The sequence below is a fragment of the Rhinopithecus roxellana genome, chromosome 16 (genome assembly GCF_007565055.1).
Source record: "Rhinopithecus roxellana isolate Shanxi Qingling chromosome 16, ASM756505v1, whole genome shotgun sequence".
Classification (NCBI taxonomy): domain Eukaryota; kingdom Metazoa; phylum Chordata; class Mammalia; order Primates; family Cercopithecidae; genus Rhinopithecus; species Rhinopithecus roxellana.
In genome coordinates this window covers 88299730-88588087 of record NC_044564.1, presented here as the reverse complement: position 1 = coordinate 88588087, position 288358 = coordinate 88299730, and the positions used below count along the sequence as shown (strand labels likewise).

At 47.0% G+C, this 288358-nt stretch overlaps 4 protein-coding genes and 1 long non-coding RNA gene across 9 annotated transcripts; 2 read left to right on the top strand and 3 right to left on the bottom strand.

Moving 5' to 3' along the window:
- Positions 1–43122: 43122 nt before the first annotated feature.
- Positions 43123–147642, bottom strand: PHF2 (PHD finger protein 2). Of its 3 annotated transcripts, none has more exons than XM_030919448.1 (22): positions 147361–147600; positions 91263–91348; positions 84830–84944; positions 75568–75728; positions 72082–72223; positions 68084–68270; positions 66874–67036; positions 65466–65553; positions 64886–64992; positions 63241–63332; positions 61906–61995; positions 60919–61287; positions 58451–58570; positions 57845–57963; positions 55628–55806; positions 55432–55502; positions 54256–54419; positions 48850–49127; positions 47698–47793; positions 46955–47064; positions 45769–46153; positions 43123–45112 (listed from the first exon to the last, which is right to left on the bottom strand). In XM_030919448.1, exons 1-22 carry the CDS (start codon positions 147456–147458, stop codon positions 45024–45026), a joined length of 3309 nt encoding a protein of 1102 aa, XP_030775308.1. In that variant the 5' UTR covers positions 147459–147600; the 3' UTR covers positions 43123–45023. The 3 variants fall into 3 exon arrangements, with proteins under 3 accessions (XP_030775308.1, XP_030775309.1, XP_030775311.1); XM_030919449.1 differs by having other exon boundaries at positions 43126–45112; positions 54256–54416; positions 147361–147642; XM_030919451.1 differs by having other exon boundaries at positions 44794–45112; positions 66874–66931.
- On the bottom strand, positions 107290–123976 carry LOC115893930. The gene is made up of 2 exons (XR_004053962.1): positions 123866–123976; positions 107290–107517 (listed from the first exon to the last, which is right to left on the bottom strand). It is a non-coding gene; the product is annotated as an uncharacterized LOC115893930 (long non-coding RNA).
- LOC115893929 (putative uncharacterized protein FRMD6-AS1) lies at positions 147555–149217 on the top strand. Its single transcript, XM_030919452.1, has 2 exons — positions 147555–147923; positions 148406–149217. Exons 1-2 carry the CDS (start codon positions 147756–147758, stop codon positions 148535–148537), a joined length of 300 nt encoding a protein of 99 aa, XP_030775312.1. The 5' UTR covers positions 147555–147755; the 3' UTR covers positions 148538–149217.
- Positions 149218–160084: 10867 nt separating this feature from the next.
- Positions 160085–277447, bottom strand: FAM120A (family with sequence similarity 120A). Of its 2 annotated transcripts, none has more exons than XM_010375119.2 (18): positions 276744–277447; positions 257193–257439; positions 252257–252339; positions 230657–230785; positions 229377–229473; positions 210317–210417; positions 209815–210101; positions 198478–198565; positions 196165–196392; positions 193412–193586; positions 182661–182910; positions 175420–175534; positions 169529–169738; positions 168132–168315; positions 167424–167561; positions 164891–165032; positions 163840–163936; positions 160085–161970 (listed from the first exon to the last, which is right to left on the bottom strand). In XM_010375119.2, exons 1-18 carry the CDS (start codon positions 277215–277217, stop codon positions 161659–161661), a joined length of 3357 nt encoding a protein of 1118 aa, XP_010373421.1. In that variant the 5' UTR covers positions 277218–277447; the 3' UTR covers positions 160085–161658. The 2 variants fall into 2 exon arrangements, with proteins under 2 accessions (XP_010373421.1, XP_010373422.1); XM_010375120.2 differs by having other exon boundaries at positions 160092–161970; positions 210317–210414.
- Positions 277448–277558: 111 nt separating this feature from the next.
- FAM120AOS (family with sequence similarity 120A opposite strand) lies at positions 277559–286270 on the top strand. 2 transcript variants are annotated; one of them, XR_004053961.1, is made up of 5 exons: positions 277559–278042; positions 278534–278654; positions 281081–281171; positions 283893–284003; positions 284704–286270. XR_004053961.1 is itself a non-coding variant. In XM_030919447.1 (3 exons), the coding sequence occupies exons 1-3, from the start codon at positions 278026–278028 to the stop codon at positions 281165–281167; spliced, it is 225 nt and encodes a 74-aa protein (XP_030775307.1). In that variant the 5' UTR covers positions 277559–278025; the 3' UTR covers positions 281168–282285. The 2 variants fall into 2 exon arrangements, 1 of the variants encoding a protein (XP_030775307.1); XM_030919447.1 differs by lacking the exons at positions 283893–284003; positions 284704–286270 and having other exon boundaries at positions 281081–282285.
- The last annotated feature ends 2088 nt before the right edge of the window (positions 286271–288358 follow it).

Below are 288358 nucleotides of genomic sequence, written 5' to 3'. Positions count from 1 at the left end.
CAAAGCTGGAGCGGGCTGCAGCCTCCTGACCTCAGTCCAGCACCTTCCTCCTCGTGACCCTCACCACATCAGCCCCTGCCTCACTCCTGGCTGATGAAGATGAAAAGTGGAAGTGTGCTTTTCAAAAAGCCCCACCCCAGCACTGTTTTCTGGGAGACTTTCATGGGTTCCCTGGGCCTCCCATTCCTAGCACGTTCCTAACCCCAACCTCCTAACTGCTTATCCTCACCCGTGTGAAGTAATAAACTTTAGAGGCTGCTTAGGTATTTATTTTAGTTAGTAAAAATGTCTTGGGCTTTGCCAAGAGCCATTTGACTTTAATTGGAAACTTTTGAGGCATTAAAAATGCACTGAAGTTTAAGACGTGTCTGAAGGCTCTGGAATCATCGATCATGCAAGCGATGCTTTGGACCAGGTGGAGCAAAGGCAACCTTTTAGCAAATCCACCTCCCTTAATGGACTCATTTATAACTCTCTGCAACATTGGGCAGCGCCTCTTCCTTAGAACTCTACTAGTGCCAGCCAACAGGGTTAAAAGCAGCCAACATCTGGTGACTGTAAATGGGGAACCCAGAAATAACAAAACATGACATAAACAAAAGGCAGCACAGGGAGGGGCAATACGGACACCCCCCCATGCTGTGGTCAAGGCAGATATTTCCCCTAAAATGTGCAGGAGGCTAGAGGACAGTCACCATCTGCAGCCCATCGTAGAAATGTCAACCATCATCTTTGTTTATGGAGGATGTGCTGGATGCCGGGCCTGGTCAGGAAGCCTCCAGGCCAGGGCCGACCACTCTGGCCCCACCTCCAGGCATATTCCCACTAGCCTCTCAGACTCCACTGCATGCAAGGCCTTGCTCATGCTCTTCCCTGTGCCTGGAGCATTCTCCCTCCCTCCCCTCATCTGTGCTGTCTCACTATGGCTGCATAACACATTACCCTAAAACCTAGCAACTGAGAACAACAAACACTTATAACTGCACAGTTCCTGTGAATCTGGAAGGCACGAGCAACTTTACTGGGTGGCTCTGGCTTAGGTCTATTGTGAGGATGCAGTTCAGCTGTCAGTGAGGGCTGTGGCCTCATCTGAAGGCCTGACTGAGACCAGAGGATCTGCTTCTGATCCTTGTGACTTGGATCAGAGCTTGGACTCACTCCCATGGCTGTTGGCTGCAGGCCTCAGCTCCTCACCATGTGGACCTCTCTATAGGCTTCTGAGAGGGCTTACAACATGGAGACTAAACTCCCCTAGGGTGAGTGATCTGAGAAACAGAGTCAAGATGGAAGGCTCACAGTCTTGTATAACCTAATTTTGGAAATGATATGCCATTACCTCTGCCATATGCTGTTGTGTATTGGTTTGAAAACATCCATCAAGGCTGAGTGCAGTGGCTCATGCCTGTAATCCCAGAACTTTGGGAGGCCATGGTGGGTGGGCTGCTTGAGTCCAGGGGTTCAAGACCAGACTGGGCAACATGGAAAAATCCTGTCTCTACAAAAAAATTAGAAATCAGCTGGGTATGATGGTACATGCCTGTAGTCCTAGCTACTAGCGAGACTGAGGTGGGAGGATCACTGGAACCCAGGAGGTTGAGGCTGCAGTGAGCTGTAACCTCACCATTGCACTCTAGCCTGGGTGACAGAATGAGACCTTATCTCAAAAATAAAAAAAGAAAAAGAAAATACCCACCAAAATGCAGGTGTACCCAGAAACTCAGAATATGAATTTATTTGAAAATAGTATATTTGGAGAATGTAATTAGTTAAGATGAGGTCATATTGGATTAGGCTGGGTCCCAAATTCAATAAGTGGAATTCTTATAGAAAGGCTGCATGAGGACACAGCTAACCCAGAGGACACAGAGAGAGGACTGTGTGAGGATGGAGGCAGAGACTGGAGTGATGCCTCTAGGAGCAAAGCAATGCCAAGGATTGCCGACAGCTGGGAGAGAAGCATGGAAAGGATTCTCTGTCAGAGCACCTAGAAGGAAACAACCTGAACAACACCCTGACCCTGGCCTGGCCCCAGAACTGTAAGCAAACAACTTCTTGTGGTTTTAAGGCACCCAGTTTGTGGTACTTTGCCATGGCAGCTCTAGGAGACTCAAACACGTTGGTCACACACAACCCTGGTCCATGTAGAAGGGACCACAAGGCTGTGAGTAATAGGAGGTGGGAACCTGGCTGCCTATTGCAATGCCTAAGGGACTCCATTCAGACTTCAGGCCTCAGCGACTGCAGCTTCCTCCAGGAGGCATGCCCTGACCCCAGGCTTCCTGGTGCCCTAGGCAGGCTTCTGGGGCATCCGGGACTCCTTGGTAACACACCTCCACTTGGGGTTGTTTCTTAGACCAGAGTCAAGGGAGTTCTATCTGGTTGGCCACCTGCTCACTCCTATCCCTGGAGACAAACACATGCTGGCATACAAGAGGTGCTCCATAAATGCATGAGGAGTAGGTGGATGTGCTGTCCAGATACTACTCGTAACACCCCTCCATTGTCAACATTCCTTTCCCCACTTTACAGATGAAGAAACGGAGGCTGCAGAGCTGGTAGGACCACCCTCACTCCCTCAAAAGGTCACACAGCAAGTAGGCAGCAGAGCTGGAATTCAAACCCATGTCTTTCTAGCTCCAAGTCTTGGGCTTTTCCCACTGCACCAACACGACCTCACAGATAGCTGTCAGTGCAGAGTGGGGGCTTCAGAAGTGAGTGTGGTCCCTGAGGAAAGGCATCTGTCTCACAGGGCAGCTCTGGAGAGAGACTGGGGCAGCTGAGATGTGAATCCTTCTCCCTGAGAATCCCCCACTAATTACCACAGCTATCCCCTGCAGACCTGGGCCCTGCTGCACTGTCTGGGCCATCTGGGGCTCAGGACACCTTCTTTTGCTCCCCTGAGGACGGTGGAGACCCAGCCAGAACAAGAATAGATTTGATCATGGCTCAGGTGTGATGACAGGGAAATACACACAGAGGCTAAAAGGGGTCAGTGCTCACCCAGGCTGCAAGAGAAGGAGAGAATGGTTATATCCCTGTGGCCCATTCTTCCATGCATGCTTACTCATAATCATACGGGGTGATGCATGAGCAGTCTCTATTTCCCAGCCTCCTGTGCAGCTGGGAATAGCCAATGTCATCACAGCAGAAATTCCTCATGTAACTTCATGGAAGTGATGTAAATAGAAGATGGTGAGCCCTTCTTTGCCACTTGCACTTCTTCCTGATTGCTGGAATAGTAGCTGTGATGGCTGGTGCTCAAGCAGCCATTTTTGACCACAGGATGGAAGCAGCAGATTGAGGAAGGCTGAACAGAAAGACAGAAGGACCAGGGTCCTTCATTCCTACCTTTGCATCTTTTATATGAAAGAGAAATAAATTCTGATCTCGCTTAAGCTACTCTAACTTTGGATTTTCTGTTCATGATAGTCAAACCTAATACTAATGTGTGGAGAAGATTGGGTCTTCTCTGCCTTTAGTTGAGATTCTGCCATGAGAACTTTCAGATAGAGCACTTGAGGGCCACTGAAATGAAGCTGGGGATTTGTGGTTCTGACGCCTCGCATTCAGCCCGTTGGGGCTAGAAGCAGGGTGGGCTGTTGAATGTCGGCTGTGTCTGGAGGCTCCTGCACACACCAGTGGCCTCCCTCCACCTCTTCATTTCCAGGACCCAGTCTCTTTTTCTGTGCCTAGAGACAGGGAGTTTGCATGTATTGAGCACCAACTTTGTGACAGGCAAGGTAGTAGGTCTTACGTCAGTTGTCTCGCGTAGCTCTCACCATTATGCCCCAAGACAGTGGTGGAGTCTACAGAAGAAGCAGCCGAGGGTCAGAGATGTCACTTGCAGCCTGTGTTCTTGATGAGCGTGTGCTCCAGTGGCCGGAACCTTGCCTGGCACCAGCGGGGATGTGCAAAGGCCCTGGGGGAAAAGGCAGAGACGCTGGCTGCGGACTCCGACAGTATGTGATGATCACCCTACCTCTTCGTCCTGGAGCCGCATCCCCTGTGCGGGCGACTCTGCAGGGTCACGGACGGCAGTCTCCCGCCCCACCCAGCAGCCTCCCACATCCCAGGCTCTCTCTGACTGCACGGCTGAGGTCACGTGCGCAGAACCGACTGTAACTGTGGATTTGGCTGTTGGTCCTTTCAGCTCTCCCAGTTTTTCCTCGTGCAGTTTGAGGCTCTGTTGTTTAGTTAGGACCATTATATCTTCCCGGTGGATTGAGCTTTTTCTCATGATATAATGTCCCCCTTTGTCTCTAGTAATTTTCTTAGCTCTGAAGTCTACTTTATCTGATATTTATGTAAACATTTCTACTTTTAAAAAATTAGTCTTTGCATGGTGTTACCTTTTCTAATCTTTTACTTTATTTAACCTGCCTATGTCATTAAAGTGAGGTCCTTGTAAACTGCACACAGCCTGTGCTGTATTTCTACCCACTTTGCCAAATTCTGATCGGGCTGTATGTCAGGTGGCTCTGAGGCCATTATGACAGCCAGGGCAATGCCATATGTGCTGACTAAGGACTAGGCCCCAGTGTCAGCACCACCTAAACCACCTGGACCAGGAGAGAAGGAGACCTGTGAGCCTTCAAAGAAAAACAGAAGATGGCAGGATGGAGGGTAGGCAGCAGAAACAGCTACCACTGCTCTGTCCCTTCATCCACCAGACACATTGTGGTCTCAGACCAAGGGGCAGACAGTCTTGTCATCCTGTTCCACCTCCGAGCTTCTGCTCCGAGGTCAGGGGTGGGTTATAGAAGGCTCCTCAGAGGGGCTGTTTCCTAGCCTTCTGCCTTCCCACATGTCCAGGTTCCAGCATGCCTTGGAACCTGGCAGCTGCAACTGTGTCTGACAACACCCCAGCTCCGTGCTCACAGAGCCAAGTGCCAAGTAGAGTCAGAGGAGGCAGACCCACTTGAGGGCACCTGGGATTGTGCACCTGTGCCAAATTATCAGATAGGTGCAGCAGGACAGCCAGAATTCTGGGAAGGGGCAAGTCAGGGAGCTCTGGGCCCTTTAGAAAGACCCAGGGGGCAGGGGCGTCTTTGGCAGGAGGGAGGAGGGCTTCGTTCCAGTAATGGAGGAGCCAGAGCACTCAGCACCCGGTCAGCGGGATCTCCTCCTCACACAGCTGGGTACTACCTAGACCCCTTCACATCCCGGACCTGCACAGTCTTCCCGCTGCCAGGTACTTCCCAGGTGCAGATCCGGAGCTGAAGGAGGGAGCCCAGGGGCACACCACTGCTCAGGGCAGGCCAGGACTCAAGGGAGGGCTGTCTAGCCCCAGAGTTTAGGCACTACAGGGAAACTGGGTGTGTGTTCTCCCAAGAGGAACAAAAACATTCAGCCATTTTTACAGGGGGTGGCGGCAGGGGTTGAACCCCCTCATAGTTACAAGCCAGCTTGAAAGCGTGGCCAGGTCCTGTTCTCCCTTGCACACATCTTCTCACCTGCTGGGTGCAGGAGTATTTCCTCCCTCCTGGGGTTGTGGAAGGTGGCATGCCCAGGTGGCATGCCCTGGGGCTGTGGCAGGTGGCAGGCCTGGAAACCCTATGGTGAACTCACAGCCAGGAGTGAGGCCCGCATGGGCAGGAGGAAGCTATTTTTCCTCTGCTGGGTCTGAATGGACATTGCCTCCTCTAACTCTCTCCTTTCCCTCTCCCTGCTGGGTCCAGCTCCATCCCAAAAGGCACAGGAGGGCCCCCTGTGTCTCAGGAGCTCTCCTGGCTTCTGCAGAGGTTCCTGAGGGGCATCAGCAAGACAGGTGTGCTGTGGGGACTGGGGAAGATTTGGACTCAGAACTAGGTAATGACAATGCTGCTGGGGCTTCTGCCCTCAGCTCTGACTTCCAAAGATCCAGGGGGAAGGGAACGGGGAGAGAGGATGAGGCCAAGTCATCAGAAGGAACAAGGAAGCTCTGTACACCCTTATGAGGACTAATCTCCAAGACAGAGTAGAAAGTTAAAAAACCCCAAGGCACAACATCTGTGCACCTAGACAGTATTTGTTTAAAATGGAAGCATATATGGATAAAATGTTTGCGCATAGAGAAAATCTGGAAGGATGTGCAGGAAATAGGTGGGATGGGGTGGCTGGGACAGAACAGGGAGGGAAGGGATTTTCCCATGCACCCTTTTCTACCTTTTGAATTTTGAATCATGGAAAAGAGATACTTGTTTTTAAAAAGAAAATAAATCATATTTGAAATTTTAAAAGTTTCCATGTTTCGTTTTGTTTTTTTGTTCTAAGCCAGCTTTGATTAACATATCAATGGCTTAATTCTCCAACCTGTTTGGAATTTGACTCAGATGAAATTAGGTGGCTTAGCCACACTGCAAGTCTAACTCTGAGAAAGTCTTCCTGCATCACTTGCCTTTTGGCATCTTCAATTTTAGTGGGAAGGTAACCTCTGTGAAATTCTAGGCTTAGACTTTTGTATGGCATGGTAGTTATTGCATGGCTATGAATTCTCTGAGTTTTCTGATAGCACTGATTGGTTTCTTTTTCTGATAGCACTAATTGGTTTCTTAAAAGTGAGGTAGTTGGTTTTTATACAAAGAATGTCACTGTGCTATATCCCATCATTTCATGGCATTGGAGACCAACAGTGAAGCCTTCAGTACTTGCTTGTCTGAAAAACAGCAGAGCTCTGCAGACAGGCTGCCTGGCCTCCAACCCAGCTCCACCACCTACAGGCAAATCACTCGGACTCCCTGGCCGTCAGTTGTCACCTGTGTAATGAGAATACTCATGATATCAACCTCAGAGGGCCACCAGCAGTCAGAAAAAGAAAAAGGCCTATTCTACACAAGAAACAAAAGAAAAATAGGTAAACTGGATTTCATTAAAATTAAATACTTTTATGCACCAAATTACTCTATCAAGAAAGTGAAAAGACAATCCCCAGAATGGAAGAAAATATTTGCAAGATCAATATCTGATAAGAGTCTAGTGTCCATAATAAATCAAGAACTGTTGCTGGGCAGGGTGACACATGCCTATAATCCCAGCTACTCAGAAGACTGAGGTGGGAGAATGACTTGAGCAGAGGAGTTTGAGACCAGCCTGAGCAATGTAGCAAGATCTCGTCTTACAATTTTTTGTAAGTTTTAAAATTTAAAAAAGAACCCTTGCCATTGAACAGCAAAAAGACAACTCAATTATAGAATGGAGGAAAAGACTTGAATAGACATGTCTGAAGAAGATATTCAAATGGCCAACAAGCACATAAAGATGGCTGACACCATTAGTCATAAGGAAAATGCAAATCCAAACAATGAAGAAATACTGCTTCACACCCACTAGTATGGCTAAAATTAAGAAAAAGAAACAGAAAGTAATAAATGTCAGTGAGGAGGTGGAGAAACTGGAACTCTCATATATTGCTGCTAGAATGTAAAATGAATGGTACAGCTGATGTGAAAAAAAACAGTGTGGCAGTTCCTCAAAATTTAAAAGTAGAATTACCCTACGACCCAGCAATTTCACTTCTGGATATATTCCCAAAAGAATTAAAAATGGTGTTCAACAAAAACTTGTAGATGGATGTTCGTAGCAGAACATTCAGAAGGATGTGCTATGAATGCTTCCCAAGAAGTGGGAACATCCCAAATGTCCATCAACAGATGAATGGATTAAAAAGAATGTGGTTACGCAGGCAATGGAGTGTTATCCAACCATAAAAATGAACAAAGTATTGATATATACCACCACACTGATGAACCTCAAAAATATCACGCTACGTGAAAGACATAAGACACAAAAGCCACAGTAGAGCCTATTCTGGACATTTCACATAATGGAATCATACAATAGAGATGGGGGGCAACTAGGGACAGGGGAGGAGAGAACAGGGAGTGACTGCTTAAACGGGACAGGGTTTCCTTTTAAAGGTGCAAATGTTATAGAAATTAGTATTGGTAGGCCAGGCGTAGTGGCTCACGCCTGTAATCCCAGCACTTTGGGAGGCCAAGGCAGGCAGATCACCTGAGGTCAGGAGTTTGAGACCAGCCTGGTCAACACGGTGAAACCCTGTCTCTATTAAAAACACGAAAATTAGCTGGGTGTGGTAATGGGCGCCTGTAATCCCAGCTACTTAACAGGCTGAGGCAGGAGAACTGCTCAAACTCGGGAGGTGGAGGTTGCAGTGAGCCAAGATCATGGCACTGCACTCCAGCCTGGGCAACAGAGCAAGACTCTGCCTCAAAAAAAATGCATATTGATGACAGTTGTACAACATTGTAAATACACTAAATGTAACTAATGATAAATTTTATGTTATGTATATTTTGCCACAATAAAAGAATATAAAAATCTTTAAAGTCTATTCCCCCTAGCCAAAAAATGAAGACGGGTAGCCTAATAGCAGAAAACTGGCAATACCCACCCTACTCCAGCCAAAGATGAAGGGAAACCTGTAACCACCTCACCCTTGTGGTTTCAGCAGGTCTGATAAGGAAGTCAACCTTCCATTCTCTGCTTAGTATTACTCTGGATGGTATTGAGTGGGCTGTTCATCTTCCATCCTCTGCCCAGCAGAAGCAGGTGGCACCCCAATTCTCCTGCCAGTGGTCTTAGTGTGATCCAGTGATAACCTAAGCCTCCATCACCTCCAGCATCAATAACACTGAGCAAAGTGATATAAGTCAGGGCCCCTGGTGTCAGTGAGGCCCAGTGGGGAACTGAGTTTGCATCCCTCCCTGCAGCAACAAAACTGTGAGCCAGTCCTCCTCTTCCCCTCCCTGGTATCAGTGGAGCCCAGCAGGAGGGTGATCTTACATCTCCATTAAGAGACAGTGCAGTGATTTGAGTTGGTACCGCACTTCAGCCAAGAAGGTATCATCAGGGCCAAAGGGAAAGCTAAACATCCACACCCACTTACCCCTTGTGTTATATGGAGACAGGGGACTTCCAGATTAAAAGAAGAAAAAAAAAAGAAGATTAAATAGAATCAAGAGTTTCATAATATAATCCCCATTCATCAACAATGAGATGTGTTAGATGTGGAATGATCTGAAGAGATGAATACTGAAGCCAGTATTACCCTGATACCAAACAACCCTGATACCCTGATACCAAGACCAAACAACAAATACAGTACCAAAAAAGACAACTACAGACCAATATCTCTCATGAAATCAGAGGCAAAAATCCTCAACAAAATATAAACAAATCAAACCCAGCAATGTGAAACAAAAAATTATACACCGTAACCAAGTGGGATCTATTCCATGAATGCAAGGTTGGTTCAATATTTTAAAATCAATCAGTGTAATTCACCATATCAGCAGGTTAAAGGAGAAAAATCATTGTACAAAATGATTGTATCAATTGACACAGAAAAAGCATTTGACAGAATTCAACACCCATTCATGAAACAGACTTCAGCAAATTAGGAATAGAGGGGGAACTCTCACAACTTCATAAAGAGTATGTACAAAAAAATCTATATTTAACATCTTATTTAAAGGGTGAAAGACTGAATGCCTGCCCTCTGATTTTGGGAAAAGGGAAACAATGTCCATTCCCACTACTCTTATTCCACATATAGTGAAGTTCTAGTCATGGCAATAAGACCGGGGAAAAAGCACCTGGATTGTAAAGGAAGACACGAAACTATCCCTACATATAGGTGACATGGTTATTTGTATAGAAAATCTAAAGGAATCTACAAAAAGATTTCTAGAACTAATAAATGAGTTCAGCAAGGTTACAGGATACCAGAGCAACATACAAAAATCTATTGCATTTCTAGCATGGACATGTGAAAATTGAAATTAAAAACAATACCATTTACACTCACTCCAGAGAAAACAGAATACTTAGGTGAAATGTAGCATGTACAGAACTTGAAATGTTTATAGTCACAAAATGTTGATAAAAAAATTAAAGACCTAAATAAATGGAGAGCCATAGTGTGTTCACAAATTGGAAGACTCAGCATGGTAAAGATGTCAGTTCTCCCAAACTGATCTATAAGTTTGATGCAATCCTTACAAAAATCCCAACATGGTTTTTGGTAGACACAGACAAAGTTATTTTAAAGTGTATATGGAAAAGCACAGAGCCGTGAGTAGCTAAAGCACTGTAGACAAAGATGAGGAATAAAGTATGGGGAATCTTCACACTCAGCCTTAAGACTTACTCCACAGCTACAGTGACAAAGACCGTGTGGTGCTCGTGGAGGGATGGACACACAGATCCATGGAACAGAACAGAGGTCCCACAAAGAGGCCCACACGAGCATGCTCAATCAGTTTTTTTATAAAGGTGCAAAAACAATTCAATGGAGGATGAATAACTTTTTCAACAAATGGTGCTGGAGCAATTGCACATCCATAGACAAAACAAGGAACCTGAACCTAAACTTCATACCTTTTACAAACATTGGCTCTAATGGATTGCTGAACTAAATGTAAAACACAAAACTAAAAGAAACACTTTTTAAAATAGAGGGAAATGTTTGTGATCTAGACAAGGCCAAGGGTACTTACACTTGACACCAAAAAATGATTCGTAAGAGCCTAATTGATAAATTGGACCCCATCAAGTCAAAATTTTTACTCTATCAAACTCTATTAAGAGGATGAAAAGGCAAGTCAATAACCGTAAGAAAATGTTTATAAACCACATATAAAAAAAGAACAGAACCTCAAAGATGGAAAGAACTCTCAATACTCAACCAAAAACAAAAATCCCAACAAACCAATTAGAAAATGGAAAAAAAAAAAATACATGAACAGCCATGTCACCGAGGATAATCCGTTAGCAAACAAGAACATGAAAAGATGTTCAATGTCCTTAGCCATCAGGGAAATGCAAATTAAAACCACAATGGAGTGATATCTACACACTCATCAGAATGGCTAAAATAAAAAATAGTGGCAACGCCAAATGCTGCCAAGCATATGAAGAAACAGGGGCACTCATATTTTCCTGGTGAGAATTTAAAATGGTACAGCCACTCTGGAAAATACTTTGGCAATTTCTTGTAAACTTAAAAATAGAGTTACTAAAAGACCTGGCAGTTATACTCTTGTCCATTTATCCTAGAAATGGAGACTCACACAGAAACCTGGACGTGAATGCTCATATCAGCTTTTTTTAAAAAACATTTAATTTTTTTTTTTTTTTTAGACAGTGTCTCCCTCTGTCGCCAGGCTGGAGTGCAGTGGCATGATCTCAGCTCACTGCAATCTCTGCCTCTGGGGTACAAACGATTCCCCTGCCTCAGTCTCCCAAGTAGCTAGGACTACAGGTGCGCATCACCATGCCCAGCTAATTTTTTTTTTTTTTTTTTGTATTTTAGTAGAGATGGGGTTTCACGATGTTGGCCAAGATGGTCTCGATCTCCTGACCTCATGATCTGCCCGCCTGGGCCTCCCAAAGTGCTGGGATTACAGGCATATCAGCTTTATTTGTAATAGCTGAAAGCTGGAAACAGCTGATAGTCTTCAGTGGGTGGAGCTAGCCTATGGTATGTTCATACCTTGGGGCACCCGTCAGCAACCGAAAGGAAAGAAATTATGTACACAAAATTGTGGATGACTCTAAACAAGTATGCTGAGTCAGGGAAAAAAAGCCAACCAGGAAAGGTTATATGCTATATAAATCCATGTCTATGATAGTCTAGAAATGACAAAATTATTGAAATGGGGAACAAATTAGTTGTTGCCAGGGTCAGGGACAGGGTGAGAAGGAAGGAAGTGGATGTGACTATGAAAGTTTAACCTGAGGGATCCTTGGGATGATGAAACTGTTCTGTGTCTGGGCTGTGTCAATGTCAGTATCCTGGCTGTGACACTGTGCTGCAGTTGCTTTTCAAGATGTTACCATCGGAAGAAGCAGGGTAAAAAGGTACAAGGATCTCTCTGTATCATTTATTACAATTGCGTATGAATTTACACTTAACTCTAGAGGGAAAATGTAATTTAAAATAATCAACAATGTAACAAAATGATGCTTCCCACTCACCACAGCAGAGCCCACACTGTTGGAGCAGGGGACCACACCCAACTCTGGAAACCTTTCTCTTTGTCTTAACCACCTGGGGCTCCCCTCCAAAGAACCAATTCCTGACCCCCAGAACCAATGGAGTCCAACTAGAAAACTGTGACATTGTGGCTGGGCGCGGTGGCTCAAGCCTGTAATCCCAGCACTTTGGGAGGCCGAGACGGGCGGATCACGAGGTCAGGAGATCGAGACCATCCTGGCTAACACGGTGAAACCCCGTCTCTACTAAAAAATACAAAAAACTAGCTGGGTGAGGTGGCAGGCGCCTGTAGTCCCAGCTACTCGGGAGGCTGAGGCAGGAGAATGGCGTAAACCCGGGAGGCGGAGCTTGCAGTGAGCAGAGATCCGGCCACTGCACTCCAGCCCGGATGACAGAGCAAGACTCCATCTCAAAAAAAAAAAAAAAAAAAAAAAAGAAAGAAAATTGTGACATTGTATCAAAAAGCTTCCTGTTACCAAGTCAGCTCCAGGAAAGCAGCTGAACCTCCTTTGAAAACCCGTGCCTTTGAAAAAGCAGTACTCATAAACCTGGGACAAATGGACTTTGAGGGGATCTGGGCTGAAAAGGAGGCTTTGCCCGCCAAGGCTCCATTCCTCATGGGGAAGGCACTTGGACCTAAAGGTACTTGGACCATTCAGAAGTTCTTGGCTCCGCCTGGGTCTGCTCTTAGATATCCTCTAGTGGAAAAAGTGGCCAGGAACACTTCTCAAGGGGAAGAAGTTGCTGTGATGGAATGGAGAGGGACAGTCTGGGGCCCGCATTGCACCCCACCTGGGCAGCCCCTGCACTACCAGCTTCCCTGCAGTCACAAATCGAGGTTTGTCCCAGTCACCAGCCAGGATTATTCTGCAAAAAGCCCTGATCCCTCAGAATATTGCCTGCTGAGGTGCTGGCATTCTGGAATGTCACCTTGGGAAGAGAATAGCCAGGGAAGCTGGGAAGTTGCCACCAAGAAAAATGTCAGGGAGTTGGGGGAAAAGATCTCTCCCCAGAAACTGCAAGAAATTGACCTCTGGCCTTGCTCACCCTGGGGACAGACAGCTCATGCATCTCTATCATGCCCGTCAGGCCCCAGCGCTGGCTATGGCTTGTTTCCATTTGTGCATTTTTCATTCAATAAGCATGGGGTGAGTTTTGGTGCAGTGAAAACCCCTTAGTGTTGAGTCGCAAAGAACTGGCTTCCAGTCCTCTCTGGGTAACTGCCTCCTTGCGTAAGATGTGCTCCCTACAAGTCACATTCACCATCTGTGAAAAGGAGGTTATATGTCCCCTGTCTTCTTGCCTATTACTTGTTTTCATGTGATGACTAGAAGTCATCTGTGAGAGGCACTGGAGTGTTAGGGTTCTTCAGAGAAACAGAGCCAAGAGAATCTACCTCTCTCTCTCCACACCATATATATAGTGTGGTATTGTTGGCTGGTTTTTTTTTGTTTGTTTGTTTTGCTTTTGTTTTTGTTTTGCTTTGGAGGGTTTTTTGAGACAGGGCCTCAGTCTGTCACCCGGGCTGGAGTTCAGTAGCACGATTTTGGCTCACTGCAGCCTCAATCTCCTAGGCTCAGGCGATTTTCCCACCTCAGCCTCCCAAGTAGCTGGGATTACAGGCACATTCCAGCATGCCTAGCTAATTTTTTGTAGTTTTTGTAGAGATGGAGTCTCACTATGTTGCCCAGGCTGGTCTTGAATTCCTGGGCTCAAGCGATCTGCCTGCTTCGGCCTCCCAAAGTGCTGGGATTACACCTCAAAACCACTCCTGGCCGGTATTGTGGTTTTAATTTGCATTTCCCTGATGGCTAATTATACACACACACACACACACACACACACACCACACACCGATATATATCTCTCTCTGCAATCTTTATATCCTCTCTCTTTCTCATATATATACACATACATATATATACACATACATATACATATACATATATATATACATACATATACATATACATATATACACACATACATATACATATACATATATATACATACATATACATATACATATATACACACATACATATACATATACATATATATATATACACACACATACATATATATATACATATATATATATATATACACACACACACACTATATATATGAGAAGGCATTTGCAATGCGTTATGAAGCATTGGCTTGTGTGTTTATGGAGGGGTTGAAGTCCCGCAGTGTGGTGTCTGCAAGCTCAAGACCCAGGAAAGCAGTGCTGTAATTCCAGTTTGAGTCCAGACACCTGAGAAGCCGGGGAGCTAAGAGTGTAGGTCCCAGTTTACGGTCAGAACACTAAAGTCAGAGCAGGAACAGGCAGGCAGGAAGAAAAGGGGCAGATCCCGCTTCCTCTGCCTTTTTACTCTATTTGGACCCTAGAGGGATTGGCTGAGATCCACCACACTGGGGAGGGCCACGTGCTTTGCTCAGTCCACCAATTCAAGTACTAATTTCATCCAGAAAGGCCCTCACAGACACACCAGACATCGTGTGTAACCAGCTAGCTGGGCACCCCGTGACTCAGACAAGTTGACACATAAAATTAACCATCATAACTGGATACTGTGCGTTCATCAACACATCCTTCATCAACTGTGGTTGTTTGTTGTTGGGAACATTTGGTCTTGGCCTCCCCACATTCACTCCTGCTTCTTGCATCCACGTCTTTGACTGGCACTTGGGGAGTGTTCTTCCTCCCTCCTTCCCACTTGGTCTATGGAGCAGGGTTAAGGCCCTACCACCGATTGGAAACATGTGACCAGGCCTAGCCAATCAACATGGTGTGCTCCCCGCCCTTACCCCCACAGGGCTCAGAAGAGGCCCTGATTCACTGGGGAGGTTGGCATAGAGTCTTGCAGCTCTGTGCAGGGCTGGAATCAGGGAAGGGTGATGCCAGAACTGCTCATGGCTGCCTGTGACCACTAGGGCAGGCCTGTCTGATATTAGAGTCAAAAATAGTTAAGTGGAGCCCAGAAATTGAGGGGGACTCAGGATCCTGGTAAGATCACTGGGACACCTGTATCCAGTCACACCTGAGGCCATTTGACCTGGAACTGTAGAAATAGAAAAACCTACCCTAAAATTAACATAGAATGTTAAGGGAACCCAAATAAACAAAACAATCTTGAAAAAAATTAAGTTGGAGAATTCACTTTTTCTAATTTCAAAACTTACTACAAAGCTACAGTAATCAAAACAGTGTGGTGTGGTATAAAGACAGATGTATTGATCAATTAAATACAATAGAGAACCCAGAAATAAACTCTTGTATATATGGCCAAATGATTTTCCACAGAGGTGCCAAGAACATACAGTGGGAAATGGATGGTCTTTTCAACAAATGGTGTTGGGTTTCCAACTGGATGTCTTCATGTAAGAATGAAGTTGGACCCTTATTTTACACTGAATACAAAAGTTAACTCAAAATGGATCAAACACATAAACTCTTGCTCAAACCATAAAACTCTTAGAAGGAAATATAGGGAATATCTTTGTGATACTGGATTTGATAACGATTTTTTAAAGTATAACAGCAAAAGCACAAGCAACAAAATAAAAAATAGACTACATAAAAATTTAAAGGGCTGGGCACAGTGGCTCACGCCTGTAATTCCAACACTTTGGGAGGCCGAGGCGGGTGGATCACTTGAGGTCAGGAATTCGACACCAGCCTTACCAACATGGCAAAACCCCATCTCTACTAAAAATACAAAAAATTAGCTGGGCATGGTGGCAGGTGCCTGTAGTCTCAGCTACTTGGGAGCCTGGGGCATGAGAATTGCTTTAACCCAGGGACAAAGTTTGCAGTCAGCCAAGATTGTGCCTCTGCACTCCAGTCTGGGCCAACAGAGCAAGAGATTCTGTCTCAAAAAAAAAAAAAAAAAAGTAAACTTTTGTACATAAAAGGGCACTATCAAGAGAATAATAAAAAGACAACCCATGTAAATGGGAGAAAACATTTGGAAATCATGTATCTAATAAGGGATTAATATCCAAAATATATAAGGAGGCTGGGTGTGGTGGCTCACGCCTGTAATCCCAACACTTTGAAAGACTGAGGCAGGCGGATCACTTGAGGTCAGGAGTTACAGACCAGCCTGGTCAACGTGGCGGAACTCCCATCTCTACTTAAAAAAAACAAAAATTAGCCGGGTGTGGTGACATGCACCTGTAGTCCCAGTTACTCGGGAAGCTGAGGCAGAAGAATCACTTGAGCCCGGGAGGTGGAGATTGCAGTGAGCCAAGATCATGCCATTGCACTCCAGCCTGGGCGACAGAGAGAGATTCGGTCTCAAAACAAAACACCACTACCAACGACAAATATATATATATTTCTTATAAATATATAATATATTACATAAATATATATAATATGTTTATATTTCTTTATCATTTATATAAGAAATGTATACATTTCTTATAAAGAAATGTATATATATATATTTTTTTGAGACGGAGTCTCACTCTGTCCACCAGGCTGGAGTGCAGTGGCGCGATCTCGGCTCACTGCAAGCTTCGCCTCCTGGGTTCACGCCATTCTCCTGCCTCAGCCTCCCTAGTAGCTGGGACTACAGGCGCCCACCACCGCGCCTGACTAATTTTTTGTATTTTTAGTAGAGACGGGGTTTCACCGTGGTCTCGATCTCCTGACCTTGTGATCTGCCCGCCTCGGCCTCCCAAAGTGCTGGGATTACAGGCGTGAGCCACCACGCCCGGCAGAAATGTATATATTTCTTTATAAAAAATATACATTTCTTATAAATAAATATATATATATATAAAGAAATCCTGGGCTGGGTGCAGTGATTCACGCCTCTGGGAGGCATAGGTGGGCGGATCACTTGAGGCCAGGAGTTTAAAATCAGCCTGGTCAAAATAGCAAGACTTCATCTCTGTCAAAAAAAATTTTTAATTAGCCAGATGTGGTGGTGCACACCTGTAGTCCCAGCTACTGGGGAGGCTGAGACAGGAATATCCCTTGAGCCCAGGAGGTCAAGGCTGCAGTGACCCATGATGGCACCACTGCTCTCCAGCTCGGGTGACAGAGTGAGATCTCATCTCTTAAAAAACAAACAAACAAACAAACAAACAAACAAACAACTCCTACCACTTAATAAAAATCAAACAATCAAATTCAAAAATGGGCAAAGGATTGAAAAGATATTTTGTCCAAAGAATGTATAGATGGCCAATAAACTCATCAAAAGATGCACAATATCATTAATTACTAGGGAATTGCCAACTAAAAGCACAATAAAATAGCAATTCATACCCATTAGGATGGCTGTTATGAAAGGAATGGAAAATGGCAAGTGTTGGCCAGGATACGGGGAAATTGGATCCCTTGTGCATTGCTCATGGGAATGTAAAATGATGCAACCACTGTAGAAAGCAGTCTGGTAGTTCCTCAAAAAGGTAAACATAGAATTACCATATGTCCTAGCAATTCCACTTCTAGATATATTCCCAAAAGAACTGAAAACAGCTACTCAAGCAGATATTTATACACCAATATTCACAGCACCATTATTCACAATATCTAAAAGATGGAAGTAACCCAAGTGCCCACCAACAGATGAATGGATAAATAAAGTGTAGTATAGATATATAGAGGAATACTATTCAGTTGTAAAAAGGAATGAAATTCCGACCTTGAAGACACGATGTTAAGTGAAATAAGCCGGACATGAAAGGATACATATTGTATGATTCTACTGACATGAAGTGCCTAGAATAGACAAATTCAGAAATAAGAGAGTATCACAGGGTATACTGGGTATCAGGGGCTGGCAAAGGCAAGATCAGGGAGTGACTGCTTGGTGGGTATAGAGTTTCAGTTTGGGCTGGTGAACGTTCTGGAGATGGAGGGTGGCAATGGTTGTGGAGCATTGTGACCGTGCTTAATGCCACTAAACTACACTTTAAAATGACTAAAATGGTACATTTTATGTGATGCATACTGTGTCACATTTTAAAAATAATCAAAAAGGAAGAAATGAAGGAGGGAGAAAGGGAAGGAGGGAGGTAGCAAGCAGGAAGCTCAACGTCCTGGCTCGCCTGGCAGCCATGTTGACCTAACTGCACCAAGTGATTGGATTTTTGCCTTTCCCAACACAGGTTCCATGTAAATAGTCCTCTCAGGCTAGGTATATTCACTTTTGAAGCAAACAGATGTATTTTAATACTCAAGGAAGAAGGAGGGAGAACATTTCTCTGATTTTCCGTCTTAGTTCTACAAGTGAAGGGAAAATACTCTATTTCCAGATAAATCCTAGCATTTCACAAGGGGAAAATCTACTTTTTGAGTGGAATAGCTCTGCAAATAACCGGAGACGTAAGGGAGTAACGTCACTTACACTCAAAGGAAGGTGTGGGACTTGTATCTGAACAGGACCCGCAGCATTCAGCGGTGATTGTTTGTTTGTTTGTTTGTTTCCAGGAAAAAAGGAAGACTAAGGTCTTTCCCTGAAGACCTTAGGAAGCCTGATGACCTTTGAGGAGAGCAGGAGAATCAGGAGATCCTTGGGTTCTTCTGGGAAACCCTCGTGAAGGAGATCCTGTGAGTGAATGTGAGCCTTGGCTTCAGGCCCTTCACATTCTCCCCTTGCTGGCTGTGTGACCTTGATCAGGGCACCTCCCCTCTCTGAGCCGCACTGTCCTCTTACTCCAGGTGCCTACCACCTTTTATGAGCCCCTAGAATAAAGTCTTCCAGGTCTGGCAAACAGAAGTGAGCAGATGGTTGTGAGTATGGTCAGACTTCCATGTGGAGACAGCACCTGCCTCCTGACTCCAAATGGAATCCCACTGTGGAGTGTCATTTCTTCAGTTTAAGAGTTTGTTAGTCCATGAAAGTGTTTTAAACACCTACTGCCCACCACGCTCAATGCTAAGTGTTGGAGAGAGACATCCCTGGGTGGGCACAATCTTCAGGCCCTCTGGGGTGGCTGAGTTTCAGAGCCTGTCCTGGGCGCAGGGGTTCTTAGCTGTGGGGAGGCTCCGAGAGTGACTTCGTGTGGCCCTCCTCCAGGGGAAGCCAAGTCAGAGCAGCAAATGTGGTGTGGACATGAACCAGAGAGAGCATAAGTGAGTGAATGGGCTAGGTGGAGACTGAGGCAAAGTGAAGATCCCCTGACCCCAAATAAAGCTACCACTCAGCTCAGCCACTTGTTTCCATGAGGTAGCATGGGCCTCTTGTGGTCAGCTCTAAATTTTTCTAGAAAGTCCATTCCGTGAAACGTCTGCACCTCTCAGGGTTGTCTTGGTCTTGCTGCAGTCACAAACAATCCCCACATCTCAGTGGCTTAAAGCAACAGAGATGTTTTCCTATGTCCCACATAGTCTGCAGGGGTCTCTGAACATTCTAGTCATTCACTGCAATTTATGTCCCATGTGACTTATGGAGGGGTGGGATTTATAGGGAAGGGTCTGATTCCACACTGGCTCTAACAGCAGCCCTCGTGTCAAATGCATCCTCAGCAAAGAGAGAGAGTTCTGAAGGGTTCTGAAGGGCCTCCCCCTTGCAGTCAGACACTCCTCCCAGGACGGACGCATCACCTCTGCCCTCTGCCTCCCCTGTCAGTAGGACAAACAATGCCAAATATTTGCTAGAGTCCTTAGAGTCCTTACTTTCTTTTTTTTTTTCTTTTTCTTTTTTTTTTTTTTTTTTGAGATGGGCTCTGTTACCCAGGCTGCAGGGCAGTGGTGCAATCTTGGCTCACTGGAACCTCTGCCTCCTAGGTTAAAGCGATTCTTCTGCCTCAGCCTCCCAAGTAGCTGGGATGACAGGTGTGTGTCACCACACCTGGCTAATTTTTGTATTTTTAGTAGAGATGGGGTTTTCCCATTTTAGCCAGGCTGGTCTTGAACTCCTGACCTCAAGTGATCCACCAGCCTTGGCCTCCCAAAGTGCTGGGATTATATGCGTGAGCCACCGCGCCTAACACCTACTTTCAATTCTTGTGGGTATATACCCAGAATTGGAACTGGGGGTCGTGTGGTAATTTTATGCTTCATTTTTTTAAGGAAGAGATATAGTTTTAATAGCTTTTTAGTAATTTGTACTCATTATAGAAAAATGGAAAAAATATAGTCAAGAACAAAAGAAAACCAAAAGAGACTGTTTTTTCCAGCTTCCCAGAAGAAAACCACTATTAACATGTGTGGGGTTTCCTCCCGAGGTAGCCACTCCTTCCCTCCATCTCTCTGGGTCTAGCTTCCAGCCACCCAGTGCTCGGCTAGAGCCCGGGCAGTACCCGCTTGGGTGGACCTTGGAAGGATGCCCCCTGGCTGCGGGGTGCCACACCTGGGCCTTCCCCAGACGTCACTGGGGTCTCCAGTGCCCCTGCCTGCCCCAGGCGTTCCTCACAGGTGCCTGGGCCCAGCTTGCCTGCCTTGCAGCAAGCGGCTCCCGAGTCAACCAGAGAATATATTCGAGCTGTTGTGTGGAGTTGAGTTTCTTTGGGCAAACGCTGGAGACTGACAAAAATATTCATGTCAAAACATTTCTAGTGCAAAATTTATGAAAGCATTTGAATTTGGCCTGGGCATTTTCTCTTTTCCCTCTCCCCACCCCCTCCCAGTCCTGACTGGGAGTGGGAAGAAGAGATAGAGTCCAGATGTTGTGGGAACTGCTCTCCTCAGCTCCCTCCCCCGCCCCCTGGCCGGAGGAACCGAATCAATGACCGCTGTGTGCCACACGAGCACAAAAGGCCCCATCCAGCAGGGCCCTGGCCACTCCCGGCTGGGTGAGCTCTGAGGAAGTATCCCCCGCCTGGAGTTTGCCCCCTAACCCTAGGGTCTGGGGTAATTGTCTGCAGAGGCGGCCTGGGGCTGGGCGGGCCATAATGATTTAGGCAGGATCGATTTCACTTCAAGCCTTTTCTACTCCAAAGAGGCCTAATCGAAAGTAATCTGAAAATTAGGGAAAATAAAAACCATGCCCACCGTTACATAAATACCCATTTCCTTGCATCGGCTGCTCGAAATCACCTCATTCCAGAGCAGTGTGATGTTTCCCTGATGGGCAAGGCCAGGCCCTAGGGGGCCGTTTGATCTGCCGCCTGTTGACTGAGACCAAGGAGAGAATGGGGGTAGGGGGACAGAGGGTTGGCCTTGGCAGTGACGTCTAGGTCTTCATGGGGGCCAAGTCCTCCTTATAGATCCAAGCACGTGGCCTGGGAGTGAAGAGGGAGGGGACAGAACAGGGTTTGGGGTGGCCTTGGTGAGTCCTTCCTTTACTCATCCCTCCCATTTCCTCCCCTCCACCTACAAGGCCCTAAGGATGACTCCAGGTGACCTCTCCACTCACACCCCTCCCCAACCTCCCAAGTCTCTGCTGTCAGCTCTCAGACCCACCTGGCTCAGTTGCACCCAGGTCCTTAGTACGTACTGTATCCAGTGCCTGGAAGGCCCTTCCCCTGGGTCTGTGCATACCTCAGGCCTTCTCTGTACTGAGGTCTCAGATCACTAGTCCTTGTCCTGCTCCTCACGGCACCCCTAACCCCAACCCTCCTGGGACTGGCATGCCCCTGTCAGTTTCTTGCCTCTCAAGCCCCATTCATGAGCTCCAGGAAACAAGGACCTCATCCAGCTTGGCGGCCATGACCAACGCTCAAGAAACATTTGGGCCGGCGCGGTGGCTCACGCCTGTAGTCCCAGCACTTTGGGAGGCTGAGGCAGGTGGATCACGCAGTCAGGAGATCGAGACCATCCTGGCCAACATGTTGAAACCCCATCTCTACTAAAATATAAAAAATTAGCCAGGCATGGTGGCACACGCCTGTAGTCCCAGCTACTCGGGAGGCTGAGGCAGGGGAATCGCTTGAACCCAGGAGGTGGAGGTTGCAGTAAGCCGAGATCACGCCATTGCACTCCAGCCTGGCAACAGAGCAAGACTCCGTCTCAAAAGAAAAAAAAAAAAAGAAACATTTGATGACAGAATGAACGCTTTCATGCAACAATGGTGTGCAGTGGTTTACAAATGGGAAAGGGAGGGTAGGTGGGGTGGCTCACGCCTATCATGCAAGCACTTTGCGAGGTCAAGGCAGGAGGACTGCTTGAGGCCAGGAGTTTGAGACCAGCCTGGGCAACATAGCAAGACCCCTGTCTCTGTGAAAATAAAATAAAACAAAACAAAAGGGAAGCAGGCTCTGGAGCCTGGGAGGAAAACCCTGGAGGCCAAATCTTGCCCACACTACTGGCCTGACTCCTCTTGGGGTGCCCTGAGGGTGGTAACATCCACCTCACAGAGTGTCATGGGTGGGCAGGAGGGGCTGGGCAAGACCCAGCACCCAGCTCAGTGAACAGTCATTATCACTACTGCTATTTGTGCTGATGCTAAACTTGGCTGCAAATTCTCTGACATCTCTCCCATCAAGAAGTGGGTTCCATGTCCCTACTTTGGAATGTCCCTGGGCTTGTGACCTCATTAACTGACAGAGTGAGAGGAAATGGCTCTGTAATGTTTCCTGCTTTAAGGCCTAGCTTCCAATAGGTTCACAGCACCACTGCCCACAAAGCCCTGCAGCCTCTCATAGAAGCCACCATGCTGTGAGGAAGCCGTGTGAGTCATCCCACTCCCCAGCCAGATAAATGAGCAAAGAATGATTCCAGATGATTCCAGGAGTCTCCAGCTGTTTGCATCTTCCAAGGCAGGTTCCACTTGGAATGGAGGGTTGCCCTCTCAGGGCCAAGCCAAGTGCCGGGTACGCAGATGTGACAAGGAGCAAGATTCCTGTGTCCTCGAGATACAGGCTGTACCGACACAGACATCACAACTGCCCACCCGCCCCTCAGAACTCACCACTTCCAGCTCTGGGTCGACGTCCAACCTGGCAGGTGGGACTCCTGGCTGGAGGGCTTTGTCCAGTCACCAGAGAGCCCTCTGCCAATGCCAGGTATGGGGGAGGTGCCAGGATACAGGTGTTCCTTGGGAGCAGCCCTCAACCAGCGGCTGACAGGAGTGGTGGCGGAACTGAGGTTTCATTTCTGCCCTGGCCCCGCTTCCTCACCCACTGCTGCTGTTTTCTGGGCTTCCCTCCCAGACAAACTAGTATACTCAGAGGCTTGTCTCAGGGTCTGCTTCCAGTGGGTTCACCTTGCTGGGACCCCATGTCCTCATTTGTTTCAAGAGACAAGTGTTCCATTCTGCTGCCTTTAGGGCCCTCGGGACACTCCAATGACATAAATGATGGATCCAGTGGCCAAGCGGGAAGCCAGGGATCACTGCACCCGCATTTACTGAAAGGCCGAGACATCGGCTCATCTCCTCAGCGTGCCACCCAGTCAGCTTGCCTTTAGCTCTCAGCAGCATTGATAAGAACAGGATCAGGAAGTATCCCCACAGTGGGGTCAAGGATGCTCTCCAATGCCTGCCCTTTAGGCTGGCAGAAAATTCCAGAACACTGGAGTTCAGAGGGGGCAAAGCAGCAATTAGGGCAAGAGCTCATCAGGAACCAAGCTGATCAGCCACTGAGTTCAGGGGCCAGGGTCTGGGGAAGCTCAGACTGGTGTTGCTGGGGCAGGAACATGTTCTCCAGTAGCCTCCCACTCTGTGGCCTTTCCAGAGGTATAGAAGGTACCCACCACCAGGGATGACCTGAAAGACTGGGCCCAGCTGGGCAGAGGGCTGTTAGCTCAGAGGTCATCTGGTGCCCGTCATTCTGGCAATTACACCCGTCCATCCTGTATCCAGCCAGAGTTGAGTTTCACACATGTCACCATGCCTAACGCCCACTGCAGCCTTGCAAGTTCAAGAAGTTGAAGTTGAGCCCCACATCTTTTTACAGAGGAGGGTACTGAGGCGTGAGGAGACCTTGTGACTGCAGTGTTCACTCTTCCTCCCTCCCTCCACACCTGACCTGATGCTGAGCCAGGCTCCTCCTTAGCTGCACAGGAGGGAGGCTCAGACCTCCCGTGGAGGCTTCCCCCTCCCAGCCCGCTGCGCCGTTTTCCCTGCAGCTTGATAGGAGCACACGAGGCTGCAAGGTCTAGCCAAGAGGCTTCAGTGGCTCTGTGTGCAGAACGTCCCTCTGGGGAGAGCTCAGCCAGGGAGGAAGAGAGGCCTGGGAGGAGTGAGGGTCTGTGGCTGAGGTGTGGCAGGGGAGGCAGCCCTGGGCAGGAGAACAGTGGCTTCCGGGCTTGGGTTGAAGCTGAACCCAGGGCCTACAAGTGCTCCCACCCCTGGCTTCCATGGGCCTGTGTGCCTGCATGGAGGTGGCGTCATTCGGATGCCCCCCACAGCCGTGTGCAGCCCCTCACCCCAAGCTCATGGAAGCAAGGGAAGGTCCTCCCCGAGAGAGAGTTGAGTTGTCTTAGGAGTCTGAGCACCAAATAGGAACACTCATGTCAATTCCCAGGTAAAGGCCACCCGGGAGGGGGACAGGGTGGACCTGCACATGGTGGGCATGAGAGTCCTTGGAGCTGAGGCCTCCAGGTGTGGCAAGGAGGAGCAGGCCCCCCTGGGGTGGGCAGGAGGGGGTGGCCTGGAGACCACTCCGGAGCTCTTCTGTCCCTGGGGACTCCAGTTGGGACGCCAGAGCTGAAGGATGAGTAAGGACATCCCTTACTCAGCGAACATGGGAGACAAGACACCAAGGCTGAGGCCCGAGGAAGCTGCACGCTCCCTTTCCCCACCGAGAAAGCCCCTTCCACAAGCCCCAGCCTTTGTCTTGTGGGGTGGGCGCCCAACTGGCATGTTTTAGACCTTGAAGTCTTGGGGGTAGGTGCCGCGGGGCTCCAAGGCCAAGTCATGTTTCCCCGCAGCAGTCAGGGAGGGGACGCCCTGTGGAGGCTCCCTAAGCAAGACAGTGTTCTGTTGCAATTACCCGTAAGCCTGGTGTTTACACGGCAGCGAAGGCGTATCAAGTGAGTGTTCAAAAGGGCGGAGCCACGTTTGCAAAAATAAAAACCAAATGGCTGGGTAATTTCCACCAGAGAAGAGCTCACTCTCACAATTGCACGGTCTATTTAGCACGCTTTTATAAAACCTTTTAACCAATCAGCTCTGAGCCCCTGAGAGCAAGGCCCACCCCACCTGTCAGGCTTGGATTTCCAAACACAGGTAGGGCCTCCGCTCCGAGACTGGATGTGAGTTTCCTTCCCCAAATGCAGCAGAAGTCCCTGGCAGTTTTAGGACAAGCACTGAACAGGGGAGCCTAAGGGCCGGGCCTCAGGGGCTCTGTGCCAGCCCTGTGGGTGGAGGTCCCTGCCCTGGAGGGATTCCTAGGGTAGAAGGGAGCCAGGGTTTCTGGAAAGACAAAACAGCAGGTCGGGACTATGGCACCACAGGAACTCGAAGGACCCACAAAGGCCCGACTAAGCCTGGGACCCTGGAAAAGCTTCCTACAGAAGGAAATGCCTGGAACAGACTGGAAGAGAAAAGTAGTATTCAACAGACCAAGAGTGAAGGGAAGGGCCTTCTGGATGGACAACAGCCCCGGCAAAGAGGGGCACAGGTCAGCCTCTGCGGGGTTATGTTTTTTGTTTTTTTTCCCCTGAGAAGGAGTTTTGCTCGTTGCCCAGGCTGGAGTACAATGGCATGATCTCGGCTCACTGCAACCTCTGCCTTCAGGAGATTATCCTGCCTCGGCCTCCTGAGTAGCTGGGATTACAGGTATGCACCACCATGCCTGGCTAATTTTTGCATTTTTAATAGAGACAGGGTTTCATGGGGTTTCACCATGTTGGTCAGGCTGGTCTCGAATGCCTAACCTCAGGCAATCCACCTGCCCCGGCCTCCCAAAGTGCTGGGATTACAGGCGTGAGCCACCATGCCTGGCCAGGATTATGTTTACTGCCTGAAGGAAGCAAAGTAGAGGAAGAGTGCATTTACATGTAAGTCTCCGTCGGGGAACAGAAAGGCACCGGCCATGCCAAGCTCCCAAGCTGGGATGTTGGGGGTGATTAACCAGACTGAACTTTAGCCTTAGAAAGGGGCATTTTAAAATCAACTTTATTGAAGTATGATTTAAATACCATGGAATCCACCCATTTCCAGCGTTCAGTTCGATACGTTTTGATTCTCACCACAGTGAAGCCATAGCGCGCCCCCACCCAGGAAGAGTTCCTTCATGTCCCTTGGTACTTAATCCCCATCCCATCCCTTGCCCTGGCCCCAGGCAGCCAGTAATTGCCTTTGTTACCATTAGGCAAACTTCACTTGTTCAAGAGTTTTATATAAATGGAATCATACCACAGGTACTATTTTAGGTGGGCTTCTTTGGTTCAGCATAATGATTTTGAAGTTCATCCCTGTGGTTGTGCATATCAGCAGTTCAGTCCTTTCCGTGGCTGAGTAGTATTCCATTGTATGAATGTATCCGAGTTTGTTTATCCATTCACCTGTTACTTGATTTGGGGGCTGTTTCCAGTTAAAGGAACATAAAGCTGCTATGGCCAGGTCCTGTGTGGTCATAACCTTGGATGGTGCTTATGGTAAGTACGTGTTTAACCTGATACGCAACTACCAAAATGTTTCGCCCAGTGGGGAGCATTTTATACTGCTGCCTGCTGTGTGAGAGTTCCAGTGGCTCCACATTTTCTTCAACACATGGTCAATCACTTTCATTTTAGTCATTCTAGTGGAAATGTAGTGAGTGGTACCTCATCAGTTTTAATGTGCATTTCCACGGTGAATAATGCCAAGCACCTTGTCATGTGATTATTGGCTATTTGAATATCCTCATTTTGAAGGGTTTCAAATATTTTGCCCCATTTTTATTGTGTTTTTTGTCTTCTATTGAGCTTTAAGAGTTCTTCATGTATTTCCGACAATATATTCCATTTAGATGTTTTTCCTCCAAACTGTGGCACCTTTTTAAATTTTTAATTTTGAAATAATTGTAGACTCAAAACAATTTGCAAAAAATAAAATGTATGGGGACGTCCTATACACCCTTCAGCCAACCTTGCCCAATGAAAATACATTGCATAACAAGAGTACAATAGCAAAACAAGGAAATTGACATTGGTGGAATCCATGGAACCTATTCCGATTTCTCCCATTATGCATGCACTAATGTCTGTGTGTGTGTGTGTGTGAGTATAGCTCTGTGCAGTCTTATCATGTGTAGCTTTATGTAACCATCATCAGAATCAGGATCCTTAACTATGCCATCTCCAAAGACTCCCTCATCCCACTCCTATTATCCACAGCCCTAACCCTGGTCTACCTCTCATTGGTTCTCCATCTCTATAATTATGTTATTTAATGAATATTATATGAAAGGAATCACGCAGTCCTTTTGAAACTAGCTTTTTTGTTGCTCAGCATAGTTCCCTGGATTAATCCACATTTCTGGTGCATCAATACTCATTCCTTTTTATCACCAAGTTGCATCCATGGTGTGGATGTACCTCAATGCATTTCGATATTCACTTGTTGAAGGTCATCTGGGCTGTTTCAAGATTTCAGCTATTACAATGAAAGCTGATATGAAAGCAATTGTTCATCTGGATTAATGCCTAAGGATTTATCTCTGGGATACATTTATCTCATATAAATGCAATTTCTGGGTCCTCTAGTAAATCCATTTATAGGCTTAAAATGAACTGCCAAAGTACTTTCCAGAATGACTGCACCAGGAATGAGTGAGTGATCTGCTTTATCTGCATCCTCACCGCATTTGGTGTGGTCACTATTTTCTATTCTAGCTGTTCTGTTAGGTGTGTAATAATATCCCATTGTGGGTCTAATGTGCATTTTCCAAATGGCTAGTGATAAGCATTTTTTGCTTGCTCATTTGCCATCTGCATATCACCTTTGGAAAAAGTCTGCTCAAGCATTTTGCCAATTTTCTGATGAGATTGTTTCCACTGTTAGGTGTTGAGGGGTTTTCGATCCTAGGCCTTTGTTGGATCTGTGGCTTGCAGACATTTTCTCACGGGCTGTAGCTCCTCTTTTTATCTTCTTAATGGGTCTTTCACAGAGGAGCAAAAGTGTTTATTTTTTATTAATTTTTCTTTATTGGGTGGTTATTTTGGTATCAAGTCTAAGAACTTTTTTATTAGTCTAATCGTAAAGATTTTATTCTATATTTTCATCTAAAAGTCATTTAGTCTTAATTTTATACTTAAAACTATGAGCCATTTTGAGTAAATATTTTTATAAGGTGTGAGGCTTAGGTCAAGGCTCATTGTTTTGTCTGTGAATGTGTAATTGCTCCGACACCATTTGTTGGAAAAGCTGTTCTTTCTCCACCATATTGCTTTTGTACTGTTGTCAAAAACCAGTTGGCTGTACTTGTGTGGGTCTCTTTCTGGGATCTCTGTTCTGTTCCATTGATCTGTGTGTCCATCCCTCCAACAGCACCATGCTGTCTTCATCACTGTAACTATGGAGTAAACCTTCAAGTACAGTGATTCCTCTCACTTTATTCCTCTTTGACCAAACTGTTTTAGCTAATTATATTATGGATAGTTAGCTAGGACTGCAATAGCAAAGTACCACAAACTCAGTGGCTTAAACAACAGAAATGTACTGTCTCACATTTCTAGAGGATGAATGTCTGAGATCAGGGTGCCAGCAGGATTGGTTCCTTCAAAGGGCTGAGGGAGAATCTGTTCCAGGCCTCTCTCTTTGGCTTATAGATGGTGGTCTTCATCTTTCCTTGGCGTTCTTCCTATGTGTGTATCTGTCTCCAAGTCTCCCCTTATTATAAGGACACCAGACATATTAAATTATGGCCCACCCTAATAACCTTAATTTAATTTGAATACCTCTGTAAAGACCCTGTCTCCAAATAAGGTCATGTTCTGAGGTACTGGGGGTTAAGATGTCAACATATGAATTTAAGAGAACACAAACATTACTCTAAGTCTTGTGCTTTTCCATATATATTTTGCAATAAGTTTCTCTATGTCTACCAAATGCCTTCTGGATTTTGATATGAATTGCATTAAACCTATAGATCAGTTTGGAAAGAACTGACTACCATGTTGAGTATGCCAGTTCATGAACATGGTATGACTCTCCATTTGTTGAGGTCTTCTTTGATTTCTTTTTATCAACATTTTGTAATTGTCAGTGTTTCGGACCCTGTACATGCTTTGTTATGCTTATACCTAAGTATTTAATTTTCTTTGGAGTGAGTAAAAATGGTATTGTAGTTTTAAGTTTCAGTGTCCAGATGTTCATTGTTAGTATGTAGAAACACAATCGACTTTTGTATAGTGATCTTTTGTCCTTCAACCTTGCTGAACTCACTACTTCTAAGAGTTTTTGTTTTGTTTTGTTTTATAGACTCCTTTGGATTTTCTACATAAACAATCATGTCATCTGCAATGGGAACAGTTTCATTTCTTCCTCTACAATCTGTGTGCTTTTTTTCCTCCTTGCCTCATCACAGTAGCTAGAACACCCAGTACTGTGTGAAATAACAGTGGTGATGCAAACTTCTTTTCCTTGTTGCCCAACTCAGAGGGAAAACATTCAGTCCTTCACCAGTAAGTATGGTGTTAGCTATAGGGTTTTAGTAGATTTTTCTTTTTTTAGCAAATTGAGGGAGTTCCTCTCTGCTCCTAGTTTGCTTAAGTTTTGCTTTTCATTAATTGTTATTGGATTTTGTCAAAAGCTTTTTCTGCATCAGTTGATATAATTATATTTTTCTTCTTTAACCTGTTGATATGGTAGATTGTATTGACTGATTTTTAAATAATGGACCAGCCTTATATTCCTGGAATAAATCCTACTTGATCATAGTGTAATTTGTTTTATACTGCTGGATTTTATTTCCTTGTATTTTGTTGAGGACGTTTTAAATCTAAGTTCATGAGAAATACTGGTCTGTCATTTTCTTTTCTTGTAATGTCTCTCTCTGGTTTTGGTATCAGGATAATGGTGGCCTCATAGAATGAATTAGAAAGTGTTTCTTCCTCTTTCATTTTCTGAAATAAATTATGTAGGAATGGTGCTAATTATTTATTAAGTGCTTGCTAGAGTTTTCCAGTGAACCATCTTGGCCTGAAGATTTCCTTTTTTGAAGCTTTAAAATTATCGATTCAATTTATTTAATGGCAATAAGACTATTCAGTTTGTCTTATTCATCTTGATTGAATTTTGGTTACTTGTGATATTTGAGAAATTGGTCCATTTCTTCTAAGTTATCAAATTTATGAGCATAGAGCTGTTTACAGTATTCCCTTATTACATATTAAATGGTTGCAGAGTCTCTTAAGATATTCCCTCTTGGTATTGGTGATTTGGGTCTTCCTGGTGTTGGTGATTTGGGTCTTTTCTCTGTTTATCTTAGGATTTTTTTAGAAGATTATCAACTTTAATAATTTTTAAATTAATTTTAGACATTGTTTTTCTGTTTCCAGTTGCACCAATTTATGCTCTTATCTATATTATCTCCTTCCTTCAGATTGCTTTGGAGATATTTTGCCTTTCTTTTTCTGATTTCTTGAGGTATGAATGTTGTCTTAGTCTGTTCAGGCTTCTATAACAAAAATACCATAGACAGAGTAGCTGAAACAAGAAACATTCATTTCTCACAGCTCTGGAGGCTGGGAAGCCTAAGATCAAGGTGCTGGCAGGTTCAGTGTCTGATGAGGTCCCACTTCCTGATTCACAGACTGCCAGGTACTCATTGTATCCTCAAATGATGGAAAGCGGCAAGAGAACTCTCTGTTTCCTTTCATAAGGGCACTAGTCACATTCCCGAGGGTCCCACCCTCCTGAACTAATCACCTCACAATGATCACATCTCCTAATATCATCACATTGAGAGTTAGGAGTTCAACACATAAATTTTGAAGAGACACAAGCATTTAGTCCATTACAAATACAGATTACGGTTTTGAGAACTTTCCCTATTTTAATATAAGCATTTAATGCTATAAATTTCCCTCTCAGCATGGCTTTTGCTGTAAACCACAAATTTTGATATGTTTTTTTTTTTTTTTTTTTTGAGACGGAGTCTCTCCCTGTCGTCCAGGCTGGAATGCAGTGGTGCAATCTCGGCTCACTGCAACCTCCACCTTCCGGGTTCAAGCAATTCTCCTGCCCCAGTCTCCCGAGTAGCTGGAATTACAAGCATGCACCACTACACCCAGCTAACTTTTGTATTTTTAGTAGAGACGGGGTTTCACTATGTTGGTCAGGATGGTCTCGAAATCTTGACCTCATGATCCACCTGCCTTGGCCTCCCAAAGTGCTGGGATTATAGGTGTGAGCCATAGCGCCCAGCCGATATGCATTTTAATTTTTACTCAGTTATATTTATTATTGATTTTTCTTTGAGACCTCCTTTTTGCCCCATGGATTATTTAGAAATGTGTTGTTTACTTTCCAAGTGTTTGGAGATGTTCCTTTTGTGTTTGTCCTATTGATTTCTAAGTGATCATTGATTAAATCACTGACTATTGATTAAATTGGAATTGTCAGAGAACATTCCTTATATGATTTCCACATTTTAAAATTTGTTAAGGTTTGTTTTATGGCCCAAGTCTATCCTGGTAAATGTCATGGCTATTTGAAAAGAATGTGCATTCTTCCGTTGTTCAGTGGATTGTTCTTTCAGTTGCTAAGAGTTGAGTGTTTAAGTCTTAACCATAATTGTGGATTTCTCTCTTTCCCCTTTCAGCTTTATCAATTTTTGCTTCATGTACTTTGAAGCTCTGTTGTTTCATGCATGAATATTAGGATTGCTCTATCTTCCTGATCAAATGATGCTTCTATCATTATGTCCCTCTTTGTTCCCAGATATTATCTTTTTTCTAAATTCTACTTTATGTGATATAATTTTAGTCACTTATTCTTTTCTCTTAAATTAATGCTTATAACGCATATCTCTCTTTTCATTCTTTTGCTTTCACTTATCTATATAATTATGTTTGAAGTGAGTCTTTTGATGACAGCCTATAGTTGAAGCATGTTTTATTCACACTGCCAGTCTCTGCCTTTTAATTGATGTATTTAGACCATTTACATTTGTAGCAATTACTGACATGTTAGGGCTTAAGTCTGTTACTTTATTGTTATTTTCTATTTGTTCCTTTTGGCTTTTTATTCCTCTATTTCTTTCTTTCCTTTTCTTTTTTTCTCTTTTTTTTTTTTTTTTTTTTTTTTTTGCCTTTCCATGCATTAAACATTTTTGAGAGCTCCATTCTGATTTAGTTTTAGTGATTTTTAATTATATAGCTCTGTATAGTATGCTTAGTGATTGTTCTAGATACTACCATGTACATACATTATTCATTGCAATCTAGTGGCGCAGATTTTTTACCAATCTGAGTAATGTCTAAAAATCTTACTTCCACTTACACCTCGTTTATAGTCTCAACTTTCAAAATATAATGTTCCTAATTATTTCCTCTACATACACTGAACGCCACATCTGAGGGTAGTATTACTTTTGTTTCAACCACAAAATGTGATTAAAGAACTCTTTTGAAGAATTTACTTCTATTTTTAACTATATCATTTACTTCTATTTTGTCTTTTTATCTATTCTGTTGTTGTTCTTTCTTTTCTAAAGGTTCCAGTATTCTTGCTATTATTTTCTTCTTTGCCATTTTTTTAAGAGTGGATGTATTAGCAAAAAGTTATCTTAGTGTTTGATCATCTGAGAGTGTCTTTATTTCTTCTTCATTCATGAAAGATAGTTTCACTACATATAGGATTTGGGGTTGACAGTTCTTTCCTTTCACTTGAAAACTGTTGCACCACTTCCTTCTGAACTCCATGGTTACAGATGAGGAATCTGCTGTTTTTTGAATTGGTGCTCCTTTGTAGGAAATGTGCCATTTCTTGGACTTTTATAAAAAAGATATTGTCTTTGTAATTTTCATAAGTTTAAATGTAATGTGTCTTGGTTGATGTGGATTTCTTTAGGTTTATCCTATTTGAAATTCATTTAACTTCTTCTATCTGTAGATTTACAGCTTTCCTATGACTTACTTTTTAATTTTTTTATTAGAAACTTACAAAAAAATGTATTTGGAAGTCCAATTTGTCAATTTTTTTCATATTATGTTTTGTTCTTTTTGTGTTCAGTCTAAGAAGGCTTTGCCTATACAAGTTTATTAAGATTTCTCCTATGTTTTCTTCTAGAAAATGTATTGCTTTAACATTTAAGTTTAGGTCTTGAATCCCTTTGGCCTTAATTTTTGTGTATGGTATGAGTTAAGAGTCAAGGCTCATTTTTTTGCCCCTAGGCAGATGTCTAGTTTTCCAGCACCATTTGTTGAACAGACATTACTTTTCCATATTGAGATGCCTTCATAACTTTGTTAAAACTCAATTAACCATATGCATGTGAATTAACTTCTGAATATTCCATTCAGTTCCATTTTTCTTTATCTACTACACTGTTTTGTTTACCCAGCTAATAAGAAGTCTTTATAACTTTATATTGACTCTTGACATCAACCAGTGTAGTTTGTTCTTTTTGAAAATTATTTGTTTTGGATGTTCTAGGTCCTTTGTATTTCTATGTCAATTTATTTCCATTTCTATCAAAAATATTGCCAAGATTGAAATTGCAGTAAATGAATAGATTGGTTTGGGGGAAATAAAATCTTAAAAATAGTAACTCTTTCAATTCATAAATACACTTAATCTCTTCATTTAAAGCCTTCTTTAGTTTCTCTCAACAGTTTTTGTAGTTTTTAGGGTATAGGCTTTGCAAATATTTTTGTTAAATTCATCCTGAAATATTTCATCTTTATTATGCTACTGAAAAAGTATTGCTTTATAATTCCATTTTCCACTTGTTCATTGCTAGCATATAGAAATACAATTGGCTTTTTAGTATTGATCTTGTATTCTGTAACCTTGATAAACTGGCTTTTGCCAATCTTTCCAGTCTTACCACTTTTTCTCTTTGTCTCCTCCTTCGGCCATTATACACAAAACTGATCCATTCATGCTCCAGGTCTTTGCTCAAAAGAGTTCTAATAGCTCTTTAGTAGTTTCCTGAGGAATTTCTACAAATATAATAATGCCATCTGTGAGTGCCATCTACAATGTGTTTTTTAATTTATTTTTCTTGCCTTATTACATTGGCTAACTACAAAGCTGAACTAGAAGTGCTAAGAGTGGATATTCTTACTTCAATTCTGTTCTTGGGGGAAAGTGTTCAGTCTCCTCACCATAAAGTATGCATTGATGCCCTTTATCAGGCTGAGGACATTCCCTTCTAGTTCTACACTTCTGGAAACTTTTGTCTTGAATGGGTACTCAGTTTTATCGAGTGATTTTTAATCATATAGTTCCCTTCTTTATTCTCTAAGTCTGGTTACATTGACTGATTTGAGATAAACATCACTTCAACATGATGTATTATCCTTTGTATATATTGTTGGATTTAGTTTTCTAATATTTTGTGGAGAATCTGTGACTGCATACATAAGAAATATAAGTGTATAGTTTTCTTTGTAATTTATTTTTAATGTCTATAGTTTTGATATCAGGGTAATGCTGGCCTTATAAAATGAGAGGTTTTGCCTAATCCTCTATTTTCTGAAAGACTTTATATATCATATCTTTATAAAATATTGGAAGACATTTAATTATGAATTCAATTTTAATATGCAGATAGCTAATCAGATTTTCTATTTCTTTTTGCATCAGTTTTGGTTACTTGTGCTTTTCAAGGAATTTTTCCATCTAATTTGTCAAACTTATTTGTATAAACTTGGTCCTAATACTCACTTGTTATTCTTTTAATGCCTGCAGGATCTGTAGTAACGGCCACTCTTCTGTTTGTAATAATAGTAACTTGTGCCTTCTTCATTTTTTTTCTTAATTCTTCTAGCTAGAGGTTTATCAATATTATTGATCTTTTCAAAGAACCAATTTTTTGTTTCATTGATTTTCTCATTTGCTTTTCTATTTCTTTGATTTTTCACGTGATTAATTTAAAATTAAATAAAATTTAAAATTTTGTTCCACAGATCCACTCAATTTTGAAAAAAAGAGAAAAAAATTTAAATTCATAACTCAGCCACACTAGTCACATTTCAAGTGCTCGATTGCATGATATGAACATTTCTGTCACTGCGGAGTGCTCTATTGGATGGTCCTGCTCTGGGGAATGGGAGGTCTGTTCCTCGGTTTCATTTCTCTTAGCTAGGCATTTTCTCCAAGCTTCCCAGGATTTACAGGAAGACAGGTGGCTCTCAAATCTATGCTGTCCTCTTCATGACTCTGGCCTTGGCCCCAGCTCAGAACTTGTTAACTACCTCCCTTCCTCTTGGTCCCTCAACGCTTACTATCTGTTCCCACTTCTGCTTCTCAAGGAGCTTCTAACTCAGTAATCCACCCTGAACCATCTTGCTCAAATCTCAATGCTCTCATTACCTGGACTTCCACAGGGCTTCCTAGTGGGGGAGGATCTGTCTCTCCCACAAGCCTGAAGTATGATTGCTTTTGGATGGGTCATGAGAATACCCACTTGGTGTCACTTGGCCTCAGTTGCCTACTGTACTGCCAGGGGATGAGGGCCATAGACAATAGCTGACAGACCCAGAGCTGCGGTCCTACTTCTCTTTGGTTTGGTTTATGGCCTCAGAACCAGAGCTAAGATTGAGGCTAGAGGGGAAATCGTTTCTCCAGGCCTCACCCCTAAGGTTGGCCCAGGAAGGCAGCTTCCAATTCGCAGAGTCTAGCCAAGGTTTGGGCCGAGCACCCAGGAAGACACGGGCACCCTCAGAGGAGTATGGGATGGAGGGCTAGCGGCCACTTGTCTGGCATGGGCTGTGGTTGGGCAATCCAAAGCCTTGCCCTCTGCCATCTAGGCTTCCAGGAGCCCCTGGCCTGCCTGGTTAGGCCAGCCAAGCCCACTGTGTTAGAAGTCGCCAGACCCACCCCTCTGCTGCCTGACCATGCCCCTGCCTGCCTGCCTGTGCACTCTCAGGCCATGAATCACTGGGGTCTCGGAGGAGGAAACAGCGATAACCCCAGACTCCAGAAGGGCCACTCGGATACACTGTGCGTCCTAATCCGCATCTGCAGGGCCAAGCTCAGTGCAGCTCCTCCCCCACCCCCAGCTGCCCCAGGACCCTGCAAAGCCCATACACGTCGCACTTCTCCAGCAGCCTGACCAGCCACCAGACCTGCCCCTTGTCCTTCCCTGCGCTCACTCTGGCCCCTACTGTGCTCTCATGGGTACCCCTGCCTGGAGCTCCTTCCTCTGACACCCTCTTTCCCTGCCTGGAATCACAGTCTCTTCTTGTCAGACTCCATTCTGGCACTTCCTTTTCTAAAATTCCCTGTGTGCCCCTCCTCACCTTGGTCTCCAGTCCTTTTCTCCTCCAGGGTCCGTGGCCACGCTGTTCACATTGTTACCCACTCACCACTGAGGCCCTCAGCTGCCCAGGGGCTGGGGCTCCCCAGCGGGAGGATCACAGCTGGCTCACCACTCTGGCCCCAGCACCAGCCAACATGGGGTCAAATGGAGACCACCCTCAGGAGTGAAATGGGCCTGGGGAGGCCTGATGGCTGCCCAAAGGATGCCCTGCTGGGGCTGTGAGAGTTGCAGTACAACAGAATGGAGGACACAGAACGTCAGGATCCCGTAACAGTTAGTGGGGAGCCACAGATGGTGGCTGAGCTGGTAGGTGACCAGAGGAAATGGTGTCTCAAAGCTGAATTTGGGGCAATAAAGAAGGGAATCAGGAGACCTAGACAGGGCAGGGCTGGTATAGGGGGTCCTGGGAGATTGCATGCCCTCCCCCCATGCCCCGCCCCAGAGTAAAGCGGAGAGCTAAGCCCAGAGAGTGTCTGCATTGAGGTGGGGAAAGAGGGAGGGTTTGACCCGGAGAGCGCACCCCCTCCTCCCTGAGCAGGGAGAGTGGATGCAGACTGAGGTCATCAACAGCCTTCAGGTTTGCTTCATGGGTTTGCCGCTCATCAGTCCGAGGAGGACAAGAAGGATGTGGTAGATTGGGGACATGTTCCAGCATTGTACGTGGAAACCCTGGAGGAGCAGAGTCCAGACATTGATTAAACTTTTACATCGGGAAACTAATTTCTGTGTATTTATATGCCACAAATACCTGGATTCCAATGGGGAATATATCAGGGCGATCCCAGTGCTCTGCAGCGAAGAGCTGCGTGGTTTAAACAGTAAATAATAAGGAAACAGGACTGTCTTCTTCCCCAGATCGAAAGGTGAAATAAATGGCTTTTTTGAGCAATGATAATAATCCAGTAAACATTGTGTGGGTCGCCCTAGGAGCGGGGCGCTGAGCTAAGGTGGCTTACCTCTGGAATCCTGATGGCACCGGAAGGTAAGATGATTGTCCCCCTGGGGGCCCCGCCAGCCCAGGGAGCAGAGCAGAGCTGCCGATGGCCCCCTGGAGGCGAAGACATGTAGTTTTCCTAAACTCCAACAGGAAGGAGCCCGAGAAGGAAGGAAGGAAATACAAATGTACTCCTGGGCATGTCGCAGACCAAAGCTTCCTCTACCAAATATGTGGGTCACTGCACATTTATGTAAGATTTCCCTGTGACAAGCAGATAAAACTTCATATTGGTGTACACACGGGGTACTCCTGATGCTAGACAACACATGGACAAAATCCTTCCTCTTCTGGGTAAAAAGACACAGGTAACAACGTGGAGGTGGTCTCACACACCTATTAAATCAGCCACAGTGAGCAGAAATCACACAGCACTGCAGTGGGCTGCTTCCGGCCAGGGTGTGAGGACATGAGGGCTCTGTGGAGCTGCCAGCCCGTTTGGCAGCCCACTCATCCCGACCAGGCAGCCTGAGAGACTTGTCCCCAAGGGCACACCAGGCAGGTGGAATCATGGCACACCAGGCCCTTGATTCTTATTCTCACAAGCCCTTCAGGAGGCCAGGGGTATTGCTGTATTTTACAGGCAGGAAGTCAAGGACCCAGGTCACACAGTGGGCAAGGGCAGTGGCAGGACCTCCACCCCCCACATCAGCACCAGAAGTGGGGTGCACCCTCTTGCTGCTCCTGCCTGCGAAGCCGGTGCATCCATTGTTTGGTAAGTGCAGTTTGCAGGGACGAGGAGGATTCCGATTTTGGAATAGCACTGACTGGACGGTGGGGCCCAGGGCCCAGCCGGGCCGGCGGGAGGACGATTAATGACAAGGATCCTACTTGGAGGCCGGGCGAGGGCCCAGCCAGCGCCGGGTGTTTACAGCTCGCTCAAATGTTTGGGCCTGCAAATCCGTGTCAGATGTTAATGGAACAGCATCATTTTTCTACCGAGGTGGCATCGCTGGGGTTGTTTGGATGAGGCAGCAGTGGGACTCAGGCCTGGAACAGGCTTCAAGGGCAATGGGTGGCTCAACGGGGCGGCTGGGGCTTGCCAGGGGGCATCCGTCAGGCATCCACAGCCCACTGGGCCCCTGAGGGCACCCTGCCTGGCACCCCAGTCACCACAGCCAGCTCCTCTGGCCACAGGGCTCTGCAGAAAAAAACTTTAAGTTGCAGCCAAAAAATGTTTTTTTTACTCCAAAATATGAGAAAGAACCAAAAACTGGAAATGAGTAAGTGTTTAAGCATCGGTACAGGCCCGCCCAGCACACATGCCTTGAGGTCCAGGACACAGCCTCCCCTGCAGCTCCTGCTGCGCTTGGGTGCCAGGTCCACCCGCGGAAGCTCTCGGGCCAGGCCTGGTCGCCCAAGGCAGCTCTGCAGGCCATCACCGCTCTTGATAAGGCCTAGAGGGCAGAAGTCAAAGCCTGGGTGGGGACATCTTCTCCCCTGCCTCAGCTCCAGTGAGACCTCCCCTGCCCCTTCAGGGGGAGGCAGCCTTGTTGTCAGGAAGGCAGAGGGAACAAGAGGCCCAGAGAAGGAAAGTGACCTGCCCGAGGTCACACAGCGAGCAAGACCCTCTGAGCAGGCTTGCAGAAGGGTGGGGGAGAGCCCCACAGGGGGCTGTTGGGAAGTGGGGGGCACTCACAGAGGCGTGCGCCCTGGAGCAACTCTATGTGGGGTCAGCGCCATCACCCCCACTCTGGAGACAAGGAGGCTGAGGCTGTCCCCCAAGGCAAGGACCTGCCAAGGGCTTGAGGGGGTGAAGCCTCCCTCTAACCTTGGCCCTGCGGGCTCTCAGCGCCCTCTCCTCACCTCACTGCCTCCTGGCTCTTCCTCAGCAAGCTGGCTCCTGCCCGAGGGCCTTGGCACAGGCTGTCCCCTCTGCTCACACTCTTCTCTCAGGCTTTCAAGGCTCTGCTCAAAGGCTCCCCAGGCCAGACTGTCTAAGCCTGCCCAGCCCATGACCCAGCCCTGTTCCCTCCGTGGGCTGGGGATTAGGGAGCGTGCTAAGTGGTCAGCCAGCCGGGGGAAAGCTTGGAGTGCCCTGCATAGCACACAGTAGGTGCTCAGGAACTGTGACCACTGGCCACAGAGTCACTGGACAAGACCAGTGGTATTGAACCCTGATGTCTGAGACCTTCTGTCTGGGTGTTTATGTCACCGTCACCACTGGGAATTATTATTAAGGAGACTGCTTTCGTGAGGGCTGGAACACAGATTGGATTTTAAAATCAGCAACATCTCTCTCTTTTTTAACCCTGGACTGTGAGCCCTCTCAACTCTTCCTTCCGCACCACCCTCCAGCCTCTTGATACTGTGAACAAGGAGGACAGAGACCCTTGGCTGCCATATGTTCCCGACAAGACCTGCCTCCGTGTCACCAACCACAAATCGGGCTCCTTGCCCAGGGCTGTGCAGAGTCTGGGATGGGCACAGAGCTCAGGCTAGGCTGGGGCAGGCAGGGGAAAGAGAGCTGCCTATCTAGGGAAAAGGGGTGGGCCTCTTTGCAGCCCTTAGAGAGAGAGCCGCCGTGGAGACAGCGCTGGTGCCCCTTAGATGAGCTCCGAGCTCCGCCCTGCCCTTCCACTGGCTCAGGCCCTCGCTGCAGCCATCCACCTCAGGGCCTTTGCTCCTGCACCACCCCTTGGCCCACACCCACAGCCCCCCTTTCACAGACCTTGCAAGCTGCCTCCTGGTTGCTGGCTGCAGAACTTCTCTCTGCAGGTTTCGCTTATAAGACCAAAGGCCCTGGAGCTGACCTGCTTGGACTTAAATTCCTGCTCTAGCAGCTGAGAGCCTCTGTGCCTCAGTTTCTTCATCAGTAAAATAGAGACGCTCAGAAGATCTCCCTCAGGGGGAGACTGTGACGCGTGAACAAGGTAACACAGCACATGTGCATCAATGACTAAGCTGATTTGTACTGTCGCCTTCCCAGCACTCACAGCATGCTTGTAGTATTTTTTTTTTTTTTTTTTTTTTTTGGCCTGTAGTTACCATCACGCCTGCCATTAGCCCTTAAGTCCCAGCACCCGCCCCAGCCCCAGGCACTAAATAACCTCACGCAATTGTCCTCCTTGTTCCCGGCCCTGCCCTGCCCCCCGGTGGTTATTCTGGGTATGGCCCCAAAGGTTCGCAAATTGAACCCTGTTTTGCCAACTGCAGGTTCAGGGACTGGCTCTGGGTCCAGCCGGGGCCAAAGGACCTGGGCACATACACAGGCAGGGCCCTGCAGAATAGACTGAGCTGGCCTAGTTTCTGAGCTCCCCACCAGGCATGGAGATGATGGGCACATGGCAGGGGCAAGGGAGAGTCCCTTGCCTCTGGCCCACCAACAGCAGGCTGTAGTCCTGGAGAGCCCACTCCACCTGCTCCCAAACTGCCCGGCCCCCCAAGGGCCTGCCACATCCCTCCACTGTGAGGGTGGCCCCAGGGCCCTGCTCTGAGCCACTGCAGACTCTCCTTTCTGTTCAGCCCACAGGGCCCATGTCTGACAACCCCAGGATATGGCTGCCTGCCTCCGCCTCTGCTCATGTTGCTAGAAACATCACTTCCCATCGGTCAGCTCCAGGGACCCCTGCAGACCTGCCCTTCCCACCTGGAGGCATGTCTCCCCCACACGCTGTCCTGTGGTCCTGTGGTCCTCTGGTACAGGTGGCAGGTGTGGGTCCCGCTCCACGGTGAGTAGCGAGCGCCTCATCCGAGCCTTGGTGGACTTCTGGGCAGAACTGGCTGGTGACAATGCCTGCCCCAGGTTGTCAGTCACGGTGAAGGCTGGGGCAGGTTCTCCACACAGTGCCGGACACACAGTAGCCCCTCAGTAAACAACTGGAATCCAGCGAGCATTGGAGGGCAGGACCAGGAGCAGTTTGCTTGTGTGTGTTCACTACACTGCGTGCTGACCTTGCTCAGGCCAAGCCGGGCAGGCTGCAGGGACAGAGGACAGACAGGCCCGAATCTCAGAGGCGTGACCCACAAAGTCTGCTGCTGGTGGGCAGCTCCCTTCCAGACCTCACCCTCCCAACTTCACTGTCACAGAGCAGTCAGCACCGACACCAAAGTTAGGGGAAGAGCCACAGCTAGGGGCACGCTTGGGGTCACATGGGCCCCTGGCCTCCCGGTTTCAGCACACCCAGAGATGCATGCCCAGGTCTGTGTGCCACACACCTGGGCAGGATCCTTGCATGACACCTGGCTCACAGGTTGCCTGGCACTGAGTGGGGGCTGGGCTCCAGACACCGGGCCGGCCTGAGTGCAGCACAGGGAGGAGCCTGGGCTCCAGGAGATGCTGGGCAGCCGCAGAAGCCCCTTCCAGGGCCCAGGGTGCTCAGCTCATGTGAGTCCTAACAGCAGTGCTTGGTGGGGATGGACCCAACTAGCACCCAGACAGCTCCACCTAGATCCAGCTGCTGGGCCCAGGGGGCCGGCCAGCCTGAGGTGGTTGGAGCGTCAGAGCCTGGACCTGGAGGGTGCTGCACACTTTACCCCAGTGGCTGTGGGGCTGAAGGTGCGGGGACTCCTGGGGGAACCACAGGACAGTCACTGACTGGGCCTGGCAAGGACAGGCCAGCTTCCCAGGCAGCCTAGGGGTGTGCAGAGGACACCCAGCTCTTGTGGGGTTCCGTGGAGTGGCTCAGGCTGTGGGAGTGCCCACAGCCCAGGGGCATCCAAAATGCCTGGCAGCCTGGGCAGCCCCAGCATGGGTCTCAGGCACCACCTGGGGACAGCAATGGGACCCCACCCCATCCTGCAGTCCCCAGGTCCTGGATGGGTTCCTTCTGGGGGCTCGACCACCGTGCGTGGTGGGAGCATCCCCCCCCGAGCCCCCAGCAGGGACTGGAGGAAAGCAAGCTCACAGCGGGAAGGGACTTGCCCACGGGCAGCCTTGGGTTAGTTTCCGGTGTCACATGACAAACTGCACGGAGTGAATGACCACAGACCTGCAGGCTGACAAAACCCCCCGGAATCTCGCAGGGGTGGGTCGGACGCCCAGCACGGCAGGGCCCTCTGCTCAGGGTCTACTGGGGAACCCGCTTCCCACTTCCTCAGGGTGTCGGCAGCCAAGGCCGACCCTGCTCAGCGAGCTGCAAGCTGAGCGACTTTGGGTGACCCAGGCCAAACGCCTGTCCCCAGCTTCTTATCTCACTCCCAGCTCCCATGCCAGGGCAAGACCCCATGTGTAGGGGTTTGGGCCAGTCCAGCCGTCATCACACCCCCGGATTCTCAACGTCTGCACTGCCCAAATGGCCCGAGGTTATTCATGTTTCTTCAATAAATGCCAAATGGCCTGTTTATCCCTGGTCCTCAACACTGTCACCAGCGCCCCACGCATGCACCCCCCAACAGACTGACCCGGGCCTCACCCGTGTCCCAGCAGCCCTGCCTGCCACGCACCAGCGACCCCACCCTGCGCTCAGCACCCTCCCTGGGCTCGCACCATTTGAGTTCCTCTGTCAGGCAAGGGGCTGCTCCTGGTAGTTCGCGGTAATCACATCAGACTTAGGCTGGAACCCGGCAAGGGAATGAATGCTTCCAGGTGTGCATCCGTGCCGGGGTGCACACGTGTGTGCCTGCTGGACCCAGCCAAACCCCATACCCATGAGTCCAAAAGAAGGTTCTAGAGGCTTCCCGAGGACATCCTCAGGGCTGGGACTGGCAAAGCCAGAGTCTCAAAGGCTGCTGCCCCCCCTGCAGCCCCCGAGGGGCTCTTCTGCCCACTCCTGCCGGCCAGCTTGGGGTGCTGTGTGTGCCCCTCAGGCGGGGCAACCTGAGGCTTTCCATGAGCAACACAGGTGGCCGGAGCCCCCCACCGCCCTCGCCACCCTCGCTGCCAGGGTGAACAACTACAGTGAAGGCAGAAATGACACAGACATGGTTCTGTACAAAACCTGAAATATTTTTACTTTTTTAAAACTTTGATCTAAGTTGCCTTAGACCTCATGGACTCGATACAAGAGTAATATGAATTGGGAAATAAAACACTTTAATAGCCACGATAAACTTTGTTAGAAATGTACATGTTGCCAAAATAATAATAATAAAATTAAAAATAAAAGAGAGAGAGAGAGAACAGCTTGATGTCCAGGTTAGATTATATAAATGTTCAACAAGGGCAGGGTAAAGGAAACTTTAAAAACACCGGTTCTGAATAAGCCTGGGGCCCCGCGAGACTCCCCCTCTCCCAGCCTCGGGCCCTGGGGACTGCGTCCCTCCAAACAGGACAAGTGGGAGTGAATAAGGCCTCCACCAAGCTGCCTCTCCCCGTGGACAAAACATCCAGGTAATGGGTATATAAACAAAGCTCATAAGAAATGTACAAATATAAAAAGCTACAAACATTAATAAATTACAGCATCACAAAACACGGAAACACTTCACAAGGTGCTAGTAAAATAACTGTATCCCCCAATCCCCTCATCATACAAGAAGGAAAACAAAGAGCTGGTATTAAAGTTGAAGATTCATCTTCAAAATGTGTCTGAAATAGATCTTTTGTGTACTATTTGCTTCTGTAAAGACAGTGTAAGGCTGCACAGACATCACTTGTTTTTCAGGCAATACCTTAGTTCTTAAAAGAAAAAAAAATAATAATAATAAAAGGAAAGGAGAAGGAAAAAGCATCAGAACCCAACTGTCCATCTGACTCAGCAAAAAACTCGTATAAATGTTAATGAAGAACTCTATAGAAAGAAATTCCTAAAGATACTTTTACTCTTATAAAAAAGAAGTTATTTAAAAAGCTATTTACACGCTACATTCTATGAAAAATATGCTTCAGGAAATACATCTAAAATGAAAATACAGGATTGCCTGAGAAACAAATCCAGCCCCTCCGTGTCGATGGTGGACACACCATCCAGGTGCGACCCATGCAGGCGACACCACACGCTGACACGGGAGAACAGAGAAGTGCCGACCGTAAGTCCTCGGGCCGCCTGGCCGCTGCCCCTGTCCCGCCAGTCCCAGGGCAGGGGTGCCTTGGCTGAGAAGTGCTTCTCCAGAGTGTGGCCAGCAGGGCAAGATGGTCCCTGCCACATGGCTTAGCCTGGGTCTCCCAGACCCCAAGATATGACTGAGCCCTTGCCCTTTCCTGGGGACCCCACAATGGCTCCCCTGCCTGCTAACACACCAACCCAGCTGCCAGTCTTAGCTGCCCCCGAGAAATGCTCCTGGGCATTCAGGCTGGACACCCACCATCCTGCTGCCACCTGCCAACCAGGAAGCTCGGGGCAGACCCTTCCTCGCCCACCGAGCACTGTCTGGACTTGGCTGAGAATCACTCAGGAAGAGAAGGGGGGACAGAAACATCCCACTTGCTCCTCCTCTTTCTGTGTTCTTTGCCTTTTTTTTAAGCCCCAGGAGGCTGCCAGCCTGTGGCCAGCTCCGACTCTGGGGCTGGTGAGCACTGGCTCACTCTGCCTTCCTTGAAGGACTCATGCTCTCAGCAGAGCTGCAGAGGCCCCGCCATCACACCCACGCTCAGGGGAGCCTGGAGGCTGTCCTTAAAGTGGAATGAACGGTCCTCAAACCTGTAGGGCCGCTTTTCTGGGACAGGTCACTCTTAGCAACTTGAGAAAAGACGTCCATTTTCAAATCAAGGGGCCGCACTGGGCTTGCTCTGCCGGCTGAAGGGACAGACGCTCACTGGGGTGATGGCAGCCGGGAAGAGGCAAGGCCCTCCCTGGTGAGGCAGCTCGGCACCCTCCTGGGAGGCAGGTGTTTTCGCGGGGCTCCGGGGGTCCTGAGCGGAGCAGAAGGATCCTGGCTTTCCAAACCTTAAAGGAGCAGTTTCCCGTTCCGATGAATTTTCAGAATTTTCCCAAGCCTCTGCTTGGCGGTCGCCATGCCCTTTTTTGTACGTTTTCCTAGGGGAGTCGGGGAGGGGACACAAAAAAGGAAGGTGAGCTAGATGGCAAGGGGCATGGCACACCAGTGCGGGGGAGGGTCCCGCTAACACCAAGGGGCAGCCTGCAGTCCCACATCTGTAAAATGGGCCTATGAGGCCCCAGCTCCGAGCTCAGCACCCCTCAGGAGTCCGGGATCACCGGCAAAGCCTCCACCTCAGAGGCCGTGTCCTCAAGGGGCCCTGGCAGGTAGGATGGGCATGGACTTGGGGATGGCATTACGAGAAGGACGTGAGGATGCCTGGGCACCACCCCCAGTAACAAGGCCAGGAGCCACTGCCAGCACCCCGTGCTGCGTCACTCAGTCTCCACAGCTGGCCAGCCCCACGGCTGGGGTGCAGGGGTACAGGCAGATCAGGGGCTGAGCACCCCCACTGAGCAGAAGGATGAAAGCACACATGTCCTGTGCCGTAGGACACACTCACACGGAGATGCAACTAACTTGGTAGGACACGCTCACACGAAGACACAACTAACTTGGACCGCAGCACCCTGCCACCTGAGGCACAGGAGCCCCTCCCGATGTGCTGCCCTCTACCACAGGCTGAGTCTGCACGTCTGGGACTGCCCAAGGGGCAGGGCAGCGGGGCTGCAGGCTCCCTCCAGCAGGATGGTACCTTTGGCAGCGGTGTTGTTGTTTGGAGACGACGCGGAGGGCCGCCTCTGGGTGAGAAAGACCCCAGGGGCCATGGGCTGGGAGGCGCGGCCCGCCTGGGCCCCAGGGAAGGCGCCAGCGGCTGTGTACTCATGGTCGGCCAGGCTGCTGCTATGAGACTCAGGCGGGGGCTCTGGCGAGCTGCCCTCCTGCGAGGCCTGGCTGCTGGCTGTGCTGGTGGAGGCCGGGGTGGTGGAGGCCGGGGTGGTGGAGGCAGGGGTGGTAGAGGCCGGCGTGGTGGAAGTGGAGGTGGTGCCAGCAGAGGTGGAGGTGGAGGTGGAAGGGGAGGTGGTGTTAGGAGTCAGCTTCCTCTTGGCACTCTTTTTTTTCCTGCTTTTCTGCTCCTCCTTTAAACAAAACATGCAGGGCAGACTCAGACGCACGGCCCACTTGGGCCAACAGAGCAGGGAGCTCCCAGCATGGCCTTGCCAGGGGCCCTTAAGCACAGCAGGGCTGGGCAGTAGGAGCCTGAGGCCTGACTCTGGGCCACCGGAGGCACAGGACGTAAGGTGACAGGGTGCCAGCACCACAGTAGTTGCCTGGCCTCCCCGTCAGTGTGAGTTAACCTAGCAGTTGAGCCTGTAGGAAGGCACTCCTACCCCATCACCCCACGCAGCGGCCATATACATCTCCCAGTTTTGGAAGAATATTACTTTGATCCTAATAACTTCCTTGGGCACCCAGATGAGGTTGGGCCTGGTCCGGAGGGTAGGTGAGGCTCTAGGACCCTCCATTTCTGAGCTGGGACGAGCTGAAGGTGGGCGATGAATTTTTAGGAGCATGTAGAGACAGAACACCTCATTTCCCAACTGAGGACAATTCAAAAATACCCGTGTGATGGGGGAGGGAAAGGGGCGCTCCCTCCACGCTGCTGTTGCACCGGAGAGCAGCCCAGCCTCGGCACAGATGGGGCTGTCCAGTGTCAGGGCCCCAGCCATCAATTCCTAGCTCCCCCCGACCCCACACGGGGAATTTAGGGCCTGGAGGAATAGGGCACTCTCTAACCAAATGTCATCAAGCCTGTGACTGCCCCTGGCTCAGGGGGTCTGTGCATGGGGTGAAGAAACAGGTGCCTTGGGGAACCTGAGCCCAGGTGGGGGTAGCAGGGACCTGGCTGCCATGTGTCCCTCTCCCTCGCCCCTCCTCACCTGCTGGGACAGCTTAGCTGCAGCGGCCGCCAGCCCGGTCTCGATGGAAGCCACCCGTGTCCCCTCACGCACAGGCCTGTCCTGTCTTGGTACTGATGGGCCGACCCTTGCTGTGGAAGAAAAGGGCCAGCCCCCTCAAGTGGTGGGCCGCGGCCTGTCCACCCCTCCTGGTTTGGGGCTCCCCTGCCCCCACCACAGCCTTTCCCCCTGGCAGGCAGGCCTGAGCACCGGGCTTCCCGGCTGGGAAGCCACCTCACAATAGGGCGGGGTCCGCTGCCCCACCCCAGGAGGAAGATACCGCAGTGGGGTCTGCATGGGGCAGAGCGCAGGAGGCCCAGAAACATCAGAGAGGCTGGGCAGGCGGGTGAGGGTAACGTGGAAGGAGGACAAGGCCTCACCCCACTGGTGCCCCAGCAGGTGTCCCTCAGCCACCATCAAGGGGGTGCCCCCGGTACAAAGGTGACCCTCACAGAGCTTCCCACTGAGGAAGAAACCAGAGAGGAGCCGGCCAGAGGAGTGAGGGCTTTTGAGTGGGGGCTGTGTAGAGCACATCTGGGCCCCCAAGCCCCCAGAAGCAAAGCAGAAGTGACACCCACAGCACTCCTGCAAGTGGCCGACCATCCTCAGCGGGACAGGACAGGTGCAGAGCTGAGCTCACATTCTCAGGGGCTGGAGGGACCACAGACAAAGTCACAGCTTCCACACTGGGTGTCGGGTGGACCCCCGACCCGTCCCAGCACTACCTGTCGGGCTGTAGGGAGCATCATCTGAGCCTTTCCTTTTCTTCGACCGGGACTTGAAGATGGGGTTGTCTTCGTCTGACTCCAGTGAGGGGTAAACTAGAGGGAGGCAGAGGGAAGGCGGGGCCCGCTGAGTGCAGGTGGGGCCACAGAGGGGGGCGGGGGAGTACAGGTGGCTGCAGACCTTCCTCACCAGTGACCCCAGGGCCTATGCTAAGGCCTGCCACACTGTGTCCCTGTCGGCTGTGATGGAAACTGCCCATGGTGAGGACACCCTAGGCATGGGCACAGGTGCCCCAGAGATGATCCAGAGGGGCAGGGACTCGCCCAGACAAGAGGGCATCTGCATTTACCTGACCAGCCTCATCTGCCCAGCCTAGCCCCAGTGCCTGCAAGCCCTTGGCCTCTAAGGGCTGCCCTCCGTACATCTGTTCATGGAGCTTGAGATCCCTAGAGGCCCCACCTGGAGGAAGCTGCAGCAGAGACTGGGAGACCAGGGAAGGATGGGGCCCCACAATCAGACTAGAGCATCTCCGCTCCTGCAAGAGGAACACTTTGAGGCTCCAGGAAACGTTCTGTTTGGTGAAAAGTCTCTGATGCTATGAAAAGGGAAAACGTCTAACGTCCATGGAGGGTGCGGTCTGACAGCCCCACCCTGCCCGACAGGTCTTGGTGGAGGGGACCCTGTAGGGCACGACCTGTGGCTGGTGGGGAGCTGCCCCAACATGGTGATGCGGTGACCCTGTGACCCTCACAAGCCAAGTGCCACCCTGCACTCACTGCAGGTTGTGGTCCTTCAACTTGCAAGGCCTGTTGAGGAACGCCCAGGACCCAAGGCTCAGGAGGAGGCAAGATGGCGCCCGGCACCACACACCCCCCCCGGAGCCCAGAAAACAGGAGTTCACCGTGCTGTCATTCTGTTTGTCAGAGGAGAGTAGGCCCCACCATGAAGCCCACGTCTGTCCACCAGATGTGGGCCAGGGCCAGTCTCGTTCACAGGAGGGTCTCCCAGGACAGCAGTTAGAGGCCGAGGGTTTTGCTGAGCTGAGGCCCACTGTAACTTGGAGAGCTGCATGTTTATGCTACTGTCTCCGTTCTCAGCCAGGCCTTCTAGGGCTGAGCGTGGGCCCTGCCCCATGCAGGAGTGACACTCACCGTAGTCTGAGTCCTTGAAGCAGGCATCCAGGTGGTCCTGCTCTTCCTCGTAGTCGTCCAGGTCCACACTGTTCTTGGCAGCCCTCTTCAGCAGTCGTTTGCCTGCACTCTTGCCACTGCCACCCCCATTCTTCCGGGCACCATGGGCGGCCAGTGAGCTCCCCTTGGCCTGGCCGGCGCCCCACGTGGTCTGCAGGCAGGAGTCGGAGGCCTGCAGGTTGGCCATAGACAGCATTCCCTGAATGGCTTCCTGCGTGCTGGGGGAGGCCGGGGGCTGGCTACGGGCACAGAGAGACAGGCACTCAGCTCAGCGCTCTTGGCCTGCAGCCCAGGCACTTAGACAACAGTCTATGGCCTGCAAAAACTCCTGCACAAACTCCTGGCCCAGGTGGCAGGCAGAGGGCATGGAGTAGAGGGTGGCAGTGAGCTGATGACTTCTCCCTTGGAAGAGGCCAGCCACTGCCCCCATCCAGCTCTGTTCATCCACCCATACACCACAGAGAAGGCTGGAAGCCTGGGGAGAGAGATGGGCATGGAGAGGAGACTTGGGAAGACAGCAGATGGGAAGGAGGGTCCAGACCCTCACATGGTCACACACTGGTCTCTCCCACCTTAAAGCCAGCAAGCCGACTCAGTGACCTCCCTCCTGCACCCCAGCCACTCTGTGTACCCCCTCAGTCCATGCTGTGCCTCTCTCCCAACTGCAGAACTAGCCCTGAGGATTCCTTACCCCATTCTGTAGGGAACCCTCCCACATGTCACCCTGAGATGGGGCAGTGCTGCCCACTGCCTCCCATGGCACACGCTCTCCCCAGTGACCTGCAACTCCTCTCCACACCCATACGTGCACCCGCACCTGCATCTACACCTCTACCTACCCTCACACCTGCACCTGCATCTACACCTGTGCCTACACCTACACCGGTACATGCATCCACACCTATACCTACACCTATACCCATACCTGCATCTACATCTGTACCTACACCCACACCTGCACCTACACCTGTACCTACCCCCACTACACCTACATCCACACCTGTGGCTATATCCACCCCCGCATCTGCATCTACACCTGTACCTACCCCCATACCTGCACCCACACCTGCATCTCACCTGTACCTACCCCCACACCTGCACCCACATGTACATCTGCACCTACCCCCACACCTGCACCCCCACCTGCATCTACACCTGTACCTACCCCCATACCCACACCCGCATCTACACCTGTACCTACCCCTACCCTGCACCCCCACCTGCATCTACACCTGTACCTACTCCCATACCCACACCCGCATCTACACCTGTACCTACCCCCACACCTGCACTCCCACCTGCATCTACACCTGCACCTATCCCCCACACCCACACCTGCATCTACACCTGCACCTATCCCCCACACCCACACCTGCATCTACACCTGCACCTATCCCCCACACCCACACCTGCATCTACACCTGCACCTACCTCTACCCTGCACCCCCACCTGCACCTGCCCCCAGCCTGCACCCCCACCTGCATCTACACCTGCACCTACCCCCACCCCGCACCCCCACCTGCATCTACACCTGAACCTACCCCCACCTGCACTTATACCTGCACCTACCTCCACCCTGCACCCACCTGCACACAGACCTGCAGCTGCATCTACACCTGAACAGGCATAGCTGCACCTCAGCTCAGCCCAAGTTCACCCGCCTCTGGCAGGCTCCAGACTCCCAGACTTTCCCTTTGCCCTGCCCCCACATCCCGCTGCCCTCAGCTTCAGGTGGCCCCTCCCATAGTGCCCTGCCTGTCTCTCATTCACATCCTCATCCTCTGCCCCATGCCTGTGCACACACCTCCTCCTGTCTACACTGGCTCCCCTCCTTCCAGAAGCTTCTGAGACACCCGGTCTGTGATCAGCCTGTCTAGGTTCATAGAGTGGTGAGATGGGGTGACCACTGTCACCCCACAGAACCAGGGGCATGGTGCTGCTGGACAGCAAAGATCCCCAAGGCCAAGTCCTGGGCTCCTTGGGGACCTCCCTGCCAGGCCCTCTCATGTGATCCAGCCCTGGCCTCTTCATGGGGCCTTGCCCCACCCCAGCCCACAACTCCCTGCAGCCAGGACTCTCGCCAGTCTGTGCACCAGAACCACCTGGGCAGCTTTACACATGTCGAGGCCCAGGCCCCACCCAGAAACTCTGAGACAGGTGCCCGCCCTGGGCTCCAGATGCTGTGTGTAGCCAGGACAGGTGCCCCAGACTTCCCCACCACTCACGTAGTCCAGCCCAGCAGGTACACCCTGCAACATCCCTTTCTAGTCCTCACCCCTGCCCACTTCCCTGTGGCCCAAACCTGGCACCCAGCCCACCCCACCTTACAGGGGAGGCCCAGCCACACCTGTCACTGCATCTAGCCACTCCTGGGCCCATACTTGAGGCACACGGGGTGCCTACCATCCTCTCCCTCTGCTCCCTGGACCTGCCCCTCCAGGACTCCTGCATCAGCATCACTGTCTCTAGTGCTGCCCATGCCCTCTCCACCACTTCCCAGAAGCGCTGGAGGCACTTTCAGTAAAGCCATTCAAATGAGAGGGGCTGGCAAGCCTGTGGCTGTGAGCACACCCAGGGACTGTATGGGGGCTTGTATACCCGGAACCCCTTGTCAGAGATAGCACACATGTGAGACAGGAAAGAAGAAGCCAACGCAGTGGCAGGCGGGCCACCCAGCTCTGCATGCCCGTGCCCACCTCCGTTACCAGACACAGAGACTGAGGCGCCCGGGGCAGTGGCCCCCACAGGACAAGTCCCAGTTCAGAAGCAAGAGGGCTCCCAAGACTGAGGCTCTGCTGTAGCGGGACAGGGAGAGGAAGCTGCCACAGGGAGCCCAGACACAGAGGGAGTCCTAGGGCTGGTGAGGCAACGTGGACAAAAGCTGCCCATGCTGGACAGCGCTGACGCCCGAACTCACTGCTCTCTGAGGGACCGGCAGATTCAGGGGGATGCCCAGTGCTGGGGGAGGCGATCTCGCTGCAGCCTTCACCAACGCCACCTCCCAGGCCCTGTCTGAGACACACTGGGCTGTGCTGCATTTCGGGTTTCACAGGAACTGAACAGGACTGAGGTTTGAAAGGCACAACAATGCGGAAATCAAGTATGGTCAGCCTCGAGGGCTCCTCAGAAGGCACTGCCGGGAGCCGCCCCCACAGTGCCAGGACCACACTGCCCCTGCCACACAAGCTGCAGCGCTGAAGGCCTGCCTGAGAGAGCGCGGTCACTCCTGCCCTCACTGACATCTCCGCAGGAACAGGCTCTCCCAGCCCCAGCTCAGGAGCTAGCCAGAGCACGCAGCTTGCCCTGCAGCCTCTGGCAGGCCCTGCCCCGACACCTCAACTGGCCTGCAAGGCCAAGACAGACTGGAGGGTGGTGGCCTGCACCCAGCCACAGGGGAACGGGGGGTGGCCAGGGACACCCACTATGAGGGCGCATGCCATGCCATCTGGGCAACCCAAGAGGGTGAGGGCTGCATGCCCGGGCCCCGCAGGGTTGCTGGTGAATCAATGAGTAACGTCTAACTAGTCAGCATGGAAAATAATACTTTTAATCCACCAATTATCATACTCAAATCCTCTCCTTTTCCCCCAGCAGTAAACACTGAGCAAACCATCCACGATAAATTAACATATTTTCCTCCATTTTCTTCAGCAGTTTTTTCCAAGCAGCCGATACTTAAAACAGAGCAAATGGACCATCAAAAACTGACCTACGCTCCAAATGGGAGACTTTGGGAGAGGAACTGCCTGCAGCGGGCTGAGGGGGGCTGGTGGCCTCAGTGGCCCCTGGCAGGCACATGTGCACGTGCACACCACCCCTAGGCGCGGGCTAGTCGTGTGGGGCGGGGAAGCTCTGGGTCTTTTGTGGTCAGTGTGTCCACGAAGGGGCTGCCCCACTCCCGGGCTCAGATTCACAGCCAGGAGCCCAGGACACCGCGCCTCCTCACAGACTCAAGCACAAAACCCTCCCCACCTCGGTCCCCATCTCCATGCCCCCTGCAAGCCCCAGGTGCCCATGACAAAGCACCTGGTGGCGCCCGGGCTCTTGGCCCTGTCTGCCCTCATCTTGGGTGGCATCAGACACCCCCCACCCCCATAGCCCCCAGGCCTCTCCATGGACCTCGGGAGGGGCCTAGAGTGTTTAGGGGCCACCCCTAAGGCCAGTCACTGAGGTGTCGGCTACTGCATGCTTCTTCCCAGAAGACAGGCATCCCCCAGCAAGCTGTGTGGAGCACCACAGCCTCCGATAGGGAGGAGGAGCTCACAGCTAAGCTTCACCCCCAGCCACAAGCACATCTCTGCAGCAAGAGGCTTAACATGGACAGGAACCACCTAGTGCCAAGCAGGAAATCTGTCCCCTAAGGTGATATGGAAGCCTCCCGTCATGCTTCACTCCCATTAAAAAAAGCATCTTACAGCTGGCTTTCTGATCAATATTACATGAACATAATATTGCATGTAAAACAGTACATGAAATAAAATATGGCCAATTGATTTAGCAAAAGCTCTTTTCAATCAAGTCCTTAATCCACCTTGACCAAGCCCCCCATCTGTCTAAAAGCAGGCCTGCCCTGCGGCCTCCACCTGCCCAGTGAACAAGCTTGAGGCTGTGTGGAGCAGTTAGCAGGACGGCCCTGGGTTGCCCATCGATTCTGGAAACCACAGAGTCTCAGGCAGATCCTGGGAACCGAGCGGGACCCAAGCACGGGGTCCATCTTCCTCAGTCCAAGTCACTGCTGGACAAGGGACCAGCCACACACCCCCAGATATCACTGCCCAGCACTAGTCAACCCCCCAGCACCTCCAAGGTCAGGTTCTGCAATCAGGCAGATGGAGATTGTGGGCCTCCCTCTGCGGCTTCCCAGCAGTGTGGCCATGTCCAAGTATAAGCCCTCAGAGCCTCGGCTTCCCCATCTGTGCAATGGGAATCTGCAGCTGTCATGAGGACCGGGAGGGCTGTGCTCCCCCGTGGCAGCTGCAGCCCCCTGCATGGGCTCTGGGGCACCATGGAGGGGGTTACAGCTCTGCCCCCTGGGTTACCTGTCTGCAGTACATGTGGAAATACCCGTAAGATTTCCACGTGAAAAAAACTAGTCTCGGCACATAAAATTGAAAACCTGTGGTTCTGAGAGAATTTACCCAAAAAATAAAAAGAAAAATAAGCCCTTAATTGAAAGCAAAGCCCTAGTGGGACCAACCAGTCCAGCATCTGTACCCTGAGGTCTGCCCTTCTGCCCAGGCCCAGGGGTGGCTCAGCCCTGGCTCCAGCTGTGTGTCTAACTCACAGGCTCCCACCATCGTGGCTGAGGGCCAGCCCTGGGCCTGCCTGGTCCCCGCTCTTGGGTGCTGCCGAGTGGTGGGGCCCACCTGCTGGGGTTGTACTCCAGGGCGCCGACCTCCTCACTGGCCTGCAGCAGGTCCAAGATGCCGGCCGCCGAGCTCCCGCTCTCCTTCTTGACTCTGGCATTGCGGCCGGGCTTGGTGTCTGTATCGATGTGCAGCGAACCCTCATCCGAGGAGTCATCACTCTGCTGTGCGAGAGACAGGGCTTCGGTCAGGGGAGGGTCTGGCCACCGAAGTGGCCTGGGAGTTGGGAGGGGGATACATTTTCCCTTCAGGGACTAAACTAGGTTTTTTAACGTTTTTATTTATTTATTTTATTTATTATTTATTTTGAGATGGAGTCTCGCTCTGTCGTCCAGGCTGGAGTGCAGTGGTGCGATCTTGGCTCACTGCAAGCTCCCCCTCCCAGGTTCACACCATTCTCCTGCCTCAGCATCCCAAGTAGCTGGGACTACAGGCGCCCGCCACCACGCCCGGCTAATTTTTTGTATTTTTAGTAGAGACAGGGTTTCACTGTGTTAGCCAGGATGGTCTCGATCTCCTGACCTCGTGATCTGCCTGCCTTGGCCTCCCAAAGTGCTGGGATAACAGGCGTGAGCTACCGCACCCGGCCAGTTTTTTAATGTTTTTAAAGAGCCACTGCCCTTCTAATGAACACTGGCTGGGGTCAGACAGAGGCCCCTGGAGCTGACAGGGCTGGATGGCTGACACACAGACACACCGGTCAGACGCAGGTGCCAGAGCTCTCTCAGAACCACAAAGGACCAAACTGTCTTCACACTGTGCACTATACTCACAGAGGAACTCTGGTTCAAAGGAACCCTTAAATGAGACAGCCCCAGTGTGTACCACATGTAAAGAGATGCCGCTGTGGTTGGAAGAAGAGGCGGGGGCAGGGCCTGCAGCCCCAGAGGGACCTCAGGCTGGAGGAAAGCAGTTAATACACTAGATCCCGATAACCTCCCCCCACAGGGGGCCCAGTGGGGACACACCCCTCGCAAGCCCAGGCAGAGATGACCACTGTGTCTTAGAGTTGGACATGACCTCAGAACATGGAAGAGTGGGGTGAGGGTAAGGGGCCCGTTCGCCATCTCATGCAGAAACACCCTTAGAGACCACCCTGGAGTTACTCAAACCACGGCCTTGGGGACTGCCCAGAGATGGCCCCCGAGACTAAGGCGGGACCGGAAGGCAGCTCACCTTGTACGCTGCCGAGTCCAGCTTTGGCTTCGTGACAGGCGTGGGCAGCACAGCCTTTTTATCCAACAAGACTGAAAGCACAGCAGATGGGAGTCCAGCGGGCAGCCTTGCAGGGAGCCAGCCACCCTGGGAAGACCTCTCGGGGGAGGGACGGGCCTCTCCCACACCCCTCCCCCAACACCCCCTCCCAACTCACAGGACAAGTCCCTTTTCGGGGTGTTTTTCTTCCTCCTGATGGGAAACTCGTCGATCTTGAGCTCGCCGTCGTCCGACACGTACTCATACTCATCCCGCACGGGCTTGGGCTTGTCCTCCTTGAAGTTCTGCAAGGCCCCGAACACACCAGGGCTCGTCGGGGGCCTGAGAGCCTTGGAGCTAGGGCAGAAGCGAGCGGGTCAGCAGCATCCACACAGCCCCAAGGCCAGTGGACCGGTGGGACCTCCCAAGGGGTCCCCTGCCAGAGCCACGGCAGGATGGCCTCCAGGAGGCAGGTGATGTTGCCACCATTTGAATTTCCATTCAAAGAAGCCTCAGGCCCAGTTGAGATGGGAGGAGGGCGGAGGGCCCAAGCCTCTGCAGACAGGAGGCCAGGCTGGGCCCTCAGTCCCCACGGTGGGAAGCTACCTGCCCACAGGAAAGGACACCCCCCTACACATGGCCTCCTACACAACGCTGTGCCTCCCCCCGCACCACATTCAGGCAGAGAGAGCCCTTCCCCAGGCAGTTTAGATGCTCAAGACAGTGACCCCCAACTGTCCCACGGCCACTGGATAAGCTTAAGCCCTGCCTCCGGCCTGCCTAGGAATCCTGGCACATGCTGAACCGGTCTTTAACCAGAATAGGATCCAACTTTCCTGGTTTTTTCTCCATAGCTATGTTGGAAAAATAAACTCCGGGCCAGGGATACAGGATAGATGTAACAGTCTAAGAAATAGTGTGTAATTTGTCTCCCTGCCGGCGCGAAGGAGGACTACTTCAGAGCTTGGCCTGCGAGCAGCTCCGGCCTTTGCCTTCCCAGGGGTTTGAGGACAGGTTTCTCTCTCTATAGTAGCAGGGACAACAGGCTGAGGCAGAAAAGTCTGGAACTTCAAACAGACACAGCACCAATTCTGAGCCAATGGAAGTGCAGACACCTGGATAGAGCGCCTGGGCGAGGCTGCTTCCAATGCTCTAAGTGAAGGGGTGGCGCGCCCCGCTGCCTTACAGGCTGGGCCACAGAACACACAAGTGTCCACAGGCTAGAGTCACACTGCTCTTTCTCATCTCCATCCTCAACTCCGCAGCACCATCACAGAGTGAATGCCATCTAATAGCTTCCCAGGAACCTAGAAGCAGAGTTTCAGACAAAGCAAGCGACATGCCCAGGGCAAGGAAGCTGGGCAGCCACAGGACCCTGCAGACCTGCCCCTTGGCTGAATGGCCTCACCTGCTGCCCTGAGCTCCCCGGCCCTCACAAGACTCCACCTGGGCACTGCTCCCTTTCTCCACCACCCAGAAAGAGGCCTTCTCCTCCCATCTCTTCAATGAGGAAACTACAACCCGGCCAAATTAATCAGTGGCTGCTGCAGAAAAGTGGCCGCCCCTCCTGCTGGAACCTGTCTGACTCCAGCCAGGCGTGGGGCCTCAGCAGGTGACATGCCCCACACACTGGGAACACACACAGGCCCAAGTGTTGCCACTGGAACCATGAGGCTCTCGAGGTTGCCACTGGGTTCACAGCCCTCAGCACCCCTCACCTCACCCCGCGGCTCATTCAGCATGACCACACCACCCAAACATACCCCCTAATCTCTGCTCAGGGCCATCTCCAGGAGGCCCTCCTGACTCCCAGATGGGTCATGTTCTCAGCACTCAGGGTCCCATGTTGGGTTCACACCAGGCCCTCCCCACTGGCTCTGAGAGCCAGGACCCTGTTCCCCATGCACGTCCTCAGCACCAGCTCACAAGAGCCACACATCTAACATTCATGGAGTCCCACAGCCTCCCTCCCTGACTTGGGGGCCCATCCCTCACTGCAGGCTGGCTGCATCTTCCAGCCCATCCCCACCCAGGCACGTCTGCTTCCTCACACCCACCCTGCAGGTGGAGCGTGGTGGGAGGCAGGGACGTGGCTCTGCTGGTGTCTAGGTCTGAAGAAGACGTGCCAGGAACAGGGGCTGCAGTCAGTGAGGTCAGCAGCTCAGAGGAAGAGGGGTCCCCAGATGCGTGTCAGGCAAAGGCTATGTGTGTATGGGGTACGTGATGTGCAGCATGTGTGGTTGTGTGTGATGCAGTGTGTGGTGTGTGTGTGTGAGATGCAGACTGCATGCATGGTGTGTGTGTGGTATAAAGCAGTGTGTGTGATGTAGTATGTATGGCGTGTGTGATGTGGGGCACGTGTGAGGTCACCCCTCCCATCCAGGCACTCACATACCTGAGGAGTTTCTTGTTGGAGAAAGAAAAAGAGAACTTGTTGTCTTTGTTCCCAGCTAGAGGTGACTTCTCTAGCTTCTGTTCCTCTTCCATCTTCAGTAAGGAGTCGGGTTTGCTGTTCTGAAAAGCAAGACCAGGGCCGTCTCTGAGCCCCACACAGAAGTGGGGGGTCAGGACCCCGACTAGTGTCAGTGGGAAGAGGCAGCTGCTGGGAACACGCCTAAGGAAAGTCACCCATAGCTCTGGTGGCCACCCAGGCCGCTGTGGGGTGCTCAGGGGCCTGCACCCCATGGACTCAGTGCCTCGAGGCTGCCTGGCGCCCAGGGAGTGGGAATGAAAACCAGAGTGTGGACAGTGAAGGGAAACACTGTTAACATACAGGGTGACACATTCAACCTCTTGCATCCCAACGAACTCAGAGGAAGGCAGTCCACGGGTGGTCACACACACCTTAGACCCACATAACCACACCCCATGGTACTACCTACTCAGGACAAGCAGACACATGTCTGCATATTCCTTCACACACATAGGGCCTCACAGATTCATCTCTGCTCACATTCACCGAGCTGACACACGCACACACATGCACACATGCATGTCTCACCTTGTATTTCCACTTGGCCTCTGACTTGCTCTTGGTTTGCTCTCGAATTTCCAGCCTCTCCACATCATTCTGCATGTGAACAACGTCTTTGTTGGGCACACTCAGGACACTCTTTGTGGCCTAGAAAAAAGGGCTGCTGTGACCCAGAGGCAGACATAGAGGGCTGGTGGGGCTCCCTTGAGTCACAGATTCCCTGTCTCTTTCTGGCCCATGTGCTTGCAGTTCAAGTCTCCATCCTTCTACCCACCCATGCATCCATTCACCCCATCCATCTACCCATCCATGCACCCATTCATCCACCTATCCATCCATCCATTTATTCATTCATTCATTCATCCACCCACCCATTCACCATGCATTTGTTCATCCAGCTACTCATCCATCTGTTCATTCATCTGCCCACCCGTTCATCCGTTCATTCATCCCATTCATTCATCTACCCATCCATCCACTCACCCATTCGTTCATTCATTCATCCATCCATGCACCATGCATTTGTTCATCCATCCCTCCATCCATCCGTTCATCCCATTCATCTACCCACCCATTCATTCATCCACTCATACATTTATCCATCTACCCATCCACTCATCCATTTATTTATCCATCTACCCATCCACTCATCCATTCATCCATTTGTTCATTCATTCATTCATCCACCCATCCACTCAATCATCCACCCATTCATCCATCTACTCATCCATTCATTTATCCATCCATCGGTCCATTCACCCACCTATCCATCCATCCATTTGTTCATCTATCTATACATGTATTTGCTCACTCATTCATTCATCCATCCATCTATCCATCCATCTATCCATCCATTCATTCCTCTATCTACCCATCCATCTATCCATCCTTTCATTCAATTTATTCATCCACCCACCCATTTGTTCATCCATCCATTTATCCACCCATCCATCCACCCACTCATTCATCCATTCACCATTTGTTGATTCATTCATCATCCACCCATCCATCCATTCATTTATCCACCCATCCATTTGTTTGTTCATCCACCTTTCCATCCATTCATCTATCCATTCATTTATCCATCCATCCATTTTTTCATTCATCTATCCATCTATTTATTCATCCATCCATCTACCCATCCATTCCATCCATCTATTGTTCATCCATCCATCCATCTATTCATCAACCCATCCATCCACCCACCCCCCAACCATCTGTCCATTCTTTCATCTATCCACCCAAGGATCCATTCATCTATCCATCTACCCATCCATCTTATGCACTCATCCATCTACCCACTCATCCATCCATCTCTTCATTAATCCATCCATCCATCCATCCATTCACCCATTTGTTCATCTACCCATTCATTCATCATCCATTCATCTACCCACCCATTCATTTATTTGTTCTTCCATCCGTCCATCCATCTACCCATTCACCCATCATCCACTCATTTATTCATCCATCGATCTACCCATCCATCAATTCATTCATGTAGTCATCTATACATTCATCTATTCATCCATTCGTTAATCCATTCAACCATCCATCCATCCATCCAGTCATTCATCGAGTCATTCATTCATCCATCCATCTACTCATCCATTCGTACATCTATTTATTCATTCATTCATCCATTCATCCATCTAGCCATTTAGCCATCCACTCATTTGCTCATGCATTCATTCATGCTTGCCCTGTTAAAGAGAACACAAAAGTGTCCCACTACACCCCTGTGATACTGGCCCTGAAGTGTCCTGGCCCCCAGGAAGTGGATAACAACCTCCTCCTGGCAGAAGCTCACACTCAATGGTGCTTGATCTCAGGGGTTTATGGTCCCTGAAGCCCAGACCTAAGATCCTCTAGTCAGAGTAGGTCTTCAGGGCTGGGCCCATCTCTCTCACTGTCCACAGGGGCTCAGACTATCAGGGCAACCCTGGTCCTGTCCTCATCCCTAAACCCCCTCCCCTCCAATGGCACTCTCCCTGTTGTTTCTGCACAGACACCTCATCTACCTTCAGGTTTTAACCTCAATGCCTTGGCCCCAGGGAGGACCCAGGGTTTCTTTGTCCCATGGCAACTACTCATCTGGCTAGGAAACCTAAACTAGACATCCCTTCCTGGAAAACCACCATGCCTCCTCCACCGGAGGCCCTCTTGGGTGCCACCTCTGCCACAGCACACACACATTGTGTTGCCTTCCTCAATGAGGGCCCCTCTCCAGGCCCACTGCTCTGTGGCTTGCTGGCACAGCCTGTCTACTCTGGGGGGTCTGGACCTGGATGCGGCAGGACTGGGTCAGGACCAGGCAGGGAAGTGCATCTTCTGGGCAAACTGAGCCCACAGCAAGAGCCCAGACCCCTACATCTTCCCAGGTGCCCCCGGGGAACAAGGACAATGGGTCCTAGCTATCTCCATGGGCCTGGCCCCCAAGAGATGCTGCAGCACCTCTGGTGCTGAGGTGGGGAGTCAGGGTGAGGGGGGCCCACCTTGCCCTTCTTGGGCGGCTCCATCTTGGTCAGTGCCTCCTTGGTGTGGGCTTCGAGCAGGTCCAGGTTGGGGATGGTGGGCGAGGCTGACTCCCGGGACTTCTTCCCTTTCTTCTTGCCTCCATCTTTGAGCTTCAGTGTTTTGGGGGGCCTTGGGGGCTTAGGGGGCTTTGGGGGCTTGGGGATTTTGGACGGCTTGGGCATCTTCACAGTTTTGGGAGTCTTTTTTTTGGACACTTTCTCCAGGAGGGATTGAGGCGGGGTGGCCTCAATGGGAGATGGGGGCTCCTCCTTCTCCCGGTCCCCATCACACACCTCATCTGACGAAGCGACAATATTCACTTCCGGTCGGACGGCTTTGGAGGCATTCTGGGATACAGAAAGGACAGGGTCACATGCTGCTTCTGCCAAACTGTGGCCCAGGAGGGTCTACACACCAGGACGCTGGAGACCCTCACTGCCAGGCTGGTAGGGAGCTGTCAGTCCGGAAAGGCTCAGCTACCCCACACCATCATGTGACACACTCATACCCAACCCACACTGTTGTGTGACACACTCACACCCAACCCACGCTGTTGTGTGACACACCCGTCACATGCCATCAGTCACTTGCTCTCCCCAAGGCTCTTCTGTTCTACCCCAGCACAGCAGCTGAGGGCTCATCCAGGATCACACAAGCTGGGACTTGAGGGGCTAAGTCAGGGGCTCCTCCCACAGAGTACCCTCCCCATGGGAGATTCAGAGAGGCTGGTGCCATCTCTCAGTCCCTACACACTCACACCAGAACACAGACCCAGCCAGAGACCTGGGACCCCGAGCCCTCACAAAAGCAAGCTCGCCCAGGAAAGTGCAGGGAGGACTGTCTGGGGCACTGGCCTTCCTGGAGCTGGCAGCTGTCTGTCAGGTTGGCCCCTGGGCCCAGAGAAAGACAGGCCGGCCCTCCCCCATCCCCCGGGGATTCAGCCCAGCACCTGGACATGGCCCCACCTCACTGAGCCGGATCTCTTTGGCCAGGTCTTTGATGAGCTGTGAAGGTTTGAAGTGCTCCGGGAGCTCGTCCTCATGCTCTGCCAAAGCCTGCAGGACAACCGGGCCCAGGGTCAGCACCAGACACGTCCCGTGGCCCTGACATACCCCTGCATTCTTGCAGGCTCTTGCCTGACTGTCAAGCCACTCTGATCAGCATGAGGCGAGGGGCTTCCCAGCCAAACTCTGCCCTGGCAAGAGGTCTCTGCTGTGAGCCCCCATCAACAGGGGGACAAACCGAGTACCGAGAGAACGAGCTTGCCTGAGGCCACCACCAGCTGGCCATGGAGTGGACATGGGCCCCATCCCTTCTTCCTGGTCAGAGGCCACTCCACCTGGTCACCTGGCTGAGATGAGCTGGGAGGGGAGCCATGGACTGCCCTGGGTCTTGAGACCTGAGGGAGGTGGTGGCTGCAGGATGGCCCTGGGAGTACACTGGCTACCTCTCCTGCGTGGGCCATCCATGAGAGAGGCAGGCTGCACACAGTATTCCCTGCAGCCTGGCGTTCCTGAAAGCTGCCTGTAAATCTCCACTGTCCCTCTCTGGCCTGGGAGAGGGTCCTCCCCTCAGGAGCGGGCATAGCGCCTCTGCACAATGAGAGTCCCAGCAGGAAACACTGTCCCAGAGGGTGCCCAAGGCTGAGTCAGACCTTCCCCTCCCTTCTGTAGCTAAAACCAAGGGAAGATGCTAAGGAACACAGGAAGTGGCTTCTGTGGGGGCGCGCACAGCGGGAAGAGTCACAGGGAGGGGTGCCCAGGTCACAGAGCAAGGTGGCTGGGGCGCTGCACCCGCTATCAGGCAGCTTAGCTTCTGAGCTAATGCCAGGGCCAGCCAGGAGGAGCTGACAGGGTGTCCCCAGCACTCCCTGTCCTGCAGCCAGCCACTCCCCCAGTCCTTCCCTGCCCCCACGAGGTTCCAGGCCTTTCTGTGCTCAGTGTCATCCCACCATGAGCCATCTGTCCTCCACCCGCAGACCCACCTTCCTCCCAGGAGGCACTGGCACCTGCTCACCCTCCTCCCACCAACTTGTGACCAAGCTGTGAGCCCCTGAGGGAGGGGGCTCTGCATCTACATCTGTCCTCCCCCAGCCTTCAGGTGGCCCAATCAGTGGACAGCAGGGGTGTCTGGGGCAAAGGCACACCCTGGGCCAAGCCAGGCAGGGGAGCACCACCATCCTTCCCAGGCTGGATCTCACTGAAGCAGGACAAGTCCTGGACATTGTTGCTGGGTCTCCAGGGAGGTCCTCCCGCCTATCACTGCTCTCCTGCCCTAGGCATTTGTGACATGATTCCTACCTGCTTCTTTGTCCACGATCGGAAAGCACCATTGAGAATTTTAGCTCCTTGGACTAGATGAGGAGGCAGCTGCTTCCCAGATTTGTGAGAGCCTGGGAAGGAGACACTGGGTGAGGTGGGTGGATGCCCATTGCCCACAGGTGCCTTCGTGCCCAGCCACAGAGCCAGACCAGGGGACGCCAGGTCCAGCCTTCCAGAGGTCGCCCTCCACCCACGGCCACCAGCTCAACTGCCAACAGTTCCTCTTGGAACCTGGGGGTGCCCGTCCTCCTGGTGGCCTGCCCTGCTTGAGGAAAGACTGGCCCTCCCACCATCCTCCCACCGTCTCACCCTCCCGGCCCCTAACACAGGCTGCCTGGCTCTCCTCACTCTGCCCAGTACCCAGCCCTGCCTGAGCAAGGGGCTACACATGCCAGGACCCAGGCCACAGGCTGTCTCCGGCGCCCACACAAGGCATCCCCAAGCACCTCTTCCCATTTCATGACCCCCCTTAGCACAGTGGAGGGACCAACCACAGTTCAGCTGGGAGGTGTGCTCCTGCTGTGGGCCTCCCTCCCTCTTCCCACTGGAGAGGGCTCCAGGGCTCCAGGGCTCCGACTCACCAGGACCATGGCAGCTCCCTGGGTCCTCTCAGTCCTGGGAGCCAACTGTACTGTCGTCCACTCAGAGAGGGAGGCCCAGGTAGAGAGGACACGGCCACAGTGGCCTAGCTGGCCAGTAGTCAGGCTGGCCCTGTGGGGTGGCTTCCCAGATGCCGCCCTGATCCCTGCCTCCCTGGCACGAGTCCCCTGAGGGCAGGCCTAGACTCCCATCTTGGGCACTTCCTTCTGCCGGAGTCAAGCTCTGGGCTCCACATTTGGGGAGCAATGGGAAAATCTTACTGAAACCTGGCCAGCCACAACTAAGGACCATTTTACCTTCTCAAACTAGGGCCAGAGTGCAAAGGGTTCTGCATAAAAGAACTCTTGGCTGCTATCAAAACCAAAAAAGAAAAACTAAGAGCAACTTCTGGGGAAGGCCACACTGAGAAAGGAAATCACACATAAATGCAAACTCTCCTGTAGGCTCCCTCATGCTGCTGGGCAGTCTGGAGGCCTGAACAGGGTGGTGGCTGCCAGGAGCCACCTGCTCTCATCTCTGAGGGTATGGCCAGGCAGGACCTGGGACAGAAAGGGCCAGCCCAGGGATGCCACAGTGCATCCACAGAGGGCCAGGACTGAGCCACAAGCCTGCCTCACGGTCCAGCTGCCACGCCCCTGAGGGATCCTAAGGGGACCCAGAGCCCACTCATACCCACTCCTCAGCTGGTGACAGAGTGAGGGCTCCACCTTCCCAGTGTGGAGGGTGAAGCAGGTGTGATTGATACCTGCACCAAGGCCACGCACACTCGCCCCTCTCAACCCACAGCCCAGTGTTCATTCTAAAACAAGGGACAGTCCAATCGGAAGGAGAGGCCCAGTCCATTCAATCCAGTCCTGCATTATACAGATGGGGAAACTGAGCCCCAGGGGGCTGAGTCCCAAAGGGCCTTGCTCAGGCCACAGGAAGGCGGCACTCACACCCAGACAGTCAGCCCTGACCCAGGTCCGGCTGTCCCCACAGCCAAGAGCCCAGGCTTGGACGCCCGCCCTGGAGTGACCAGTACCTCTGAACGTCTCCAGCAGGTGCTTCCCCATGTACCAGCAGGCAGTTTCAAAGTTGGGAAACTGAGTCAGGCTGCCCAGTTTCAACCTCCTTTCCACTTCATATGCTCTGGAAGCCACCAAACAGCAGTTCTCAGTGCACTGACCATCAAGCAGGTGACACTGGGCATCAATCCAGGCCCCAGACACACCAGCTGAGGCCTCCCCAATGGGCCTTGCACAGCTGCAGAGGTCCAGGGGACAACTGCCCTGGTGGCTGCAGGCCTTGGGGCCCATGACAGCTCTGTCAGTGCCCAAGAAGAGAAGGCAGCAGCCTTTTAAGCAACCCCAACCCCAACCCCACCAAGGGCAACTACAACCGTCCAGCAGCCAGGTCCCTCGGGGAGCCGGCCTGCACTACCCCAGAGCCCACCTCCTCCTTCCCTCCACATCACGAAGAGGCCCACAGAGGCTGACGGTCATGTCCAGGCCTCCCACAGGCGGGCTGTGGCAGGACTCAGCCCAAGGCGTCCAGCACCAACCCAGCTAGAGGGAGGACACTGCCCTGCGGAGCCCGAGGGCAGACGGCGCGGCAGGCACTACCTCATCTGCATCTCCACACTCAGGCTGTGGAGGAAATGTCCCGCGAAGGCCAGGCAGTCCACAGGGGTAAGCGTGGCATAGATCCAGCCTGGGAGAGAGAGGGGAGTGGCTGGTGCCCCACCTTGCTACCATGAATGGGCTTCTCATGGCTCCACATCAGGGAGCGGTGGAGACCAACACAGGCCTTCCCCAGCCCAGCCCAGGATCCAGCACCTGCCTGCCTATACCTTGGTGCCCTGTCCACCTCTGCAGCTTCACCAGCAGCAGCCTGGGGCCTCCCTGGGAGAAGCTCTCTGGCCCTTGTCCAACCCTAGCCTCCATGGAAGGGGGTCAGGGGAGAGGCTGTCTCTGAGGTGGCACAGACTAGTCAGTCCAGCCCTGCACAGACAGAGAGACCAAGGCCCAGAGCTGAGGGGACTCACTCAGGCCACCTGAACGGGCAGTACTCAGACAGAGAAAGGAAGCTTCCAGCCTCTGTCCAGCTACCCAGCCTCCCAACCACGCTCAGGAGCAGAAGACAAGCCCAGGGCAGCTGCATCGCCCCCAGAGCTGGGACTGGTCCCCAGGTTATCCTCAGAGACAGAGCCTGGGCCAGACCCTGGGAAATCCACAGCTCTTTCCTAAACAGCTGTGACTGTGAAGAAGCCAACAGAGGGAGGAGGGACCCAGAGATTACAGAAGATTCTGAGGCTTATAAATCATTAAAATATGAGGGCTTCAGTTTGATACTTATTTAGAATGAAAAAAAAAAACCCTATAAAACGATTTAAAAATCTGAACACCAATTGGCTATTTGATGATACTACGGAATTGCTGTTAATTATTCATTTTTCGAGGTGTGAGAACAGTATTGCAGCTATGTTACTTTAGAAGGAAAGGAAGTCCTTCAGAAATAGTGGAATATTTAAGTGAAACAGCAGGATGTCTGGGATTTGTTCTACCATAATCTAGGGGCACACAGTGGCTCATGATGGGCTTTCTCCCCCAGCACAGACTCAAAATGTCCCCTACTATTGCCTTAATTAGCAGCTAGCGCCCTCCTCCCTCACTGGCTCTGACGCTGTGGCTGCTGTCCCTGCACAAGGCTCTCTGAGCTGGGTCTCCAGCCGTGGGCTCGGTCACAGTGAGCCCAGCCAGGCTGTGAAGGCGGCTGACTGGCTGTGCAGCTCCAAGGTGGCCTCGGTGGTGAGGAGTGCTCATGCTGACCAGACAAAACAAGCCCCGTGGCTGGCCCCTCTGTGGGGACTGGGCTGGGGTGGCGGTAAGCTCCGGACAAGGGAGCAGGCACACCAGGGACGCTGAGAGACCCCGTGGGACAGGGGTCTCTTAAGGCCCAAGGGACAGGGCAGTAAGCTTGATGAGGCCCGGCAATCCCTAGGACACGGTCCCCAAAGCTGCCCGCACTCACCTGATGGGATGAAGAGGGTCTGGCCCTGCTTGACGATGCACTTGTAGCATTTGTCGACCTGGTCGGCAAAGAACATCTCGCTGTGGTTAGAGGCAGACCGCCAGCGCTCATACAGGGAGATGTTGGCCGAGGCCGGCCTGATGAGATAGAAGGTCTTCTCCCCCTGCCAAGAGAGCCTGTTGGCAGAGCCGCCCACGCCGGGATGCGGGGGTAGGGGTGCAAGTGACAGGTCCTAAAGTGAAAAGTACCCTGCCCAGGTCCACGACTCCTGCCTGCAACACTGAGGGCACAGGTGCTTTGCAATTCAGAAGTGTGGGTGTTAGGAAGGTTCTGGGTATCTGGGCCCCCAGCACAGTTAAGAGCTAAAGCCCATAATCCCACATTACATTGTTTTGAGGCACTACAAATGCTGTGGGTGCCCAGGCTGCAAATAAAGCTGTAACTGGGTAACAAAAGCATTCCGGGTAGCTCCACTCTTGAGAGCCATTTGGATCCCAGGCTGGGTCAAATAATGCCACTGTGTCCCAGGCAGTCTTACGGCAGGCCCCAGGAGGGGTTCTGCACCGGGAGCAGCAAGACCCCTGTCCTACTGCAATGGGACCAAGGCAGGTTCCGAGAATGCCCCAGTGACTTGCTCAAGGCCTCCCAGAGGTGGGACAAGCACGCGCACCCGCCCAGCCCCAGGTCCAGCTCCAGTTGGTCTGCAGAAGGTCAGTTAGCAACTGGGGAAGCCCACAACTTAGGGTTTCCTTTGTTCCTGTTGCTATTTATGTCTCATTTTTCTTCTAGCTTCCCTCTCTCAGCCTTGATGATGAAGCACCTAGCCTTCCCTGCCCACTCAGATGCCCCCATCCTGCCCACTGGCTCCTGTGCGGGGCCCTGGCTATGGCTGGCCCCTCTTCCAGGATGTGTTTGCAACACCCCCCTTTCTCCTCTAAGTGCACGGTCACCCAGCGGCCTCACCCAATTGTTAATGAGCCTGAATCCCATTAGAACAAGGAGACACTCATGCGATTCTCTGGTCCCACATGCACCCCTGCCCCTCCACCCAGAGACATCTCCAGAGGCCTCCTGTCCCAGGGATGGACGGTCCAGGGCCCTCTGGGGAGTGGCATCCTGGCCACAGTCAGGACTTGTGGGGACTGCAGACAATCCTGCAGATGGGTCATGGTCATGGCAAGGCTGAGGTGCCCCGAGGGGCATGGCTCACCTTGAGCACGTGGTACCAGGCGGAGGCGCCCCCAGAGTCGATGTGGAAGTCGGTGTAGCTGTCCTTCACGCAGATCAGGCAGTACTTGGTCACTTTGGGCTTGGCCAGCAATGCATCATCTGGCCAGTAGTTTTCTACCCAGGACAGTTTCTTCACAATGTCAGGTGGCTCCACGAAGCTAGACATTCTGGGGGTGGGAGAGGAAGGTGGTGAGGGAACCTGGGACTCCCTTTTTGATGTCCCCTGGAGAGGGGAACAGGCTCTGTGAGGCATGTCCCACACACTCTCACCACCTGCAGGTCATGTGTCACAGCTCCCATCTCACAGAGGAGCAAAATCACAGAGAGCAGAACAAGCCCAGGCACTGGCTGTGGCCCTGGCAGGAGACTGGGTCTGATGTTGGCCTCCACCCTCAGAAGACGATGGGAAGGCCCCCAAACCATCCACCCCAAGAGGGAACCTCCTTTCCTGGGAACTGGAAAGCAAGTCTTTCCCGACTGGCCACATGCACGTGGCTATGGTGCATGGGCTGGAGCGTAGATATCATTTCTCACGCTCAGCCCAGGTGCCTCTGGCGTCACCTGGATAACAGCCACTGCTCTCCAGAGCTGACAACAGGGCGCCCACGAACCCTGGCCATGTCAGGTCACTGTCAAATCCAGCCAACTCATATCCAGAGAAGATAGGGAGATGCAGAGGCAGTCTTCGATTCAATGAAATGTCACTGTCCTGGATAAAATGCGTTACATTTCATCAAAAACGTCAAATTAGCCTGGGCACAGTGGCTCACGTCTGTAATCTGAGCATTTTGGGAGGCAGAGGTGGGCGGACCACGAAGTCAGATGTTCGAGACCAGCCTGGCCAACATGGCGAGACACGACACTGTCTCTACTAAAAATACAAAAACTAGCTGGGCATGTTGGTGTGCCTGTAATCCCAGCTACTTGGGAGGCTGAGGCAGGAGAATTGCTTAAACCCAGGAGGCAGAGGTTACAGTGAGCTGAGATCACCCCACTGCCCTCCAGCCTACACAACAGAGCGAGACTCTGTCTCCAAAAAAAAGAAAAAGAAGTCAAGCTCAACAGCACCCGTGTAGTGACATTTCAGCTGCCACTAAGAACCAGATCTGGGAGTTCTTGCCTCCAGGAAGACAGGGTCTGTCATGTCTCTGTCAGCCCATCTGCAAGTGCTGCTGTCTCTACCCAAAGGCCACACCAACCTAGACAAGCTGTCCCTGGACAAGACTGTCACAAATCACAAGCAGAGTCCCGCCACCCCAATCCTACCAGCTTCAGTCACAGACCTCACCTTTAAATCTCCAGCATGTTCCAAACTAGCACCCTTCTCCATCCCCCATGAGTCCTCATCGCCCCCATTCACAACCACTGCCAACCTCTGAAACCTCAGCAGTCTGGGCACACTGCCGCCCACAGGAGAGGGTTCCCTGCCACAAGGGCCCTCATGACCCATCTCCAGGCATGTCCTTCAAACACCACACACCACAGGGGCCAGGCTGTCCCTGCCTCCTACCACACCCTCAAACGTCCTTCTTCCCCTTGCTTGGCCTGTTTAGGTGCAGGCCACATCTTCCTCTGAGTTGGCAGGGGGTTGGTCCTCGAAGCCCCCATGGACACGCAAGGCCACCATGAGCAGAGTCCAGATGTGATGTGTGTCTGAATTACCAGCAGTGGGCACATCACCCTAGACCTGCCACACAGCAGGCATCTCTCTGGTCTGGGGGTACACTGGTCACTGTGGGCCCCCCTGAAGCAGCAGGCCCCAAGAGCTACCCCAGACAGCACATGGGGTCAGGCCTGACCTTACCTGCTTGACCAACATCCTTGGGGACAGACTTAATGATGAAGCAGAGCCCACTCCATGGCCCCCACCCAAGCCCATGTGAAGGCTCTGGTAGGTAAGTGCCCAACAAAAGTTGCAAACAACCCCCTAATGGTCCACGGACTAGGCCTGTGGAAACAGGAGGCAAAGGGATGGCCCTGAAAGGCCCAACAGAAAACCACATGCCAAAGTACCATCTCTCCCTAGCTCTATAACCCAGACATCTCTCTGTGAGAACCTCTCAACCCAGGCAGGGCAGTAAATTAAGTTGATGGAAACACGACTCACTTATGTTGTTTGGTACCAAAGCAATACATACCACCTTCTCTGATACCATAACCCACTCCAGTTCCCTTTTTGCCTTTGCTGTTAGGAAGCTCAAACCAAACTGAAAGCTCATTACTATTTGTTTTTTTTTTTTTTTTTAATTTTTAAAATAAACACAGGATCCTGCTTTGTTGCCCAGGCTGGTTGCAAACTCCTGGCCTCAAGTGACTCTCCTGCCTCAGCCTCCCAAAGTCCTGGGATTACAGGCATGAGCCACCATGCACAATCATATTACCTTTTTGTGACTCTTGGTATAGTTTTGTATTCTCTTTCTTGGTGTGGTTTTAGATAATACTTTTGTTTCTCCCTACCTGCCCCTTTGCACATGTTATGTGCTTTCAGGAAACAAGCATGACGGAAATGATGAAGACTGAAGCCATCCTTAGCCACCCATGCCTTACAGTGACTGAGTGTTCTGGATCGTTCCCAGGGGCCAGCAGGAGGGCAGAGACGATGTGTTGGAGAGGGGGTGAGGGGTGGATCCAGGGCAGGCACCAACCACACCCAAGCCGGCAGCCCGTGGGGAGAACAAGGTCAGAGCCACAAAGTGCAGGGCCAGCAGCTCTGCCACCAGGAAGCCAGGCTAGTGTAGGTCAGCCCTGACAGAGGATGCCCCAGCCAGTGACTGCAGGGCTGACGACAACTAGCGCCAGGAACTCAGGGGGACCAGGCCAACCAAGGCATATCTGTGTGGGGCCCGCCTTGCCTGGAAAGCAGGGAGGTGGGTCACAGAAGCCGCCCCTGCAGTATCTCGTGTGTGAGTGTAGGCGTCTACACGGGTGTGTGCAGGTGTTGGTAACTGTGCCAGGGATGCAGGTGTTAGGAGTGTGAGTGTGCCAGTGAGTCAGTATCTCAATGCATCAAGGAAGTGCCTGTCATAAGCGTGTCATGAGTCTATTGACTGTGTTTGAGTGTGTCAGTGTCTGTGTATCAGGAGTGTGCCCGTGAATGTCCATGAGTGTGTGTATCACATGTCCATGTCGTATGAGCGGTATTGCCGGTGTGTTGTGAATATGTCAGAAGTGTGTCAGCGAATGTGTCCATGTGTGAGTGTACACTGTGTTGGTGAGTGCTGAGTGTGTGTCACGTGTGTCCATGTGTCCGCTAGTGTGTCGTGTCTATGAATGTGTCATGAGTACGTCCATGAGTGTTGATGTGTTGTGTCACGAGTGTGTTGGCGAGTGTGTCCATTAGTGAGTGCACCACGCATCGGTGTCTGTGAGTAGGTATGAGGTATCATGACTGTGGGTGCGTGACATATCTATGGGTGAGCGTGTCATGAGTATGTCCATGAGTGAATGTGAGGGTCAGAGTGTCATGAATGTCTCATGCATTGGAGTGTTCAAGAGTCAGTGTGTCATGAGTGTGTCCACGAGTGGGCGTCATGAGTATTGGTGTGTCCATGAATAAGCGTTGAATGTTGTGTGTCCAGAAGTGGGTGTGTTATAGGTCTCAGTGTGTCATGAATGTGTGCCTTCTGGAAAAAAACTACACACCGTTACCAATGGTTCTCTCTGAGGAGTGGGATGGGCAGGGCCAAGACCAGAGGATGCTTTGCCTTTCTGCTCCTTTTTTTTGTTTGAATTGTTCTCAATGTGTCACCTTCATACTTTAAAAAGAGAAACAGTCAGTTGTGGGCCAGCCTTAAAGAAAAAAAAAAAAAGAGGAAAAAATGAAAAAATTTAGAGAGAGAGAGACAGGAAAAATCAGTGCGTGTCGTGTGCAGTATTCCAACTCTGAGACCTTCGCCCTGTGCTTCTCACCAAGGACGGCACAGCGCCCCTGCCCCTGCCCCTGCCCCAACCCCCACACCCCCAGGTGGCAGCACTCACCGGGTGTCGGAGAACTCGAGATTGGTGACGTTGAGGACCCGTTTGCGGTTGGTGCTGTAATAATAGTCCACAAACTCCTTCAGCTTCATCTTGCAGTCCTTCTGCTTGGTGACATCTGTCACATCCACACTCCGCTCCGGCCCTGGGGAGGTGGCGGGAGGAGCTTGAGCACCCTGGGAAGGTGGCACAGCCTCCCTGAGGCCAGGATGTGTGGAGTGGACACACAGCCTTGGCTGCCCTCACACACAGCAGGAGCTGCCAGGGGCTGGGTGCAGAGGCTCTAGGTGCCAACGTCCAGCTTCACCTGCCTGCTTTTCCCCTGGCTCAACAAAGTACCCTGACCACTCTTCCTCTGACCTGGTGATGCTGCAAGGCAGCCAGGTCACAGGCCTCAGCGAGGGTGGCCAGATTAACAAATAAAAAAACACAGGACGCCTGGCCTGCCTGAATTTCAGACGAACAGCAAATACATTTTAGTGTATGTTTCAAGTAATTCATGAGACATACCTACATTTTAAAAATTAAGCTATCAAAACCCCTGCACTTCTAGGGCACCTATTCATTACTCTGAGAATTGGCAAACTGATAAATAAAGGGAAAAGGCTTTTCTGTAGTTGACAAAGAAAAGTTCAGGATAACCAGATGAGCTGAGAGGAAAATTTCTTTACAAAAGACTCATGACTGATAGAAGGAGAAGGAAGGACAGAATTGCCAGTCGCCCTTTGCAATAGTTCTCTATGGCTCCTCTGACCACAAACTGCAAGGCCATGGGATTAGTGTGGACAGATGAGGTGGGTGCCGGGGCCACTGGCCTTGTCTGCATCACTGCAAGAGTGTGGTCAGGCACGATAGGCCTCCCCACGGATGGAAGCACACCCACTCAGAGGGAGTCCTGCCAAAAACCTGAAGGCAAGTCAAACAAGCCTCTAGCCACGAGTTTCTAGGAAACACCTGGGACAGAGGGACCTGCTTAGTGATACCACTGGGGACGCTGGCAACAGAATCCTGGATGTGGGACATTCTGCAGGACCAACATGGCCTTTTCTCCAACAAACCAACAGGATAAAACGAAATGGGGCTGTCAGAATAAAAGAGACTTCAGGGATATAAAAACCAAATGCAATGTGAGGGTCTCATTTGGATTCCACAGCCAAATGTAAAAAGGCACTTTTGAGGCAACTGGGAAGAATTAAACTGGGTCTTACATGCACCAAGGAATTACTGTTAATATTATCGAGTGCGATGATGGAATTGTGATTATATATTTTTTAAATTGTCTGCTAGAGCTATGTACTAGAATTTTTATGGGTAAAATGATGTATGTAAAAAGAATTTTTCTTTTTTCTTTTTTTGAGATGGAATCTCATTCTGTCTCCCAGGCTGGAGTGCAGTGGCACGATCTTGGCTCACTGCAACCTCCACCTCCCAGATTCAAGTGATTATTCTGTCTCAGCCTTCTGAGGAGCCGGGACTACCAGTGCCATCATCAAACCCACCTAATTTCTGTATTTTTAGTGGAGACGGGGTTTTGCCATGTTGGCCAGGCTGGTCTTGAACTCCTGGCCTCAAGAAATCCACCCACCTCAGCCTCCTAAAGTGCTGGGATTACAAGCGTGAGCTACCATGCATGATCAGAATTCCTTTTAAAATACTACAAGATAACAAAAAAGTAGGGAGACAGAAAATCAGCCGAAAGCTGGTGGTTTTTGTTTCCGGTGCTACGTGCATGAGGGTTTACTGTTTCTCTAATTTTGTGCGTGTTTAAAAAGTTCCATCATAAAAAACAAATTAAGAGGAAAATGAAAGACATAGAAGCAATACAAACTACGAACCATCTCCTCCCTGCTTTTTCAGGGACAGCTGTGAAGGGAACAGGGCCAGGGGACAAACCAGGCCCCACCCGCATGATTAGGTGAGTCCAGGGTCTTGGTGGCAGGGTAGGACCCACCTCTCAGAGCTGTGGAAGGGAGGAAATTAGCTCTTACATGGGAAGAGCTTAGAAAAGTGCCTGGCACTGGGCAGGCCCTCACTATGTGTTAGATGTTATCCTGCATGCACCATGCCAGGGTCTGGGAAAGTGAGAAAGAGCACTGGCCCGGTGAGCATGAACATTACAGTGGGGGTACACAAGGCTGCCTGACCAGCACTGTGCACCAAGACAGAAACAGCCCACCAGATGGCCATGGCCCCCTCTCAGGCAAACCTGTGGGAAAGCCGAGCACAGGCGAGACCAGGCGCTGGATCCCAGCTCAGGGCAGGATCAGCCACAGAGCTAGTGCCACGGCTCTAACTATGTCCAGCCTGCCCTCCTCCTCAGTAAGAACCCCACAGAATCAGCCCCTCTGCATGGATACCCAATACCCTCACCCCAGGTCCCGGGATGAGCACTTTCTAGCCCCTCTTCCTGAGATGTCTGACAGCTACCACGGTGCTCGTTCTTCCTCCTCACCACGAGTTTGGGAGCCCAGTCTCGGTAGCCCCAGGGTGGCCATGTGGCTCCAAAGAAAATCCATGGCCCTAGCCCCCTGTTGAAATGGAACTTGATGGCCTCCTGGTGGGTGCCCTTATGTGCCCACAGGCTTGTAAAGGTGACCTCATTTCACCTCCAGCACATACCCCATGAGGGGTGCACAGAGGAAGAGAGTGAGGCTCAGAGCGGTGGGGCCAGTCATCTCGGAGCCCCAGCACTGAGAGGCCAGTGTGCCTGCCTGCCCATCTTCTGTCCTGGGCGTTTGCCCATTCAGGGTTGTTCCTCCCCAGGCCGGCCATCCAGGCATCCCCCATGAGCACCTTGAGGCCCTGCAACCATGTGGGCCTCCATGCTTGGCCATGTGGCCGCTGACCTGTCAGGGACACTGCTAGGTGTGCTGGCCTCTCCCTGCCGCTGCCTCTTGAATGGCACCCCCACAGGTGCCTCCTCTACCCACAAGTGCCCACCTGAGCCCAGTAGCTCTGGAGGGGACATGAAATGGGTGCTGCTGATGGCAATGGCACTGGCTAGAACCCAGATGGAATCCAGATGAGGAGATTCTGGTGCCATGGGGGCAGGTCACGGTGCAGATGAGGAGGGCCAGGCCCCTAATCAGGCAGCCAGGATGGGGACATGGGCCCGCACCACCAGGGCCTCCCAGGCATGGCAGTGTCAAGTAGCACCCACAGTAATGCAATTCATAGCTGCCAGAATCAAAGGGTCTCCCAGACCAGCCCCCACTTTGCAGTCACAGTATCTGGGAGGGCAAGGAATCTGCCAGGTCATTTGTCATCTCAGTGGGATTCAGGGTCTGATCTAAGAGTACCGGGAACAGAGTACAGTGAGCCTTGAGGCTCCCCTGCTCACGGCACACATGGGACACAGCCAGGGTGCGGGGAAACAGCATGCACAGTGGTGGGTGCCCCAGCACTCCCGGCTCCAGTCCCAGAGCAGTGGTGGATGCCCCAGCACTCCCGACTCCAGTCCCAGAGCACTGTGAAGGGGATGGCACTTACCCACGTAGTTCTCGACGTCGCTGACATAGAACGTGGGGGCCGGGACAGCCAGACCCAGCCCATCTTTCTTAGGGACAAGGATGGGCTCGGTGAAGCCGTGCTCCTCCATATAGCCCAGTGTAAGCTGACTGCCTGGCACACGGGCCACCACGTCTTCAGCACTGCAGAGAAGCACAGGTCAGAGGCCACATCAGGTCAGAGGCCACATCGGGCCTGAGGCCTCCTATACCAGGATAGGTGTGGACAGGGTCTCGGCACTGGAGAGGCAAGCCTGGGTCTGGCCACCCACCTCCCATAGCCACAGGAGGAGGCCTGGCCATGATGTCACAGGTGGGACCATAGGGCAGCCAGGGCAGATGACTCCAGAACCCCACTGTTTGGGGGAGCAGGGACATGGGGTCTCACACATGTCAGACGGAAATGTCGAGAGGTGACAAGGGCCTGTCCTTCCCAACAAGACAGAGAGGCAAGAGGCGCCTGGGCCTAAGCAAGGTTGCTCCCCCACCACCAGCACCCAGGCTGACCCATAGGTGAGGATGGGGGCAGCTCCTCCACTGCACCTCCCATGCACCCCTTCCCAGCTAGGTGCTTCTCCCCGGCAGGGTCACCAAATCACAGCTCAGGAACAAGAGCCACTAAGACGGCTCTGATATTGGGAAGGCCTTGGACAAAGCCACATAGACAGCACGGGGTAAAAACTAGGTCTCCTGTCTCTCTCTCGCCCTGCCTAGCCTGTCCCCACATTCCTGCCCCAGAGGAAGCAGCAGAGGTGCAGGGCTGGGAGGAGGCCCCTGGCTGGCAAGGATGAACAGCATGTGCGGTGTCAGCCCCAAGGACCCAGACAAGAGCATCCAATCCTGGCCTGCTCCCTACTGGACATGGCCACCACCACAGGGCCAGAGGCAGATGAGAGGGGCCCACAGGCAAACAGGACAAATGACTTTGGCAGAGCACTGACACACCCTAGGAATCTTCCCAGGGACATGAGGCCCAGGGGGAGTATGGTCTGCCCAGGGTCATATAGCTGGACCCAGAGCTCTCAGCCCCACTCCATGCCCCAGGCTGCCTCCTGCTCCCTGAGAGGCCCCTGGGCAGCTGTGGTCCACAGGGCCTGCTAGAACAGCCTCTTTTTGGTGACCCTGGGGACATGCTTCTACGGGATGGGCACAGCTGTGAGCAGTACTGGGGAGGAGGACAGCAGGGAACAGGGGCAAGAGCACCCAGCAAGGCAGGGCCGAGGGGAGGAGTGCACCACCCAAGGTCTCTGGCGCAGACAGACGGCAGCAGGCATGGGAATGACAGGAGCCACAGCTGGAGGGCTCCCACTGCACACCATAAGCAATGGGAACTGCAGGAATTCTTTGCACACCAAGAGCACTGGGAGTCACCAGAATTCTTTTTTTGTTTTTTGGAGACGGAGTTTCATTCTTGCCACCCAGGCTGGAGTGCAATGGCGCGATCTTGGCTCACCGCAACCTCTGCCTCCTAGGTTTTAAGCAAGTCTCCTGCCTCAGCCTCCTGAGTAGCTGGAATTATAGGCATGTGGCACCATGCCTGGCTAATTTTGTATTTTTAGTAGAGATGGGGTTTCACCATGTTGGTCAGGTTGGTCTCGAACTCTTGACCTCAGGTGATCCACCCACCTCGGCCACCCAAAGTGCTGGGATTACAGGCGTTAGCCACCGCGCCCAGCCAAGCCTCTGGAATTCTAAGTAGGGCAGCGGTGTAGTCTGTGGGTTGTCCATGGCTGTGTGGACAGTGGCCTGCAGCAGGGCAGAGTGGGGGCACAGAGCATCAGGAGGCTCAGGGCACCATGCCTAGACTAAGGACAGGGAAAGGGCCAAGGAGGTTCAGGAGATCAGTAAGTCTGGTGATAGCTCAGAAAGTGGGAGGGAACAGGAAGAGGCAAATACAGACAGCCAGGAGACTGTTGTGAGCAGAGGGGCAGAGGCGAGGCCATTTATAGAGGGCCCACGGTAGAGGGGCAGGAGCAGGGGACAGGGACAGACCAAGAGCTGATCTGGGGACACATGTGGTCTAAGATACATGTCGGATTGTCCAGGGACGTGCCAGTTGGGTAGACAGGCCACAAGCTCAGAAGAGCTAAAGAGTTTGTGGAGCTGAGTCCCCAGAAATGCCTCAAGGAGAGCAGTTACCAGGAGAGGAAGCAGGCAGGTGGGAGGAAACCCATTCTCAACAAAGGACAGGACTTCAAGGATCGACAGGGCTGCAGTGCCTAATTTTGCCAAGAGGGCAATTAAGATCAGAACTGAAGAGTGTCCGTTGGCTTTGACCACATGGGAATAGCGTTAAAGATAAACCAGGGGGTACTGGACGGTGAGGAAGAAGAAAGAATGTGTACAGGTAACCGTGTGAGAAACTCGAGGTATACAAACTACGCAAACGAAGCTCTGAAAGCAACGGGGAAGGCCTCCCATCCACCTGGGCCACAGGCAGAAAATTACCCTTGATGAATCCCAAGGCCAAGATCCTGTCTAACAGTGAGAGTTCCAAACTCGCACTAAACCCATCGGTTGGGAATCCCAAACTGGATCTGGAACTAATCTGTGAAAACCATAAGACCTTAGCAAAAGGCAAACACAAACCATCTTGTAGGTGGACAGCAGCCAAGGACATACTAGTCCCAATGGAATGTGACCCCTCTGAAGCACCATGCCCCACAGAAGGAAGTGAACCACCAAGAGGGTCAGTCAATAGACACACCAGTCAAAAGAGATCACTAGAACTGAGGATAACAGAACAACCGAAAAGAGATTTGAAGATAAATATATTGGAACACATTCAGAAGGAAAACAAGAGGATGTGGCAAGGCACAGGGATGTATTAAAAAAGAAAAAAGACCCGGCAACACTGAAAAGGAAATTTATAGAAATTTTAGAAATAAAAAATATGATGATCAAAATTTTTTAAACTCAACGGATGCACTAAACAGTAGATGGCTGAAAAAATAGTAAACTTGAAGAAAAATTTTTAAATGAGATAGAGAATACAGAAGAAATGCTACTAAAGAGAAAACAGTATTTTTCAGAAGTGACATGTGACTCTCCAAATTAAAGGGGCTTACTGAGTTCTAAGCAGAATAAATAAAAACAAATGAACATCTAGAGGCAGTACCATACACTCATGTACCAAGTACATCAAACAATATAAAGAAACAGCAACTAGACTAAGAACAGACATCTCATTAGCAACAGATGTCAAAAGACAATAAAATACCTTTTAAAGAATTAAAGAAAAATAGCTTTCACTCTAGAACTTTAGATCCATTTTAGAATATTAGAATCATGTAAGAAAAAAGACAGTCATTGTCAGACAAGACAGTATATTTTTCATAAGCCTTTGCTGAAAGAACTAAAAGATGTAATTCTATAAGAAGGAAATCAAACCTAGAAGAAAGGTGTGGGATTCAAGAGACAATGGAAAACTAATCTACAGATTCCACACAATCCCTATCAAAATCCCAACTGACTTCTTTGCAGAAACTGACAAACTAAACTTGGAATGCTGAATAAAAATGCAAAGCACTCAGATGACCAAAACAGATTTTTAAAAGAACAATAATGTTGGAAGACCCTTCCCAACCTCAAAATTCAATACGAAGCTCCTACAGTCAAGACTGTGGTACTGTCCTAAGAAAAGATATACAGAGCAATGGAATACACTTGAGTGCCCAGAAATAAATCCTTACACCCACAATCAACTGCTTTTCAATGAGAATGCCAAGACAGTTCAATGGGGACAGGCCAGTCTTTTCAATAAATGTTGCTAGGAAAAATTGATATCCACATGCAAAAGAATAAAGTTCTTCCTACCTCACACAGTATACAAAAATTCAATCAAAATGAGTCAAAGACCTAAACACGAAAGCTTAAACACAGAAGAAAACAAAGGCATAAATCTTCAAGTTCTTGGATTAGGCAATGATTTATTAGCAGTGATACCAAAAGCACAAGCAATAAAAGGAAAAAAAGAGGTAAGTTAGACTTCGTTAAAATTAAAAACTTTTGTGCTTCAAATGACACTGTCAAGAAAGTACAAAGATAACACAGAATGGGAGAAAGTGACCGGTAAGTGACAAGTATCTAGAATATGTAAAGAATTCTTACAACTCAACAATAAAACAACAGATAACCCAATGAATATAAGGTGGCTAAAATAATGTGGAACTGGACTTCCGGTTTCAACTCCAACATGTGAAGAGCTCGGATGTTGTCACTCCCCTCTTCCACACAAGAAAAAGGCTGAACAAACAGAAAATCAACAATTTTTCTTATATTCATCAGAGAATCGAGCTCATAGGATAAACAAACAACCACCCAAAATCTGAGGAGACAGAAAATCATAGCTGAGATCGCCTTACCTGAAGCAGAAGCTGCTGGAGGCAATGACCTGTAGGAACACTTAAGTGATAACTTTTGACAAACTGCCAAAAGTTAAGTGTAGATCAGTTTAAGAGTTAAAAACTCCTTAATCCGGCAGGAGGATGGAAATAGGAACAATTTTTAAATACACCCAGAGTGTTGTTCTCCACAACAAAAGTCTGCTCCCCTGTATCAGACTCTACTGGACATGAGGAAGGCAACTGGTCACCTCCAGCCCCCACTAGCCTTCCTGTCTCAGATAAGGAAAGAAAAATTAAAAACGTTGAGAAATGTGCCTAATGATCACAGCCCAGACTCTACAAAACTGAGATTTAATCCTGAAATTATAGAACACTTCCCCTCCCCAAAACTTACCACCATACATCAGTATAATAATAGCTGACTATAACTGAGAGAGCTGCAGACACAGACTCTGTTTAATATGAAATTCTTAGGAAAACCCAAAGAAACCGGGAGAAAAACAAACAAAGAAACTAGAAGAAGCTGACATCTCTGGCACCTAGAGCTAGAGCAAATTTAACACAGCCCAGGTCCTACACAGATTAACATAAAACTTCACACTAAACCCTAATTACCTCAATTCCTATTACACAATACATCATGTCCAGCTTTCACAAGAAATTATAAAGCCTGCTAAATGGCAAGAAAAACCATAGTCTGAAGAGACAAAGTAAGCATCAGAACAAGACTCAGACATAGCACAGATTTCTGAATTATCAGACAGGAAATTTAAAATAACTAGGATTAATACGTTAGCTACACTAATGGGAAAAGTTGACAACATGTAAGAACAGATGGGTAATGTAAACAGAAAAATGGAAACTAAGACAGAGCCAAAAGGGAAAGGCTACTAATTAAAAAATAATAATAAAAGCAAAAATGAAGGATGCCTTTGATGGGTTCATCAGTAGACTAGACATCGCCAAGAAAAGAACCAGTAAGCCTGAAGTTACGTCAATAAAAACTTCCAGCTTGAACTCCAAACAGAACAAAGAAGCAGGTGGGTGGGGGTCAAGGGGAGGAGTAGAATATCCAAGAAATGTAGAAGAATTACAAACAGTGTAATGTGCATATTGAGAATATAAAAGGGAAGAGAAAATGCAGTAGAATAAATATTTATTTGAAGTAATAAGGGCTGAGAATTTTCTAAAATTAATGGCAGACATGAAACCAAAGATCCAAAAATATTAGACCACATAAAGGAGGATAAATGCCAAAAATTCTGCACCTAGGCATATCATATTCAAACTGCAAAAAAAAAAAAAGACAAAACAAATATCTTGAAAGAAGTCAGATGAGCAAGGTCAACTTCCAGCATGACAATGAACTGGTGAAAATTATTTAAAAAACAATTATTCAGAGCCTCTGGAAACGGTCCCAAGACCAAAGAGCAAATGAAGAAACATCTATTTAAGAAAATCTCCAAAAACTCAGTAAGAAAGGTCTGTGACATTTGGACCAAGACTGCTCCCTCCATTCACATTCAGAGCTCAGAGAGGACACTCCACTGTGCTGCAGCCAAGAACACAGGCTTCATCCCCACCAGCTCCCAGCTAGAGAGCTTTCTTCTTGGAAAAGCAGGACTTCCACTTATCATTCCGCCCCAGCTGACTGTTGCTGAGTTTAGGTCTGTGGCAAGTAGTGCCAAGGCGTGAGGGCTGCCTTCTTGCATCCAGCTGTGACTAGTGAAACTGAAGCTCTCCCTTGGGTGTGGCATGCTGATAGTACTGAGTGGGGCCCTGACCACCCTCACCTTGCCACTTCTATTCAAGGTGATATTGGAAGTTCTTGGCACAGCAATTAGGCAAGAAAAATAAATACAGGTCACCTAGATGGGAAAGGAAGAAGTCATACTATCTCAGTTTGCAAATGATATGATCATATGTATATAGAAAATACTAAGGAACCCTCTAAAAAAAACTATTAGAACTAATAAACTAGTTCAGCAAGGTTGCAAGATACAAGATCAACATATAAAAATCAATTGTATTTCCATACACTAGCAATGAACAATCTGAAAATTAAAAAAAAAATTCTATTTACAAGAGCACCAAAAAGAATAAAATACTTCAGAATATATTTAACAGAGGAAATGTAAAATGTATACTCTGAAAACTATAAATCATTCTTGAAAGAAACTTAAAAGATCTAAATAAATGGAAAAGTATCCATGTTCACAACTTAGAAGTTTTAACATTGTTAAGATCGAAATACTTGCAGAGTGATCTACAGATTGAAAGCAATTGCTTTCAAAATCCCAGCTGACTTCCTTGTAAAAATTGACAAGCTGACCTTAAAATTCATATAACATAAAAGGGACCTAGAATGATCAAAACAAACTTGAAAAAGAAAAACAAACTTGGCCGGGCGTGGTGGCTCATGCTTGTAATCCCAGCACCTTGGGAGGCCGAGGTGGGCAGGAGTTTGAGACCAGCCCGGCCAACATGGTGAAACCCCGTCTCTACTAAAACCACAAAAAATTAGCCGGGCATGATAGTGCAAGCCTGTAGTCCCAGCTACTCAGGTGGCTGAGGCAGATGAATCACTTGAACCTGGGAGGTGGAGGTTGCAGTGAGCCTAGATCATACCACTGTACTCCAGCCTGGGTGACAGAGTGAGATTCCATCTCAAAAAAAAAAAAAGAAAAAGAAAAAGAAAAACAAACTTGGAAGACTTGTACTTCCTGATTTCAAAACTTACTATAAATTATTATAGTAATTAAGACTGTGTGGTACTGGCATAAGCAGATATATAGATCAGTGGAATAGAATTTAATATCAGAAACAAACACATCTGTGGCCAATTGAGTTCGGGTGCCAAGACTGTTTACCAGCAAAAGAATAGTTTTTTCAACCAATGGTACTGCAACAAATGAAGAGCTGCATGCAAAAAAAAATGAAGTTCAATCCTTACCTCACACCATATACAAAAATATGCTCAAAATGTATCAAAGAACAAACTGTATGTGCTAAAACTACAAAACTCTTAGAAGAAAATATATCAATAAATCTTCATGACTTTGGATTTGGCAATGGATTCTCAGATATGAGAACAAAAGCACAACAACAAAAAATAGATTAATTGGACTTTATCAAAATTAAAAACTTTTCTACTTCAAATGACACCATCAAGAAAGTAAAAAGACAACCCACAGAATAGGAGACAGTATTTTGAAATCATATATCAGGTAATGGGCTTGTATCTAGAATGTACTATATATGAAACTTTTAAACTCAATAATTTTTTTAAAAAAGCAAAAAATACAAATAAAAATGGGCAAAGGACCTGAATAGTCATTTTTCCAAGGAAGATATACCAGGATCAACAAGTTCATGAAAAGATGCTCAACATCACTAATTACTAGAGAAATGAAAATCAAAAAATAAGATACCAGTTCACACCCACCCGCATGGCTAGAATCAAGTTAAGTCAGATAATAACAAGTTCTAGTGAGGATGTGAAGAAATGGAGACCCTCATATCCTGCTGGTAGGAAGGTAAAACGGGGAAGCTGCTTTGGAAAACAGTCTGACAGTTCTTCAAACAGTTAAACACAGAGTTACCATATGACCCAGCAATTACACTCCTAAAACAATAAAAGCGTATGTCCACATAAAAACTCTTATAAAAATGTTTATGGCACAATTATTCGTAGTAGCCAAAAAGTAGAAACAACGCAAATGACCATCACCTGATGAATGGATAGACAGAGTACCTATGTGGAATATCTATATGATGAAATATCATTCAGCCTCAGAAAAGGAGTGAGGTGCTAACACATGCCACAGCACAGATGACCCCTGAATGCACTCTGCTAAATGAAAGAGGCCAGTCTTGTTGTAGAGCTCCATTTATATGAAGCAAATCTACAGAAACAAGAAGGTGGATTAGTAGTTGCTAAGGACATGCTGGGAAGCGGGATGGGAAGACAGGGATGATGTATAAAGGTAATGGGATTTATTTTGGGGGTGATGAAAATGTCCCAAAATCAGTGATGCGCACATATCGGTGAATACGGTAAAATCCACTGAACTGCACATTTTAAATGGGTGAACTGTATTATATGTATTTTATCTCAATAAAGGTCAGAAAAGAAAAAATAAAGAAGCCAGGAGAAAAACACCTTGCCCAGAGAGGGGTCAGAACAAGAGTTCCATTGGATTTTGCATCAGAAATCACACACGCAAGAAGGGAGCTGGAATTTAAAATGTCAAAAGAAAAAAAACCTGCCAACTTAGGATTCTGTGTCCAGTGGAATTATCCCTCAAAAGTGAGGGAGAAATAAAGGCTGTGTGACAAACAGAAACTGTCTCCAGCTCATGAACGGCCACAGGACAGCTCGGAGGTGCTTCCCCTAAATAGCTCCTTTCTCATCAGGAGCTGCTCCCAGCTGCGTCCTCCCTGTGGCCAGAATTCTGTCCTCTGCCCTCTTGCAGAGCAACAGTGTGGGCACTGGGGGTCTCTGAGAAGGAGACATGAGGAGGACGCCTGCCTGGGTCATGAGAACACGCGTGTGGGCTGAGGAAGGACTGGGAGCCAAGGGTTCAGGAGAGTACCTGGCAGGTGCTGGGCATACTCAGGTTGGGAGAGAGGTCCCTTCCACCCAGCAGGAGAAGGGTCACCAATGCTTGTCCCCCACCCCCAGGGAAGTGCTGACCAAGGGGAGGAGAGTCTGGCCCATTTGCAGGGAGCTCTAGGTTGCTGGTGCAAGCTATGCTGCCTCCAGGAGACAGGCTTCCTGCTTCCTGCTTTCCAGCAAGCATAGCAGAGGGAGCTCCCAGTGATGGATAGCAGGGCCAGGGACGGAGAGAATGCACATCCCCTGGCTGTAGGTGGAGCACAGAGGGAGGGCCAGCCCACCTGGGAAAGGTCCGGCTCCGCAGCTCCTTGATGAAGAGCTGGCTGCCGTTCTGCACGGGCTTGACGTCGGGCGCTTGCCCCGGTCCGTGTTTGTGCCAGGTCCGCTTTTTCTTTACTGTGGAGGAGACCGGAAGAAAGGTCCATCACACAGCGCAGGCCCAGCAGGGCTCCACAACCTCCCCTAAGAACCTTGGCCCACCCAGCCTACTAACAACTCCCAGCATTGCTGGGCTCACGCTCACCTCCCAAAGCTGATGACACCCCCACCCTGCCACACACAGAGAGAGGAGTCAACTCCCCACCTCAACCTCGTGTCCTCTCCCACCCCACACCTCACCATGGATGGCACCACTGTCCTCCATTCCCTGACCCAGAAGCTGGGGTTTCCCGGGACCCCTCCTCATTCAGGCTCTGAGTCTGCAGAGACCACCAGAGAGGCAACTCCTGAAAAGGTCCTCAGCCACGGTTCAGCCTCACCATCCCAAGGCCTCCACAGCTGGACTCTGTCACCTCCCTACTTGGACCTCCATCACCCCAATAGCCACAGCCACCGACAGGGGAAGGTCAGGTCCCACCACCTTGTTCCCTCTCCTCCCCACCTCTCCAGGTGGTGTACATCCTCGCTCCTCTGTGCTGGCCACCCTCCAGCCCTCCCCTGCCCACCGCCAACCATGGACCTGTCCACTCCACCTACTTCCTCACACTGCCCAGATCACACCTTCTCCCGGGGCACAAGGTATACACACCCTGGACTTCTTACATGTGCATGTGAGCACATGTACACACATCCCTAGTGGACTACACGCCCATGGAACAATGCATGCACACACACGCATGCACACACACGTACATACACATGCACACACCCCTACCGAACCGCAAGCCCTATGCACGCACACACACCCCTACTGGACTTCAAGTCCCTGAAGGGAGGGAAGCAATTTCTTCTCCACCCTGCTATGCCCCCAGCTCCCAGCCTTGTACTCAACCAGGCAGAGAAGAGCAGCTGGGGTAAGGGAGGCCCATCGGGGCATGGAGATGCCCTCCTTGGGGGCTGCTTGGCTGAGTCTGACACAGGCTGACCCTTGAGCAGGAAAGGGACTGAATTCAAGAGCAGAGCCAGGCAGGGCCCGTACGGTGCTCTTCCTTCACAGACGAAGGTGAGGTGGGGGGCGCAGGGGATGGGGACCTTAGAAGACCATGTGTCATTCTCCTGAGTCTCGGTGGCTGTGGGGACAAATGGAACTAACGACCACCTAGTGACAATGCCTGTCTCTGAGCAGGATCTGCTACCAACTCAAAGGAGCAGGGCTGGGTGGGGCTGGGACCTCTTATTTGCAAAGAACCTTCACATTGTGTTCAATCTCTCTGCCCACAATTCAAGTGGACATTATGGAAACTTGGCAAAATCCGACAGAGTCAAGGCCAGAAGCCAGGACTTCTGAAGGAAGCACTGGGCACAGATGAGCAACAAAAAGGGTTCAAATCTGTTTTGGCCAATCCTCTTCTAGCTGTGTAACCTTGGGCAAATCACTTGACATCTCTGTGCCTCATCTTTACTAGAGAAAGGCTCCCACAGGCCTTGTGGGGTGGCCGTGGGATATAGGTTGGCACATGCACAGTGTCTGCTCCAGACTCCGCTGGGCCTTTTCTCAGGGCAAAGCCACCTGGTGTGGTAGCTGCTTGTTTACGGGCATAACACACTCGCAGGCTGGCTTGGTGCTCCTAACAGACCCTGGGCTCATCCCTGGGTGCCCCCTGTGACCAGTACTGGGCCCAGCACACAGTGGGCACAGGGGGAGTGTCTGCAAGCAGATGAAGTCTCCCGTCCTTGTCACACTGGTTGCTCAGCTTCAGAGAAACTTGGAAGGAGAGGTGGATGCATCTGCCTTCATAACTATCAACAGAGAAGGCTCAGTTTAGCCCATGCTCCTGCCCTCTTGGTGCCAGCCTGAGCCAGACAATGCCAGGGCCACAGATAACTCTAACCTGCCCTCCTGTTGCAGTTTGCAAGCACTCACTGAGCAGCTTGGCTCCCTGCAAGGCTGGGGGTGCTGGAGCAGGTGTCATTCAAGTGTCAGATGCTTGGGAGCCCCTGCTTCTTAAGAGCTGAGATGGGAAGGGGGCCAAGGCTGGCCCTAGAAGTGTGTGTGCTGAGATGTTCAGCCCAGAGCGTAAAGGAGTTGGAAAAAAGACACCCCCAATGACAGCCCAGACCCTCCTGACCCCCCCAACAGTCCTAAGCCTCGGTGACTATTGATGAATACCATCACCTTCCTGCTGGGCCTGCTGCTACCTGGGGAGGTGTGGATATCAAGGGAGCAAAGGGCTTCAGAGTTCACAAAGTGCCTTCCCTGCCTTGGAAGACCTCGTGGAAATGGAGGCAGTTATATCTACTCCATGGGACAGCCAAGTGGGACCCAGGGAGGAAACTTCCAGAGCTGAGCTTTCTGCACCAAGCAGAGCTCCCTGCCTGCCCTTAGGTCACCGCCTGTGAGGAGCACCGAGTGTGGGCAGGGCTCCACGGAGGGGCTGCAATGAAGGTCCAGGATGGCAGAGGCCCAGGCAGGAGTGCGAGGCAGCCCTGTGGTTACGCGGCAGCCATGGCACTGCAGCTGGGAGAGGCCTCAGGGCTGGCTGAGGAGATCAAGGAAGAGGAGGCAGCCCACAGAGACAGGGTGCCACGGAGGGGAGCCCACAGGGGCCCAGCATGGCCGGCAGGGGGAGGGCATCCTCCCCATCACCTGTCTGCATGGTCATTATTTCATCGATCACACTCCTGCCCGAGGACGCTCACTGAGGCCAAGGGCCCCCAGCTATACTTGCGTACCTCCTCTCTTGTGGGGTGGGGTCCACACCTCATGGGTGAAGCAACTGAGGCCAGAGACGTGGGGCCATGCCAAGGTCACCAGCAAAGGTACACAGAGGGGCAAGGAGGCTGACTGTCCCTCCTGCTGCTGGCATGGGGCACCCTGTCCCAGAGCCACATGCAGAGCATGATGACAGGGCCCCTGTGACAACACACCGAGACAGCCGCTGAGCAGAGTCACCCCAACCCCACAGGGCAGGACGGGATGAGGAAAGTCAGTTCAATAAGAAAAGTGACTGTGTGTAAGTCAGGAGCTGCAATTCAGGGCTGCTTCTAACCACTCCTCATCAGATAGGGATGCCTTCCTGAGTTCCTGGTCAGGTACCCTGGGACACCCTGTACCAAATCTGTCAGTCAGGTAAACCTGTGGGCCTATGGTCCCTGTCCACAGGCCATGGCCAAAATCAGCTCAAGGGACATACTGGAACAGGGAGGCATCCTGCAGTCCCCACCACTGTGGCTTTCAAAAAGAGGGGGCAAACTGTGAGGACCAGGCCTCAGGCACAGCTCGCTCTGGAACCCTGAGCAGCCCCCATCCCCACCCGCAAGCCAGGGTGGCAGGAGCAGGACAGGTGAAGGCAGGCTCAAGGCCTCCAGAGGTTCCCAGCGCTGGCTTAGAGCTTCTCCAGGGACACAGAGGGGCCCTCTTGTCCCTAAAGTGCCTTGGTGTGCAAGGCGTGCCTGGAGTCAATGCAAAGACCAACTGAGGCATCACAGACAGGCTCTGGGCACAGTGCACACTCACTTCAAATCTGAGCATACACACTGGTGGAAGGCGCTAGAACCGTGTACCTTTGTCCTGATGGAGCACACGTCCCTCAGTAACGACTGAAAATCTGCTTCACAGAATTTATACAGCACATTCAGCACACAGACACGTGCATGCAGACACACGTGCATGCACACACATATACATCTACACATGCACACAGCTGTGGACTGAATATCCGTCCCATCAAAATTTATTTGTTGAAATCCTGACCCCTAAGGTGACGATTTTAGGAGGTGGGGCCTTTGGGAGGTGATGAGGTCATGAGGATGAAGTCCTCCTGAATGGGATTAGTGCCCTTATAAAAGAGACCCCAGAGAGCTGCCTCCTTCCTTCCACCACGTGAGGACAAGGCCAGAGGTCACTGTCTATGAACCAGAAGCAGGCCCTCACCACACACGGAATCAGCCAGCACCTTGATCTTGGACTTCCAGCCTCCAGAACTGTAAGAAACCAGTTTTCTATTACTTAAGCCCAGTTAAGTAACTGGGGCCCAGTTGCAAGCTGAAGCACCAGACCCCCAGAGCCCTGCAGGATGAGTCCTGTGGAATCAGTAGGGGCAGAGGGAGGATGCAGGCAATAGGTGGAAGGGGCTCCAGCACCCCTGTTCTGTGAGCTGAGGCCGGGTCGAGGGAGCCTTGGAGGCCTGGCCTGGCAGCTGGTGATGCTGGGGCAGGTGGGGCTCTCACTACTCTGAGGACCTGGCTGCTCTTTGTTGGCCTCTCCCAAAGCCTGAACACTTTGTGCCTGTCCATTGCTGGACAACGGTGGGGGCTGCATGTGTTTCAGTTCTCGACCCGATCCCCAGCACAGCCTCAACAAATATGCAAGAGGGTGATGAGGAGAAGCTAGCAGCTCTTCTGAACTTACAGGCTGATGGTTTGCCTGTGGGGAGGTTCCGGGATTCCTAAATTGCCTTCTTACTCCTGGTCCCCAAGAGTTGGCTGCATTTATGCTCAGAATGCATCTGCCTATGGCAAGCTCATTAACCTATCATCTGGTTATTGCTCAAAAACAGTAGGAAGGATTAGCCCGGCGGGGTATCTTCGTGCTTCTGGCACCTCAATGAGCCCACCCGGAAAGCTCAGGGTCAAGCTGTCTTTACAACAGGAATGACACAAACAGGGCTGAGCTTCCAGTGGGAATCTGGGGCTGCCCCATGGGGCCTAGGGGGCAGGTGTCAGGGCAGAGCAGGGTTGGAGCCAGGACACCCCAGGACATGCTTTCCTGGGAGGCAGGACCCTCTCAGGTCCCCTAAGTGAGGGGCTCAGGAGGCTGCTGGGGTGGCGTTGCTCTTGTGTGGTTTGTACATGTGTGCATCACTTGAGAAGAGGCTTTCAGACTGGTAGAAAAGAAAGTGTCGGAAACCCCTGGGCCAGGAGCCCCTTCTCCTGATAGTCAGCATACGTTTCAAGGGGTCCTTGCTTGGGGGCTCTTGCATGAGTTGGGGTTGGGGTAGAGCAATGATGTGGTGCTGGGGTTGGGCAGGTTTTACACATTGGTGAGCACACAGCTTCAATTTCTCTAATGTCCCCAGGCATCCCCAAAAACAGCCCACCTGCCATGGGAGTCCTGTGTGCCTGCCTCACCCAGACCCTGCCCCTGTGCCTGCGGGGAGTTTGGACAGAGGCCTGGTGTCCCAACCTGCCCTCTATTGCACTAAAACATCAGTGCAGGCTCCCCTTCCCGTCTCCTATGGCCAGCCGCCCAGGGAGAGACATTCTAGACTAGCAGACAGTGCTGAGGTTGCAGGCGGTGGGACCCCCAGCCCCTGCCTGGCTGTACACATGTGCGTGTGCATGTATGTGTATGCTTACATATTTGTGCATGTATATGTGTGTGTGCACGTGCCTGTGTGTACGTCATACTCTGTTCAGGCTGCCATAACAAAATACCACAGACTTGTCCTGGGCCCAGGTCAGCAGGGATGTGATCAGCTGACCCAGCCAGGGCCCATGTCCAGCCAGCAGATTCTGTGAGCACCCAAGACCCTCCAATGACGTGGAAACAAGACGCCACATTAAACAAACACACCCACATCCATACCATCTGTCCTGTCTACAGGCCACACCCCTCCCAAGTCCTTGCAGACCACCACACAGCTCCCCGTCTGCAACCAGGGCTGAGGCTTGGAGCTCAAGGCTCATGGAACCTCCAGCTCACCTGGATGAACCTGAACAGTGTGAGCCAAGCCTGCATCCCAGGACCCAGCACACCTGAAAGGGCCAAGAAGAAAACGGAGCCTCAGCCCTTATGACACACAAACAGCAGGTTGTGTGGGAAAAGCAAAGGCCCTCCAAGATTCTCTGCAGAGGAGGAGGTGGGTGGCATGAGGCAGGGCTGAAAAAGGAGGGGAGGACAGAGCCCACCAACAATGCACGTGCCCAGAAAACACAGACAGGCTGTGCCCCCCGTGTGGCAGTGGCTGGCTGGGCAGAGCTAGGCTGGGGACCCTGGAAAACCCCCGCATCACCATTTATCCAGGTCCCCAAGTTCGTGTCCCCCTAACTCAGGCTGGTCTGGCCTCTCCCTAGGCCTCAGAAGGCCCTTTGGGTCTGTACACAGCTGCCTCTGCCAGCGGGAGCTGATCAGGAGGGGCTACGGTGGGCCTAGTGAGGCTACAGGGGACAGTAAGCTAGACTGGCAGAGTCCCCAGCCCTAGACACTACTCAGGGCGTTTTGCCCCCAGCAACCCAGGGCCCAGGGCCAGCAGAGACCTCGCCCTCCACACAGCCCAGGCAGGGTGGATGCTGCTCTCGCCAGCAAGAGGTGGCCGCTCGGGCTGCGGTACTTACAGGTGGACTTCCCGTGGGTTTTCTCACAGTTTGGGCAGTGGTATATGTCGATGTCGGGCGCCTCCTCCTCTTCCACCCCAACACAGCTGCAATGAGATGAAACAGACCATTACCTAGGCACTCAGCACCCTCTCAAGCACTTTCCATCTGCCAAGCTCTAGGGAGAATCCCTGCTCATCGTCTGGGAACCTGGACCAGATGGAGCACAGCTGTGCAGGGACAGTGTTCTATCGAGAAAGCAGGGTGGAGGGAAAGAGCTGCAGAGATGTCCTCCTGCAAAGGCCTCTGCAGCCTGGACCTAGATACAGCGTCTAGATATGCCCCACCATGAGGACCCAATGAATGGGCCATCCAGCAAGCCTGCCTGGGTGAGGGCCACCAATGCCCAGTCACCCGGGGGGCAGGGAAGGAAGAGGGGTTCTCAGAGCCAGGCTGTCCCCATCACTTCACCAGGGGTAACCCGAGGGGGCAGAAAACACCAAAGGCAGCTCGGAGCCCCTCCTGCAGGCCACACCATAGCCACCCATCCAGCTCATCCTCATGGGGGCCAAGAAGAGGCCCAGACACAGGCCTAGCAGCCTGGCCTTGGGACACGCCCAGGACTCCAGACACAGGACTATTCTTTCCTCATTCCCTCCCTGGAGCTCCTCCAGACCCCTTGCAAACCTGCTTGGAGACTTAGAACAAGAGAGAGCTCCTCCCACGCAGATGGCAGGGCTACAGGCTTTAAGCCATTTGAGGAATGAAGACAGAGTATCAAAGGACACAACCTAAGACATCAATAAACTTCTGCAGAAGCAAACCCAGCAAAATGGAAATGCTTTGTTTTATTCTGATACTTTTTTTAGTTAAAAGTGACATGAGGCCGGGCGCGGTGGCTCAAGCCTGTAATCCCAGCACTTTGGGAGGCCGAGACGGGCGGATCACGAGGTCAGGAGATCGAGACCATCCTGGCTAACACGGTGAAACCCCGTCTCTACTAAAAATACAAAAACTAGCCGGGCGAAGTGGCGGGCGCCTGTAGTCCCAGCTACTCGGGAGGCTGAGGCAAGAGAATGGCGTAAACCCGGGAGGCGGAGCTTGCAGTGAGCTGAGATCCGGCCACTGCACTCCAGCCTGGGCGACAGAGCGAGACTCTGCCTCAAAAAAAAAAAAAAAAAAAAAAAAAAAAAAGTGACATGAGGCCAGGTGTGGTGGCTCATGTCTGTAATCCCAGCACTTTAAGAGAACAAGCTGGGTGGATCACTTGAGGTCAGGAGTTCAAGATCAGCCTGGCCAACATGGTGAAACTCTGTCTCTCATAAAAATACAAAAAAAATTAGCTGGGGCATAGTGACACACACCTGTAATCCCAGCTACTCGGGAGGCTGAGGTGGGGGAATTGTTTGAGCCCGGAAGGTGGAGGTTGCAGTGAGCTGAGATTGCACCACTGCACTCCAGCCTGGGCAACAGAGTGAGACTCTGTCTCCAAAAAAAAAAAAGTGACATGAGAATGGCCATCTGTAGCATGTAAAGAGGCTCCAAGACTAAATAAGAACACAGTGGATAATGGGCAGGGCACAGATCCAGACAACTCCCAGAAGAAGAATGCAGCAAACAAACTGGAAAATACTTCAACATCTTCCTCTAGTGAGCAAATGCATGTAGATAAAACTGACCAGTAATTTTAAAAATGGACATTCGCCCCAGGCAGCCCTAGAATGTCACTATAGAAGGGGGTCTGGGCAGCAAGCTACCTGGAATGGAAGCTACAGATGTGAATGAAGCAAACTGTTTTTAATCAGAGCAAACAAAAAAAACAAACATAAAGACACTGCTGACCTTAAGGAAATAAAAAAGGATTATAACAGAATACTATGAAAAATTATAGGTCAATAAATTACATAACCTGGATGAAATGGAGAAATGCTCAGAAGCACACAAACTGCCAAAACTGACTCAAAAAGAAACAGAACATTTGAACAGACCTATAACAACTAAAGAGATTAAATCAATAATAAAAAAACCTCCCCCAAAAAGAAAATCCCAGAACCACCAATAGTGAATTCTATCAAATATGTAAAGAAGAATAACACCAATCCTTCTCAAACTTTTTCAGAAAATAGAAGAGTGGGGAACATTTCCTAACTCATTCTATGAAGTCAGCATTACCCTGAGTCCAAAACCAGACAGAGACACTATAAGAAAAGAAAACTACAGACCAGTATCTCTACAGAATCCTCAACAGATTCTTGATGTAAAAATCCTCAACAGAATACCAGCAAATAAAGTCTAGGAGCACATTAAGGGGACAATGCACCATGACCAAGTGGGATTTATCACAGGAATGCAAGGATGGTTCAGCACATGAAATAAACCAGTCCTTCAACCCTGAAGCATCACGTCTGACTGCAAGAAGAAAAAGATGCAACCCTGGGGCTCTGTCCCGGAGGCTGGGACAGCAGAAGTTGTGCTTCTCTTTCCTTCACCTAGGAGGAAAGATATCATTAAGTGGGTAAAATACAAGAAGAAGCAGGGCTCACTGGGCTCCTTCTCCTGAGCCGGCACAGCCCTCTGTCTCATTCCTATATTCCCATCTCTCCCAATCCTTCCCCAATTCCCCATCCTCCCCAAGACACATTATACCATATTAACACAATGATGAAAAATCCTATGTGACCATCTCAATTGATACAGAAAAAGCACTTAACAAAATCTTTTCATGATAAAAACACTCCACAAACTAGGAACAGACGGGAACTTCTTTAACATGATGAAAGCCATGGATGAAAAATCCACAGCAAACATTGTATACAATGGTGAAAGGCTGTAAGCTTTTCCCATAAGATGAGGAACAAAATAGGATGCCTATTGTTGCCACTTCTGTTTAACACAGCACTGGAAGCTCTAGCCAGAGCAATTAGGAAACAAAAATTCCTGAAATAAAAGGAGTCTGAATTGGAAAGGAAGATATAAAATTATCTTTATTTGCATATGACATAATCCTGTATATAGAAAACTCTAAGGAATTCATACACAGAAAAACTTTCTATAGCTAATAAATAAATTCAGAAGTAGCTGCAAAAACAACACACAAAAACCAGTTGGATTTCTATACACTAGCAATGAATAATCTGAAAATAAAATCAAGAAAGCAACTACCATTATAATAGCATCAAAATAACAAAATATTAATATATAGGAATAAATTTAACCTAGGAAACGTAAGACTTGTACACAGCTGAAAGAGGTCTTAAAGGATACAGTAAATGGAAATATATCCCATGTTGATGAACTGGAAGACTTGATAGTGTTAAGACAGCAATACTACCTAAAGGAATCTACAGATTCAATGCAATCCCTATCAAAATCCCAACAACTTTGTTTATAGAAATGGAAAAGCTAAGGAAACTTACACTTCCTGATTTAAAACTTACTACAAGGCTATGATAAAACACTGTGGCACTGGCGTAAGGATAGACATATAGATCAATGCAATAGAACTAAGACCTCAGAAATAAACCCATACATCAACAGCCAACTGATTTTTAACAAGGGTTCCTAGACCACGCAATGGAGAAAGAATAATCTCTTCAAAAAATGGTGCTAAGGCAAGTGGACATCCACATGCTCATGCCTGTAATACCAGCACTTTGGGAGGCCAAGGTGGGCAGATCACTTGAAGTTAGGAGTTTGAGACCAGCCTGACCAACATGGGGAAACCCTGTATCTATCAAAAATACAAAAATTAGCTGGGCACAGTGGCACACACCTGTGGTCCTAGCTACTCAGGAGGCTGAGGCACGAGAATCACTTGAACCCATTCCTTTAATGAAGTTGGATGCCTACCTCACACCACATACAAAAATTAACTAGAAATGGATTGACAGCCTAAATATGAGCTAAAATTATAAAACTCTTAGAACATAGGAGTAAATCTTCATGACCCTGAATTTAACAACAGATTCATAGATATGACACCAAAAGCATGAACAACAAAAGAAAAAATTGCTAATTTGGATTCCATCAAAATTAAAAACTTTTTTGCATTAAAGGACACTATTAACAGAGTAAGAAGGCAAGTGACAGAACAGGAGAAAATATTTGCAAACCATAAATAAGACAAGGGTACGGTATCCACAAGATATAAAGAACTATTACAGTTCAACAATAAAAAGACAATCTGATTAATAAACAGGTAAAGGACTTGAACAGACATTTCTTCAAAGAAATACGCAAATGGACAACAAGCACATGAAAAGAAGCTCAACATTCTCAGTCATTAAGGAAATTAAAATCAAAACTACAGTAAGATAACACTTCACACCCACTAGGATGGCTACATTTTATTATTATTATTATTATTATTAGTTATTATTATTATTATTTGAGATAGAGTCTTGCTCCGTCGCCCAGGTTGGAATGCAGTGGCGAAATCTCAGCTCACTGCAACCTCTGCCTCCCAGGTTCAAGCAGTTCTCCTGTCTCAGCCTCCTGAGTAGCTGGGACTACAGGTGCCTGCCACCACGCCCAGCTAATTTTTGTATTTTGAGTAGAGATGGGGTTTCACCTTGTTGGTCAGGGAGGTCTCAAACTCCTTACCTCAGGTGATCCACCCACCTCAGCCTACCAAAGTACTGGGATTACAGGCGTGAGTCATTGTGCCTGGCCAATTTTTTTTTTTTTAAAGTAAGTGTTAGAGAGGATGTGGAGAAATCATAACCCTCTTACATCAATGGTGAAAATGTAAAATGGTGCAAGCACTGTGGAGAAAAATTTTATGTTTCCTCAGAAAATTAAACATAGAATTACAATGTGACACAGCAATTCCACTGACAGATAAATACCCAAAAGAATTAAGAATAGGTACTCAGGCCGGGTACTGTGGCTCATGCCTGTAATACCAGCACTTTGGGAGGCCAAGGTGGGCAGATCACTTGAAGTTAGGAGTTTGAGACCAGCCTGACCAACATGGCGAAACCCTGTCTCTATCAAAAATACAAAAATTAGCTGGGCACAGTGGCACACACCTGTGGTCCTAGCTACTCAGGAGGCTGAGGCACGAGAATCACTTGAACCCAGGAAGCAGAGGTGGCAGTGAGCCGAGATTGTGCCACTGCACTCAAGCCTGGCCAATAAAGCGTGACTCTGTCTCCAAAAAAAAAAAAAAAAAAACAAAAAAAGAAATGAATAGGTACTCAAACAAATCCTTGTACACAAATATTCCTAACAGTATTACTCACAAAAACCAAAAAGTGGAAATTGCCCAAATGTCCACTGACAGATGAATGGATAAACAAAATTTAGTCTGTATGTACAATGGAATATTATTCAGCCTTAAAAAGGAATGAGGTCCTGATACACCCTACAATGTGGATGAATCTTGAAGGCATTACACTAAATGAAAGAAGCATGACACATAAGGACTAATGCTGTATGATTCCACTTATGTGAAATGATAATATGTTTATAATAGGTATATCCACGGAGACAGAAAGCTGACTGGTAGTGCTTTCAGAGGGTGGGAGGAGAGAGGAATGAGGAGTTACTGTTTAGTGGGTACGGAGTTTCCTTTGGCAATTAAAATATTTTGAAGCTAGATAGAGGCAATGGTTGCAAAGCATTGTGAATTTACTAAGTACCACTGAATTGTTCACTTTAAAATGATTAATATTATGCTATGTGAATTTTAACTCAATAAAAGAGGAAAAAAGAACCTGGCCCTGTAAGAGTAACAGCATCACCATCTCCATCATCACCATCACCATCACCAACATTGCGACACCATCATTATCATCATTACCTCAACCACTATCACCACCACCATCATCATCATCTTCACCATCACCAACATTGCTACATCATCATCATCATCATTACCTCAACCACCATCATTATCATCACCATCACCATCACCAACATCACCACACCATCATCATCACCTCTACCACCATCACCACCACCACCATCATCATCATCCTCACCACCAACACCATCACCAACATTGCCACACCATCATTATCATCACCTCAATCACTATCATCACCACTACCATCGTCATCACCAACATCGCCACACCATCATTATCATCACTTCTACCACCACATCACCCTCACCACCAACACCATCACCAACATTGCCACACCAGCATTATCATCATCACCTCAACCACTATCATCACCACCATCATCATCTTCACCATCACCATCACCAACATTGCCAAACCATCATTATCACCATCACCTCAACCACCACCACCACCATCATCACCATCACCAACATCACCACACCATCATCATCACCTCTACCACCATCCACCACCATCATCACCCTCACCACCAACACCATCACCAACATTGCCACACCATCATTATCATCACCTCAACCATCATCATCACCGCTACCATCACTATCACCAACATTGCCACACCATCATTATCATCATCTCAACCACCTTCATCATCACCACCACCATCGTCATCACCATCACCACCACCACCACACCATCATTATCATCTCAACCACTATAATCACCACCACCACCATCATCATCATCATCATCACCAACATTGCCACACCATCATTATCATCATCACCTCCACCCTCATCACCATCATTTTCATCACCATCACCAACATTGCTACACCATCATTATCATCACCTCAATCACCATCATCATCCTCACCAACATTATCATCACCATGACCTTCACCACCACCATCACCACCATCACCAACTCCATCATCACTAACTCTGGCTGAGCGTTCACTCTGAGACAGGCAGCATGTCAAGAACTCTAATAGCATTATTTTCCAACAACCCTGCAATAATGGGAATTCTTATTATTAGCCTTATTTACCACAATAGGGAAACTGAGGTAGGTATGAGAGGTTAAGTGCCTGCCCACAGACAGAATAGTCTCCTTATTCATTCACTAAGGATAGTACTGCCCTTGGCCTTGGGGCATTTATACATGCAAATGAAGCCAGGTAAAGAGATGGGTGGGCCTCCCCAGAGTGAATACTCTGTTAGAGTGAGCTGTTACTGCTAGTGCCCGGTGTATCAGACTAACCCTGCAAGGCCACCAGGGTCTTGGGCCCTAGACGGGTGTTCTCTTCCACAGCCACCACAGTCCTGAGTTCTGGAAACAGAGCATGAAGTCCAGAAAAAGATCTTAGCAAACTGTTTTTGAAAATAAAAAGTTCACTCTTTCTTAGAACACAAGCTAAAGTCAATTCACGCACTCCAAAGAGTCAAGTGTAAAAGAAAAGCCATCTAAAGCACAACGTGAGGGAATATTTGTCTGCTCTTAGGGTGCAAAGTGACTTTCTTTATAAAGAAACAAACAAAAATTGGAAAGGAAACTCAGAAAGAACACTGATGGATGAAAATTATGCTCCAAAACACCAAAACAAACTTTAAAATGCACGCTATGAAAAATACATCAAATATGGCAAAGTGTTAATATTCTTCCTTCATGAAGTTTATACTAAGGGTGTCTGCCCAATAGAAGCAAAGACCCAAAGCCAGGAACGGGACCAGGGCACAGCACTACGGCATGTGAGGAAGAGCTCGGCACAGAGGAGGGCAGGACAGGGCTAGAAAACGTCACATGCACTGACCACAGTGCCATGTATACCTCAGGTTCTCATCAGTGACACTGAGTTTCAGCCACATGCAAGGACTTTTGTGGGACCAGATGAGCTGGGAGCTGAGAACAGTCCCTTCAGCACCATCATTATTCATTTCAAGGACACATGTTATAATACATTGACCTGGAGGGGAGCTGGTTGAGTTCTTAGAGCCCAGAAATTAGACCCAGAATCCACACTGCACATCAGACCCCACATCCATGTGAGACCCCAAATCCACACCCACAGCCACATCCCTGCTCCATGTCCATGCACACATCCATAGTCACACCCATGCCCCATGTCCACACCCTCACCTAGCCCCTGACTGCTCCTGGCTGTGCCCTCACTGCAGCATCTGGAGCAGACGAAGGCACAGGATGGCCTACACCACCCTGACCTGGTTCTGCCACCATCCCAGCAGGGTCCTTGCACACTTATGGCCCATCACACACACCTGCCTGCCAGGCCTTTATGGGTTTGTGCTGACCCTCAGGCAGAAGGTCAGAGGTCAGAACACCAAACTCAGAGTAGGACAGACAGACTCGGGGCTCAGTTAGCAGGGCCAGCACTCCCTGAAACATGGCTGTTCTGGGGACAAGACTTGGGGTGAGAGGCTGGAAATACCAGGATCCTCACAGGGCCTTTGGATAGGAGGCCCCGAGGGACTCGCTCTCCAGGTTAGAGATCAGAAGTCCAAATGGGTCTCACTGGGCTAAAATCAAGGCGTGGGCAAGGGCAGCTCCCTCTGGAAGCTCTAGAGAGAATCTGTTTCCACCTCCTCCAGTTCCTAAAGGCCCCTGCACTCCCTGGCTCCTGGCCTCTTCCACGTTCAAAGCCAGTGATGGCCAGCTGAGCTCTCACAGACGTTGCCCTGACTCAACCCTCCTCCCGCCCTCCTCCCCTCCTAAGGACTACCTTGATGACGCTGCAGCCGCCGGGTCATCCAGGACAGTCTCCCCACCCACAGCTGGGTGAACAGCCCCAACTCCATCCACAGCTTCCCTTCCTCTCCTCTTGCCATGCAACTTAAAGTTGCAGGATTAGGACATGGGTGACAGCAGGGGCGGTTATTCTGCCAACCGAGCTAAGAAACACACCTCAGAGTGACCTCAGGCTTGGCATATGGACAGACTGGCTGGGCCCTGACTGGACCCCAAGCCCAAATCAAAGCCTGTGTGAGGCCCAGCAGTGCCTGTGAGTGTAAGGAAGTCCCAGTCTCCTCCAACTCCATCCCTCTGGCATCCCAGGCCTCACCCTCCCTGTGATGTAGCAGGGACAAGGTGACAACAGCCATGGTGAGTCAGCGACTCAGCACAGGAAGGACAAGCCATAGCCAGGAGCTGCACCCACAGCCTGGACCACCTTGGTGCACGGAAAGGCCCCCAAATGCCCCAGATGGTTGGGCACATCCCTAGTGAACAACAACCTTTTAATAGTCCAGGGGCTGGCGCACCGCAGAAGTAGCTGAAGGGCTCTCCAGACCTCGGCTCCAAGGGTGCAGAGGGAACTGCCCTGTCCAAAGGCCACATGGGAGTTAGGGCTGCAGTCAGTAAACAAGGATGGAGATCAATATGTCCTTAAAATATACCTCTCCACCAAGAATCAGGTTCCCCGGCTCTGGACGTTGGCACAGGATCCTGGATCCTGGGGACAGACAGCACAAGCCCACTTTACAGGTGGGGAGGCCGAAGCTCGGGGGTCACAAGAACGTGCACAGCCAGCACCAGGACTCAGAGGCACAAAGGTCAGGTGGGGATCCGGTCCTCACACCTGGCCCCGCCCTCCATGCAGTGCCTACCTGTGTGGCTCCAGGCTCTGGGCCAGTGTCCACTGTTGGACACTCTGCCCTGGCACAGCCAATTCACTTACACAAGGAGAGGTCCCTTGTGGGCTTCCTTCTTCCAGCACCACCCACCCCTGGGCCACCCACCCACCCATGAACTGGGTGGCACAGGTGACAGGCCTCACCTTAGCCAGGACGGTTGCCTTGGTCAGTCATTTACTGCTTTGTGCAGGAGATCCCAAGAGACTGAGAGAAAAGAGAGGTGGTCACGGTGGGAGGGTCCTTCTGCTGCCCAAAAGAAGCTCAGAGAACCAAAGGCCTCAGCACCCCCTCACCACCTAGGTGCCTGGGCCAGACGCAGGGGCTGTATCCAAGGCCTGCCCACCAGGGTGGGGCGACCACTGGGCTGCCCCTCCTCCCCCACCAAGGCTGTAGGAAGTGGACCTTCCACAGGGATCCAGACGAGATCCCCTGCTGACACCGACCCTACATCTGCATTGCTGCTCCAACCTACCGCCTGTGCCACCAACCCTGACAGTGGTCACTTGGCAGGTGAAACTAAGTCTCAGGGCTTTCAGCCTGGCTCTGCCACTATATGCCGAGGAGACAGCACCTAATGAGGATCCAGGGCCCTGACTGTGCAAGTTCCAGTATAGTGGGCTCCATCGGGGGCCATCCTGTCCTCACAGGAGAGGCTGTTTGCTGACACTGGACATTAATTTTATTGTACCAGAATTAGAGATCTCTAAATGCCCCCTAAGAAATTACTCAAAAAGTTGGCAAAACGAAAAATAAGAGAATAATAACTACAGAAAAATGGAAAATACTTTCCTCGCACTAAAGAAAGGAGCATAAGACACTGAGAATCTAAAGGAGACTAGGTAACACCAAACAGTTACGGCATCCCAAGGCCATGTTAGCAGAAGACTTCATTATTTCAGAGACAAAAACAAGCACATGCTTCTTTCTCATTAACCCAAAACCAACCTCATCCCCTCACTAATGCAGAGGGGCAATTCCCAGATGTCCACATACTTGCGGCCTGTGTCCACTCTGCCCTCTGCAGGAAGCCCATCGTGGGCCACCTGAGAGGCAACCAGCCAGATTTTGTTGACTTCAAAGGTTGCCGCCCATGGGGACAGGGCTGGCTCACAGGAGCTGATTTCGCAAAGGACCCCCCAGCCAGGCCCACTCATCCACCTGCATTCTGCAAACAGGCCCTCGTGCCTCACCTGCTGCCCCCGCCCCAGCATGGAGATGCATCCCAGGACTCAGACAGAGGCTCCATGAGGACCCAGATGTGGGGGAGCGGTGAGGATGGTCCTCACAGAACCAAGGCCCCTGACTCAGACCTTTCAGAAGACAGAAGGTGGGCCTCTCCCTCCTGGGAACAGGCGCTGGAGCCCTCTGCAGGCCGCTGGCCACCTGGCCTCGCACACTCCCAGGCTGGGCCCTGCGGGTCTGTTCCGGGAGCCCACCCACATCTGCAGAAAGAGTAGGCCACAGGCTGCTTGTGGTCAGGTGAGCCAGGACTGCAGAATCCGAGGGAGAGCAGGGCATTTGGCTGAGCTGAAGCCCAGGGATGCCTTCTAAGGCTGTGCTAGGCAGGGCTTCTGCTTCTCCAATAACTCAGGGCAGACCAGACCAGGAGAAAACCCAGGAGCTGAGAGAGGCAGTGCCTGGCCACACACAGACCTCAGAGGCCACCAGGGGCACAAATGTCACCCCAGGACCTTAGTATTAAACAGAACATCAACAAAAAGACAAAGCTGGCCAGACCTCTTCTCTTTTTAACCCTGGCTAAGAGCAGCACCTCCTGAGATGCCCCAGGGGCTGCACTCCTTCGTGCTACAACAGAAGTTTGTTGGCCGAAGTGCAAACTTCAGGGGCCGCAACAGGCCCACCAGGGCTGGACAGCAGGCATAAAGCACAGGGCACGGGGCGCCACTAGCAGGTATGGAGCATGGGCCACTGGGGGCCACCAGCAGGCGTGGAGCATGGGCCACTGGGGGCTACCAGCAGGTGTGGAGCACGGGGCACCAGGGGCTACCAGCAGGTGTGGAGCACGGGCCACTGGGGGCCACCAGCAAGCGTGGAGCACGGGCCACCAGGGGCTACTAGCAGGAGTGGAGCACGGGCCACTGGGGGGGCCATCTGAGCACCAGCCTGGTGAAGGCCCACATCCACCACTCCCCCAACCGCCTTCTTGGCCTCCACACTCCACCCTGAGGACACCTGAATGCTCAGTCTTGTACAGGCAAGGTCAGCGGAGCAAAGTGCCAGCCCAGGACGCCAGCCCAGGATGCCGGATCAGGTCCTCTGAGCAAGTCCTCCTCAGCCAGTGAGGATGAAGCCGCCCGGTCCCTAAGACAGGGGCTACAACGAGAGCGGTGTTTCCACCCACTCACAGGCCCAAGGGTCTGTGTCACAGCTTGTGGCCTCCCAGGAGCTGGGAGATGGCTGGGCAGGCGTCTTGTAAAGGCACGCTGAGTGGTAAGGGGAGGGCGAGGACCAAGGACAGACCCAGGCCTCAGAGCTACAAAGGAGAAGAGGAGAACACCCGCCTGAGCCAATTAGGCCTGGGGGTGATCCACCTCTGCACAGGCAAGTGAGGACTGCAGATCCCCAGTGTACCACACAGTGGGGAAGGACAGGCAGCTGCCTGCGAGCAGCTGGAAGAGGACTCAGACCCACAGGGAAGTGACCAAGCACCAGAGTGAGGCCTGGGACCCGGCTTAGCACACATACAAACACACATGCCACACATGCATACACACATACACAAACACACCACATACAGGCAGACATACCACATGCACACACCACACACACACAACACACATGCGGACACATGCCACACACACACAACACACACACAGATACAACACACATGCAGGTATACATACACAAACACACTATGCACAGACACACACATGCACACACACCACACATGCACACACATCACACACAGACATACCCCAAACACGCAAACACACCACACACATAGACACAAATACCCATGCAGACACACACCACACACCACACAGACACAAACACACCACACACGCAGACACACACAAATACACAACAAATATGCAGACACATACCACACACATGCAGACATACATATACACCACACATGCAAACACACAACACACGTGCACACACGCACACAAACACCACCACACATACAGATACACATTACACACAGACATGCAGGTACACATACACCACACCTCCAGGCACACACACACACCACACATTCAGGCACACACACATCACACATGCACACACAACACATATGCAAACACACACGTGCAAACACACACAAACGTGCAGACACACAAACACAGAGACACACAAACACCACACACAGGCACACATATACCATACACATCACACATGCAGACACACACCACTCACACACAGAAATACACACAGATATAGACACAAACACATGCAGACACAAACACAGGCATACACACACACATACACACAGGTGTGCAAGCGCAGAGTGCTGTGTGACCAGGATGCTGTTATTATTACAATTTTTAAAAATAAAATAGATCTTTACTTACTGACATGGTAAGACATCAAAAATATATTGTTAAGTGAAGAAAAGCTTGTTTGAGAAGAATGTGTATGGTACAATTCTTTTTGATGGAAAACCCAAAACAAAATAAGTGTGCGTATGTGCGTGTGTTTCTATGTCCACATCTATGCACACACAGGTGTGTGCACGCATGCATGTGCATGTGTGCACTGTGTGTGCCTGTATGCCCGTTTGTGCGTGCACGAGTATGCAGGCAGATGTACATTGCCATGTGTATGCATGCGTGTGTACATGTCTCTGCACCTGTCTATGCATGTGCCCACAAGTGTGTCATGTGTACGTGGTTCAGTCCACCACACTCACCTTGCCCCTGGGGGACCCCAGTGGTGAGAAAGGGATGGAAGGCTGTGTGTTCAGGTGGCACAGGTACAACAGCTGCATGAGCTCACTTGCACAACCAGATGAGGCCACGCTGGCTATTGGGTTCATCTGGGCCAACTGTGACCCCAGCTTCCCCAAACTGAGTCAACTCCAAAGAAGTTTAAATCTCATTTAGTGCCCAAAGCCCAATAACTAGAAAGAAAATAGAAATTTCAAACACAGGCTGGGCGCGGTGGCTCACACCTGTAATCCCAGCACTTTGGGAGGCCAAGGTGGGCGGATCACAAGGTCAGGAGATCGAGACCATCCTCGTGAACACTGTGAAACCCCATCTCTACTAGAAATACAAAAAAATTAGCTGGGCCGGGTGGTGGGCGCCTGTAGTCCCAGCTACTCGGGAGGCTGAGGCAGGAGAATGGCACGAATCGGGGGGGGGGGGGGGGGGCGGAGCTTGCAGTGAGCAGAGATCGTGCCACTGCACTCCAGCCTGGGAGACAGAGAGAGACCCTGTCTCAAAAAAAAAAGAAAGAAAGAAATTTCAAACACGGAGGTGAGTGGGTGTGGCAGTGATGAGACACTGCAATGACTGAGTGTCAACTTGACTGGACTGAAGGATGCAAAGTATTGATCCTGGATATGTCTGTGAGGATGTTGCCAAAGGATATTAACATTTGAGTCAGTGGGCTGGGAAAGGCAGACCCATCCTTAACCTGGGTGGGCACCATCTAATCAGCTGCCAGCGTGTGGCTGGAATACAAAGCAGGGAGAAAAACCTGAAAAGACTAGACTGGCCTAGCCTCCCAGCCTACATCTTTCTGCTGTGCTGGATCCTTCCTGCCCTTGAACACTGGACTCCACGTTCTTCAGTTTTGGGTCTCAGACTGGCTCTCCTTGCTCCTTAGCTTGCAGATGGCCTGTTGTGGGACCTTGTGATAGTGTGAGTTAATACTTACTAAACTCCTATATAAATATATATATCCTATTAGTTCTGTCCCTCTGGAAAACCCTAACTAATACAGACATCAAAGGAAATGGCTAAGAAAAAGAAAACTGAAAGGGGTCGGGGGTGGGGAGTGTAGAATTCAGATGCTTCCAGAGGCCCCACAATTGCCTCTTGGGATCTCTAAAGAAGCCTGCCTGCTCTCTAGGAAAGTAGCTTGCTCCCCACAAAACCTGTGCTCTCTCCCAGGTGCTGCTCTGGCTGCCTAAGATCCTCAGGCAAGGGCAGCCCCAGAGGGGAAGCGGCTCTTCTGAGCTCTTCCCACAGGAATCCTTGTTCTGCAGACAGTGGCTTTCTCACGGGTGACATGGAATTCTGACCCCAAGCATGCCAGTGGTTGCTAGCCCTGCTCATGGAGCTGTGGCCCTGCTGCAGGCTATAGGGTGCAGCCTCCCATGAGGCCTTGAGTCGGCTAGGGGTTGCCTTCAGGGGAGCTGGAGGGTCCAGCACAGAAGCACAGCCAGGGATGGACACCTAGCCCTAGCCCTGGCCCCTGGCTCAGACACCCTCCAACCATGCCACCCTCCAGACCATGCCAAGCCTGGAATGATCTCCTGGACAGCACAACTGGATTGCATTCCTGGTTTCTTCTATTGTTGTTCAGAACATTTATTTAATGTAAACCATACTTTTTGAACCTAATTTTGACATTTAAAAAAAAAGTGGCTGGGTGCAGTGGCTCACACCTGTAATCCCAACACTTTGGGAGGCCGAGGTGGGCAGATCACCTGAGGTCAGGAGTTCAAGACTAGCCTGGCCAACATGGAGAAACCCCGTCTCTACTAAAAACCCAAAATCAGCCGGGTGTGGTGGCACATGCCTGTAATCCCAGCTACTTGGGAGGCTGCGGCAGGAGAATCATTTGAACCCAGGAGGCAGAGGTTGCGGTGAGCCAAGATTGAGCCATTGTACTCCAACTCCAGCCTGGGCAACAGAGCGAAACTCTGTTTCAGAAAAAAAAAAAATACATATATACATATATATATATATATATATATACACACACATATACACATACACATATATAGGAGAAACATCAAATAAAAAAAGGAAGTGGCCTCTTTCACTCCCAGAGGTGAGGCAAACAGGCAGGGACTTCGCCTTACTTTGCGGCCCTCTGCAGCATCTGGCACAGGGTTCAAGGCACTCTGTCAGAGCTCAGTTGGTGTCAGGCACACATTCAAGTTAGAAATGTCCCTCTGGCAAGGCTTATCTTTTAATAATACAAATCCACAACGCAGGTGGGACCGCAGGGCAGGCACTCTTACCCTTCTAGTCAGGGGACTAACTTAGGAAGGAGTTTCCTGAACCCCATCTGTATGTATCAAAAGCTTTAAAAAGATTTGTACCCTTCAGGCCAGAATTCCACATTGACAAATCTATTTTAAGGCAGAATGCACAGATGCACACAAAGACTCATGTTAATGTAGTCCCTCCCATGGTTATCTAAAACAGCAAAAACTAGGAACAGCACACATCCCCAGTAAGGGTCAGGTAACCAGGGCATGATGCGCTCGTATGATGGGAGTATTACACAGCCATTAAACAATGGGTTGTATAAGTTTTTTAGTTTAGAAGTTTAGAGTTAGGCAGACACTAAAAACTACAGCCCTTTTCCCTGGTGCTAGGCAATGGCCACGTTCTTTCTTTCCTTACACTTTTCTGAGGTTTTCTAAATCACAGAAAATGAGCATGTATTCCTTTTATAACTAGCAACAAAAGTCCCGCTTTATTTTTAAAACCAGAATGGCCCCTGACAGCTCCCTTCCCAGCTCATCTCTTCCTGGCTTTCCTGTGTCCTGGTCCCCTGCAGAGAAGGCTTCCTAAGCCATCCACCCTGGAAAGAAGCTGAGGACCCCTGTCTCCAGACCAGTGGGCAGATGGATTACTGCTGTTTGGAGTCCCCCAGGTGTCTCACAAGGAACCTGTGGGGAGGAGGGAAAAGATCAGTGTCAAGGGGCTAACAGGATGGCAAGAGCAGGGCTCCCAGCGCAGCACATGGGGCACCACCTGCAGCCTGTGACACCCAGTGCACGAAGAAACCCTGGGCAATGACTGCCACCAACAACTGTATGACCACAAGAGGTAATCAACATCAGTGAGTCTCAGACTCCTTCTCTGCAGAGAGTGGATCATCATATCCAGTAGAAGGTCAATGACAGAAATACTGGAGGGATTGTATGTACCATGCCTACCATGGTGCCTGTAAAGATAGTTTACTGTTTGTCATAGTTATCATCACTATCACCATCGTCATCACCATCACTGTCACCATCATTACTATCACCATCATTACCATCACCATAACTGCTATCATCTATCACCATCACCATCATCATTATCACTATCACCATCAACATCACCAACACCATCATCACCATCACCATTACTATCACCATCACCATCATCACTATCATCACCATCACCAGTCATCACCATCACTATCATCACCATCACCATTACTATCACCGTCACCATCATCACTATCACCATCATCACCATCGCCATCATCACCATCACCATTAATTACTATCACCATCACCATCATCACTATCACCATCATCACCATCACCATCACCATCACCATTACTATCACCATCACCATCATCACTATCATCACCATCACCAGTCATCACCATCATCACTATCATCACCATCACCAATCATCACCATCACCATTACTATCACCATCACCATCATCACTATCACCATCATCACCATCACCATTAATTACTATCACCATCACCATCATCACTATCACCATCATCACCATCGCCATCATCACCATCACCATTACTATCACCATCATCACCACCATCACCATCATCACTGCCATCACTATCATCACCATCTTTATTACCATCACCATCACTACCATCATTGCCATCACTGTCACCATCATTGCCATCATCACTATCACCATCATCATTATCACTATCACAATCATCATCACCACCACCATCATCACTATCACCATCATCATTATCATTATCACCATCACCACTATCACCATCACCATCATCATCACCTTTGCCATCATCACCATTACTATCACCATCATTACCACCATCATCACCATCATCATTGCCATCACCATCACCACCATCATTATCACCACCACTATCACCACCATCACTGTCACCATCACCACCATCATCATTACCATCACCATCGCTATCATTACCATCATCATCCTCACCACCACAATCATCACTTTTTTTCTGCTGGGCTGATGGACCATGACCCTAGCTTTCATTTCTGGCAGGGAGTAGCTGAGAAAGTGCAAAACTCCATGGACAGAAAACACAGAATCTCCATGGAAAGAATGTTAACATCTCTTCTCTCTTTCCAAGTGTGCCATGTCCACTCCTCCAGGCCTGTGAGCTGAACAGACCCCAGCTCAGCCCCTTCCTGTCTTTAAAGAAAGGATGGAGCAGCTAGGCAGCCTCTGTCCAGCTGGGCTGTGCCCACACTTCACCCAAAGTTTCTTCTTCCCAAGCCATGATGCCTTCATTTGCACTTCTCTGTGCTTCTCTTCAGCAGGAGAGGGCAGCCAGAGGGAACAAAAGCGAGCTGGGAACAGAAGCCACAGGGGAAACAGAAGTCACGGGGGTATAGAAGCCAACAGGGAAAAAAAGCCGGGTCAGTAGGCAGGAGGGGAGTCTCACCACCCTCCATGTCTGCCCCAGGGACACTGCTCCAGGAATCTGGAACATGCCCTGCTGCTGGATGAGGAAGTGAGGTCCACCCTGTGCTGCTTAAAGAGCCTGTGCTGCTTTAACTTCTCAATATGTCACAATCCACAAAACAAGTGAGTGACGACCCTGTAAGCCAAAGTCACTCACTCTAGAGGGAGGTGGCCATGGTCTGAGGTAGAGGGCAAGTCCTGACACCTTGTGCCTCTCCCGTCGGCAGCCTCGGAGCAGGTAACTCAGTGCCTTCCTTCATCCAGAGAAGGGACAATGCACCACCGACTCCACAGGCACTTGTGAGGATTAAACAGCAAGAAAAGGACGTGTAGAGGCAGCAGCACCAGGTCCACCCAGCAGCCAGGAGGAGAGGCGCCAGCCCAGGAGCTGACAACCCACAGAGACTTCTGGTCTGAAAATGTGGGCCAGGTGTGGTGGCTCATGCCTGTAATCTCAGTGCTCTGAGATGCTGAGGTAGTATCCTTGATACTTGAGCCTAGGAGTTTGAAACCAGTCTGGGCAACACGACAAGACCCTGACTCTACAAAAAATTAAAAAATTAGCCAGCCAAGGTAGCACATGCCTGTAAATCCCAGCTACTCAGGAGGCTGAGGCAGGAGGATCGAGGAGATCCTCGCTTGAGCCCAGGAGTTTGAGGCTGCAGTGAGCTATGACTGCTCTACTGCACTACAGTGTGGGAGACAGGGTGAGACCCTGTTTCAAAAAAAAAAAAAATCAGAACCCCAATCCCCACTGGGACCTACTGAGTCAGAACCTGGTTCTAAAGACAAGCCAGGTCAGGGCACCACTATAGCAGAGTCTGTTTTAGGGCCCTTGGCCAACCCTGAGTGCCCCATCACTAATTACCCAGGGTTCTCTGTGACCCATCGGGACTCGAACTTCTGTTACGGGGACCACGGAATCCCATCTAGAGGAGCAGCCCAAATGCATGGCTCAGGTCCCAGAGCTGTCTTCCTGCAGGCATCTTTGCATGCGGCCACGGAGTCTGTGCCGAGGTGCTGCCTTTGACCCGCTTCTCTGGGAATTCACTTCTTAACTACATTTCTAGAATATATTTGCTCAAAGAAAATCCCAAACATGACCAATGGGAATCACATACGGAGCAGAGCCACCTGAACCATGGAGGCAAGACACTCACCCTGCACAAGCCCTGATTACTCAGCTCTCAGGCAAAGTGCTTTGCCAGGAATATCTCAATAGCCCCAGACAGCTAAAGCTCTGTGACCAGGAAGCCTAGAGGCCTGGCACCGGCTGTGCTCGCTTATAGAGGAAGTGGGGAAGCCCTGGAGTTCCCATTGGCACCATCTGTGAGCACACAAGAGCATGTCAGGGCTGGCTACAGCATGGGCCTCACACAACTGGCCCTTCTCACAACCCCACAGAGACACTGGTGGGTGGGGGACACCCCTCCCAGAGCCCTGCAAGAGTCTGCTGCAGCCAACCTTGTGGATGCAAAAATCAAAACAATTCAGGACAATACCACAGCTGCCTATTATTCTAAAAAACATCAAGACTCAAAATAAAAGCTTGCTGGCAAATGAGTCATATGTACCTAAGGGAAACCTCCATCTACTTCTGAAATGCATGTGAAGGATGTAGTACACAATACGAAAACTCATTTTCCAAATCACAAAATGAAAACGTATCTGCCTGACTAGTGATTTAAATTGTGACTTTAAGTAAACAGTTTATATAAAAGGCTACACAAACTGCTTTTTGCCATATGCAAAGCTGTGCAACGTCACTTGTAGTAATAAATGGAACCTGCAACTGCAGTAAGATTTCTCACCTATCAGGCTGGCAAAGGTCAAAGGCCTAGGGTGCCTCACATGCTCCTGCTGCCACAGACCAACAAGCATTCTCCCATATTCTTGGCAAAAACACCCATTAGTAAAAACTTCTTGGGTAGGAGCTGTTGGTATTTCAGACACAGACACCCGTTGCCCGTCCTCTCCCCATAGATACGTGGATCATGTGTATTCACTGCAGCAGCAATAGATTAGAGCCAAGCTGAGTGTCCATTCTTGGGAGACTGAGAGGAATATTCTGGAGTGCCAAGAAGTACAAATCCTGTATTTGCTGATCTGGAACAATTTCCAGGATGTATATTGTTCAGCAAAGAGCACAAGTTGCAGAAGAGTATACAGACACACCTTTTTAGTTTGTGGAAGATCGAAGGAAATGCATAAATATGCCCGTCTGTAATCAGAATGTTCAGGAAAGACACACAGCCCCTTGATTGCAGTGGCCATCTCTGGAGAGGTCACACTTTGGTGGCTGTGCTCAGCAGGAAGGGAGGGCAGGCTTCTCACTGGAGACAAAGTTTTGACTACTCAATATTTTCCTCTATATATATATTGCTACCCTCAAGAATTTTAAAGAATATTTTTAATCCTGGTGAGACACAGTGGCTCATACCTATAATCCCAGCACTTTGGGAAGCCAAGGCGGGAAGATGGCTTGAGTCCAAGAGTTCAGGACCAGCCTGGGCAACACTGCAAGACCTCATCTCTACAAAAAAAAAAGAAAAGAGCCAGGCATAGTAGCATACGCCTATAGTCCTACCTACTCTGGAGGCTGAGGTGGGAGGGTCACTTGAGCCTAGGAGTTAGAAGCTACAGTGAGCTATGACCACACCACTGCACTCCATCCTGGGTGACAGAGCAAGACCCTGTATTAAAAAATAAAAGGAATATTTTTAATCCCAACAAACTGCTTTGATTCAAATCAGAGCTATTTTAATTTAAAATTTTACAACTGACTTTTAAAAGGTTTTTTTTTTTGTTGTTTTTTTTTTTTTTTTTTGAGACAGAGTTTTGCTCTTGTTGTCCAGGCTGGAGTGCAATGGTGTGATCTCGGCTCAATGCAACCTCCACCTCCTGGGTTCAAGCAATTCTTCTGCCTCAGTCCTGAGTAGCTGGGATTACAGGCACACACCACCACACCTGTCTAATTTTATATTTTTAGTAGACATGGGGTTTCACCATGTTGGCCAGGCTGGTCACAAACTCCCGACCTCAGGTGATCCACCCACCTCAGCCTCCCAAAGTGCTGGGATTACAGGTATGAGCCACCACGCCTGGCCAAGAATACTCTTCTGACTCTCAAAAATAAATCTGTATAGAATGCAAGTCAAAAAAAGGGATGATATGCACAGAACTTCCAGAGACAGTTGCCAGAAGCAGGCAAGAACTTGAGGCTGTCACAGTATCCGAAAGAAGACTGAACAGAAGCCCATCCTGCCCAATCTTCTGATCTGTGAAACAAGGACAGGAAAGTCAGGAGTGGAGACTGAGTTTGCCACAGCACTTTCAATCCTTCAACAATCACTGCCTGGCACTGCTGCAGGAGGCCCAATGCACAGGGAGAAGTCTTCTCTAAGACCATCCCAGGGAAACGTACACACTAAAACAAAAGAAGCCCCAGAAGTCACATTTCTCCAAATAGGAAGCAGGGAGGCAAGTGTATACAGATACTCCAGGTGACCTCCTCTGGATGGTAGTGTATAAGGGAACAGTCTTTTTGTTTTCCAATTTTTTTTACTACAAAAACATTATAAAGTATAATAAAAGCAAACAAAATGAAACAAAACAAAACAAAAACCCACACAGTCTGAAAAGACAAAGCAAACATGAGAACTAGACCCAGAGATGGCACTGACGTTGCAATGACCCCAATGACCCAAAGACGAATTTATTAATATGCTAAAGCCTCTAATAAAGAAGATAGACAGCCTGCAAGAATAGATAGGCGAAAGCTGAGAGGTTGAGACACTAAGAAAGAAACAAAAGGAACCGCTAGACATCAAAAACACTGTAATAGAACTGAAGAATGCCTTTGATGGGCACATCAACAGACTGGACACAGCCAAGGAAAGAATCAGAGAGCTTGAAGATATGCCAATAGAAACTTCCCAAACTGAAGCATAAAGACAAAAAGGAACAACAATGTCAAAACAATATTCAAGAACTATGGGTTCATTACAAAAGGTATAACAACATGTAATAGGAATAACAGAAGGAGAAGAAAAAGAGAAAGGAATAGAGGATATATCTGAAATAATAACAGCTGAGGATTTTCCAAAATTAATAACAGGAAGCAAACCACAGATCCAGAAAGTTCAAAAGATACCAAGCAGGATATAAACCTCCCCGCCAAAAAAATCTACACCTAGGCATATCACATTCAAACCACAAAAGAAAATCAAACACAAAAAGAACATCTTGGAAAAAGTCAGGGAGGTCAGGCGTGGTGGCTCACACCTGTAATTTCAGCACTTTGGGGGCCAAGGCAGGCAGATCACGAGGTCAGGAGTTCAAGACCAACCTTGCCAACATGGTGAAACCCCGTCTCTACTAAAAACACAAAAATTAGTTGGCCATGGTGGCACATGTGTGTAATCCCAGCTACTTGGGAGGCTGAGGCAGGAGAATTGCCTGAACCCAGGAGGTTGCAGTGAGCTAAGATTATGCCACTGCACTCTAGACTGGGTGACAGAGCACGACTCCATCTCGAAAAAAAAAAGAAAAAAGAAAAAAGAAAAATGTCAGAGAATGGGCTAAAAACACCTTACCTACAGAGAAGCAAGGACGGAATTGCGCTTGGACTTCTCCTCAGAAATCATGCAAGCAAGAAGACTGTGGAGTAAAACATTCAAAGTGCTGAAAGAAAAAAAAAAAAAAAAAACCCAACCCACCAACCTAGAATTCTGTATCCAGCAAAATTATCCTTCAAAAGTGAAGGAGAAAGTCTTTATCAGACAAACAACAATTCAGAAAATTTGTCACCAGTAAATCTGCCTTGCAAGAAATGTTAAAAGAACTTCAGAGAGAAGGAAAATGATATAGGTCAGAAACTAGAATCTGTAGAAAGACAGGGAGAGTATTAGGGAAGTAACAAGTGAGGATAAAATAAAAACTTTTTTCTTATTCTTGATCTAGCAGACAAATTTGTTCACCATAATAATAGCAACAATGTACTTCATGACTAGAGTTTATGAGTAAGTGAGTAACAATAATATTCTAAGGCATGGGAGGGAACAATTAGGAATACTGCTTCTTGCTATATCCATAGAGTGCTAATTATTTGAAAGAAGACTTGGATTAGTCATAAACGTATATTGCGTATTTTAAAACAACCACTAAAAAAAGGTGTTTAAAAAAGCATTATTGATACGCTGAGAGGAGAAAAAAAATGGAATCATATAAAATGCTCAAAGCCAGAGAAGGCATACAAAAGACGACAAGAAAAAACAAAACAAGTCACAGGAGCAATAAACAGAAAATAGTAACAAATATGGTACATATTAATCCAACGACACAAATAACCACTTTAAATATCGATGGTCCTAAATATAACAACTGAAAAGCAGACACTTTTAGAGTGGATTAAAAGTATAAAAATAAAAATAAAAATAAAACAAGGTCCAACTATGTTGTCCAACAGAAACCAACTTAAAATATAAAGACACAGACAGACTAAAAGTAAAAGGATGAAACAACACTATGCCCACAAATTCAATAACCTAGACGAAACAGACAAATTCCTCAAAAGATATACTTTGTCAAAACTCACACAAGAAGAAACAGAAATCTGACTAGGTCTATAACTATGAAAGAAATTGAATAAATAATTAATAACCTTCCAAAACATAAAGCACCACGCTCAGATAGAACCCACTGGTGAATTCCACCAACATTAAAGGGATAAATTATATCAACTTTCTACAGTCTGTTTCAGATAGAAGCAGAGGGAATACGTCCTTACTCATTCTGTCAGGCCAGCATTACCCTAATACCAAAACCAAACATATCACAAGAAAAAAAAAAAAAAAAAAAAAAGAGGCCGGGCGCGGTGGCTCAAGCCTGTAATCCCAGCACTTTGGGAGGCCGAGACGGGTGGATTGCGAGGTCAGCAGATCGAGACCAACCTAGCTAACACGCCGAAACCCCGTCTCTACTAAAAATACAAAAAACTAGCCGGGCGAGTTGGCGGGTGCCTGTAGTCCCAGCTACTCAGGAGGCTGAGGTAGGAGAATGGCGTAAACCCGGGAGGCGGAGCTTGCAGTGAGCTGAGATCCGGCCACTGCATTCCAGCCTGGGCGACAGAGCGAGACTCCGTCTCAAAAAAAAAAAAAAAAAAAAAAAAAAAAAAAACACTACCAATCAATATTTCTCATGCAAAAATTTCCCCCCAAACCAACAATGTATAAAAATTATTATTATTATTATTAGACAGTGTCTCAATCTATTGCCCAGGCTAGAGTACAGTGGTGCAATCATAGCCCACTGCAGCCTCAAACTCCTGGGCTCAAGCAATCCTCTAACCTCAGCCTCCTGAGTAACTAGGATTACTGGATTACTCGAAGAAGCTTTCCCACTGAGATCAGGAAAAAGGCAACAATGTCCCTCTCACTACTGTTTTCCAACACTGTCCTGGAAGTTCTAGCTAATACAATAAGACAAGACCAAAAAAGAACTCCTGGACTAATAATCCATCTTCCTTCCTTTCCTTCCTTCCTTTCCTTTCCCTCTCTCCTCTCTCCTCCTCTCTCCTCTCTTTTCTCTCTCTCTCATCTCTTTCCCTCTCTCTCCATTACATGCTGCTATGGTCTGATTAATAAGGAATTACATAGCAAGGATGCAGGAATACAAGATTGATATACAAAAGTCAATTGCTTATTTATCAGAAATGAACACTTGGAATTTGAAATTAAAAACATGGTATCATTTACACTGAAAATAAAATAATTAGATATAAATATAACAAAATATGTAGCTCAAAGAATTAAATAAGTGGAGAGATATTCCATGTTCATGGATAGACAGACTAAGTATTGTCAAGATGCCACTTTTTCCCAATTTGATCTATACATTTAGCACAATACTAATCAATATCCCAGGCCAGCCACAGTGGCTCACACCTGTAATCCTAGCACTTTGAGAGGCCGAGGTGGGCAGATCACTTGAGTGCAGGAGTTCAAGACCAGCCTGGGGAACATGGTGAAACCCTCTCCCTACCAAAAAACACAAAAATTAGCCAGGCATGTTGGTGCATGGCCTGTAGTCCCAGCTACTTGGGAGGCTGAGGTGGGAGGATCGCTTGAGCCCAGGAGGTCGAGGTTGCAGTGAGCTAAGATCGCACCACTGCACTCCAGCCTGGGTAACAGAGCGACACCCTGTCTCAAAACAAACAAACAAAAAACAACAACAACAAACCCAGCAAGTTATTTTGTGGATATTGACAAATTGATTCTGAAGTTTACATGGAGAAGCAAAGGACCCATAATAGCCAACACAATAGTGATGGAGAAAAACAAAGTCAGAGGACTGACACTCCATAACTTGGAGGCCTCCCATAAAGCTACAGTAATCAAGACAGTGTGGTGCTGGTAAAAGAATGGACTTGAATGGAACAGATTAATGGGACAGAATACAGAGCCAGAAACAGGCCCACACAAATAGAGTCAACCAATCTTAGAAAAAGGAACAAAAGCAATACAATGGAGACAAGATAGTCTGATTAACAAATGGTGCTCTAATAATTAGACATCCAAATGCAATAAAAAAAGAAAACGAATCAACAAAGATCTTACTCATTTCACAAAAAACAACTTTAAATCATAAATCTAAATGTAAAATGCAAAATCATGAATCTCCTAGAAGATAACAGGAGAAAATCTAGATGGCCTTCGGTTTGGTAATAAACTTTTAGATGCAATACCAAACACACGATCCATGAAAGAAAAAATTGTTAAGTTGGACTTCATTAAAATTAAAAACTTCTGCTGTGCAAAAGACACTGTTAAGAAAGTAAAAAAGACAAGCCACAGACTGGGAGAAAATATTTTCAAAATATGTTCTGTTAAAGGACTGTTATCCAAAGTCTGCAAAGAACTCAATAATAAGAAAATAAACAACCCAGTAAAAAATTGGGCCAGATAACTAAACAAACACTTCACTAAGGTAGATATACAGATAGCAAATAAGTACATGAAAAGATGTCCCATATTATATTTCATCAGGGAAATGCAAATTAAAACAACAATGAGCCTATGAAGGCCAAAATCCAGAACACAGACGACACCAAATGCTGACAAAGATGTGAAGCAACAGGAACTCTCATTGCTGGTGGGGATGGAAAATGGTACGGCCACTATGGAAGACAGTTTGGTGGTTTCTTATAAAACTAAACAGGCTGGGCATGGGTCGTGCCCAGCCTGTAATCCTAGCACTTTGGGAAGCTGAGGCAGGTGGATTGCTTGAGCTCAGGAGTTCAAGACCAGCCTAGGCAACATGGCAAAACCCCATCTCTACAAAAAATACAAAAATTAGCTGAGCATGGTGGCAGAGTCCCAGCTACTTAGGAGGCTGAAGTGGGAGGTTGGCTTGCGCCCAGGAGGTGGATCACTCCACTGCACTCCAGCCTAGGCGACAGAGCCAGACCCTGTGGCAAAAAATAAAATAAAATAAAGTAAACATACTCTCACCAAATGATCCAGCAATCATCATACTCCTTGGTATCTACCCAATGGAGCTGAAAACGTGTTTACACAGAAAAACTTGCACATGGATGTTTATAGCAGCTTTATTCATAATTGCCAAAATTTGGAAGCAACCAAGATGCCCTTCAGTAGATGAATGGATAAACTGTGGTACATCCAGACAATGAAATATTATTCAGTGCTAACAAGAACTATCAGGTCATGAAAAAAGCATGAAGAGTCTTAAATGTATATTACTAACTGAAAGAAGCCCATGTGAAAAGCCTATATACTGTGTGATTTCTACTACACGACATTCTGCAAAAGGCAAAGCTATGGAGACAGTAAAAAGATCAGTGGTTTTCAGAGGTTTGGGGGTACTGGGAGGGATGGATAGGCAGAGCACAGAGGACTTTAGATGAAACTGTTCCGAATTACATTGCAATGATGGATACATTTTAATGGTGTCTATTACATTGTAATGGTTTGACTTTACAGTCAAAACCCACAGAAGGCCAGTCGCAGTGGCTCATGCCTGTAATTCCAGCACTTCGGGAGACTGAAGTGGGAGGACAGCTTGAGTCCAGCCATTAGAGGTTTCAGTGAGCTCTAATCACACCACTGCACTCCAGCCAGAGCAGCAGAGCAAGACCCTGTTTCAAAAAATACATAAAATAAAAACGTACAACACAAAGAGTAAATCCTAGTGTAAACTACAGACTTTGTTAATGAATATGTATCAATACTGGCTCATCAATCATAATATACTACATTAATGCAAGATGTTATGAATGTGGAAGTGGGGGAGGAGTTATGTGGGAACTCTCGATCTTTTCACTCTGTCTTACTGCAAATCTAAACTTGTTCTAAAAGACTTAAGTCTATTAAAAACAAATCACGTAGAAAAAGTTCTGTATGCATGTCTATATGCTTCCTAAAGGAAAGATCCTGGGGAAACTCGGGGCCATCAGTGGTCATGGGTGGGAATGCTAAGACGTAAAGGGGAGGACTACCCAGATGGGAAAATCTCATAAAGGAAATGCTAAAGAAAGGCTCAGAAATCAAGGATTCTATCTCAGGTATTATTTAAAATAAGAATGAGCATGCAAATGGATAAGCACTAGAATGTAAGAAATTCTGGCCAGCCTCAGCGGCTCACGCCTGTAATCCCAGCACTTTGGGAGGCCGAGGCAGACAGATCATGAGGTCAGGAGATCAAGACCATCCTCGTTAACACAATGAAACCCCATCTCTAGGCCGGGCGCGGTGGCTCAAGCCTGTAATCCCAGCACTTCGGGAGGCCGAGACGGGCGGATCACGAGGTCAGGAGATCGAGACCATCGACCATCCTGGCTAACATGATGAAACCCCGTCTCTACTAAAAAATACAAAAAATTAGCCAGGCGAGGTGGCGGGTGCCTGTAGTCCCAGCTACTCAGGAGGCTGAGGCAGGAGAATGGCGGAAACCCGGGAGGCGGAGCTTGCAGTGAGCTGAGATCCGGCCACTGCAATCCAGCCTGGGTGACAGAGCAAGACTCCGTCTCAAAAAAAAAAAAAAAAGAAACCCCATCTCTACTAAAATTACAAAAAAATTAGCCAGGCATGGTGGCAGGCGCCTGTAGTCCCAGCTACTTGGGAGGCTGAGGCAGGAGAATAGTGTGAACCCAGGAGGCGGAGCTTGCAGCAAGCCAAGATAACGCTACTATACTCCAGCCTAGGTAACAGAGCGAGACTCAGTCTCAAAAAATGAAAAATAAAAAAAGAAATTCTGTTTATTGGGTAAGGAGATCATGAACCACGCTGCTATGGAATCTTAGAATCCTCTATGACTATAAAGAAGTCTCGCTCAATTTAACAGCAAGGCCTCCTGCCCCTGCCAGAGCCCATTCCTCCTCCAGGGCTCCTCGGCACCCAGGAGTGGAGAGCCAACTCACTCACTCGGTCCCCGGCCCCTGCACTATGCCACCCCTGCCCAGACCTCAGCCCCACAGGCCTCTGCCCTATCACACATCAACCTGTCTTTCCCACCTTGGAGGTGTGTCCCCATCTTGGAATCCCCTCTGTGCCTCCCTGCGCTCCCCCGTCTGTTTCCAGAGTTAGAAGCTGGGATTCTGCCCAACTCAGCAGAGATGCTCACTTTGACAGTCCAGGAGAGGCCAGTGGGCACACACTGCCCTCTCCTGACTCCAGCCATAGGTTGCTGGGGCCAGAACCAGGTGTCAGGCTGAGTGATCTGGAGGTGGCGAAGCAAAGCCAGCCCCAAGGCCTCAGACTGAAGGTGAGCATTTAAGGAAAATACACTGTATCAGAGCACACAGAACCCTATGGGGATGCCATGGGAGAGAGGAATGCCTCTGGGAGGAGGCGATGCTGGGGCTGGTCCTGACAGGTGAATGAGGCTTCCCCAGGCAGGTAGGTGTGCAGGTGAGGGGCACCACCAGGCAAAGAAAGGTGAATGTACACCTTGAGGTGGCCCTGGCAGTGATGTAGGGTAGCACCCAGCATGTCCTGACAGCAGGTTGAGGTCAGATCCCCCTTGAATCTGCAGATGATAGGGGTGTCCCAGGCTCCATGAGGTCTGCATTGTGGGTGAATGTTCCACAACTGGACTTAAGCAGGAAGAGGCTAGAGGCAGAGATCAGCAGCTGTGGGTCCCGAGGCGAGGGCTGGCCCAGAGGGGAACGGTGACCCCAGCAGTGTGCCCTATGGGAATCCAGAGCCAGCATTACTTTGGGAAGCCCGTGAGCTTCTCAAAAATAACCACAACAACACAGACCATGTCTACTGCTTGTCAAAGCCCTACACTCTGTCGCCAGAAATGTCAGCCTTCCCTGCCGTAGACACCCACAGCTGAGTCGGGGTCGGGAAGGCAGTGTGCAGCCACTGGCCTCTCCTGGGCCGTCAGAGTGCCCCTGACCCTGGGGGCTTTTCTCCGACCGGGATCACGAAAGCAAGTGTCTCGGTTGGCCTTTGTTCCTCCTGTCCACAAAGCCTACTGATGCAGAGCCCAGCCCTCAGCACCAACACGGAGTCCACAAGATTCATGGCACGAACGTGATCATCCAGCCCAGCCACCTCTGAAGCCCCGGGGCCCTGAGAGGAAAGGGGAGACCTGGGCATCCACTCCATTTCTCAGTCCCCACCTCCATGCCCCTCCACCCCCACCCCAGTCCAAGCAACTCAGCAGTTCCCTTGCTTCACAGCAGTCACCTCTGCCCTGCTGTATCCTGAGACCCCTGGATAGGGCTCCCAGCCTCGGCTCTGGGAGAGCTAGAAGGTTCCATTCTTCATGCTGGCGTCACCAGACTGTCCTGAGGCTAGACCACACCTAAGTGACCCTTTGAGGGGCAACATCACAACAAATGAGTCATAAAACTCGACTACAATCCTTTGACCAAATAACCTTACTCCTGGGAATCTGCCCCCAAGAGTGAGCCCAGAGAATCTAAAAAGATGCTTCTGTCATTTCCCATGCACCCAGGGCTCCAGGTGGCAGAGACGTCATCCCAGCTAGGACCCAGGCACAACCATGAGCTTGCTGGGAAAAAAATATTCAAAACAGGGAACTGCACATTCACACATGCTAGAAAAAAATAATCAAAGTTGATAAACAAGAACCTCTAGAAGGCTGCGCATGATGGCTCACGCCTGTAATCCCAGCACTTTGGGAGGCCAAGGTAGGTGGATTGCTGGAGCTCAGGAGTTCGAGACCAGACTGGGCAACACAGTAAAACCCCGTCTCTACTAAAATACAAAAAATTAGCCAGGCGTGGCAGCGTGCGCCTGTAATCCCAGCTTCTCAGGAGGCTGAGACAGGAGAATCACTTGAACTCGGGAAGCGGAGGTTGCAGCGAGCTGAGATCGTGCCATTGCACTCCAGCCTGGACAACAGAGCAAGACTCCATCTCAAATTAAAAAAAAAATAAACAAAAGAATCTCTAGGAATGAAAAATGACTTTAAAATGTAAAACTCAACAAACAATTAAAACAACAAATTACATACTTTGGCTCGATAGTTCTACCACCTTCAGAAAACTGGTGAACTGGAAGAGAGATCTGAAAAAATAACCCAGGCTGTGATACAGAGAAGCAGGTGGAGGACGGGAAAGCCCAGTTAGGAGCCACCGGGATGGAATAAGATGGACAGGTGAAAAAGAGCTCCAGAGGGGAGGACAGATGGCCGTGTGATGGTGTGGAATTGATAAAAGGCTGGCCACCCCCACCCCACCTTACCACCCCTGTGCCCCCATCCTTGGGCGTGAGCTCCCCATGAGACAACCTGCACACTCACCGGGCTCCCTTCCGTTTCCACAAGCCACAGGCCTCCTCCCATTGCTTGCTACCCTCATCAGGGACCCTGGCTGCTCTGCCCCCGGAGTTCCAGGAAACTAATGAGCCACTGATTCCTCCAGGACAGGGGTGCCTGAGCACAGCCCTCAGCACCAACAAGGAATCCACGAGATTCATAGGGGCTCCGCACACATCTTCCCAAGACCTTGCTGAGGCCCTCCCTGCACACTGAGCCGTCCCCTGGTCTTCCCTGGGACGATGGAGACACCCTTGCAGCAGTGGGCCAGCCTGGGAGTGCCAACCATCCTGCCTACCACACACTGAGCCCTCCCAAAATGCCAACCCAAAACGTTCGCTTAAGTCCACCACTGGCTAATTCCTCCTCTTTTATTTATCAAATAAAGACACTGAAGGAAAAAAAGACGAGGCCCTCTTACGTGTGGTTTCCACCTGTCACAGCCTATCTGCAAACTCAGCACTACTGCAGCGTCTGATATTCCTTCCCTCTCAAGCCCGAACCAACCTTAACTATTTTACAAAGTTATGCTACTTACTATGTCCCTTTCTCACACAATTGCCACTGGGGGCCCTCAAGAGGCTCCCACCCTGGGCTGGGGTCCCTGGCTGTATATGTGCAGACAACCAAACCTGGGTGGGCCCCGGCCAGTCTGCATGGTTTCAGTAGACGGTAATGCAAAGCTCTGTACACTCTTGAACACAAATAGCCAGGGGAAGTAAGGATAATTTGCCTTTTTTTTCTCCTAGGGGATGTAAGTACTCACAGGACAAAGTCATTTGTGCTAATTAATAAAAACTGCAGAAGGAAACCCTTACACCCAATAGCACATTGGAAGGCTATTCAGTTATCGCAGGAGAATTCTGTCACTCTCTGAAGTCACCCTTGACATTTATAAATCCAGCAATACAAACTTAAAGTTAACTGTTCCTTGACTGTGGTGGACAAACAGCTGCATTAGGAGGCTCAGATCATCTACAGCAACCCCACACTGAACACACCAGATCTGGTCCAGTCTTGGAAGCTAAGCAGGATCAGGCCTGGTTAGGCTTTGAATGGGAGGCTGGCCTCCCCACAGCTCAGCAGAGCAGCAGTTCGGGGCAGGGTCTGGGTGCTGCTGCTTAGGCCGAGCTCCCCTCCCCCAGTGCCAGTTGCTTCCTGCCGCAGCACAGAGCTTGTGTCACCACTTACCCAGCCCTCACACATGCCAGGGCCACCACCCCACAACCCGCGAGATGGCTGTGTCATCTGCATTTTACAGGTGAGCAGGAAGAGGTTGACAGAGGTGAAGGGCTCACTCTGGTCACACCTGAGGTGGTGGAACAGATCTGAATTGCAAAGCTGTCCCACACTGCAAGACCATCCTATGTTGGGCCTTTCCCCTCAGAGCAGTGTGGCTAAGGTAATGTGGGTCCCCACAGGTAAGGACAGGCATCGGACAGGGAGATCGCAAAGACGCAGCTCTGGACACCGCCTGTCCTGCCCTCCAGGAGCTGCCTCTTCCCCTCGGAAGAAATGTGAGGTGCCTACCACTTAGGACCAGAGCCTCCAGCAGACTGTCAGGGTGACACACACACACACACACACACACACACCCCATGCACCACCATACCACATGCCACACACACATGCATATATGCTACAGACACACACTACACAGACCGCACACACCACATACATTCACACACATTACACACATACACACACACAGACCACAAAGACACAAACATCACACACACACACCACCCACAAGCACAGCAGGTACCTCCTCTCACTTGCCCACGCAGGCTGCATGGAGCTGGGGGCCAGGGGAATCCCCAGGGCTGTTCCTGGGCAGCATGAGGGCCATGGACGTCCTATCTTTCTTGGCCTCAACGTCTTCATTGATAAAGACAAAGGGTTTGCACCTGGGTGGCCAGACTCGGCAAACAAAAAAGCAGGACACCCAGTCAGACGAGTTTCAGATCAACGGAACTGGGAGCGTGGCTGGGCATCATGTATACACCTGGCCCCACCAGTACCTCTAAATCCCTTTTGTGCTCCAGATCCCCCTTGCTGCAAGCAGCTCCCATGTGAAATGAGGCACTGGACCACATCACATCAGCCTTTGTGGGGGCATGTTATGGTTTAGTGAAGTCCAGGAAAGGTGAAATTCACAGGTAACCATCGAATGTCTCGGCTGAGAGGCCAGTCCCCCATGAGCTGCTTCACCGGCATTGGCTCCTGGTTTTGAAACACTGGCATTCGGGCAGCGAGTGTGGCATGCTCTTTGGCTCGTTTTCTAAAATCACTGTTTCCAACCTCCACGCACTCCATCTCCTCGTACCACCTCTGCCACTGGCATTTGGAATTTGTCAGGAACCCCCTGCCTGGATCCCAGTGGAGTCCCACTTCTTGGGCTTGCTGGAGCAACAGGAGCTGGCCTCTGGGAAATGAGAGAGGAGAGGGCAGCCCACAACATGGTGGCGGGGCAACCTCCCAGTGGGCACAGCCACTCTCCAGCCAGACCAGTGCCACCTAATCCCTGCTCATCATTGCCCCCTGAAGATGACAACAGCAAAAACAAACACAGCAGCAGCCCAAGGTCCAGCAGGCCTTCCTCGGAACCCACCCCGGAGAGCCCCTGCAGGTGCATGCAATAGGCCACCTGGTACTTCCCCACCTCCCTGCAGAGGGTCCCTGGGATACCACGAAAGCCACACCCATGGAGATGGACAAGGGGTAGCTCGCTGAGACCTGTGCTGGACACAAGAAACAGGCTGCCAAGCAACAGAGCAATAAATGACATCATGTCTGAGAGGCACGCACAGAACAAAACAACGCTGCTTCCAAGGGTGCACACGGACATACCAGCCACGTCAAAAGGTGGGGCTCAGTGGGAAGCCCGTAACGGTGTGGGCAGCAGGGACAGGCCAACAGGAAGGGAGGGGTTTACAGGACGAGGCGATGGGCTTCTTAGGGAAATGCATTCCTCTGTTAGGTGATTAAAATGAACTTTTTAAAGAAACAAGGGCCTCCATGTGAGCCCTGCCCTGCCTGCCCTGTGCTAGCAGCCTGGGATGGGGACTGAGGAAAAGTGGTCAAAGTATGGCCTCATCCTACCTAGCCCAGGGCCCTGTGGATGCCCCTGCTCAGTGGGGCCTGCCAGGGTGAACCCCCACCCTGACACTCACGAACAACCTCTTGGGGAGGGGGGTGACAGACTGTCTGCACCATGCCTGCTCTTAGCAGGTGACGGGACAAGTGCAGTTCAGAGGTCAAGACTATCATGGACACAACCCACTTCTGACTGGGGTTGGCAGCTTTTTTTCTCTCAGAACTGCCACTTATGGAAGGGTACATCCAGCCCACCCAGGCCCCAGGGACTGACTGCCCAAGAGACTCCCAATGTCCCTCTGGACTGCCATCCTCTGGTAGGACGGGAGCCAAGGTCCTGGTGATGAGCACAGTGGCAGGGTTCCCGCAGCACAGCCCCATTCACTGGCTGGGAGTGAATCGCGATTAAATGCTAAGCCTGATGCTCACTTGTCAAAATAACCCGTCCACAGTGTGCTGCGTGCCTGGCTTGAGTCGGGCTTTTCCTGTCTCCCCTTAGAGGCATCTGGACTTCTCAAGCCCCACCCCTAGGGTGTCACCAGGCAGATGGCAGGCCTCCCCCTAAGGGGCCTGAGGAGCTGCAGGGGCAGGCCTGCCAGCTTCCACCCCAGCTGGGGACCATTCAGTCGGAACAAAACACACTTGGCTGGCCCGGCCCGTAAAGCCCACTGACAGCCAACGGAGATGGCAGAGGAGCCCCCAACATCCCATGTTGACCTGAGGACCACTACCCATCAGGGTGACCCCAGGGTGCCCAGAGGAGGAGAGGTGTCAGGCCAAGATGCTCTCCTGGGAAGGAGGAGGGGTTCAGAAATTTAAGGAAGATCTGAGAGGAAGGGGAGAGTTCTTTGAAAATCCCCCAGTCTTGGCTATGAGATACTTCCCTACACTGTTCTCAAAAGGGAGGCTGGAAGAACCCACAAATGTAAGAGGCGCGTGAAAAGGTGCTCAGCAGCAAGGCGACTGCAGTGCCACACAGGACGGGTAGGTTCCAGCCTCACGGGGATGAGCCTCCCTCACCTCAGGACTGCACCAGGCTTCTCCCTGGCAGATCCTAAAACACTCTACCACACCTGTACCCGGAAACCCAAGCCGAGCAGCCAAGCCATAGCCATGCTGTGGACCAATGTCCCACTGCCCACCCCCAATGCCACCCCCACCCCGCCTCCTGCCCCACAGCCTGCCTGATTCCAGGACTCTGTACTCTCAACCAGGTCAGCCCACCGTGCTCTCCTTTCCTGAAAGAAAGCGGGTGGTGGGCTACCTGCACAGGGTCTCCCTCCAAGCCCCGTGGCCCGAGGGTCTGCCTGGTCTCTGCAGCTCAGCCTTCCACTCCTCAGAGCTAAAGGGTGCGGAGTCCCAGGAACAAAAAGAAGCTAAGACCAAAGACCCAGAATGCCTGACGCTCCTGCGGCCTGGCCAGATCCCATGGCCAGATCCCATGGCCAGGCACTCCTTTTAAGACTTTTTAAAACTTGGCAGAGGCCAGGCGCGGTGGCTCACACCTGTAATCCCAGCACTTTGGGAGGCCGAGGCGGGTGGATCACGAGGTCAAGAGATCGAGACCATCCTGGTCAACATGGTGAAACCGTGTCTACTAAAAATACAAAAATTAGCTGGGCTTGGTGGCGCGTGCCTGTAGTCCCAGCTACTCAGGAGGCTGAGGCAGGAGAATCACTTGAACCCGGAAGACGGAGGTTGCAGTGAGCCAAGATCGCACCACTGCACTCCAGCCTGGGCAACAGAGTGAGACTCTATCTCAAAAAAAAAAAAAAAAAAAAAAAAAAAAAACTTGGCAGAAACACTGAGGCATGAAGGTGCAATTTGCCAGACTCTGCCCAGAGACACATGCTCAGCTGCATGCATCAACACCTTCCTGGGAAGCAAGCTCCCTAGGCACACAGGAGGCCAGAGATGATGAAGCCCTCCAGCACCACACACCCTCTGTTCCTGCTACAAAAAGGAGTGGCGCTTGAGCCCCACCCCTCCCGACTGCCAGCCCTCTGAAGGTTCTGGGGGCTGGCTCTCCCACTAGGATAAACCTGGCCCACCAAGAAGCCTACCATATTCAAGAAGGGCAGGATTTTAGGGCTGAGACATCACAGTACACACCAGCTAGCCGGTGCACATGCATTTCTTCATTCATTCAAGCACTCCTTCATTCCTTCAAGCATCCATGGAGCCTTGATCCCTGGTGCTGAATTTGGGCTACATGAAAAATGCAGGGGCCCCAGTGAAGCTTCAGTCAGCTCAACTCCTCCAGCTGCCAGCCAGGTGACACACAGCTTGCCCTCCACTGGTAGGCACAGGGAGTCCTGATAGAAACAAGGAAACCTCCTCCCAACCCACAGCTGTGCAGAGGTATCATGCTGGACTGAGGTCAGCTTCCCAGGACAGTCCCCACTCCACACAGCCTGGGGAGGGGAAGCCAGTTTAACCAGAGAGGCCAGGAGCAGTGGAGCCAGGAGGGCAGTTCACCCACGAGCACAGACTGTGGGTAAGACAGCAACTGGGAAATGCCCCCATTCTGCTGGCGGCCACAGACATAAGAATTCAAAGACTAGTCATCAAGCCCGAAAGAGTACAGTTTCACCGGTGCCTGCGAGACGGGAGTAAAACTAACATTGACACAACCCTTATAAATTAGCCTGCTCAGGGAAACAGAGAAAATGGATTAACATCAGGGTGTTGACTTCTTGTTTCACGAAGTCCACCTCGGGAAATCCAGGTCTAGCATCCTCAGGGAAGCTCCACCAAGAGGAAGGCATCTCTGGTTATGCACATACTGAGCTGCAAACCAGCTATGCATACACACATATGCCCAGTGGGTGCGTGCACAGCCACGTTCATCCTTGTTCACAGAAGATGCAAATCTTGGTCTGTGTAAAGTGTGTCTGCACATGCAGAGAGGAGCCATGCACAACGCATTGCAGACACAGCTTTGGGCCAATGAGTGGTCACACAATGAAGACAACTAGGAAATACCTTCTGTGACTCCAAATCCTAAATGTCTTCAGGTCTACATTATATTTTCAGAAATTCCTTACTGTCATTCCTAAAGCAGATTCGATTGAAAGTGGCTCCTCATATTGTGGGGTCAGGTTTCCCTACTCTCTATCTCCAGGTGAAGAGTATCCATAAGTATGTGAGCATCCACAGGTAATCACATAGCATCTGTAAGTATCTAAGTACATATAAGTAATCATTTAGTGTCCATAATTACCCAAGTATCTGTTAGTAATAATTTGGCATCAGTAGGTACCCAAGCATGTATAAGTAATTATTTAGTATCTGTAAATACCTGAATAGTTACAACTAATCACTTCATATCTGTATTTGGGTACCTGCAAGTAATCATTTAGCATCTCTAAGTACCCAAATATCTGTAAGTACTCCTTTATAGATAAGTACCCAAGTACCTGTTAGTGATTATTTAGCATCTATAAGTACCCAAGTAGCTATAAGTATTCCTTTAGTATTTGTAAGTACTTGAGTACCTGCTGGTGATTGTTTGGCATCTGTAGATACCTAAGTAACTATAAGTATTCCTTTAAAGTCTGTGCAGGAAGAATCTCCATTCTTCCAATGAAGATACATAATTCCCTCAGAATGGTATCAGACTGGTGCAAAAGTAATTGCCATTAAAACTAATAGCAAAAACCGCAATTACTTTTGTACTAACCTAATAACATCTTCAGATTGGAACTTAGGCTGGTCTGCGCCCTCAGCCTGTGTGGGCTAAGGCTGGCGTAAACTGGGCTCTCCCCAGCAGTCCCACCTTCCATCAAACCCCCATGTACCTTGCAACCCACATGCTTTAGGCACAAGGTCTCAATGTGCTCTCCCACTCATGCCATCACTGGGAGCAGTGACTGGGAGCTTAGCTGCCAATCAGCAGGAGGGCAGTGCCAGAGGAAGCTCAGTTCACACAGCCTGTGGAGTCCTCTGCAGGTGTCCACAAGCTGGGATCCCCACTTGCAGTAGACACTCGGGGTGAGGAAGTACACCTGATGACAGCTGTGAGACAGCCCTGCTGCTCTGGGAAGTGGTGGCTGCTCCTGGTGCCATGAGAGGCCCATCCCTGACCCAAGATTCAGGAACACATCAGCCTGAAGAGGCTGGGAACAGGAGCCTCCTCGACCTGGAATGTTCCCAAAGCAGGGGAGGGGCTGACTGGGTGTTTTCAACTGAAAACTCTACGTGCAGCCTCGCGGTCACTGGCCTATCCAGCCACAGGGACCCTCAGGCAGCTCTGGCCAACAGAGGCAGATAGGCTGCAGACCAAGCTAATGTGCATTAATGGGAGGGGTCCCATGAGAAGAGGGGGTATGCTGGAAGGGCAGAGACACCTCACCCACCACAGCCTTCAAGGAGGCCTGAGGCCAACTGCTATGCAGCAGGAAGAGCTACCCCAGCCCCAGTGTCTATAAAACCCACAGTCCATAAAATCTGTAAAACAGGAGGCCAGGCAATATGACCTCTAAACCCTGATGGTCTTACTTCCTTGTTTACTTTATATCTGATTATAAAAGTATTCTGCTCTTGGAAAACAAGTTGGAAAGTATAGAAAAGTACAAAAGTGGGAGGAAAAAATAATCTTAACATTTAACATGTTGGCATATTTCCTCCTAGACCATCTTCTATTTTAATTGGTTGACACCAGCCATCACATTATGTGTGCAGTGTTTCATTTACTATCATCATAAACATATCCCCATAGCATTAAAGCCTTGCCGTAAACATCACGGCTGATGACTGCATAATTTCCGATTATGTGAGGACGTTGTCATTTGCCTAGTCATCCCAACTCCGTCATTCAACAGTGTAGAACTCTTGATAAACTAAATGAACATCCAAAATATTTATTCTTTATATACTTTTAAGTTTGTTATGGAGAATTTTTAACAGATATTACAGATAAAGGGCATGGTCTCTTTAAAAATCCGAAGCAGGTTTTGGAGCTTACTCCAGTGGTTTCTAAGGAAACCAATTGTATGCAGATGTAGAGCAAATATCTCCTTTGGGAAATTCTGGGAATTACAGCCTTCTATCTGGATAAAAGCCTCAGGGACACAAGACAAATTTGACCAGAGAGCAAATGTAGTCCGAGGTCATATTAACAGAAATAGGAACTCTAAACTAAGGGAGGTGAGGCCCCTGTCCTCAGCCCCCACCACACCCTGAAGGGTAATGACCTGGCAGGTGCCTTGGGTCCAGGGGGTGCAGCCCTCAGGGGTCAGCTTTGGAATAGAAAATGGAAGTGAAGGAGGCCCTCCCAACAACTCCAGGGAAGGGGGTGCTGCCATGTCCCATCCTGCTGGAACAGGAATAGTCTAGCATCTGTTTGTAGCTCCCCCCCCCCTTTTTTTTTTTGGCATAAAGGACAAGAAAAGTAAAGATTAGGATATGGAAACCTGGATGGGCAATAGCAGCTTGAGGCCCTCCCTCCAAGGACCTCTGGATGTGCCGTGCCCTGCCCTAGACCCCTTGAGGGTACGGCTGCAGGGCCTGGGGCCTGGAGCAGGACAGAGCTGTGGTCCTCCAGTTGGAGAGGGAGTCAGGGGCTATGAGGCTGGGATGGTACCAGCTAAGGCCTCTCTAGCAATACTTTTAACAACAGCCAGGTGGACCGTGAGCCGAGGTGCAAGGCCACTGGCTGGTACTTGGCCCCCTCTGTCTGCAGCTCCTGAGCCACTCAGAACATCAGTGTTCACATCTATAAAACGGGGACATGACCTGGTTCACAGGATGAACTGAACTGCAGGTGGCAGATATCAGCTGAGATACCCCAGCTACACCTCTGGTCACTGGCACCAACAGAAGAAAGGACAGACAACAGCACGCCTTGGCTTGGGAAAGAGCCTCTGAACACTGGGTGACAGAGACTCACCAAGCAACCACAAGCATTAGATCTTGTCCCTAAGCTCCACCCAGCAGGTGGGATATTCCAGGAACCGCCATGAAACATTCTCTTATCAGGCAATTGGTAAAAATTACAGGTTGCCAAGTGTTGCTAGGGGAACTTCACCAAGAACCTATGGCTTAAATCACTAGGCAAGGGATGCAGATAATTTTAAACAGGTTAGTGACGGGGCAATGATGCTGTGCTCCCCAAATGAGTAAACAATGGGCCGGCCCTGAGTGTGGTGTCTGCCTGGGATCACTCCGCTGCTCCCACAGTGGGGACCAGCAGCCCCCACGGAGGCAACTATCTTCCCAGGGACCCCTGAAGAGTTTGAGAAAAAGACCCTGAGGTCCCAGCAGGCCAGGAACAGTAGTGTGGCTCCAGTGAAAAAAGGCTCCTGAGAGGTCACACTGAGAGTCCCTGGCCTTGCCGCCCATCACAAGATGGCAGGACTGGGGACCTCCAAGAATGGGAACCAAGGTGTCCCTGGTGAAGGTCGAATTACAATGACCTCTGAGTAAAGAGTGAAATGCACAAACACCAGTGCAGGCAGGAAGCAGAGTGGGCGCTGAGCAGCCGGGGAAGAAGCTGGCTCTCCCAGCAACGCCCTCAGGCAGGGATATATTCACAGCCCAGAGCCTCAAAGCCTCTGCAGGTGAGGAGCCAGACCAGGAGCAGGCCACACAGCTAGGCCCTCAGCAACGGCCAGGCATCCAGGGGTGAGGTCCCCGTGGGGCACTGGGCTCTTGACAGACGCTGTCCCAGGCTTCTTCCTCTGACTCCCTTGCCAGGGAAGCGGTGACAAAGCTTATCATCCATCAAGGCCAGAGGTAGAGGGGACCCCTGCACTCAGACATGTGGGCCAGGACACTCCACCCACGAGGACCCTGCCCAGGTCTGGGGTCTCCCTAGGATCGAAGCTGAATTCTGTTACAGAGATTTCATTCAGAGAAAAAAATGCAGTGTAAGGGAAAGAACAGGCCAAGGGAGGAAGCAGGGACTCTGGTCCTCATCCTGCCCCAACTCACTGTATAGCCTCAGTTTCCCACTTGTGAAAAGAGGGGCTTGCTCCCTGAGACGCCCCCAGCCCGCGTGCCCTACTCCCATGGTCACAGAGGCAGGCGCCCGTGCAGCAAGGCCACTGTACAGCCTGCTCCTGAACGGGTGCCTAGCCCAATTCCAAACTGTTCTACTAGAGTTGGCTTTTAACAGAGGTGAGTTCAGAAGACCAATTTCATTACCGTCTTCCTTTCCAAACAGTAGTTTAAAACGTAATAAAATAATACACATTTGGGATCTAGAAGAAACTATGATCAGGAAAAAGCATCTGTGGCCATAAATGGTTATCACAGACACAGTCAGGGCCAGACAAATGTCGGTGGGGGAGGGGTGCTCGGGACCCTGAGTCCCAGCAGACTGTGAGTGAGCATGGGTCACAGGAGCCACGGCTGCTGGCCCCCATGACAGGGCCTCACCCACCACATGTCTGCTGAGTGATGCCGGATCCCTCGGAGGGTCACAGCAGTCTGCCACCTAACCAGGCCAAGTATGGCCCCGGAGCTGTCGGGATGTCCTCACTCAGGTTGGGGAGCCACCCAGAGGTGTGTGAGGGCGTCTGGGGAGAAGTGGCCCCTCAAAGGAACACAAGTCATAAAGGGATATTCAAATCTCAGCAGTGCTGCTCAGGTGTGCCAGGGTCATAGGACAAAGGGGAGTCAGAAGACACCACGGCAACCAGAGGGGCTGAGGAGACCTGAGGACCAGCCCATGGCCTCTGGGGTGGTCCCAGCCGGGGAAGGATGCTGCAGGGAGGACCGCGGCCCCAGCAAGCCTGCAGCCTCCTTGGTGGGAATGGACACTGGCTCCTGCCACAGAGATGTAAGATGTGCACATCCGGGAACACTGGCCGGGGTTATGTGGAGATGCTCAGTACCATGTTTGCAACTTCTCTGTAAATCTAAAATAATTCTAAAATTAAAAGTTTATGGGGAAAATAAAGCAAATGAGGCTTGGCCTCACAACAGGTGTCAAACAAAGAGGAGTATTTAGGAAACAGACTGAGCATCCAGGAAGCACCTGCCCTGGAGGTCTGTGGGGCTACACCAGCTCTGGGTCAGGAATGGTAGAGAGAGGAAGGGCCTGTTCCCAGCATATCAAAGTGGGGCACCCTTCTCATGTCTGACTTCTCAGGGAAAACCTGCTTTTCTGTTTTCATTAAAAAGTACCAGGGCTACTGACACAACTCTACAACTCTAGGGAGGAAAGGATTTAAAAGTGAGCGAACTCAATAATTAGATAACTGCACATTAAACTATAGTGAGGTACTCTTTTTCACCTTTCAGGTTGAATTGACAAAGATCAAAAGCTCAGAAAATGTGTTGCCCAGTGTGTAGAGAAATCGGTACAACCAATCTGACGATTTAAATCTGAAACGCTGTATCCTTCAGCCCAGCAACTTTACTTATTGGAATATATCCAGCAGATATACATGCATACATGCACAAAAACATAGGACAGCCAGGGAGCAACACGACAGTGGCCTTGGTTGAGAAAGGCCCCAACCAGGTTCCCCAACCTTGGTTCCCCAACCAGGGGAAGCAGGAAGTGCAGGAGGAGTATGTTTGCTGGAGTCCCAGCGGTCGAGAGTGAGGACCCAGGGTCACTGCAGAACCACATTCATAGCGCACTGCTGTTTGTGTGAGGAGAGGGAAAAGGGTTGGCTGTGGAAACATGAGACATCTCTGGAGCTGGAAGGGAGTCAGTTCCAGAGAGAAGAGCGGGGAGACAGGGGAGAGGCATGCATTCCACTGCATTTCTTTCGAATTCTCACTCTTTTTAAAACTTTTCTTACCATGTGCTAATGTTCTGTTTGCAAAATAAATTCAATCAAAAAATTTCAAATGAGTAAATGCAGCTGATGCCTTACCAAAACTAAATAAATATAAGAAAGGACAGGTGGGTCACTGAGTTTAATTTCCAAGTGATAAAGACACAATGCATTCAGCAGAAGGTTAGTCATTTCTTGCCCCCAACTGGGTATAACAGTGTCCCCCAGGAGACAGTTGGCAATTTCTGCAGACACTCTGGGTTGTCACAAATGTGGGTCGTGGGCAGGCGTCAAGGTGCTCCTGGCATCTGCTGGGTGCAGACCAGGACTCAGCATCTACAGTGCACGGAAAGCCCCTACACAAAGAATTCTCCAGCCCAGATGTCAGCGGTGCAGGGGCTGAGAAACCCTGCCCACCATACACACAGTTTCCCCACACAGTATCTGCTGTGGGGCCAGTTTCAATTATTAGAAAGGTTTCCCTCAAACTGAACCCAAATCTGCCTACTTATAAAGCTTCCTGCTCCAGACTTTCACTGAGCACTTGTTTCCTTCCCAGCACTGTTGCTGGGACAGCTGCTCTGCAGAAGGAACAAGAGAAAGACGCGTATCAGGACATGACTAAGCCTCAGAGTCCCTGGACCTTGAGGGCCCCGGGAAAGCGGCTTCACCTTCCTGCTGCCTCCAAGGTCTCTCTCTTCTTCACCTGGTGGAGTGAAGGGTGGCCCTTCAAGTAGCCAGGGGGACTTCCCTAAACATAAATACCAACAGGTCACTCCTGGCATTGCCTTCAGGGCCAGGAACAGAGATTTCATAGGGAGTTTTTGTTTGTTTGTTTTTGAGACAGAGTCTTACTCTGTTGCCCGGGCTGGAGTGCAGTGGCACAGTTTCGGCTCACTGCAACCTCTGCCTTCCAGGCTCAAGTGATTCTCCTGCCTCAGCCTCCTGAGTAGCTGGGATTACAGGCACCCACCACAATGCCCAGCTAATTTTTTGTATTTTTAGTAGAGACGGGGTTTCACCAGGTTGGCCAGGCTGGTCTCGAACTCCCGACCTCGTGATCCGCCCACCTCATCCTCCAAAGTGCTGGGATTACAGGTGTGAGCCACTGTGCCCAGCCCATAAAGTGTTTTTTTAGGAGGCAGGGAGTGAGGGGACAGTGGGGAGGGCGGCTTCAGTAAGGCTGGGCTCATCCTCTGAGTCCCACAGACTCGGGCCTCTCAGGTACAGGCTCCCTCCAGATCTATGCCCTCCGACCTCCAAAGGGAGTTATTCTCATTGCTGGCTTAACTTTGAGAAGGGCTGTGTCTGCCCTGAAGAATCATTTCTCACAGCCCCCAGGCTAAAACGGACCTCTCACCCTAGCTGACTCCAGAGCTCACCTGGAGCTGCTCCCTCCTACCCCCCAGTCCCATGGTCCCCAACACAATGCCACTAGGCAGGAAGACAGAACCGTCTTCATCCAGATGTACACCTGCAACAGGAAGTGACCTGCCTGCCCAGGGCCACACAGTGCAGGGCACAGGTCCTCCCTCCAGAGCATGTGGTCAGGCACTGAGATAAACAGGTCCGCAGAGCTGTGGTTCTGCCCCCAGCTGCTGCTCAGCGACAGGGAGAGAGGTGCAGTGGCCGCCCAGACCTGCAGACACACGACTGTCCAGGCACCCAGCCCACTGTCATGGGGGCCTCCAGGGAGGGGACCCTGTGCTGCTGCTTCACCTGCCCACCCCGCCATGCAGCCACCTCCTTCACCAGGATCCAAGTCACATGCCTACACAGCGGGCAGGTGGCAAGACGGCCAATGGCAGGGTCAAGGGCTACCCAGCAGACAGGGGGCCCACGCTGCTGGAGAGGGGACTGGTCAGTGAGGCCAATGGGCGGCTCCAGGGACAGATGGGCCCTAGGTGGACCAGAGGGCTGGCTACACAGACACAGCCTGGGATCACAAGAGTCACATAACAACACTGTCCCATAAGAACCTCCAGACCAAATAGCAGCTAGTGTTTCCACCCTCCAACTGGCACTGGGGGAGCTCGGGCAGAAGCAGTGCCTGACAGGCAGGGTGGTAGGGTGAGACACCCTCCTATCCAGCCCTCCCACCCCTCAGAGCTCCTCCACCGCTCACCCAGACCTCTCCATCCTCCCTCACCCAGGGTTCCTGCCTCCTCCTTCACCCGGGGCTCCTCCCTCCCTCACCAGGGCTCCTCCACCATCCCTTACCTAGGGATCCTCCATCCATCACCTGGGGACCCTCCACCCATCACCTGGGGCTCCTCCATCCCTCACCTGGGACTCCTGCAACATCCCTCACCTGGGACTCCATCATCCCTCACCTGAGGCTCCTCCATCATCCCTCACCAGGACTCCTCCACCATCCCTTACCAGGACTCCTCCACCCATCACCTGGGGGTCCTCTATCATCCCTCACCCGGGGCTCCTCCACCCATCACCTGGAGCTCCTCCGCCATTCCTCACCCGGGGTTCCTCCACCCCTCACCGGGACTCCTCCACCATCCCTCACCCAGGGCTCTTTCACCATCCCTCACCCAGGACTCCTCCACCCATCACCTGGGGCTCCTCCACCCATCACCTGGGGTTCCTCACCCAGGGTTCCTCCATCCCTCACCTGGGGCTCCCGCATCGTCCCTCACCTAGGACTCCTCCATCATTCCTCACCCAGGGCTCCTCCATCATCCATCACCCATGACTCCTCCATCATCACTCACCCGGGGCTCCTCCATCGTTTCTCACACGGGGCTCCTCCATCATCCCTCACCCATGACTCCTCCATCATCCCTCTCCCGGGGCTCCTCCATCGTTTCTCACCCGGGGCTCCTCCACCATCCATTACCTGGGGCTCCTCCATCCATTACCTGGGGCTCCTCCATCATCCCTCACCCGGGGCTCCTCCATCATCCCTCACCTGGGGCTCCTCCGTCATCCCTCACCCAGGGCTCCTCCGTCATCCCGCACTCAGAACTCCTCCATCCCTCACCCAGGGCTCCCACATAGTCCCTCACCCAGGGCTCCTCTATCCCTCACCCAGGGCTCCTCCATCATCCCTCAACCAGGACTCCTTTATCATCCCTCACCCAGGGCTCCTCCATCATCCCTCACCTGGGATTCCTCCATCCCTCACCTGGGGTTCCTCCGTCCCTCACCTGAGGCTCCTCCGTCCCTCACCCAGGGCTCTGCCAGCCCCTCACTAGTCTTTGACCTCTCTCCATCTTGCCCTATACTCCACGCCTCCCACAGAACTCTGAGAGAACTTTATAGACTGCAAACTAAAGAAAGTTGTGCCTTGTCCTCATCTTCCTGCACTGGGGCCAAAATGTAACTCCCACCCATGGCTAACAGGTCAAGGTGCCTCCCTAACCATATCTCCCCTCATTTGGGGGCCAGCCACATGCTGCCCCTCACCCCACACAGTGCAGTCTATTGTCACCCCAATCTGCTCTGGCACAGACTCGTAGGCGGCTGGTGATGAGGGCCATGCCACCCCAACCCTGTCCCCCAGCACTAGCTGCAGGGGCCATGCGGTCTTCCTCACTGCTGCGCATGCCTACAACAGAGCCTGGCCCCCCATGGTGCTCAGGAAACATCACCAGCTAGACGGACAGACTGATGGACATGCTCACTGATAAACAACGAGCCAAGCCCAGTCCTGGCAAACCTCTTGACTCCTGGCGCAGCTCGTGCTGGATGCCCGGGCTTTTGAGACTCCGGACTCCTCATGTGTGACATGCAGAGTGACCAAGCATAGCCAGGAGTGGCACAAAAGCCTCACAGACTGTTCCCATCTGGCCTGCACTTTGACTGGCATGGGAGGAGTGGGGGCTGTTGGCTGGCTGCTGGCCCTCCCCCAGCTGGCTTCTCCTAAGTAACCCCTCCATCCAAAGCCCACCAGGGGAGCTGCTGCAAGGAATAGGGTGGCATCCAGAAGTGCCTAGTGCTGGGTACAAACAGTGGAGGAAACCTCTCCCTGCCTGGCTGCTTCTGCACACCTCTGCTATGTGCTGCTGGGCAGTGGTCGCCACAGTCCCTCCCACTTCCAGGGAGAGATTCCACAAGCACCAAGGGCAACTAATCCTCATGTCTGGCTGACTCCAGCCAGAGAAGGTTTAGTGAGACTCCTCCCTGCTTCCCACTTGAGCCTGTGTGTGCTGATTCATGCAGGGCCACGGGGTCCTTCCCTCTCCCCTGGGTTCAGTGAGCCCTCCAAAAGCTTCACTTCACCCCTTCTCCAGGCAATGTGCAGAAGACTAGCTAAGGCTGCAGTTTCTATACTGTTCCAGGATACCACGTGTCTCAGGACCCCGGTCCCCAGTCTCTCCTTCAGGGAAATGGGCCTGAACCCCTAAATCAGTCTGCACCATTGCTCCAGCAAAAGCAGGTCAGCCTAGGAGGCTGGTGACGTGGGACCTGGCAGGGAACGGCCTCGTGCTCCACTTGACGTTGCCTTCCCACCAGGCCCAGTGTTCCTGGGAAGTGCTTCCTGACTACTGTTTACACGGCCCAAGCTTTCCCTAAGATTCATACACAGAACATGCCTTGACGGGGTTTTATAGGGGAAGGGTAAAATAAGGGACAAAATCACAAAGTTACAATAAGATCTTAGTGATCTGGAATTGTGGGGTAAAGGTGCTGGGGTCAGGGTTCAACACCTGAGTCTGGCAGCCCCAGGGGTGGGTGTATCAGTCCCCAGGTCAGATCCTGGTCCCAGAGCACTCTCCAAGGCCAATCAGATCCTCATGTTTATCCAATACTGCAGCCTTGTGCCCAACCCATGGCATGTCAGGAACAAGAATGAACAAGGGCTTTACACATGCGCTCTACCTGAGCAGAACCATCCACTCGATGCATGGAGATCAGAGGCCACATGCTGCTCACACAAAGTGGCTGACACTGCTCCATAACTGTGCTTGCTGTCCCTACTCTAGCAATCCAGAACCCTGGCCTTGTTCCACAAAAGCATCCTCAGCAGAGAAGCATGTAGCCAAAAAGACAGCCCTCGGGGAGGATGGTAGTCAGGGAAAGGAGATAGAGACCCATACACAATATGAGAGAAGTCTTACATATGTATGGAAAATGCCTAGTTCAACATCTGACTTACGGTTAAAAAAGAAGATAGCAACCCTCCTTCACAAGTATGTAGGCACGCACTGGGGCACACAGCAGCACATGCATGAACACGGAGAGCATGCCAGGGGTGGGCAGCACCCTGCACGTGTACAGTTCTGGAAATTCAGTCACCACACATTAAAAGGTGATTACAAAAAAAGATAAAAGTACCATCAATGAACAATCTGAAAAAGAAGTTAAGAAAATAATACCACTTACCATAGCATCCAAAAGAATAAAACATCTAGGAATAAATGTAACTGAGGAGGTGAAAGACTCATAAACCAAAAACTATAAAACACTGCTGAAAGAAACTAAAGAAAACACAAATAAGTGAAGAGGTATCCCATGTTCATGGATCAAAAGACTTAATATTATTAAGATGACAAGGCAATCTACAGGCTGAACACAATCCCTATCAAAATTCCAACAGCCTTTTTATGCAGAAACGGAAAAGCCAATCCTCAAACTCATATGGAATGTAAGGAGCCCAAAATAGCCAAAACAACAGTGAAAAAGAATACAAAATCAGAGGACTCATACTTTCTGCTTTCAAAACTTACTACAACTTTGCAGTCATCAAGCAGTGTGGTACTGGCATAAGGAGACACATATAGACCAATGAAATAGAACTGAGAGTCCAGAAATAAATCCCTGTGTATGTGGTCAAAAGATTTTTGGCCAGGGTGCCAAGATCATTCAACGGAGAAAGAACAGTCATCAACAAATGATGCTGAGACAACTGGATATCCAGCTTCAAAAGAATAAAGTTGGACTCCTACCTTCCATCATGACAAAAATAAACAGAAGATGGATCAAAAACCTAAGATAAGAGCCAAAACTATACAACTCTTAAAGGAAATCATGGAAGTAAACCTGTATAACCTTGGATCTGGCAATGAAATCTTAGAAATGGCACCAAAAGCCTAACAAACAAAAGAAAAAAGAGCTAAACTAGACTTTATCAAAGTTAAAAACTTTTGTGCATCAGTAGTCACTATCAAGAAAGTGAAATGACAGCCCACAGAATGGAAAAATGTATGTGCAAATCATGTATCTGATAAGGATACAGCATTTAGGCCCGGCGCGGTAGCTCATGCCTGTAATCCCAGCACTTTGGGAGGCCAAGGTGGGTGGGTCACCTGAGGTCAAGAGTTTGAGACCAGTCTAACCAACATGGAGAAACTCCGTCTCTACTAAAAACACAAAATGAGCTGGGCGTGGCAGCGCACGCCTGTAATCCCAGCTACTCGGGAGGCTGAGGCAGGAGAATCACTTGAACCCGGGAGGCGGAGGTTGCAGTGAGCTGAGATCACGCCATTGCACTCCAGCCTGGGCAACAAGAGAAAAACTCCGTCTCAGAAAAAAAAAAAAAAAAAAAAAAGGATACAGTATCTAGACTATATAAAGAACTCTAACACTTCAGCAATAAAAAGACAAGCAATCCAACGTAAAAGTGGGCAAAGTCCTTGAGTAGACATTTGTACAAAGAAGATACACGAATGACCAACAAGCATGTGAAAGCTGTTCAACATCACTGGTCAGTAGAGAAATGCTAGTCAGAAACATAAAGAAATCCCACTTTATACCCACTAGGATGGCTTTAATTAAAAAAAATAGGAAAACAAGTGTCAGCGAGGATGTGGAGAAATTGGAACGTTGCTGAGGAGAATTTAAAATAATGTAGCTCCTGTGTAAAACGGTTTGCTGGTTACTCAAAAAGTTAAACATAGAATTACCATACGATCCAGCAATTCCATTCCCAAGTATATATCCGAAAGAACTGAAAACAGGTGTTCAAACAAATATTTATACACAAATGTTTATAGCAGCGCTATTTACAACAGCCATAGGTGGAAACAATCCAAATGCCCATACACTGATGAATGGATACACTGTGGTCTATCCACACAATGGAATATTATTCAGCCATAAAAATCAATGAAACATGGACACATGATACAATGTGGATGAATCTCAAAAACATTGTGCTAAGTGAAAGAAGTCAGACACAAAAGGTTACATATTGTATGATTCTATTTATATGAAATAGTAAATATCCAGAATAGACACACCTATAGTGACAGAAAGCAGACTGCTAGCTGTCAGGGGCTAGTGGGTGTCAGGGGCGAGTGGGAGAAAGAACGGGCAGTGACTACTTACTGGACACTGGTTTACCTGAGGAGTGAGGAAGATGTTTTGGAACAAATAAAGGTGGTGGTTGTTCAACACTATGAAGACACTAAATGCCACTCAACTTCACACTTTCAAATGGTTAATTTTATGTTATATGAATTTCACCTTAATTTTTAAAAAAGGTAGAAGGCTCGTTTCCCTATATGCACATTTCTAGCTAAATATTTTCAGTAAAAGCAAACATTCTGGTGAATAAGATGAGGCTCACACCAAATTCCTTCCTTCAAGACACGCCTCCTCCGGAAAGCTTTGATAGACAGGGCCAGATATCACAAAGATTTTTCAGTTCCTATGTTTTGAGATCCAAACCACTGGCTAGAATTCTAAATATGCTCATATGTTTTTCTGTGAGTGACCCAGTACTATGGTGGTGGGGGGGTCCAGGAGAAAAGTAAATAGGTCCTGTACCCTGAAGCATAGAAGCCAAGTCCCATTCTGGACCCCCACAGCTAGGGCCACATATCTGCCATGGAACCAAAAAGCTGAGAATCAAGGTTGGCAGAAGACAGGGGACAGAGAAGGAGAGATGCAGAGAGAAAGGCACTACAGCGAGAGACCCTGAGAGACACTGGGCATATTCAGACCCAGAAGGGAGCTGCTGTTGTCAGCTGCTTGGACAAGGAAGCACCTCCCATCCCCTAGCTCAGTATGTGGCCTTCCTCTGTGACTACATTTCCGTCCATGTTACACTGCCGAAACCATGGACACGAGCAGTTATCAGCCCCTGTATTTGCTCAGGCCCTTGAGCCAGAATAACCTAAGCCAGGTACCACATCCTCACCTGCACCCCCTGGGAGGTGAGTATGTCCACCTGCTGCAGCTCAGAGTGCACCTGATGAAGCCAGAGATCTGCATGTGACAGAGGCCCTGGCTTCTTCTGTGTCCACGCTGGGAATGGAGGTGATAGGCTGACCCACACTATCTGCCCCTCACAGTCGACATGTGAACCAAACATGATGAATGAAAAACCCCTATGGCATTAAACCCCAACTGAATGTTAGCTTCTGCAGCACAATCAGGCCTGTCTTATTTAAAAAACCAAGAGATGGACTTTGTTTTACCCACACCCTAAATTTCAAAAGTGAGATTTTCCCAGATAACTGCGTCATGGAACACTGATTTCCGGCCCACACTTGCTCCCACCAGAAAAACTCACTCTTTTAGAGGACCTGGCATATTTCGAGGTACTATCGGGATGGCCAAAAAAGAGGGTGGCTAGGGGTGGCAGGGTCCACCCAAACCTCTGCCCAGATTTTAGGGCATCTGTGGCCACACCGCACCCAAGCTGCCCCAAACAAACGTGGGCTGCAGTCCAGAGGTTCACACCAAGCACACTTCCAGCCAAATATTAACTATATTTAATAACAGCAAACATTCTGACAATTAAGATGAAGCTCCTTGCTTCCTTCAAGACACACCTCCTTTGGAAAGCGCTGACAGACAGGGATGCCTACTTTACCCTCTAGAAGCTGGCCTGACATTCCTCCCACCTCCTCCAGAACTCTCAAAACTCACACAGGGGGAGAATTCCTTGTTGTAAAATGATTAATCATTATTCCTAAACACATCACAACAACATCTCCATGAGGAGAACCCCTTCCCCCAGTACTCCCCAGCATTTGAGGTTCTAGGATTTAACTGTCAGTTCTGATCACCCAGATTTGACCCATGGCAGGACCTCCTTCCTTCTCACACACACACTCCACTGGCCAACAACAGAGCTGGCCTGCAGGGCACAGCCACAGCCCCAGGCGGTGTTCGCAGGTAGCCCCTAGACATGGCTCTGTCCCAAGGAGCCTAAGGCTGGGTGGGCACAAAGAGAGCCCAGAAAGGCCAACTCCATCCCTAGGGAGATGGACATAGAGACAGTGCCCTGAGGAGGAGGGCAGGCTGAGCCCAGACAAACAGATGGACACACAGGAATTGGAGGGAGCCATGGCACGCAAGTCTTGTCCACTCTACTTTCTGAGCACTTCCAGAATGTGACCCTTCTCCCGACCCCAGTCCCCACTCGCCACCCCCTGGGTACACATGCAGGGCCTCCTCACTGGCTCCCTGCCCCTAACTTCCTCCCGAACTGTCCCCACAGCAACACCCTGTCAAAACCTCAGTCCACTCCTGCCCCTCTTCTGCTGAGACATTCCCCCTCCAGGGTGGCTGCCACCATTCTCAGAGGAGCTGCCTGGCTAACCCCTGGGCCCTCACAGCCAGCTCTGAACTCCGTACAGAATACGTGCCCAACAAATATTTACTGAGGTATGAATGAAATGTCTGTCACTTAAGTGACCTGAACAGCTTTCAATTTCTCTCAAGTCAGTTTTACTGATTACACCTCCAAAAACCCTTCCAGTGCATTAGAACAAGCAGTGGAAAGAGGGCCAGAAAGCTACCGGTGAAGGATGCTTAAAACTGTAACAGAAGCATTCCTGCTTCCCAGATTGAAATTATTCAAAGTAAGTTGGTGACAAAGTGAGATGCCAGGTCATCTACCGTACGGCTGCAGGCAAGGGTGGAGGGCATCGGGTCTGGTCTCCATCCTTCAGTTAGAAGACACAGGCACAAGGGACCACAGTATGTGGCCCAAATGGCTTTGTGCAAGAGTGAGATCCCTAAGAGGAGAGGACAGGTCCTCCTCAGTGCCTGTGCAGAGCCACACATCCCCACCAAACGAGGCAAAGAAGACACCTCCGAAGGCAACAGGCCTCCAGCTGCCTCCTGCCAGGTCCTGCCACAAAACTCCATCCCTCCCAGGTCAAATTCTGGGACAGCACCCCAGTCGGTGCCAGGGAAGAAAGGCTGGGCCGACAAGGATCCCGACCCCAGGAGTGATGAGTCACAGTCAAGATGGGGCTGGAGGAAGAATCTTATGAGAACTTGGTGAAGGGACAGCTCAGGTATGGCACACACATCCCAAGGACAGTGAGGGGGCCTGAAAGGAGGGCCTGTTTCCCCGACCTCCACTCCACACTGCCCCTCTAGTGAATGGAGGATGCATGACCCCAAGGATAGAACACAATTCTCCCTCCCCATGGTGAACATTCTTCCCAACCCAGGCCAGCGGTGCAGCCCCACCCACCATGGCAAGTACACTGGCAGGGGTGCTCAGAGTCCCTGAGTAGGAAAACTCACCCTAGAAGCAAGCTCTGGCCCCACAAATGGCCAAAGCTCTATCCCAAACAAGTTCTCGGCTGCCGCCATAGCTGCCAAGAGCAAAGACGCAGCCACTGTGAGTGTGGGTGATGACTTAGAGACCCTCTCTGCAATTCTCCCCAACACGGGGCTCGCTGGACGAATGGGATGTGACCACAGGTGGGACAGACAGGCTTTTTACTCTAATAGTTGTGTGTTTATTTTGATAGTTACTGTGTATGGCAAGTTACAGTAATGTTCTATTTCAGGGAATGATACGAAGTTTCCTTTTAAAAGCAATATTTTCGAGAGTAAGGACACATGAGGATTAAATGCAAGGTGGGATCCGGGAACAGAAAAAGGACATTAAGGGGAGAACACTGGTTAAATACATCTGAATAAAGTCTGTAGTTGAGTGAGCAGCCCGGCACCAGCGTTAACTTCATTCTGGTACCAGTCCCATGGCTAGGTAAGATGTTCACTGCAGGGAAAGACAGGGAAGGATACAGGGAAACGATGCCATTTTTGGAACTCTTTTGGAAGTCTAAAATCCTCACAAAATAAAAAGTTTAAAAGTATTCAAACTTTTAAAAAGTGAGTTGAAATATTAAATAGGAAGTAAATCACAGCACAAGCGGTACGAAGATCAGGAAAGAACCACCGGGGCCTACGAGACTATCTGGAGGTGAAGAAACACCGGGGTCTGGTCACACATGTTCATTTCACTGATGAGAAAAGTGATGCTGAGAGACCAAGGGCTTTGCCCACGGCTGTGAGAGCTCTACCAATCCCACCAATCCCTGACGCCTGTCCTCCCCATCACACACCTGCCCAGAACCATCCGGGAGCAGGCACACCCAGAGGCTTTTTCCCCACAGGGTTCACTTTGGCAGATGACCCTTGATTAGATGCACGAGAAAATGACTTTCATGGCCGAGGGAAAGCACAGCTCCTTTCAGACCCCACGGCCACCCCAAATAGGTGAGAAGAAATCTGTGCTCATCAACTGCCTGTATTGGATTCAATCACAGACCTCAAATAAGAAAAAAGGAGATGGAGCCTCCCCAAACATCCCCGTTTTGGGGATTTTTGCATGGGCCAATACAGCAAATGACAGCAACCAGCGCTCAGGCCAGCTCTCAGCCCCTGTCGCCTGCCTGCCCCTCATTCCTGGAGTTTTTCCCTTGGCCTTGAAGTCCAGTTCAGAACTAGCCTTCCCTTCCCAGAGGGACCCCTGAGCGGTGAGACAAAGGTCTTCTCACGCCCTCTCACCCTCCCCAGTCTGGGCCCCAAGTGTGGGCAGCAGCCAGGAGCTGACACAGGTGCCCAGAGGGTTCTGTAGCGGGGCGACTGCTTGCCAGGTCAGGGCCCCGGTGGAGATGGGGGAGAAGGGGCAGGCCCCACCACTTTCAGGGCTTTTCAGGGCCAGCTGCTCAGCATCCTCGGATATGAGGAGCCTTAGAGGCTCTCACCCACTTTGGCCCGGCCATGAACTTCTTGATGGCTGCCAGTTGACGGTGTGCATGTCAGCCCTGTTCTGGGCAGAGCCCGGTGTTCACACTCAGTCTCCCCTGCTCTGAGGAGCTTCCATAGCCCTGGGCATACCCAGGAAGGTAGCCCAGATTTCCGTGGGCATCCCCATCCCACAGAGTCCCAGGCCCTTCTTACAGCATGGAGGTAGGACTCAGGACTGGGGCTGACAGACGTAGCAGGCCCTGTCACATCCCAGTCACCCAGGTCCCCACATGTCAACTGGCAGGACTGAACTCAGGGCCACAGCCCACTCTTAAGGGCCACAGACCATTCTTAAAGACCCAGGCTTAGAACCAGCAGGAGTGTCTCCTCTCTGGAAGGAGAATCCCAGACCACCCACCATCACACACCCCTCTCGTCCCCCAGGCTGCTTGCTCCTGGTGGTTTGGGACTGGAGCCCCAGAGGGCATACATCCCTGGCTAGCTCCGGGTCCAAACACCTTCCACAGGCAAAGTCAGATGCAAGAGAACCTGTTGGAGCAGTTTGGGCAAGACTATCACCTCCTTTTCCTCCTCCTCCATTTACTTCTTGGTGGGAAGGGACCTACCCCAGGCATGGGGCCAGGTCATGGCCACAGGCAAGGGCCAAGAGGGCTGAGGTTTTCAGTGTCTCCTAGCGTTACCTCCTTTCCCCCCCAACCGTCTTCCTTAAGGAGCATAAGATATGTCAAAACTGGTGTTCCTGCCGGGAACTGAGAGGAGGGAATAGGGGAAAGCTGAAGGCCAGGGAGTAGAGGGCAAAGCCACAACAAACCCCCTTACCCAACTCACAGACACTATTCTGTCACCACACTCCCGCCCGGGGACCTGCAGGCCTGCCGGGTCTAGCTGCTCCGCGGGGGTCCGGGAAGGGTCCTGCCCTCGGGGACAAGGTCCGAGGGAGCTCGCAGGCCACGGCGGAGGGTAGGCGCGCCGGCTGCCACCTCGCCGGAGCCCCCACGGACGCCCCAGCCCTGCCGGCGTCGGAGCCCGCCACTCGCGCCTCTCCCGGGACCCGCGCCGGGCTGCGCGCCCGCTTCTCCCGGCCCGGCCAGCCCCGAGCCCGCGCGGGGAAAGTTCCTGCAACTTCGCAGGGGGGAGGCGGCGGGGGCTCCGGGCCTGGGCCTCCCTCCGGATGCCCGGCCTCTGCGGCCGCCGCGACCCCGCTGACAGGCGGCCTGGCCCGGGCCTGGAGCCCCAACTTCCCCGCGCCCCGAGCCCCGAGCCCACCTCCCGGCCCGCGGGCCTCGCTTTGTGCGCGGCGGCCAGGGGCGCCCAGCGCGGGCCCCGTGCTTGGCGCCCCCGCCCTGGGCACAAAAGGGCGCGCGGCCCGGCACGGCCCAGCCCCGACCCGGGCGCCCGGAATGCGGCGGCGGCGGCGGCCCGTCCCCGAGCCGGGCCTGCGGGCGCGCAGCCGGGGGCGCGAGGCTCGGTCGGGCGGGGTGGCCGGGCCGGGCCGGGCCGAGCGGCCGCCGCGCGCTCACCTGCCGTGGAACCAGTCCTTGCAGGCGTCGCACTCGATCATGAAGCGGGTAACGTCGTAGGGGAGCCGGCAGACGCAGTACACGGGCACCGTCGCCATGTTGCCGCGCCGCGCCGCCGCTCGGCCCCGCCGCTGCGCTGCCCGGGTCGGTCCGGGCCGGGCCGGGGGCCGGGCCGCGCGGGGGCGGCGGGGGCGGCGGGGCGCAGGCGGCGCCGCGGCCGGGAGGGGACGGGGACGGGGGCGCACGACAGCCCCCGCGCGCGCTCCCGGCCGGGCGCGTCCACACAATGCCGGGCGCGCTGGCTGGAGGGCCGCGCCGGGAGCCGCCCGCCGGCCCGCGGGGCTCAGGGCGCGAGTGTGCGCGGGGGACGGACCGCGCGCGGGACACAAAAGGGAATGGACGCGCGGGGGCGGCGGGCGGGGAGCCGCGGCCCCACCGAAGGGACCCCCGGCCGCCGAGCGGCCTCTACGTCAGCGCCCCGGGTGGCGCCGCCTCCGCCCGCCGGCCTGGGCCGCCGCTCCCGCCGCGGGGAAGGCGGGCTGGGGAACCCTGCGGGGGAGAAGGTGGGTTGGGGGACCCTGCCGGGGAAGAAGACGGGCGGGGGGACCCCGCCGTGGGAGAAGGCGGGTGGGGGGATCCCGAAGGTGGAAGACAGGCCGAGGAGGGCCCCCAAGGCTGAAGGTAGACCCAGGGGTCCGCGGGCGCGAAGGTGAGCTGGGGGAGCCCTGAGGCTGAAAGTGGGGTGGGACCCCGGGGAGAAGGTGGGCGGGGCCCCGGGGAAAAGATGAGTTGGGGGAACCCGGGCAAGGCAGGCGGGGAGACCCGGGGTGCGGAAGCGGAGCCCGCAGGAGAGACTTCCTAGTCGAGAAGGCCGACATGCAAATACTTGGCCCTAACTTTCTTCTGACCCCCACGGCGGTGGGGGTGTTCCTCCTCCTCGACTGCGCTGCCTCCCTCCTCTGCCCGTTCCCCACTGAGTTTCTGGCTGGGACACCACTTCCCCTTTCCCCTCATTCCCGGCTGGGGACTGCTGCCTCCCTCGCAGGATCCCGCGGACTTCCCTGATGCTCAGCCCCAGAGGAAGAGGACAGAAGCCCGGGCGGGGAGTGCGCTGGCACGGGCGGGTCAGCTCTGTCAAGAGAGAGCTCCCTGGCATTTGAGCCCCCCAGGCCCGTGACCTAAGGGGCGAGGAGTACGGGAACCCTGGCCCCCGTGTCCAGGGAGCTGAGCCCCCACGGTGGGGAGGAGAAGCGGAGGTGCGCTCTGAGTGGTCACTTGCACCCTTTCTAGAGGCCTTCCCTGCCCCGCCAGCGCTGCATCCTTGGGGCATCCGCGCTGGGCGGGGGCCACATCCCTGCCCGCCCTTCCTCCCTCACCGTCTTTCTCTCCCCATCCTCCCTCAGCAAAATCCGCATCATGCTGGGAAATGCGGGCCACCCCTGCTCGGAATTCCAGAATCTTGGGAAGGAAAACCTGGCCCAGTCTCCTAGCAGCATCCATGACAAGGCTCCTTAGCCCCTCGGCCCCTCACCATCACCGCCCACTAGCAGCTGCCAAGGGGCTGTTTGCTCCAGGGCAGGCGGCTCAATTAAGGTCCTTACTCCAACTGAGCAAAAATCCGCCCTCACAGTCAGCCACCCACCCCCAACAAGTGACCCCGTGGATACAGACTCAGGGCAGTGCCCAAAGAACTGGGCACTGGGGAAGGAGACAGAGGAAGAAGTAGCTGGCCACAGAGGGAGAGGAAAGAGCAGAAGACCCCCAGCTCCCACACCTCTGGGCTGGCCAGGATGGCCTGCAATAGACCTTCCTACCTGAATTCCGGTTGTCACTGGTTGCCTTCCTCCTGGGTGAAAGGCTGGAATTTTTTTTTTTTTTTTTTTTTTTACATACTAAAGTTCTGGGAAAGTGACTCTTAAGCCGTTGTCTACTATTATATAGATAGAATGCTCAGCCTGAAGGTTGAGAGCCCAAAAGGAGGGTTTCAGGTGAGTGGTGCCCACTTCCTTGATGGACACACTCACTCCCTCGCCCTTACAGCAGTACTAAAGCAGTCAGGTGAGCAGTGCCCAAATGAAGCTGGAAACTTCTAGAGGCTGCTGTGATGCAGGGGAAGCTGCCCTGATGTGGGTAGCCCCCCATCCCTTAACACTCCTATTAGCCTGTTTACAAACAATGACAGTAGTTTGCCAACATTTAGCAAATGCTTTTACCAGGACAGAGCCCTAGGCTCAGTTCTTCATGAGGTTTTACCAGTACCCAATCAGATATTTGTAAGCACTTAGCAAATGCCTGGGTCATGATGGCTATTAATGCATACTCAGGACTCTCCTTTGGTGCCTTTAGGTATTGGTATTGGTGCCATTTCACAGAAGTGAAAACTGAGGCGCTAAGCAATTCAGCACCTAGCTGGACAGAGGATGTCTGCTCCCTGGTGAGACGGCAGAGGGTGGGAGCCAGTGAGCAGCCCTCGGCTGGTCTCCAGGTCCTGGGCCTGTGCTCCCTGCCCCGCAGCCACTGCACAGAATGTGTCTGGAGAAGCTCCGCCTCCCCTCTAGTCGTTCAGGGGTATCCACCCCACCCACCTCCCAGCCCTGCCCTCCAGATGGTCTGTGCCCACCTGCACCTCCTGTGCTCCGCCAGATACATTCCTCTTGTTCAAAGCCCTTCCATGGCTGCCTGTCATCTGTGGGATAAAACAAGTATCATCACAAGCCCACAAGCTCCCTCTGTTTGACTTGTCCCTATGGCTTTCCCTTTCTTTTTCTTTGTTTTCTTCTTCTTTTTTTTTTTTTAATGGAGTTTCCCTCTTGTTGCCCAGGATGGAGTACAGTGGCATGGTCTCAGCTCACCGCAACCTCCACCTCCCGGGTTCAAGCGATTCTCCTGCCTCAGCCTCCCGAGTAGCTGGGATTACAGGCATGCGCCACCACACCCGGCTAATTTTGTATTTTTAGTAGAGACGGGGTTTCTCCATGTTGGTCAGGCTGGTCTCAAGCTCCTGACCTCAGGTGATCCACCCGCCTCCACCTCCCAAAGTGCCAGGATTTCAGGCGTGAGCCACTGCGCCCAGCTGACTTCCCCTTTCTTTTCTCCATCTCCTTCAGGATACGCACCTCCCCACTCCTCCCTCCTTCCCCGCTTCTCTCTCACTCGTCTACTGAGGTACTTATTGAGCATCTACTGTGTCCCAAGCAGTGTTTTAGACACTGAGGACAGTGTCTACATTGGAGTAAAGTTCACATTGGAGTAAAGGGAGACAGTCAATACATACATCAATGCATACAAGATGATTGGGTAGAAAGAAGGGCACTGGCTAGAGGGAAGCCCCCCTGAGAAGGTGAGCTGGGGGCAAAGGCCAGGATAGGACTGCTCAGAGAGGGCAAGGAGCACAGTGAACTCACTCTTGCCTGGTAGTAAGGAGGGAAAGGCCCCAGAGAGGAGGAGCACGGTGGCCTTGGAAGTTCAGGTAGCATCTTACTGCCTCCCACACCTCATTGCCTTTCAAACTCAATGGCCTCCTCTGCTTAGTAGTTAGCCAACTACTAACTCCCTCAACTACTAACTGCCTGGTGCTTCAGTGCCTGCCCACCACACCCTCCCTGTTGCCCAGGACTCAGCTGCACTTCAGCACTTAGGAGGCTATGCCAGGGTCAAGATGTCCCTACCCATAACCCCAGTCAGACTGGCATTGTGCAGGTGCAGCGTGGGTGGGCTCACAAGCTCCAGGGCCTCCACACACCTGCACCCTGGTGCTGCAATGACAGTGCCACTGCAGCATGGATGTGTTTTATTCCCCTTCCTACCCAGCCATCAGCATAGCCTGCTCCAGGGCCTGTGGTTCACACATTCACTAAACGTGTTGAGTGCAAATGCAGGTTTTTTGGTAAAATTGGGGTTACATATACATAATATAAAGGTTACCATTTTAACCATTTTTAATGCACAGTTTGGTGGTATTAAGTACATTCACACTGTTGTGCAACCACCACCACCATCCATCTCCAGAAATTTTTCCACGGTCCCCAGTGGAAACTCTGTCCCTTATAAACACCAAACCCCTCCTCCTCCAGTCCCTGGCAGCCACCATTTGCTTTTTGTCTCTGAATTTGACTCCTGTAGGCATCTGATATAAGTGGAATCACACAGTATTTGTCCTTCTGTGACTAGTTTATTTCACTTAACATAATGTCCTCAAGTTGCATCCCCATGGTAGCATGAGTCAGAATTTGCTTCCTTTTTAAGACTGAATAATATTCCATTGTATGTATGTGCCACCCTTTGTTTCTCCATTCATCTGCCAGTGGATACTTGGGTGGCATCCATCCTTTGGCTATTGTGAATAATGCTGCTATGAACATCAGCATGCAGATAACTGTTGGAGTCCCTGCTTTCACTTCTTTTGGATATATATCCAGAAGTGGAACTGCTAGATCACATGGTGATTCAATTTTTGTATTTTTTGAGGAACTGCCATACCATTTTCCACCATGGCTATACTATTTTACATTCCCACCAGATTCAATGCACAAGAGTTCCAGTTACTCCACATCTGTATCAACACTGATTATTTTCTGTTTTGTATTTGTCTTGGTTTTTTTGTTGTTGCTGTTTTTGTTTTTATTTGGTAAAAGTCATGTTTAATGAGTGTGAAGTGGGATCTCATTGCGGTTTTGATTTGCATTTCCCTAATGACTAGTGATGTTGAACATCTTTTCATGTGCTTAATGGAGAAACATCTATTCAAATTCTTAGCCTTTTTGTTTTCTTCTTCTTTTTTTTTTTTAATAGAGAGAGACAGGGTCTTGGTCCATCACCCAGGCTGGAGTACAGTGGTATGATCATAGCTCACTGCAGCCTCGAACTTCCGGGCTCAAGAGATCCCAAATAGCAGGGACTACAGACAGGCACCACCATATCCAGCTAATTTTTTGTAGAGATGGGGTCTCCTTATGTTGCCCAGTCTGTTCTCCAACTCCTGGCCTCAAGCAGTCCTCCTGCCTCAGCCTCCCAAAATGCTGGATTATAGGCATGAACCACCTTGCTTGGCCTCTTTGCCCATTTTTGAATTGAGTTGTTTTCTGGTTGTTGAGTTTTAGGAGCCATTTATATAGTCTGGGTATTTTTTTTTTTTTTTTTTTTTTTTTTTTTTTTTTTTTTTTGAGACGGAGTCTCGCTCTGTCGCCCAGGCTGGAGTGCAGTGGCCGGATCTCAGCTCACTGCAAGCTCCGCCTCCCGGGTTTACGCCATTCTCCTGCCTCAGCCTCCCAAGTAGCTGGGACTACAGGCACCCGCCAACTCGCCCGGCTAGTTTTTTGTATTTTTTAGTAGAGACGGGGTTTCGCCGTGTTAGCCAGGATGGTCTCGATCTCCTGACCTCGCGATCCACCCGTCTCGGCCTCCCAAAGTGCTGGGATTACAGGCTTGAGCCACCGCGCCCGGCCTATAGTCTGGGTATTAATCCCCGTATCAGATACATGATTTGCAAATATTTTCTCTCATTCCATAGATTGCCTTTTCACCCTGTTGTGTCCTTTGCACAGAAGTTTTAAACTTTGGTAAAGTCTAAATTATCTATTTTTTCTCCTGTTTTGCCTGTGTTTTTTGTTTCATATCCAAGTAATCATTGTCAATCCAATGTTATGAAGCATTTTCCCTAGTTTTCTCTCTCAGTTTTACAGTTTTAGCTCTTACATTTAGGTCTTCGATTCGTTTTAATTTTTGTAAATGATGTAAAGTAAGGACCTAACTTCGTTGTTTTGCATGTGAATATCTTGTTTTCACAGCATCATGTTAGAAATATTGTCCTTTTCTCACTGAATTGTCTTGGCCCCTTGTTGAAAATCATTTGATCTTATATATGTGAGGGTTTATTTCTTGGCTCTCTATTGTATTTTGTCTGTCTATATGTCTGTCTGAATGTCAGTACCACACAGTTTTGATTACTGTAGTTTTGTACTAAGTGTGAAATCAGGAAGTGTGAGATCTCCAACTTTGTTCTTTTTTTTAAGACCATTTTGGCTATTTGGGGTCCCTTGAGATTCCATATGATTTCTAGAGTGAATTTTTCCTTTAGAAAATTTATTTCTGCAAGAAAACATCGTTAAGATTTTCATAAGGATTGCAGTAAATCTGTAGATTGCTTTTAAGAGATTGGCCTTTTAACAATAAGTCATATAATCCATAGACACAGGCTATCTTTTCATTTATTTGTGTCTTTTTAAATTGCTTTCAGCAGTGTTTGGTAGTTTTCCATTTTCAGTGTACAAGTTTTTTGTCTCCTTGGCTAAGTTTATTCCTGAGTATTTTATTCTTTTTGATGCTATTATAAATGGATTTTTTTCATAATTTCTTTTTCAGATTTTTTTTTTTTTTAAGATGGAATCTTGCTCTGTCACCCAGGCTGGAGTGCAGTGGCATGATCTCGGCTCACTGCAGCCTCCACCTGCCAGACTCAGGTGATTCTCCTGCCTCAGCTTCCCGAGTAGCTGGGATAACAGGCATGTGCCACCACACCTGACTAATTTTTGTATTTTTAGTAAACACAGGGGTTCCCCATGTTGGCCAGGCTGGCCTCGAACTCCTGACCTCAGGCGATCCGCCTGCCTTGGCCTTCCAAAGTGCTGGGATTATAGGTGTAAGCCACCGCACCTGGCTGTTTTAAGATTGTTCATTGTTAGTGTATGGAAACAAAACTAATTTTTTTTTTTTTTTTTTTTTTGAGACAGAGTCTCACTCAGTTGCCCAGGCTGGAGTGCGGTGGTGCCATCTCGGCTCACTGCAACCTCCGCCTTGTGGGTTCATGCCATTCTCCTGCCTCAGCCTCCCGAGTAACTGGGACTATAGGCACCGGCCACTATGCCCAGCTAATTTTTTTCTGTATTTTTAGTAGAGACAGGGTTTCACCGTGTTAGCCAGGATGGTCTCAATCTCCTGATCTCGTGATCCACCCATCTCGGCCTCCCAAAGTGCTGGGATTATAAGCATGAGCCACCATGTCCAGCCAACTAATTTTCATATGTTGATTTTGTATCTTGCTCTTTACTAAATTCATAGGTTTTGGGATGGTTTTATGTCTGTGGACTCTTTAGGCTTCCTATATCTTGATGATCTTACATGACGATATAAGATCATGTCATCTATGAACAGATAATTTTACTTCTTTTCCAATTTGGATGCCTTTTTTTTTTTCTCTCTTTTCCTTTTTCTTGTGTAATTGCTCTGGCTAGGACTTCCGGTACTATAATGAATAGAAGTAGTGAGAGTGGGCATCCTTGCCTTCTTCCTGATCTTACAGGAAATGCTTTCAGCTCTTCACCATTGAGTAAGATTTTAGCTGTCAGCTTTTCACATGTGGCTTCTACTATGTTGAAGAAGTTTCCTTCTATTCCTAGTGTATTTAATTTTTTAATCAAGGAAGGGTGTTGAATTTTGTGAAATGCTTTTTCTACATTAATTGAGATGACCATGTAGGTTTTTATTGCTCATTCTGTTAACATGTGTATTACACTGATTGATTTTTAGATGCTGAAACATCCTTGCATTCTGGGAGTAAATCCCACTTGGTCATGGCATATGATCCTTTTAATATGCTACTGAATTCAGTTTGCAAGTATTTTATTGAGGATTTTGGCATCAATATTCATAAGGAATATTGGTCTGTAGCGTTCTAGTATCTTTGTCTGGCTTTGGTATCATGGTAATCATGGCCTCATCGAAAGAACTTGAAAGTATTCCCTCCTCTTCAATTTTCTGTAAGAGTTTGAAAAGGACTGGTACTAGTTTTTCTTTAAGTGTTTAGTACAATTCACCAGTGTAGCCATCTGTTCCTGGACTTTTCTTTGTTGTGAGGTTTTTGATTAGTGATCCAATCTCCTTACTAGTTGTGGGTCTGTTGAGATTTTTTGTTTCTGCATCATTCAGTCTTGGAAAGTTTTGTATGTCTAGAAATTTGTCCATTTAATCTAGGTTATTTTGTTGGCACACAACCAATGCAGGTTTCACAGAGTGAACAAGGCAGAAACATTCCTACCTCCATAGATTCCATAGGCCAGAGCAAGAGACAGGTAACTAATAATTGATAGGGGGTGGAAGATGTTAGAAAGGAAATACCAGCTCGAGGCTGGGTATTTGTGTATTTGTGAAAGATGAGTCGATTTGGTCACTGCATAGAAACTTCGAAGACTGGGCCCCTTCTTGGAGTACCTGGGGAAATTTTTTAAGCCATCTGGGCTTTTCTGACAGATATGAAAGTGACCCTCCTTGTTGACCATCTCTAGGATGGTCCTGTGATGTTTGGATGCAGTGAGCTTGTGGACAAGTCTCTGAGCCAGGTGACCACATTATTTACTAGTATCCAAAAGGGTGCTGTTAATAAAGCACCAGAACAGGGGCAAACTGAGGCTATCCTGGGGAAACTGGGACTGATGTGACCCTCCCTGTAGCCCATACTGGCATCGGTTGAGTTTGTGGGGATGGACATGCACAAATGCTAGGAGTAGGCATGGTTTCATGAGGTCAGGATGGGTCTACACAGGTGCCTCCAGCTGTTTGCTTCCTGAACTGATGGAACTTGCTGGGCACAGCATGGGAAAAGGACATCCTGGTCCACCCCAGGTGCCTGGAATCTGCTTGGATAGCTCCCACCTGCCCCTCTAGGCCGTTTTTCAGAGAGGTTTCCCTGACACCTTCCTCCTACCCCCACCCGTGTAAATCCCTCATTTCCTCTGCATTTGTCCGTCATGGAACTTACTACCACTGCTGTTGCATTTTTATTTTTTCTTGAGTGCACTTTCACATGACTGTCCTTTACAAACTCTGGTGAAGTCCCACAGCCAGTTCAGCACAGGGCAAAGCACATTAATGAAAAGCCTATTTTGCCCCATCTGCGGGTCTTTGGTCAACTTAGCCTGAGCTGTGTTAGGGCCAAGACTGGAGGCTTCCCTGGGGTACAGGGAGGAGTCACCAGACAGCTTGGGACCAAGGTGGGGAGGATGAGGGCAGGGCCGGCAGGCTGGCCAGCAGCAGGCTCCTGGCAAAAAGGCCTCTGCACCGTCTACTCCACAGCATGAGGAGCTAAGTAGCAAAGGACTTTTGTCCAAGATATAGTGAGTAGGGGTAGGGAGTTGGGGCTAACAAGAAATTAGTGCATTCTCAGAAGAACTGAAAGTAGAATAAAACGGAGGGAGGGATGAGAGTCACCCCTAAGGTTAGCATCCGTCATAAAACACATGTATTCTGCTGTCTGCCCCATGCAATGCAGAGGTTGGTTCCCTCTGAGCAGGGAGAAGGAATGCAGGGCAAGGAGGGGTGTCCTGGAAGGTAGAGCAGACTAGCACTACCTTGGTCCTTGTTGGTGATGATACAGAGGAAGGTAGAGACAGTGAATTATTTCTTAAAATTCTTACCTTTGGCCTGATTGTTTGGGAGATCATGAAACAGCCAGGAGAGACATTAGAAGTTCCCTGTCAATTGAAAAATGAAGAAATTATGGGCAAATTAAATGTAAGAGGAAATGTTCACCCTCACTAGAAATCAAAGTCATGCAAGGCCGGGCGCGGTGGCTCAAGCCTGTAATCCCAGCACTTTGGGAGGCCGAGACGGGCGGATCACGAGGTCAGGAGATCAAGACCATCCTGGCTAACATGGTGAAACCCCATCTCTACTAAAAACTACAAAAAACTAGCCGGGCGAGGTGGCGGCGCCTGTAGTCCCAGCTACCCGGGAGGCTGAGGCAGGAGAATGGCGTGAACCCGGGAGGCGGAGCTTGCAGTGAGCTGAGATCCGGCCACAGCACTCCAGCTTGGGTGACAGAGCGAGACTCCGTCTCAAAAAAAAAAAAAAAAAAAGAAATCAAAGTCATGCAAATAAAAACCCATTTTTTAACCTGTCAAATTGGCAAACACCAGTACCTTGACTGTGCCCAGCAGCCAGGCTAGTACAGACAAACAGCTACTGGACCCCGCATACCAAGCAGCATTTCAGGGCTAAATCAGCAGGAGCACCAAAAGACTCCCTTCCCTCATTCTTCCCCACTGGGAGATCCTTCTGGTGAAATGCTAACCAGGAATAATGACACTGGTCCTCGCAAGACCCACCTACAGGGTAGTGTGGATACCTGGAGCCCACTGGGCATCCAAGCACAACCCATCCTGCCCCAAAGCCTTCAACAGACCACAGCACTGGAGGACACAGCAAGCCCTGCCCTCAGGGTGGCCATGGGCTTCTCCACTCTCCACGGATTCTCCTTGGCTGGGTGCTCCATTGCTGCTCCTGGCCCAGACGTGTATTCCCAGATAGCCTCCACTCATGGCTGCATCATTTGCCCATGCCACCCATCTCCCCATCTTCTTTTTCTCATTTTCTTGCTTGAAATATTCTTATTTGTACACATGTATGTTGTCCCCCTACTCAAATGTAAATGCCAGAAAGGCAGGGGCCTTGACATCTTCTATCCCATGGGGCCTAGGGCTGGACCTGACATGGACTCTCCCCAAGTGCTTGCAGAACAAGGACATGTCCAACCATGCTGGTGGGGAAAGACTGAATATGTTACGGTGCAGCCCCACCGTGGAGTCTGTGGGACTATGACAGGATATGGTATGTTAGGGAAAGGCAATCATCAAATGATGCTAAGTGGGGAAAATGTTACAAAATATTAACATGATTATTTTTTGTATAAGAAAAAAATCTATATATTACATAGAAGGAGAGAGACTAAAGGTTAAAAACAGGTGTCTCAGGATGGAGGAATTACTGGGGACTTCTTTTCCTTTTTGTGTATCTAGCCAGTATTTTTTAAACTTACCACAATAAACACATACTGCTTTTGAAACAAGAAAAAACAAAAAGTAAAACCTATTTTTGAAAAGGAAAAGAATAAATGGCCAGGCGGGAGGGCATGCGACTTGCCCCAGGATATCATGCTGCCAGGAAGGTGAAACATCAGCATCTCCGTTCAAATCCAGCCCGCACCAGCGCCACCCACAGTCACTGGCCCTTGGGCCTTCCTCTGCAATTCTGGTGGTGTGGGAGGAGTGGCCAGCATGGCTCCAGCAAGGAGGGGTGTCCTTGGCCTCCTTGTTCCAGCCACAGGGTCGCTGGAGCCCCAGCACCCTCTCCCTTCCTCTCTCCTTAATGCCCAAGCCTGCACCTACTGGGGCTTTAGGAGCGGGTGGACAGACCCAACCTGGAGCTAAGGGTTGGATTGCAGCCCAGTCCCTGCTGCGAGTGACCTGGAGCAAGCTGTGCTGCTCTCTCACCTACAGCAATTGCAACTAAGAGACGAGAGCCACCGGCAGGAAGGAGCACCTGCTTGTCAGGGAGCAGAGAGGGACCCTTGACATGCGCGCGCTCCTGCTGCTGAGACTGTGCTGTTTAGAAGCCTGTCCCTCTCCCCTCTTAAAGCCAGAGGGCTGTCCCCGTCAGTTTGCTATTCTCAAGTGGGGTGGACCTGCCCCTTGAGAGAGGGAAGAAAAGCGCATGGTTGTCATGGTGGGAGAGGCACTGCCTAGCAATGGGTGGTGGAAGCTGGTGGGCCTGGAACGTGTTCCTCCACGACGCTGTCCCTCTGCCAGGCATGTGCGATCCAGAGTGGGTTAGACTTGCTCCCGTCACAGGCAGGGTCCTCAGTGGAATCGTGTTTTTGAAAGACCGAGACGTCCGGGCGCCCCCATCTTCCCACAGCACAGAGATGGGCTGGGTGGCCCGCCACCGGAAGGCTGGCGCGGAGGGACTCAGCCGCAGGCTCGAAACAGCGGGCCACCGTCAGGGACGGGCGAGTCAGGGTAGGAGGAGGCCCTGGAGTGAGTGATAACTGGCTTCACTTCCTTCAAACTCTGAAAGCCCGCCCCATAAAAGCCTGCCCCATAAAAAGCAGGGGTAAATTCGTCTGAGGTCTGAACAGCCAGGACCAGAAGAGCTCTCAGGGTGTTAGTTGGAGAAACTGGCTCGGCTCGGGCCTTGCTGGCACTCGGGCTCCCGGGGTCTGCTCAGTCCCTCTCGGGACACACGGGTCTCTGCTGGGCCCGGCGCCGGCCTCACACACAGAACGGGCTTCACGGCGCAGGCTCGGCCGCCGGGAGGAAAGAGGCGGGAGTAGGCCTCACCGACACGGCCCCGCCCCGCGAGCTGCGCGCGCACCGGGGCCTGCGCGGTGGCGGACTGGGAAGCGCCACGCAAGGCCCCGCCCCGCCCTTCCACAGGAAGGAGACGCGCCCCCGGGCGAGCGCCAGCCCCTCCCTTGAGCGGGACCGCCGCGGCTCTGCTGGCCGCCTCCGGCGCCGTTAGCCCACCATCTGCCGCTAGGGGGCAGCACGGGACGCTTTCCCGAGGCGTTCGGCGGACCTGGGTACGGAGACCTCATATCAGGCTGCAGAGAAGAGCCTTCAATCAAAAGGATAGCATGAAAAACGGACTATACTTGTAACATCCAGCTTTTAAAACGTGGTGGAGTCAAATGTATTGCTTCCTCGGGGCTTAAAAAAACCTTTTCTGTAAGTCCGCTTTATCTGAAATTTTTTTAATCCCCTTGGTTGCTTGAAATTTAGCTATCAAGCAAATTAATCATATATTAATGTTCCTCTAAGCCGGAAACCTGGAATTACTTTGAAAAGGTAAAATATTTTTAAACTTTGGTTTTCTCATCTTTTTAGTCGTCGTTTCGATTTGAATTAAACCTCGGTAAAATTAGCTTTTACAAGTGAATTTAAAAGCCACGCCATACTTTATACTAAAAGAATAAAGATTTTTATTAAGCATTGTAAGTTGCATTCAATAGCCTTCAGATACACCACACCACAATCCATCGACACTCAATCAAACCCAACAGCAGTTCATTCTTGCACAATCCATGAGTTAGGGCAAAACTCCCTTCAACTTACAGTAAGATCCTACTTAGCTCTTGCGGGCAGGGGTTGGGGAATTACACCTCATTTCTGATCACTAATGTGATGAAGAGCATCAGAAGTATATGAAAACGATAAGAAGTGATTCTGATTTCAAAGTACATTGTTTGGAAACATTAACAAAAACATCAAAATGATAGAAGTATACCTGCTTCTACTAAATTCTTGATGGGAAAGTTCTCAAGAACAAGCAATTTGTTTCCTGCTACAGAAGGGGGGGGTGGTTTTTTTTGTTTTTTTAAGATCAAAGGGTTTTTTTTCACAGAATTTCATATTTGCTAATATGAAGGCATAAAACAGCAACAAAGAACAATAATGCATACAGCAGTGAATACACCAGGGTAATGTTGATATTCGAAACGGCTAGATAATTTTTGGGGGGCTTTAGAATAAATGCAACAGAGGTCAATAATCACAAAATTTTAAGGTTAGAGCAAGATCAGTCAATGACTAAACAGAGTTAACATCTTTTATAGGACTATTACTGATTATTAGCATTTTTGTTTTGCAAATGGGCACATACTGGTAAGAATGGAAGAAAGGACGATAACATGCATATTAACTACACACTTTAAAAATTATGAACCATGCAGAAGTTTAGCTCAAGTAGTAGTACTAATGGTCTACATCCGATTCAAAACCACATAGTTCATTGATCACAGATGCATGGTATTAGTCACGAAAGTTTCAGAACACATTGTGTTGATTTTGAAAGGTCATTTGCATCTTCTAAGATTTCAACTTTATCTCCATTTAACTTGCTTGTAAAGTATGTATGATGTATTGTATATTTAAAATCAGCAGAACGGCAATATTACTCTATAATTTTTTAGTTTTGATAGTTGCACTTTTTTTTTTAACACAAAAGAACCACATCAACAGTGATGAAATTTAAGAAAGAAAAACTGTGGTTGTGCCTTATTTCTTTCATAATCATAAAAATCAAAGCCTTAAAGAAAGCTTCATTGTGAAACAGTAATGCAAAATCAAATATAATGGCATACATATGGTGCCAAATGCTAAAAATTATATTTTAAGCTATATATACTTAAAGACTGCCAAAATTTGTTTTCTTTATAGTTCAAGAAACACAACTAGAGGCTTTTGTCATAACCAGTTTAAACTTTATGTGTACTTCATTTTAAGTGCGGGAGTCAAATGCTCTTCATTTTCTTTCTCTTTTTTGTTTTATTGTAGCATTTTGACTACAACTGGTTAAAACTAAAAATGTGTTGTTTAAATCTCTGATATCAAAGAGGGATCTGAATTTCCAAAGTCCTCATTTTTCTCTTACGGAAAGGACAAAATGTACATAACTGCAGGCTCTCTTTCTCTCCAGATATTCCTAAATCCTTACCCTTCCAGCATCCTTCACCCTCTATAAAAAATAAGTTTACTCTTCTTTATTTAAGACAGCTGCCTCCAGAGCAGCTTCTCTGCGGCAAGCGCTGTCTGTACTTAGTGCATTTAAATGAGGATTTGTATTGCACGTTTTAGAGTCATTATTCAAGGCACTTTCAGAGTGGCTGGGGGCCCTGGCGTCACCCGTGCTCCCGTTCATCTGGGGAGCCGGTTTCTCCTCGGCCATCACTCCATTTTCAGCCAGGGACCCGTCTGAAGACATAGCAGAGGACTTCGATTCCCCAGATTTTGACTTAAGTTCTTTGGCCACTTCTTCTGCTGAAGCAGCGTAAGGAGGTCTGCCCTGTTTAAAATGAAGGACAACAAATGAGAAGGTGGTTTCTGATAAACAGGAGAGGGAGGATGCAAATTTTGGCCTAATGACACTCTGAAGATTCAAGAGCAGAAAATGCCCAGCTGGGTCCCTCTAACCCTGTCTTTGCTTTGACTTTTGGGCGGTAGACGCTCTACCTGTCTCAGTCAGTTCCCTCCATGGCCCCTTCCCTCAACTCTCTGTAGTTAATATCCTGAAAATGAGGGAAAATTCCCCCTTCAGGAGATCTGTCTAATCCTTTGAATGGCACCAAATTGTTTAAAGTAACAAACGCCCCTCAATAAGTCTTCTATAAAACTGCGACTGTTCCCACCGCCACAAAACAAACAGGTCTCCCACATCTGCCTGTGACATGCAGTAGTGCACATACCCCATTTCTACTGGGGAACTATACTCATTGCTAGGGAACCTCAACAAGAAATCTGCACTGATAATTACCACGTGTTTGTGAAATAGCTCTTCTGAATAGGTCTTCCCCACTCCTCTGAATAGATTTAAAAATAATTCTCTGAAAAAAAGTGGTCCTTGAGACTAATCCAGCACATTTTCTGAAAGACATGGCTCTCTGTGAAGGCAGTGAAGACAGATCTTGAATTGCTTCTATCATTAGACCAAGGCTCAACCTTAGCATGTAATACGGTGGCTCTGTTCCCTCTCGGTGATGGGCCTGTCCCATACACCATCGGGTGTTTAGCAGCATCCCTAGGCTTCACTCATTAAAAGCCAGTGCCCACACCAAGTTGTGACAATCAGCGTCTCCAAATGTCCCTTGGAGGCCAATCACCAGGGCTGAGAGCCACTGTCATAGACTAACTCGGTGCTGAAGAAAACATGGATGGTTTTCACCTTCAAACGTTCATTTTACAGACGAGAACAGGAATCTTCCAGCTCTCGTCATCGCATCCCCTTCCCAACAAAGATGGTGGTAACTTCCAGCATCTTCTAGGCCTCCTATTCTGAAAACCAGGGTATTTGCCTTGTTGATGACAAAATCCATTCACTCAACCAGATGGAGATGTGACCCTTGCCTAAGGAATGACCTCCATAAACCAAGGGTCCCCACATACTCTCCTACAACAGCCTCTATTTTAGCTTCCAACCCTAAAATTTCAGAAATACTAACACACCTTCTCCATCAATCAATGCTATCATCATTTTCTTTGAATCTTGAGACAAGTAATACAAAACATAAAAATATAGCAGGACTGCTGGGCATGGTGGCTCACGCCTGTAATCCCAGCACTTTGGGAGGCCAAGGCAGGCAGATCACCTGAGGTCAGGAGTTCGAGACCAACCTGGCCAACATGGTGAAACTCCAACTCTACTAAAAATACAAAAATTAGTCAGGTGTGGTGGCATGCACCTGTAGTCCCAGCTACTTGGGAGGCTGAGGCAGGAGAATCGCTTGAACCCAGGACGTGGAGGTTGCAGTGAGCAAAGACTGGGCCACTGCACTCCAGCCTGGGCAACAGAGCAAGACTCCATCTCAAAAAAAAAAAAAAGAAACTAAAAGTGGCTGTTCCAGCTGCGTCAGGGCCAGGCAATGCCCAAGGTGAGCCCAGCCCATCGTGTCACACCAGGCGGGAAGCCACCAGAGACACAGGGTCATGGCAAAGGGGAGAGACCACCTGAAGAGGCACTCAACAGCAAAATGATCTGGGCTCTAGGAAATGGACATCTGGTGAGCAGCTGTGTGCCAGTTACTGTGTTAGATGCTTGACAGCTAAAACATTACCCTCACAGCCCTTCTGTCTGAGCACAGGCACTAGAAGTGCAAGCTCAGACAGGAGACATCCCTGAGGGCACTGAACTGGCACAAACATCATGTTGTCTTCTTACCTGAATTGCTGCCTGGTTTTTGTAACCTCTGCCATAGTACCTTCCACCTCTTCCAAATGTTCTAATCACTGGGGTTGAAATAACTCCTCTTGGACGCCTGAATGAATTAAAAAGGACAACAGTAAACACTTAAATCTGTTACAGACATTTAAGATAGTATCAAATGATTTGGAAGCCATCCAGTCTTACACTTTATGAAGCACTGAATTAACCCATTGATGCCGGAAGTTGCCATTTTTTGAATTTTTGCAATCAGACTTTGGTGATGACCTTGAGCAGTAGGACATAAATAACTCCCACATGCTTCGCGTTCCAATAATGGAACACTAGGCATAAATAGGTTAAGTATGATTATAGGGAAGATTTATTCCAAACAATCTTATTTTTTTGGTTTATATCCAATACATTTGCAGTCAAATGCTCTACCCCTGAGCTACATCCCCCATATCCACTGCATTTGATTTGAAAACTAATACTTTAAAAATGCTACTTCAAAAAAATTGTTAAGGCACCTGGTTAATTGAAAATTGCATAGTTAATTATTTAATAATGGTTAATTAAATAATTACATAATACTATAAATGGGATCCTATGCAAACATATAAATGATGTTAAAGGCCGTGTGCAGTGGCTCACACCTGTAATCTCAGCACTTTGCGAGGCCGAGGCGGGTGGACTGGTTGAGCTCATGAGTTCAAGACCAACCTGGGCAACAGGGCAAAACCGTCTTTACCAAAAATACAAAAATTAGCCAGACATGGTGGCACATGACTGTGGTCCCAGCTACTCGGGAGGCTGAAGTGGGAGGATTGCTGGAGCCCAGAAAGTCAAGACCACACTGAACTGTGATTGCGCCACTGCAGTCTAGCCTGGGTGACAGTGAGACCCCATCTTAAATAAATAAAAACTAAATAATTAAATAAATACAAACGATATTAAAGAATGTATCTAATGATATAAAAATGTTCCTACTAAACTTCAAGTCAAAAAAGCAAGTTAGAAGCTGTTTCTGTTATTTATACAAAAGACATTTTCGTGGCCCAGAACTTACCCTCTAGCTGGTCCTCCGACAGAAACCACCTGCAGGGGGAAAGGCCCCCGGCCCCCACGGCCCCGCCTGCTCCCAGCCCAGTGGCCAACCACAGTGCCAGCTATTTCTAGTTTGCCTCCCTGAGAAGGTATAGGTTGGACTCCTGCACAAAAAAATATACGAAAAGACACAATCTTTACAATCACAGAATTAAGAATAGCAAAAAGATAAAAGCAAGAAACTTCTTTTCAGTTTTGGTTTATATTTACTATGAAGCTACTTTCTCCTGTTTTGTACAATTTTTTATTCTGTAGTGTATCTATGTGCACACTGTTTGACTTAAAACTATTGTGAAGAACCCATGACAACTGAATTAGGTTACAACCGCAAATGTGCAAGCCTTTTCAGAGAGAAACAGACTCAATAAAGTGTTGTCATCAGGTGCGTATGGCATGCCTTCTATATTACCAAGATGGAAATCTGCAAACTCTGAATGTTTTTCTCTTTAGGCAAATACTTCCAGGTTTACTACCTTAACTGAACATCATAGAATCAATTAATATAGCCTGTATTTCTTATTGTATTTTTAAATTAGAATTTCCATAAGCAAAGTCACAAATAGAATTTACTAACTTCTTTTGATTACTGCAAACCATAAGCTTTCTAAGAAAATTCTCTAATTGCTAATTGGCAGCAAAACTTCTGATTAAAAACAAAAAAATAAGCAAATAAAAGCAGACCCCAAGCATCTTGTTTTCTGACAGTGGAAATGGATAATAATAAGCTATCATCTTGCTGTTAGCTGTGGCAATTCGGCAGTGTCCAAGAGAAACCTACAACAAGCTTTATATTTTCTTGTAGCCACATGAAAAATGTACAAAGAAACAGAGGAAAGAAGTTTTAATAATGTATTTAACTCAGTGTATCAAAAATAACACTATTTCAACATATAGTCAAGATTTTTTGTTTTTTTTTTGAGACAGGGTCTTGCTCTGTCACCCAGGCTGGAGTGCAGTGGCACAATCATGGCTCACTGCAGCCTTACCTCCCAGCTCAAGCGATCCTCCCACCTCAGCCTCCTGAGTAGCTGGGACTACAGGTGTGCACCACCACACCTGGCTAATTTTTAAAATTTTTTGTAGAGGCAGGGGTCTCACTATATTGCCCAAGCTGGTATTGAACTCCTGCCTCAAGCAATTCTCTCTCCTTGGCCTCCCAAAGTGCTGGGATTACAGGCATGAGCCACTGTGCCTAGCCCAAGACAAAAAAATTGATGAGCTATTTTAGTCTGCTTCCCATTTTAAGTTTTAAAATCTGATATGTATTTTACACATTCTAGCCAGAGCTGAAGTGCTCAACAGAGCAGTGGCCAGCAGCTACTATACTAGGCAGTGCAAATCTGAGTTCCAGACACAATTTTAAGAAAATTAGGAAGCAGGTTCCTTTTATCATTCCAGTCTAAAAATTCACTTCTTGCCCTACACTATCCATAGTGCAATCTCCCCTCTCCCTCCATCTTTGATCCCAACTACAGGCCAGCCTCAGTTTCAAGGCACTAGAAGGAGCTGAAGCAAATCAAGAAGCAGAGAGGAAACATGGCTGCGAGCTGCGTAAGGAGCAGTCACAGAGCAGAGTAGCACCCTGCAGGAGGCCGGTTTGCAGACGGAGGAGGCAGAGAGGCATGCAGCTGCACCAGGGAAAGGAGAGGCGACCTGCAGACAGAGGGGGTGACCCACGGCCAAATCTGCAAGAGTCACCTTCCTGCACAGTTCCCTTGCTGGCCTCCCTAACTATCCCATGTAACTGAGTTGGAAAAACATTGTTAATCAAGAGAGAAAGGCTTGCCCATCCTCAATGCGACTCCAAAATCACATCTGAACAGTCAGTCCTGTTATGTGACTTGGGCAGATTTAGATCTGCAGTCCCAAAATGCGGGATGAGGTCAAAGACCCAGGTGACTGGCTTCCGATTATAGCCCCGTCACAGGATACTGCTTCCTGGGCTAAATGTTAAGACCCTTTTCTCCTTTGCAAGCTGAATACAAATGCAAAGAGAAGCACTGGGAATCTACAGTAAACTGCCTTGTTTATATTCCCAACATTAGATCTTTGTTTAAAAATGTTTCTGCGAAACAAACTGCGACAGACTTTTTATGTCAGGAATTCTGCGACCATTAGAATGTTCTATACAAGCATGATAATCTTTACCAAAAGATGGCTGCTTGGGAAAGAAACGCCACTATTAGTCAGCAGCTCATCCTATGAACACGAGGCGATGGTCAGGTTACCCAGGTGCACAGAAAGGTTCTGTTCTAGGTGGACACTCAGTGGTCTACCCTGAAAGGAGAGACTGGCCACAGCAGAGCCGCTGCCGAGCCCTGAGGGCAGCGAGTCTCAGGAGGAGCGGTCAGTGAGGGCCAGAGCGGGGACCCAGAAGAAAGGCTGTTCTGCTGGAGGAAGGGCTCATGAGGACAGTAGAGGAAGGAAGGCGCCAGACGATGGAGCGAAGGAAGTGCTGGCAGGCAGAAGCTCTGGGAAGGGGTAGGTATAATTACCGCCCTGGGACTTGCTAGTCCTGCTGCTGTCACTGCCTGAGAAGGCTCCGCAGTGTCCCGATGCTGCCGCCACACGGAAGGCACGGTAAGGGCCTGTTGCTACCGTTTCCCCATAGGGGCCTCCAAAGCCACAGACGCCTGTGGGACCCGGGGTAGAGAGAGAGGGGAGAAGTGTAAGGGACAGGACTCAGGGCCCTGCTGGATATTCGGGCAGAGTGGCCCCTGCCTCCTCCAGCTGCCATGGAGGGGTCTCCTGGCCCCTCTTGTCACCTCACTGTCCTGTGCCCATGGTCCCTGGGGACCAGCATTGTAAGGCCACCCTCCCTGCAGCAGGCCGTTCAACAGGGCACTGGCATGGGGCTCAGGATGCGCCCTGGGAGATGAGTCCTGGAAAATGGCTCTCTCTGACCTGGGTGGGCTTATTTTCCCTTACACATGAGAAAAAAATATATCTTAAAATGTGAGCAGAGTTTTCAGCTTGACTGACAGATTTTACGATGCAGCCTTTGCATTCGCATCAGCAGGTCCCTCTCCCCTATCTCCAGGATCAAACTTGCTCCTCACGGACTTGAAGAACTGCTGCTGCGGGACCTCCAAGACCAACAGTGACAAGGTCAACAGAGCAGTTGGGCTTGCCTATAAGGGCTGCACGTTCTTTACAGGAATCTGGCATCTGTTACCCACAGGAACACATCCCAAGCAACTCACCTGCAAAGCCTCTGCCCCTGCCCTGAGAGGGTGGGACAGGCCCAAAGTGCCGGGGATATGCAGAGGCAGGGTAGAAGGGCAGGGCAGGAGGTGGCGGGAAAGGGAGCGTGTGGCTCTGCCGGGAGAAGCTGAGCCCCTCGAGGACGCTCTGGCGCATCTTCTCTACCTTGGCAGCCTGATCAGCCTGGAAGTCAAGGACCAGCATGTGAAAATGCCATCCACAGGGGGTTTTAATTGAATTTAAATGAGCACTAAAGAAATAAGATCTATCAACTGTACAGTTAGTTCCCTTTATTCATGAATTCTACATCTGCAAATTCGCCTACTTGCCAATGTTTATTTGTAACCACAAAAATCAGTACTCATGGCAGTTTTCTGGCCATCTGCAGACTTGTGCAGATCACAGCAAAACCTGTTGCCCTGGTGCGCCGGCCCCAGCTGAGGCCAGACAGGAGAGCGCTTGTCTTCTTGTTTCAGCTCATACCGAACACAAGCACCCTTCTCACAGTTTGTGAGGTGCCACGCGTCTCACACTTCTGTCCTTTTTTGTTGGTGATTTCACTGTTTAAAATGGTCCCCGGCTGGGTGCGGTGGCTCACGCCTGTAATCCCAGCACTTTGGGAGGCCAAGGGGGGGTGAATTGCTTGAGGTCAGGAGTTCAAGACCAGCCTGACCAACACAGCAAAACAGTCTCTACCAAAAATACCAAAATTAGCTGAGCATGGTGGCAGGCACCTGTAACTCCAGCTACTTGGGAGGCTGAAGCAGGAGAATCACTTGAACCTGGGAGGTGGAGGCTGCAGTGAATCGAGACTGCACCACTGCACTCCAGCCTGGGCCACAAGAGCGAAACTCCGTCTCATAAATAAATAAATAAATAAATAAATAAATAAATAAATAATGCTGAAGTGCTGTCTGGTGTTCCCAAATGCACAAGGAGGCTGTAATGTGCCTTACAGAGAAAATACATGTTACAGAAGCTACTGACTGTGAGTTCAATAATAACGAGTCAATAATCCATACTATATAAGGTGTCTTTAAACCAAAATGCACATGCAATAAGATTATATAGATTGGTTGACAAAAATATGTGTCCAGAGCCTTGAAGGAACCCAGTGCCTTGTATTTCCCCTAGGAGCAATGGTTCAGCATTCACTCATTTGGCATTCGAGGTGAATTTTAGAACATTACTACCACAAATAAGGAGAAACAATGTTGTATCAGGAGCTTGGCTCATCCTGGGTACTGAAGTGATGTTTAGTGACACTCAGCACCAGGCCCAACCTAAAACAGAATCTTGAAACACAGGATGATAAATATGGTACAAAAGATGACAGATTTAGCCAACGAGCTTTATTCATTGCAGTCAAAGGCAGCCCCCTGGCCCCCCAGCATACCTGACCATCACAGAGGTCGATGAGCGGGGTCTTTTCCCGGCTGGCTTTAAGGAGTTTGGATTGGAAGAGCTTCCCATCAAAATACATCCAAGGACAACAGTGTTCCCAGGGGATTGGCTGTCCACATGCATCATTTGCAAACAAGGCCATGTCTACTCCACTCATGAAGAGAGCTGATAGCTGAATTCCTCGGGGATCTAGGTTCTCAATCTTTAAATTGAAAAGAGTAATTTCTATGGAATAAGAGTACTACAGTATTAAATTCTTCCAATGTCTTACTAAAACTCTCCAAAGTTAACAGAATATCCCTCAACAAAACAGCACCACTAAGTAGTAGACCTTATATTGACCTAACACTGGCCTCATTTGAACAGAAATACTTATGTGATATAACACATTTGAATTTAAGAGAATATTTTATAAACATACTCAAGTATTTCAGGTTGAGTTTATAAAGCGTTCTGCAGTGTCGGGTAACACTGTACTTAAGGCTGACATGTGACAAAATGAGCAATGATCTGTGGTCTCCTCAGAGTCCAGAGCTCCACAATCTCTTTGTGAAGTAACACTTCACATTTCAGATCTGCACACAGGTAACATATTAACAGAAAGAGTGCCAAAACTGAACACTCTATTAAGATTCTGCATTTTCAAATAGTTACATTAAAAAATATTTGGTATAATTACATTCTAAAATAAATTTGTACTCTATGTTTACATTATTTTATATGTCAATGTTTTTAATTGCCACTTATCAATAAGACTGCCAAAATGTCTTCTGGAGAAACGGATAGCTTATAAACCAAAGAAGACAACAAAAATATGGTTCTTGAACCATACACACTACTAGAATTTGCACAGACTACTTCCCTCAGTGTTGAGAGCTGGGTGCCTACCTTCTGTACGTAGAGCCCACGCTTCTAGTGTCTGATAAGCAGAGTAAGAAACACTAACATGAGTACAGTCAACTCTTGATCATCTGTGTGTGAAAGACCTAGTTTGTGGATTATCCAGGATAAAGGATAACATTTTAGCTTTGCTCTGGCTTTTGTCTTCCGACTTTGGTGGCTTTTCAAGAATGCAATGTTTATGGGAGATCAATCTAAGCAATGCCTATATGTGGCAAGTCAAAGGGCCTTTTCATTAAAGAGAAAAAGGTCATTCTGGTGCCAAATGCTAATAAACTTACGATCATCTGCTGTTTTTGTTGTTTGTGTTAACATTCCCTATTATCAGCTAACACTGTTTCCCAACCTTTTTCTAAATGTTCACAATGCAGTTAACCTTCCAAAACCTGGAGAGGTCTGTTCACCAATTTATAAAAGGTGTTTACACTTCTGGATCCTACTGTACATCACCAGCTCCTCCTTTTCCCATGTAGTTGTTGGGAAATGAACTAAAAAATGTTCCCTTGGGAGCAGGTAGGGCTGGGGCGATAGAATTAGATGCATTTTTATATTTACGTGCAAAGTGGAGGAACAGAGGTCATACTAGAACAAAATGGAGAAAATGTACTTGATTCATTTAGACCCCAGCCACCCCCACCTCTGAGCTGCAGAAAGGGAGAATTCTCAAGGCAGAAAGAGGGAGCCGACCCTGCTGGAAAGCGGCCAAGCAGAGGTGTGGCCCATGAATAATAGGACACCCATCTCTTGGCCCCTTGCACTGCAGAAATGATGACCACAAATCCCTTCCAGTCAGGTGGGACTCCGCTGCTTCTAGCCCAGGGGCCTCTGTGCCCCTCTCTCTGCCCTACACCAGAGAACAGAGAATCCAGGTCAAGGATTAGGGAGCGAAAATGTTGCTATAAAGTTGTTTGCCTGGCTATCCAAATGTCCAATTGTCAAAACATAAAATGCCACCAACACCCTCTGTGAAAGCACATGCAGCACCACCCTAACGGGTTTTTTTGTTGTTGTTGTTGTTGTTGTTGTTGTTGTTGTTGTTGTTGTTGTTTTGAAACAGAGTCTCACTCTGTCATCCACGCTGGAGTGCAATGGCGCAATCCTGGCTCACTGCAACCTCTGCCTCCTGGGTTCAAGCGAGTCTCCTGCCTCACACTCCCTAGTAGCTGGGATTAAAGATGTGCACCACCATGCCTGGCTAATTTTTGTACTTTATTAGTAGAGTTGGGTTTTCACCATGTTGGCCAGGCTGGTCTCAAACTCGTAGCCTCATGTGATCTGCCTGCCTTGGCCTCCAAAGTACTGGGATTACAGGCATGAGCCACAACGTCCAGCCCCTGCAGGTGTTTCTTAGGAACGGGCTGGTGATGATCACATCCAATGTAACTCAAAACCACTCATCTGGCAAACGGCTATCTGCATGCCAAACTTAAGAAACAGCAGCAGATGTATATGGAACAGAAGCACCCTAGTTAAAACTATTAATCTCCACATTTGCTGACAGGAAGAATATAGCAAGGCTACAGTGTGTGTGTGAGTGTGTGTGTGTGTGTGTGTGTGTGTGTGTGTGTATTAAATGGCCTTAACATTAAGGGATTACACTTTTAAGAATTTTTTAAAAGATATTTATAGTTCCAAGATAATTAGTTCAATTAGCATTAATCTAACAGAGAAAAGTTCTTAGAATAAGAGCTTGCATAAACAATCTGAATAAAAATCTTGATTGCAGTGTAAATTTGCTTCCTTTGACAATTTTTTAAACTTACATTATGTGGTGTTTTTCTTTCCCTAAATGTTATATAAATAATAATATTTAATATTTATGGGGAACTTAAGAAATATGTATCAAGCGCTGCTTTTTCATTATCTCATTGCCATCTCTAAACAACAAAGAACACAGGCCCCTCGAAAAGAGTACTCCCTTGTACAGACGGGTCCCAGAGGGTTCAAGGTCACAGAGCTGGTAATTGGGAGAACCCAAATCTGAACGCTTGATTATAAAAATGGTTGCAATACTCACATTCTAACCTCATTCTATTAATTGAGATAAAATATTCAACATCATCCAAAGTTCCTCAACTAGAGAAATACAGACAAAAAATTCTGACTTTATAGGAAATACAAATATGGAAGTTAATCTCTCTGACCAATTAGCTCAAGAACCAAATTCCAGTAAAGTTACTTCGTCCAACATCTGATTACTGGGCAACAGACTCTTACTTCAATTTGTCATATTTACCTATATGCAAAATAATTCTTACACGTATCACAGACATGTTGCACGCCCCTAATACTGTCTTTAAAGCTCTTCATTTTCCATCTTTTATATTCTGCACTTGGCATGTGAAACTGTTAAAAGAATTTAAGGCAATTATAGGGATGTCAAGGCAAGGGAGAAAGATACTGGACAAATACTATAATGGTGCAAAGTTCCTTCTCATCCTTTACCCACCCTCCTCAAAACACAGGGTCAGTGCTAATTTTACCTTAATTACATTCATGCTGGTAACCTAGGAGAAGGGCTTAAAAAATATAACAGGAAAAATGAGGATCATCAATTACTGTCACAGGTATTCAAGGAGCCACATGGAACACTCTCAATTATTCATGGACATGGCGGACGAAGAAAGCATGGATGAGATGAAATTCTTAAAAATTCATTGTAACTAATGGTTTCAATGTCTTTTCCCACCAAACCTCCCATCAGAAAAAGCTAACAAGAGTCCTAACTGTCATCACTGGGTTTTTCCTTCCTCTTTTCCTCCTCTGATGGCCAACCACAGAGTGAGCGATAAATGGGAGAAGAGAAACAGGGTCTGGGCAATCCACAAACTGGGTAGCAGGCCCAGACACACCAATTAACATTCAAGAGTTGACTATATCACAAACCATGAAATGGTGTATTACAACAAAGCACTGTTGCTGCTTTTGATATTGCAAAAAATTTTAATGGTTAAATGAAAATGCAATTTTATAATTTAATTTTCTATCACTGAATTTTGGAACCCTCAGCTCTGCATAGGAATTTTTGTAGCATTTAAATAATGATCATTCCTATCAATTCTCAATCTGATGATAGCTGAGAGGATCTTCAATCTTAAAAAACAAAAAAGCAAATAACTGCCTTTCCCCCCAACAAATGCTGTTTTTCCTTATAGCTCTTTCAGAATTTACACTAATCATGAAAATGAAGCACTTACAGGTGTAGGCTGCTCTTACTAAAGGGAACTGTCGACCTCCAGACAAGCAAGACCCAGAGGATCGATGAGTCAGACTGAAGTTTACTATACATACATACTTCTTTCTGAGCACATCTCTACAAATGTCTGGCTTTAGATGAAGAACCAGGAGAAAACCATGAAAGCACTAAGATCTCAAAAGAACCAAAATGAAAGCTTCGAGTGTGATTGTTTTTCAAAAGTTATATCCTATGTGTTGATCCAAAAATGAAAAGGATATGGGATATAAGATGAACTTTGAGTAAAAGTAACTTGATGGTGAATAAGGCTTAGTGGGCATACCTGATACCTGGCGGTCTGATTTTCAGAACTGGGATGTCAATACTGATGTAATAATCTATATAAGAGAAACAGGAGTAGAGGTAGAGGGATGGCACCACACTCTAGCAAAAGTATCTCCAACCCCCTGAAGCACAGTCTGTGACGAAGACGGTGGTGATGAGACAAACCAGGTGAGGACACGGGAAAGGACCTGACTTAGCACCAGCCACACTGCCTGATGGGGACACCTGACCAAACATTGAAAACAGAAACGTAAATTCAAAAACATTAAAAATAATAATTTCTGTCTAACAAACAGAAAAGCTTGATCTACAAAGTAAAGAATACAATTTGAAGTGAATTCTCCTAAGTTTTGGTTTTTTTACTTAGCTTATTTCTAAGTCATAAGAAGTCTCAGGTGGGCTCCACACAATTGAGGAGGGGGGCACTTCACATCAAATTACTCAATTTAACATGATAATTTAGGGAAAACTAGAAATTTATTAAGCAACAGCTATTGAATACTGAAAATCTATTAAGTGAGCCTAAAATTCCCCTCTATGGAAAGAATGCCTTCATAAAGAATGCCAAAAAGATCTAAAGGTGAAGGCAATTTTGTGGAAAGAGATTAACTGATTACAAATCAAACTCTATAAAACAAAACAAAACAAAACAAAAGAACTGATGGCAAAGAAAAAAACGAAACCCTATACATTGAAAAGAAAAGGCTGATCTACTAATTTAACTAGCTTTGAAAAGTCTTGAACTTTCTAAAATTTAATATGGAAATTAGAAAGCAATTACAACCATGTGAACCAGGTAACTAATGAAAGTATACTGAAAAAGATATTCACACTGAAAAATTAGGTGACAACTTGGAGCAAAATCAATATTGTCAAAACAAAGAACAAAAGAAATGACTAGAAAGCAAAATTAAAAGGAATATGATGTTAAATGTTGACTTAAAAGGGGATAGAAATGATGACGTAACATCGTTGACTTCAAGTGGTTTTTATGAGGGATTTTATAATAGTGGAGGGGCAAAGAATATTTTTTAGAGAAAACTAAGGTTGTAATTAGGAACAGTGAAATGAAATAAGAAAAAGAATCCTTGCTAGATGTTAGAAAATTCTTAAGATCAAGCCCTCTCAGGGTTTGGAATCCCCCCTACAATATAAAAGGCAAGTTTATTTCACGATGTGATACATAAGAATAAACATCCAATGGTAAACAAGGGGAAACCATTCTCTGACAAAGTGGGACTAATCATTTCCAAACTGGGAATAGCAAATCCATAACTAGAAAGGAACATTCCTTTTGCCATGAAGACAATTGATCAAGTTCTTATCATATTAGTATTATTAGTTTAGTGGACTAAAGCAATTAGTTTAAAGAATTAGCAATTCTGCCTGTTGAAAGTTAGCTGTATTACACCAAAATCCAAAGCGAGACTGTCCAAGACAATGCAATGAGGCTGACAAATTACCTTGAGCTCCTGGAGCTGATCAGGCTCGTAGAGTTTGGGGGACAGCGCCTGAGCCAGGAAGGCATCCAGCTCCTGACGCCGCAGGATGCGTGCTCCCGGCCACTGCACCATGTACCTGGTGAGGGGCAGAAATGAAAGGCTGGTGATTACTGAGTGGTTGCCCCTCATATGGACAAGCCCAGTGGGAGGTTCTAGGTAAATTCCGGATGATGTGAGCTAAGAAGACTCATGTGATTTCTTATTCAGTTTTTCTACTTTTCTACTTTCATTTGACGATGCCATTACAAATGAAAACAGGATGATCAGAATGTTTTACTTTAGAGTAATTAAAAATAGCACACTAAATTATGGAGACTGAAAACTAGCTGGTCAGGGATTTTTGATACAACCTCACTCTTGTGAAGCATTTAAACCCTGAAAGTACATGCTAAGTACCAATTTTCAGGATTCATTCATTTTTTTGTTCAAGCCAGGATACCCAGGAGGCAGACTCTAGGTATAAATAAGAAAGACAAATCCCGAGATGAAAAGCAAAGACCATTGCCTGGCCACTCTGCAGCTGCAGGTCCATGGAGCAGGTAAACAACCGAAGATGGGGTTGGTAACACAAGGTGAGCGGGAGTCAGACTCAAGAAAAGCAATGCGTAGGACCATCACTAGAACCACAGCAAAATGTGTGCACCCTGAAGTGGCTGCTAAAGGACAATCAATCTCCAAATCTTCAGCTTCAACTAGAACAGGTCCACATGGGAGTCTCCTTCCCTTCTCAGTAACAGCACTGCCTGAATCACAAACACCCTGGAGCACTGCACGAGGCACAACCTCAAGGAGTGTGTCTGGGTGTGAAAAAGTGAAGGGCTAACTATAATGACTTGGTCATAAACCTTTCTGAAGTCTAACGGTTCCCAGTTCTTCGCATTCAATAAACTTGAAGGATGACCTAATCAGGTTGCCGGCTGATCACTAAACATAACTTCTGATGATAGATTACTACGTGATCTCTGGCAAATAATTCAAAAGGAGTTCAGAGAACCATGACATGCTTAACAAAGCTCTTTCCGTTCCCACCTGCGAAGTCTGCTCAGTGCTTAACATCTGAGTTAACAAAACCCAGGGTTAGAGTTGGTGCTGAGCACTACGTCATTCTTGCATTAATTAATATTCATCCATGGGAACACAAACTAAGTAGGGGAGGTTCTGGATAGCTCATTGAGATATATTTTCAGTTGGAGCCCAAAGCGGAAAGTTTATGTGCTCACTAGGTGCCAAGGCATTGGTCTAAGCACCTCACACACTTTAACTCATCTACTGTTACAGAAATTCTGAGACAGGAATAATAATTATCCCAATTTAGAGAAGGGGAAACTGAGGCACAGAGAGCTTATATACATCATGGTCAAATTAATGTGGCAAAAGTAGGATGTAAATGCAATTTCAAGGTGAACAAACAGTGAATGTTACATTTCTATAGTATTTATATTTGATGAGATACATAAAAGAGTGACGTGAAAGTTTCATTTAATTAAACCATCAATATTTGCAATGACAAAAATCACATCCTTTGCAATTGATTGACTGCTACAAATCTTAAATACAATGGTCTTACTGAGGTTTTTTTTATTGTTTTGTTTTGTTTGAGATGGAGTCTTGCTCTGTGGTCCAGGCTGGAGTGCAGTGGCATGATCTCAGCTCACTGCAACCTCGCCTTCTGGGTTCAAGTGATTCTCCTGCCTCAGCCTCCCAAGTAGCTGGGACTACAGGTGCCCGCCACCCCACCTGGCTAATTTTTGTATTTTTAGTAGAGACAGGGTTTCACTATGTTGGCCAGGCTGGTCTCAAACTCCTGACCTCGGGTGATCCACCCGCCTCGGCCTCCCAAAGTGCTGGGATTACAGGCGTGAGCCACTGCACCCGGCCTGGTCTTACTGAGTTTTAATCAGGGCTGGATGCAAGAAACAGCAAATATGAAGAAGGTCCCCTCCTCCCATTTTTGTCTCAAAAAAATTATATACGATGTTTTTTGCCTTAAGTATCTATGTTTTATGTTCCTTTTATTTTCATTTCTTTTTATGTTTTAAATTGAGGTAAAATACACATAAAATTTACCATTTAAGCCATTTTTAAGTGTACAGTTCAGTGGCATTAAGCACATTCACATTGCTGTGCAACCATGACCATCATCTATCCACAGAACTCCTTTCATCTTCCCAAACTGAAACTGTTCCCCTTAGACAACAACTCCCCAGTCTTCCCTACCTCAGCCCCTGGCTATTGGTTCCTTTTACAATTTTGTAATCCCAGCACTTTGGGAGGCCGAGGCGGGCGGATCACGAGGTCAGGAGATCCAGATCATCCTGGCCAACGTGGTGAAACCCCGTCTCTACTAAAAATACAAAAACAAAAAAATTAGCCGGGTGAGGTGGCGGGCGCCTGTAGTCCCAGCTACTCAGGAGGCTGAGGCAGGGAATGGCGTGAACCCGGGAGGTGGAGCTTGCAATGAGCCGAGATGGCATCACTGTACTCCAGCCTGGGCAATAGAGACTACGTCTCAAAAATAAGGAAATTTTTTTTTTTTTGAATCAGAAAAAGACTGTCTTGCAGACACACTGGTTCTTTCAGGATCTTTCCTGGTTTTCCTGGCAGCTAAGACTCTCAGAACTCAACTTTGCCAGGACAGCAAACAATTTTGTTGGTCAGACTATCTGCTATTTCCTCCATCTGGCATTAGATAACAGAGTTAGTGTTTAGACCCTTTTCATCGTAGGTCCTCTGAATACCTTGCTGGATACAGAGTATGAATTACTAGATACATACATACATACATACATACATACATACATACATACATAACATACATACATAAAATACCAAAACACAGAGATCCTGGTTAAGAGTCAAGGTAAGAGCGGCTGAGAACTTAACTCTCGGTCAGCTTCTCTATTTGTGCTGTTCCTACCTGTGCATTTAGAATGTTTTCAGATCCCTTTTACACTACTAAATCTACCTATGGTATTTCTGGAAATTTTTTCTCTCCATGTTCTTTTCCGTGCAATCAAGCAGATTATGAAAAATTTATTTAATGGGCTAATATAGCCAGCTACAGGGCCTCAGGGAGTTCTGCAAACTCCCGCAGCCTTCGTTTCCTTACCACAGAAGGGTGGGGGCAGCATAAATTGTTCTGGAGCTCTCCTAAGGCTGAATGACCTTGACCCTATCTCCTCTCGCTGCCCTTTACAAGCATGGAAGCCGGGGTGAACCCAGAGCTCCGAAAGGAAAGAAGCAGGCCTCAGCCAGCACAGGCCGCCTGCCGCATCACCCAGGCTGACCACCAGCCACCCGGGTGGCACCTCCAGAGCACACACTGACGGCGTCAGCATTGCTCTGGAGCCTTATGGCCTCCATCCCTGTTACTGTATTTACTGATTTAAGTCAAGTTTTTCTAAAACCTAACCCAGTCTGCATCTTTGTGTCTGCCATATTGCTCCTACAAGAACATAAGCTGCTGCTTTTGGACAGGAGCCTTGTCTATTTTATCCATGCTGCAACCCCAACAAAGACCTGCTCTGCTCTGTGCCCTCAGCCTGCACCCTCACACAGCAGCAACCTCTGCTCAGACTCCATCCCCCGTCTCTGCTATCAGGAATTCTAGAGATTTGACTGATGTTCTTCCACTGTCCATCCCAATTGCTGCCCTAGTATAACATTTAAAATATATGTATGCCCGAACTCTACCTTAACCAAGTGATCGATGTTAACGTCACTAGTAAAAGCAAAAACTAAACTGCCTTAGGGAGCAATGAGAAGACCACCATACCCCTTCTGTGGGGTTCCACCCCAAATGCATCCCCTGACTCTAATCATGAAGAAACCTGTGTCCAAAAGAAATTGACAATAGTCTACAAAGGAATAAAAAAATATAGCCATGAGCTGGCTACCTGTGTTTGTAAAGAGAAGGCTACTGGAGCATGGTCGTGCCCATTCATTTCTGTCTTGCTAACGGCCATCTCAACAATGCTGAGGAGACGGCTCAGGTGTTTCCGGGATCACTGCTGAGAAAGGGCCAGCACTTCGCTGCCAGGCCCCAGGCATCGAGAGGAGCAAACAGAAGAGTGGGCTGGGAGGCAATGCCATGAGGACCAGCTGCATGCATGGCCTCTTCCCTGTCCGTGCAGCTCAGTGCTCACACACAGCAGGCCACGAGGCACCAGCCACAGGAGGGGCAGAGTAAATAGAGCAGATGGGACGGCATCAAGAGTCTGGGCATGAACTTCAACACAAAGCTGAAACGATGTGACCCTAGCCCCCTGCAGTGCAATAGCAGCCGTAGCCGCGGGGCCCCAGAGTGTGTCCTCACTCAGGGTCCCAGTATGTACCTTAGGTCAAGTATATGGTGGCCAGTCAGGTGCTCTGCTAGATTAAAGGCCATGTATCACACTAAACTTGGAAGAGAAAAATACAAAAAAAAATCAAATTCATTATTGCTAATTTGATCTCACAGAATCCAAAGTCTTAAACTGTCTATGAATATAATACTGTTATTGATAGAAACATGCCCTTAATTGAATTTGCCATCAGAGAAAACCAGAAGCCTCTAAAAACAAAAATAAAGAAGGAATCAGCTGGGCACAGTGGTTCATGTCTGTAATTCCAGGACTTTGGGAGGCCGAGGTGGGCGGATCACCTGAGGTCAGGAGTTCAAGACCAGCCCGACCAACACGGTGAAACTCCGTCTCTACTAAAAATACAAAAAATTAGCCAAGCGTGGTGGTGCATGCCTGTAATCCCAGCTACTTGGGAGGCTGAGGCAGGAGAATCACTTGAACCCAGGAGGCGGAGGTTGCAGTGAGCCGTGATCACCCCATTGCACTCCAGCCTGGGAGACAAGAGCAAAAAACTCCGTCTCAAAAAAAAAAAAGTAAAAAAGGAGTCTTTCCCATCAGTCAGTCTTCAATGGAAATCACGTTCAGCTGACACACTGTGATCTAAGTCAATCTCCATTTAATTGAGTCTTCCTAAGTAAGTTATTGGCCTTAACATTTGTTACCAATTTAAGAACCACCAGGAAATAAAAACATGAATAAGCTCTGTCCCTCCCTTCCTAAAGTCAGGTAGTTGGGACCCAGTGGGAGGGATGGTCAGTGCCTTCAAAAGCAGTGCCAGCCCAGAGGGTGAGACGGGTCCCAAAAGAAGCAGGGGCAATGGGGACTGCGCCACACAGGGATCCTGACCAAGTAAGGGGCCATGGGGCTTCGCAGCCAAGCCTCTCACTGCCAGAGTCAGAAGCTACGAATGCAGCAGGATGCTAGACCGTACCCTAGGAACACGGGGAGGGACACTGGACTGTGCCAGCTTGGGGGGACCGGGGTGAATCCACTGTTTTCAATGAGATATAGGAATACGCAGCAGCAATGTTAGGGTGGATCCTCCCATGCTGCACTGGGAGGGCCAGGGCTGCAAAGTTCCCGCAGCACGGAACCTCCGACTCTGAGAGCCTGGCTTCTAAATGCCATCCCCTACTTGGAGGAACTGGGGCTGCTTGGAGAAATGGGGATCCCAGAGCTGAGGCAGGGAGACACAGGGGCAAGCAGAACATCTGTGGAGAAGAAAGGAGGTGCTCAGAGAAGATGATGAAGGCCAGTTTGCAAGGTGACAAAGGGAACATCAAAACAGAGGATGGTGCAGTGAGCTGAAGACCCCTAGAGAAACAGGAGGCTCTGAGTCCGTGCTGATAAAAATGTGCTGGCTGTTTGAGGAGTGAAACCTTTACAGGGCCTCCAAGCTCTTCCACACAAGATGGTTACAAAAGGTGAGAGCAGCTCCACACGGAGAAGCCACAGTCACCCTGCGCCAAACCCTCAGAGCCAGTGTCCTGCCTAACGGGACAGAAGGAGGTGTGCATCCCCAGGCAGGGCATCACTCCTGAAAGCAGAGACAATCTGGAACAGGAACAGGTTCCTTGTCATAAAGGACACTGTTGGGACAACAAGTCTAACAGCTCTGAAGGGTGGAATGGACCACAGCATCACTGTGGATTGATTTTAATGGTTCTATGGTGGTTATGAAGTAAAATGCCATCAATTGTTAGAAAATCAGTAAAGTATTTAAGTTAAAAAAAGTTTCTGTGTTGTACTTGCAACTTTTCTCTATGTTTGGGGTTCTTTTAAAACCAAACCAAACCAATCAACTCCAAAACTTAAAGAACATCCAGTATGCATCCCAACTCAATTGAACTTCAAAACATCAACAGTATCTACCCATACACCTGAGCTGTGGGCTGTGAGGGCACAGACACAAAGACATCCCAGCAGCAGGACCACACCAGCGCCCACACCTTGGTTTCCAGACACCTTTTTCATGACAAGGAACCAGGGCTGCTCTTTGGATAGATGGCTGACGTTGGAGCAGGGAAACACAAAGCATGCCTGAAGCATCTCATAGGGCAAAAAAGCAAGGAAGCTCTCCCAAAACAAGAGGATGGTGTGTGTCACACGGGCCCACCTAAGAGACCTCCCAAGGCCAGAGTCGGGACAATGTGAGTAAGGATAAGGCAGAGCTGATATAACCCCAAGTGAATTGATTATGACCCTATAAAAAGAGGAAAGGAGCCCATACTGATATAAATACGGCATGTGCCACACTAACGTGTTGGTCAACAACAGACCACATATATAATGGTGTAAGATTATAATACCATATTTTGACTGTACCTTTTTCACATTCAGATACACAAATACTGACCATCATGTTTGTGTAAATATACTCTATGATGTTTTACACAATGACAAAATCACCTAATGATACATTTCTCAAAATGTACCCCCATCATTAAGCAATGTGTGACTGTAAATGATTAAATAAATGAAGGAAGAAGAAGTGGCACATTTTCCCTATAGAAGAACTCCAAATAATATATAACAAGAATCCCCCTCTTATAGCCTTCAAAATCTTCAATATTTAAATAATAAACTATATTTAACATCATTATATAATATTTACATACCATACATGCTTACAAAATATACCTATAAACATATTGTATCATATAAATTAAAATATATTTTGCATTTACATAACCTACACTTCTATCACATATATAAATACAGGACGAGGATAAATTTCAAGAGACAACATGATTGATCAGGAATAAACTTTACATCCTTTCTCGAACTCATCTGACACCATGGTCACAGCCCCTACACCTGGCTGGGACCCAGGTCCCAGTTCCCATGCATGGCACCCACCGTAAGACGCAGCAGAGCACCATGAGGTGAGTGGGCACGTTGGCAGGGTTGAGCATGGCTGGGGTGTCCGACCTCATGCAGGCCAGGAAGGCCCTCATCCTGCGGTTCTTGTCCTCCACCGCCTTGCCCAACCACAGCCTCTTCAGGTTGGGGCAGGTCCACTCCCTGAAGGCAAGAGCTTCAACCAGTTCCGGGGTTTGGGGAGACTTCCCTTTGTAAGCTGCCCATTCTTTAATGATCACTGGTGAGACTACAGAAAAAAAAAAGCCAGAAAAGACACATTCATGCATCATTCACCTACTTTCAGTCTTCGCAAACACAAGCAGCCCTAGTAACTGGTCTGAAGATTGGCCTCTCAGGTAACAATGCATTCTCTCCTTAGCAAACCACCAATCATCAAGTCCTTGTGGGCATTCTGTTTGCCCCTCTACTCTGTGCAATTAATGGCTCATTCAGATTTTCAGTTAGGCCACAAATAAGTTTCATCCAATCAAATCATGACTTGATTTTCTCATATAATTAGTATGTATAAATCAAGATGTTAGACAAAATCCATTTTAATATTTTATATCTACAAATAGTTTTAGTTTTAACAATTAGTGTAATTCACAGAAGTATGTGGTTATCTAATTATTTTAACACACAAAATCCAATTTGGACAGCTAATCCCTTTCTACATGGATAAATACCCTCAAAAATTAGATTTGAGAAATAATTTGCATGCAGTAGCCACTTTACTAAACCTCCCACTTCAACAAATGTAACTGTTAAACTCTATTTTTAAGACTGGCCAGTAAAACATAAGTAGATGTAAATATTCCAAGTTTTGAAGTCCCAGATGATGCCAGCACACAGTAATTCTATTCAGCAAGACTTCAGACAGAGTGTAAAGTTATCCAACATTTTGCCTCAAAAAAGACAAGAAGTTCTAAGTTGATATAATACAGAAACAATACCTTTTATCCACAGATGTTTTACTATTAGTCAATTAATTCTTACAAATACATAAACATGCACATTTTCCCACTTGATTTCCCCATAAATTAAGGAAAAAACAATGACAAGGAAATAAGACAAAAACAATCCATACTGCACAGTAGAATGTTAAAATCTCATCAACTGCACTGAGGTAACAACCCAATAGGGAAATCTGAAAATCTGGGTGTGCATTTTATAAGTAACAAGTGGTTCACTCTAGTTGAATAAACACCAGAACCAAAGCAGGGCCTGGTGTGGTCCCTTGCCCAGTGCTGCTACACATGAGCAAAGGCACCGTCCCTGGCTAACACACTCCAGTGCACGGCCCACTCCAAGGCCAGTGGCTGTTCGGAGACCAGGAGGCTATCATAAACTCTAATTTGATCTTCAACATATTAATTCTATCCAAATTACATTAATCTATCTGGGCTTGTCTTCTCTAAAGTAATACCTAAGGCATTCTGAAGAGTCCAAAAGCAGGACAGAGTTAAATGTATTACTGGCTAATCTCCAGTTCCACTGAGTCTAAATATAGTCAGGCAATACAATAATCTCTTAAAATGTCATGAAAAACGCCAGGAGTTAGAAACTTGGATACACAGTTTCTCAGCAACAGAAAAAAAATGCTTAAACACATTTCAATACCTGACAAGTCAGGTAACAGTGTTACCTATAGGAACACGTTGAGTCAAGACCTCATGGCAAGGGCTCTGTGACAAGCCCTTCCGGAGCCAACTCCAGATAGTGTCCCCTTATGTGAAGCCTGCCGGGCAGAGCTGGGGTACAAGTTAAGGCAGTCACTGAAAATTTTCCTTTTACAAAAATGTTACTGCTCTCATTAGGCAAATATCTTTCATTTACATTTGAATATCTTAGTGTTTAGATGTTAAAGAAATATTTCAAACACTCCAAATGCTTAAAGTCCATCAAGTCAAAACAGACATACATGTATATATAAATACATGCTTATTTGTTTTTATTCAATACTTTTAGGTGCAGATATAAAACCAATAAGTCTCCATCAGGAAGCATACCCTGTCGTTGGACGCACAATCTAAAGTACCGCCCCCACCCTGATCCTGTGATCTCCAGCACAGCTCAGCTTCCAGAAGCTTTTCCAGAAGTAGTGTCAGAACATACAGGATCATCTCCACAACCACCACTACCATGCACAGGCCTTCCTGTAAGCCGACCTGCCTTCCCTCCTGTGACCCAACACCAAGGTTGCTTCACCCCAAGAGAACAACAGGCAAGGGGAGCTTCCAGAATGAGCTGTTCGCCAATATGCTATGTTGCTATCAGATTACATAAGCACACCTCGCGAACACATGGGACACACACATCACACATTTCATACCATGCACACATACTTCACACAACATACCACCAACAAACCCCACCTCATACACACCCCCACCACACCACACACATACCACAATACACACACTGAAACATACCCCACACACAGAGCATGGGTTTATGTGGTGCATGTCAGGAGTCCCCTAGGGGTTTTCAAGAGAAGCAGTCTTACTAAATTGGCCTTTAACTTTGTCATTTTTTTCTTTCCCTTTCATCGGCTCTGTTCTTGCCTCTCTTTAATCATTTTAACAATCATTCATGTTTTGTTTTCATTCTAGAAAAAAAAATTATTGGTAGATTTTCCTTCGCAATTTCAAAACCTTTAGGCCTCTGCAGAGTTCATCCTGTGAGGCCCTAGGTCACAAAGTGAAGAGGAGGTCACAGGCACTAGTCCTAATGCATGGTATCCTCAGAAATATGCGCTCCAGCTGCAGGCTCTGACAACTCTCCCCATTAGAGCTCAGAGGGCCTCCTGTGTACCTGAATGAACCTGGCCTGGTGCTGTGTCTCAAGACTCGGCACAGCCCAGAAGGAAACAGGTGAACACGCTCCTGAGAGCCGAAACTGGACTCTTGTTGATGAACTCATGGCAATACTCCAGCCAAAGGCTGCTCTGAGTCCTAGAAGGGCTCAGAACTGTCCTGGGTAAGCCTGTAGACACAGTAGGGACAGAGGGGGGTTAGTGTTCTCTTTCACAGCACTAAGCATGTTGTTGCCCATGTGCAACAGTCATGACAAGAAGAGCAAGTCCAATTCAGGAAATACATGTCTTTATCAAAGAAAACAGATGTGACTGACACAAAGGCTTGCTCCAGAAGCAAAGGTGCTCATCTCTAATAGTTAAGAGAACTTTTGAGTATTCCACCGGAGAACAGAGGTGGAACCTTAGGCCAATCAGTTAATAAGTATTTACGGAACAACTACTATGTGCCAGGTAGGGCTGGGACAGGGGGAAGCAGGAGATCTGCACAGGCATGTGCTTGAGAGGGACGGTCTCCTTGGGTTCTCAGACCTGGGCCTAGATCCAGGGACTAAGATAAGAGGTAACACCTAACTTTGCAACACAGTCCAGATGATTAAACATGAAAAGCACCTAGCACCCCTCATTATGTAGAGATAATGAGATCAATTCACATTTTATACATTACTTACATTAAATTAATTACAAATTAGTGTTTATGAAGAATTCCAAGGGACATCCAATTTTCGGGTTGAAACAGCAGCCTCAAGAGTGGAAGAAGTTGAGGAAAGAAAAATGCCTGGCTCTGTTTTACAAGTCCCCTGCAAAGGGGCAGCTGGAGGGTAGCCACTAGAGAGGAGAACGTCTGCTGCTCCTCTCTCTCTGGGCTGCTGCTTTCTTCCGAAGAGTCACTGTTACCCAGGAGGAAGGACTTCTTAGCCCTCACGGTATTACTCAACCCACAGGAAATAAGCAAATACAAAGTACCCAGCACAGCAAGTAATCTGAGTTTTTACAGAAACCTGGGGGTATGTGGGCTTGCCCGTGGCACTAGGCTCCAGCACATCCTGGGTGGGTACCGTCTGGGCCTTAGAGCATGGTAGTGTAAAATGAACTCTGTACTGGTAGTTTTGAAGAGAAACATGTTCCTACTGCATCTTATTAAAACAGTAAGATTCCTGGAGGTCAGCTCACGTATCACCATCAACAAATATTAATCTCATCTTTTCACTGTCAGAAAAATTCACTACTTCAGGAAGTAGCCTACTTCTGAAAGACTGAATATTAAACTGTCTTCCTTACCTTAAACTAAACCATATTTTTACACTGGCAAAAACAACTCTAGGACAGACATGTTACTGGAGGCTAAATTTATAATGCATTTTCCTTACAGAAAGCACCCCTTCAAAATATAATTTGGGGCCATAAAATACTATCGTACTTAAGTTGTCAGTAAAAAACTCAGTATTTTCCATCAGATGTTAATCATCTTCTTTTAGGAGCACACTTAACATGACAACTAAGCCACCTTGGAAATCTGTTATAATGCTGACTTTGGGATCTATCCCAGCCCAGGTTCATTTTGTAAGCCAATCCCAACTTGCTAGAGTGGCCCCCTGTAAGATCATATTATAAAGTATGTCTCTAAGGTCAGTGCCAGAGCACGACCATTAATTAGCAATGCCCACTAAGAACATAGGAGAGAGAACTGCAGCATGCATGCACACGTGTTCATAGGTTAGGCAGAGATGCAGGCAGATGAATGGCTTCCAAGATGGTGGCCGACTAGACCCTGGTTGTGTGTATTTAGGGAGCAGCCACTATTATACTTGACGAGCTTTCCTGAGGTTGTTATGGTCATAAACAACAACAAAAACCTCCAACTCATTTATATTAGGACAAAAACAGAAAAGTGGATACAATGAGGACTGTTTTTTTTCCTTCTAATAGAAAAACTGCCCCCTAATTTCTAAGCAGCCCCAGCGTGTAGGTAGCACGTTGGGTTCTCTTCCTCAGGCTGATACGTCTGTAAGCACCCTCTGTAATTCTCAAAGGTAAAAGGCTGTGGATATTTTCTTAAACCTTTGATATTTGAGGATGGAGCAGCCCACTGTCCACAAAAATATAAATGCTTAGTAAGGCACAGGGCATGTAGCAGCACATGGTATTACAGACATGTAGATAAATGCTGTTCATATTCCTCATTCCACGTATGTTATTCATAATATATTAGAAACTCAAAAGCTCAAGGATTGGCAAGTAACACTGGTTAAAAAGAGTACGAGGACTTATGAAACAAGTATTAATCCAAAAGAGTAATATCACAAATTGGCCTGTCATATCATTTGCCTTCCTAAGCAATCGTCTGCTGTGCTAGGTCTACTCAAAGTTCTGTGAAAAAAACCTTAATGCTTCTAGAAAGCTTTGTAGAATAAAGAAATTCAGACAGACTTATTAGCAGCCTTCATAGAAACCGTGGGAAAAATGTTTACAATACCAATTTTCACAATATTAAATCAGTACAGTAATATTGATTAAAGTATTCTATTTCATAATATAATCCACAGTGAGCAGACTTAGTTTACTTTTTATTAGCAATTCCAATTATTGGCACAAATAAAAACATTTTTAAAGCAAACTAGACCAGGAAAAAATGCTCCTTTCGGCTTTTCTTGGTGGTTTAAAAATACAGGAATAAATATAGGAAAATCTTTCATAAAAATAGTACTCATCTATAAACTTGCTCCCTCATTCCACATATTTATTTCATGTGTGTATAATTTTTATCTGTCTACTTGTTATAAGCCTGTTTCTCTTACTTACTTAATTTTGAGGTACTAGGGAAGACTTTTGTAGGAAATGGGAGGCAAGAAACAAAAGCCAATTTTATTAAGATTATGTTAATTTTAAAAATGTGTAAATCACTAAGCTTTACTTTCTGAACTTTGTGCTCTTCAGTTATAGCTGGGGATACTTATCACTCTACAATCTTTTTAAATGTAGGCCTTTTATTCCGTCTCATTTGCCCTCAAACCACTGCAGCCTCTCCCACTGACCCTTGGAGAGAAAGAACCCAGTGACTGGGAGCGACAAGAGGCACTCTGAAGGAGGAAAAGCCACCGAGGCACATGAACGCCTCCACCACAGGAACGAGTAGAAGAAGCTCGCCACAGTATCTGCATTTCTGTAAGGTGAAGGCTTCAAAGCCAGGAGTTCCTGCGTCAGACCCAGGACACATCTCCAGGCCCAGCCTTCATTCCAGCATCAACAGAAAAGACCTCTGGGTTCCACCTTCCCTACCAGCAGGTGCCACTATCACCGTGGATCACGTCTGGAGGAATCTGCATGCCCCTGGGTGTTAATGGCTCTCTTCTACGTACACTACTGAGAGGGCTTAGAATTCCAAGGCACATACTGCCATGATAAGCAAATATTCTTCTGAATTTCCTAAAAGTGAAATTATAGAACTTAAGGATGGAAAGAAAGGTGTGGAAAATAAATTGCCAGCACATAATACAACATGACTTTCAAAAGGCTGGAATTTTCTTTTTCTTTTTTTTTTCGCTATCACCTAGTTCAGGAGCAGAAGGGCTAGAAATTTTTGAGGGTCTCATATCCTACTTTCGCCATATAGTGACTTTAAAAATGAAAGTTTGGTAAATCACAGGAAAGCTAGCTATAAATCATGAATACTTGACCATATGCCTTAATCACTGACTAGGTTTCCAAATGAATATACATGACTTAAATCTGCTGAGAGTTAAATATTTTTAAGCAACCCTTAAGACTTCAACATGCTTGCCTTTTGAATAGTTCTCTCCGATAATAAGATCATCTTGGGATATTCTTTATTGTTACAGTGACCATTAACAGGAACATACAGCTGTGCAGATAAGGTTCTGAAGCTATTTTAGATCACAGATTTTCCATTCAGAAATGGCCACACCAGCTGCTGGAGCAGCAGGCTCTCTCTGGAGTCCATATGCAGAGGGCTGGGTTGCCAGATCACTTCGGAAAGCCAAGGAAGCAGGGTTGGGGGAGAACAATCCTTCACAGGGACAGGGCCTCCCAGGACTCTTTCTTTGGCTTATGGATCTTCCAGTATGACAATAATTTCATTCAACCTACATGTGGTCCAAGAGTGGCCATAGATTAGACAGCAAATTTCAACAAGATCTAAATACAATCATTGTTCCATCTTGTCAATCAAGAACTCCTGAGAAACTTTTCAATGTCAGCTTCATTGTGGCATAATCAGACATTCTCCTATCCTATTTAGATTGTCAAGAAGCTGTAGCACTCTCCTTAGTACAAATATGTGTTATCAATTAATAGATATTTCAAGTAATGAAGTTTAAATCAATGGTCCGAGCAGGGTCAGTATTTAATCAGCTAAAATCTAATGAACAGGTTATATGGAAGGCATTTTAATGCATGCAATGTTCATGAACATAGATCACACTGTGCACATTATTCAATTCTCAAACAAGGTTGGTTTTGAGCAAGTTGAGAGCATTGAGGCTTAACAATCACAAGATATTCTCAAAACAAAAATATCCCTTCTGGAGAGCTGGTGTTCCAATTAGGGTGATAATCATGGATATATCACTGACATAAAAACCTTTTTTATAGGCTTGTTTCCCCCTCATGAATGTAACTATGCATGAAATAAGTTCAATTTTATCAGCTCCCTATAAAGACCTAGATTCCAAAGCTGCTTATAAAAATCTCAACCACTGAAATTACGGTACTGAGTAAGGTCTCTCAACTTCTAAACTCAGGTCAAATCTATACATCTTTTCCATTCAGAAATAAATTTGTATTTGTCATAGCACATTAATAATGCATCTTTCTAAACACTTACATTCTAGTGTCTTAACTGTCTAGGCAAAGGTCATCTGCACCTGCTCTATCTTTGACACTGAAAGGCTTCATTTCTGTTTTGGTTCAGTCCATACATCGCTATCCAACTCATCTTTCTAAATGGAAACGTCATTTGTAACAAACCTTCAATGGCTTCCCATCTCTACAGAAAAGTCAAAATCAAAGTTCATAAATCACTTGGGCAGAAAAGACTGCAGTTTGTTTACCACTGACCTTTCAAAGCATCTCAGCACTTATGCACGCTCTCACACAACAGAGTTTAATTTTCTGATGCACCAAACCAGGTCTTCATCTCCAACAAGCTGTGTGTACCTAAACCAATTATTCATTCTTTCACTGCCTGCTGCACACTGCTCTAAGAGTAATACACACAATAGCAAAAGACATAAATGTTCATGAAATCACTTTTAAAATCTCATTTACCATCAAAGAAGTACTAAACTACCATTGGCAAAGTTCAGCCTCCACAGTGGAGAAAATACCCAGGCTCCATGATCAATTCACAAGCGCGGTTGGCTGGGCCTCTGTCCCTTTCCTCAGTGCTAGTTGACTCCCTTTCCCAAACCAAATCTGATGCATCCTTATCCCCAATCCTTCCTGCCTTCACCAACAAAGGTGGCCCCAAAGTATGAACTCCTGCCTCTGCTCCTCCTTCCCACCTAAGTCTACTAATACAAACTCTTTATCAGGACTAATTTTTTCCTATTCTTTTTGATAAACTCACCTCTTCCCCACTAAATCCTCCCCATTGGTCAAAAAAAGAACATAACAATAACCAAAAACTATTCAGTCTCCCATCCTTAAAAAGAAGGAGGAGAGGAGAAGAGGAGAGGAGAGAAGGGAGTTCCTGAAAGTTCTCACTTTGAAGATACGGCCTTCCTTTGGCCATCTCAGCCACATCTCAAGAGAAGATCCAGTGCCACCTGCTGCCACCATCTTGTTTTGTGTTCTCCTGTGTCTCTTTCCTCCTCCACCGACATCAATGGCACCCCCATTCGCTTGAGTCATTTCAGACTTCCCCAACCCTTCTTGTCTTTTCTTCCTTTGATGGCATTCCTGTGACTTCTGATTCCAGCTGGAGTTGGTCTGCCCAGAGAAGGTCAGGGCAGTATGACACCATGAAAGCTGTGGCCTGCCCTGGCTTCCATAATCCCCACCTCTCCTCCTGTCCCCCACCATCCACATGCTCTGTACATTCTGGCCCTTCTGAGAGCTTTCTCAGGTGCATTAACAGGACAGCCTCTCCCAGACCCAGCCGGAAACCTCTCAACCTAGACCAAGACAGCTGAGGGGGAGCTAGCATGAGAAGCACCATCGGACGTGCGTGCTGCAGACATGCAGCAGGCACCAGGTCAAGACTCCACTTCCTGGGTATGTTTGGTACTGCAGCACACCAATGATGCCGAATGGCCCAACACTGGAGGGGTAGGGGACAGTCACATCTGACTCCACGGGACAGCACAGAAGCCACGAAGCCCGTTCCCATTCAGCCCGAGGTGATCACTGGAAATGCCTAAAGGAGTTTGCTGCGTAAAGGTAACACTGTTTTTAGAACACACAAGCAAATAAAAAATAATACCTTCTACCACGAAGCCAGTGCAGTGCTCTGAAGCTGTGGACAAAGGAGCTGCAGCACCCAGGATGTCACAGGATTTGGGACTAGACAGAGCCTGCAGCGCAGGCATGCTAAGCCCGGGAGAGAGGAACAAGTGAAAAAAGGGGGTCTGAGGGCCTGATCAGGCTGCAGGAGAAGTGAAGAGTAGTGACAGGCCAGGAGAAGTGACCAGCCATGTGCAAAGAAAGAAATGCCATTCTTTTGTGAGCAAATGGATCACACAATGTGAGAAAAGAATGAAAACAGGTACACTGAAGAATGTCCTGAACCTTTGAGAAGAATGTCATTTACAATGTTCATTGTTCCACATGGTATCTCCAGCCATCGAAGACACAGAAGTCCTGATCACCTCCTGCCAGTGACAGTCACACTAGCAGCTCAGCAACCACTCTCAGGACAACTATCACCAAGGAAGGATAGTGAGAAGTGCTTCACTTTAACGCCTTACGGATTGAAAGTTTGTCATAGTAATTGCAAACAGAAAAATTTTAAATCTAATGAACTCAGGTTAAAGTTCCAAAGCTCAGCACTGCACACAGTCAGTGCTGACAAGGAGCTTCATCATCTCAGGAGGCCTGCATTGACCCACCACACAAACGAATAATCTGTAACTAATTATCCATGGCTCAAAGAAAGATCTAATAATTTACAATTTCCACAATTCATAATATTCTTAGACTGTATGTTTGAGGATTCTTTTCTATATTTCCAACTAAATATACAGTTACTTTTACATTCCTTACATTAGGAAATAAAATTACCTAGAACAAAAAGGCATCATTTTCTCCAAGTATTACACAAGCCCACTAGAAGATAAAAGAAAAATGCTTTGACCTCATCTTTGACCACCTTTTCAATCCTTTTCAGTGTTTCCACCTGCACCCCCCACTCCCAGAGTTGATCAGCTGGAAGTGCACATGTCTCAGAGGATTCCGAGACAAATCATCACAATCCTGCGACGATCCGTGAGTCCCACGACCTTCGCTACAGCTGCAGAGCCATGCGTGGTGGCACTCCAACAGCACAAACATGGCCAATCAGAGACCTGCTGGAAGTTTTCTCCAGGACCCTGGCCTTCTGGAGAGAGCAGATCTTTGTTTCATGAAAACCAGAGCACAGAAACACACTCGTCCTGATTACCAAGACGTGGTAATTACAGAGAGTGGCGGCAATTCAGGTCTGCTTTCAGATCAACATTCACTTTAAAGTGTAAACCTGTTTTATTATTTTACTGAATAAACATCATTATTGGAATGTTACTGAGGAAGAAAGTCTGTGGCTTCTCCTCCTTTTCTAAGAGCCTTTACCCTGGCCTACTGCCCCGATGACGGCCCACCTCCTTTACACAGAGGCACTCGGGGTCAACTCAGTCATGATTCTTCTAAGGCTTTAGAAAATGCACAAGAGATTACGAGGTACCGAGGAAAACAAACAATGGATTGTTACAGTACATACATTCTGGTGGAAGTCTGTTCTTTCTAAAAGCAAGTCTCTCAGTTTTCTTTCTGCTTTCTGCCAAACTAAACAGGACTCCGTAAACATACTGACGAACTGGCCTATAGAGCAGAGCGGCTGGAGGCAGGTCCTTGTTGGCTTCATCTTCAATAGAAACAGCAATTTTGATTTCACCCTTTGCATGGAAGAAAGCAGAATAACATTGCACATTTTTCACATTGAATTTACAATACACTCACAGAAATACACTGTATTATCTCCAGTTAATGACACTGCAATTCCATTCCAAATCAACTGCTTAACAACTTGCCTAAATAAAGACGTTTAGGAAGAGTTCATTTGGCAGGCTGTGGCCAAAGCATAAGCTCAAAGAATCAAAATAAAATCTGCATTATTTTATGTTTAATCCAAAACGAAGAACAAAAGAAAACCATGTAGATGTTCCAAAGTCTTTGAAACAATCCAGACAGATAACATCAGACAACAAACAGAATAGAAAAGACTGAGAACTTGCAACTTTTATTTAGAGAGTGGGGATGGTCATATGCAATATAATTGAAAATTTTCAATGACCTACATGCAAACTAAAGAACTGAGTATCCTGAAAATACAATGGTCAAATTTTCTTTGCCAAGTTCTTCCATGGCAAATTACCACCTCATGTATTAGGCTTCTGCCATAGTGTGGCAGGTATTCAAGAAATGTGTCTCATTGCGGGTAAGGACATGCCTAGCCACTAGGGCAGAAAACAAAAGCACTCCATCTTTTTCATGTCCCAGGTCCAATACGGCAAGAACCGCATCTGACTCAAGAATGTGCTGCCAAGAGACAAATGACTGACTGTGGCCTTTGGCAGCTGAGATTGTTGCCAAAATTCATCAGTTTCAGGGATCTTACAGCATCAAAATACATCTCAAGATATCGTGCAATAAATTTTATTTAATTCTACTCAGAGCATAAAAATGCACTTATGACCTCAATGTCTGTGAAGTTCATTGATATATACGCTTTAAATAATAATTTTGAAACATTTGCTGTTTCTTTCACATAAGTTTAATTTCAAAACTGGTCTTTCCCCTTACCCTCCGTACTTTCATATTCATTAATCCAGTAGCTACATGTGTTCTAACACTCTCATCTAGGGAATATTTCTCTTAATAATATGATGCTTTGCGAATTCTCTTCATTACCATAAAGATGCATCTCACTGTAAATGTCTTAGCCTGGGCAATTAAATACCAGAGCCATTTAGATTATAGGATAAACTGAAAAAACTTAAGTAGCATTTTAAAATCTGAAAAGACAATTATCTCGACCATGTCATTTTATCAGTATTTGTCCTTGAAATTCATAAGAAATAAGAAAGTATGTTGGTACAACTTGCAACCCTCATATAGATCTAACCAACTATCCAGGCATCAGATCCAGGAGTGTGGACATATCAGGTGGCTCCTGGGGACCTTACATTTCAAACAGCCCCACGAGGAATGAGTGTTGTTTCTTAACACGTTGTTTTGAAAGATGTCTTCCCAAAACTTTGGTTCCTTAAACTTAGCAAAATGCTCTCCCCACAACAATTACTTTTCACTTACCCTTTATAATTTATGTTGAACCTGAAAAATAAAATGTTCACCTTACAACCATAATCTGAAAAGTGATACTATAAATGCATACCCATATCAAATAATAGATGAGATTTGGAGGCATTACAACTAAAAAATAAAGGATCTGAGCAAATAGTACTGGCTACATGTTTTCCATGTCCTTTAATTAACAAAAGTAAGCAGTATTTGGATTAGTCGGTTAACAGTTGAAGTCCACCTCAGGAGTATTAGAGAACAGGAGTTCATTATTGCATTTATTGACTCTATTTTACAAACCACAGATGGGTTGTAGAGAACAGACAGAAAAGTCTGGTTATATATGGTCGTATAGGTACTGAGGAAAACATGTTAATAATACATGATAGTAATAAACCAATTCTGCAGGATCAATCTAGTAACTCAGGTAACTTGTTAAATTGTGGGGCTAAGATTAAAAGTGCCAACGTAAAGACTACACATCACCGAGGAAATTTAAATACACATAGATACATTTGAGACACCAAGATTAAAAAATAATTGATGCCACACTATATGTATATATTTAAGCATACATTCAATAAGACACTAATAAAGTGAAATTACGACACTGTATAAAAAGACAGTTGCATTTTCTGACTATGCGCATGTTTACAAAATCCTGTATTCCATTTTTTGCTCTTAGCACTATTAAAACTGCACGCAATGAGGTTATGAACAAGTCAAAACACATGAAGTACTACGAGCCATTCAAAGGGGGAAACATTATTTTCTAAGCACAAATGATAAAGGAATCAGATATTGTATCTGACATCAGAATTAAACCTGACGTTACAGCACAAATATGGTGTAAGAAAATTCTGAAATTGAAATAAAAAGAAAAAAATTACAAGTCATAAAATAATGTGATGCATTATTTCATTAGAAGTATAAAAATATTTTATACTAAGTTGAAGGAAAAAAGTGAGACTTTTCACGAGTTACTTTTAAACTGTATTTACAGTTATAAATGTTCATCTTTCATTCAATGTTTAGAAAGGGGAAAGTGAACTTTGCTTCAAATAGATTAGTAAGACAGAAAAATGGTTCAAAAGAGGACAAAAGGACGAAACACCCATAGGAATGGCCACTCATCAAATAACAGAAGCCACTCCAGGGCCCCTTTGATAATACCTTCGTCAGGACATGGAAGATGTAGGGGTACATCAGCCCCTTCTTGTGCCTGTGCTCGGCCACTCTCAGCACCTCAGGTGCAACGGGGGGCAGGGGAGGTGTGGTGATGTCCATGTGGTTCCTGGTGGGCATCGACAGGAGGCACGGGATTGGCTGGACAGTGCCCATCTGGCTTCCCTTGCCTTCGGCTAGTTGGCTTCCTGAAGAGGCAGTGGACGAGCCTTCTGCCTACAGTGCAGAGAGCAGAAGGGAGGAAAACGAATATATGTCATGTTCTCATTCATTCAAAGTATGTTAGGTGCCTGTTCACCTGCCGGACACAGAGGGGACAAAGATGAGTCCTGTCTTGGACAGACCAGATTTGGTGCCACCCTAAAGACAGAAGAAACAGACAGCACCCTGATCCAGTCCCTCTCCTTGAACAGCTTCGCACACTGAAACAGCATCAACATCTACTGTGCCACAGGACACTGGGCCTGTTGCTCCCCGCTGTTCTGTGTCACCCTGCAGTCCCTCTGTGTTGGGAGGCAGAAGCCTCGCTATCTTGTTTGGCTCTCACTTGTCCATCATCCATGTGGTCCATTCCTGTGTTTGTTTTCTCGAGACCTTGCCTAAGATCTCTACACAAACAGGAAAACTAACACTCCAAGAGGCTGTGCAGTCTGAACACAGTTACACAACCCCAACACATAGAAATGGAATTCTAATCCAGGGCTGACTCTGTGCCGCGCAGCTGGTACTTAAAGAACAAACAAAAACCCAAACTCAAGCATTCTCTGTAGTCATTATAAAGCCCTAACTATACACAAGCAAAAATTAAACCAAAAGCCCCAAAAACCTGCTAAGCCACAGCATAATCCCATTAAAAACAAGGTCTCAGATCTACGGATAATGACATAGAAAGAGGTTCATGATACACTGTTCGGTGAAAACACCCATTCTGTAACTACTAAGCCCCCAGACGTGGAGTGTATGAACATAACAGGAAAGAGTCTGGACCCCAAATTATTACCACAGTGATGGATTGCGGTGAGGCAGTAGAACTAAGGAAAGGAAAAAGGAAGGGAGACACTTCAGCACAGTCTCAATTATCTGAATAGTTGCCCAAGAGCAATGATTATCTGTATGCTAAAATTTATCAGAATAAATGTTAAAAATAAGAATTGCTTATTGATTGATTTAACGCCACCCTAAAGACACACATTTTTCTGTTTCGAAAGTATACTCTTTATAATGGTGTGTAATTAAGTGCTTAATTTTATTCTTTAAAACACAAAGTGCCAAAATTAGTCTTAAGAAGAGTAACTCATAGATAATTCACTAGTTTTTCTACACTCTCCATCCCATAAGAATACAGATATGAAACAACTCAAAATGCTTTGGAAGGTGCTTTCAAAATAATATGTATCCACAAAGGATTTTTGTTTCTTATTTGCAGAACAATCATTTAATAGTATGACTTCTTCAGACAAACGTCTGATATTCAGGCAACCCTGCATATTAACCACCAAAACCTTCAAGCAGGAAACCTGCTCCTTCTTGGTAATCACATGTGGCAGACGTGGCTTTGCAAATTAAAAAGGTATTTTTAGGTATCACTATTAACAGGCAGAAGTAGAAGAAAAGCGGAGAGGCAAGGCGTGGTGGCTCACGTCTGTAATCCCAGCACTTTGGGAGGCTGAGGAGGGCAGATCACTTGAGGTCAGGAGTTCAAGACCAGCCTGGCCAACATGGCAACACCCCGTCTCTACTAAAAATACAAAAATTTGCCAGACATGGTAGTGCACGCCTATAATTTCAGCTACCAGAGAGTCTGAGCCAGGAGAATTGCTTGAACCCAGGGGGTAGAGGTTTCAGTGAGCTGAGATCGCACCACTGCACTCCAGCCTGGGTGACAGAGCAAGACTCCATCTCTCAAAAAAAAAAAATTTTTTTTTTAAGAAAAAACTTTTTTAAAAAAGAAAAAGAAAAAAAGGAGGGGAAGTTAAATTTAGCATCCCCGGTGCTTTCTCAGTGAATCTTCACAAAAACCTACAACAAATGTGGGCTCAGGAAGGTCCTAAGCACCTTGTCCAAGATGATGCAGTGAGCAAACAATGAGGAAATCAGCTGCCTGCCACGCAGAGAGACTAGCAGAGAGACTAGCAGGCTTGGGCGTAGCTCTGAACTCTTCCTTTCCCGCTTATCCCCTTTGTAAAGGTTTACATGACCTGATTAAAAGAGAGATATTATCTTTCACTATTTGATCACTAATACAGTATGCTAATACAAAATGAGTCAGAACTCAAAAACTAAAAGGCATAGACTTTCTACCTTTGTTTGGTCTCCTGGGTCTCCTCGTGCCTGAGGCTCTGAGTGGCTTCCCGTCTTCTCCCAGCCAATCTTGTTCCCGCTGATATGGCTAAACATAAAATGAACATGATTACTGTCCAATCACTTTCACAAACCAGCTGACAATGACAAGAAGGGCCTGAGCTAAGTCTGCAGGCTCATAATAACAATACTTTTAAAATAAACACAACGTCGAGAAATAACTCTATTATAGTAATATTTCTTCCTGCTTCAAAAGAGTAGGTGATAACCACATACTATGGAAAAGAAACTATTGAACGCCTAACTTAGAGGAGTCACCAGGCAGTTTAGAGATGGTCTGTGGTGTGCTTAGCGCTATGGAGGATGCAGAGGAAACAAAGGCAAGCCTTGCCTTGGAGGATCTTTCCATTGTCACAGTGAGACAAAAGATCGGCATTTAATTGGCAGTTATGAGGTAGTAGAAGACTTAAATGTTATCTGGATCGAATACTACACATAATTTATAAATAAATGTAAGGCGATAATACATCACACGGGGCACTCCACCCTATTCATGTGGAGGGGGCATTAGAGCTAAAACTAGAGGTGACTCGAACTGGCAAATCTAAAAGGCAGGGAAGGTACGCTCTAGACAAAGCGAGATGGCACAAACTTGGTGGGTTCACAGAACAGGGAGTTCATGGGAACTTATTTGGAGGATGGCTTTATTTAACAAAGGAGGGAGAAAAAAAGGGGTAAGGAAAAAGAGATGAGAAGATCACAGAGCAACTCAAATTCCAGAATAAGAGATAACTGTGCTGTTACCCATTAACAGTCTGGGAAAACAATTTCATGGGTTTAATGAGCATTTAAAAAAACTGAAACAGGACAGACCAGAAGGAGTGGTGTGAATGAGCATTATTTCCTAAAGTCTTTGTTCACTTGTAGTATATGGGTTTACCATAGTCCTCAGGCAAATGTGAAATGCACTGTGTACAGGTAGCAGAGGATATGCAGGGGCTTGAGCAGGGCCAGCAGGACGCAGCACCACACTGGAGCCTCAGTACACATGGTGTGACCCTGAGGCAGGGATGGCTGTGGTGCTCCGTGCACTCACCCTTCCACTATAAGGTTCTATGCCCAAACTACCTTCTGAAAACCAGTGTTGGCCATAGGGCATGCCAGCATGGGTCAACTGGCCTGCCTTTGTAACTGACTCACATGACAGATGGAGAGGTTTTAAGACCAGATAATTCTCCTGTCTTCCAATCAACTTCATTTTAGGTCTGTCTTTTAAAAAAGGAAACAAAAAAAAAATGCAAAAAGATTCCACTGTCACACGATGGACCCATCCAGCCAAGGATACCGCACACACGCCATGAAAAGTTCACCCACCCTGTTCAGGTTTCCCGGTCTTCATGGAGCTTGGAGAAACCACTGCTCTGTTCAAGTTCACTACCTCATGCACAATCTCTGCCTGCAACTTAAAACTAGAGGAAACACCAGCAGCGGCTCAGATACATCAAAAACCAGTGCAGGCATCCCCAGAGTGTGGTGATCTGTCCCATGAGAAAGCAGTCACTGAGGGCACAATGCGAGCAGACAATGGAGAAAGGATCAGGAGATGGATGAGCATGTGCTGATAGGGAAGCATGAGTCAGTAAGCTGGGAGATGCAGGGGGCAATAAATTACTAAATCCTGGCCTAGAAATACATGGCAACACTGGCACAAATCTTGCTCATCTTCCATTGGATGTAAAGAACAATAAGCGTTCTCAAACTGTTGTTAAGCTTAAAGACTCATGTGGAATGCTTATTAACCATGCAGACCCCCAAGCATCCATCCCCGGGGTATCTGTCCCTAGAGTGTCTGGGGCTCTTGCAGGGTAAGAGGATCTAGAGGATCATGCACCTAGGATGGTGGGGCAGGGGAGGCCGAGTGTTAGGAAAGTGCCAACCAAGGAGGGGACGCACCTCTATACTAAAACTGAGAGCCAATAGGTTCATGCCAGTGCCACCTGAGATCACAGAGACCCCTACACTTGCAAGCCTTAGTGTTGTTCTATGTAAATTATCAATCTAAAAATAAATGTCATACTCTGGATGCTCATATAACCTTCTAACAATCATACTGTAAAATCTAAAATTAATTTTGCCTGAAAAGCATCTTGACAAGAAACAGTTTTTGAGAAGGCCAATATATTTCAATAGGACAAATATATTACTTTACAATTGGAAAAAAAAAAAATTTGAATATGACAAATGCCTTGCTTTGAAGAACAGATGGATAACATTTTAGAATACTTCTATATATATTTATGTTTCATTTCACACAACTAATAATACCTTAAACTGACACCTGGAACCATGTACGTAAACCAGATGTTTCACTGTCTCACACTGCACTGAGACGTGCTGAGACAAGTACTAGCTACAGGGAAGTAGAGTCAGTGACCCGGGCACTGTGCAGGAATCCTGTGGTGCTCTCACAATCTCATCCCCACCCGCACACTATAAATCTCTAATGATAAAATGATCAAATCCAGGCTCAGAGAGAAGGAATCTACTCACAGTCACAAATAAAGCAGCTGGATTCAAACCCAGACCCTTATTTCAAACTACTGGCACCTGCTACCACGGCAGAGCCGAACCATGGCTACAGTTTCATACATATGTGAGAATGCAGCACTCAAACAACAGAAAGGGTGACTCTGGCAAGTCAGCTCGGTGGCTGGGGAAGCCCAGCACTATAGGATGGGGTATTCTCAGGCTGTCAGAGAGGTGTGCCAAGGTCTCACTTCACTAGGAACATTCGGAGCTTCTGTAGGAAAGCCTGGGAGGACAGTAAACTGTTCTAGTCACTGAATGATTTCTTTTCTCCATCTTTCAGCAGGTTGGTGAGACTAGGATGGAAATGTACTGGTGTTCTGGTGTGAATAAGAATTATTTCCTAAATGATGTTTGGTTTACACCAAGTAACACCAAATAAAACTTGGTTTACACCAAGTATACCAGCGTATGACGTGTCACTCATGCTCCTGACTGTCAGGGGTGTAGAGTTTCCCTTTATGGAGCAGAAAAGAAAGAGAACATTAAGTAAAAGCTGACTTCTGTGTCAACAGGAAAGAGCAAAGGCAAATAAACCAAAATGGAAGAAAATAAATCATTAAATTTAGAAAAGAAAAGATCAAATTCACAGCAGAACTATCTGGCATGTATAAATTTTTCATTTCTATCTGCTCCCCAACTCAACAGGGCTGAGAACAGACAGCCGGGAGGGTCTCTGATAGTGTAACAAAGAGGGCCTGGGCAACAGAAAGCCTCGGCCTGGTTGGACAGATGCTCAGAGTTCTCCCGCAGGGCCTGGCCCTGCCAAGTGCTATCTCCCTACAGAAGCACCAATATCTGGGTGCCCTGACCAGGGAAGCTACAAGAGTCACAGAGACAGACACCTAATAGGTCTAGTCTTCTCATGCCCTAGTTAAGCTAACGTCACACATTCAGGTTCCTTCACGTAATGGGTGAGCTTAAAATGTCAGGAACACAGAAAGCACTTTTCCATGTGGCAGTCAGATGATGGCTCAAACTTCTTTCACAGCCTTGTCAGGGCTTCTCACTGTCATCAGAAGACTGTGTGACCAAGAAGCCCCAACTGGCCACGGAGCAGTCCCCTTGGACCCCGCAAGTGAGGATTCAGAGACACCTAACTGTGTCAACACATCTGTCTTAAGACCAATACGAAATGTCTACACAGATTAGTGGATGGTTAGCACACAATGTAATGATATAGATGATGATTAATTTTTGCCAACGTATAAAATTCAGAATCACTTTTATGAGAAGATATTAGAAATGGTACCATGTGTTAAAAAGTCAAAACATAAATATAAAGCAAATATCTGTCTGGAACAAGAGCATAACGATCTGAAAGAAAAACCCACAGCTATAGTAAGGAAAACTATAAAGTAAGTAAGAAAAACCCACAGCTATAGTTGAGGAAACGACAGCTGAGATACATACCCCCAAAAGATAAAAAATGTAAACTTCGACTGAGGTGTCAAAGCTTTTGTTTTTGGGGTTTGGCAAAGGCAAATTATAAGGGAGTTGTCGAAGGTGGGGGGAGGGGGGGTTTGAGTAAGGGGTTTCAGCCCCAGGACCCATGCCTAGGATCCTGGAGCAGGGCACGATGGAATTCTCCTCGGGAAACACAAAGTTTTTTTGGAAGTGGAGTTGGAAAGGACTTAAAGGACAAGAAAAACATTCAACACCATCTTCAAGCAAAACAGGCACATCAGGTACATACTTCCTAGGATACCAGATCAAAGGGAGCCAAATAAAATTCTTTTAGTTATTTTACACTAAAAACCGAATCAGTGTTCTGGTTTTCTAGCATACTAATAGTTAATTTTTAAAAAGTAGTGACAGCTACCATTCATTGAGCTTATTCATCAGCTAATTTAATATACAAACAACACAGCAAACCTGCCATGCACATCTGAATGCTCTGAGGTCCTGCGAGCTTCAAGTCACAACGCCACCGAGAAATACCAACCAAGAGACTGAGCAAACCGCTTCCTGCCAACAGCTCAGTCTCAGTGCTGCTCATGGAGCACGCTAACACCAAACAGCCTGCCTTCCTGTGGTTCATCTTTCACAGTCCAGATTTGGTCCAGGGAGTACAAGTCATTAGCAAAACTTAACAGGGGAGGGGAACACAAGACTTATGCAAGAGATGCCTCCATAACACCACATGTCAAAATAAATAATAAATGTGGAGATGTCCTATTCCACAGGGCTTTCTCTACTAAGATACATATATAAATTCTCAAGAAAATGAAACACATTTATACAAATAAGGACACAAGGTGGAAAAAAACTCAGTCTTCTCTCTGAATGAGGACTTTTACATATCTATTTTAAAATGTCAGTAATTTTATGCAAAAATATTAAAGTAATAAAGTGGACATATATAGATCTTATTAAATATTAGGTATTAAGTACACATGCATATTAATACATGCACAAATAAGAATACATAGTTACATAAGTATATTAAGTATAAAAGATGGAAGAAAAGGAAAAAGGGCAAGTTACTCTCCCTAAGATAGACCTAGTTATTGTAAAAATCTTATTTTAGCAGATGCAGAGGAAAATAAAGTGCTTGAATATTCAACAGTCTTTCAAATATAATTACCTCTCTAGAAGTAAGATCATGGGGAATTCTCTATACTGTATTTTCCAGTGTTTGAATTCTATATAACTTTGTATCAAGATGATAATTAGAAAAACAGTATAAAACAAAGAATTAAAAATTGTAATACATCAACCTCAGATTTGATTCAGATTCTGCAAGTCCAAATGAATCTACGAAAGTAACATATAATAAACACCTCCACAAGGATTCAATTGTAACTGTTTTGTTTTGTTTTGCTTTGTTTTTTACACAGGATCTCACTCCGTTGCCCAGGCTGGAGTGCAGTGGCATAATCTCGGCTCATTGCAACCTCCACCTCCCAGGTTCAAGCAATTCTCCTACCTCAGCCTCCCAAGCAGCTGGGACTATAAGCACACACCACCACATCCGGCTAATTTTTGTATTTTTTGGTAGAGAAAGGGTTTCACCATGTTGGTCTTGAACTTCTGACCTCAAGTGATCCGCCTACCTCAGCTTCCCAAAGTGCTGAAATTACAGGCATGAGCCATTGCACCCAGCCTCAGCTTTAATTCTTAATTCAACTGAAACAAGATTACAAACATCTGACAGGCACCAGGAAGGGAAAAAAGACAAGAATGTCACCTCAATTTTTAAAATTTAAACAAGAATAAAGCAAGTTTATGCTGGTACTGCACTACTGCTCTAACAAGGAACTGGCAGAGACGTTACTTAGAAAGCCACACATTTCATTCCTTTTCTTTCTTTCCTTTTTAAGAGACAGGGACTCATTCTGTTGCCCGGCCGGACTGCAGTGGTGCCATCATGGCTCACTACAGCCTCCAAATCCTGGGCTCAAGTGATCCTGCTGTCTTAGCCACCCAGGTTGCTGGACCCACAGGCACATGCCACCATGTCAGGCTAATTTTTAAATTTTATGTTGCCCAGGCTGGCTTCACGTAATCCCCCAGCCTCAGCCTCTCAAAGTGTGGGGATTAAAGCATGAGCCACCATACGTGGCCCCTTTTTCTTATTTTATTGCCAAACTCTTTTAGGCCTAGAATAACTGCCAGTTCTGATCACTACCCAAGCACCAGCCTATTTTCTTTCAAGGAACATGCTAGAAAGAGAGTGTTGTGTCTCTTCAAAGTAGCGAATCAAACTCAGAACTGAGCTCCTAACAGGTTCACCTTCAATTTTGTTGGAAAAATACATCAGGCAGGCACAGCTATGTGGCAAGAAGTCCTCTCATATTCTAAGAACTCCTCCTCTAACAGATTTTTCCAAAAATTCTAAAGAGAAATTTACATTTCAAAAGAGTAACACAGCCCATGACTTCCATTCCAACAGCACAGGAGAACTGTACGGTACAAAGACACTGAACAACTCACCCAACTAAAGAAACTAAAACGCTGAATAAGATATTAAAGAAATACAACAAAAAGAAGAGATAAAGCTCAGAGCTGCCAAGCGCACCCAGATGAAGACTGCCCTACTGCCCCTGAGGACTGGCTGAGAGCACTTCCCGATCTGCTGCCATCTGTGTGGACGCCTCCCCATGAACTTGGGGTTATAAAAGCAGATTCTCTGTAGTATGTATGAGGCTCCTGTGCAATGAACCCTGATGACAGCATGGGGTCGCACACATCTGTTCCACCAATGTTGCTGCCATGCACACCCCACAGCCACCTTCCTACAGGCACAGAGCAAACCTCCACAAAGAGCACCCGAACCCACACAGCTCTCAGACGTCCACAAGTCATGACAACATCCAGCAACGCTCAGTGGCGATAGCCAGGACCCAATAACTCCGTCTATAACCCCTCACCACATTTTATCTTCAGAAATAAATGTTTGACAATTTTATAAGCTTTTGTGAAAGGTATCTTATGTTCTAAGTTATAGAACTTTGATATTCTTACTGAGGGTGAACAACTTTTTACATTTATCGATGGCTGCTTCCTCTGTGAATTCCATGCTTATACCTTTAAGAGATGAGCTCTCACTACATTGCCCAGGAGAGAGTGCACTGGCCATTCACAAGTATGATCATAGCTCACTGCAGCCTCGACCTCCTGGGCTCAAGTGATCCTCCCGCCTCAGCCTCCTGAGTAGCTGGGACTACAGGTGTACAGTACCACACTCAGCACATTTGTATCTTTTTCCATTTAAAACAGTTGCCGTCGGCTGCACACAGTGGCTCATGCCTGTAATCCCAGCACTTTCAGAGGCAGAGGTAGGAGGATGGCTTCAGGCCAGGAGTTTGAAACCAGTCTGGACAATACAGCAAGACCCCATGACTATAAATAATACAAGTTAGCTGGGCATGGTGGAACATGTCTTTCATCTCAGGGGGAACATGCTGAGGTGTGAGGATCACCCGAGCCCAGGAGCTTGAGGCTGCAGTGAGTTATGATGTCACTGCACTCCAGCCTGGGTGAAACAGCAAGACCCTGTCCCTAAAACAGTAATAATAATAATAATAATTTTAGAAAAGCACTTACCTGTTTAATTCATAGGAAGCTTTTTTCTTTTTTTGTTGTCTTTTTTTGTAACAATCCCCATCGCCCATCACTACCACCCTTTAAAAGAGCGCCACTGATTTACTGTTGGGGAAACTAGGCCGTTTATTGTGCAGGGTGTCCCACATTATTCCTTCCTTATGGTATCACTGAACGTACACTACAGAGACAGGAGAAGTTAGGGCTGGACAATGAGAGGCAGAGCGTAGCAGGTGGGGGCACAACTTGCTACACATCTACAAGGCCAATCGCCTCTGTTATTTTATAGTCCAGAAATTATAAATGTTTCTAGCCAGGCCCAGTGGGTCCCGCCTATAATCCCAGCACTTTGGGAGGCCGAAGCGGGTGGATCACCTGAGGTCAGGAGTTTGAGAACAGCCTGGCCAACATGGTGAAACCTCGTCTCTAGTGAAAATACAGAAAAATTAGCTGGGCGTGGTAGTGGGCAACTGTAATCCTAGCTACTCGGGAGGCTGAGGCAGGAGAATCGCTTGAACCCGGGAGGCAGAGGTTGCAGTTAGCCGAGATCATGCCATTGTACTCCAGCCTGGCCAACAAGAGCAAAATTCCACCTCAAAAAAATTTTAAAATATATACATACATATAAACATTTTTACCATCAATTTATGTTAAGACCAGAGTTCTGGAGTTCAACTGTTTCCACTAGCTGAATGGTCTGACTGTCCGGAGACCCACTGTCTCGAGGGTAAATGGCATCAAGGTGGGAGTAAACTCACCTCCAAAAAAACACCAGGGTCTCTCCAGCCTAAGGTCATGCTAAGCTCACTCTGGATCAGCAGTGTCCAATCTTTTGGCATCCCTGGGCCACATTAGAAGAAAAAGAATTGTCTTGGGCCCCACATAAAATAGACTAACGATAGCTAATGAGCTTTAAAAAAAAAAAAATCAGAAATCTCATCATGTTTTAAGAAAGTTGATGAATTTGTGTTGGGACACCATCCTGGGCTGCGCACGGCCCGCAGGCCACGGGGTAACAAGTCTGCCCTAGACGTTTCCCGTGGCACTCAGAACACACCCAGCTGTGCACGGCCCGGCCCTGCTGGTCCTCACCCCACAGTCCATCAGCTGATTTGCTTCTTTCTCCCAGTCTTCCCGCTCCCCTTTGCTCTAGTGCTCCCAGTTCCCCGCTCCTCACTCTCGGCATGTCTTCTTCATGCACTCGTCAGGGCTTCTATGTTCACTGCTTACATACTGTCCTCTAGAATGCAAGCTCTGCGCACAGACCTCATCACTCCTATCCTCTGCCCTGTTCACTGGTAAATAAATGCCTAAGTATTTCTTACCTAAGAGAATGAATAATTTCCATTCCCTAAGGACCATCCTGAAAAAGCAACATAGGTCCCGGGGTCCTCATTCAATTCTAAACCAAAGGTTAAAAAAGTAGTGACTTTTTTTTGGTAAACTATGAAAGCAATTCTTCATTCTCTTATGCACAGCCTAAGGGGCACATTACACACTGCAGAACAACCAATTCAACACACTTGAACCCTTGCTGAAAATCATGAACACTGTCCCTGCTTGGCACACGCGTCACACCCCTGTACCTGCCAGAAGGAAAGGATGACCGTGATCAAGGGTTTGACCCCAAGTTGAATGCTAGTTTCTGACCCCAAAGCCTTCAGAATCAAGCACCCTCGTCTCCTCTGCCTTCATTCATCTCAACTCTAACATGTCTGTCTCTTCCTTATTATAATAAAAGTAGAAACAGATTCAAGGAAATTAAGTCACTGCTAAGTCACACAGCTTGAATCCAATCTTTTGATTACAGGGTGTACCCTGCATTCTTCATGGCACTTCATACCACAAGGATGGGAAAAACACAAGACTCTGACCAGGTCAAATTCCAGTGACAGAAACAAGATGCATCTCCAGAAAACACTAAAGATGCCATACTGGGGATAAAGACAATAAGCACTGCAAGAGGTCAGAGGGAGGCCAGATGCCCAGGCTCCAAAAAGCTGACCAGAACCTTTACAGACAGGTAGGAGGGTGTGTACACAGCAAAGACAGGACTTACTCAGGCAGTCCTAATCACTCCAAGTTCAGCTCACCCTAACAAAGACAACTTGCCAAATTAGATGGCAACTCACATTCTTCTCAATCCCTCCCCACCGGAGGAACAAGCGCCTCAACTGAGATATGCTCCAGTCACCACCTACGTCCCCAAGTCAGCACCCTGACCTGGTTTCCACATCTCCATCATTAGCACTGAACTCTTGTTGGGGTTATAAAGCTTACTTCTTTTGCTTTTTGTCTTATTTCTCACCCATGTTTCACAGTTTAGAAAGAACATTTCTTACTAAACCAAAAACTGTATTTAACAGACACTCGGACCTTGCTGATATCAGTCACATTTTAAAATAAACTGCACATGCCTTAGAATTCTGGTGCGTAAGGGCTTCTAAGACCATCTACCAGTTGTTCTCAAACTTCAGTGTGCTAAAGACTGACTGAGGTGTTTATGTAAAATGCAAATTTGGGGACCCTAACCAGAGATTCTGATTCAATGGGTACTCAATATATTATTTTGCTAGAGGTTAATTTAAAAGTTTGAATATTCAACTGCAACTCTTTACTTCATTTTAGAGTCTTGGCATTGCATATACAGCAAATCAACATTTATTAATTTTATACTTCTCTGCACATTTAGCAAATCAACATTTATTAATTTTATACTTCTCTGCACATTTAGCAAATCAACATTTACTAATGTTATACTTCTCTGCTATCAACAGGGTGTGCATCCCTGGATGGCAGAGAGCCCTTCAATAAGCTCTGCCCTGGATTATCAGACATTCATTCCCATTTTACAGATGGAGAGAGAACAGAGAAGAAAGATCACCTGCTTCAGGTGACACTCCAGGTAAGAACTGGCATGGAAACTGACAACTACGTCTCTTACATTTCTTACATAAGAAATAGATGTAACATCAACCAGTCCTGGTTATCTACGCTGTAGAGTTCACACTAAGGAAAAGGAGACATTGACTTAAAGGAAAGAAATTTTCTGTCTCTGTTTTTTTGTTATAAACATAAGACAGTTTAAAAGAAAGGGGGAGTGCAAATTTAAGATTTCCTCGATCAAATTTTAACCAACTATGTATTTGTGAACTCATTTACTCAGGGACACACAGTGTTTAAAATACTCCTCTAAGGAAACAATTCCAGCCCGGGTCTAGGCAGCTTTCTAGGGTTTTGCTTGGACAAACAGTGTTATTTCAAAAGTGTCCTCTGACCTGCTGAGTTTAGGAGAAGGAGAGGAAATTCAGAGCTCCCTTGATCCAGGAGGAGATCAATGTTTCAGGGGTCGGCAGGCAGTTGCTGTGGTGGGTGTGAGTGGCACCACACCGGACAAATGCCCCCATGTTTGGGGCATCACACAAACCAGTTCTTGTCAAATTCCTCCCCAGAAAGGTTCCTGTGGCTCCAGGCCATGGGGCTGGGATGGTGCAGGTTTTAAATCATGGAAAACTTCAAAGAACATACCTACTCTTCCTCTCTCCTCTCTGTCCAAGGAGCCCCCGTCTGAGTACAGACTGACCATCACCCACCTGCAACCAACTACATCTTTGAGCACAACACCAGCTGGGCTGGCAGGCCAGAAGGCAGCTTCCCCAGGTCACTACCTGCCAGGAAGCACCCCGCGACCCGCGCACCACTCACTTTGTCGCCCCTCCGCTGCCCTCGTCGTTGTCGGAAGATGACGATGTAGAAGAGCCAGGGAAGTAGGCGGAATCCACGTGGTTGGGGCTGCCGCTCTGGGCCGGGTTGATGGGCGAGGACCGCTCATACAGCGGTGTGTGCTTCCCTTCGTGAGGAATGTTGCTGTAGCTGTTCTGCTCCGTCAGATTCTTCCCGCTCGTGTCCAACGTGAGAGGTGCTGGCTCAGAGAGGCTGTACGGGTATGGACCCTGGCCCGGGGCGCCCCCTGGGCTGGGCACCTGTGGGGCCTGAAGCGAAGGGCACAGGTCACGTGCACGTGGCCAGCAGGACCCGACTCAGGTCCAGGCCAACGTTTCCCGGCTCATTTTTATTTCAACAAACACTGGCATCTATTTCACACATCAATTCAAGAGCTTAGGAACTTATTTTGGCATTCATTGAAATTCAATGCACACACCGTGTCTGCGACCGGCCACCCGACCCAGTGCAGGGAAGGCCTTACCACGGGCTTTGCTTGCAGAGAGGTCTGCGGAATGTTGAGCATCTGAGGAGGAACATGCGGCGGCACCATCCCAGGCATTCCAAAGGGACCGGGTCTGGCTGCTTCACCAATACAGAAAGAAAAGAATCACACAGCTGTGAACAGAAGGCGTTTCCCAGGGCATCCTGGCGGCCAGCCCATGGCGCCAGGGATCTCACCCTCACCTGGCTCAGACATCGACACCACCATGGGTCCCACTTCTCAGAAATCATTACAAATTGCCATTTCACAGTAAGGACAACTTAATTTTATGTTGCTCGATTTGATGGACTGGGACTGGGATTCTAACTTTCCAGATCTCTCGGTGAACTTGCCGTAGTGGTTCTGCTCTCGGGCACCTCCTGAGGGCCTCGGCTGTCCCTCTGCCTGCAACTTGGTGGGGATTCTCTGTAACTCAGTCTCCCTGCTCAGGGCTGCTCCTAGCCTGAGGTCTCCGTAAAACCAGAAGCCCTGGCAGGCATGAAAGGAACAAAGTCGGACCGAACAGTTTCCTTTACCTTTGTCAAGCAAGAGGACTTCTCTGTTTAAAGTACATTGCAACTACCATTATATTCTTGAGTTTTTAAACGTAAAAGGAATTGTTTTTCATTGTTTAGCAATTAGGTTACACATTTTAACACATATACAGGATAAGTAATTTGGGATTCTGTGTTCTCTTAAAACATAATGTCATAAACCTGCCTGATGTGTGCCAGTCATCATTCCCACGCTATGTTGCAAACTGAAGAAATCTGTTAGGGGACTGAAAGCACATAGAGGAATGGCTGAAGCAGGACAGCAGGACGAGGAGCTAGGCCAGCCCGAAGCTGGGACAGAAGGCAGGGGCTGGAAGCCTCCACACTCAACGTCTGGTCTCACGGAGTCTAAGGACAAGAGGAGATCTCAGGGGCCACGTCAGCCAACAGAAGTGAATGAGTGAGTAGACGGTGCCCATAAAGGGCTGTTCCAGAGACGGCACAAGACCTGCAGTAACAAGGACCAACTGGGGCCCAGATGTCAACAGCACTTCCAAACACTACCGGCAGGAAACACAAGGACATAGGACGCAGACCCCCAGGAGTTATACTCCCTCTCAGAACACTTAGTTGCTGAGTGTCTATGTTGTGTCAGGCTGAGGACTGGGCCTGGGTATGAAAGGAGCCCTGAGGTGGTGTAAGATGCACTGCTGAAGACACAGAGAAAATAGAAAACCTGTGTGAGACACAACAGATGCGCCAGGGGCTTGCACGGCTGCACCATCTCTTCCTTGGGCTTGTTTTAAATGTGGAAGAAAACTAAGCCTAAAGCTTCCTGACTCCAATTTCCCTCTTTAAGCAGTAGATATGCTTCTATAACCTCTTCATTTGAACACCAGGTGATATGGTTAGGCTTCACGTCCCCCCTCAAATCTCATCTTTAATTATAATCCCCACAATCCCCACGTGTCTAGGCGGAGACCAAGTGACACAGGGGCAATTTCGCCCATGCTCTTCTAATGATAGTGAGTGAGTTCTCACCAGATCTGACAGTTTTATAAGGGGCTCTTCCCCCTTCACTGGGCACTTCTTCCAGCCGCCTTGTGAAGACGGTGCCTTACTTCCCCTTCAACTTCACCATGATGCTAAGTTTCCTGAGGCCTCCCCAGCCATGCTGAACTGTGAGTCAACTAAACCTCCTTTCTTTATAAATTACCCAGTCCTGGGCAGTTCTTTATAGCAGTATGAAATCAGAAGAAAACACCAGGCAAAGGGTACACAACCCACAAACCACCACCTCTTACACTGACTACTGCCAACACAGGTAAGGACAGAAACATTCCCCAAACCTTCACTCCCGTTCTCTGAAAAGCTAACGTCCATGGCGGCATTCGCATAAGGCTCCCTAAGCCAATACCGGTGTGGTGAGACCAGGAGAGCAAACGCTGTCCTTGGTCCAGCCTCCTGAGAGCCAAGCATGGCCAACAGACACTGGGAGTGAAGCACAGATCATTGCTGACTCACCCCAGAGAACAACTAGGAACCTTACAGACTAGAATTCGTCTGCAGTTCCTGCCTTCCAAGGGCCCTCAGCCTGTAAGCTCTAAAACGCCACAGCCCTTTGATCCTGGCTCGCACCAAGAAAAAGCCTTGGCAGAGCTTCCACCTTTGTACCAAACAAAGACAACTGCAGTATAAGAAGCTGGGAATAATGAGACTGGCATGTGTGTAGTCACAGATACCTCACACTTGCACACAACATGCAGACACGCGCACACAACACATTCCTAACTGACCAGTAAGTCCACAGGTCCACGCCCCTAAGGGATGTGCATGCACGATTAAGTGCTCACTCACACACAAGTGCGGATACACACAGGAGTGCACACAAACACACCCCACACGTGCATGCATGGCACACACACATGCATGGTACAGACAATACAAGGAGCTGTTCCTAAAACAGTATGTTCGCTAGATCTGCACCTGTACGTGTACAATCAAAGTCGCTATTAAAAAACTGTTCACAGGTGATTCTGATAGGCAGGTTTGGCCCAAAGAATACTATAAAATCTATTCAAGCTCTGACAGTATAATTTAAATCAATGTAAAATGTCTAGTGTATAATGTCTTGTGGCTGACCTCACACACCTAACTTTGGAATAATACAAATGAAAGGCTAGACTCATGTAGCACCCATATATCCAAGTGAAGATGAACTCATGTAGCACCCATATATCCAAGTGAAGATGACCTCATGTAGCACCCATATATCCAAGTGAAGATGAACTCATGTAGCACCCATATATCCAAGTGAAGATGAACTCATGTAGCACCCATATATCCAAGTGAAGATGACCTCATGTAGCACCCATATATCCAAGTGAAGATGAACTCATGTAGCACCCATATAACCAAGTGAAGATGAACTCATGTAGCACCCATATATCCAAGTGAAGATGACCTCATGTAGCACCCATATATCCAAGTGAAGATGAACTCATGTAGCACCCATATATCCAAGTGAAGATGAACTCATGTAGCACCCATATATCCAAGTGAAGATGAACTCATGTAGCACCCATATATTCAAGTGAAGATGAACTCATGTAGCACCCATATATTCAAGTGAAGATGAACTCATGTAGCACCCATATAACCAAGTGAAGATGACCTCATGTAGCACCCATATATCCAAGTGAAGATGAACTCATGTAGCACCCATATATTCAAGTGAAGATGAACTCATGTAGCACCCATATATTCAAGTGAAGATGAACTCATGTAGCACCCATATAACCAAGTGAAGATGACCTCATGTAGCACCCATATATCCAAGTGAAGATGAACTCATGTAGCACCCATATATCCAAGTGAAGATGACCTCATGTAGCACCCATATATCCAAGTGAAGATGACCTCATGTAGCACCCATATATCCAAGTGAAGATGACCTCATGTAGCACCCATATATCCAAGTGAAGATGAACTCATGTAGCACCCATATAACCAAGTGAAGATGACCTCATGTAGCACCCATATATTCAAGTGAAGATGAACTCATGTAGCACCCATATATCCAAGTGAAGATGACCTCATGTAGCACCCATATATCCAAGTGAAGATGACCTCATGTAGCACCCATATATCCAAGTGAAGATGACCTCATGTAGCACCCATATATTCAAGTGAAGATGACCTCATGTAGCACCCATATATCCAAGTGAAGATGAACTCATGTAGCACCCATATATCCAAGTGAAGATGACCTCATGTAGCACCCATATATTCAAGTGAAGATGAACTCATGTAGCACCCATATATCCAAGTGAAGATGACCTCATGTAGCACCCATATATCCAAGTGAAGATGACCTCATGTAGCACCCATATATCCAAGTGAAGATGACCTCATGTAGCACCCATATATTCAAGTGAAGATGACCTCATGTAGCACCCATATATCCAAGTGAAGATGAACTCATGTAGCACCCATATAACCAAGTGAAGATGAACTCATGTAGCACCCATATATCCAAGTGAAGATGACCTCATGTAGCACCCATATATTCAAGTGAAGATGACCTCATGTAGCACCCATATATCCAAGTGAAGATGAACTCATGTAGCACCCATATATCCAAGTGAAGATGACCTCATGTAGCACCCATATATCCAAGTGAAGATGACCTCATGTAGCACCCATATATCCAAGTGAAGATGACCTCATGTAGCACCCATATATCCAAGTGAAGATGACCATTTTTGTTGTTTGGTTTTTGGCCATTACACCCTAAAACCGTCCTTGAAAGTGCAAACTTTCCTTCAAAGCAAACAAACAAACTACATTACAGCATAAAACCAAAGAATTCCAAGGAAAGAATATTTTCTAAAATCACATTCCAATCATTGACCTCAAATAATTCTCTATGAATCCACAGAGCAAGTCACTATTCTATCAAAGCAGTCCAATGAGTTAATTAATTGGTCTGCATCTCCTGAAGGCTACAGAAGTGCCTCCTAATCCAGGGTCTGCCTCTGTGGATTCAGGCCTTCGTCTAAATTGGTTCTTGTTCTCCATGCCCAAGTGCAGCTGAGCAGAACCGTTATGTGTCTTCTCTACAACGAGAGGCATCTTTCTCAGAAGGGACACGAGGCTCCAGAGTAGAGATCACACCACCAGTTTCTCATTCTCTTCCTTTCACACTTACTAGAGAGGTGGGCTTTTGGTAAAAAAAAAAAGTACGCAGACTGAAGACAAGGAGCGAAAGAAGAAAAAAAGGCCAAAAAAGTTTACTATATTTCAAACTATTTTGTAACTTTAAAAATAGTTGTTAAATAGTAAAAAGTTCTTTCAGAATGAAAAGAAACACGCACTGCAATCCCTCAGCTGTGTGATCTTGACTTTTTACAGCTCAGTTACCTACTTCCTCAAAGGACTCACTTACACCTCTATGCAGCTGTGTGGCTTTTGCTCTGAATTAAAATACGATAAAATTCTTATAGGAATGGTGTTAAACTGGAACCTCTTCTTAGAACTACAGTCGGCCATACCCCAGTCCCCATTCCTAGCCCCACTTAACAAACGTTCCTCTATTACTTGGCATATGATTCTGAAATGTTATGTTAAACAAAACAAAGAAGAATAACAAAGTAAGTCTTAAAAAACAAAACAAAACAAAAAACTGGCCTGGCTCGGTGGCTCATGCCTGTAATCCAGCACTTTGGGAGGCCAAGGCGGGCGAATCACTTGAGGTCAGGAGTCCAAGATCAGCCTGACCAACATGGCGAAAGCCCATCTCTACTAAAAATAAAAAAAAACTAGCCAGGTGTGGTGGCAGGTGCCTATAATCCCAGCTACTCAGGAAGCAGAGGCTGAAAATCGCTTGAACCCAGGAGGCAGAGGCTGTAGTCAGCAGAGATCGCACCACTGCACTCTGGCCTGGGTGACACAGTGAGACTCCATCTCATAAATAAATAAATAAATAAATGGGCAGACACTGTATGATTTTCAAGTATTACCCAAAAAATATAGCTTTGAAAATGTTGAGTCCAAGATTAAATAAATTAATATAATCCCTACCACCTTTAGTTTTCATCGCTTGCAAACACACACAAGGCAAAACTTTTCAACCATTTTTAAAATTAACCAATTTTCAAACATTTAATGTTTTCAAACATTGCAAACGGACATGTTTACTAAATCTCAATAGTCTACAGAAGATAAAAAGGCATAGAAAGGAAACTGTCATGTGACCTGTTCCCATTACACTACGGATCCAGTGTCCAGAGAGGCAGGGTGGGGCCTGGAGCACAGTGGGAGGGTGTGGCGGCTGGCCATCCTGTAGGGAGAGGAGGACCAGCAGAGCCGGAGCCGAGCCTGGACTGGGACTAGGTGCAAGGTCGGTGCCCAGGCAGGCAAAGGATGGAGGAGCAACTCCCTAGAGCTAAGAGCCTGGGGGCAGCTGATGCTGGTCCAGAGCCTGCGGTGCTGGCCAGACCCCATGGGAAGAGCCAGATGCTGGAGCCCAGAAGACAAGGCCTGGTGACAGGAGGAGGCAAAACCTGAGGGATGATGAGCTTGACGAAGGCTAAGTGCAAGGCCCATGAGAAGTAAGATTATGAACTCAGTGAACAGGCACGTTCTGTGTGGCACGTGAAAGAATTCAGAACAGTGGGAAAAATTAAACCACGGAAGCAAATTTCAAGTCAACAGAAACAAGAACTTTCTAAGAACGAGAGCAGTTCAACAATGAAAAGGGTTGCTTTACTGACTGCTCGACTGCTCATACAAGAACATTCTACAGCAGGGAGCTGGGCTGAACTTTACTATAAGCATCACTCTCCAAATCTTTTCCATCCCTGAATGTGGATAGTGAGAGGATAGACAGCACAAGATACGGCATCATTCAAATCCACCCGGTGCCAGAGTCTCAAGTAGCAAGTTTTACCTAAATGTATTCAGTTCCTGGGTTCAATTATTCAGTTTGAACAGAATATGTGTACTGACTGAGCAAAGTTCAAGAAGGCAGGATAGGAACATTACACCTCATTAAAGCTGGTTACGGCGGCTCATGCCTACGATCCTGACACGGGGAGGCTGAGGCAGTTCAGACCAGCCCAGACAACACATCAAGACCCTGTCTCTACACACTCACAAAAGCAACACAAAAAACAAACAAAAATCCCAAATCCCATTTAGGCACCGAAATGTGTTTTGTAAGTCTATGATGAAACAAGATAAATTAGTTTCTGACCATTTGTGGATTTTGGAAAAGCCCAACCTAAAAGGAAACTCTACCAGGTCTCTATTTTGAAGTCACTGGTAAACTGAACTGACATTCCTCATTTGTTACCAAACATTGAAACGCCAATGACAAACCCAACGTTAATAAACCTAAATGCATCCGCTTTGGGAAGACACACGCTGCAGTCTTTTAAATCACACAATGGCTCAAAGGAGGGTGTAGGTTCTTACAAAACATTCGACTTTTAAGTTCAAAATAAAAATGACCTTCCAAAACGGCCACAAGATCAGGCAACCTGTGTCACTTCCTACTTCACTCTAACTACCACGAACTCACTGAAAATGGAGCGAAAGGTCGCAGAGCAGACACTGAAAGCAAAGTCCCCAGCACCAGCAGGAGAATCCAGTTTTCTACTTGGGAATTCTGGATCAGAAGCGCAAGATGAGTGGCCTTTCTACTCAACGGGAGTAATGCCCTGACTTCCCTCTGGTACCCTTTATTCTGTCAGCCTCCAGGGCTTAACATCAACATCATCTGCGTCAGCTTTAAAGATAAAAACTCAAGATGAACTAGGACACATCTCAAAAAGACCTAGTGCAGAATAGTAAGCACAATACAGCATTTAATTTAAAATTAAAGCAATGTATTAATTATTCCATATGTATGAGGTGAGGAAATACAAAAACACGTTCAAGGGGGCTGTACGTGACTTTTAGAAAAGCCTGATGCATCTCTTTTTTTATAAAGACTGACCTCAAGCACAGGTTGCCATTTGTGTAATCTGAAGTAGGTATGCCACCACTCACTCTACTGTTCCTTCTATTTTTTTTTAACAGTTTTTCATCACAACAACAAAACTTTAGTATAAAAATAAGAAAGGGCAAGTCTAGTAAGCAAAGCTATAGGACAAAGTGAGGATTTAATATAACTTTTTTTTTTTTTTTTTGAGGCGGGGTCTCTGTCACCCAGGCTGGAGTGCAATGGCACAATCTTGGCTCACTGCAAGCTCTGCCTCCTGGGTTCACGTCATTCTCCTGCCTCAGCCTCCCGAGTAGCTGGGTCTACAGGTGCCCACCACCGCGCCCGGCTAATTTTTTGTATTTTTGGTAGAGACGGGTTTCACCGTGTTAACCAGGATGGTCTCGATCTTCTGACCTCGTGATCCGCCTGCCTCAGCCTCCCAAAGTGCTGGGATTACAGGCGTGAGCCACCGCGCCCGGCCTAATATAACACATTTTTAAGGAATGTCAAATTTTTAAGGTTATTAGTAAAATACAGCAATAGTATAATATTGAATACCTCGTGAAAAAAAATTTTTTAAATCATTATAGTAGCAAAAAACTAAACACGTTCTTGACAATGACAGCAGGGACATGGCTAAATTATATGGCACCTCCACACTGCACAGTATCAAACCACCTCCGGAGAAAATAAGAAAGTCATCCTCAGCTTCTATAATGGGCCCCGCTTACGGTCATAGCCCCCAGGCTTGGTCAGTCCCAACCCCCGAGGCCATCCACGTCCCCTGCTGAGCCAACTCCTCTGCAGGAGGCCCCAGGGGCTCTGCTTCTGCCCTGACCACAGCAGGACAGGAGGGCCACCGGGTGGGTCCAGGTGGGTCCAGCCATCCAGCTGTCAGCCAGGCATGGCCTGGGGCAGTGTGGGCCACCATGTGGTCTCTTTCACATTTCCATTCTTTCTGCACTAGAGGACCTGCCTCTATCCTTTGGCCCTTTTGCTAGAGCACTCAGCTGTCTGAGGCAGGTTACACTACAGATTTCTCACCAGAGCCTGCAGCGGGCTCTGTTCAGACCTCCAGGGTCTGAGTGGCATGCCATTGGGTTCCCTGGAGGCTGAACACCTTTTCTCCACAGCTTAGGATCAGTTGTCTGGCATTTAAAACCATTCTTTACATATTGTCTTTTCAACTTCCAAGTGGGATATTTTCTCATCTTCTCCTCAGATTCTGGGGGGTATGTTATTGAGAGAGAGCACGTGTATTTTCAAAATAACTGTTAACACTATCTACTGAGCAATGCGACACAGGGATCAGGGCTGTGGTGACATATGAAGTAGGGCTGTTTATTCTGAGGAAAAGCCAGGGGAGCAGCAGTACACACAGACCTCATGTAGCACAGGAGCCCTTCTCAGTCAGGATGGAGTGATGCCCAACAGCAAAGCAGGGGCAGGCTCCCCATGGCCAGAGCCCAGCACACCAGTCCCAGGACCAGCCCGACTTCTCCCTCAGGTTTGTCACTAATAACTTTCGCAACATGAATTCCCTCTCCTGGGCAGGCTGCCTGAGCTGGAGGTAGCAGTGCCCACCCCAGACCACTCAGCCATCCAGGTCAGTCACTGGGCGTTGCAGGAAGGTGATCCCTCGGACACAGTCTGGTTTGGTAGAAGGTGACCTGCCTTGGGGACCTGTCAGGACACAAGCTGACCACAGGCTCCTGACCAATGAAACACCCCACGGGGCCCTTCCCAAGCACCTGGCAGGTGCTACAGCCAGAGGTCACTGTGCTGCTGTGACCAGGACCATGTTGCTCGTCACTGCACAGCATCTGTTCTTTGCTTCGTGCTGATCAGCACCTTTTTCAACATGGTCCTATTTGCAAACTTCTTCTCTGACACGCAGCATTCTGGCTGCTCTACATATCTGCCCTCGGTCTGCTCACTCTGTGACCTCTCCATGCTGCTTAGTGGAGGCTAGACTTTCAAAAGGCCAGATAGCAGGAGGCTGTCTGCTATGAGAGATCAAGCTCCCCTACCTCCACTGCAAAACCACATGTGCACCAAAACCATCCCTTCTGTATCTTTCACCCATCTCTCTCAGCAGTCATCATCCCCATAACGACTTCAACCTATTTAATTCTCCCCTGCATTTTAAAGCCCCAACCCTTTATGGAAATGACTGGAGAGAGGCCTGAGCTTGCCACCCATCCTATCCTCTTCTATGAATTTCTATACTGAGGAAGAAGGAAAGCTAAAAATGACTTTTCCTAGGATCCACTGCCTGTTGCTGAAGGCCAACCAACTGTACATACACAAGGTTTGGGAGCCGCAAATTCAGCCGAAGCCTGCCCTGAGTGGTCCTTCTGACACTCCATCTATATCAGGCAGCACCCTCATCCTGCCCAACCTCTCAGAACTCAGCGCTGCTAACAATTGTGCACAGGGTGTCTCCCCTAGCCTCGCTGTGCCACTCTTTCTGTGCATCCGCCTCCTGCATCTGGCCCCAGGGGCGCCATCTCTTTATCCTCCACTTCCACCACCACGGCTCCTCTCAGCATTGCACACCAGCAAAGCGGCAACCCAGGACTCCAGCTTAGCTCCTCACTCTGCTTTCACCTGTGCATTCTAACGCCCGTTTCTCATCTCCACTGGGATCCTAGAAGGCGCCTCAACATTCGTGTCCAAAACCATCCTCCAAATATGCTCCTCCTCCAATCATCTTTATCTCATTAATGGCACCTTCACCTGAGCTGCTCAAGCCAAAACTCGGGGAGCCATTTCCCCAGAATTCTTTTCATTGAGCTTCTATAATCAAGCATCAATATCTACTATCTACTTATTCTATCTCCCAAAAATCTGTGAAATCCACCCAGCACTCCTGCCTCCCGCAGAGGAGAACCTGCCCCAGGGACTGCAACCATGCCTTGCCTCAATACTTGAAAGAGTTTCCCACTCCTTTCCCTACACCTGCCCTTAACCACCCCAATCCCCTCTGCACACTGAGGCCTGGGCAGTCCAAATGCATACCTCAGCACACCACTCCCAGATTAAAACTCTTTCATGAGGACATTTTTTTAATCTGGAAAAGGTAGAGGAGACAGTGCTAAGGGTTAAGATGACAAGATATCAGACTCCCCCTTAAGATCAAGGGCTAGACAAGAACAGTCACCATCGCACCTTCTATTAAAAATTGTGCCCTGGCTGGGTGCGGTGGTTCACGCCTGTAATCCCAGCATTTTGGGAGGCCAAGGTGGGCAGATCACAAGGTCAGGAGTTCGAGATCAGCCTGGCTAACATGGTGAAACCCCGTCTCTACTAAAAATACAAAACTCAGCCGGGCGTGGTGGCATGCACCTGTAATCCCAGCTACTCGGGAGGCTGAGGCAGCAGAATTGCTTGAACCCGGGAGGTGGAGGTTGCAGTGAGCTAAGATTGCATCACTGCACTCCAGCCTGGGGGACAGAGCAAGACTCCATCTTGAAAACCAAAAAAAAAAAAAAGAAGAAGAAGAAAAAAAATCATGCCCTAAGTCACAGCTGGCTCAGAGGATCACAGAGATCAAAAAGATACTAGAGAAGACACAATCAGCCAAAGCAAGATACAAATCAACTATGAAAATTAATAAGAACTGAGCAAAGCTGTTAAGATAAAATCAACTTACAGTATGAATTTGAAAATATAATTTAAGACACACATAGAAATAGCACCCAAAAATAAATGCTTAGCAATATCTTTAACGAAAGATGTCATGAATGTTTAATGAAGAAAATTCAAGTTTATGGAAAGATATTCAAGACAATTCAAATCAATAGAGAAATGTAACATTTTCTTTAGTACACTCAATAATAAAGATTTTCTTCTTTCCAAATTGATCTGCAGAGTTGGTGTGATTCCAATCAAAATCTCCACAAGGATCATAAAATGTATACAAAAGTGAAAAGGATCAAGAACAGTCTCGACTTCTTGCAGAAATACTACATGGGCACATTTGCCCAACCAGACATCAAGTATTATTACAAGGCTATGGTGATTAGAATGGCGTAATTCTGTGGCACAAGGATAATAAGAAATTCAACAGAACTGAGCCCAGAAACAGACCCACACGGAGACACTTGACATGTCAGAAGAGGATAGCGTTCTCAGTGGACAATACTAAGGCAACAGGTTCTCCACACGGTGAACAAGAAACTGAATTCCCTTACTCAAACCATAAACAAAATTCAGTGCCAGGTAGAATCAAAGGGCAAAATCATAAATAAAACTTTTAGAAGACAAAATGTTTGTCACCTCAGGCTAGGGAGGAATTCTTCCTTTACGTTTTCTTTTTCTCATTCTCATGTAACACTTTAAAACATACACAAGAAAAAAGGGAACTGTATCATGAGCCACATGTATCTACCAACCACCTTCAAAATCAACCAGTACACGGCCTATTGCGTGTCATCTGCACTTCCACCCTTCTTTGCCCACTACTGCATTATTGTGAAGCAAATCTCAGACATGACATCATCTCACCATAAATACAGGACAGGACTTAAAGGTACAAATGATAAAGGGAAAAATTCACGTATTTGACATTAGGAACTCTGATATCAAAGCACATCATAAGACAGAAAAATGCAACCCACAGAGTGGGAGATTCTTATTTGCAGTCCATATATCTGACTAGCATCCAATATATATATTAAGTATCCCTATGAATAAGCAAAAAGAAAAACAACCCAACAGAAACACAAGCGAACAACATGAACAAGCATTTTACAATGGAAGAAACCCTACTGGTCCATAAACATAAAGATTCTCAACCTCATTAGTAATCAGGGAAATGCAAACTGAAACCTTTACAGCATATAGTTTCATAATCACTAGCGCCCCCCCCCCAAAAAAAAAACGTGGATCAACAAGAGAGTTCTTTCACTTCTGCCAGGAGAATAAACAGTTGCATCCATGTCCGGCAGCAGCAGAGGCTTGAGCAGAGCCCTACCCTGGAGGTTCCCTGGAATTCCACTCCTGTGCACAACAGGTCACATGAAACAAAGTTCACAAGTGCACTATCCATCATGGCAAGCAGCTGGACACAGTCCATTTTCCATCAACAGTGGGATGGACAAATATATATTAATACAATAGAATGCTGCACGGCATTAAAAAATGAACTATGCCAACTGAATGAAATCCAATAATATAAATATTAAGAAGGCAAGTCGGAGGAGTACATGCTATATGATTTTATTTCATAACAAACAAAATGAAACTATTTTGTATCCAGACATACAGACATGATAAAATTATACAGAGAAGCAGAGAATAACTAATACAAAATTGAGGGTAGTAGAGAGTTGAGGAAAGCAACCAGGGAAGACATATAAGAAGGCTAAGATATTAGTAATGTTCTAAGACTAACACATTGTAGTATGATAGTTACAAAATCATTTTTTTACAGGTAAAAATTCTTCCATGAGATTTCATGTTCTAAGACTAAAGCCTAAAATCCAAGGTGGTGCCTGGCAACTGCACTGCCGCTCTCAGCATCACCTGACCACTCTCCCTGCTTTCTGTGCTTCGGCCACATTCTTCTTCCTCTTCTTCTTCACTATGTCCTCCTACCTCAGACCTCTCACATGCCACCTCCCCTCCATGGAATACACTTCCTCCCATATTGGCACTTTGCTAGATGCCTACTGAACCCCCAAACCCCACTCAACAATAATCTAATCAATCAGAATCGTCACTTTAATCGTAGATTGATTCAATCAGGTTGGTCTTCCTTGAAGTTCCTGTTCTCTTTCCTGCAGGATTCCCTGGTGTTCACTTCCCCACTATGCATTCATCTGTAGGGGCAATGGTAACTGCTCTCTTATTTACCACACCATTCAGCACCCAGCACACTGCCTGTCATGAAATCCACAAATCAACCAGCTCTTTACTTTAAACAAACAAAAAAAAAGGCCTTTTTGTTTGAGCAGTTTCAAGGTTACAGAAATCTTGAGCAGAGGACACATTTTGCATTGGTGTGACACATTTGTTCCAACCAATGAGCCAAACCTGGCTACATTATGATTACCTAATGCCCGCAGTTGACATTAGGGCTCACTCTTGGTGCTGTACATTTTCTGGATATGGACAGATGTACAATGCCATGTATCCACCATTACAATATCATACAGAATAGCTTCACTGCCCTAAAAATCTGCTTGATCATCCCTCCCTCCCCACAGCCTCTGACAACCCTTGATCTTTTTCCTGCCTCCACACTTTTGGCCTTTTCCAGAATGTCCTATAGTTGGAATCACACAGTATGTAGCCTTTTCTGGTTGGCTCCTTTCACTTAGTAATATATGCTTATGTTCCTCTGTGTCTTTTCATGGCTTGATAGCTCATTGCTTTTTAGTGCTGATTATTTCATTGCTTAGATATACCAAGCTTTATTTCCCTATTGACCTACTGCAGATATCTTGGTACTTCCAAGTGTTGGCTATTACGAATAAAGTTGTTTTAAATATCTGTGTGCAGGTTTCTGTGTAGACGTAAGTTTTCAACTCCTTTGGGCAAACACCAACAAGCATGACTTGGAAATTTTATAAACATCTGCGAAGCTGTCTTCCAAAGTAGCTGTACCATTTTTGCAATCCCCATTAGCAACACCACCTGTTGCTATCCGTCCTCACCAGCATTTAGTGTTATTGGTGTTTTCTATGTTAACCATTCTAACAAATGTGTAATTAAAATGTGCAGTAGGAGCTCATTTACTGTTTTCACTAAGGAAGGCCAATGACACAGTGGATACTTCTTCAGCCTCCATTTCACCTGCACACAGGATCTGTGCCCAGATCCCACATCCAGAGATCTGAGGTGAGACCCTAACACTTGTGTTACCTGTTATTTTGTAAATTCCACCAATGATTTTTAAGCAACTGGTCTAACTAGGGAACTAAATATTTTGAAATCTCAACTATCACATATCTTATTTGTGTTGCATTTACATTAGTGATTTCCTGGTGAGCTATGGCAGATTTTACATGATGTAACAAAAAGAACAAATCACAATCATTTCCAGATACGCAGGTCCTCGCTTAGTAATTATGACATAGTGAATGCTTAAAAAATGAAATTTAAAAATGTATCTCATCACCACTTATTTTCAAAACCACCTCAAAATACATGATTTCTGGGAGACGATACTGCAAGTGTGTGTGTGTGTGTGTGTGTGTGTGTGTGTGTGTGTGTCCTCCTAAGAACTCTACACTACCCAATAACTGTTTGGAGATCTCAGGTAATTTTCTCAATATTGCAGATAGATTTACAGGCTTACAAGGAAAGGCACAGAGGATGAGTGGTAGTTCCTAAAAGCCAGGCCAACTGGTATCTAACTAGGAACATTCCTTTTTAAAAATATATAAATTCCTGGCCGGGCGCGGTGGCTCAAGCCTGTAATCCCAGCACTTTGGGAGGCCGAGACGGGCGGATCACAAGGTCAGGAGATCGAGATCATTCTGGCTAACACGGTGAAACCCTGTCTCTACTAAAAAATACAAAAAAAAAAAAAAACTAGCCGGGTGAGATGGCGGGCGCCTGTAGTCCCAGCTACTCGGGAGGCTGAGGCAGGAGAATGGCGTAAACCTGGGAGGCGGAGCTTGCAGTGAGCTGAGATCCGGCCACTGCACTCCAGCCTGGGCGACAGAGAGAGACTCCGTCTCAAATAAAAAAAAAAAAAAAATATATATATATTATATATATATATATATATAAATTCCTAAGGCCCAATTAAGATGCTGAAAGAGCAGTTTCGAGGTGGAATCTAAAATTCCAGCCAAGTGTAGAAACTTCTGGTTAGATCACCTCGCCCTGTTTTCCCTATAGCCATGCACTCTAAGCTCATCATACGATTACCCTAAAACTTCTCCAAAACTCTACACACGTTCCAATTTCTGAATGACTAATAAGACAAATTCTAATATAACAAGAAAGTGATATCTCCACATTGGTTGTTCAAAATTCTGCATTATCTTCCTGTAGAATAACATAATGGACTGTGGTTGGATTCTATGACAGATCACCAAACACCACTTAGGACCCATCTACTACTTATAAAAATATTTCTACGAAAAATGTATCGTGGGTTCTAACTTGGGGTGCCAGAAAGGGTCCCACCGACTCCACGTTGTTCCTTCTAGACTTTCAACTTAGGTTCCAGTCTTCATCCTGTTAGTTTCACTGGTAGGATCCCAGTAGTATGCAGGGGGAAAAAATCAATGAGAGCTAATATAACTTATGTTTCTTCAGAGTTATCAGAAAAAAGCTAAAGTTATTTTTACAAGAATCCATTTCTGCTAGTTTCAAATTGTGTGTATGTAGCTTGAAACAAAATGTCCTTCCCAATCTTGCCTGAAGCCTCTCTCCAAGCTTGCCTCCTGCCATTCCAGACTGCATAGCAGTCATCTTAAAATTCTACACTGCCCAAACTTCCTGCCTGGCTGTCATTCTGTGTCTGTACTTTTGTTAGGCCCTTCGCATACAACCCACATTGCTGCAACAGCTAGAAGCATCAGGGAATGCTGTACAGGAGGATTTACAGGCAGTTCATGCCTACACGAAGCTGCCTGCAACTACCATCCCAAACATCCCAGACTCTACCAGTTACTTTCCTGTTCTCCATAAGCCACCCAGTAGTGAAAATGAAAGTGAAACTAAATTCTGAGTAAACTTCATCTCTAAAATACTTACCTAAAATCTTAATAATTTGATAAGAACATGAAAGCACCTGGCAGAACATATTTTTAAGATATTCAAACTTAACTCACCTTGCCTATTCAAAACATCTTCATGATTGTTATCATGAGCCCAGATCAATGCCAAATGTTAAGTGTGCCGCCTTTCTCCATACTTATCTTCCTAATTTTCTCCCAAGCAGATTTGCTAGTCCCAAGTACACTCTAAGGACTTTCTAAACTACACCTGCCATACAGATTGTCCCACAGGAGCACAGTGTCAGCGAAACACAGGAGACTGCCAGCCCCACCTCTGAGCGCTCCTTCCAGGCTCCTCACTGCTCATTCTAATGCCCAGTCATTCCATGCTTATTGAAGGCATTCTGCCAACGAGAAGAATAATGACAGTATCTACTATCAGACAGTATCTGTTATTCTCATAGGCAGAATGACCTAAAAGGGCATTGAATGACTGAACAAGTACTTCACTAAAGCACTTTACATATTCCTTCTCTTTTAATATTCACATAATGACCCCATTCTAATAAAATAGGGAGCCCAAGGTCAGGAGGCAGTAGGCCACAGGTGGCAATGTTCATGCTCCCCATCATTGCCACAAGCAATTATTAGACATCTTCTGTATGCAGGGTATACAGCAGACACACCACGATCTGGTCCCATAATGCCTCACCTTAACTGATGAAACAGCATACAGCTAGTCTCCCTCCTGCCGATGCTCTATGCCCCCTTTTCCAAAAATAATCCTAAAACACATCTCATCACTTTACTCTCTTGATTTAAAAACCAAGTGGATCAATTCATTCAGTCAAATATTTATCCACTGGGGAAAAGTAAAATAAAGGTGACTAATAGGCCCTCATTACCCCAGACTTCACATTGTGGGGAGTGACGGGGGAAGGGGTGGTGGTGGTGAAAAATAGAAGCCAAGGAGTGTGCAGACATTTAAAGCCAGGCAGACCTTGGAGAACATGACAGCCTGGATCTCACAAATCAGAAGGGCACAAACACAAGCCGATGAGAGAAAGGAGCCCTCCAGGCACAAAAGCTGGCCCAGAGGCCCAGGGCAGAAGCTAGCTCAGTCCATGCAAGGCAAGAAAGGAGGCTGCACTCAGGAGGAGCCAGCAGTCTCAGATCACGGGGAGGAAGCAAGGTAAGCAGTTGGGAATTTATTCCAAGTGTGATGGAAAGCCAGTGGGGAATTCTAAGCATGGGAGTAGCACAGTCCAATTGCCATTTTTAAACATTACTTTGGCAGTTGGGAAGAAAATGGATTGCAGGGGAGCAAGAGAGCAGCCAAGAGCCCCACTGGGAGGCTGCTGCCATTTACTGACCTCCCAGTGAAGAGGCCAGGGCCAAGCAGCCCTGGCCTCCACCCATGCCCATCTCCAGGTTACAAGCCGTACCTCCTTTATCACAGGACATCAGCACAGGCCACGTTTCCCTGTCTATCACCCAGTCATAAACATAGGCAGCCAAAGCCAGTGCCATGCCTCTGATCTCCAATGCCCAGATCTCCAATAGCACACAGCAGACACTATGCTTGAATAAATGAAGGGTGCAGCTCCTAAGGCCACTTTCAATTTTGGAATTAGTCTTCTCAAATAAATAAAAAGCCTCCTTCCAGTAAGAGTCTCTTGAACATGCATTCGTTCTTTTGTTAACTTAAATGAAGCGAACACCACAATTTAAACGAGAGTTGGGGTCTATTTCTCATACTTCTACTTACGATTTAGTGTTTTATAACCTCCACAAGATGGTCATTATGAAGCAGGCTTCAGGCTAACAGCTTATAAATATTTTTTTTCCCAATTTCAAATCTCTGAATTAACTTTTGGTCTTCTGCAGGCCGAACGTGGTGGCTCATGCCTGTAATCCAGCATTTTGGGAGGCTGAGATGGGCAGATCACTTGAGGCTAGGAGTTCGAGACCAGGCTGGCCAACATGGTGAAACCCCATCTCTACTAAAAACACAAAAATTAGCTGGGCATGGTGGCACATGCCTGTAATCCCAGCTACTCAGGAGGTTGGGGCACAAATATCACTTGAGCCTGGGAGGCAGAGGTTGCAGTGAGCCGAGATCACACTATTGCACTCCAGCCTGGGCAACAGTGCAAGACTCTGCTCAACAACAAAAAAGAATTAAAAAAAAAAAAAAAAAAAAGGCCGGGCGCGGTGGCTCACACCTGTAATCCCAGCACTTTGGGAGGCCAAGGCAGGCGGATCACGAGGTCAGGAGATCAAGACCATCCTGGCTAACACGGTGAAACCCCGTCTCTACTAAAAATACAAAAAATTAGCCGGGCGTGGTGGCGGGCGCCTGTAGTCCCAGCTACTCGGGAGGCTGAGGCAGGAGAATGGCGTGAACCTGGGAGGCGGAGCTTGCAGTGAGCCGAGATTGCGCCACTGCACTCCAGCCTGGGCAACAAAGCGAGACTTCATCTCAAAAAAAAAAAAAAAAAAAGGCAGGGGTCAAGAAAAGAGAAACTACAAATATACTGCATTTATGAAGTCACTTGCAGTTGTGGAGGCTCTTCTATGTCCTCAGGCAATTCTGTATTTAGAAGCAGATAGGTATCTCAGAGCTGCCAAGACGTCAACATCCCCTCGACCTGCTGCCTCATCTGCATGATGCCCTCTGATTCTTCTTCATCCTACGAAGGCTGTTAAGTTCTCTTCCTCCTCAATATTTTCAGGGATTGCTACTGAGTCTGCCCAGGAACTCTGGCTATACTTACTGGCATAACTACAGAAAATCATGTTTCAGAAACATAAACCTACAAGATTATATGGTGAATATTTAAACCTATTTGGATTATCACATGGTCAATATTGATCACAGGTCTTTATTTACTTACCTAAGTAATGTGGTGGATGAAATGACATAGGCTTACTAGTCGCTGAATAATATCCAATTGCTCTCTTAAATCGAATAACTTTGTCATCTGTTCTAGACTGAAATAAAGGCAGGAAAACCTTCATAAATGAGTGTGCCACTGGTCATGTGTATCACAATGTTTTTATAATTCAGCGCATGTATAATATTCTGCAGCTTTTCAAGAGAAGAATTTAGAATGACATTAAAACTTTCAGGGAAAATTAAGAGATTATTACAAAAGAATCAAACCAAATGTGAATTCTTTTAAAGCAATGTAGTTATCAGAGCAGAACTCCAAAGTGGTAGTCAGGGCCCTGGGTCTAGCTCTAGGACTTCTCTGACTTCCACTCTGCTCGGTCTCTGGTCCTGCCCAGAGAGGAATCTCAAGCCATCTGCACCAAGGGAACGGATGGCAGTGACAGACTGGGGATGGGCCTGCCCAGGGTTTCAGCTCTTTTTTTTTTTTGAGATGGAGTTTCACTCTTTCACCCAGGCTGGAGGGCAGTGGCGTGATCTCCACTCACTGCAGCCTCCGCCTTCCGGTTTCAAGCGATTCTCCTGCCTCGGCATCCCAAGTAGCTGGCATTACAGGCGCCTGCCACCACGCCCGGCTAATTTTTGTATTTTTAGTAGAGACAGGGTTTCACCATGTTGGCCAGGCTGGTCTCAAACTCCTGACCTGGTGATCCACCCGCCTCAGCCTCCTACAGTGTTGGGATTACAGGCGTGAGCCACCGTGCCTGGCCCGATTTCAGCTCTCCAGAGACACGGCAGGAGTTTCACAGAGCCTTGCCTATTCTACTGATGCCAACTTGTTGGCATACCTACTTCCCCAAAAAAGAAGAAAATCCCTGACCATCACCTGAAGAAAACAGACAAATCAGAGATTTATCATGCCATATGACTGACCTGATACAGTTCATGTTCTGAAAACTCAGAAATACAGATCCTATTAAGCTCGAGAACTTAGGAGCAGCAGACCTCACCAGCTGTCCAAGTGGATCTCCCTCCTTCTACTCAGGCTGGAAAAGCTGGGTGAAGCGGCTGAGACTTCCTGGCTGGCAGGGACCATGACCAGGCTACCTCAGCCTCGGCCTTGCAACCTGCAGCTTTCTTTCTTCCAGTGGCCTGAGCAAGAGCTCTCAGACCCATCCGGTCAGCTTGCACCCACAAGTCCCCTTCTTCCAAACCTGGCCGCACCACTACGCAAAGTTGTATCCCACGAATCTGGTTTTTGTTTTGTTTTGTTTTTGTTTTTACCTGTGAATGCTGGAAAACATCTTTAGCTATGGCATCCAAGTCAGAGGTGTCCTGAATGTTGCGTACATAATCAGCAACGGCTTTGATCACTACGTCGCAAGGTGGCAAGACCAGCTGGTGGGCCCGGACCTGAGAAAACAAACACAGGTGTCAACAGTGGATGGTAAGCAACCAGAACCAGGCTAATCTGAATGCAGGAGCCAGAAATTCCAACAATGAGCTACCATCTAAGATCTTATCAGTGCCTGATGATTGTTCACCTGTGAGATCTTGGCCCTAAGACTTCCCTGAGTGGTTCACATTTTGAAGCTCAAGAACGAGATTTTTGGTTCACATTTTGAAGCTCAAGAACGAGATTTTCCTTTCAGTGGATGAAATACAACTCAGCTGCTTAAACTGTGTTGGGTGAAAAGAGCATCTGACAGCCTTCCACCACTTCTGAGAAGTCCAAGACTTGTTTGCAATTAATTCCAAGCCCAGGACCTGCATCCATAACAAGCGAAGCACAAAGCAGCCCAGAAAGAAGGCTTGGAGCCACCACTCGCTCCCTTTATTTCAACACCAACCAACAAAGATGAAGGCCTGCACCAGTAGGACCTTTAGATTAGAGCCCAGGACTCCCTGGAACTGTAAGCATAAATGCAGTCACCAAGTTCTTGAACCCACCTTCGAAGGCCAACTTCAGCTCTAACTGGAGAAAAATGGTACACTACCTGTTGAGGGGCATGTTTGAGGAAAGTGACAAAGAATATCAAATAAAGTGTAGGAACATCTCATTAGCCAAAAACAGCTGATACCAGAAAAACGTAAGTTAACAGGTTGAAAAGAAGACTAACCACATAATAAGAGTTTTGTGGTAGGCAGGACAATGACCTCCCAAAGCTGTCCACATCCTCCTCTCCAGAACCTGTGAATATGCTGCATTACGTGGCAAAATTCAATGAAGGCTGCCAGCCAGCTGATCTCCAAATAAGAATCCTATCCTGGATTATTCAGACAAGCCAAAGGGAATCACAGGGTCCTCAAAATGTGGAGAAAGGAGGCAGTGATGTAGCATGACAGGGCCTCAGATACTCGAGGCTGGACAGGCCAGGATCCTCCCGAGAGCCTGCAGAGGGACCAGCCCTTGTATGTTAATATACAAGGAAATGAATGTTGTCTTCATGCCTGCTAACACAACATTCATTCCTCATCCCATAATGGATCAAGGAGTAATTTTGACACTCAAGTCTTATTATTAAAGAAATACATTTCATCAGGCTAGAACTGCCATAGAAAATAACTCCTCTGATGCATCTGGGCTAAGTATATTGAAAACCTTCCGGACAGAATTCACTACTCTAGATGCCATGAAGACCATTCATGATTCATGGGAGGAGGTCAAAACATCAACCTTAACAGGAGCTTGGAAGACTTGGTTGATTCCAACTCTTGTGAATGGCTTTGAGGGGGTTCAAGACTTCAGTGGAGGAAGTCACTGCAGATGTGGTGGAAATCGCAAGAGAACCAGAATTAGAAGTGGAGCCTGAAGATGTGACCAAATTGCTGCAATCTCATGATAAATCCTGAATAAATGAGGAAATACTTGTTATGGACAAGCAAAGAAAGCAGCTTTTTGAGATGGAATCTACTTCTGGTGAAGATGCTGTCAAAGATGTCAAAATAAAAGCAAAGGATTTAGAACAGGACATAAGCTTAGTTGATAAAGCAGTGGCAGGGTTTGAGATTAACTCCAATTTCATAAAACATTTCTACTGTAGATAAACTGCTATCAAATAACATCGTAGGCTATAGAGAAATCTTTCATAAAAGGAAGAGTGAACTGATGTGACAAACTTGAATGTTGTCCAGTTTCCTGAAACTGCCACAGCTACCCCAACCTCCAGCAACCACCACCCTTATCAGTCAGCAGCCATCAGCAAGACCCTCCGCCAGCAAAATGATTCCAACTCACTGTAGACTCAAGAGATCATGGCATTTTTTTACACTAAAGTATTTTTGATTAAGGGATGTACCCTGTGTTTCAGACGTAATGTCATTACACACCTAATAAACTACAGTACTGTGTAAACATTTCTATTATATGTACTGGAAAACCTAAAATTGACATGACTTCTCTGTCATTCCCCTCCAGGCCCCTGCTCTCCAAGGCTCCATGTATGTGAGGAGGTGGCTGCAGAACAGCAGAGTCCCCTTTGGTAAGTGCCTTTGCCTTTCCAAGTCTCTGTGAGTGAGAAATGCACAAAACAGGGACACGTTCCAGTGAGTCATAACGGTGTATTAGGTTACTGTTATTTTGTTGTTGTTGAGGATCACGATGATATATTAGCTAACATATCTTAGCTAGACACTCTTTTAAGCGTTTTATGTATAGTACTGTATTAATTCTCACACATCTATCATGGCAGCCCTTGTTTGTATTAGCGACAGTACCCTCCACAGGGTTCCAAGTGGTCAGTTGTGGCCCACAGGCCACTAGCAAGTGGAGGCAGAGCCCTTGGCAGCCACGGAGGGCCTGCTGCCCACCACACAATGCCACTCAGCTGCTGCTGGGCCCCCTGTAGGCAGCAGTACTAGTGATGCACAGAATCCTGGGACTAGTGCCAGTGAACCTATGGAAACCCTGCGTGATCTGGACATGCACTGCTGTGGTGGCCTTTACGTTCATGGCGCACAGTGGGAAGACAAGAAGAGTCAGCTCAAAGGTACTCAGCCCAGGGTGAGGTCCATAGAACGGCCAGATCCAAGACGCGGCTAGCACCCCAAGCTGGTGGTGGCCTAACGTTGCCCGGGCCAGAGGCCAGTCCTCGATCACTCCAAACCCTCTGCTTGAGAGTTCCAAATGAAACAAGCAGGTCTTCCTACCAGGACCTAGATGAGCTTCTGAAAGAGCACAGAAAAGCAGGCCTCCTGGATTTCCCCAAGTGACTGAACAAAGCAAGTCCCACATGCTTCACAGCATGATGGAGAAGATCTTCTGGGGCAAAGCACAGATGATCTGAATGACAGCACTGACCACTGGCAACCTGCAGAGCTGCCCGACCAAGAAATTGTGAGACGGAAGCAATGCTTGCAGACAAGAAGGGGAAGATGAAAAGGCCGGAGCAAGCACAGGCAATAATGGAACAGGTCATGAATGCTGGAGTGAGGTGGATGACCTCCCTGTCTCACACCTCTCCAAGCATCCCGCATCTGCTGGAAAGCAGTAGAGATCACATGAAGGATGGAGACTTGGAAATGGAGGGGAACAGGGAAGCAGGATATGGTGGTCCGCTAGCATCCCGGATACAAGTTCCTCCAAAGAACGTGGATGGTGATGCTGACTTAGGTGCATCCTTCAAATGTCCTGAAGGAAAGACTGGAGCAACAGATAAGCAACTGTGGGAAGAATTCCAAAAGAGTAAAGAACGCACAGCACAAATCCAAAGTCTGATGGGTGAGCGGGCCTCTCTGCAGGACACAAGGGCACAGTTGGGGAAGGAGCTCGCAAAGCTGCAGCTGAAGCGTCCTGCTCTGCCTGAGCTGCACTGAGAAGCCATGATGGGGCCTCAGTAGGAGTTCACGCAGGAGGACACCTACTGCCTGGACCTCGAGCAGAGACTCCGCAAGGTGCACTATACTTAACCTGCATGTGTCAGACCTGTAACCACCAGGAATTGAAGGAAGACACTTCTAGTTTTCAGAGGGAGATCTTCTTCCATAAGAAAAGGGACCAGGAAGACGGAATGGCTGCCGGACCCACTGAGAGAGCGCTCCAGGAGTTCCAGGAAGAAAATGACTACTCCGGATAGAAGCTGGCTGACTGCGAAGCCAAGTTTCAGCCTTTCCCAAATGGCCCTTTGGCTCCTGGGACTCTGCCCAAAACCCACAGGGCCTGAAAGCCCCTGGGTGACAGTGGGCCCCCAGGAGGGAGGCAGGTGACCATGTGAGGGCTTGGGTACAGAGCACCTGCCTGTTATCTCCCTGTAGTTGGGTCCTGGACACTCACAGACTCGGCAGAACATCAGCCGGTGCTGCTCCCTTTAGAGCACATTTGGGTACTCTCTTGTCAGTTTAGCTACCGTTCAAGAGTTGATGCTGAAACTGCTCTCATTCAACTTTAATAGCATTAGGATTGTAAGGTACTGTTTATCAAATGAAGATTGTTTAATACAATTCTTACATTGATTCCACATCTTTGGGCCCTCCAAAATTATATAGGATAAGTATTATATTTTCATTTAGAGAAAGGGTCCCACTTAACCTCAACATCATTGTGTTTGATATGGATGGGAAGGTTTAAAACAGAGTTGTTATTAGAAAATAGTGCATTAAATTGGCTGGAATAAACTTTGGTTTGAACACAATGCCAAAATACACTCAAAAACAAGACCATACCACTCAAAGATCATATTTTTAAGTTTGGTCCTTACCTTTGTGGTTTAATTTAGGGAGGTGGACATTTTGCCACCATTGCTTATTTTGCAACAGGCACCAGCACCAGGAGAGCCTGGGCCTTGCATAGCAAACGAGTCAGCCTCCCGGGCCAGAGCAGGCAGGAACAGCAACAGGCTTTCCCCAGAAGTAAAGAAGTTCATAGAGAAGGGTGCAGGGCCTCCTGTCTCCCAGGGGCACGTGCAGCTCATGACGATGGCTTACACCCATGACACCACAAGTAATTGGGCAGCCCTGCTTCACTCCCATCCCACTTCAAAAGAAAACAACAGAACCTGCTGCTTTTGTTCCTGTGGATATCCTTGTCATCACCATCCCCAGAAGCAGCTACCTTCCCCACCAGCCACCCTCCACCACCCGACTCTGCAGGCAACTCCGAGCCTGTGCAGAGAGAAGCTTCCTTCCCTCCTGGATGGCTCCTAATCTAGCCTTCTAAATCCAATCCAGGATGAGCTCCCTGACATCGTCTTTAATCCTTAGGGTCAGGACCTGGTGTGCATTCGCTACCCAGGTGCAGGAGGAGTCAGAGGTGCTGTCCTAAGGGCCTGGTCACATCAACAAATCCCACCCCTGCCACATGAGAAAGTGGCTGGAGACAGAAATGCAACACCAGAGGGACATATGGATGGACTTTACATGAGACATTTTAAATTGAAGAAGACAGATAGATTGGAAAGTTGGACATATGTCTTTATTTAAATATACCAGGGAATCTTGGTACTAAAAGGTATTCTAGGATAAATCCTTTAGAAACTTGTTAAATGTTTTAACATGATAAAAGCATATATGTATGAGAAGTTAATTTCTATGCTATCTATCTACATAACCCTATACATACACACACACACACACACACACCCCTGTATAAACACCACACACATGAAGGTAGTTATCAATATACTTCCAACTGGGAAAAAAACACATCAAGACTTGTTCGTCCATGAAAAGCGTCATCAGCAGTGTTGCTAACTTTCCCTGAGATTCTAAAATAGCACGTGGTTCATCTCATCACAGCAGTAACTACACAGGAGGGTTACAGTAATTTGTCCTTGCCTATTCATAAAAACAAAATTAACACTCAAACTAAACAAGTCAAGTGTCTGCTGCTTAGAGACAGTGTATAAAATATTGTAATTAATGTCCCATTTATTTCCTCCTCTGCTTTCTTTAATCAGTTTTTTAAATCTTAGCCCAAAAACTTAACATTAAAAAAAAAAAGTCAAATAAATTGCGACATATCTAGAACTAGAACCATATGTACATTCTATCTCTAAGGAGAGTAAGTAAACTTAATTAACAAGCAAATGCTTATGATCAATTGCTTTTTTCATGTCACTGCGTTGCAATTTCACCAATTGTGACTGAAATTTTACCTGCTTTGTAGGTCAAGAAAATAATTTAGGACTCTGAAAGATTCAGCTTACCCCTTTGCTTCCAGGCAGAATCATTAAATAATAGATACTGTTTGGGTAAAAATTGATGATTGTCTCTGTGCAAAAATATCCTCTTATGTGAAAGATTTTCACTTTTAGCTCATCTTTCCCCAAATCTCCTCATCAGTTCCTACTGAAAAACGTGTTCTGCAGTCTTCTAAACACCATTGACAGATGGATATAGCATGCAGGGCTTTGCTGAATGCAGAATGCCACCAAACCTGACCCAGACAAGCACGCCGCAGGGCTATCTCCCTGACATGTCACAATCCATGCAGAGTGGCACCCCGGTGTCCCCTATGACAATCTCTAGTCCTTTGGCCACTCTTGACAACCTTTGTTTTGTTTTGTTTTGTTTTTTTAAAAAAAAAAAAACCTCCAGGAGGCTGCAATCTTGGAGTTGGGTCAGTGGTGTGGACACCAGCCTGGCCACACTACTGGGCCTGTTCCCCAAATGGGTGGTGCTGGGAGCACTGGCTGGACTTCTGCTGCGGCCATGCAGGGTGAGCCTTTGGCCTCATCTCCAAGCAGCTTGACACCCCCAGGCGTAACTTTCAGAACAAGCAGTAGGTGTTCTCACCGATCTATCCACCAGGCCTGTGTTGGGGTGAAGAGTGGAGGCTGGCACCCATACTACATACTACAAGGACAAAAAAGTCCATGGAAACCCTGTCAGGCACGTCCTCAAAGGGGACTTCAATGGAAAGCCCTCACTGAAGCTGCTTGGTGGCTACTTCAGACAGAAAAGATCTTTGATGCTTTAGAGTCACTGATTTCAGTGAATTATTTCAGGCACTCAAGGGGCACCTTAAGGAAGCTAAGAAACAACTACACTATAACAACGTTTGAAATCCAAAGAAAACAATCTCTTCCTGGTTTCTGAAAGCAAAATAAGAAATAATTTAGCCCCTCTTAAAGAAGCATTTATTTATTTATTCACTGTTTTCTAATATTTCACTGCTTAAAAATCTGCAGTCTCACTCTTGGTTATATCTTTAAAATCAAACCTTTTTTCTACAGCTGTGAATTTGTTTAAATGAACTTACCTTGTAATATTCCAACTGCTAAATCAAACCCAACATGCCACAGTACTCAAAGGATTCAATAAAATCCAGTATTCCTTTTCATGTAATATGTTGATTGAAAACTCTTTCAAAGCTCTCTAAAATGTACCACTAGACAGGATCATCTGACAGGGTCTAACCTAATCTCTAAAATCCACTCGGTCATATTCCTGTGGGATGTATAAGCTAATGAAATATACCATACAAAACTATGATTAAATGATTTTGAGATTGTTGGTGCCACTGCTCCCAAAGTGTCTCTTGGCTGCTTATTTAAAATGCAAATGAATATAAATGCAAGTTTCACAAAGTATCACTGCTGAAGCAGAACTGATCCACTTCATTACCAAGTGGAAAACAGCGAAGGGCAGGTACTCTGCATTTTGGCAATTTCAAGGAAGGGAAACGGAAGCTCAAGTTGGCCAATATTCATTCACGGGTGAGGCCTGTGCTAGAAAAAAGGAACACAGAACCACCCTTCAAATTTCCTGACTTCGAGAAGCTCACATTCTTATTGGTGACAAAATGTTGCCCCAGTCTCTCAGGGAGCCCCTGAGAGGACACAGTGGAGCACAGGTCCGGGGGCTGAGGAGGCAGAAATGCCTCCTTGGTGATCCAAGGTGGGCGAAGCTCAAAGTGTGGTCCCCAAGAAACTGTCACCACCACAGTCCTTGGCCCCAGCAGTCTGTGCTTTTGACCAAGCCCTCCAAGCTATGGAATCACCAAATGCACCCTGCAGGCCCAAGGTTTTCTACTATAACAGTCAAGGGAAAGGAAAACACGTAGACCCTAAAATTGTCAGATACCACTAATAGTCATGCCTTCAAAATTCTTGAAACGTTATGACGTATATCAGTATTCTGTACGCATTTGCCTAAATAAAGATTTGAAAGGCTGTTAAAATGCAATTAATCACAAATAATGTTAAGTGTGATCACTCCAAAGATGGAAACTGCTATGCACATATACTGAAGTACCTAAAGGTTTTAAACTGAACAAAGAAAAGTTATTCATTCCATTTTACAGGCCTAGAGCCTAGGATGAAAAGGCAGGCAGGCCAGAGGTGACTTCCGCTGCCCTACTGGAACCTGGGCTTCATCGTGCAGTGACAGGATCTCTTTACAAAAAGGTGCCACCAGTCCAAGGAGGAAACTGTTGTGTACTGTGATCACCTTCCCTTCTTGGGGGAATACCTGTCATGTATTCTAATAGTGTCGAAGGCTGTGTACCCAGGCCGTGCCCTAAGGATGCATACTCAATTTAATCCTCACAATTCTATGAGTAGTCACTGTTAACGTCCCTAGCTTACAGAGGAGCTTACTAAATACCCACCACAGCCAACCAGGTGAGTGGCTGAGTGGACTCTACACACTTAGCTACAGCACTGTGGTCTTTTTATCTTCCATTCGAAATTGCGCCTTTTTTCAAGTGTTGAAATGTGCTTATTTAATGAAAAGATGGTAGACGGTGAATTCCTTTTTCTTCCAATATTCTTACTTAGAAAAATTAAGAGTTGGCAACACAACAGTAGTCTTCCAACTTTTTTTTTTTTTACAGATACGTGGAATTCAAATCACTGCTACAGATGAAGAGAGTGACTGAGAAATTCTAAACAGGGGAATGATGAGATCAGACCCGAATTTAAACAGATCATTTTGTGAACCATGTGGAAGACAGATAGCCGAGCAAAAGATCAGCAAAAGGGAGGGTCCACGGCTCCTGCATGAATCCCAGCAAGCAGTGACTGAAACAGAAGTAAGGAGAGGATGCGGCAATTCAGGAAATGTCAAAGCAGATGCAGGAAGGGGAAGAACCAAAGATGACTCCCAAGTTCTACCGTGGATGACTGGCAGGGCCACTGGTGGCACCAGGTGGCAAGTACAACACAGGAGGACCAGCCAATTTAGAGAAGATGAAGACATCTGTAGATCAGAAATGCCAAATCTGACGTGCAGGTGCACATCCAAGTAGAGAGGACAGGGTGGAGAGCTCGGTGAAGGGGATTTGTCTGGAGAAATACATTTCAGGATAGCTGAGACTTCAGCACAGATCTGCCAGGAGAGTGTGAGAATCACAGTACAGATGGAACCCGTAGGAGGCAACAGAGGCAAGGAGGAGGAAAAGAAAGACTACAGCACACTGACATGTGGAAAGCCAGGCGGGAGGGCCCCGGCGAGGAGAGGAGGAGTATGATGAGGCGGAAAACCAGCCACAAGATCAGCTCTCACGGGCATCCATGGTCTTGACAAAAGCAATCTTATGACAATGAGATTCAAGGGAAGGAAGTTAAGTGTCAGGGATGTGACAGGAGCTACCACAAGATGGTAGTCAGAAGAATATGGGGCAGATCTGTTCATATTTACAAACTGAGGGCCACGAACCGAGAGAGAGGGAGATATTACACAGAAGTCCCACCAGATGTGTTCAATGACAAAGGTTCAAGAAGGCCAGGAATACTCCAGTGTCAGGCTAGAAAAGAAATAAAAATGGGAAAATAAATGTGTAGATGAGGAAAGAGAAGCTGAGGAGGACCATGCCTGAAGGTGTCAATATTCTGGCAGAAAGAACCTGGTAAGAGAAAGCAGTGTGAAATTGAGCAGAGCCAGGAGAGAGCGATGAGTGTTCACAGTAACTGGGAAGGAGAATAGAATGATACTGCCCGCAGGGAGGGGCTGCCTACAGTCAGACACCAGCATTTTTCAGATCAGTTTTACTGAAATATTTCGCATGGAATAAAATCCCATCAATTTTAGCATATAATTCAGTGAGTTACAATATGTAGCCTACAAATGTAGGCATTTCTGATCTACAGACGTCTTCATCTTCCCTAAATTGGCTGGTCCTCCTGTGTTGTACTTGCCACCTAGTGCCACCAGTGACCCTGCCAGCCTCCAATAGTGTAACTACTATCACAATCAAGAAAATATCACATTCCCATCACCCCAGAGTCCCATTGTGTCCGTTTCCCACCGCAGTCCCAGATAACCACAAGTCTGCTTTCTATCACTATTGTTTTGCCTTTTCTAGAGTTTTATATAAACGTGATCAGACAGATTTCCTTTGGGTTTGACTCTTTGCTTAAGATAACACTTTGAGATGCAAACTTATTGCAAAGATTAGTAGTATATTTGTAAATCATACATCTAATAATAGACTTGCATCTGGAATATATTAAAAATCATTAGAATGCAGGCCAGGTGCGGTGGCTCACGCCTGTAATCCCAGCACTTTGGGAGGCCGAGGTGGGTGGATCACTTGAGGTCAGGAGTTCAAGACCAGCCTGGCCAACATGCTGAAACTCTGTTTCTACCAAAAATACAAAAATTAGCTGGGCATGGTGGCGCATGCCTGGAGTCCCAGTTGCTCAGGAGGCTGAGGCAGGAGGATTGCTTGAACCTAGAAAGCAGAGGTTGCAGTAAGCTAAGATCATGCCACTGCACTCCAGACAAAGCGAGGCTCTGTCTCAAAAAACCAAAACAAAAACCCTGAGAACTCAATGATGAAAAGACAAATAACCCAATTTTAAAATGAGCAAAGGATTTGAGGAGGCATTTATCCAAAGAAGGTCTAAAAATGACGAATAAGCATAGCAAAAGATATTCAACATCATCAGTCGTCAAAGAAATGCAAATCGAAACAAAATGAGAAACCTCATTAAGCTCACTAAGATGGAGAAAATAAAAAAACAGACAATAACGAGCATTGGTAAGGATGTGGAGAAATCAGAACCTTTACACGTTGCTGGGGGGAATGTAAACTGTGCAGCTGCTGTGGAAACAGTTTGATGGTCCTCAAAAAGCGAAGCATAGGTCAATTACAGTGGCTCATGCCTGTAATCCCAGCACTTTGGAAAGCCAAGGCAGGCAGATCACTTGAGGTCTGGAGTTTGAGACCAGCCTGGCCAACATGGTGAAACCCCATTTCTACCAAAAATACAAAAATTAGCCGGGTGTGGTGGCACACACCTGTCATTCTAGCTACTCAGGAGGTTAAGGCAAGCGAATCACTTGAGCCTGGGAGGCAGAGGTTGCAGACAGTCAAAATCATGCCACAGGTCTGGGCAAAGGAGTGAGACTCTAAAAAAGTCAAAAAAAGAAAGAAAGAAAGAAAGAAAGAAAGAAAGAAAAGAAAAGAAAAGAGAAGAGAAGAGAAGAGAAGAGAAGAGAAGAGAAGAGAAGAGAAGAGAAGAGAAGAGAAGAGAAGAGAAAAGAAAAGAAAAGAAAAGAAAAGAAAGAAAGAAAGAAAAGAAAAAGGAAGAAAAAAAAAATCTAAGCACAGACCTACTACATGACCCAGCAATTCTACTCCCAGCCATATACCCATGGAAAATGAAAACATCCACACAAAACTTACACACAAATGTTCATAACAACATTATTTATAATTGTCAAAAGGTAGAAATAACCCAAGTGTCCACCAACTGATGAAAAGAGCAATAAAAATGTCATATATTCACACAATGGGATATCATTCAGTCATTTAAAAAAAAATGCAGTAGGCTGGGTATGGGGCTCATGCCTGTAATCCCAGTACTATGGGAGGCCGAGGTGGCAGGATGCTTGAGGCCAGGAGTTCGAGACCAGCCTGGGCAACATGGTAAAATCCTGTCTCTAAAAAAAAATTAAAACATTAGCCCAGTGTGGTGGTACGTGACTATAGTCCTAGCTACTAAGGAGGCTGAGGCAGGACGATTGCTTGGGCCCAGAAGTTCAAAGTTACAGTGAGCTATGATCGTGCCACTGACTGCACTCCAGCCTAAGAGACAGTTTCTTTTCTTTTCTTTCTTTTTTTTTTTTTTTTTTTTAAAAAGGAATAAAGTACAGATACATGTTACAACATGGAAGAACCGTGAAAGCACTATACTCAGTGAAAGAAGACAGACACAAAGACCACATGTTGTGTGGTTTTATGTGGTGGCGGCGCCTGTAGTCCCAGCTACTCGGGAGGCTGAGGCAGGAGAATGGCGGGAACCTGGGAGGCGGAGCTTGCAGTGAGCCGAGATCGTGCCACTGCACTCCACCCTGGGCAACAGAGTGAGACTCTGACTCAAAAAAAAAAATAATAATAAATGTCCAGAATAGGCAAATCCATAGAGACAGAAATCATATTAGTGGTTGGCCAAGGGGTTGTAGACAGAAAGAAGTGGACAGTGACTGCCAATGCAGACATGGCTTCTTTTTGGGGTGGCAGGGGCTAGAGTCTCAAAGACACAGCAAGAGGGTCAGGAAGAGAAGCTGACCCTGGACAAGGGCTGTGAGCAAGAGATATAAGAAACCAAGATGCTGGACATAGCTGGGACTGCTGCTAGCAAGCTCTCTGCTTCTTTTTCTTTTTTGTTGAGATAGGGTCTTACTCTGTCGCACGAGCTGGAGCACAGTGGCACAGATCAAGGCTCACTGCAGCCTCACTGCAGATATCCCAGGCTCAAGCAATCCTTCCACTTCAGCCTGTCGAGTAGCTGGGACTACAGGGGCATGCCACCACACTCAGTTAGTTTTTTTCATTTTTTATAGAGATAGGGTCTCACTATGTTGCCCTGGTCTCGAACTCCTGAGCTCAAGTGATCCTCCCACCTTGGCCTCCCCAAGTGTTAGGATTACAGGCATGAGCCACCACACCCAGCTCAAGCCCTCTGTTTCTGACCAAGAATGTCTTGGAAGGAACTTGCCTGGCACGAAATCTGGTGCCAGATTTGGCTGGGCAGGGGGTGGTGGCAGTTTCCAGGCAAAATGTCTTAAGGGTGATATTCTCTAGGTTGAGGAGCCCTCGGTGTACAGTTAGAGTGCAACAACAGTGTCTGATCTGCCATGATTGGAGGGGGAAGACATGGGACTAGGACTAGGACACGGCACTAATTCACACATGTGTCACCACGGCATTCAGTGGAAGGTGAATATGCTAAGCAGAAAGTGATGGAGAAAGCCTGGTTAGAAACAGGGCTGACATTATGAACTCACAGGGTAGGAAGTAAGCTAGAAAATGTTTACACTCTCATTTTTAAGACTGACATTATGCTGCTTATTTAAAATAAAACTAGAGCATTCTAGTTCTAAGCACAGTTAGCAGGCCGGGCACAGTGGCTCATGCCTGCAATCCCAGCAGTTTGGTAGGCCGAGGCGGGTAGATCATATGAGGTCAGGAGTTCGAGACCAGCCTGGCCAACATGGTGAAACCCGGTCTCCCCTAAAAATACAAAAATTAGCCCAGTGTGGTGGTACACGCCTGTAGTCCCAGCTACCTGGGAGGCTGAGGCAGGAGAATCACTTGAACCCAGGAGGCAGAGGTTGCAGTGAGCCAAGATCACACCACTGCACTCCAGCCTGGGTGACAGAGCGAGACTCCATCTCAGAATAATAGTAATAATAATAAAGCACAGTTAGCAAAGACACTACTACTGAGCTTCTCTTTGCTTGCTCTATTCCAGGTCTCTCTCCCAGAGATACCGTAAGTGCCAGCACTACCAACACGGTATCTTTCAGATCCCATTCAGACTGTGTCTGCCTTTCCCTTGCTGGCCTCTGTTCCTGCTCCTGCTGGCAGGGTCATCCATTCCAGGTCAATCAGGAAGAATTCTGCTTGGCAGTCCCACTCACTCCATGGGAGGAGCCAAACTAAAAGCAATCCTGTAACAAGGAAGGAGCACAAACCTCCCACAACTTACATCCCTTTCTTCCCAGCAATATGACAGGAGACCTACTCCTAATCTGTGAAAAAAAGACAGAAGCTGGGTGTGGTGGTGCGCACCTGTAGTCCCAGCCACTCGGGAGGCTGAGGCAGGAGAAGGAGAATCAATTGAGCCCAGGAGTTTGCATCTGTACTGCACATGATCACACCTGTGAATAGCCACTGCACTCCAGCCTGAGCAACAGAGCAAGACCCTGTCTCTTAAAAAAAAAAAGAAAGAGACAGAAAAACTATTCTTGAGCCCCAAGAGATTCCAGCAGATTCCTCAGAATTCTAAGCTTTCCAGTTTTATTTTAAAACAAACAGGGAACAGAGAAGGAGACTGACTGGAAGATATAAACAAGCAGAAATCCTTTTGAGTTCAGTTTGTATTTTATTTCATTTAACAACCTCACATATAAATTAAAAGGAGCAAAGAAAAAATTTCTTATCAAATGCAGGTTTTCAAGACTTAAAGCTTAAAATCCAGCACAATGAATCTGTATACATTAACCATTAAGAACATTTAGCTAATGTCACACACATGATGCCTCACATGCATGATGATGGATGGTGACAATGATGACCACCACTAGCAAGACAGACATTTTTATTACACTTTGAAGGATCAAATATCAATCTGTTTAAAGTGGTTATCTCTGAGAAGTGGGATTATAAGTACCTTTCATTTTCAGATGACATATTTCTGTACTGATTAAATTTTTTCTAATTATTTTTATAATAAAAAAGAATTTTAAAAAAGATAACATAGGCTTCTAGTTAAGACAGTAAAAATGCAATAGACATATGAAGACTACAAAGATTAATAAAATCAGAGGGTTCAGTCAAACTACCTCATCTTGTCTGTCTCTCTTTTTTCCCCAATATTTGGATTATGTTTAGAAAGAAAAAAAAAAAAAGAAACAGAAGAATATTTTTAATCTACTTACCTTCCAGGCCCCTAACATTATATTTTCTAAAGCTAAATAAGTATATAGATTTTAGGAAGTTTTTCTTAGCTCTTACTAAACTATTATATAATGACTTATTAAGAAAAAAATATATGAAGTGAACTTCAATTAACACTAACATGTAAGGAGAAATTCCTTCTTTGGAGGGTTCATAGAATCAGAACCACTCCCTCCCGCTATGACAATATAGGTGAAAGTCAGAAATAAACAAAGTCCATCTTTCTATTTATTTACAGTTGATACCCAACTTAATTTAAAAAAAAGAAGATGTCAGAAAGATCAAGTCATCTGATCACCAACCTAGCTCCAGCAAGGTTACATGGTACACGTCACACACAATGAAGCCTCAAAGTGCCTGAAATGCTACAGCGCTTCTCAGATGGAAGCTGGCTCCAGGCACTGCATGACACCTACCAGCACCTCTAGCCCTAGTCCGGACACAGGCACCAGGCACAGCCGTCACAAGGACCACAGGCTGAGCAGCAGCTGCAACAGCCACCCAGGTGTCCATCCGGGAAACCCAAGAAAAAGGACTGTTCAGTTCCTGTCTGTCTCGAAGGGCCCTGATCTACTACTAGACTGGTTCACTGTGGGGTCTGCTGTGCGTTCCAACCCTGAAGGTGACATGGTTCCTGTGATGAGAAGACCAAACTGACAGCCCTACCATCGTTGCTCCTGGAGATCCTGATGCTACCGTCCTCACTACTCTCTCAGAGCCAGACCCAACTGCTGGCCCTAAAGGACATGTTTTAAAAGTACCACTCAATGACTTCTGGTTGAGGACAATAAGACATAAAAAATACAGTTAAAGATACCCCTGGGTAAAATTTAAGGTGAATGACCGGGCGCGGTGGCTCACGCCTGTAATCTTAGTACTTTGGGAGGCTAAGGCAGGCGGATTACCTGAGCTCAGGGGTTTGAGACCAGCGTGGGCAACAAGGTGAAACCCCGTCTCTACTAAAATACAAAAAATTAGCCGTGCGTGGCAGCAGCGTGTACCTGTAGTCCCAGCTACTCGGGAGGCTGAGGCAGGAGAACTGCTTGAACCCAGGAGGCAGAGGCTGCAGTGAGCCGAGATTGCGCCATTGCACTCCAACCTGGGCAAGGGAGCAAAACTCTGTCTCCAAAAAGAAAAAAATGGAGGTGAATCTAAAAGTTTTCTTGATATGGCCTGATAGATTGTCCCCGGTATACGGGTGCCTTAGGGAAAGATAAAGCTGGCAAAAGATTACCAAAAATAAGTGAATCAGAGTGGTAAGATGATAAATACACAAAGACATTTAAATCAAAAGGAAGAAATGCCAGGGCTAGGAATGAGAGGGAGCTCCTAAGATGATGCAGAAGAAAGCAAGCGTACTTTAGGGGAAGCTCCAAGAGAGGATCATACAGAGAAGACGGCGTTCCATGGATGACAGTGCAGCCTGGCTCAGGGCCCAGCCAGGCCCTAGGACAACCAGATGATGGGGTCAGAAAGGGCTGGAGGAGGACAAGTACTCCTAGGGGAGGCTCACCACGCAGAGATAGGGTCTTTCAAAAAGACTGGGAACTGCCGTGTAGACAGAGTAAAACGGACTAAACCTAACTAGAAAGTAGAACTGCTGGTAGTGAAGTCTCAGGAAAGGGTCAGCCCACATAAAATCTGCAAGCTGGGGTGTCCCAGACAAGGAGGCAGAAGGAGCTCAAAGGGCTCAGTGGTTGGGAATACTTGGCAATCACAAACAACTGGCAGGGATGGAAACTCAAAATATATGAAATTGAATATGAAGTTCAGGAACACAAAAACCATCAAAATGAATACAATGACCTGGCACTAAACAGGTCCAACTTAAATGTTATTATATCCAAATATGAGGTCAATAGAATGTAGAACACCCAAGTGACAAAAAGCCTTCTATAAAGTGTTCTAAAAACCCAAGATTCAAGAAAACCAGAGGCAACAAGAAATTATGTTTTTAAAAAAATAAAGCCAGCAAACATCTATAAAACATACTAAAAAATTAAAACAACAAAATGCCCACCCAAGATAAACAATTCCCGTACCCAGTGAGGACACAAAATCATACAATTTTTAAAACCCCAAAAAGCACATTTTGAAAAACTGCTCACTTAACAGCCAGGGGGCCCTGCCCAGGATGTATTGCCATAGCCACAGGCCCCCTCTGATGAGCACGGGCCACACCAGCTATGCAGGGCACCCACAGGCTCACTAAACCTTATGACCAGGCAGACTGAATGGCCGACCACTCCCAGGGCACAGGAGGAGGTAGGCACGGCGGCACCACCTGAAGGGACACAGAGGCTGGGCTTGGGACTGGAGCCCATGCTCTGTGGGCTCAGCTCCCTGGGTACCAGGCTGCCTGACGCCTTCCATTTCTCTCATGCAACACTGCCAGCCACACCAAAACCATCAAAGGAGCACAGAAGCCCAGAGTAACACAAGCAGTGGGAGCCTCTTCAAAAGACCAATATGCATCCAACCCACTTTTCATTACTGTAAATACAATCACGAATCTTCCTAATTATAACACTGAGTCCAAAAATACATTGAAAGGATATTCAATGTATTTTCCTTATTAAAGATATGACCCTTTGAAGAAATACTGCCATTGGAAAAAGTTTAAATGAGCAAGGAAATGAGATGCACTCCTGTAATGCCTTCCCCATTGTTTGGGAGTGAGTGTACATTTCAGGAGTGTATCTCAACTCTTCCTGGTACATAAAAGATTCTCTTACATTTCCAATCAAACAGAGTAACTTAGTTACAGCAAATTAAGGTAAACGCAGCCTCAGGCTTGGGTGCCTGTGCAGCCCTGGGGTTTTACCCATCGTGGCCCAGCCCGCTCTGTATCATCTGCTGCCAGGCTCCCTGCTCTGCAGGACCTGGGCCTGGGTAGAGACAGAGGTCACACTCCAGCCCAGCCTCTAGGCATCTCCAGGACTACAGTGAGGAATCTCAAGAGCCAGGTCTCCCGAGGAATAGGGAGTAACACATAACTCTTGTTTTCTTACTCTCATTATAGAACTGACCACATCTTAGAAACTACCTGACCCCTAACACCACCCTACAATTTTACATGTTACATGAAATGGCCCAACTGTCCTGAACATAAATGAAATATTCTTTGCAACTAAACCTAAGAAATTCGACACCCACCTTAGTAGCAACTCTTACAGTTACCACTGACGTATGAAAAAGTCACCTTACGTCCTATTTCCTACTGCCTTCTACCAATTTTAGGCTCTAAGTATGTCTAACATGGCAGTCATAACCTAGTAATAAGCACGATCTACTACTAACTAATAAAGCAGGACAAAACAGAATGTGGCTCCCGTCCCAGCTTTCCTCTTTGCAGATACCACCCAGCGATTTAACAGTTGTTCTTCCCTGTGCTTCTGGCCCCCAGAGCCCCAAGGCAGACATGCTATTCTTTCAGCACACCCCAGGGCTGTGGAGAGTCAGGGAGGACTTCACAATGTCTAACCGATGTAGCTGGTTCAACGACAGGTGGAGAGTTAAAAATTCACAGTGAATGAATGAATGCATGTAGTGAAATTTGTAAAGACACATGTTTAAAAGATGAGTCTAAGAATGCTACTTATAAACAAAACAAATAAAAATTCATAGTGCTACCAACATACTGAAGATTTGGAATCACATAAATTATCCACTACCAATGACTTCCTATCCATGGTATTTTGTGATTTTCATCAGATGGTAAAAAGAGAAATTTTCTCATGATTTTTATTGGTTCCCTTTCTAACACAGTATACTGGAAAAACAGCTGTTAAGGACACGTGATTTTGCATCCTCAAGCTTAATCTTTCTTGGTCCATCCCTTTTATCATATTATATTTGTACTATTTCGCCAAAGCCAAATTTATTATTGTTCACAGAGGGTTGGTGTTCTATGAAGTTACTATCTAATCAATTCAAAGCACCTTTGAAAATGCAATACCATAATCTTAAACCTGTCATCATTTCAACACAATACAAAAACACAAAGAATATTTCAGAAAATAAAACTCAGAATATTATGGAGATATGTAACAACTATCCAAATTTTCCAAAGATGCAATTGGTTTTATAACTGGGAAAAAAGAAAGAGACTAAATAGCAGGTGGGATACATGCAATTCTGCAGCACATCCATCAGTCATGCTCATGGGGAGAAAACCACATCCAATTTCCCCTATGTACATTAAAATTACTGAAACAGTGCTGCATACAAAAATGTGAATGAAGAGTCAAAACATTAAAGTGGGCCAGGTGCGGTGGCTCACACCTGTAATCCCAGCACTTTGGGAGGCCGAGGTGGGTGGATTACCTGAGGTCAGCAGTTTGAGACCAATACGGCCAACATGGTGAAAACCCCTCTATTAAAATACAAAAATTAGCCGGCATGGCAGCAGGTGCCTGTAATCCCAGCTACGTGGAAGGCTGAGGCAGGAGAATTGCTTGAACCCGGGAGGCAGAGGTTGCAGTGAGCCAAGATCTCACCCCTGACTCCATTCTGGGTGACAGAGCAAGACTCTGTCTCAAAAAAAAAATTTTAAGTGGCTAACAAATGCAGTTTCTGAACTTATCTCAAAACCAGGTGCGCTTGCATTTCAGGTTTGACTTTAAAATCCTACAACTTATCAAGTCATCTGAAAAATAATTTAGGATTTCTTCTCCAATATGCCATAAAAGTGCTCAGTTAATATCAAAATGCATCCATAAAGCTTGACTGGATCCTGAGTAAAAAAAAAAAACCTATAAATGACTCTGAAAAAATCTGAATGTGAACTTAATATTAAATGATATTAGACACTGCACTCCAGCACAGGTGACAGAGCAAGACCTTGTCTCAAAAAAAAAAAAAAAAAAAAAAGATATTGGAGAATTATTATTAATTTAGTTGATGTCATAAGACTAACATCATAAAGTAACAAAATGTCCTTATTTTTAGGAAGTGATGGAGCAAGCTGAAGTGGTGGAGCAAGCTGACATTTCCATGGGTGAAGTGTTATATCTGCAACTTACTTCCAAAGAGTTTTTGTTAAACAAAACACAGACATATACTTTATGGCAAAATGTTTATAATTGTCAGACCAAGATGGTGGATATATGGATACACATTCTCTATTGTTTCCACATTTCAATACTTAAAGATTTTCTTAACAAAATTTAGGAAAAACACACATGTAATGATGTTATTCACCTGGCAATAAATTGAGCTGGTTTTCCAATAATTTTTCAAACAGCTCTTCACTTCTAACCCTGTGACATATGAAGCAGGGCTAGTTTAACTTAGACATACACATATAGCCAGAGACCTTGGGAGTATCTCACCCCTGCTCTTCAAAACAAAATAAATCTTGTAGGAAACAAGCCTTCATTTGTGTCTCGCTTATAAAAGCATAATGCTTAACAGATCTACTGAGCACAGGTGCAGTGCTCTGAAGTCCAGCTGATGACACGCTGCATTTCCCCAATCCGCATTTCAGTCATGGCATAACCGGGAGCTTAGGGTCCAGATGAAAGATCACATCACTTCATTCATGAAAACATACAGGAGGGATTCTGTGGCCAGAAATGTAATTTCTAACAAGAGGAGAAAAACTAATTTTTGAACAAGAAGTTGAAAACAGTCCATATCAACCCCTGTTAGGGTGAAAAGGAGAACATTTTATAGCATGCTAGAGATGAAAAAGAAAAAGAGTTTGAAATACCAAGGAACAAAATGAAAGGAGGAAAGGAATTCTACTTAAGCTTTTGGGTATGACCAAAGTTAAAGGTAAATTAAAATGTAGAAGAAAAACTCCCATTTGAAACTAGCCACCAATTAAAATTGTTTATGGAGGGAGGGTAATTACGACAACATTCAGAATGTTACAGCCCTTCAGAAAACACCCAATTTAACCGCCACCCTTTACTATAAGGAAGCAGTCCCAGGGCGGGAAGCAGATACAAAGTCTAGGTTCCCCATCTTCCCATTTGCCCAAGTCAAGAAAGGCATTTGAACCTGACAAATGATCATTGCAATCACAAGAGTCACTAACAATTCCAAGCTGAAGTTTTCCAGTGCCTCGTGCCAATCTCACTCATTACTCCTATGCTCACATCAAACACAGACACCTTCCACTGTAGAAAATCAGTTAAGTGCCTCCCTCTCTGATGTTTGTGACTATCACAAACACGAAGGGAATCAAAAGAGAGAAAAATTATATTAAGTTTTAATAAAACAGTACAAATGGATCATTTATCTAATGAATTTGAGTCTCCCCCATCATCCAAAAGCTTTAGATTATTTTATAATTGTAGAAAATTAGTTACAAAATTTGTCAACTATGCAAAAGATGTTACTCTAAGTGACAAGTAACTATACTACCTAGAGAAAAAATTAAAATTTTTAAGTAAGAAAATTAATATATAAAACATCAGCTCAAAGATTTCCTTCTATCTAGATACAAGGCACAAAGAACTCCTTAAGGGAAATTTTCAAGGACATTTATACATTTACCTAACATATAGGTGTTGAGAACAAAGGATGGTAGCATTGTTGCTTGCTTTTTAAGGCAGTGCATATCCTGAAATCATGGGAAAACATGATATTGCTAACTTTGTAGCACCACCAATAAAGGGCCTAACATGTTATTAAAGTAACAGCAGGCCGGGCACAGTGGCTCACGCCAGTAATCCCAGCACTTTGGCAGGCTGACGCAGGCGGATCACGAGGTCAGGAGATCGAGACCATCCTGGCGAACACGGTGAAAATTTTTAGTAGTGAAACTACTAAAAACACAAAATATTAGTCAGGCGTGGTGGTGGGTGCCTGTAGTCCCAGCTACTCGGGAGGCTGAGACAGGAGAATGGCGTGAACCCAGGAGGCGGAGCTTGCAGTGAGCCGAGATCGCGCCACTGCACTCCAGCCTGGGCAACAAAGCACGACTCCATCTCAAAAAAAAAAAATTAAAAAAAAAAAAAAAAAACCCCGTAATAGCAAACTCACAGTTGATTATTACAAATGCTAGAAAAATACAGTGAAATTTGTACCTTTAGTGAGGCTAGTGGATGTTCTGGACCAAGTAAACTCCAATGAAAGGAAGCCAGATCTTCATCAGGCAGAATGTGATTTCCTGGAATATAAACATGGATAACATAAAAGCAATCATCTTAAGTAACACAGGGAAACATTTAAAAGCACTGCATCTATAGTAGAAAACTTTCAAACAGAAACTGAGAACAACTCTTCATCTCTTAACATAAAGCAACATACAGCAGGCAGAATCCTTGCAGCTGCCTCAAGAATGACGGGAATTTCTAGTGGAGTCCCAGCAGCATTCAACCTAAGAACTGCATAAAACTGAAGCCACCTCACAGCACAGTATTAAAAATAAACACCAGTTTGCAAAAGGTCAGTCTGACAATGTCAGGCTATCAAACACCAGTTAGATTCAAGTTTTCATTTGTTCATGAAATGGCTGTGGTTCGAGCTTTCATCTGTTCATGAAATAGCTATGGTTCAAAATTACATAAAAACACCAAATGTGAAACCTGCACAATTATAAAATCTTTCTTAGCAAGATTAAATGACAATGACTGCTGATTGTAACATGAATCAACACCCTTCTCCCATAATTTCCATCACCACCCACAAACATACGTGAAAAGGCCCATCCTATAATAATACGCATGAGGCCATTAAGCTGCTCATCCTATCACCAGTGCTGTCACAGTCTACAAACAAAACTGTATTCAATGGAGAAACTGTATTTGGGGGGAACACTCTACTTTCACAATCATGTTCGTATGCCTGGTATACCTGATCTTTAGTAGGTTAGCTATCTCACTGAAATCTCCAAGCAGTAATTTCCCACATAACCGTGATTTTTATAACATGACTTAATCACCTCCACATTATGAGAGCAGATTCATTAATTTGCTACTAACAGAAGGCAAAACAAAGTAAGACCATTCGGAATATTGCTACATTATAATATAGGTTGAGCATCTGTAGTCCAAAAATCCAAAATGATGCAAAATCTGAAACTTTTTCAACATCAACATGATGCCACAAGTGGAAAATTCCACACCTCTGCTCATAAGATGGGACGCAGTCAAAAGGCAGTCAAAACTTTGTTTCCTGCACAAAATTATTTAAAATGTTTTATAAAATTACCTTTAGGCTATGTGTATAAGGTATATATGAAACATAAATGACTTTCATGCTTAGACTTGGGTCCCATCTCTAAGATACTTCATTAGGCATATGCAAATACTTCAAAATACTTCTGGTCCTAAGCATTTCAGGTAAGGGACACTCCACCTGTATTCCAAACACACAAACACACAATCCAGAGGTACTGAACTCCCGTAATGTCCAAATGAGCAAATCTGAACCATAACTGCCCAGGTTTGCTGTGCTTGATATTGTTTTCCTCTGTTAAGGGATTGCACAGAATTTCACGGTGAAGAATGAAGTGTCTGGCCAGGCGCGGTGGCTCACGCCTGTAATCCCAGCACTTTGGGAGGCCGACACGGGCGGATCGCGAGGTCAGGAGATCGAGACCATCCTGGCGAACATGGTGAAACCGCGTCTCTACTAAAAAATACAAAAAATTAGCTGGGCGAGGTGGCGGGCGCCTGTAGTCCCAGCTACTCGGGAGGCTGAGGCGGGAGAATGGCGTGAACCCGGGAGGCAGAGCTGGCAGCGAGCCGAGATCGCACCACTGCACTCCAGCCCGGGCGACAGAGCGAGACTCCGCCTCAAAAAAAAAAAGAAGAATGACGTGTCTGAAATTTTGGAAGCTTCAATTTGAAGTAATATTAAAGGCAACTCGAGCATTAGTAACAGTCCCTGTGAAAACTTGGGTGAAATACTGAAATGAATATTCCAACATTCCTAAAACAAAATACTTTATATAGCTATACTTTCCATTACAGAAGGGAAAAGAAAAATAAGCTTTCTCATTGAGCACAGTGAAACTTTTCCCGCCTGGCCAACATGGTGAGAATTAGCCAGGCGTGGTGGCACACACCTGTAATCCCAGCTACTCGGGAGGCTGAGGCATGAGAATCACTTTAACCTGGGAGGCAGAGGTTGCAGTGAGCCAAGATCACACCACTGCACTCCAGCCTGGGCAACAGAGAGAGACTCCATCTCAAAAAACAACGATGACAACAAAAACTCAGGAGCTTACCTATACCTTCACTAAACTTTTTGAAGAGATTCCAAGCCCTAAATTAAATTGACAACATATTGCAATTGATTTTGTTTTTCACTTATTTCAAAACTTCACAAACTAACAAGCTAGAAAAGTATCAGTTGGCATCATTTTCCAAATACCATATTCAATGTTTCTTCAACAAGATAAACAGTATTCTTCCATTTATCAAATGAGCTGAGGCATCCATATTCTAAGAGCATGTGATTTTCACATTCAAAGTCAATTAATATGCCAAGCTATTTTGCATAGCATTTAAGCAAATATGGAACTTTCCATATAATGTGACACTGCCATACTCACTTTTAACATCAGAGGAAATGTCCTTTTATATTTTAATATTTGAAAATATATTTAAAAGATTAGTTTTAATCCCCAAATCCCCAAAGGCACAAGAGTTCCCTTACTAAGCACTGTATTTGCGATTAGATTCAAACAAACACAACTTGTGAAATCACAATTTTGTTGACTGACTGATAATAGTAAAACATGAAATGCTTTCACAAGATAATATATAAAAAATTGTGTGGCCAGGCGCGGTGGCTCATGCCTGTAATCCCAGCACTTTGGGAGGCTCAGGCAGGTGGATCGCCATGAGCTCAGGAGTTGGAGACTAGCCTGGCCAACATGGTGAAACCCTGTCTTGACCAAAAACACACACCCAAAAAACTAGCCGGACGTGGTGGCAACTACTTGGGAAGTTGAGATGGAAGGATCGCTTGAGCCTGGGAGGCGGAGGTTGCAGTGAGCTGAGATTGCACCACTGCACTCCACTATAGGCAACAGAGTGAAAACCTGTCTCAAAAAAAAAAATGCTGGGTGCGGTGGCTCACACCTGTAATCCCAGCAAAGACAGAGGTGGGTGGATTGCTTGAGCTCAGGAGTTCAAGACCAGCCCGGTCAACATGGTGAAACCCTGTCTCTACTAAAAATACAAAAATTAACCAGGTGTAGTGGCAGGCGCCTGTAATCCCAGCTTTCAGGAGCCTGAGGCATGAGAACTGCTTGAACCATGGAGGCGGAGGTTGCAGTGAGCCAAGATCACACTATTGTACTCCAGCCTGGGCAATAAAGTGAGATTCCATTAAAACAAACAAACAAAAAAATTGTCCAAAGATATCTTAAAGATGAAAAGTTGAACAGCACAGCCTCTGCAGCCCATGGGCTGGCAGTTTGCTGATCTTTTGAAGTTTCTTTCCTACCCAGTCCCCATTTTCTGATAAAGTTTCTAGGAGGTCTGTTAGGTATATATCCTACGGCTTATTGGCTTAAAATGTACTCTCATTTGAGACCAACTGGGAGAAAGAGAAATCAATAGCGCAACTGTTTTGATACTGAATATTGGATTGACAAGTGTCTTTGAAATAAAGAACCAGTCCCTCCAAAAAAATAAAAATAAATTGTGACTCCTTCACTACAATTTCTAGTTGTGTAAAACTGTTTTGGAGTGTTTATAAAAATCTTTCTGATAACTAGGCATTTCTAAAACTAATCCACAATATAATCCCCTCTTGAACAGGACTGGATTGGACGGCTAGCCTCTACGGAATATATACTGCAAGGCAGCACAGTAACTAAGCACTGGAGACCACGCAGCTTCCCAAACTGGACTTGTGTGTCCGAAACAGCCCCAAATCCCATCCGATTCATGGATTCTAACCACAGGAGTGCCTCCCTCCAAAACATGTTTACTTACAGTTGGACACGATTCTTATCAACTCTAAGCAAACTAGAGCTGAATATTAAAGTAGGGTGAGACAAGCACAATGAAAGCATAAGAAAAGGTAGCTGACAAAAGAGCAAAGAAAGAAAACACACAATGCAAATATAAAGTGACAGACAAATATATTACCTCTTGGGAAATGTTTTTTTTTTTTTTTTTTTTTTTTTGGAGACAAAGTCTCACTCTGTTGCCCAGACTGGAGTGCAGTGGCGCAATCTCGGCTCACCGCAACCTCTGCCTCCCGGGTTCAAGCCATTCTTGTGCCTCAGCCTCCCAAGTAGCTAGGACTACAGGCACCCGCCACCATGCCCGGCTAATTTTTGTATTTTTAGTAAAGACAGGGTTTCACCACGTTGGCCAGGCTGGTCTCAAACTCCTGACCTCAGGTGAGCCACCTGCCTTGGTATCCCAAAGTGCTCAGATTACAGGCATGGGGGAATTATTTTTAATTAAAGAAAATTAAAATATGTCATAGTGAAAACAAGATTTCACCCTTTCTGGGTATTCAGCATAAGGAATTCCTCCAAGGACATTTTTTAAAGACATGTACACATTTACTTAAAATGTACGTGTTGGAAATAAGGTACGATAGCTTATTTTTGTTTCTCTTCTAAAGTAGTGAGTGTCCTGAAAATGAGGTGAAAACATCATCGTTCTAACCCCATAGCATATTTTCTTCTATTATAAACATAATTTATGTCAAAGGTTTAAATGTCTCATTTACCTAGTGACCATGTGTTGACATCTGTGATTTAGAATGTTAGTTTTTCAAAACCTTAAATAAGTTTATTCACAAAATTAATCTGAACAATTCCTGGATAGAACGATACCAATACCTCAACAAACACTTAAGAACAAAAGTAGCACATTAGCTACGCCAAAAAACAATAGAAAGCAAGGAACGCTAAGGAAGAGCCCACACCTTGGCTCTCTTCAATGTGAGACACACATCCAAAACATTCAAGCACAGAATACTTAAAAGATCAATGTGCGCATCATATGGTCACTCCCTTATAAAATATTTTCACACCGCTCCACCTACCTAAGAGAGCAGCAAAAATAGGAAAACGATTTGGATTCAGGTCCAGTTGCTTGGCAACTTCATGCATCAGATATTGGCTTGTGGTGAGACTTTTCCCGTTCCGGCTCAGTTTTAGGGCATGGGCACTGAAATAGTAGGGGATGTTGCACAGTGCATAATCAGAGTCATATGCAACCAAGCCATGGAAACCATTCTCTCTGCAGAAACCAATCACTTCCTGATGGTGATCCTCAATGCTCTGTGCAACCTGGCAAACGAGAAAAAAACTTCATCAGATGTAGGGTAACACTGTAGCAACAAGCTCAATAAGCAGAAATGTTTGTAGAGAAGCTGAAAAATCACATTTATGGAAACTATCCATGAAAGCCGAACAGTCAAAAAAATGGCATAATAAAGTTTGTGACACATTGCTCCACTAAGAAATTTCTGTGGGACATTGCATTTAAATAATTTCCTGTCAGTAAGTTATAATCCCATCTAGACTACAAATCAATTTTCAATTGTTGTCAAGCTCAAAGATCACCCTGCTTGAAAACACACAAAGCCAGCAGACCCCATGACAGTATTTTCAAGGAAGAGACGGGGAGAAAGACACAAGAAAATAAAGAGGTGGGAAAGAGGGAGACAGAAAGAAGCCACCCAGTGTCAATGAAACCAAACCATTTCTTCAAAGTAGATCAAATGCGTCAGGTGAAATCATCAGAATTTTAAAAATAAAATAAAAGTATGATCCCTCGCCTACCTGTCAACTAGTTATTTATCCTCCTAAAGCCTTCCACACGTGGAGACTGTATAAGGATGCACATGTTCACCCTCAAGGTAACTGCCACAGGCTTATTCTGTGTCCCACACACTATGTCAGGACTAGGTCTACATCAACTGCCTTTTCAGTGATGAAAAATCTAAGACACCCTCTTTACTTCTGCTGAATCCCCACTGAAACATCCACACTACCTCGGATTTCCACAACACACGAAGGAGCAAGCAGAGAAGCAACACCTCTGAGAAGTCAAAGTCCTCTGGACTCTCTAGTCCAAAAAATATAGCAAAAACACCCGGAAAAAATGTTCTAAATGATTTACAGTCCAAGACCACCAAATTCTCTCCTGCTTTTTCACATACTCATTAATACAACTAAAATTCTGGCAGATTTTTTGTTTCTACAATGGATGAGGTAATTTAGAGAACATTAATTTAAACTAAATTAGGTGATTCCAGTAACAAAGGAGTATTAACTCTCCACAGGGCCTTAGAGGAGAAAAATGTGTGCCATTCTTAACCTTAAGTTTTTAAAACTACTGTCCAATGTGTGGCTACACTGAGAGAAAGTTTATATTAAATTAAATTCAAAATTAAGTTCAAGTACTGAGAGGTCACAGGACACCAGAAGCTAACATACTAATTGGACAGCACAGACAGAACATTCTCATTACCTCAGATAATGCTACTGGACATCACTGTAGAGTTTACCTCACTTCTCACCAACTTTCATAATAAAAGCAGTTGCCACATTTTGTTGGAAAGTTAGCTATAATGAAATCTCACTGAGAGGCAAAGCAAACCTTTTCAAGATGCGTACGTAAAAGAAGAAATCACTTTCTGAATTCTTGGTAAATATTTCAATACAAACATTTTACTTCATAAGAAAAAAACACAACAACATCCAATCAGTCAAATAACATTCTATTCTTTAGAAAAGGAAACTGCTGTTTTATCCTTCAATCTAAAAACACTGTACACCAGCTAAAACAGAATAGATTTTTTAAAAATCTAAAATTAGGCCTGCTTCATCCTCTCACTTCTAGAAATGGTAATTTCTAATCCAAGTTCTTTACCTCAAATCCTTGTATTATGTACAACTTTACATTTACAGTGATTTTTAAACAACTTTAAAATCATTAGAAATTACTGGCTTTTTTCCAGACATCTTTAATAGTTAAGTCTGTACACTCTATTAAGAGATACGAAAATGAAAGGAGACAGTAAGTGACCACTCCCTTCTTGGCTCACCCTCCCTCACTCCTCCAAGGAGATCTAGAAAAGGCAGCTTGTTCCTTAGATTCACACATGTTGGGAAGGAAGCTGGGCAGAACTAAAACAGAGGCTAAAAGGAGGTGAGAGCCCAGCCCTGCCCACCTCCATCAGCAGGGACTTCAGAGACAGCCAGCACTCATCTCCCAGTTTCACAGGGTGGTGAACAACGCCTGGGTGAGAAGGGGCTGCTGGCCCACAGTGGAAGCAAAGGCATCTCACAAGAAGTGGCTTTCTAACCAAGCCCTGAAAGGAGGAGCTGGCCCTGGGCAGGACCTCCAAGGAGAGTACCCATGGGGCATAGGAGGGAGACGTACAAATGTCAGGAAGTGAGCCTGGCCTGTTGCCTGGACAGAGGGACCCACTGAGCTCCGACCCTGGGATCAAGAGGAAAAATGGGGGATGATGAAGTCTGAGAGTAGCAGGGATCAGGTCTAATCCGGCAGCTTTCAAGTAATGCGGTCAGTGTTGTAAAACAGCAGGCAATATATTTCAAGAGCTGTAAAACGTTCATACTCTTTAACCCGGTAACCTCACTCCAGGAAATAGAGCCTAAGAAACCAATTCACTAAATAAACAACATTAGAAGCATAAAAAGATCACGGTAGACTCCTAAGGGAAAAAAATAAATTATAGAGATAGACACAGTCACTACACTGTACTGTGGAGAAACAGAAAAAGCTTCAGGTAAAGTATTAAACAAAAGCATTTCAGAATACAATATCATGTATACACAACTATATAAAACTTCATTTGTGGTAAAAGGCTGGAAAGAAAAAGGCAAAGGCCAACATAGTTGTAATCAGGGTGGTGGAATTATGCTTTAAAAATCCCTTTTCAAAAGAAAAAAAAACTAACAAAAAGCTGAGGAAGTACTATTATAAACCATACCTACACTCTGGTCATCTCTCTGTTACAGCACTCCAGACAAACTACTGTTCTTTTACATGTATGTCTCTCCAAGAGGACAAGGGGCACAGCTTACTCATCTTTGTATCAAGGGTCTAGCTTGGTGCTGGCAGCCAGCAAGTACCAAAAAAAATTAAAAACTGCCCCAGTTTTGGCGTTGCATTTGATGGTTCCCCAAAGAGTCCTTAAATTAGCAAATTAAAACTAGTAAGATACAGTCTATCCAGTACAGACCAATATCCAGTAGAACCTTATAAAACAAAGGTGGTAGCCGGGCGCAGTGGCTCACGCCTGTAATCCCAGCACTTTGGGAGGCCGAGGTGGGTGGATCACCTGAGGTCAGGAGTTCGAGACTAGCCTGGCCAAGATGGTGAAACCCCGACTCTACTAAAAATACAAAAAATGTAGCCAGGCGTGGTGGCTGGCGCCTACAATCCCAGCTACTCAGGAGGCTGAGGCAGGAGAATCTCTTGAATCTGGGAGGTGGAGGCTGCAATGAGTCAAGATCGCACCACTGCACTCCAGCCTGGGCAACAAGAGCGAAACTCCGTCTCAAAAAAAAAAACAAAAAACCAAAAAAACAAAGGTGGCATGTGGGGCTTTCACAATTACCTCCTTCCTCCACCCACAACAGAATCACCTATTTGATCAGAACACTTGATTTTAGATTGGCATTAAAAAGCAAAGTAATTGAACTATTAATAATTCAGTACGACTCTAATTTGCAAATGATTAACAATACCATAATCCTTCCCAAAACCAGACAGAGCATTCAACAAACATCTAACTGCTAGAATTTGTGTTCTAAAACAAAAGATAAAGGACCACACCCATGAACACAGCTTCACACCTGCGGCAAAGGTAGGACTTCTCCCAACCTGGCCTCAGCCCATCTTTCCTTTCTCAAGTCTCCTGAGTAAAGAGGGTTGGGGGGCGGGAGAGGGGGCGTAAATCAGAGTCTATGCTCCAGCTCTGCCCCAGATACCCAACCTGCCAGGACAACCTCCCCAACAACCAATGTAAAATCTCATAGATCTCTATATTCCTTCAACTTCTAAAATTCTAGAACTCTTCCTTCTCGTTAAAATTAATTGTGCTTTTATCTGAGGAAGTGCAACCTGGCATTAAAAACCACCAGTGTAACAGAGAGGATGTCCTTTTCCATGGGTGAATAATGGAAGTATGGAAGTGTAGTTCCGCAGTTACTCAGTGGGGGAAATGCTGGGAGTGGTGGCAGCAGATCTGGCAAAGAAAATCAGAAAAAACTCTGAATGAAAGAGTTAAAAGTCAATTGCCTAGGGGTGGTAGGAACAAGATGACTCTGCATTTGTCAAAACTCATTCAATTGTACAACACACAGAATAAACTTTAATGTATGCAAATGAAGAAACAAATCAACCAGGGTGTCAGGGGATGCCAGGGTAGAATGCAGACTGACAAATGTATACAATTGTATTATAAAATGTATGAAATAGCCTCACTGAAACCGCTTGAGTACCTGGCAACCAGCATACTCCACTTGTTTAAGCATGCCTCCCAGAATCTGCATTAACAATTCTGAAATTACTTTGCAGGAACACTAGGGTTAAAGCAAATGCTGTATGAGCCAGATCCTCACTGTCAGAGAAACTACAAATAATCATGCAAAAGGAGAAGGCTAGAATGAACCTCATGGTGCTGGATTAGCCATGAGACATCAGTGAGAACTGGTGGTGAGGCGAAAATGCACACATAGGTGGGTACAGAAACAATGGAAGAGCTGGTGTCCACACAGATCTCCTCACAGGGGCCCCCAAGCAGCAGGAGCACCTGAAGCTGTCAGCTATGAGGGCCCAGACACAGAGACACTCCAGCAGCAGGACCACACCAGCGCCCCGACCAAGGTTTCCAGGCACCTTCTCCATGACAAAGAACCAGGGCTTCTCTTTGGAGACAGCTGACACTGGAGCAGGAAAATACAAGGTGCACCTAAAGCATCTTGTAGGTCCAGAAAGCAAGGAAGCACTCCCAAAACAAAAGGATGGCATGTGTCACACGGGCCAACCCAAGAGAGCTCCCACAGCCAGAGCCAGGATAATGTGAGCAAGGATAAGGCAGAACTGGATATAACCCCAAGTGAATTGATTATGACCCTAGAAAGAGGACGGGAGCCCATAATGATAAAAATAAATGATTAAATAAATGAAGGGAGAAGAGACACATTTTCCCTACAGAAAAATTCAAATAATACCATACAGTTTTCTCCCCAACAGGTAGAGTTTAACCCTCTCCCCTTTGAATGTGGGCTGGACTTAATTACTGCTTCCAAAGGATGAGGATGTTACAAATGAGCGAAAGGAAAACTGGTCACTACAGAGCAAACACCTGCAGACAGCTCCTTACCCAAGCAACCAAGGTTGGCATCGTCCAGTGCTAAGCCAAGTCAATGCCATGTGCCATGTGGGGTGCTGAGAAGCACCCTACACCTCTGGGCTAGTCTTCTCCCAAACACACGCCATAATTTAATATGGAGAAAGCATCAGACAAACCCAGATTGGGGACATTCTATAAAACACCTGATTAGTACTCCTCAAAAGTGTCAAGATCACCAAAGACACACAGAGAAGCTGTCCCAGAAGACAGGGGATGGAGGATACCAGAGGTCCTGACCAGAGTCCCAGAAGAGGAAAGGACACTGGTGGGAAACAGATGAAATCCAAATGAAGTCCATAATGAAGTTCACAGTAGTCTACCAAGGCTAGTGTCTTGGTATAGATCACTGTGCCAGCTAGCAGGAAGTGAACATTCCCTGGAAGCTGAGTGAAGGATATTTGGGAAGTCTGTACTACCTTTGCAAATTTTCTATAAAATTATTCCAAGTAAGTTTATTTTTCTAAAAAAAAAAAAGTCAATATTCTAGAAGACAAGACATCAGCGGAAAGACTATTTCAAACCACTTTATTAGATGAAGAAAGTATAACAGACACGTGAAAAATAAATCCTGGCCTAAATGCAAGTTTCAAAAAGCCTATTACATAAAAACAGAAATCTTCCCACAGATAGTCCAGTTGAAAGAAACAGGAAAACCTACAAAGTATGGAATTTAGTTACCAATTAATTTGAGTGAATAAATGCAGTCAAACTACTAAGAATATTCGTAAGAGGCCCAATATACAATTCCTTAAGATTTAAATCATGGAAAGTCTGGTTAAAAATCTGGTCAAGGATATGAGCAGGGGTAAAAAGATGATACAATGCAACGTTTGGGTGGGAATGGAAAAAAGATTCTGGGTTGCATCAAAATAACTTACGAGGCAGTTATTTAATTAAGAATAAACATTAAGCACCAGGCTGAAGCTTTGGGGATTCAGGGTCTGACAGACTTGAGCTCCCGTGCTATTGATCTGCTCTTCTGAAGTGCCTTCCTGTTTTCCCTTCTCCTGTACTAAGCTACTCTCTCACTCTTATGTATCTGCTTCTTCTCTTCCCTGGCTTTCCAACACCTGGCTTGGACTGGGCATAATATAATGAAATGTGTACTTCCAGTTCTTAATGTTAATTTCAGAAGTGAATTAAAACTATTCAACACAATGTTGAGATTATTTCATTTTGAACCCCCTTGAAGAACAAAATGACGTAAAAAATTAAGCCCTGAACACACTAACTTACAGGTAGCCCTTGAAAGGGGGTAAAGTCACTCACCGAACTATGAGCTGCCTCCTTACTGAAAGTCCCAGGCTAGTAGCCTGGAAAGTATCTGCCATTTCAAAAGCACCAGGCCTTGATTAATTTTTGTCAGGGCTACCATTTCCACTCTATCAAAATGCAAGCTTTGAGATCAAGGAAGTGAAACTCTCAAATTCCTTCTGTAAACAACCCCGAGGAGCATTCTGCTTCTCATCCCTTGTGAAGTGATGAGGGGGCCAGTGTCCAATAGAACACCCTAACCTGGGGCAGCCAGCATGGGAAGCACAACACTTCTCAGCTTCTTCCTCCCTGTCTACCCCCTCCTCAAAAAATATGGTAGGTGTCATTAGTGTTAAGAAGTTTAAGAAGTGGCAAAAGGGCCCGTTTCTGGTCTCAAGAAAGTACTCTGTACTTCATTTAAGATGATAATTTTATGCCACTCTAAATTTGCCAAATATTCCTAGGTAAATCTTTTTATCTCATTAGATTTACATTTCATCATTAAAAAGGCAGATATATCAAAATTCAGGACTTTTACAAAGAATAACGACTAAAAAACTCCCAAGCTTACTTGGCAAGTATAATGTTTATTAATTCTGAAACACAGCTACGGGACGACCCCATAAGAAAAAAACTTAACACTGTTACTTACTCCTAGTCTCCAGTGAAGAAACACTTCTACAATGAGGTTTGTGACTCTGGCACCAGCTGGGTGAACTCCACTGCCTACTTTAATACTTTCTGTACTTCCATTTCTTCATCTGTAAGAATAATAGTATTCCTCTATCTCATAGGGTAGCTGCGATGATTAAACATACTACATGTAAACAGCTCAGAAGCATTCACAAATAATAAGCACTTGACAAATGTCAGTTACTATGTACCTTTAAGGAAGCTACGTAAAAAGGTTTCTTTATGCTTTTCACACAGGACCTGAAACGCTATGGGTTCTCATACATAGATTTTCTGACACTAGGAAAACACCGTTCACGTGGTTTTTCTTCAGAATAATTTTACACCAGTTCAGGCAACAACGTGACACACCCTCCAGCCCACTATCTGATTCAGAAGATAAAAAACAACCTGATCATAAGAGCGTATAGGTTCACCTAAATTACTTTGTTTTAAAAAACAACTACCAAAAAGGCAGTTTTGGGCCTCTTCCCAATGGGCAGTCAATAGCTCTGAGGTGGGAAAAACTAACACTGAAGCTTCTGTTCCCTACTCTAGTCCAACTAAAGATGAGAACATTAAAAAAAGTCAACTCCAATTTGGTGGCAGAGTTTTGTTGCTGTTTGAAGGGCAATTTAAATGCTATGACACATAGCAGCAATGCCTCTAAAAAGAACTCTCTCTCTTCAGGTAAGGCGAAATCATAGCTAAACAAGCTTATCTTACACATCTCGTTAGAATAAATGAGAACTGGGTACAGCGATATTAAAAACAAGGAAAACATTTCTTAAAATAAGGGAGTGGGACATGAAAAGATGCTCAGCTTCACTCATTATTACAGAAATATAAATCAACACCACAATGAGACACTGTATACTTCACACCCATTAGGATGGCTACTATTTAAAAAAAAAAGAAAATAAGTGTCAACAAGAATATGTGGAGAAAAATATATCCCTTGTGCATTGCTGGTGGGAATGTAAAACGGTGTGGCCCCTTGGGAAATAGTATGGTGATTCCTCAAAAAACTTAACACAGAACTACCCTATGATACAGCAATTACACTTCTAGGTTGAAAGAATGGGTCTGAAGAGATGTCAGTACACTCATGTTCACAGCAGCACCATTCACAATGACAAAAAGGATGAAACCCAAGTGTCCATCCACTGATGAATGGATAAACAAAATGTGGTCTACCCAATACAACAGAATGTTACTGAGCCTTCAGGAGGACATTCTGACACGTTAAAACACGTATGAACCTCGAAGACATTGTGTTAAATGCAATAAACCAGACACAAAAGTACAAATACTGTACGATCTCATTATAGGACGTTCATAGAGTACACAACTTCAGAGACAGAGGTGGTGGCTACCAGGAGCTGGGGCACGGAAGGAATGCGGAGTTACAGTTTAGTGGGTACATAGTTTCAGTTTGGGACGAGGAAAAAGTTCTGGGGATAGATGGTGGTGGTGGTGGTGATACAACAATGTGAATATACTTTATGCCAATCTCAATACTTTGGGAGGCCGAGGGTGATAGGTCACTTGAGGTTAGGAGTTCAAGACCAGCCTGGCCAAGATGGTGACACCCTGTCTCTACTAAAAAATACAAAAATTAGCTGAGTGTGGTGGCAGGCGCACACTGTAATCCCAGCTACTCAGGAGGCTAAGGCAGGAGAATCGCTTGCATTTGGGAGGCAAAGGTTGCAGTGGGATGAGATCACACCACCACGCTTCAGCCTTGGTGACAGAGTGAGACTCCATCTCAAAAATATATATATATATACATATATATACTTAATGCCACTGAACTGTACATTTAAAAATGGTTAAGTTGGTAAATTTTATGTTACGCGTATTTTACCACAATTTTAATTAACAATAATAATAAAAAGAAGGGTATCTCCCTGTCTTCTCAGAAGGCCTAGGTGCTTGGCTCCAAAATTAACTTCCTACTTATAAAAAGGGAGAGTTTTCCTTTTCCTTTGACTAATGACAAATAGCATGTATGTAATAGTTTGTATCTGCCAGGCTGTATCAAAGGGTGATACTTCTTTTTTGCTTTTGCAATCTCTTTTGCACACACTGCTTGTGATGTGATCACAGTCTGGTTCAATGGTTATTCAATAATACAGGTTAGGTGTCCTTTACTGAAACACTTAAGACCAGAAGTGTTTTGGATTTCAGGCTTTTTCAGGTTTTGGAATATTTGTTATTATGCTTACCAGTTCAACATTCTAAATTCAAAAATCAAAAATCCAAAACGCTCCAAGGAGCATTTCCTTTGTGCATCATGCTGGTGCTCAAAAAGTTTTGGATTTTGGAGCATTTCAGATTTGGGATGCTCGAATTGTAAAACTGTTTGATTTTTCCCTCTAAAAATATTAACAATAATAACAATAATAAAGGAGTGGATGTCATGAAAGAAATGCAAATTAAACTTTACAAACTTTAAAAATAAAAAAATAAAATGATAAAAGGAGGAAACACCCACATAATTTGTATTCATAATCTATTTAGCCTACTCTAGTAATCTAATGACTCAGCTAAATCCTAGCAACATCATTCTTATTAAAATATCATTCCAAAATATAAAACATAAAATTTCAATTTTCATAATTTAGGAAAAAGAATCTCAGGTTGATACTATTTATTTCAAGATAGTAACACTTGCAAACTCTTCATAGGTCCAGGAAATTAAACCGTCTCATCCATGCAGCCCAGTGACCCCCTCCAATAGTCTGGGCTGGCTTGTTCCTACTGTTCATAAATATGCTCCAGCTCAGAGGATGAACGATGCACTTCAGACCTGTCAAGTCAACCCTCCAGCAATAAACCCTCTAGTATACTTCCCTGCACTAACCAGTAAAACACCAACATGGTAAATTCATCCTTTCAAGAAAGTTAATTGATTCTAGAGACAACTGAGAAATGCCAAATGACTGGAGCACAAAAGTACTGTTTCTAAATCATGGATCCTAAACTCTATAATGCAGACTGACCATCACCTCTGCAAATATTGCAGTGGGTCAAGTTCAAGTCTACACTTTTCCCTAAGATGCCTAGAAACAATGTGTGATAAAGCCAGGTATAACAAGAGGAAAAGTGGCTAAATGCAGCCCATTTCCCTAAGCAGTCACCCCTTTTATGGCCTCAACACATCTCCTAAGTTAAGAAGCATAAAAGGCTTATTCAAAGATAAAAGCTCTGCACCAGGTGGCCAAGCCGACACCAGTGATTTTGGAATTAACTCTATGGGGACTTTAAAACTTCTGCTTCCTACCATCTTTCTGTCATCACACTTCCTTGCCTGTAACTGGTGATTCATATCCACTTATCAAATATTTTCTGAGCATGTACTACACACCAAGTACCGTTCTAAGAGCTGGATAACAGGCAAGGTCTTCATCAGATTTACTTCTAGAGAAAACATAAAAATAAACAAAAATGGGGACAGGCGCAATGGCTCATGCCTTTAATCCCAGCACTTTGGGAGGCCAAGGCAGGAGGATCAGAGGTCAGGAGTTCGAGACCAGCCTGGCCAACATAGTGAAACCCCGTCTCTACTAAAAATAGAAAAATTAGCTGGGCATGGCATGTAATCCCAGCTACTTAGGAGGCTGAGGCAGAAGAATCGCTTGAACCCAGGAGGTAGAGGTTGCAGTCAGTCAAGATCGTATCACTGCACTCCAGGTTGGGCAACAGAGTGAGACTTTGAATTTAAAAAAAAAAAAAAAAAAGCAAAAGTGAAATAAATGGTGAACTATATGGAGACATTTAGAGAATTTAAGAATATTTTTATCTGAACTGTGATTCACTTAAATGCCTGTTTTATTTAGAAAATTATGCCTATAAATCTACTGAAAAGTAGTCTAATTTTTCAAATCCTAAAATCTCTCTTCTTCATATTATGCGATATTTGATGTTTATTCCTACGGTGTAGTGCTTATTAAGGTTGGAATGTGTACTAGGTGTTAATTAGTTTCTTCCTATTCATACAAATTTCAGAAAACTAAAATGAAGAACAATGTCGATCTAAACACGTTAGACATAGGAGGAAGTATACTTGTGTGTATTTTGATTCAGAAAATTAAGTTGTGGTTTTGATTACTTTCTTCCTGGTATACTTGGACATCTCTATTGCAAACATTTATATGACTTTACAAAGGTATAAAGCTTAGAATTTTTTGATTTGCTCATACCAAAATTTCCTTACCTTGGTACTACTGGTATTTTGGGCCAGATTATTCTTTGCTATGGGGGCTGTTCTGTGCACTGTAGAATGTTTGGCAGCATCCTTGGCCTCCACCCAATAGATGCCTTCAGTTAACATCCTCCCCCAGCTGTGACAACCAAAAATGCCTCCAGGCACTGCCAAATGTCCCCTGCCAAATGTCTCAACTGTTAACCCTACTTGAGAGCCACTCACAGGTCTTCACTGAGTAAATATATTGTTCTACAGTATCAAAGAAAGTTCCAAACAAGAGGCAGGCCGGGCGCGGTGGCTCAAGCCTGTAATCCCAGCACTGTGGGAGGCCGAGACAGGCGGATCACGAGGTCAGGAGATCAAGACCATCCTGGCTAACATGGTGAAACCCCGTCTCTACTAAAAAATACAAAAAACTAGCCGGGCGAGGTGGCAGGCGCCTGTAGTCCCACTGCACTCCAGCCTGGGCGACAGAGCGAGACTCCATCTCAAAAAAAAAAAAAAAAAAAAAGAAAGTTCCAAACAAGAAAAAAAGGATTTAAATGAACCTCTTCAACCCAGAGGCTATAGGTTCCCTGAAGGTTTCCTTCCTTTCCTATTCTGTTCACTCCTCCAGGCCTGGGCATTAACAGGCACTCCAGCGTTTGCTGAGAGGAGAATTAACCACCACTGGGAACCAGCCAGAAAAGAGTGTATGAGAAATTTAAGATTAAAAAAAACAAATCTTAAGTAATGGCCATTGATCCAGATTTTGAAATAATTTGTCTGGCTATATAATGGAACGCAGCAAATATTCTGATTAGAGTTGAGTGTCTATGGTAAGCATTAGGGGGTACAAGAGGAGTAAACACACAGTCCCTGGCCTCAAGGAGACTACGGGTGGCTGGGGGAGGTAAATATGCAGCCATGCAGGTAGGTGCAATACAACAGACTACAGAACGTCCACGGCAAACACACTATGCTGTGTGTGTATTCCCGGTCCACTTTTTCAAATATCAAGAGATTCCACAAAGAAGGCTGGCATTTGACATGGGCTTTGAAATATAAGTAAAATTTTGATGAGCAAAAGTAGGACACAGTACAGTAGTTAAACAAGAGGGAATGACATAAGCAAAAGCTGGATATTTCTTGGGGAAACAGTGAGCAGTTGGGTTGGGAACATTTAAAAAAGTACAGTAAAGGGATTGTGAAACATGAAGTAAGGTCAAATGAGTTCAGGTCGCAGGAAGGTCTACAAGTCTGAACAAGGAATTTGGACTTAATGGTTTTGCTCAAGTCCCAACAGGAGAGTGACCTCCCTGAAGATGTGGCCGTCTACCCTGCCAAAGCTGTGCAAGATTAGTTCCACCGGGGAGCGGGGGTAGGTGCAGAGGCCATTCTGACTGCTACCTACAGTAATACAAAAGTGTAATAACAAGGAATTTACCTACAGTATATGCCTTGCATTCTATTTTTCATTCTATTTTATTCTCTGTCATTTTTAAATAATGGCAAACATCCAATAATTTGGTTTCACAACCCACCAAAGGGTTTGCAAAGCATTTCTTAGAGCTTTTGGGTAAATACGGTGAATTCAAATGTTGAGGGTACCAGAAAAAAGGAAGAGTATAACAGTTAAGTAGGAGACTACTGAGCCAGAATTGGCCTGGTGTGTCATTATTCTAGGGACTGGGAGGATGGGATGCTGGAATAGCAAGCATAACTCTATGGTGGTAGAGGGTGTAACTCTGAAGTGTGTGATCATGAAGCTCAAGCTCATTATACTAAAAAGGAAGCCAACAGAATGGGAAAAGAGAAATGGCAGAAGGCAAGCAGGGACAGACAGTGGGAGTGGCAAGGGGCGACAGGGACACAGCGTTCAGAAGTGTTAAAGGTGGGGTCACTTTTCTCACTAATTATATAGTCCAAGCTCGGGAGTATCTAAAGTGCAATTAGAAATTCACTCCAGTTGCAGAATCAGGATGCCAGATTAGAGATGTGAATAGTCAGTGTCTGTGTTGATGGGACACAGTATAAACAATATGTAAGTATGTAAAACCAGGTGCTGAAGTCTTTGAGGACAGTGAGGCTGTGCCTTGGAAATGGTGAGATGTTGAATAAACTTGTGGTTAGCACTCACCTCAAAAGATGTAATACTGAGAAGTACATAATAAAGAATATACCATGGAAGTGGCCAAGAGGATTGTGGCATTTAAGGAAACATCATATTGCAGTAACCCCAGGAAATGGAAGCATTTTGATCACTGAAAAAGGTTCAAGGAGGCAGACAGGAAGAGACAGAGTGGTTTTTGATAGGTTTAATTTTAAAGTTAAAAAAAAAGAAGGAAGAGATTTAGATGACCATGATAATTGTTGATAAAGATCAGTGCTCAAATAAATTATTGGCACAAGAGCTGAAGCTAACTTAGAACCAAGTTTTCCTTCACTTGGCATTTTTAAAATGGAATAATTTTAAATAAAATCTGGGTTTCTGGCTTTCTTGCAAAGTCTGAAGGTCTGGCAATGTTGACTCTACGGCCCTACGTGGCTTTTAAAATGTGCATACCTTTGGCTCTACTGTATGTATATACCATGTGTACACCATCTGTCGGGGTTGGATAAATTATGGAATACTATTTAGGGACTGAAAAGCTTTAGAGCTCTAAGTATAGACATGGAAAGACTTCTTACAAATAAAAAAGCAAACTGCTGAATAACGTATAGTGTGATCACATTAATGTGAAAAAATAGAACTATATTATAATAATATGTATTATATAACTTATGACATAAAATATATGGCCTACACAGTCACTGTGGAAAATGTATGGCAATTCCTTAAAAAGAAAAACAGAGGATTACCATATGACCCAGCAATTCTACTTCTGAGTATATACCCCAAAGAAGCGAAAGCAGGAACTCGAACAGCTCTCTGTATGCCATGCCCATAAAAGCCTTACTCAGTATCCACAATAGTCACAAAGTGGAAGCAGCCCAAGTGCCCACCAGTGGGTGAGCGGGTGAGCGAAATGCGGTACACAGACACAGCGGGGTATTCCTTAGCCTTAAAAGTTAAGGAACTTCTGACACAATCTACAACATGAATGAATCTTGAAGACATTATACTATGTGAATTAAACTAGTGACAAAGTAGTACAATAGAGAAATACATACAATGACTAGTTTGAGGTATAATATGGTCAGTTTTGAACCTTAAAAATTTTCCAGTCAATTAAAGGTCCTTAAGAATAAGATACACCGGCCGGGCGCGGTGGCTCACACCTGTAATCGCAGCAATTTGGGAGGCCGAGACGGGTGGATCACGAGGTCAGGAGATCGAGACCATCCTGGTGAACATGGTGAAACCCCGTCTCTACTAAAAAATACAAAAAAAAAAAAAAAAACTAGCCGGGCGAGGTGGCGGGCGCCTGTTGTTCCAGCTACTCGGGAGGCTGAGGCAGGAGAATGGCGTGAACCTGGGAGGCAGAGCTTACAGCGAGCTGAGATCCGGCCACCGCACTCCAGCCTGGGCGACAGAGCGAGACTCCGTCTCAAAAAAAAAAAAAAAAAGAATAAGATATACTGTCAGTGTTCAGGATCTACTGATGGACATTTTTCTTCTGAAAAGAAACTTTTTCTTCTGAGTAGAAACTTGGCTATTCCTATCCTAACTAGAAAACCTAGTAGAAGTGGTTAGCTATCATAATTGACCTGAGGGTGAACTGTAGGTAGGCACACCCACAAAGTATTCTTACACAAAGAAGCTGAACTCTGACTTTAGCACTCCACTTCCGTCTTGAGGTTACTAATGACTTGTCCCCAGATGTCACTTAATCACTAGATCCTGTTTTTTCCGCATGTAAAATGGGGTAACAAAGCACTCTGAGGATTAAATGATATGGCATATGTGAGAAAGGACCTAGCAAGGACCTGGTCTGATACCATTCTCTCCCCCATCAAGTATACATGAAGAGAAATCATTTCTAAATACAAACATGTAATTATGCTAACCATGAAAATTCTAAACCATAGTCTAACCTCACATTCTTCCACTGACTTAAAGCATGAATGCCACTTTATGTAAGAGCATTATTTAACAAAACTCCAATGGAAGCAAATTCAGAAGATCTGAAGGACTTCATTATAAACCCTTACACTGATACCACAAGTCACATAGCAGAAACATTTATGAAAGCTCCAGTGACCAAGATTTTAAAATAAACATAAGTCATTTAGTGAAGTTTCAAAGGTTATAATGACCCAAAGCACACAAAAGGAAACTGTCCAAGTAACTAGCTAAAACCAAGTTCAAACTAGGCTATTTCAGGACCTATCCAAAACTAGTCAATACACAGGCCAACATCTTATTATTATTTTCATTGTTCTGGCTCTCCTTCCATGTAGACCAACTTCTAATGGTTCAAGAAATACAATTACTACTACTGAACAAAAAATACAATTATTACTCTGTAAAAGAAATAATCTCTAAGTCAAAAAAGATTTCTCCCGGCCGGGCACAGTGGCTCACGCCTGGAATCCCAGCACTTTGGGAGGCCGAGGCAGGTGGATCACGAGGTCAGGAGCTCAAGACCAGCCTGGCCAAGATGGTGAAACCCCGTCTCTACCAAAAACCCAAAAATTAGCCGGGCATGATGGCAGGCACGCCTGTAATCCCAGTTACTAGGGAGGCTGAGTCAGGAGAATCACTTGAACCCAGGAGGTGGAGGTTGCAGTGAGCCAAGATCACGCCACTGCACTCCAGCCTGGGCAACAGAGTGAGACTTCGTCTCAAAAAAAAAAAAAAAAAAGATTTCTCTAAGCAAGGGTAACAAGAAATTATGCCCCTCCGCCAATTTACGAAACAGGAGAAAGCACCAGTAAGATGCTTAAAGTTTTTATAAATGTCTCATTTACCCAACATTATATATACTGAAGTGTTCATGTCAATTCCTTTGCCAGTGGTTTTTACTTAATCTTAAAAAAATTACCATACGGTAAAATTAACACGTTTACTTTGGATGAATCATTCTGATTTTAATGTACGGTAGCATCACCACCATCAGAATACAGAACAGTTCCATCACTCCACAAAGCTCTCTCCTGCTGTCCCCTTAATGTGTACATCCTTCCTCTCCTCTACTCCCAGCACCACTGAATTGGTCCCCATCACTATAGTTTTATAATCATCCCTTTTGAACCTGGCTTCTTTCACTCAGTATAAAACCTTAATTAAAGATTCATGCAAGTTGTTACCTACACCTTCCTTACTGCTGCTAAGTAGCAGTCCATAGTATGGCCATACAGTAGTTTAACCATTCACTTATTAAAAGATACTTTGTTTCCACGTTTTGGCTATTATGATTTAAGCTGCTATGGACATTTGAGTACGAGTTTCTGCGCAAACAAAAGTCTTCATTAGGAAAATACCCAGGAGTGGAATTGCTGGATGGTATGATAAATGTATGCTTAACTTTATAAGAAATTGCCACTGGTTTCCGGGGTGGCGGTGCTATTCTGCATTCCCACAAGCAATGTGTGAGGATCCAGTTGCTCAGCATTCTTGCTAGCACTTGGTATTGCTCAAATTTTTTTCTCTTTTAGCCATTCTAACAGGCCTGTAGTAGATACCTCATCATGGTTTTAAACCTTTTAACCATTTTATGGGTATATTTTATTAAATGGTATACACTGTTTCAATCCCTTAAACAGAGAATGCTGAATATTAATTTTTATGACTCAAAATCATCCTTATAGAATACACATTGTACTACCCTCAGGAACTACTGAAGTACATAGGGTTGTTTTCCTTTTCTTAAAATAGCCCCAGAATTATGTTTGCTTTTTATAGCTTTTTAAATCTTCACTCTTGTTGTCACTTCTTGCTATTAATGGTGCTCCTGCCTCTGGCAGACTCTCCTCTTCACCCTCTTCTCAAGCTGAGTTTAGAAAACAGATAACCAAGCTCATTAGAATTACATCTAAAAAGAGACCAGTCCGTGAGTGAGAGAGCTTAAAAGGATTCTTCAGTGAGGAAAGTAAAGGCACCCCCCCACGCCCGCCAACCCCCACAACATTGTACCCAAACTTCCTGACATCTTGCTTGGTTGCTGAGAAATTTCTAGTAGCTAAATCTCTCAGGCACTTTTCAAAAAAGTAAGGTCGCCAGCTAAGAGACCACCAAGTAATCGAGTCATTACAATATTCATTTTGTGCAATTTACACTATAATATGATCCTAGCTCAATAATTAAAAGCTTAGCGAAAGCAAAATATAGACAAAATTATCCCCTGTCCAGAAACCTAAGTGAATAAGACGATCTTAAATGGAGCTTAAATCTAGTTTCCAAACACTTACACATTGGTCTGAATTCTGAGCACCTACTAGGTGTGCGAGGCATTCAAGGGGGTGCAAAGATAAAGAAACTGTAGAATTAAAAAGAACTCAACAGTTCTTTAAAGATACAGTGACCATATGCATACACCCTGATTCTAATCCTAAATAATATTCACAGTGTTCCCTTGAAAGTCGCCTGACTAGTTAAGTAGATAGCTGTGCGGTTACCAAAGGCAAGTAAGTGCAGCTCATCCTGTCTTTTAAGTAGTCTTTTCCATCTCTGAACAAGACTAAACTATGAACACTTTTACGCTCTATTAGGGAGATGGATCGCCTCAGCCAAATGGCAGCACCTCACTTCCCTGAGCGCCCCAGGCTCCGATTCAGAAATTACTAGGCAGGCACTTCCTCTCACCCGAACTTCCCTGAGGAATGGCAGTTGTGTGTCTGCCAGGCGTAGGGGCCAATCGGGACTCTGCCGGCCGCCTCCACCCACGACTTAAAAGACCATCTCACCAATTGCAACCGGATCGTGGGTGGGACTTCCGCTATCATTTTCGGCTTAACTACCACCATCTCGTCGCGGGCACCGGGGGCAACCGCGAAGACAGAATTTCACAAACTTTCAGCTCCAGCAGTTTCAAGGAAATGTCGAAGAATGACAAGATGGAAGGCAGAGTGGCAAGAGCTAAGACACCAAAAAGGCCCCCAAAATTTGTTTTCAAGAAAACCAATGAAAAAAGCAAGCAATCAGAACGTGAAGTCCAGGATCATGTATGTGCTTATCTCCACAGTCACTGCTGGGTCCTGAAGTTCTCCTCTGGCCCAGTGCCAGCTGCGGAACCCTCTGCCAAAGGGCCAGAGGAGGCCGGTGATGTAGAGCTCTGATTACCCACCCGTCAGGGCGCCGCTGAAGGTCACTGAATACTTACTGTGCACCCGAAAAATAAATCCTGCGAGTTCACGCCCCGCGTAGCTCGCCCCCTGACTTTGAAGGACTCCTTTCGCGTGGGATCTACAAAACCGAACTGCCTTAAAGACCTCTTTCACACCGACGTGAAGTCACAGAACTGACAAAATCCCATCCTGTCAGAGTGCACGGTTCTTTGAAATCCAACACAAAAAGTCATAGAAAGATTCTCTAAACACCCTGTACTAAGAGGAACACGGACAGGGCACTGCGTTCTGAAATAGAGGCCAGGGCACTGGCCCTTAGACACGTCTCGCTGTCACCGGGCTAACAGCATTGGCAAGGGCGGCGGCAGCAGCAGTGATATCTGCAGCCCCCAAGGGCCCTGGCGAAACCCCCTCTATTACTCTATATCCTGCTTGCTTCCAAGATGAACCTGTTGCTGGGAAAGAACAGGCTAAATTAGAAAAGGGAGTAATATTTTGTCAAAGTGGAAGGTGAGTGATAGCCTGCCCGCCCCCATAGGACGGGAAAAACTAAGGATATTGGGGATGATGACACTGCCGCCTCCGAATTCTGGTCCGGTGCTCTCTCCCAGCCCTCAGGTGTCCCCACGCGGCCGAGGACCCCGAACAGGGACAGCTGGAGGCGGGCTTGGGCAGCGCGCGGCCTGCACTCGCGGCCATCCATCTTGCGGCCCGGCCCGGCTATCCCGAGCCAGGGCTGGGGGAGCTCGCTGCCCCCAGCGCCGCCACGGCCGGGCGACATTCTGTGCCCTGGGAAGGGGCATAGGGGTGCGGCGCGGCCCCGGTCCCCGGCCCGCCCGGATCCCCGGCCTCACCTTGACGTGGAAGCGGATGAGCGCCAGGCGGATGCAGTGGGCCATGCAGACGGGCGGCAGGAACCAGACCTTGGGCGGCGGGGTGCCCTTGTTCTGGACATGGCTGACGATCTGCTGTGCCGTCTGGCGCTCGTTGCCCTGCCGCTTGACCCACTCGTGCAGCCGGGCCTTCTCGAGCGCGCCGTTGAAGAAGACGAAGAGCTCGATGTTGCCGCCGAAGCAGGCCTTGGCCAGCGCCGCCAGGTAGCCAAGCATGTGGTTCCACTGGCCGCCGCTGACCCAGTCGGTGTAGAAGCCACCGTAGAGGCGGTGCAGGCAGTTGTCCGCGTCCACCAGCAGGCGCAGCGGGGTCTGCGGGGGCCGCTGCCGCCCGCCGCCCACCAGGCTGCCCCGGGCCAGCTTCTGCAGCTCCACCGGCACCACGGCGCTCGGGCAGTGCTTCTCGATGTAGTCCTGGAAGCCCTGCACGCCCATGGCGGCGGCGGGGGCGCGGGCGCGGGTGCGGGCGGGGGGCGGCGGGGCCGGGGGCGGTGGGGCCGTGGCGCGCGGGCGGGCGGGCGGGGGCGGCGGCCTCTAGGGGGGACTGGGGCGGGTCGGGGGCGCGCTCATGGCCGCCGCGGCCGCCATGTGCTGCCGCCTCCCAGGGCCATGTCTGGGGAGGGACCTGCCGCCGCCGCCGCTGCGAGGCCGAGGCCGAGGCCGAGGCTGAGGGCCGGGGCGGGGCGGGCGGGCGGCGCTGACGTAGCGGACCCGCCCGGCGCGGACGCCGCCCAGGCCCGCGCAGGCCCGCCGGCGAGCAGGCGGAAGAGGCGGCGCCGGCGGGACGTGGTTCGGGGCTCCCGGAGGCGGCGGAGGCGGAGGCGGAGGCCCGGACTCGGGCCGGGGCGGGATCCAGGGGGCGCCTGAGCCGGAGCAGGCCGCGCCTGGAGGCCACAGGCCGCTCGCCCGCCTCAGGCCCGTCGGCCGCCGCTCCCCTCCCTGCGCCCTGTTCCCCGCAGGACCAGAGAGGCCGCCGCCGCCCGGTGGTACTCGGGCGAAGGGAAGCCGCGAGGCAGGTCCTGGGGAAGAGCTCGCCTGCTCCTGAGGGAATCGGCGATAAGACGGAGCTTTGAGGGTGAGCCGGAGGCCGAATCACTCTGCTCGTCGGGACGCAGCCTTTCTAACGCCACGGTGGGCTCGCACCACTCTGGGCCTGCTGCCCACACTGACTGCGGGGTCCGGGGGAGCGGGATGCTGGCCGGCCGCGCCTGGCTTCTTGGAAAGAGCGGGAAGGAGCGCGAGAATGCAGTTCCGCGGCAGGTGCTCATCCCAGCAGCTTCGGGCTCTCGGTTGTAGTGGTTTTTACACCTATGACAAATGACATGGCCAAACGCACCGTAATGTCTGAAGGTACAGGTAGTCCTGAGCGCCTGCTCGTCACGGAAGAGACTGTCTTGAGAGCACAGGTCTGTTGCAGCGTGGGAAAGCCTGCGTTCCCACTGCAGAATGGCCAGACTGAAACGTGCGCCTTTGCAGTGGCTCGCCCTGCTCTTCTTAGGGAGAGGGATTTAAATCTTGTTGCTTTAGTGGCATCTTCTGGAAGGAGGTCGTTTACGTAAATTCTGTTCCAAAGCTCTGTCGTAATTGCTTCTAAAATGAGGTTGATACTGTATGTATATTAGGCTTGCATAAAACATTTTCAAAAAGAGATGAATGCCTTTCAGAATATAAATTTAGAAACCCAGCACTCTAAAAGTTTTAAAGTGCCGCTTTTACTTACTTTCACCTCTCCATCTGTTCTTTTTCTGGAGAAACCTCTGTAGAGGAGCAGGATGCAACCGACAGGCTGTGGCCAGACAGCTGCTACCCAGCACATGGAGCCTGCACGCGCACGATTTGGTCAAAGAAGCCCCCATACTCCCGGTGAAAAAGGCAAGTTGGATTTTTCTGCTTTCTTTTCTGATAGCCACCTCAGATACAAGCCAGTATCATATATACATACATTAAATGCTGCTGGTATTTTAAGAAGTTACATTTAAAAGCAGACTGACAAGTTATGCCACTCACTTATGCATAAAATTAGTCACAAAGCCAGGATGACATGTTATCTAGAAATAACACAGGCCAGGTGCGGTGGCTCACGCCTGTAATCCCAGCACTTTGGGAGGCCGAGGCGGGTGGATTATTTGAGGTCAGGAGTTCGAGACCAGCCTGGCCAACATGGTGAAACCCCGTCTCTACTAAAAGTGCAAAAATTAGCCGGACCTGGTGGTGTGCGCCTGTAATTCCAGCTACTCGGGAGACTGAGGCAAGAGTATTGCTTGAACCCAGGAGGCAGAGATTGCAGTCAGCCGAGATGGCGCTACTGCACTCTCCAGACTGGGCAACAGAGCTAGAGTCCATCTCAAAAATAAATAAATAAATAAATAAATAAATAATAAATAAATAAATAAATAAATAAAAGAAATAATACAGTTAGCCATTAAATAATAAGGGAAAATCCAGAAATATCCAAATTTCCTTCCATAACCCAAGGCAGGTTCACAACGTGAGGAGTAGTAGTTTTTAATCACTTGTATTTTCATTCGTAGCATTGCATTACATGTATTTACCTTTTCTTTAAATACTCTTGATTTTAGTTTTTAAAAATGCATTAGTACGGCCGGGCGTGGTAGCTCACGCCTGTAATCCCAGCATATTGGGAGGCCGAGGCGGGCAGATCACAAGGTCAAGAGATCGAGACAATCCTAGCCAACATGGTGAAACCCCATCTCTACTAAAAACACAAAAATCAGCTGAGCGTGGTGGCGCACACCTGTAGTCCCAGCTACTCCGGAGGCTGAGACAGGAGAATCTCTTGAACCTGGGAGACGGAGGTTGCAGTGATCACGCCACCGCACTCCAGCCTGGCAACAGAGTGAGATTCCATCTCAAAAAAAAAAAAAAAAAAATGCTAGTGCCAGTATCTGAAATTCTGGAAATAAATTTATTTTCACCTTTTCATATTGTAGAGTTCTAAGTTTCTGGAGTCAGGCCCCCAGCATCTGTCTTATGATAAGTCTGTGCCCTTGCAAAAATATTTACCCTGTTTGAACCTTGGATTTTATCATCTGTGAAATCATGACATATTAATAGTACTTAACCTCCCAGGTTGTTTTAAGGTTTAAATCAGATAATCTGTGTGCCTACCACACAACAAATGCTCAATAAATGTTGACTTTTGTAGTTCTTTCCAGAAACTGTATTTGTCTAGACTTATACTCGAGAACATAGACCAGTTATTGTACTTTTAGAAAGTTTAAAATTCATTATTGTATCATAACACATAAAACTCAATTCTTAGTTGCCCTATTTAGCTGTGTGTTCTTTTTTTAAAAAAAAAAAACACACACACACACTTTATTTGTTGAGTAACTATTGATGGTGGGCAAAATGTTTAGCTGACAAACGCTTATATACTCTGCATTCTCAGCTCAAATTCAGGGGTGGGTTGAAGTTAAATTGCTTATATATTGAGGGAAAAATAAACATCTGTATTTAAAATTTAATAAGTTATCTCTTCTTGGGGGTCACAATATGACAACTAATAATTGGGGACTTTTTCTTTTTTTATTTTATATTTATTTTATTTATTCTTTGCCCCCCAAAATGGAGTCTTGCTCTGTTGCCCAGGCTGGAGTACAGTGGTGTGATCTCAGCTCACTGCAACCTCCCTCTCCCAGGTTCAAGTGATCTCCTGCCTCAGCCTGTAGAGTAGCTGGGATTACAGGTGCACACCATCACACCTGGCTAAGTTTTGTATTTTTAGTAGAGAGGGGGTTTCACCATGTGGGCCAGACCAGTCTTGAGCTCCTGACCTCAAGTGATCCACTTGCCTCTGCCTCCCAAAGTGCTGGGATTACAGGCGTGAGCTACTGCGCCTGGCCTAATATCTTTAATTAATATTTTACTTAGGGGAGGTGTCTAACCACCAGCAATAACAGATGAGTTTCCAGTTTTCCAAACAAGGTAATAAGAGACCTTGATCCTGCCCATGTAATCGTTAGCATATGTTAGGAGACCTGCAGGCTGGAGCTAAGCAGGGAGTCTGTGAAGAGAGCAAATTAATCCACACTTGGGATTCTAACCTATAATGTTTACCTAGCACCAGCCCTGTTAATTAATTATCAACTTTAATTACCCAGAAGAACACACATCTTCAGGCTCTGCTGTCTTTCCAGTAGTATGAGTTAGCAGTAGCAGAGTATAGGAGAGCTCCACGGAGATCCATATTCGGATTCTGGAGACCATGACAAAACACATCTCATATTCCAAACTAATATGTAAACTGCCTGTTTTTTTTTTTTTTTTCTTTTCAGATTTCCAGAAGCTGTTCTGTCAATAACAAAGTCTCAAGGAAAACCACAAAACCACCAACACTAAGATCATTCTTGAGTCCAGTTTGAAAAAGTAGGGTCAAATTCTGCAGAGGCGTTCAAGGGACAGGATACCACCCTAATGCCCATTGTGTGAAGGAAAATGCTCTATTCACCATTCCTCAGCTTCTGCTTCTGGTTTCAGAGTTCTCTCTATATTGGAGGGTGTTTTAAAGCTAGAGTGGTCTTTATCCACTTCTATTAACACATCTGAATGTGAAGGTCAAGAGGAGAAAGTGACATGTCCTCAGTCAGAGTAGAGTGAACAAGAAAATAAGACAAACAGCGACTGAGCCCCTGGTGTATACTGGGCATTGGCAAGCTACTGGGGATATAGAGATGAAGAAAATGTAATCCCTTCTTCAAGGAGCCCAATCTACCAAGGTAGACAGACATATAGACAAATAGATTATATACTTGCACAGAGAAAAGAAAGAGGAGAAGGGGATCAGTGTGATCTGTGTAAGTAAGTATCCTATACAACCCTCCTGCCACAGATCATAATTGCCCTTTATAGCGAGGATGGTAATCCCATCTCTGAATTCCACATGTACTTTGCAGTCAGACCACACCCATGTGTGGGTCCTGACTCTACCATTTATAAACAGCATCACTTTCAGCCATTCTCAGCCCTCTAAGCTAGGGTCGTTGTCAATAGGGTTACTGCCTCACAGGCACGAGAACACCAAAGGAGACCATGTGGGTAAAAGCAACCAACACTGCCCTGGCGGTTCATAGGTGCTTCGAGTTTCCATCTTTTACTTTCAGTCTAATGCAGCACTGCCTGCTTTTTGTTTTTGTTGCTTGGTTTGTTTTTTTCTTACCGTGTTCACCACACTTGTGTCCAAATAGCTTTGGGTTGATTCAAAAGTATCTATGTGGAAGAGAGAAAGAAGAGTTGTTCTCATGGAGGGCCTTCAGATGAGTGCTATAGACTCTAGGCAACTCTCAAAGAGGCTTCTCAAGCAGGGTGGGCAGTGGGAGCTGCTATGGAATCAATGGACAAACATTGACAGGAACTGCTTTGAGAGACAGTACTCAGTTGAGTATACTCTGTTAAGGGCTAAAACTTTATAGTCATTCCTTAAACACTGCCTGATGGAATCTTCAGGATCATATTTTGAAGTAAATCACATTTTACAATGTGATATGAATCAAACGAGTTTTTTTTTTTTTATTAGGAATTTCCATAAGTACAAAGCCATTTTAAGGTGTACATTTTAGAGACTAGCTATTATTAAGCGGTCTGTGCATTTGTGTAAACCATAAAGATCTTTCCAGAGGAAGCAAGTCTGTCATACCAGGATATGAAAACGCCCCAGCCCCAGGCTTAAGTAGCCTAGATCACATGAAGCTGACTTCCTCTGAGGAGTCTAGGACCTCAGATATAGGTGGGAGCACACAGTCACCCTTCTGGAAACAGCTAAGACTTGCAGCCCAGGCCTGTGACCTTGCTGATGACAAAGGAAGAGGTTAGGGTTGACTAGTGCTCCAGAAAGAATGCAAGTGCGTCTGGAAGGCAGGAAGAAAGTTACTGCAATACTTTATCCTCAGGGTGGAACGAGAGTCTGGGAAAGCTGTGCCCACTTCCCCATTCCTCCCAGGTCCCAGGTGTGGTATAAGGAGAGTTGGCCCAATCTGGGAGCTAAGGGACCTGAGACATCCATCTACTGCATCAGTGCACTCAGAAATGAGGATTTTGGCACAGTTATTCATGAGACATCAGCCCATCATATAAAACATGCCTCCAGTTTGGTTAAACTAGGAAGCACTATATAACATTTTAAAATCAGTTACATGTCACTGATAAAAGACTTAATATTACCCTGACGTTATTTTTCTTGAGGCAACGTGAAACCCATTGTCTACAAAAGATCCAAAAATTAGCCAGATCTGGTGTGCAGCTGTAGTCCCAACTGCTTAGGAGGCTGAGGTGGGAAGACTACTTGAGCCAAGGAGGTAGAGGTTGGAGTGAGCCCAGATCATGCCACTTGCACTCCAGCCGGGGCAACAGAGTGAGGCCCTGTCTCAAAAAAAAAAAAAAAAAAAAAAAAAAAAAAAAAAAAAATTATGAAAGTTTGGAGAACCAGGAATAAGACTGACAGGTACTTTTAACGATACAGCTGGGGTGTTGTTGATGATGTGAATGAACCCCAATCTTACTGTAGTCATTTGCTCAAGATTCAAAGTCATGAAAAAGAGTAGAATGGTCCAGACTTAGGTACTAAGAGTCCCCAGCCCAGCAGTGAAAACAGTATATAGTTCCTTTGACTTTAATATGGGGAGACAGGTTCCTGGATTGACAATCTCATCAAAAGTAGACACAATTTTTTTTTTATTTTTTCTCAGACCTCTCAGGGATGAATATATACAGTTTCTGAGAAAGCAACCTGAGTACCTTTAGGAAGGGAAAAGGAATGCTGAACATCCCTAAACAACATGTTTATTGCATATTTGTTAAGACTTACTATACCCTCTCCCGGAAGACAGAAGATACCCTGCCCTTAGAAGACAGACGGTAAAGCTATGCCTTCTAAATCTTAAGCCACTCTTTAGGTAATGAATCCCTTCGTAGTCCAAATATCTCAAGAACTCTCAATTTGTACCATTTGCCTTTTATTTTCCATTTATTTAATACCACAAATTCGCTTTATTATTATGAAGCCAATATCTACATCTTCTCACAGATTCTCTTAAGAAACGCAGAACTGCTTGCCAGCCTGAAAACATGTTGTGACATTTCCCTAACCTACAGGTCTAGAAATCCTGTGCCAAATACGGTTAATTTGTTTGCTGAGAAGGATATAGAACTGCAACCCTCATACACTGATGGGAAAACAGTCTGGAACTTTCTTAAAACATTCTGGTAAATGGGGCCCCTGCCAGCTAGAAAGTGTGGCTATAATCCCTGGCTTTTTTCCTTTTTTACACTTTTTCTCTCTCAGTCCTGACCTAAAGATGACCCTAGTCAGGCCGGGCACGGTGGCTCATGCCTGTAATCCCAACACTTTGGGAGGCCAAGGCGGGCGGATCACTTGAGGTCAGGAGTTCGAGACCAGCCTGACCAACGTGGAGAAACCCTGTCTCTACTAAAAACACAAAATTAGCTGGGTGTGGTGACACATGCCTATAATTCCAGCTACTCGGGAGGCTGAGGCAGGAGAATCGCTTCAAAGCGGAAGGTGGAGGTTGCAGTGAGCCAAGATTGCGCCATTGCACTCCAGCCCGGGCAACAACAGCGAAACTCCACCTCAAAAAAAAAAAAAAAAAAAAAAATACCCCTGAAAGAAAACCTGTCTTTCCAGCCAGAGGAAGCAGGAAAAAATGACCCTATGGTCTGAAGAATGTAGAACTAATCCATCATTTTTCCCCCTCTCTGCTTTCTGCCTGAGGGGCATTCCTTTTGGCAAAATGGAAAGTGGGCAGGTAATCATCAGAGAGAGAGAGCCCATCTTTCTAAGCCAGAGGATGAGGAAAAGAGGCCCCCTGGGTGCCAGGGAGTCTGGGGGGAAATCCTGAAACGCAAAGATCTGAAAAGAGGATTCTCTTATTCTGTACATGAGCAGAATTCTGTGCTTAGCCCAGAGCTGCACATACCAGAGGCAGAGCCCAAGCAACACAGCCACACTCTGAACTGACACTCGGATCACCACTACCAAACAGAAGGCAACGCAGGACCTGCGGACTAAGGCTAACGAGGCTGACTGCCCCACAAAACAAAAAAAAGAAACATTCTTCAGGGAATTTTAGCAGAGCACAGAGTCTCGCAACATAAAACACAGTCCTCACTTTGAACAGCAGTTCAGAACTGTAAAAATGACCTTCCAACCTGAAACTGTGCCATGTGCTGTTAATAATCATTAATGGGTAAAATTGTGATTTTTTTCCTGTCTTTTGAAAATTGTTAAAACATTGGTAATCTTGTACTGTTAGAAATGTATAAGGAAACAATACAGTAAATATTTTTGTACACTGTAATTTAAAACATTAGCAACACTGGGAATTAAAGTGTTTGATGTCTTCCTAAAAACCATCAAGAGACATTTGAACAGTGCTTGCCTTCTTCAAAAGTCATGTACCTTATGATATGCAGCAAGCACCTTTTCTGTGTTTCAAAAACCTGTCATGCCCCTTCTAAGTTTGGATCAGCTTCTAATATTTTATCCTTTCTGCTTTTGGTGTCATGAAATATCTCCAAGTCCGTTCAACGTGAAGGTTTTTGCTGACGTTCCTTCCTCTAGGACATCTTCATCCTTTCCATCACAACCGCATTCTTCATTTATTGGATGAATTCACCTTTTCGGCAGCAGTGCCAGCATCCCATAGTCTGTTTCTTCAGTGACCCCGTTTATGTTTGATTTCCATTCACTTTCAGTGTTTTCGGTTTTGAGTTTCTTTGCTGCGTTTCTATCTTTATTTGTCCGTTTTCTCTTTTGAATATCCATTTGTGTAAAATGCCGTGTGGGTTTATCACTGGGAGACAAGGAGGCCACACAATTCACACTTCGCTGTCTGTGCATGAACTGAACACAGACGCACAGTGACCAATCACCCACAGGTTTTGGAAAGAAGAGACATGATTGGTCACTGATCATGATGTACCTCTGTTATTATGTAGTGATTTGTGGACTGGGGAGCTAGCAGAAAGTTTGAACTTCATGCAGTTACAGTTAATATATTCTGGTAACTCAAATTTGAACCATGTTGTCACATGTTGTCAGAGGACTGGTGTTCACCATAATAACTAAAATTTCAGAATCATGAAATGTCACTTCTGATCTATTCTATTCATTAAAAGTCAGTCACTCATTCTGGCTCACACTCAAGGGTAAGGGAATTAGGCCCCAGCTTCTGAAGAGAGGATCTCCAATGACTTTGTGGACATATTTTCGGATTCTTCAGGAAGTCCACATTCCTGAAGAATATTGGCACTGGGTATAGAATTCTGGGTGGATGATTCTTTCCTATGAGTGCTTTAAAGATACTGTTCCACTGCATCCTGGCCTACACGATGTTTTATTATATGTCTGAGAGAACCTGCAATTTGAATTGTTGTTCCCTATACCTAATGTATTGGGTTTCTTTCTGGCTACTTTCAGGATTCTTTAAATCTTTGGTTTTCAGCAGTTCGATTATGTTATGCTGAGCATCTTGTTTAGATTTTGCTGAGTTTCTTGAATGTGTATTTCTATTGTTTGTCAAATTTAAGAAGTTTTCAGCAATTATTTCTAAAAACTTTTTTGTGTCTGCACCAATTTCTCTTTTCCCTCTGAGACTCCAGTGGCAAATATATGTGATTTTCTGGTGTTGTCTCCCAGGTTCCTCAAGTTCTGTTCATTCTGTTTAATCCATTTTCTCAGTGTCCTCTGGTTAATTTCTTTGATCTGTCTTCAATTCACTGACTCTTTCTTTTGTCATTTCCATTCTGCTACTAAGTCCATCCATTACATTTTTTAACTTCAGAAATATAATTTTTTCAGTTCTAGAATTCTCATTTGTAATTTATGTAGCTTCTGTGTCTCCATCAAGAACTTCTCTCTCTCTCTCTCTCTCTCTCTCTCTCTTTCTCTTTTTCTCTCTTTCTTTCTTGTGGAGTCTCACTCTGTCACCCAGGCTGCAATCTTTGTGCACTGCAACCTCTGCCTCCCGGGTTCAAGCAACTCTCCTGCCTAACCTCCCAAGTAGCTGGGATTACAGATGTGCACCACCATGCCCAGCTACTTTTTGTATATTCTTAGTAGAGACAGGGTTTCACCATGTTGGCCAGGCTGGTCTCGAACACTCAACCTCAGGTGGTCCACCCACCTTGGCCTCCCAAAGTGATGGGATTACAGACATGAGCCACTGAGCCTGGCCCTTTGTTTTCATCTTAAGAGAATAGTTATAAAAGTTGTTTTAAGTTGTTGTCTGATGATCCAACATCCGAGTCATTTTTGGAATGACGTGTTGGTTGTCTTTTTCCTTGCGAATAGGTCACACTTACCTGGTTCCTTGAGCATCTAGTAATGTTGGATCATATTCTGGATGTTTTGAATACCAAGTCCCGAGAGTCTGCAACTTGTTAAAATCCCCTGGAGAAGACTGATTGTAAGCAGACAACCAACTCAGTTAAGTTCAGATGGCAAACTGTCTCCCCTTCTGTGGTGGTGGTCCCAGTGGCACCTCTTCAATTTTCAAAGACTCTGTTCACTTCTCTGTGTCTGCCTGTGCATGTGCGGCTTAGGCCTGAGCCCAGGACTTGTGCCAGCCCGGAACCCAGACTTAGGGATTCCCCTCCTCTAGCTCTCTCTTCTCTAGGATGCATCAACACACACTGCTTGGCTCACAGAAACGTCTTGGAGTTTTGTTGCCCATCTGCCTCTTTATGGTAGCATGACTGGGGTCTCCCTCAAAGCAGGGCTGGGAAAGAAAGAGAAAGGGAGAGAGAGGAAGAACACAGGGATTTCCCCCTGCATTCCTTGGTTCACAGGGGCTCCTTTTCCTGGTCCTTTGGCCAGAGAGACCCAGCTCTTCTTGGAATTTTTACTGCACATGTCAACTGGGAAGTTGCCTGACAGGGGGTTGTTGGGGGGCTGGCTATCTTTATATCAAAGCTGAAAGGGGCTGGTCGCGGTGGCTCATGCCTGTAATCCCAGCACTTTGGGAGGCTGAGGTGGGCAGATCACTTGAGGTCAAGAGTTCGAGACTGGCCAACATGGTGAAACCCAGTCTCTACTAACAATACAAAAATTAGCCAGGCGTGGTGGCAGGTGTCTATAATCCCAACTACTTGGGAGGCTGAGGCAGGAGAATTGCTTGAACCTGGGAGGTGGAGGTTGCAGTGAGCCGAGATTGTGCCACTGCACTCCATCCTGGGTGACAGAGACTCCGTCTCAAAAAATAAAAAATAAAAATAAAAAACCTGAAAGAGATAGGAGTACAGAAAACTGGGAAACACATTCGTGACTTCTTCAAGTTTTGTCACCCTCCTTCTTCCAATTTGCATGCCATTATTTACTTTCCAGAGACCTCAAGGAGTTGGCATTTTGTTTTGTTTAGAATTCTTAGTTTTCTTTTTCTTTTTTTTTTGAGACAGAGTCTTGCTCTGTCACCCAGGCTGGATGAAAAATCCTTAGTTTTGATGAGTGGGAGAACTGAACTGTGCTGTGCCTCCTCCATCCTGGCCAGCAAGAAGTCCCAAAACTTAAAAAAAGTTTATAAAATTTAAACTTGAGGAGTTGT

What these genes read in the sequence shown, in the direction of transcription:
- PHF2 (XM_030919448.1), bottom strand. Translation starts at nt 147,458, where the DNA reads ATGGCGACGGTGCCCGTGTACTGCGTCTGCCGGCTCCCCTACGACGTT. An exon ending in CGACGTCGAGAACTACGTGG is followed by an intron (nt 72,224 to 75,567) that starts GTAAGTGCCATC and finishes CCACCTCCCCAG; the next exon opens with GGCCGGAGCGGAGTGTGGAT. An exon ending in TGGACTCGGCAGCGTACAAG is followed by an intron (nt 54,420 to 55,431) that starts GTGAGCTGCCTT and finishes TCTCTCGCACAG; the next exon opens with CAGAGTGATGACTCCTCGGA.
- LOC115893929 (XM_030919452.1), top strand. Translation starts at nt 147,756, where the DNA reads ATGGACGCGCGGGGGCGGCGGGCGGGGAGCCGCGGCCCCACCGAAGGG. An exon ending in GGAACCCTGCGGGGGAGAAG is followed by an intron (nt 147,924 to 148,405) that starts GTGGGTTGGGGG and finishes CCTCCCTCGCAG; the next exon opens with GATCCCGCGGACTTCCCTGA.
- FAM120A (XM_010375119.2), bottom strand. Translation starts at nt 277,217, where the DNA reads ATGGGCGTGCAGGGCTTCCAGGACTACATCGAGAAGCACTGCCCGAGC. An exon ending in ATCAGCTCCAGGAGCTCAAG is followed by an intron (nt 169,739 to 175,419) that starts GTAATTTGTCAG and finishes TTCAATTTAAAG; the next exon opens with ATTGAGAACCTAGATCCCCG. An exon ending in GTCGGAGGACCAGCTAGAGG is followed by an intron (nt 163,937 to 164,890) that starts GTAAGTTCTGGG and finishes TAATTCATTCAG; the next exon opens with GCGTCCAAGAGGAGTTATTT.
- FAM120AOS (XM_030919447.1), top strand. An exon ending in CCATACTCCCGGTGAAAAAG is followed by an intron (nt 278,655 to 281,080) that starts GCAAGTTGGATT and finishes TTTTCTTTTCAG; the next exon opens with ATTTCCAGAAGCTGTTCTGT.